At 39.9% G+C, this 237,500-nt stretch overlaps 2 protein-coding genes and 2 long non-coding RNA genes across 5 annotated transcripts in view; 2 read left to right on the top strand and 2 right to left on the bottom strand.

Annotated features, from left to right (window-relative positions):
- Nucleotides 1-40,794: 40,794 nt before the first annotated feature.
- Nucleotides 40,795-159,118, bottom strand: LOC144015530 (uncharacterized). The gene is made up of 3 exons (XR_013282747.1): nucleotides 158,994-159,118; nucleotides 65,104-65,276; nucleotides 40,795-41,418 (listed from the first exon to the last, which is right to left on the bottom strand). It is a non-coding gene; the product is annotated as an uncharacterized LOC144015530 (long non-coding RNA).
- LOC144015520 (uncharacterized) lies at nucleotides 58,592-62,109 on the bottom strand. The gene is made up of 6 exons (XM_077515575.1): nucleotides 61,377-62,109; nucleotides 60,695-60,748; nucleotides 60,346-60,423; nucleotides 60,178-60,266; nucleotides 59,852-59,905; nucleotides 58,592-58,964 (listed from the first exon to the last, which is right to left on the bottom strand). Exons 1-5 carry the CDS (start codon nucleotides 61,792-61,794, stop codon nucleotides 59,861-59,863), a joined length of 684 nt encoding a protein of 227 aa, XP_077371701.1. The 5' UTR covers nucleotides 61,795-62,109; the 3' UTR covers nucleotides 58,592-58,964; nucleotides 59,852-59,860.
- On the top strand, nucleotides 74,917-85,432 carry LOC144015848 (uncharacterized). 2 transcript variants are annotated; one of them, XR_013282807.1, is made up of 3 exons: nucleotides 74,917-75,202; nucleotides 80,277-80,412; nucleotides 85,352-85,432. It is a non-coding gene; the product is annotated as an uncharacterized LOC144015848 (long non-coding RNA). The 2 variants fall into 2 exon arrangements; XR_013282808.1 differs by lacking the exon at nucleotides 74,917-75,202 and adding an exon at nucleotides 76,554-76,647.
- Nucleotides 159,119-223,895: 64,777 nt separating the features above from the next.
- The window catches only part of cdh13 (cadherin 13, H-cadherin (heart)), a 511,818-nt gene continuing 498,213 nt past the window's right edge, over nucleotides 223,896-237,500 (top strand). Inside the window, exon 1 of the mRNA XM_077515574.1 lies at nucleotides 223,896-224,230. Within this exon, the coding sequence (XP_077371700.1) occupies nucleotides 224,186-224,230 (45 nt within the window). The 5' untranslated portion in view covers nucleotides 223,896-224,185. The remainder of the gene's footprint in view (nucleotides 224,231-237,500) is intronic.

Here is a 237,500-nt window from a genome sequence, read left to right as displayed (position 1 = left end):
TGTCTATCTTGCCTTTGCTTTCCTTATCCAGATGGGTGCAAGAATAAGTGTTCGAACAATGTACCAGCAGCTTTAATGTTTGTGTCATGTCCTGGAAAGGCTGCAGCTGCAGGAAAAGGCCACACAGAGAGCGACATAATGCTTCAGAGGAATGGGGATCTCCTATTGCCAACAATGCTAGACTCATCACTTCAGTTATGAATGAAAAGAAAAAGCAGCTGCATTTTGTTTTACCGGGTTTTTGGAAAGACGTGTGTGATATTACTAAGCATGAAGTTTCATCCAGGCGGGTGACAAAAATGGAGGATGGACATAGGTACAATCCTAGTCCTACTCTAATTTTCTAATCTTTTCATTCTGTTCTCCAATTTGATTTGAGAACCTGAGTCAACAGGCTGCCTGCCCCATGAGTAAAAAAACCTCTTTGGTCGCTCGAAATTTGTTCAGGGAGGGTTTATCCATCTTTTCAACCTCAGATTGATCTCAAAGATCTCATAGCAGACTTCAGCGTTGCCTGTTTTGTAAAGAAGTTCATCTGAGGCCGGTTGAGAATCTGTTTGCCCTTTGCTTGCAAAGCCATGTTGCTTCAGGTGACAGAGAATACAAAGAATGACAAATGAATGAAAAAGCACAAACATTGGAACTGCTGTCAACGACCTAATATTTATAGAAAGAGGAAACATAACAGAAAGGTTTGTGGACAGAAACGAAAGACGCTAATGAGACGAAGAGCTTTCAAGTAACGTGAACAAAGTATGAATTATTGTCCTGTTAACTCAGGTTGGTAGCTCTGGGAAAAAATGGCCAAGTCTGAAGTGTGGGTAATAAAGTGGAGGGATTCAAGGTGCCTCAAGCAGGCTATCAAGCGATCTGATAGCACAAGTTTGGCTTATATACTCTCCAGGCTTTAACCTGACACTTGATTTCAAAAGCTACATTAAAAAAATAAACCTTGTGACAACATTCTTGAGGCAGTCACAAGTCCTGCTGTGGAAAAAACAGAAATATGAATGTTAATAACTAACATGAATGATCAAGTGAGCTGTACGTAGAGAAAATAAAGAAAGCATTTTACACCGGTGCAGAGAGCTGAGGGATGTAACGAACTTGAGCAAAGGCTACAGAGTCCATTGTGACAAAAGTAATCCATCAGATGTGTTCTGACCCCACACAGTGTCATGCGGTCTCTGTGCATCCCATTCAAATCCCTTACTAGCCGGTCAGACCCGTGCTGACAGCTGATCTTGCTAACTTTCGCGGTCCATCTAGCATTACCTCCTGGAGTAGCGCACCACTGGAGAAGGAAGTGACACGGTCATGGAGGTCGAAGGTCGACTCAGAAGATGCATTTCAAATGTGCAAGGAAAAGAAGGACGGTGCCGGCTGCCAAAGAAGCAGCCTGTTTTTACTTGTCAAAGAATCTTAAACAGGTAGAACAAATGGGTCTTATTGGTGCAGACATACATGAGAACAATGCGTGGATTCACCAACAGGAATGATTTAAGACAGAGCTGACGTTCAAGCTACGTCATCCTCGCTGTCGCAACACATTTGTTTCTTGTCACAATGCCAAATGAATAGAACGAAGTACATTGAGTACACATGTACTGTGCATGGACAGTTAGATCTGAAGTATATCAGTAAATAAAGATCGCTACACATGAACATTTTTAGCCTGTAAAAGTGTTGTTGCTGCCTGGTCTGATGTTTCCGCTACTCACTATCGTGAGAGATGAGATGTACATGATCTGTAATTAAAGATGGAAGCTTAGCACTAAAGGTGAGACAACATCTGCTGTTATAACATTTTATATAAAAATTAATTAATTTATTAAAAAACAAAACAAAACATCTGGATGGAAAGTTTCCTCTATTTAATCAAACTGCTGAAAACTACATTTTGACAGTCTTCTTCCAAGTCAGAGTTTATGTGTATTTCTCAAGTTAGTTTTCAATTGAGTTTTTAGCAAGCCAATATTTTATTTACAGATGAGTACAAATGCAAAAACATTTTTCAAAATAATTCTGTTTATGTGGACATGGACAACAGATTTGGTGTGAGAGCAATAACAGATTTCAGTTTAAGCAAAGACTTGCCATGTTTTATAAAATGACAAAAACGTGATGGTGAAAATGCTGAAAGAGTGACAGGTGGTGACTTTCAGACCGGGACCTTAAGTGGGAATTAAGTGACTTAATCCACCACTTAATCACACCATTGAATCACTAAATAATGTACAAAAATGCAATCCAACCACACATGACACTAAAGTGAGAACAGAGGCATTTCACATATTAGAGAATGAAAGGATGAATACTATTACTACGAAATATCTTGCAATACATCATCAAACAACTCCAAACCACTACATTACATTATAACAGTTCTTACATACATTTCTTTGACAAGCGAAGTAACTTGTCACTCAAAGAATAGTGTTGGGTAACGGGACTTACGTATTGGGTATTTTGCAAAGCTTTACAATAGAAAAGCCGAAAATGCATTCAGTTGTGTCCCGCAAACTTGCGGTTCAGCACACGTGGTTTCATACGTTTGCAGATTTTTTTATTTTTATGTTTTCAATATTAAAAATAAATAAATAAATAAATCCTGATTTGCCCAGGTTTTTGAATGTTTATTGTCAGCATTGTTTGAAAACATTTTGGGGGTTGGAAAAAAATAAAAATAAAATAAAAAAATCCCCCAATGCAATTCAATTTCGCGTGCTGGCCTGGTCCCTATCCCCTGAAAATAGTAGGGCTCGACTGTACTTAAGAGAACCATACTGCTTTTTGCAAATGTGGATGTAGATACAGGCAATCAAAATCGCATGTAACCTGGACAGAACCTTCACAAACATGCAGAGAACATATGCAAACTCGATCGAGAAGAACTTGATTTCTCAATACTTAATCCCTAAATTGTTCGTCTCGGACTCCAAATAAGTAGCAGATGATGCATGGATGGATGGATGGATGGACGGACAGACGGACAGACGGACGGACTTAATTTAGACCTGCAAAAGTAACATCTCTTTCAATGGCGACTTTCTTATCGAAATGCCTTCAAATCAACTTAATATTCCCTGGTCAGTAGATCTCTGTAACGCTGAAAAACCAGAAGCTGAGTCTTTAGGCCCACATTCTTGACCTCCCCTCACTCAACTGCAAACACAGCACGTGGCTTTGTGCAGGCTTCGCCGATGGCTCCTTTTAGGAGTTCTTAATGGGTCACACGCACAATACACTTTGTGTTACCAAGCAGTAAACCTCCACTGAGGGGAACTCTGGCGTCACCAGGGTTCAGGTGAAGGAGAGGGAACTGAGAGAGAATAGAAAACCTAAAATACTGGGCTGAAGTTCAGACACAACATCACATTTACCACACGCAGTCACCTCCATCATGAGTTAATGTCACCGACCTGCAGTCTGACCATTCACAATCACTCCGAAAAAGAGACTCTCCAAGAAAAACAAAAGGGGGCATGTTGCAAATGAAAGTGCCCCACAATAGCGAAAGCTTAACATTCGAGTGTCAGAGGCCCTCTAGTGATAACATGAAAAACAAGGGCTGGATGGCTACGGAATACTCAACTTTGCCAGGAAACATTTTCGCTCTTTACTTTCAATTGTGAACAAAACTGAACTGAACAACATTGCATGATAAAAATGCTTGGTTTGTCCCTACTTAATGAGAAATCATAAAATGAGGATGTCCTGCTTATTACAACCAAGCAGACAACCAGTTGTGTTGCTACTAGGGGTGTCAGGCGATTACATTTTTAATTGTAATTAATCACATAACTAATAGTTAACTCATGATTAATCACAAATTTCATATCTGTTCTAAATGGACAATAATCCCCCTAAGTTTTCATACTCTCGTTAACATAAAAGTGGGGGGAGTTAAACTAACAGAAATATGGTTGCATCTTTTTGTCACTGATAAAGTAATTTCATAATAATTACTAAAGTTGAGTTAAAATTAAAAAGATGTACTGCACTATAAAAAACTAGTGTGATATTGATATGTGTTGGTCATTTTTCTGCCACTAGATGGCATAATTGCATTTGTAAGATAAAATGATTTGTTGTTTACAGTTTAGTGCATTTTTCTTTTCATATTAAGAGCTATCTAATCTTTAACAGTAACGTGACATTCTGCATATTTTTAAAATTGTAAAATACAACTTCACCCGAGTCGCCACAAGTATTTGCATTATTATTAAATTTATTACTACTACATTTTGACATGGATGTATCTGCTGCGTTGCAACTGGAATTCTCCGAGTACAGGCTTTCCAAGTAAGGGGCGGTGGTTAAAATCACGTGTTCAAAATTTAGTGGTGTTAAAGGAACTTTAAATTAACTCTAAATTAATGCACTCATTTCAACACCCCTAGTAACTTGTTACATCACATTTTTTGGGTGTTCAGATACAACATGAGAGGTCAAACCAATTAGTTTAAGCAACATGTGACATTTGCTATATGATAGACTAGGGGTGGGCGATATGACGATATTAGATTGTTAAGAACTTTATTGTGTTGACGAACTCATAAAGCTGACAGATCGTCAAGCTCGGCTGTGGCACATTCAAAACAGTTCAACATTATGCGGGCTCAAGCTTGGTTTATGCTTGATGCATCAGTGTGGTCTTTTTCTTTTTTTCCCCTCCCTCCACTTACTCACTCATGCAAACACGAGGCCATGGATGAGTCGGACGCTCGCGGGAGCTCCGACTGCCCGGCCGTGGCGACCCGGAGGCGGCCGGACCGGCTGGCTCGGTTTGTGCTCCCCTCCGGCCCGACGCCCCCAAGCCCCCGCCGGTGCCAGCGCGGCCCGGCCACCTCGGAACCTTACCCGACAGCCAACGGGTACGCAACTCTCCCCGCGCCGCGACACGTCCATATTGCCCACACGTGCACCTACGAGAATTTGTAAACTACGCAGAGTCGCGGACGAGCAAACACTGTCGTAAACAGTGTTTTCTACTTTCCAATTCTGTGTTTTATTTACTTTGCTAACTCATTCCAAACTGTTTTTGTCGATAGTTTATTAGGAAAAACATGTTCAACTTCTATTGTGGTGTTAACTATCGCTGTTCATACACCGTTGGCACTCTTTACTGCCTCCTGTAGTCTGGGAGAATATCAATCACAGCTGCTATAATTGCACTATTTCAATTGAAACCTGTTCAGAAATCTTAGTTGGCTTAAGATATATATTTTTTTCTTTTAGGGTTTTATATACATTGTAAATATGTTTTAAAATTTACAAAAATGTTCAGAAATGTGAAGATTGGTCTAAAAATACGTAAAAAAAAAAAAAAAAAAAAGACGTGATAAAATTGAGATTGTGAATTTATTTTTAAAGAATCGTAATATGACATTTTTACCATATCGCCCACCCCTATGATAGACATTAGACAGAAACATATTTCTGCGCATACAGAAACATTTACCCGTACAAGCATCCATGTGCCTCGGCACACATACACGCGCGAATCCCTCACACACACATGTAAGTCCAACAATGGTGAACAGCTGCATGGGTCTGTCTGGATGGAGACCAGCCACCTCTGGGCCACAAAGGGCTGCTTGTACCCTCAGCTTGCTAGGAACATAAAACACAAGAGATAAGACCAGACACTGTTTGCCAGAACCAGCGGACCTCCCAAACAGGAACTGCAAGTGCAAGTGTTTGACACACATACTCAAAAGCATGTAAAGCAGTGCATATTTCAATGAGCTTGGTTTGAGAATATCATCAAGTGACATTCATTGTGGTTACATTTGTTTATTCATTTGCGCTCGCCTCTGTTGACCCCCTTGCCCCACATTTACAAGGTCATCTGATCACTTAAAAGTAAGAATGTAAGGCAACCAGACAATAAGGATATTTAGGATGAGGCTCCCCATTCACAAGTTGATCACTGAGGGAGATTAATTACCAGCACAACAAAGGTAAGTTTGTTTCCAGGCTACAGGCCTTAATGCCAAGTTATTGTAGAGAATGAGATTGCTGCTATTCAGTTGCCTGAAGACGGCCAATGTGAGAGATGTGCGAGTTTAAAAGAGGAGACTCGCTACGGACATGCCAATATATCAACAGTGCGCTAAGAATAAGGTCTTGTGTGCTTGATATTTCAACAGGGGGCCTTGCAGCCTTGGAGGTCTACGCGACTGTCTTTGGATCTGTGCATACTTTTATGTAGTTTTTAATGATATCTAATTAATAACTTATGATGGGTAAGTCACGAGGCTTACATACAAGTTGAATCAAAACAGTATGAAAACTTCATATCGTAATTATTGTGAGCAAAATCATCTGTTATCAGGATCGGAAACACTGAAAAGCATTGCATGATGCTTTTCATGATGCTTTTGAATGCAAACAAATATGAAATCAGTTTAGTAGCATGCAAGAAAAATTTCAAAATGTATTTAACAGCAAACTTGGCTTACTTAGCGTTTGGCCTTTTACAGCCATCATGAATAAGTAAATAATTAAAATCGGAAACGCTAAAACTAACGGCTTAGCATCTTATGATGGTTTATGAGTAAACCGTAAACAATTATACCCTTACCTAACATAACTACAGGTAAAGTTTAGTAAATAATGTGACTTGATCATGTTGAAGGCAGTATACACAGGACTGTTTAAAAAAGAAAAGAAAATATAACGCTTCAATTTTAAAGGGATACTTCACTTGTTTTGCCCATTATAACAATAAAAAGTTAATATTTTGTCTATAATTAATTTGATACTTTAATTATTTTTCACGTACAATTAGTACCTTTAAAAACACATTTTGCAACTTACTGTGAACTGAAAATGACCACAACGGCTCAGGTAACCTATCACAGCTCACCTGTTTTCTAGGTTTGGTCATGTGACATTCACAAGCTAATGTCATTTTTCAGTCGACAGCAAGTTGCAAAATGTGTTTTTAAAGGTACTAATTGTACATGAAAAATAATGAAAATATCCAATTTATCATAGGCAAAATATTAACGTTTGTTAAATAAGTAAAGTATCCCTTTAAGCACAAAGGCCAAGTAAGAACGGAAGCAAGCATGTAAGTTTAAACATCAACACAATCTGAAATTAGGCCTTTTTTAAAATGATAAAATTGCATACATTATGTTTGAATAGAGTACTTTGATGTATGAATAAAGTGAGATGCTAATGGTATATTCTCACACCGGAAATGATAGATTATAAAATGCTGACTTTACGATTACCTCGCTGGTTCAACTTAATTAGCAAAGCCATGGCAAGCTTTCATTTTGGTGACTCATTATTATCCTCGAGTGTTTACTATGAAATAATTTCAATATAAGGCAAGGCAGCACAAATTATCTTAAGAAGAATACCATAAAAATAAAGTGCTGCTCCATTCGCTTCCATTTGTCTCAATTTCTGCTTTGTCATGATTTGTTCAGTCACCACTTGCGGGCCCACACAGACACAAGCCCACACACACCATGACACAGTGGAGTCTGTGTGGCTTGGATCAAGGTCCACTCTCAATGGGGAGGAGGGTAACCCCCCATAAACGTGACTGATGTCTTTGTCCTTACCGTTGCCCTTCTTCCCCTTTTTCTATGCCCGTCTATCCATCACCAGCCTCACTTCCCTGTCTTTGTCACCTCCTTCTCTGTCCATCTGTCGCTTTCACTACTTCCCTCTCAAACTCTGACACTTGATACTGGTAAAAGTATTGGGACACCTGGCCATTCTACCTACAGAGTGACGACATCGCATTTTCTATAATTGCTTCGTCTTTTTTTGGAATGCCTTTGTACCATTCTGGATTGTGTCCGCATGTGGACCTTGCTTTGTACATTTCCAAACAATTGATTTGCAGTACCATTCCGAACAGGATATTCTCAAGAGCAAAATTGGGCACTGAGTTTAGCGCGTCACACAGTGTCATCAACACATCGCAACAGGGATACAGAGCTAATGGAAGAATTGCAGAAAGGGATTGAATTGGATGTCCGTGAGGGACACGTAAGGTCAATTTTGCCGTTCAGCCTTTAGAGAATAGCAAGTTGTGCAAAACGTTCTGAAACACTATTCAGCTTGACCTGTGCATTTTAAAGTTCAGACAAGCTCAAATGAAGTTCACCTGTAAAGCTTATAGATTCATTTGGAAATTTCAGCAGAAAGCTGAATATCCCTGACATTTTGGTGAGTACTGTAGCTGCATTACACTGCATATTCATTTAATTCAAATAATGATTAAAATGTCTGTCATCTTCTTTGTCTGTTTGGAGTTTGCAAAGCATGTCACGTGTCGTCTTCGGTGTGTGACAGCATTTCAGCACTGCATCAAGGTTTCATATGTGAACTGCAGTTTTGTGATATGGGCGATTGCGGGTGGGGGGAGACTTGACGTACCCCCCTCTGCCTCCCGCGTTCACCGGTCAGCCCGGGCATCATTATTTGCACGTGATGCATGAACACTCCGTTATGCTATATTAAAATTCACATACACATTTCTACATATGCCCACATCAACCACTGAAAATATAAAAATGATCATGATCACACCAATAATTTGTATTTTATAGACATTCAATGAATGAATGAATGAATGATGTTGTATTCCTCTACGCTCACTACAGCTTAATGAGGAGAATGCTTTTGTCCTGTTTTATTTTGCACCTCCAAGCTCATGTTTTGCTCAAATGCTATTATTCTGCCATAGTATTCTTGAAGCAAATCCAGCATTGTCATGTGTGGTAAATCAGGTGCAAACTGCACTCAACTGTCAAACTTTCTGGTTGTATTTGCGCCAGTATATGATCGGAGCAAAATTCTTGGTGAATAGGACCAAGAGGGAGCAAACTGCATGTGCAAATGAAGAGCAATTTATGGTGCTATTGGTGGACGAAGTGCATTCTTAGTGGATTTGGCTCCTCTGAGTTTGTTCAACTTTATAACATCCATTATCTATTTGTGATGATTTGTGCCACCATCCCATTGCTTCAGGCAAAACATACTTGTTTCACAAAAATTGTCAAAAGCAGGATCAATTATGGGCCAAAGCCATAAAACTAACATGCCGGTGCAGTCACGTGTGACAAAGATATGGATAAAGATGTGGAGAGCACCCGAGCGAGTGTTGGCGCACCATCCAGAATTTTATTTCAATGATAACCACTTCAGTCGTCAGCTGTCTAGTGGGGCCAGCTGTAGGTCATTCATAACCTCCGCTGGCAGCACTCACACATACATACCAAGCAACCACAGCTTAGTACTGTAGATATACACTGCATTAATTGGAGTCAAATGCACATGCCAGTAACAGACAGATACACAATTTTGGATGACAGTGGTGTTGTACATTTGAGGGTTAGGGGATTTTGCTGAGCCACAGTATGTATACAGAAGGTGGAAGCTTAAACATCTGTGTACGCAAATAAGAGCGAGAGTGTCATAAACACCTGGGACTCGGACAGTTTTAGGAACACTCTCAAGTGTTTAATACAATGAGTAAATTATCAAAAAGATTATAAATGGGAGGAAACAATCGATGTTGCCCATGCTTGAACACGTATTTGAGCTAGAAAAGCTATGCTGTCAGAATGCTTTGATGCTTGCTGAGCTAAAAGTTACATTTGAGCTAAAAGTTAAAATTGACACATTAAAGGTCGGTTGTGATACTAATTTTGTACAAAGGCCACATTCTTATGATGTAGCCACAGGACATGATAACTCAAAACACACATTCATCAAGAATGTCTTCATGTGTGCTGGTTTGAACGTTACACCAAGAATGTCACTTTGATGAATAAAGCAGATACTGCAGCAGAATTTTAAAATAGCATTCATTCATGATTGTGAAAGGAAGTTTGCAAAGAAGTAGCCAAAAAGGGGAAGCTCAGAGGATGAGAGGAGTGCAAACTGTCAACAATCACTCGATAAAGAACGAGAACACATTAAACACCCATCCATTGTCTGACTTAATGCTTAACAGAAAATATTAGCCGTCAAACAAACATACATACTTTCTTTCAACTTACTGCATTTAACCAACAACAAAAAAATATAAAAACGTTTAGTGACAAAACCTTTCAATCAAACAAATGCAAATAACATTCACATGAAAATGCAAAACAATGCGTCTGAAATGCCATCCTATAATTTAAAGCATTTCATCATAAACATAGGATTGTCGGCTATTTTCTATACCTAATGAAAAGGAGTAAAAAATAAAAACATTATGGATAGTAATTTTGTGAGGAATTGTGATGAAATCAATGAAAATCAAAATATTGACTCGTGTCAATTAACTCTTTGACTGCCAAAAACATTTAATCACGATTGGTAAAATCACGATGTATGCCGCCATAAACGTTAAAGGACGTCATCTACTTTTTTTTTTTTTTTTATCAATGTTAAGTGCAACGTCTAAGTGCAGCACTGCCTGGTCAATGCGTTATGGAATCAAAAACACCAACTAACTATGGCCAGTAGATGGCAGCATTGTGTCTCTTTTCAATGGGTTGCTGGTGTATGGAATTACAATGAAACATGACGGAATCTGATGAAATCTGATGAATGCTCGTAATCGGCAAAATCGGCTGGCACTGTGGGGGTTGTGTTGTTTTGATAATGTGTGGCAGTAAAAGAGTTAAAATGTCAAGCCTGATGAAAGGTTCATTCCTGGGGGGAATGATAAAGGGTTCAAGAAATGGATGAAAAACGGAATAACAGCACTATGTACGATAGTGGAACGAGGTAGGCTGCTGAGTTTTGTAAAGGATAGCTTCGGATTGCAGGGGCATGACTACTTTCGGAACCTGCAGCTAAAGGACTATTTTGAAAAAGAGGTCAAATCCACCACAGAACACAAAGTCATTGTGTTATTTAAGAAGGTTTATGAGGGCAAAAATTGCAAAGCAATTTCAGATATGTATAAAAGCTTGATGTCATGTCAGAGGCATTCATCCCTTTACATCAAGGAAAAATGGGAAAAGGAGTTAAAACAGCCAATAACTGAAGGAAGAGTGGTGGTGTATTTGTAAAACAAAGTGCACATCCACTAACTCCAGGATCTGGAGGGAGTTCAATTGGAAGAACATGGTCAGATTCTTTGTTACCCCCAAAATTAAAAGAGGAATGATAGCAGTCCAGCAACCATGCTGGAGAGCATGTGGACACATGGATGTGGATCATGCACATGATATTTGGTTTTGCCGAGGGTTACACGAGTGTTGGGACAGGATATGGTGTGCTTTACAAAAAATTGTGGGTTATGGAAAACCAAATACATGCAAGGTACTTTACTTGGGGTGTTTAACACGAGAAATAATACAGAAGGAGGATGAATACCTTGTCAAGGTGCTCTTGACAGCAAGGAAGAAAGTGATAAGGCTATGGTACAAAATGGAATCACGGACCGTGGAGCAGTTGGTGTGCACTGTGGAAGAACTATTTGTAATGGAAAGACTAATGCACTGATTAAGACTACAAGAGAGACAGTTTCAGGATAAATGGGAAAAATGGATGGACTATAAGAAGAAAATAAACGAGGACACCAACACTGGACAATAAAGACTCGATGTATGGTCAGTGTTTATTTGCATTAGTACTATTTGCCCTAACACTGTAACGTTAAAATGTTTTGTTGTTTGTTGTGCAAAATGAAAAAGTTTAAAAATTAGGGCTGTCAAAGTTATAGCATTAATAGATTAATTAATCACAGAAAAATGTCGCATTAATCGCATATTAATCGCACTATTTTTTTTTATTTATTTTTTTTTATTTATTTTTTTTTATCACACTTGAGCCCTGAATGTAACCGCGGATGGTTACGTTGAAGGCTGCGCAGGTCAGTGATGAGGTCAATGCACGGCATTTCCTACGCTTCTAAGATGAGCGGGGTGACTCCAGTTGGTGTGCTCGGTGGTAAATTTTGCTTTAAAAAACACCTCGACGGGAACTTTAGATAAAACAAAAGTAATTTGCATTTAATTAATTAATAATTGCTGAATTGTACCCAGTTTAGATGATGCTGTTACCAAGTTTACCTCAGCATTCAGCACATTCTTTGCGATATAATTGCTGAATTGCACCCAATTGATATGATGCTGTTACATTTTGAGCAATACACGCATGCATGCAATTGTGCTTTAATGCATTTAATCAATGTTTGCAAATGACATTCATATCATAAAATGCGTTGTCAAAATATTACGGTAATTTGTATTTATTTTATATTACGCAAAGTAAATTAATCGTGATTAATAAAAATTAAAAAGTGTGATTAATCAGATTAAAAATTAGAATCATTTGACAGCACTATTAAAAATACTATAAAATGCAAGTAAAAAAAAAAAAAGTCAACCCAAACAATCCAGTTGCAGTCTCTCTTCCAAGTTATTAAGACAAAACTGCATTCTTGAAGTGTCTCCATAATGACAACTAATTGCTATTTATGACACCTTTCAATTCTTTACCACATTCCAATCTCTTTTTCAGACTCGGATTAGAGCTATTTGCCTCTATTATTTCATTTAGGCCCGTAAAAAAAGGCTCTGTGTTTGTGGTCCATGTAAAGAATTCTCCTCCACTCCCTAAGGGATCTAACTAAAATTTAACTGCAGTCAGGCAAAATAATTCCGCATGACAACAGGGCGACTGATTCCCATGTGACTTGTTGATAATTGCCATGTTTGGAATGACGGAAAGAATCTTTGAAATTTGTGTCGCTGCCTTTCATGCACAATTTACTGAAAATGAAAGGAAAGGCAGAATAACTGATTAACAGGAGCCAATATGTTGGATTAAGAGTTGAGCTTTGGTGAACCCTGATCCAGACACAATAGATTAATTCATCAACAACCACTCATGTACGCAATACACAACTTATTGATAGTACTTCGACTCTAGCTATTTCTATGACTAATAATCAAAGGGGGAGAGGCTAATGCATAGAATGCTACAAAGGACACACATGCATCCGAATGGCAGCAGACAGGATGTTTCATTGGGGTGAATCACGAAGGATGTGAAACAAAAGGTAAACTGAGGTGTGGTGAGCGGCAGCCTGCAACCTCGCAACAGCTGACGAATCTCGTTTTGACTCAGCCTGCACGTATATTTGCTGTTTTTCTGCTACATCATGAGCACTGTGCCTCATTGCCCCTTTTTCACGACACCAGAAATGTTCTAATGCATTTTTACAACTACATTACAAATATGACAGCATGTCACAAACAATGCTTGGTCCACACAGCCAGACATGTTCCCACATTGTCCTTGAATAACAATATTCCTGTTTCCAGAAATCACTTCAAATGAAGGACTAGACATGTAAGCTAACAGTGTGGCTAACAGGCGCGAACAGAAATGAGAAAGCGTAACAAAACCAATAACACTATTTTAACTCAATAAAGGTATCAGCAATTTACTAATTCAATGAATATCTGTCCATCAATCTTTCCATCCATCTGTCCGTCCGTCCATCCATCAACAGGGCTTGACACTGCGACCAATTCACCCGCAAATGCGGCCAACTGTACATCCAGTCGCACGGCGCGAGTACGTTTTAATGAGTCATGGGCCAGCTCATCTTTGAGCCGTGATCCGTATGCATCAAGCGTGACGGATTGGGTCGTACGTCTGCGGAACACGCTGCGGAGGCCAACTTCAAAATAAAAGCCCTCCAAGTCATACATGGACGTCGATTCAATTGCCTTGTTACTTGTATTTCGAGATTGACCAACGCAGCGCGTGAAATCTTTTGGCTCAAGGCGGCTAGCTTGACTAGTCCTCAAGTGACTGTCGACATCCAATATCAACATAACGCCACCTCGAAATTATATTTAATTGCCAAATAAAGATGCTAAGAAAGTTAATTTGATACGCACAAGTGTCCGGCGTTAGCAACTAGCCACTGGAGTGTAAACAACAGGCAGCGTTCGGCGAGCCGCGAGATGCATTCACATACTGTCGGACATTTCAAACTCAGACAGAATAAAAATGAATATCCATCCATCCATCCATTTGCTTGACCGTTTATTCCTCACAAGGGTCGCGGGGGGGTGCTGGCGCCTATCTCAGCTGGCTCTGGGCGGAGTACCCGGATAAGACCCACGCGGGCACGGGGAGAACATGCAAACTCCACCCAGGAAGGCCGGAGCCTGGACTCGAACCGGAGTCCTCAGAACTGGGAGGCGGACGTGCTAACCACTCTCCACCGTGAAGCTCAGAAGGTCAGCAGACCAGAGGAAGGATCAAAGGAAATAAAGATGAAGCAAAGAGAAATTCAGCACCAACCAGACACCAACTTCCACCCACAGGGTAATAAAACCAGAATATTTCACCAACACCAGAAACCTCTAAATTCCAACAGATTAGGGAGATCTCAAGAGACCAGAGGAAAAACTAAAGAAAGGAAGGAAGGAAGGAAGGATAGATGAAGAAGAGTGGGATCGACAGACACCATCCTGCACTGATTCAGCGACCAGTGGGGAGGAAGAAGATGCTGGTGTGGTGGATTGGGCATGCATGAGAACCTCCACCAAAGATGGGAGCCGTCGTCCACCCCGGTCCGACAAGGCAAGCACAGAATGAGCTTGTTCTCAGAAATGTTCACAAAGCAAAAATGCACTAGGTTCAGTTCACGTGCGCCCAAAATATGAACGAGTTTGTGAACTTTCGTTCATTGAATGCGTTCAGGTACAACATTGGTTATAGCTGATAATGTACACTGGTGTAATTCTCAGAACTACAAAGGGTTAAATATTCACCAAATGGTATAATATATTCATAATATTCCATACATCCATCTTTTTTTTTTGTTTTAGACAACACAGCTGTTGTTCCATTTTCCATAGTTTTCCAGACCTGAAAATTTGTGATAAATGAGAATGATGACCACATCTGCAACTATAATACATTATTTGCCTAGTATGCAGTGTACAGTTATTCTAATATTCTATTATTATAAATATTCATTTAAATTCTATATTATTATGTAATTATTTCTTAATTCTGCTACTGGTCACCTGTAGTTACCTATTTATTTTGACAGGATGACAATAAAAATGTACATTTATACCATTATTATTATTTTTGGATACAGGTACCTAAACATAAACGTTAATATAACATGTCTTTCCAGCATCTACAATACATTGTCTGCTTGCCTTTCTGAGGTAGCCTTAAAGCTGTCTGTGCTCGTATTCCCTTTGTGCCCTCCAGCAGCTGCAGAGTTGGTCTCAGTAGCGCCCTCTAGGAGCAGCTGGAAAAAAATGTTCCAGCAGAACATTGCAGGCAGCTGGTCATGCACAGTGCTGCATTGCCACCAGCAAGTCTCAGTGCAGAGACAAAGTGTGTGTGTGCAGCCCCCAGGAAACAGCTGCTCTGCTATCAGTCACACTTACTTCACAAATGCTCATACTTGCAAGAAGTAAGTTGTATGTCTAGATCATGCTGTAGGAATGTGATTTTTTTTAATGTCACAACTACAGTGTGTGTGTGTGTGTTTGGGTTTTTAAAAAAAAAACAAACAGAAAAAATATTTTAAGAATAGGACAAAAAAGTCTGCAAATGAATTTTAATGGGTACAATGGGTGACAAATGGGAGCGAAACAATTCCTTAAATGTACTTTCTTACACAACCAACAGGTTGCAATTTTGGTTCTCACATTGTGGACATTAAAAAAAAAAGGTCAAAGGAACACTTCTGGGGGCTTCGGCAACACTGTAGGTGGGGGAAATTTCTTTTATGACTTATTCAGCATGAAATTAGTGAAAATGAAACTTGTATTTTTCACTTACATATGATTGATGATTTTGCATATTGATACGGAGCACCTCAAACTACCAAGCTCAGACCTTTTAAACATCCATCCGTACATTTTCTTAACAGCTTACTCCTCACAAGAGTCACGGGGACTTTTAAACATCCGATTTGGTTTGTGTCCGTTTTTTTTCATTTTACTCACAAAGTGAATAACACACATCTTGAATTCACAAAATACTTAGAAAGCAATACTAACTGGGATCTTTTCCACATGGAACTGCACTGTAATAATTAAGCCTTAAGTGGCTACACGCCAACAATCATATCTGAAGAGGAGAAGAGGCCGATGTTAAGCACGGATTTGCCACACACAAACTCCTAAGTGCCTTACAGTATCAGTGTAAATATATTATATATTATATTATTATACTTATTTGGTTTCATCGTCATAACAACCATCTGAGGGAAGTCGTAACTACAAAGTGGCCCATAACAAAAATGAATTTGACACCTCTGCATCAAATCTTTGCAAATAGTCATGCAATTTAAAAGACAGTGCTTATGTAGTGGTGTTATTTTGGTATTGGAGTGATTCCACTTGTTCAGATCGAATTCTTCAACAGCGCCCCCCCTTGCATTCGGCAGGTTTAAAAAGCTGGGCGTGCCAAAGTTTCCGCCAGTTCAATTGTGTTGTTGCCGAGGTGAGTTGGGGGCGCTGTGCACTTGCTACTAGCTACTTCGCCAAGCCAATAATGCTAATTTAATAATTTATTTCTTAGTATGTTGAAACTATTTACTGATTATGCCTTGTGGATTGAACAGTGCACACTGTGTTTGTGCAGGTACATTTGAATTGTATTCTATTTATTTTATATTTTGCATTTTATATATATTTCACGCCAGTTAAACTGTGTCTTGCCGAGAGTATGCTGAAAATGCCAATTAGGCCTTTTGGATTGACCAGAGCACGTCGTGTCTGTGTAAGAAGTAAACGAGTCAACAAAAGTCACGTCTCCTGTTAATTACACAACAACACAGTGACCAGGAGATTTGAGATTCCCACCAACTAAAAAGGGTTACACTTATGCTGCATTCGAGGATGGTCAGAAGTCGGAAATATCAGAGTTCAAACCAGGAAGTGCGTTCGGGAACGCTCCCTTGAACTCGGAAATTCCACTTGCGAAGTCGGAAGAAAAAAATGGACCCCGACTTCACCGGCGGACTACAATGTGACCTCACTCTGAATGCCAAAACACAATTTACTCAAGCATAGAAGGCTTTCATCATTCATAAATATTCACCATAACTTCACGTAACGCAACGTACGTGACAGTATTCCCGCTATATCCCTGCATGAAATTATACGGTAAACTACTTAACTGTATGGAATGCTTATGAAATAAGACTAAAACAATAAATGAAGCAAAATTGCAAAAAGGTAAGTTTCCTGGAGGTCAAATTGAGTTTTGAGGACCTAAATAAAAAACAATTTATCACTATCCGCCATTTTGGTTGTTTACTTTCACCTCAAACGCTTTGAGGTCGGAACTGGGAAGTTTCAACTCGGATATTTCCGACTTCCGACCATCCTCGAATGCAGCATTAAGATAAAGAACGTCATGTTGCATGATAAGTAGGGTTGTCACAAGAACCGATACTTCGGTGCCAAGTCGATGCCAAGATTCTGAAAATGTAACGGCACTGCCTTTTCTAAAATACCCGAAGTACCGTTGGTATCGAGGCGGCATATCTGGCCGCGTCTTTTGTGTTGTTTTGGTTTTTTTAATTTATTTTATTATTATTATTTTTAATCCCACACACACTCGCTCACACAAGCTTACATCATGTAAACTGGGTGGATATTTTTCATTTTACAGTATTTTAGTATTTAGTACTTATTGTTTGTTTGCTTATTTATTGAACATATAAACATAACATATAAACATAAACAAGTAGCAAATAATAATTTAAAGAAGAATGTATATGTATGGATAATGGGTTACGAAATAGAATATGAATTTATATTATGCATAGGCTATATAGTAATAATAATAATAATAATAATAATAATAATATAGAAATATATTCTTAAAAAAAATAAATTAATAATAATAATAATAATCTCGCTTAGGTCACCATTTACTGGTGTATTGTTATGTTGAATCCCCCACAGATTTCCTTCACACTCACTTCCCCCCACGTTTCTTCACTATTATACTTATCTACTTGCTATCTCTCTCTTTATATAAATTATATAAATTGCCTAATTACTCTTTTGCTATCCTACAATATGTTAATATTAATAAGCAGCTTATATAGATGTATACATAAGACTGAGTCTATATTGCTTGTATGCAGAAATTAGTTCTGGTCTCCTGGAATGTGTGTGGCGCTCGCTCCCAGGCAAAAAGAATAAAAATTTTAGACCATCTCTCAAAATTTAAGGCAGATATTTGTCTCCTACAAGAAACCCACTTACAAAAATCAGAAGAAAAATTATTTATAGATAAAAATTTTAGTCAAGTTTACTCTGCCTCCTATAATAGTAGACAAAGAGGTGTCTCTATACTTATACATAAGAATTTATTCTTTACTCTAAATAATATAGTAACAGATTTAGAGGGCCGATATATTATTATCCAGGTAACTATATTTAATAAAGTATATACAATTGGTAATTTATATGCCCCAAATAATGATGACCCTGATTTTTTCCATGAATTTTTCTCTCGGTTACTCGATTTAGCAACAAATTCTACTATTATTATTGGAGGTGATTTTAACACGGTCTTGAACCCGTTAATAGATCGTTCTAATAATACGATATATACAAGGCGATTACGATCCGCTAAAGTAATAGATGAATATATGGAGGATTTTGGCCTCAGCGATGGCTGGAGACTTCAAAACCCAACTAAGAAGGAATTTACTTTCTTCTCTGCTGTGCACCGATCATTCTCAAGAATTGATTTTTTCCTTACAAATAATTCTATTGTTGATAAAACTGCTATAAAAATACATTCTATAATTATAAGTGATCATGCACCAGTCTCCCTCACTCTACAAATTGACTCTACCTTTAAACCTCCCCCGATATGGCGTTTTAACATCTCATTACTGAAAGACGTAGAGTTTGATAAAATTATTAGAAGGGAGTGGGCAGATTTTTTGGAAATAAATGACTCTCCAAATATATCTCCATCTCTTCTCTGGGAAGCAGGGAAAGCGGTAATTAGAGGGAAAATTATATCATATTCAACTTATAAAAAGAAACAGGATCAAAAATTAGAAAAATACCTGGAAGATAAAATTAAACAACTAACGGATGAATATGTATTAAACCCAAATAATCAAATATGGATAGAACTACAGAATATAAAAATACAGTTAGATAACATGTTATCTAAAAAGACAGAGTTTATAATACAACAGTTGAGATATAATAATTTTGAACATAATAATAAATCAGGTAAATTCCTGGCAAATCAACTTCAACGGAATCGGGAAAAATCTCTTATAACGGCTATTAAAGATATAAATGGTGAATGCACACAATCACCAGAAGAAATTAACCATATTTTTTATAACTATTATCGAAATCTATACACAGAAATTAATAGACCTAACCCTGAATATATTGAGGAATTCCTAAACAGCTTAAATATACCTCAGTTATCTATTGAACATAAAGATATTCTCGATACCCCGCTTACTATAGATGAGTTGTATCGTGCTTTAGACAGTATGCCTAATGGCAGAGCACCTGGTCCAGACGGCTTTCCGGCTATATTTTTTAAACATTTCTGGTTAATGTTTGCTCCATTATTTCTAAGAGTAGTAACTGAAATTAAAAGTAAAGGTGATATACGTCAAGATATGAATATAGCAGCAATTAAACTTTTATTAAAGCCAGAAAAAGACCCTACCCTCCCGTCAAGTTACCGACCGATATCACTAATTAATACCGATATTAAAATTATCGCTAAGGCCTTGGCAACTCGATTAGAGACGGTAATCTCGACAATTATTCATAGTGATCAAACAGGTTTTATTAAAGGTCGTCATTCTACTAATAATATTAGGAGACTCTTTAACTTGATTAGTATGTCACAGCGGTATGATAAAAAGGCAGTTGTTATTTCGCTGGATGCAGAAAAAGCATTCGATAAAGTTAACTGGTCCTTCCTCTTTGCTGTCTTAAATAAATTCGGCTTCGGGGAGTCATTCATTCAATGGGTCTCAATATTATATGATTCTCCTAAAGCTACAGTTACTACTAATGGGATTACATCACAGAGTTTTACTTTACAAAGGGGAACAAGACAAGGGTGCCCAATTTCTCCTTTATTATTTGCTATATTTATTGAGCCGCTTGCATTAGCTATACGTCAGGATAGACGGATCCAAGGAATCCACTCCGGGACAATAGAACATAAAATTAATCTATATGCCGATGATATATTACTCTATTTAGAAGAACCTGCTATCTCGCTAGGGGAAGCATTTAAATTAATAACTAAATTCTCTCACTTATCAGATTACTCTATTAACTGGACAAAATCAACATTATTACCTATTACAGAAAATTCATGGAATCCTACAAGTCAGGATCCACACTACTCCTTTCCTACAGGTAATTTAAAATACTTAGGTGTTAAAATTTCACCTAAGTTAACTGAATTAACTTCTTTAAATTTTTCACCATTATTGGATAGTATCCGTAGTGACCTGGAGCGCTGGAATAATCTTCCGATCTCTTTAATAGGACGGATAGCTACTATAAAAATGAAAGTTTTACCAAAGATTAATTATTTATTTTCAATGATTCCATTTAAACCTACGTCTAACTGGTTCCAATCGCTGGACTCTGCTATCATAAAATTCTATTGGAATAAAAAAAAAGCCAAAATTAGTCTATCTACTCTTCAGGAAAGTAAATCTAAAGGAGGTTTAGAGGCACCAAACTTTATGTACTATTATCTAGCTAATCAACTACAATATCTTGTGCTATGGACACAACCCAACAGAGATACTAACTGTTGGTTGGAATTGGAGCAGAAGGATTGTAATAATCTTAGACTGTCAGATTTACTCTTTATTACAAAATCAATAAGACGACATAATTGTTTTAAAAACCCAATGATAGCCGCCACCCTGACTGCCTGGTGGAAGGCATTAGAAATTACAAACTCCCAATTGGCGCCCTGTGGGCTCTCTCCCATTTGGCATAACCCCGACTTTCAACTTAATAATCAGTCGTTCCATTTAAGCCTATGGGAGCAGAAAGGAATTACACACCTTCATCATCTTTTCTCAGATAATAAGTTTATATCGTATACAAACTTGGTCCAGAAATATGAAATAAAAAAGGGAAATTTCTTACATTATCTGCAAGTTAAAAATATGGTTAAGAAACAAATCCCAACACTTCAGGATACGCTCCAACTGCCTGTCTTAGCTAAAGATATTATAAAGCTTTCTCCAACAACAATAAAGAAAATATCAAAAATATATAAGTTATTTTTATACACAAATAAAACGTATTTACCGACTTTAAAATGGGAAAAAGACTTGTCTATAGTTCCGGAACCAGACTTTTGGACCCAAATCTGTGAAAATGTATTTAAAATGACCAAACAGACAAATTTGCAACTTATCCAATATAAGATACTTCATAGAACATATATTACACAATATATGATGAAAAAAATGGGACTCTCTGACTCCGACATTTGTCTCCAGTGCTCACAAAACACTGCCGATACTTATCTTCATGCTTTATGGTCATGTACTCCAGTGCTGCATTTCTGGACTAAAATCTTGGAAAAGCTCGCTGATATATTAAACTGTAGGCTTCCTTTATCTCCAAGACTGTGTTTACTAGGTGACTTAACAATAACTGAGCTACCATGTAAACAATCTCAATCTATATTTATAGCCCTTACTATTGCTAAAAAAATAATCCTTGTCAATTGGAAAAATAAACAATCTCTAAATATCGACCACTGGTTAAACTTACTAATAAATTATATCTCAATGGAAAAAATCTCTGCCTTAAATAAAAATCAAGTATCAAGATTTAAACAAATATGGTCTATGTACATAGAATATTTTAATCTCAATTTGGCAACTTAATCCTGCCAAGATTCTGCCTGTTAACGAGAGCCACCACATCGTTACAACTTCTGTTTTCGCTGCTCCTGTATTTGGTATTTTGTATCTGATTGTTTTTATTTTTATATAGTCAGGAACCTAGTTGCTGCTAGTGGGCTCGAGCATACCACACTATACGACACTATACTCAATAACTCCTTAAGATCTATTTCTAGTGGGCACTAAGCATCAACACTTGGTGTTACTGCATGCTAATTAGTCAATTTTCTTGACGCCGTCCCCTGTGGTCGGGCGGGGGTGGTTCTGCCCCCCCCCCCCGTTGTCTGCTCGGTGGCGGTTGCGTCTTGGCCGCTCCCTGGGCCCCCTGTGGGGTGCGGTGTTGGGGTGCTTCCCCTGGTGCCCGGGGCGGTGCCGTCCCGGCGCGGTCCGCTGCTCCGTGCCCGGCGGCGCGGTTCGGGGTGGGTGGGCCTCCGGTGTGCCCCGTGGTTCCCTCTCCCCTCCCCCTTCCTCCCCCCCGTCGCCTCTCCCTCCTCGCCTCCTCCCGCCCATCCTCCTCTGCCTCCCGGTCCCTTTTCCCTTGTCGCCCTCCCTCCTCCTCTCCCCCCCCGCCTCCTGCCCTGCAGCCGCCCTTTCGCCTTCTTGTCGTCTTCTCCCCGCTTCCCCCGCCCCCCCCCCCCCCTTCCCTGTCTGCCCTGCGGCCCCTCCCCCTCCCTCTCCCTGGGCCTGGGGCTCCCTCCCCGGCCCGGGCGTCGGGCTCCGGGGGCCGGGCGAGGGTTTGGGGCCTGCCCCACTCCGGTATAACTCCTGGCGCCCCGGGCGGGCTCCGGTGGCCGGTGGGCTGTCCGGTAGCCCTGCTGCGCTGGCTGTCCGCCCATTGTGGTGCCGGGTGGATGAGGTGGGGGGCGGCAGGGGGTGGGGGTGCTGGGGGGCGGGCGTGCCACCTACACCCGCCGGGTTGGGTGAGGCCCCGCTGGTCGCTCCTCTTACTCACTTCACTAGCTTGCACTATACACTTTGTAAATATACACATAGGGCACACAACACATTTCTTGGTGGGGTGGGGAAGGGTGGAAACACCGTCTTCACCCTTCAACTCCCCTCCAATTTTAATGCACCTCACGTCCAAGGGGAGGGGTGAGTTGGGGCGGGGAGCCATCAGAGGGGATGGACTGCAGTGCCTGGCAGCGCTGTGGTCCCCCCCATTTGTGTCCCTGCCCCACCACTTTGTCCCTCCATTCCCTTTTTTAATGCACCACACATATACATATTCATTTTTTGGGGGGGGATACGGGTGTGTCGGAATAGGGGAAATTTTTTCCCTCTGCTCCGACTCACCTGCTCCCAATTTTAATGCACTACACGCACACACTTGTATATACACTGGGTGGGGCCACATTCACGGTGTAGGGTAGAGCTCGCCAGTCGGCGAGCTGGCGGACTCAGTAACAGGGTTAGGTGTCACTTGTACTCTGGCGTGACGACCGGGGCCTCTCCCCACCGGGCTCGGTGTTCTGGTGTTCCGCCTTCTCCCCTGGTGCTTCCTCCTCTGCTTCCCCCCTCCCGCCGCTGTGCAAATCTCGCGCGGCTGGAGGTGGGGTGGGCACATCTTCCCTCTCTGCGCTGCTGCCCGGTGCCGGTTTCCGGGGGGGGGTGGGGGGTTCTCACGGGGGGCCGGGTTCGCGGGGGGGGGTGGCGGCTGTCGGGGGGGGGCGGCTTGTTTGGGGGGGGGGGGTGGAGGTATGGGTGGGTGGGGGGTTGGGTGCTGGGGGTCGGGGTGTGTTCGGGGGTTTGGGGGTCGGGGGTGGTGGGGCCTGGGTCGTGGTGGATGGCGGGTTTGGGTGGGGTGCGGGGGGGTCGTGGGGGGATGGGGGCTGGGGACCGGTGGGGCGCTGTGGGGGCCCGCTGGGCCTCGTTCTGCGGCCTTGGGCTCGGGGGTGTGGGCCGGGGCTGGGGCGGGGGTGTTCCGGGTGTCTGGGTCGGCTCGCCGACCGGTGTCCGCTCGGGTGGCTTGGGGGTGGCCTTGGTGCTGCCGCGGCCTGGGGATTCCGGGGGGGGGGGGGGGGGGGGGGGGGGGGGTGCTCGCTTTGCTGGACCGCGGTTGACGGCTTCTTTCTTTGGTGGTGGTCCTTATGCATGCCAGATCCGTCGCACCAGCATCTACTGAAACTCAACAGAAGTACCCTCTCCCTCCCACAGCCCCTTGAATCAGTTGGTGCTGGTGTCTGTGGTTCTCACTTTGCTTTATCTATCCTTCCCTCCTTCCTCTCTTTAGTTTTTCCTCTGGTCACTTGAGATCTTAATTTATTAGAAGTATGAGGTTTCTGGGGTTGGCATAAGACTCCGGTTTTGTAACCACGCAGGAGGGGTCTTGTTGGTGCTGGACTTCACTTTGATGGATTGGATGTACTGGCTTCTATTGATCTCACTCTGCCTTATCGATCCTTCCCTCCTTCCTCTCTTTTAGTTTTTCCTCTGGGCTCTTGAGATCTCGCTAAATTTGCTGGAATTTAGAGGCTTCCGGGGTTGGCGTAAGACTTTGATTTTGTAATCATGGGGAAGGCAGGAAGTGTTTGGTCGGTGCTGGATGTCACTTTGATTTACCTTTCTTTTCTCTTTATTTCTTTTTTTTTCTGACCTTTTCTCTGGTCTCCTGACCATTTAAATCTCACGACTCTGGCAAGATTCTGAAGTACCTGGTTAAGGCGAAGGGTAATGGGATATTTATAAGGTTTTAGGTGAATGAATGAGTATAAATTTATAAGTATTTGCACGCACGCACACGCACGCACGCAAACGCACGCAAACGCACACACGCAAACGCACGCACGCACGCAAACGCACGCACGCAAACGCACGCACACATACACACACACAAAAAAAAAAAAAAAAAAAAAGAAAAGAGCAATGATGACAAGACGTTGAATCGGTAAGACTACCGAATGAACAATTCTGAGCTCTTCAAAAAAAAAAAAAAAAAAAAAAAAAAAAAAAAAAAAATAATAATAATTTAAAGAGGAAACTCATAGCAATTATTAGTGATGGTTTACATGTCCAAAGGGAGTAGGAAGAAGTTAAAAACTTATCTAGTCCTACTCCTTATTCTTTGTATCTTTTAACTTATTTCATTATTAAATACCAACCAGCTCAGTGGACTAGTGGTAAAGTGTCCACCCTGAGACTGGGAGGTCATGGGTTCAATCCCCCGGCCGGGTCATACCAAAGACTATAAAAAATGGGACCCAATTGCCTCCCTGCTTGACACTCAGCATTAAAGGGTTGGAATTGAGGGGTTAGCTCACCTAAAATGATTCCCGAGCGCGGCCCCTGCTGCTGCTCACCGCTCCCCCAGGGGATGGGTCAAATGCGGAGAACAAATTTCACCCCACTTCGGTGGATGTGACCATCAGTGCTAAATAAATACAGTAAATTAATACATTACAATAAAAGAATTTGTAATCCTGCTCGTGTAGACAATTATACTTTAACATACGTACATTTGTCAGTAGCGTATGTACATGAATTTCTTCGGCATACACAATAATACATCCTCATACTCACATATACAATTTTCATTACAATAATGCTCTTGAACTTTACTTTTAAACATTTTTTTTAAACTGAACAATTGACTTGCATCTTTTCAAATCATTAGCAAAATGATTCCACAAATTAACACATCTTACAGAAACACACCTTTGCTTTATATTTGTTCTTATTTTGATTTTTTTTTTTCTTCTGAATACTACGGCAGAGTAGATTGTTGTAAGCTTTATACATTATTTGTGCTATTACTGTACTTAGCTAGTACATGCACAGTATTTTTAATTTATTGTTCACTATATTGTTTAATACATTAATGCACAGTATTTCAATTTAATGCATTAAAGCTACATGCCAATTGTTCTGTTTAAGCACACAGTATCATTGTTTGTTGTTCACTTCTAATAAAGGAGTGTATGTTGAAGTACATAGAATTTATTGCTTATTTTCTATTTTTACCGTGGTATCGAAATTACATCGAGAATTGTGGAATTTCAGTGGTACCGGCATCGACTACTAACGTATCGTAACATCCCTAATGATAAGATATCTTTGATAAACAGCAAAAAGTTCCGTGAGCCAAACATTTCAATACTGATTCAAATTCATATTCAAGTTCATATCAGGTGGCTGTTTTCTTTATTCACTGAAAAGTGAAAGTGAACTCAAACTGAAAGTTTAGGACTGTTTCCTTGAAGCTGTGCCTCCCTACTCTCTCTCATCAGTTTTTCCCCTTAGTATGGCTTCTGTGACTCCTGCCTACAGTTGACTCAAAACAAATTCAATAGAGATCCTGACATTGACGTCAGACGTCCAAAAATGGTGGCCGTTAGCGCAGCCATTTTGGCATGATAGAAAACGCATCTGCCACTTTGAGTAAACAGCAAACGCCACACTAACAATTTTTTTTTCATTTATTTCAGGCAATAATCAACATTCACAATAAATCAATTTTTCTAGACAAATTTTTCAAAACCTAGCCTGAAAATGAGTGGGAGGAAGAAAAACTTATTAAGTCCCACCTCCAATATCATTAGTATCAAAAACAAATTTAGCTACTTTTCTACAAACTTGCACTAACCAACAGCGGGTGTCATAATACTGAAAAACTGTGTTTACAAACAATGTGTTAATTAACTAACATGACATCAACAGCTCATACTAGCAATAGTAAGAAAAAAACCCCAATACCAGCTTGGGTAAGAGACAAACTAGAAACAAAACAAGTCCACAAATGGCACATATCAATAATTCAAAGACACAAGCATACCAACAGTGGCGATAGATGGTATGTAAAATAAGAAGGCAGCAAGTATACTCTATCAAAATAAGTTGAAAGATTGATGCTGGTTTAAGATGCACTCTCCAAATACTGTGACCAAACCATATGTTTGTAAGACAGTTTGAATGTGTGGATGTTTTGGCATTGCTTGTGTTGTACCTCGAAGCTGTTCCAAAATTTGACCCCACGCACAGACACACAACAACTTTTACAAATAGTTCTAAATGACTGTGACTAAATGACAATGACTGACAGTTGTCGTGGATCAGCTTCCACAAGAAGAAGAGGCTAAAAAAGCATTGGGGATTCTCCAGGCTACCAAAAGAGGAATTGGTGCGTAGCCAATGGAGCACTTTGTACATGGTGGGTGAATCAGCAGATGCTAACTGTTACCCTACGCAAAATGTGGGGTAAATAATCTGTGTCGTTCATTTGTGCTGCTACGGTTTAATAGATATTACACAGTTGAGTACGTAACTCACCAACACCATAAAGAAGACTTTTTATGGTATAACTGACGGCAGCTGCTAAGTTGCTAACGTACCTAAATAACACTGCCAAGACTTGCATGAAACTGCTAACTTCGATGGCATTTTGACCACAATTAGGGGAAATAAATCTGGATTGTACAAACTTGTAAAGTTTGTGTTGATAATGATCAGATTTGTAAGCACTCACTGGCAACAGAAGGGGGTAATTCCATGTTAGCAGCGCCGCCAAGTTGGGGAAAAAAACCCAAACCCTGCTGACACTTCATCATGTCCTTTTCATCAAAGTGACTGTCAATTCTCTTGGGCGGAAAGTTGACGGATAAACGCTAGTTTTCGCACTCCACAACATTCTAGCCCATTAACACCGCGCCAATAATTTCTTGCCGCAGGGGGTGTGTTCAGACAAAGTCACATGACGTCAGGATCTCTATGGCAGGTATCGTGTTTGCAAGTATCATGTGGGCCACAGTTTAGCCTTCAATTTAAGTTCTTCCATCATTTATAAACACGTTATATTCCTGTTAGCTGTCTCCTAATTTTCCATCCCAACTGATTATCTGCTCCAGAGTACAATACAGGAATACATGGAATGTATCACTATTCAACAAGTGATTGTCATAATTTGTAATGTAGTAGCAGAATTCCATAATAGATGCTAACAAAGAAATGCAGCGGGCATCATGACAATGTGCAGAAAATTTCCCCGTCAGTGCACTTGACATTGGCCAGCCTTTAGCTCCAAGTCATGTTGTTGTATGACAAAACCGTATGAAAGATGTCCTTGATGGAACTGATAAACTGTTCCTCTTCAGTGAGGTCACTTCCTCTATCCACAATGCATGTGGTCCAGCTGGCAAACTAGTTTGTGGGTTAATCAATGAAGCGGGGTGGTATGCTAAGCCTCGTTGCGGAAGGTATACATATGATGCATGCACATAGACGCAACACAACAAGATAATATTTTTCCTTTAGAGCGCAAGTGCACTGACCAGAAGGAGTCTTCAATGCCACCAGTTTACAACCATGATGGTGGTGAGATACTATGGTCCACCCATTCATCCATCCATTTTCTTAACCGCTCATCCCTCACTAAGGTTGCAGGATACTACGGTCCTTTACACTTAAAATAATAAAGGATTCAAACATTAAGCTGCTCGTGGTAATTATGGTGAGATATTGTTGCACATTGTCTATCAACTGCAAATACATACTTTGTGAACATACTGTACACGTTCATATCTGCAAATTATAGGACAGACAAGTAACTGAACTCAGATAGCCAAGACGCCAGATGATATCTGCGCACAAGTTGAGAGAGGAGCTGCTGCACTTGGCCCAGAAAAGAGAAACCCAGGTGGTTGGGGATGATTCCCCCTTTTGTCCCATGTCTTTTACTTTTTAATCAATTTTCTTTGGCAAGTACTAAATAAAGTCATATAGTGGTACTAATGTTTTATTATAACACCATGTGTCAGTGGCACAGTTGTGACCACACCCCCTCTGTATCCTGATTCATGAACTGGCAGCATTTGTTCTGTGGCCAACAAGAAGGAAGGGCGTGAAGATGAGCAAAGTAACGAGAGAGAACGAGGGAGGGGCACACAGGGTGGGTGGGGGTGGTCGTAGTCTAAGAACAATAGAAGAGCATTAGGGAAGCTTGAGAATGAGAAGAAAGAAATAGAAGAATAAAAAGAAAAAGATGAGAGAAAATATGAGAAGCAAAAAAGCTAGATGTGAGAAGGTTGAACGAAGCAAAAGGAGGAATATGGAGGAGAAGAGGCGAAGCGGCAGACCTTCTGAAGGGGAATGCTGGGCTCAGCAAGTTAGTGATTACTGATTAGCCAGCCCGGTCCTGCAGGGAGGCCGTTCTGTCCTTGGCTTGGGAAAACAACATAAAAGGAAGCCGGCTGTTTTGTGACAGGACTTGAAAGCGTGGTAGCTATCGGTAGACATTAGCCTTATCAATGGCCAGTCACTAGAGCCGGGCTATATGAAGCAACAAGGGCACTGTTTTTTCCAGAAGGAGATAACTGACACATACTTAGCCCCACATTAGCATGCCCTGCGGCAACAGGCGGCCCGAGACGCATAAGATGGCAAAAGGAAGAAAAATTAGGCTTGAGATGGCCGGATTTGCCAAATGCCAAGCAAACGGTCAGTCAATGTGTCCAGGTCAATGCCCAGATGGAGGCGGCAACCTGGCACACAAGTGATGCACTGCACTGTGGCTGCTTTGCTGATCAGTTCTGCACGGTACACAAAAATGGATATGAATAAGAGGTTAACAAGTGCAGTCACCTTTTAATCATTGAAAAGAACACGATGACACAAGTCGTGAGTTGGTCAGAGTGTTTTCCCCTGAAGAGGAGTCCATAGGTTCAACTTAATGAACTTGAATGAGTGGAACCTTTCAAAGGTTTACAACTGTTACATCAAAACGTTTGGGAAAGGTCCCATTATCTTTGCACCACAACCTGCATGCAAAAAAAGTGCATGTTCTGTCCTGTTCTACTGCTCTAACATCCCAGCCATTGCACTATGTTTGAGCGGATTGATTTTTGCGGGGTAGGGTCATCCTGAACAGCTGCTGATAGACTTGCAATTCATCGGCAGTTCAAAGAATTTTCAGGTCGGTCGGTGCCGTTGCTGTTTGCACTTTTCCGGATGACAACATCATCAGGTAGACTCTGTCTTGAGGGTAGCAAGGGCATTTAGATAATTTGTCAGTCACGGACGGGGCAGCCTGGAATACAGTTTTTCACGATTGTTAACACACAGAAATCTAAACTTTGGCACAATTTGAACAAACTAAACTTCATGTACCATTCGCTCAACCCGAATTGTCACTACTTCACACTCCCTTACGACTCCCCAAGACTCTTTACACTCTGACGCCAGTTGCAAATTACCTTGTTGTCTAAACACTACACACAATGCTCAGTTGTTGTACACACCTCATGTAAAATAGTAAATGGCACTTCATTTAAATAGTGCTTTTCCACCTTACAAGGCCCTCAAAGCGCTTTACATTTTGACTACCCATTCACCTACTGATGACACAGCATCAGGAGCAACTGGGGGTTCAGTATCTTGCTCAAGGATACTTCAATGTGGTTACAACGGCATGGGATCGAACCCACAACCTCTTGGTTGGGAGATAACCACCATTTTCCAGAATCATTATTGTTAACAATGGTGTTCCATTTTACAATAGTGTTTTCAATTTTGCACTACAATGCGCTGTAAATACTTGGTAGTGTGCAGCAAAAGCTTAGTTGTGTGTGCTCAATGAATGCTGTCATTGGAAAATGAGTTCCATTTTGTGAACACAGCGTAGAGATTTGATGGTAAGTCTTCTTGCAAAGGGAGTGTCAGGTTTAGCATTTTGTGCGCACAGTGCAGTATAGGGAAAGCCATTATTGTATTGAGAAACGTGTGTTGACAATCGTGAAAAACTGTAATAGACACATAATCAATAGAGCTAATCCCCAGACTGTTCGTATAATTGTTTAATGATAAATTTTAAGTCTGGAGTCCATATTGGTCCAGGGTAAACTCAAAGGATTTAATCTTACCATCTGTGCAGCAACCCCGAAGGCATGTGGTGTCTTATTTACAGGAAAGAATCACACATTCTGAAACACAATAATAATACTAATAATAATACTAATAATAATACTAATAATAATAATAATAATAATTAAAAGAGCTGGTAAATGATTAAAAAAACTGCTATTAAACCATAATACACTATATGCTAGTCTAATCTATCTTGTGCCTGCTTTTCATGTTAGATATATTTGCAACACTCAAACATACATCTGGAACCAGCTTCAAAGCGACAATACAAAGTCCAGCATCTCTCCATTTACCGTATCTCTCCAGTTCTGTGAGCATAGTAATCTCCCCTGTTTACATCTGTGTGTTTGTTTCAATTCTAACACATCTTGTTTTGCTCTCTCAGCTGACTGGCTGGCATGCCTTTCAAGGGTACAAAGTCCCAGAGTTGAAGCACAGAACAAAGCACACGCACATACGACTGCTGGGAGACCATAGCAACACATAATCTTACATAAATACATATGGAATGCCATACTGATGCATTGCTAAGAACATTGAATTCTAGAAATGAATAAACAGTATGTGGCAGGTTTTCATACACACAAGCGGCCACTTGAAAAATTGTAGTGTCATGCCTTCCCAGCCAATACTTGATACATCCTTGTATGAGCTTGACAAAGCAGGAAAGGGCACTCAGCAGCCTTTGAACGCTAGAACAGTTTGCACAAGAAAGCTCAGGTCACCAGTGAACTGGACTCATGCCCAAACCTGAAGGGTACTATGCCCCTTGATGTATGACTCAAACAACATTTTCAAACAAATTGCGCTTTCTAATGCAAGATGAAAGTAGTAAGTGGGGAAAAAGTTTAGTCATATTAGGATTGCAGACTGGTCATCATATAACAAACTACTATAATGTCATTGAGTTTTAAAAAACTAACATTTTATATAAATATCAGCAAGACTATTAAACCAATATATTGTTGATTCCTTAATAGTGACAATGATTATGATACAACTACTAGTAATAATAATAAAAGTCAACATTTAGTACCTGTGTTCATCAATCCCACTTGGTTTAGTGAAATGACAGATTTATTGTCAATAATGAACTTATACGTTCAATACTGAAGGTGGAGGCACTTAGTTTTTTATGTAATAGTTCTGAGGATTGGCTCTTGTATTCACCGTCACATTTCAGAACACAAAGGAAGCAGTGGATACTTGATTGACACATCTGACTAATGGAGAGAATTGGTATAAAGCATAACATTGTTGTATCTCTATTTGTTTATACACTGCCAACAAACAAGAGAAAACTGTGGACATTTGCATAAAGTTAACACAAAAAAAACTGACATGAAGAATGTATGCTTGACAAGAAAAATAATGACGTTATCAAATTCATTCTGGACAAAATATTAACTTTTTTTTTTCTGCTGAAAAAGGCCAAATGAGTCAAGTATCCCTTTAACCACTAACGTAACCAGTAATGCCAGTAACATATTATTAAATTACATGGTACTCAATATTGGCTGCCATTCTGAATAATTAGTAATCTAACGAGCTACATTAAATAAGGTGGCAAAACACACCTTTTATGAAAACAACAGGTACACAACAACTGTACATTATGATACATAAAAGTTATAAGGGAAAATATTTACATTTTAAAACCGTGAAGCATTTGGGATGAGTTTTATGTTTATTTGTCTGGTGGGAGAGACATCATGTATGTGCCAAGTCATGTGTTAGCACGTTAACATCGCAGATGTAGATACCAATGTAAGTAGAGACATTTGTGTTTCCAAGCTGAAAACATAGTCCCTATGTTGAGTTTGTGACAACTAAAGATGAAAATATTACAGTTGATTGTGCACAATTAACTGCAGACGGGTATTTACTATATCGCGGGTATTTACTATATCACCGATTCATAATTTTCCCATCCGAGTCGTAATGCATCATTGCATAATGTCAGAGCGGAACATTTGAATGGGATCTCCTGTCTCCTTTGTTGTGGGAATTGCACAACCGTGCAAGTGACGTACCCCGAAGTAGTCGGTTGTCTAGTTGTTGGACTCTCCCCGCAGGAGTCCCGAATGGGACAAACAATTTTCACGTTAAGTGAGGTAGTTGGCATTGGCCGAAATCAACTAATAAACTAACTCTGAATCTAATTTAGTTTCTTTTAAAATCAACAATCAGTAAAGTAACTAAATTACTTTTAAGCTAGCATATAACTGATAACATGGCTTTGTATTTAGAAATGAAATTGTTTACGGTACTTGATTTACATTTGCTGGCAATCATCCAGAGGTGTGAGTAAGTCATTGTTTTGCAGTAAGTCTCAAGTCTTTGCCCTCAAGTCCCAAGTCAAGTCCCAAGTCAAGACTGAAAAGTCTCAAGCGATTCACAAGTCCTACACTTTGAGTTTCAAGTCCTTTCGAGTCATTTTAACATCGTAGATTATATTATTTGCGGTGACCATCAAAGTAGGAGTCGGGGACTCAGGGAATGAACCCAGAGTGGTGCAACTGACTGGCGTGTTTGCAATGTGTTACCAGTGAGTTTACAGTCTCATTAACTACACAGCTAGCAATGACTTAGCCGATAAACAACTGACATTAGCTTACTTACCGTTCTTGATGTTGAACGAAGTTTGAAGTTGTTGCCTCTCCATCAGTGATCGAATCTTGGACATATTGCAATTCATTTTTTGTTGACCACCTCATAGTTTTTGTACCCAAACAACTAGTGGTGCAACGGATCTTAAAATTCACGGTTTGGATTGTTTTTCCAAAAAATAAAATAAAGAAAGAAATCAATCAGATAAATAGAAATAGAACTTTGTCTTAATTTATTTTATAAAATGCTTTTGCCCACTAAATATATATATATATATATATATATATATATATATATATATATATATATATATATATATATATATATATATATATATATATATATATATATACATGGAATCATCCATCCATCCATCCATCCATCCATCCATTCATTTTCTTGACCGCTTATTTCTCACAAGGGGGTGCTGGAGCCTATCTCAGCTGGCTTTGGGCAGTAGGTGGGGGAAACCCTGGACTGGTTGCCAGCCAATCGCAGTACATGGAATCATATAAAATTATTGAAGTTTCACATCCGCCACCTTCAGACGGTTGCATTATCATTAAGGAGTTGCTGTGTTTGATGGGCCTATGATGCTCCACCCGAGTTGTGTCCGCTGTGCAAAAGCTTCATTCGTAGCACCAACAATGACTTCAAGAGGAGCCAGGGCTGATGGACAGTCATATCCAATCAAAAGACCCACTTTACAGTCTTGAAGTGGCGGTAATTTGTCTGCTATATGTGCCAGATGTGGCCATTGTAGTGCGGTCTGACTGGTAGGAATCTGACCCTTATTCATTGGAATGAAGTCACGGGCGTATGCCTGCTTTATCTGAATGTGACTGTCCAAGTTTAGGCCTCTTACTTGTAAATCTTGAACATTCTTGCTTGCTATTATCGTGTCAGTAGCAGTCATAGTGGTCAGTTTTAGTTTAACTGACTGGGTAGCCACATTAAATTTGTCAAGCACATCTTCTAAGATGAATGTCGAGCTGCTCTGTGCATCTAATATTGCATAGGTAAGTACTTCCTTCTCTGGCTCCACAATTGACGAGATAAAAACTGGAACAATACTCGATGTAGCAGAAGAACATTTTGCTGATGAGTGGAATAGAACCTTATGCACCCCGGGTCTTCTCTGGCCTTCTGCGGGAGTAAAGTCATTCTTTGCAGGTCTGTGAATGGGATTTGTATGTAGGCTGGTTGGATGACGACGGTGACATGTACTACAAACATGTCTTTGTTTACATTCCTTGATGAAGTGTCCCTTCTTTAGACATCCAAAACACAGATGATTGCCATATATGAATGTTTTCTTACCCTCAAGGGTCTTTGCTGCAAACACGGGGCATCTAGCCATGTCATGACTTTCCTTTTTGCAACAAAAACAGTACGATGTCATTTTGCTGCTGGACACTATTTGGGAGATAGTAGTCTTTGGTTGTGTACTCATTTTGGGATTCTTCTTCTCCTGTAGTGACCGATTGTCCAAGGATTTGTTCTTCAGAAAGGCCGGTGAGGGGATATGACTGCAGAGAGTCTGTGCTTCTGTTTTGAGAAACTGCGCGAAACATGCAAAATTAGGGTATTCGCCATTAGTTTCAAGTTCATCAACAACAATTTGAGTCCACTTGTGGATGATCCATTCAGGCATTTTTTCAAGTAATTTACAGTTTTCCTCACACCCGTCCAAAAAGGTTAGTTCTTCACCATGTGCTACTGCACCGTTGCAGCTTTTCAAGAAGTCTACAAATGCTTTCAGTGCCAGCGGATCATCATCTCTGATCTTGGGCCATCTCATCAGCTTATCTCTGAATGCTCTTTCGAGAAAAGTGGAGCTATCAGGTCTTTCTTGGAGTTCTGTGAAAGCTTCATTGCTTGCCTTTTGTTTGTCTCTGTGGAGGAAATCTTCCGCAGCTTGGTGTGTATCAACAGTAGGATAATTTTTCAGTGTAGTCTTCTTTGTTGTTGGTGGCTTTCTGTTGATAAATGACACGGAAGACAATTCCATGTCATTAAATTTCAGAGGCTTATTACTGAAGGTTGGTGACTGTGGAACTTGAGGAATATTCATAGTTATTGAACTTGGTTGGGTCCAACTTACAGGCTCCTGAGCTGTTGAGATTTTAGGAGATAATGGTTGAGTAAGGAATGCAGATACAATTGGGTTTGTTGTAGTGCTACCTCTTGTTTCTTTATATGCAGCACTTCCCTGAATCTCATCCCCAAAACAGTTAAGACATTTGCAGTTGTTACATGTCCTTGCAAGCGTTGGATAATTCTTGGATTCTTTTTTTGCTTGTAACTGTTGCAATTTGGTTCTCACCTCTTCAAGTCTGAGCTTCATCTCAACCTCCTTTTGCTTAATTTCTGACAGCAGTGCCGTCTCCCTTAGTTTCCATTCCTTCGGCTTCAATTCTGACAACAACATTGACTCTCCAAGTTTCGAGTTGCTCTCCCCTTTGTTGAGTTGTTTGTGATATTCTTCATCCATTCTTCTACTGGAAGCAGTACCTAAATTTGAATGCTCACTGAATCTTGGAGACTCAGAGCTGCTCAGAGAACTTTTGCCTCCTTTTGCTTGGTATGGCATTTTGTTTTTGCGGATCTCTTATAGTTTACAGTATAATTAGCATCTTAACCCAGAAGACAATTGCAAAGACTGCCACCAGTCGGTATAGTCCTGTGGCAACTTCTCCAAAGACTTGTCCTGTCCCTTTAAGTGCAGAATTCATTCCAGAACTTGAGTTCAGTTTTAAGTGTTGTGATAGCTTGACTTTATCACACTGGTACAATGTTGTTCCTTAAGAAAGTAAAACACAACATAAGAATAAATAAATAAAATTAATAACTGTATCTTCACATTACACAATTCAGTAATTCCCATACAAACTATGGCAGATATAGTAAAGCACACCATAATCTTAGAGGTGGGCGCGTCAATGAATTTTGGATGTCCGTCATTCGGATATAGTGAACAGTCGGGACACACTTTCGTCATGTTTGAAGGCGAACCAAAGTGTAATCGTCAGTCTGTCAATATTATTTTAATCAGGCTTCCGTCATCGCTAAATTCCAGTCGCTATTTAAGACAAGGTAATTGCTAAGTTATATTTTGTCACCACTATTTTCCGCTTCACATTATTTTGCTATGTTACAATTCTTTTCCTCACTAATGTCGCCACATATAGTATGTGCACACGGTCGTAACTGAATACTACCTCGCCAGGCCAACCGACTCAATACTTCCCCCTTAGTTCAATAACCTGCCTGACCTAAAGTGGCACACCAAAACACCCCTTAGCTGTCTAACAATGTGTCTGATGTCAAATAAACAAATTGAGCACTGATCTGATGCATGCATAAACATAGCATTAATGAGGAATTTACAACCGTAGGAAAACATGATCATCACTGTCTGTAGTGACCCGAGCTCTACAACATGGCCAGCTATCAGTATTGCGACATAGCCAGACAAGAGAAATCTTGGAGAAAGATGTGCAAGGAAGTTAGCATACCTGTTAAGTGTATATTTACTTGTTTACTGCAGGAGAAAATGAATGGCTCGGCTGCAATCCCAGGAAATAAATGAAAATACTCTGTGGTGTATCAGCGAAATGGGCATCCGTCTGTGTTTCCGTCATTGACGGACTGAGAAGAATCCACTGGTACAGACCCGATGATTACATTGATGGATGAAAACCCAATTCCAGCAATGCTTAGTACATTAATTTTTCCAAAATTTCTCATGATTCGTTAATCGTCAACAAAACGGCCGGCCGTCACTGACCGATTGATCTCCCTTCAATATTGACGGAATAGCCCACCTCTGCTCAAAGACGAATACAAATTACTGCAATTAGTGTTTTTAAAAGCGGGTACATACCAAGTTGTGCTTATCTCCCAAGATTTCTTGTGGCGTCGGGCCTACCTTTCAGCACAACTACAATTCTCGAACATGTGCAATAACTCCCAAAAGTGCGACTGCTCTATACTGTATGACATCACCTCACATCATCTTATTATGGTTTGTCACATTGAAACAAATTCATGTCACCTTAAAGGCTTATATTGCAATAAAGAATTGCATCAGCAGTATTTTCACAGAGAATCTGTTGTCAGCCTAGGCAGCCAAGTTATATAACTTAATATTACAATAATTTTAAACATAATTTGTCATGTTTTAATTGGGCTAACCTTCCATGTATGTACACTCCTAAGTCATGAATTCAAAAGAAATTGGTGTGGTCCATCACGTTTCTTTATATCCTTCTGTATTTATATAGCCTACATATTTATATCTCACAACAGGATGTCAAAACTAGGGCTGCACGATACTGGAAAAACATGCAATATGCAATATACTTGCTGAATATAGCGACATCGCTATTATTGCGATATTTAACATGGACCTAAAGAAATTAAATTTTTATTATCAAATGAAAGGATAACATTTTTAAAATGGCAAAATAAGCAGCCTTAATGTAATCTTAGTTAATTAAGTGTAATTACCTCTTCATAATGTTCAACTATTGGATGGCAATGCACATTTTAGTTAGCGTCTGACTGCTCAATTTCAGATAAAAGCATAAAATTCCATATGAAACTTATTGCATGTCTTTGCAATATGCATATTGCAAGGGCCAATATCGCGATATCAATATTTTTTTCAATATATTGTGCAGCCCAAGTCAAAACAACCATTTTTGTGCAACTACAGAGCAAATTTCAACATTTTGGTCCAAATCCATGTTGAATGACTTTACAGACATTCAGCTGTAGGGTTGATTATCAAAAGTAGGTACTAATCTGGCACCCGGATCTGACTTAAGCGGTAGTAACCAGACCGAATGAAAACAAACTTTTCGGTGCTCGACTATTATAATTTAAACTCCCCCTTGTTATTCCGGCCTCAAATTGTGTGACCTGTGCTACGTAGTGCATTGAAATGATAGCGTGATGCCAAAAACAAAACAGTCGAAAGTTTGGCTTCATTTTTCACAGATGAAGGATGACTTTGGGAGTGCAAGATGCAATGGAATTAATGAAACACTTGGCGACTCATGGAGGCCGTATAAAAGCTGAGCAGTGCACGGTGTTTGACAAATTATGTGCCGAAAATCCAAGTACTTCAACAGCAGAAGTCTTGGACAAATAAAACAAAGCCCCACTCGCAACCCTGCCACTGCCAGTATGTTTGAAATGACATTGGTAAGTCTCATCATTAAATGACAACCGCAAATCTTGCATATTAGCTCATTTTGATTAGCAAACTTGCTAGCAAACACCGTTGCCGTTCAACAGCATGTGTGACAATCGTGTACATGGCTCTATATACTCCCACTTGGTGCTCACTTTCTGTTTTATGTGAAACTCAAAAAAGTCATTTTTTGTTTGTAAAATGTTCACATGGCCACAACAGAAAGGTTAGCTAAAGATTGTTGGCTAGGTGACCTACCTGTTTTGAATATACAGTACCTCCTGCCTCAGGATATGTCTTTGTTAAACGTTGTGAGCTGTTAATTCAAATGTACTACTACTACTAGTAACCTGGAGAGTTGGGTGTATCTTCTAAACTATTATGATAGGAATATTTTTATTTCTGGCTTTCAAGTTACCACAGTGACTCCTTTCACCTTTATTTATAATATTATGTTCAATTTAACCCTGTAAATAAAAGGATATTCATTTTGACCCAAAAAAAAAAAAGTGCAGTTTTGTATTTTTTAGGTACCGATTTAAGAACCATTTAAGCACCGGAACCATTTGAAAAGTACCGAGAAGGCCCCTGTACCAAACGATACCCAACCTTATTCAACTGTGAGGGTTCCATTGTATTAACAAATCAAAAGCAATAACAGTTTAAAAAAAATAAATAAAAAATAAAGCTGATTTGTTCACGCCTCCACGATTAGTTTAAAAATAGAGCTGACACTCTGATAGCAAAAATAGAGCTGACACACTGATAGCAATCTGAACTTTGATTTAGAACTACAATGTGGGATGTGAGTAAATGCATGGGTAGAAGTTTGTGAGGAACCTTCACTGTGTAACTAAGATCATATTTCCAGGCAGACAAGACCAGCGCTTCACTCAATCATGGCTGACTGTTTCTCAGCCCCGGTCCTCGAGTACCCCTACCCAGCTTGTTTTCCATGTCTCCCCAGCCAACACAGCTGAAGATTGTTATCAGGCTTCATGCAGAGCTTGCTGATTAGCTGACCGTTTGAAATACATACACGTGTAGCGCGTGGGAGACATAGAAAACAGGCTGGATAGGGGTACTCGAGGATCAGGGTTGAGAACCACTGGGATAGAACCAAGCGCATATCACTATTTGACACTGTCTCAGTTTGATTTCTCGATTCTCTGGTGAGTGGGGGTCAAACAGATGTAGAAAGGGAGGCAAAATACAGCCTGGCAAGCACATTTTAAAAAATCTGATTCTTTTGGCCATTGACAAATTTCAACAGTGTCATGCTGTGTGTTTTGCAGGTTGTGCTGTTCAGTGATTGTTTTGTGATTGCAGCTGCCTGACCTCTGTGAGCACCTGGCTTGATGGCCACACCTGTACCTCATGGCTCCTAATTAGCCAAGCTATATAGAGCTGGTCATTGTGGCTTGTGTTTGTCGGACTAAATCTCTTGCAAGCCACTTTCGCCCAAGTCAGTTACAATTTGTGTTTTTGACTCTCGCCTCGTTCTTTGGATTCTCGATTTCGTCTGCCGATTGTTATTGTTGTCTGATTTTTACTAGTTTTTTTGTGTAAGCACTTTAAGTTCTACTTCTTGCCTTTTGCAAGCTCTTTTTGTTATTGTTACTTCCGCGTCTTGGCGTGCGTTTTTTGTTGTTACTTGATATGTTTTCGGTTTGGTTAGACTACTGTGTTTTTGTATTATTGGTGTGCTTGTGTACAATAAATAGTGTGAAGTCTGAATCGTGTGTCCGCGCTTCTGGGGTCCACGCCACACCTTACAAACAGAAAATTTAATGCAGAAGTGTAGGGCATTTCCACATTTCCTGCTAAAAAAGAACTAGTGCAATGATGTCCGGTGAAACAGGAAGTAAATTCAGCATGGTATGATCCAGAGATTGATTACACAAATAAAACCACCAGTTTGTATCAGTTACTATAACAGCAATTGATGGGAACATGACAACAGCGAAATAAATGAAAAGGGTTATATTTTTTTCCTACTTTTTTTTTTTTTAATTTTTTTTTTTTTTTAATTGCACAAATGGCATTGTTGTCAAAATGTTCCGTTTTAACAGACCTGCAAAAACAGGCCAGGCCAGTAGATGGCAATGGCATTCGCCACCTACTAGTCACTCAGAGCAAAACCGTCTTAAAAATGTAATGTGAATATATGTGACTGAGGACTTTGGTAACATAACTGTGGGATGGAGTGTAGTGCATTAACCATAAAGAGACTTTAAGAGGGGTGCATAAAAGTGGGGCATAATTAATTTGAGAGCCAACCAAAAGGCGTATGAAATCACGTGCAGACTTACGATTTTTTTTTTTTAAGCAAATTTGCCAAGCACATCTTCCTTAGTTATGCAAGGATGTAGGATGGAGATGAATTGATTCCGTGTAGCACCCACAACCCTGGAGAACTGTCATGCTTTTATTTCCCAAAAGGTGATGAAAACACAAATTGCATATTCTCACAATACATGTGATAAGAAAGCCATTACATTTGGTAGAAAGTTTCAAACATTGAGGAAGCTGTCAGTGTTTGATAAGCAGTTCAGAGCAGCTGCTTAATATTTCATGAAGTTTGTTTGTAACAATTGTATTAATCTTTCAAACCAAAGTAAAGTTTAAGTGATATTAAAGTAGTCTTCTCTTTTGGCCATGCCTGTGTGGGTCTTCTCCGGGTACTCAGGCCTCCCACATTCCAAGGACATGCATGGCAGGTTAATTGGGCGCTCCGAATTGTCCCAAGGTGTGGTTGGTTGTTCGTCTCTGTGTGCCCTCTCAGAGCCCTCTCAGAGCCAGCTAAGATAGGCTCCAGGACCCCCCGCGACCCCTGTGAGGAATAAGCGGTTAAGAAAATGGATGGATGTTGTGAGTTGTATGTGCGAGTGTTTGGTGTGGCACTAATTGGTTGCTATGGATACCTGCACACCTGTGGCTTGTGAAACAATCAACTAGTCACTTTATAAAGGTCAGTCACAGGTGTGCATGTTAGGTTTTTCGACCACAGGAAGCTGAAGTTTTTCCAACTATCAGTGCATGTATATATGTCATCATTTGAAAGCGTTTTAGCATTTTATTTTTTTTATTTTTTGCATGGACTTTTTAGCCACCTGACACCCACCCTTTTTGTTGGTGTTTTTATACCTAACCAAATAAAGACAAATAGGTCAAAACGTACTTTAATGGCAGACTTATTTTTACACAGTACAACGTGTTGGAAAAGACACCTTTGCGATAAATTGCTGCTACAACAATATTAACTCTCTCAGTACGTATGACGTATCAATACGTCATAAGCATCATAGTCGTAGCGTACACATGACGTATAAATACGTCATCAAGCAAACGCAACAAGCAACCGTTGAGTGATCACCAGTGTGGTAAACAGCTCGTTTCGCCAGTCACATCGACCCCTGGACGTCTGTCGTCTGCATGCTGCGGCAGAGCTGCATTCAGACCAGCCAATTGTTTAATTTTATGTGCAATAAACTATTTTGTTATCAAAAGCACTTTTTACACAATTTTATTGCACGAAAACATTATTTAGATGTTTGAACTGTGACAAAAGAAAGATCGTCGTGTTAAAGTCCAAGTTGTGCTTGAAATGTTTGTCTTACAAAAAGCTCTTTTTCAACGCTTTTTTTTCTCCTTAGGAATTGAAATTTTGACAAAACTTGGCTTTATTCTTTTTTTTTTTTTTTTTTTTTTAAAGAGCTCAAAATTGTTCATTCGGTAGTCTTACCGATTCAACGTCTTATCATCATTGCTCTTTTTGTGTGTGTGTGTGTGTGTGTGTGTGTGTGTGGGTGTGTGTGCGTGCGTTTGAGTGTGTGCGTTTGCGTGCGTGCGTGTGCGTGCAAATACGTATAAATTTATACTCATTAATTCACCTAAAACCTTGTAAATATCCCATTACCCTTCGCCTTAACCAGGTACTTCAGAATCTTGCCAGAGTCGTGAGGTTCAAATGGTCAGGAGACCAGAGAAAAGGTCAGAAAAAATAAAGAGAAAAGAAAGATAAATCAAAGTGAAATCCAGCACCGACCAAACACTTCCTGCCTTCCCCATGGTTACAAAATCAAAGTCTTACGCCAACCCCGGAAGCCTCTAAATTCCAACAAATTAGCGAGATCTCAAGAGACCAGAGGAAAAACTAAAGAGAGGAAGGAGGGAAGGATAGATAAAGCAAAGTGAGATCCACAGACACCAGCACCCACTGATTCAAGGGGCTGTGGGAGGGAGAGGCAAATTCTGTTTGAGTTTCAGTAGATGCTGGTGCGATGGATCTGGCATGCATAAGGACCACCACCAAAGAAAGAAGCCGTCAACCACAAAGCGAGCACCGCCCCCCCCCCCCCCCCCCCCCCGGAATCCCCAGGCCGGAATCCCCAGGCCGCGGCAGCACCAAGGCCACCCCCAAGCCACCCGAGCGGACACCGGTCGGCGAGCCGAACAGCCCCGGCCCACACCCCCGAGCCCAAGGCCGCAGACGAGGCCCGGCGGGCCCCCACAGCGCCCCACCGGTCCCCAGCCCCCATCCCCCCCCCGCACCCCACCCAAATCCGCCACCCGCCACAACCCAGGCCCCGCCACCCCCGGCCCCCAAACCCCTGAACACACCCCGACCCCCAACACCCAATCCCCCCCCCCAAACAAGCCGCCCCAGACCGCCAACCGCCCCGCGAACCCCGCCCCCCGCGAGTCCCCCCCTCCCCACCCCCGGAAACCGGCACCGGGCAGCAGCGCAGAGAGGGAAGACGTGCCCACCCCACCTCCAGCCGTGTGAAAGGAGCACAGCGGCGGGAGGGGGGAAGCAGAGGAGGATATTCAATGAGTTAATCGGAGTACCATGTTTAGACTAGAGGAAATGCATAGAACATAGTATAAGATTGTAAAGAAAGTTTGGGGTTTGACTTGTCTTTCATGATGTGGTATTTGAAAACTTCCACTTTACCCAATTTTGTTTTATTTTTGATATTGTATAAATGGCCCGCAAAACAAACTCAAAAAGGAAATATGTTTATTAATATCAAGTAATTGTACACCGCCTCTTGCCCAAAGTAAAATGTTATAGGCTCCAATACACGACCAACCTGAGTGAGGATCAGCAGGGTGGGGGGAGACGGATGGATGGGAAAATGATCATTCATTAAATATGTCATCATTGAAATGCAGCCTTTGTTTGATTGCACAATTTGGACACTAATAAATATAAGACTGTAAAGGTTTATTATGTTTATCAATAAAACATCAAGGCTACAAGTGAAAGTGAATGGAAAAAAAATATGCAGCTGTTTCAGAAGTCTTTGCCGGGCTTTATTATTCAAACAACCCTCCAACATGTCATAAACAACCAATTTTACTATTTCACTATCTGATCATCACGTTATACAAAGCGTCATAGCACAGTGATCATCCCACACTTGTTGGGAAACTCATTGTGCGTGGGCGGATATGACATACTTCCGGTTTAACTACAGTACTACCTGTAGGCCTTGTTTGATGTCTACTTTATGGTTAAATGGCCTTCACTTTAGTCAGAGCTGATAAAACCGGCCAATTATTCCTACAATTCACAGGAAGAACATATCAATCGCAGCAATATAATATACACTCATACAAAGGGTCCATTAAACCCCGGCAGATTTTGCTGCTGGGTAAAAAAAATTTTTGCTTTACAAGTTAAGACGGTAAGAAAGCATTACAGATGCAAGTACTCAGCAGGATAATTTATAAAGTATAAAAACTGATTTCAAAAAGAATGTGAACCTGGTTGCTGGACATTAAATGCAATCTACAAAAAAGTTTGAATCACATTAGCAAGCAGTTTTCATAATGTCAGCCAGCATATGAGAACGGTTTTCCTTCACTGTGACGTGCGATTATTATACAACATACCATAACATCCGGACTGTACTACTTTCTCCTTCAAGATGTGGGTAGCTGTACTGTGAGGATGCAGATCAAACATATGAGCCTGGTGCTTATTAGATCCAATTCCATTTTGTTACCAAGGTCTGCGCTTATTTTCTGACATCTACCATACAGAGCCCTTATAGAGGCCTCCCCATCCCAGCCAGAAGATGAGGAACGGAACGGGCAGACTCAAGAACATCTGACTTCCATTGCCAGGCGCAGCTTGTGTGTTCCATTTGGCCACTGGTATTCTGAAAAGACGCACGGCACCAGTACCAGAAGCCCACTCTCAAACACACATGATGTCATTGAGGTTCGATCATTACAAGCTGGAGATGAATCTGTGTTGGGCTGGGTGAGTTCCCATGCTTCGTCCTTTTGAAAACAACAGGCATACGTATGCTTATTGCTCACAATGATTCTGATTGCAGAACATGATAGCTTTACGTGTTAACTGAAAAACTGTGAGGCAGGTTTCTCTTCTCAATTGACCTTACCGTGACACGCCCCTCCCCGTACTACTGACCCCGCTGTCCCCTACTGGTCAAGATGAGCTAACGTGCATTCACAGAAATGGCAAAGTTCTTCAGATCTTCCTTGTGATTTCTCGGTCAGGTGTTTTCAGCACGCCGATATTTCTCTTTGAAGCAAGCAGAGGGGCTTTGCATTTTTTCAGTGAAGGGTACCTTCACTCCCTTACCGTGCAATTTTGCCCAAAAACAAAGGAAATACACATCGCTGCCTGCTGCCACAGAAGTCAGAACAAGAGTCACCTCACTCGCTTCGACCGATTGTCAGCAAAACCAAAGTTTTTGGACATTGTTCCTGTCAAGCAGGGTAATGTGCTGTCATTTACTGCTCCTAATGTGGGCCAAAGCATGCTTAGCACACGACATGTAGTTTTAGCCTAGCAGAGTGAATGTCACCCGGATTGTTACCATCCACTTCGACTCGCTGGCTGCTGGATCTGCCAGTTTTATCTGGCTTTCGGTGTCCTCCGTGGCTGTACTGTTTTTGAATAAGTGCTTCTTTGTTGTAAGGCGCAATTCCACCTTTGATGTCCGCCATGGGACGCGATAATTCCTCGTGAGTTCTATGTTGCCACCGGCAGCCATGTAATTCAATGTGAATTTTACGCACGCGATACGTCACGATGATCACGTGACTGTCCAAAATGCCTGATATAGTACTTAAGGCAAACATATTAATAAAAAGTGCTATAAAATCATAATTGCTCAACATAAATTGGCATTTTTTTCAGGGAAGAGTTGAAATTAACTAACCTTGCTCTCGCAAGATGAATTCTCACAGTATTTATGAGTTCACATACTCCGGAGAATACATCTTGTACCGCTCCCGCAGATAACCGCCGTTCCGAACCGCTGGTGGTTCGGACCAATCACAGAGCGACGTTGTTTTTGGGGGTGGGATACACAACTGTGACAAAACCAGGAAGGGGCTAACATACTAACACAACATGGACGAATGGATGCTACAATTAATTCTGTTGTCGCAGAATTACTCATTGTTGAATGTTGAACAGCGAGAGTTGCTTCGTGCATTTCTAGCTGGTAAGAAGAAGAAGTTCGTGCTTTCCCCCCCTTCGACAAGAACGAACACGAAATTTTCACCCGTGGCCATGATTGGTTAAAACAAACATGTAGAATGTTGCATCATCCAATCAGCTCGAATTATTGTATAGAATGTCCCGCCTTTTCCTGACAAAAATACTGTGGAGAGGTACCAGATGGCTGTGTAATATCTATCTGGCGATTGCCAGGTTCGAAATTAACTATTTCACAGAATAGCTGGTTAGTTTTTCACAAGTCTTATGCTCCTTTAATATTATTTTTTTCTACTACAGTTTCAATTCACCACTTTAACATAACCAACTTTTCATGTTGCATGAAACATGACATGTAAACACTGCACCTATTAGCCTTAAAATATACAACAACAAAAATTTATGAGCCGCTGCCGCTTGCCGCACGCTTACGTGTACAGTACAGTTTACAAAACGCGCCACACTACGGCAGCCGAAAAGTCACAACTCTCAACAGTGAAGTGTTGTTTTAAAACCAAGCTCAAACAGATTGAACATGTTAGACACTCGTCTCAAGGTCTCATGAGACAAAAAATTCACCAAAATTACGTGCATTTACGGCGCTAGGCTTCAGTTACAGCGGTGACGGTTCTGCCCCCACTTTCTTTCTTTCTTTCTTTCTTTCTTTCTTTCTTTTCCTCCTTCCGCTCAGTTTCAATGAGCATTTAAATCACAGCTTTCCGCGATTACGTAATCATGTGTTGTCAAACCGCGGTTTAATCGCAAATGCAATTAATCGTTCAACCCTAGTCCTAATCTTCATTCATGAAATCGGACGACACAACATATGGCCACATACAAACCAATTTAGCCTCAAAATATAGGACAACTCAAATTTATCAGCCACTGATGCCTGCCGCACACTTGCGTGTAAAGTACACTCCACACCGACCCCGACTATTGCGTATCTTCTGCGCATGCACTAGAAGTAATTCCCCTCCATACCATCGCCGGTGGCAATCATTATTCCTAAAGGCAACCGGAAACCTGGGTGCGGGATATAAAAACGTAAACAATGCATAGCAGACCCGATGTCCTCCCACGTGAATGAAACCCTCCGGCTTTTGGCACAGTATAATATATAAAAGTAAATCCTACCTGCTATATCCAGTCGCGTCCCCATGTCATGCCATAGTTTGGCTTTCATACCTTTGTCGGCAAACCTTTTAATGGCAGATCTTACACTGCCGATCTCTCTTGAACCAAAGAGACAAAGTCACCTTCCCAATCTTCTGTCCAGACAGAATTTGTACGTTCAAATGTTCGAGCATGGTTGGGAGAAAACGTTTCCCCCGCTCGTGGCTGACATTCCGGCGGCTGACATTCCGGCCGACCTCTTCCACTTTCACTCGCTTCCTCCACGGTGGAAGTGGCGGTGCCGAGTACGAGGTAAACGTGGCGGCCAGCCGGTGAAGCTAAAACGGGTGCTGGAACAATTTTAATCCCTTGCTCGTTCCCGAACGCATGGATGTACTCCGTTTTGGCTGCTACCGATCGTCGGCTCACCTGAAAAGCTTCGGCCGTGCTGCCCTGGACGCGGTGCCGACCTCCAGCTTCTGAGGGAGCTACCGCCTGGCTGTGCTTACTTGAACGCTCCGAGGACGTCGGGCCGAGGTGGAGGAACGGCGACTATTTTTTAAAACAAATTTAAATGTAAACGATGTCTATTGACCACATCAATCAACAGCTTTGAAACCACCGTCTTTGAAGCACAGCCACTGTGCTGTGCTGTTAATTTCCGACCTCCAAAATACTTGTACAATAAGGACTTTTTAAACGACTTTGCAAATCTTCTCGCCAAAATCATGCTGAAATCGTCTTTATGGGGGACTTTAATATTCATGTGTGTTGTCCTGAAAAACAACCATAAAGTTGAGCTGAGCACTGTTTATTCACGTTTGTCACCAGTGTTGCCGGTAACGCATTACTTAGTAACGCGTTACTCAAAAAAGTTGCTTTCTAAAGTAACTAATAGTCTAACGCGTTACTTTATTCTACAAAGTAGTCTGATTAAAGTTACTGTCCAGAGAATCAATGCGTTACTCCACATTTTCATGAAGAAGGCAAACTATCTCACTGTTGTAACAGTCACAAACAACTACTGCTAACTATGAAGATGATGCAGAAGTCATTGATCACCACACTGAATTCAGCCATGGTCTGGTCATGAATGGTTTGCACATTCAAAACAAAAGTGATGATACTTTTACTACTAGTTTTATTAACCAACAGGCACACAACACAACAAAAAAAGTGTGCATTATGGACCATAAAAGTGGTAAAAAAAAAATTTTATTTCCATCCTCAACTGGTCCGTGAAGCATTATGGGATGCCAGGGGGAGTGACGTCAGACAAGTTACGTTTTCAGTAGGGGTGGAACAAAAAAACGATTCGACCGAACCATCGTTCGTCAAGGGGAGCTAAACGACCGTATCGGTTGCGAGTGAGGCTTTATGGTTTTCATAACAATAGCAAGAGTTCTGCGCCGTGCTCTAGTTGTTTTGTTTACATTTCAGTAGCATCACCATTCAAGCTACTTCCGTGTTTCCGTGCTCGCGACACGGCGCGCGCGCGCGCAACGAGTGACAACATACAAATGGAGACAGTTAGCAGAAGCCGGTGCCGTACATCTCGGTATTTCCCATGGCTATCGAGTCCTCTCGGTGCACTTGTATGTCCCGCGCGTTCGTACTGCGCGCGAGCCAAAAAGAATAACTGCCGTGACGATCCAATGCATGGATTCAAACGACACAGGTATGTCCCACAGCCAACACACCAGCTAAGCTAAAAGCACACTGCAAGTATCTCATTTCTCAGTTTGTGGCTCCCTGTCAATGTCTACAACTAGCATGAGCAGCAGATAGGAGAACTGAGACGTGCCCGCGATTACGACAGCCCAAAAAACAAAATATAAACAGTAGTGATTCTGTGGTCATCATCGTGTCTCAGATTAAAAAAACAAAAAAAGATGTCATACATTAACCAAAAATGAAAGTGATGACAAAAGAAAAAACAATTGTTAAATACAAAAATTGTTGATTAAAAAGGGAAAAGAACTTTTGGAAATATTTTTGCATATATTAAGTGGTTAAAATGTGTTTGATAGATTTATTGTTCCATAAGGTGGCTTCATATTTCTTTTGGCTGGACGGTAGGTTTATTTCATGTCTTAAATTTATGTTTCTGAAATACTTCACAATGTGCAAATATTCTGTTTAATTGTGTTGGTGTCTGTCTAAAGGTTAAATATTTATATTTAACATTAAATTATCAACCTTTTGTTTTCCTGATCCTTATTTTGAAGAGAAAAAACAAACAAACAAAAAAAACAATTATAACTGTCAATAACTACTAATAAATATTTAAACTGATACATGTGTACACACTGGAATAGCGGAACAAACAAACAATAGAGGAATTTAGGGGATTTTCATTTTCAACCTGGATAGATTTTTATTTTTTGTTTTATAAAAAGTATTTACGTTACAAGAAGTCAAGAGGGACTGCCTATTTTGTTTTTCATAAAAAAACCTTTATTTTCATGTTAAAAATGCACTTTCAATAAAGTATTTGGAACTCCGTTTCTACTGCATTATTTTTATGTTGAGATGGTGTTATCGGCAGCTGCTGAAAGTAACTAAAAAAGTAACTTTTAATCTAACTTAGTTACTTTTAAAATCAAGTAATCAGTAACGCAATTTAGTTACTTTTAAAAACAAGTAATCAGTAAAGTAACTAAGTTACTTTTTCAAGGTAACTGTGGCAACACTGTTTGTCACTTCCTCTTCTTGCCCCCGTGCGCTGATTCGCTAGCTAACAGTTAACCACAGTGATCAAATGCCCCAACGCCGATTCAACATGTCGAATTTGCTAGACACGCACTTGAATGGGAGTTTGTTGACGTAGTGGGCAAGAAAAAGTCCGTCTTCTATCCCAATTACTGCACGGATTCTGATCAGAAAAGAGTTTAACTATTTCACAGAATAGCTGATTAGTTTTTCATAAGTCTTGTATTCCTTTAAGTACAACTAATGTGATTCACTACTAGATTCCTTACTGCCCGCGATATTGCATCTCAGTTATGTGTTTATCTTGTAAAATTAAAATCTTTTATTTATATTGGCCAGGTCACTCTTGGAAACGACATTTTTAATCTCAATGAGTTTCATACCTGGTTAAATAAAGGAATGAAAATTTATTTATTTTACATGTTTTTTGGTCAGACTTTAACCTTGACTAACTATGACTATTTTGTGAATAACATTTACACTTATACAGTATTTATTTGTACTTTCCTTTACCAAAAATGGCTAAAAGAATACTTTGGGTTCTTTTGCTTTCATTTCACATTTATATAACTGCTGTTAAAGATCAACTAACTATGACTATTTTGTGAATAACCTTTCCACTTATACAGTATTTATTTGTACTTTACCAAAGAATGACTAAAAGAATGCTTTGGGTTCTTTCACTTTCATTTCACATTTATATAACTGCTGTTAAAGATCAAGTGCGTCCATATATTCATTTACTGCATTTAGTCACTTATTATTTCTTATCACAGTGTATAAAAATGTACAACCCATTGTTTTTGATTGTGTGTTCTCCCCACCAGTTCTTGTAAATTTAGAGTGGGCAACAAAGTGCTGCAACAAAGTGCTGCATTTATAATGAAATATCTCAGCAACTAAAGTAAATTTGTCACTTAGGATAAGGAGCCCAGGTAATTCCATCCAAACAGGCCATCTGCTGTACCCGCATCCAACAGCAGAGGCTAATAACATGCATCAGATCGCACCAGCGTCAGAGGAGATAAAGGCGACACAATAAAATGAGACAATCTGCTGCTTTGACACGACGAGGCGGCGAGCTGGCCATTTCACTGCTGGGCCAGGGGCAGGAATGTGCTCTTTGAACCAGCTTTATTTAACAGCGTAGCAGCATGCGCACAGCACGCCCCGAGTCCCCGAGTTGGCCGAGGGAGCGCTCGCTTCTAGCGTGGGCACATCAGACGCGGGGCCACCGGGTCAGAGAGCTGGCATTCTCACCCCTGGCACAAGTTGCTCCCCTTGGGGGCGTAGGAGCTGACACCAGGATCATGGGGAGCACCAGACAGACAGGGGCCTACCAAACAGCTTGTGACCATAACCAACAGTGGCAGTGAACAATGAATGCAATTATTTACAAGAACACAGTCCAAGTCTCTTGTAGGCGCTCCCTATTACGCATGTTTACTCTCGCTCTCCTTTTGGGGAGCAGCAAGGAGGGGCTGTGACCCTGTCTGTACAGTTCTCAGCGGGATTTTTCATGGTGCCCAGGGCTACCCTGCTATTCATGCTCTACTGCCGTCAGTGTCCAGCTGCAGCCTTTTTTCTACCAAGCGCACATTTTGACAAAAGGTCAAGGGAGACACATCAAACCATGTTGAACTGTTCAGATGTATAAAACGGAGGGGAAATTAATGGGATTTTCCATTGGGGCCATGTTCAAACAATGATATTTGGGAATATGAAAAGACCGCCTCGCCGTCATCAGTTGCTGGTTGGTTCACAACTCAATAATTCCAAATCTAGCCTTGCTTCATTTACCAATAAAATCACTTGCACAGCCAGCAACTTACGTGTTTTCTTGGATTCAGACTTTACCTTCACAACTCATATCAATAAAGTCATTTTCATCATCTGCGTACGATCGCCAAAATAAAATCAATTCTTACAAAGCCCAACCTTGAACAATTGATCCATGCTCTTGTTTTCCCAGTCTACATTACTGCAATTCAGTTTCTAGTATAAGTCAAAAATCACTTTCTCACCTCCAGGTGGTTCAGGATGCAGCAGGAGGCTTCTCAATAATTGCAATAGACAGCAACATATCACTTCCATTTTAACATTACTGCATTGGCTCCCAGTCCGTTTTAGAATTGATTTTAAGATTTTACTGATTACCTTTAAAGCTCGTATGAGGCTAGCCCCAAGCTATTTATCCAAACTTGTAATTACTTATGAGCCAGCCCGAAGTTATCAGTAGTGAAAGCCTCCTGGTTGTTTAAAAGTCAAGGCTCATAACTAAAGGTGATAGAGCTGTTTCAGTCAGAGCGCCCCGACTTTGGAACAACCTGCCTTTGGATCTGAAACGTGCAAATTCTGTTCCCGTTTTAAGTTTCTATTTAAGACACACTTTTGTAGTTTGGCTTTTAATTGTTGTTTTCTCATCTCATTTCTTAATCATTTGGTTCTTATTTAACTTTTATTTTATTTTTTAAATCATTTTTTTTATGGACATTATTTTATTTTAGAACTTACATGTCTTGCACTGTGCCACCTCCTGTTGTCAACTGGGTTGTGCCTTTGGGTTTCCCTCCTTATGTGTTTATGTGCGTATGTATATATGTAAGGATTTATTTTGTTTTATAGTTGTTTGCATTTTATTATCTGGATTTTTTTTTATCCATTGGTTTTGCAAAGCACCTTGTAAGCACGTGTTTTTAAAGGCGCTATACAAATAAAGTATTATTATTATTATTATTATTATTTACTTGTATTCATTCATCACAGGAAAGAAAACTATTTTCTATTGATTACTAACACAGACACATGCACAGTGTATGGAGCATTTAAACATCCAAATATTGGCAAGATCATAAATAATCAGAGCAAGCAGGAGCGCTGCTAGAATATGTTGGATTTGTTCAAAAAAAAAAAAAAAAAAAAGTCTCTTTGGTGCTCTTCAGTGTAGGGATCTGCAAAGCATGTCCAAAAAGAGAAAAAACTGAACCACTCAAAGGGGGTCCAAGTGAAAGGCTTTTATTTCAACATGGTCAGTTGATTAAATATTGCCCACGCGTTTCGGCCTTGGTAGGTTGAGCGTGCCCTGACGAAAGCCGAAACGTGTAGACAATTTTTAATCAACTGGCCATGTTGAAATAAAGGCCTTTCACTTGGAACCCCTTTGATTGGCAAGATCATGTACTGTATCTGTTTAGGTTGAGGCTGTGGTTGCAATGCAATTGCTGGATCCAAGAGTTTACCTCTGGTCAGAGAGAGAGCCAGAAAAGCTGAATATAATGAATAGTGAATATTTGTGACCTCAGAAATACACAATGATGATATGATTAAATTTTACTCATATGCACCAAAGTAGCAGAACTTTCACAGCCAATGACTTGGCACTGACTGGCAACCTGTCTGTATGGAGAGTCTCTGTTTTCAAGCCACAACCGGACAACGCCTGCTCAAACACTATCATGTGAAAGCCAAAGCCTTCATAAGGACTGTGACTGCCGACACTCTTCGTCGGAGTATTGACCTTGATACGCCTTTGCTTTGTGAATTATTCTGACCTCGTGTGAATTCTTTTGATCATATAGCCTCGTCTCTTGTTTCTAGTTATCTTCGTGAGTCCTTTTGATTCATAGTTTTCTGTTGTTTCCTCAGCTTTTATGCTTGAGTGTTTGTTATTCTCGTGTTGAGCTGTTTCTGCTCCGTAGTTTGTTTCCTCAGCTTTATGCTTGAGAATTGTTATTCACGTGTTTTCTACGTCGTCTTTAGTTATCCGCTTTGTATAGCGTGTTTTGTGTTGAGTTTTTGATTATTCGCGTACACGGTTTTGTAGCCCTCGGGTATATTTTTGTTACTATCTTCCTTGCAGCTTTTGCAAGAGTTTTCTGTTAACTGTTTTTCTCCTGGCTTCGTCCAGCGCTTTTTGTTCCTACCCTTGTAAAATAAATCATTCAATTGTCCCTCTGTGTTCTGCATTTTTGGGATCCGTCCCCCGGTTCCACCGGAACCCCTAAGAGTAGTGTTGCCTCTGTAAGTGATAATGTTTAAACTGTCTTCACTTTTCCATTCTCTGGACTCATTCAACTGCCTATCCCTGGTTCAGGCTAGGCAGTTGAATGTCAAAGACATATTAAAGTTTACCTGTGGTTCTCAGAAGTAGAAATATGTATGGTTGTACAAATGCACTTTTTTGTTACACTGGCTGTATTTACACTACTGTTCGCAGCCATATGGGGTATATGCCACAGAAGAGGCGGGACTGTTTTTTTGCACAACAGTTTGTGTCCGGTTCGGTTTGCGACGTGTGGGCTGCGTCAAAAATACTTTTGCTTCCGACTTTGTGCCCCTGGGTTGCGCGTTCGCAAACCGGACTGGAAATAAACTGATGTGCAAACTCACGTCCCGCCTCTTCCGTGGCATATACCCCATTCATCGGTAAGGAGCAAAGTCACGTCGAATGCTGTCTTGGCTCAACCGACTCCTCCGAATATGTGCGGCATTTTTGGATGCAAGTCATTCTCTGAACTCTCTAGAGTCGATACTCACGGAAAGTCTGTCAATCCGTCACTGATGACACCCGTTTACTAACAGATGAGACGCAATGAGGAGCTGCAAGTAATCTCCCGCCATATGCAAGACGGAACCCTGTCTGTAAGGAGAAGGTTATCTCCTTTTCATTTAAATAAATATCTGAGTCTAGATGACTGACTTACATCATTGGGAAACAATCTGGAGTATCACTCATTAGTAACTAATGCGTGCGAGTGACAGGCTGTCAACGTGGTAACGTCACATTTGTCCCAACATGGCAACGAGCATTACAATGAACCCGCAGAATTATTTTGGCAAATACAGGACTAGACACAAAAATGGGAACACCAAATATTTATGAAACTTTAAAATATTGCACCGTTTCCTTATCAATACCACAAAATGGGGCACCAGAGGTACAGTTAAGACACCTGGGAACTGTTTTACATTGTAAAAATCAAATTATTATAAATCTATGAAATCCTTAAATCGATCCTTAAAAATGCCACAAGCACAATATATAAAATCAGCATATTTTCATATTAAAGTTTGTAAAATGTTTGATGAATTTGCATTTTTTTTTTATACTGTATTAATAGTTATGTGGGCAATCGTTTACTGTAAAGGGTCAGGGTATGACATTTAAATTTTGCTTTGCTTGCATTGGTTTTTCTCCAGGGTGCCAACTCAAACATGCATGCTAGATTAACTGAAGACTCTAAATTGTCCACAGGTGTCAATGTGGGTGTGAATGTTTGTCTATTTGCGCCCTGCAACTCGCTGGTGACCAGACCAGGGTGTGCTCCGCCTCTCGCCCCAAGACAAGCTTCAGCTCATCCCTAAACCCAATGACTCAACTCCAATAGTATTATTTAACAAATTGGTAGTAAACATAAACATAGTGACTGTTTTACGATCAGGAACTAGAAATTAGACAATAGAAAATTGCCATTAATTTGCCATAAAATCGCCATTTTAAGGAAAAATGCTATACTGGGATATAAAATTATCGAGTAAGCAAGCTATACTAAAATTATCTGTCATGTTTTTTTAGGGGTTTTTTTGTTTGTTTTTTTTGGAGGGAGGGGTTTTGTGCATCAAAAGTATTAGTGGTATTGGCACATTGGTGACTACTCAAAATTTGAGAACCCATACTGCTATCGGTCTGCAAAAAAAAGTGGTATCAAACATCCCAAGTAAACATGCTACTGAAAGCATTGCCTGCACACCTAATAAAGGGTTTATGTCAGTTTGACAGTAGAACCGATTACTTGTATGATATTATTTTCTTGCTAATATTTTGTTACAAAAACTGACTAAATCTGATGTTGATCAGCTCCCTGTGTTCGACCTTAGAGGTTCCACTGTGCCGTCTTTCACACGTGTTCACACAGGAACAAAATTGGAGAAGTCGAACAGTGAGTTGAATTCTTCTTTTTCCCTGAGGCTTGCTGCCACTTCCGGAGTGTCCAGATGACAGTGGAGTGTGGCAGAGGGTCCTTCCATAAACAACAAACAACAGTTATCTTGTTTGCCACCGTCTGTGTCAAGTGGCACACAAAGCCAAGCCCAGCATCTGAGAGGCGTCTGCTCTTCTTTCTGCATTTAGCCTTGTCTCTTTCAATGGCTTACAAAAGTGTGGATGTGTGTGCACGCCCTCGGGTGTGGGTCTGTATTCACAGCACACCACAGTGCTTCACTGTATTGTATTCTCCGGCTGGCGAGAAGAAAAAAGACAGAAACAGGAGTGCGGGGGCAAATGAGAAGGGGCTGCCAGCTCACTCGAGAACTGTAGGGAGTACCCCAGATCCGCAGCTGCCCGGGACTGGCTGACAGATTCAAGCTGGTGCCAACCATCCTCAGGCCTCAAGGAGATGGGTCAGACAAAGTGGGAGGAGAGGGTTGTAAAAAAAATAAAAAAAATAAAAATAAAAACAGAAATAAATGTCTCTCTCAGACTACATCAACAATGACATAAATATTGTTCAATAGAAAACACAACAGATGCATTTTCCTGAAACAAGCCAAGTATCAGGGTTCATGTTTTCAGAAGCACCGGAACACAATACCAGTGAACTTCCTGAGTAGCAACAAAATGCATTGGGCTGAATGCCTCTTTTTTTTTTTTTCATGGGGGCTGGCAACATAGTGGAAAACAATGTTTATCTGGGACTGTTTAATACATTATTTGTGTAGCACTCAGGAAAGCAAGTTAATTTTGCAGATAATTACAGCTTTTGTTGCATTGATAGCCAAGATAAGCTAGAGTTACAAACCATTAACTTGTGGTGCTTATTCTGGCAAGCACTATCAGTGTGTTTGAAATACACAATGTGCTGTAATCTCTACATCCACGATATAATCACAGTACGCAATCAATATATACTTTGAAATTGTGGATTTCTTTTTGTAGGAATGATTTGATCTCAAATTTAAGATCAGATACACATCAATTTACAAGTTCTCATGCTCGGTTAAAATTTAGGCAAGAGAAATACTCTCTAGAGCAGTAGACAAAGGCGATTATACAAGGCCCATACTGTTAGCAGTACTAATTGCCTGTGGAAATCCCCTCTGTGGTCTGGACACCATTGCCCTGAAAGCTGACCCAGGAATCAGCCTGGGGGTACAAAATCATGGCACCTTACACACAGCTAACTTTACTAATTGGTCCACAGAGAAGGCACTTCCTCTATGGCACATCCCAGTCATGATTCACGTCTGCATTTTCCTGTCTGACTTTTCGGACTTTTCTGACAGAATGAACAGACACATATATATATATGATGGTCCAATGGCTTGTTGCAGCGTTAACGTGGGTCATACTGGGTTCACAACCGCAGACATGCAACAGGAAGTGAATTCCACAGTGAGAGGACATTATATGAGTTGGAAGTTCAGGGATAGAAGATTTAGGGTACAATAGGCGCTTTCACACCAAAAAGCCCAGGAACTTTGAGTTCATGGTAGAGTCAGTTCCGGGTCCGAAGAACTTGTGAGCGGCCCACGAGTTTGCGTTCACACGGCATGAAAGCAGGCAGGGTAGTTTATTCAAATGAGACTGATGACGTATGTCAGGGGAGGAAAAAAAACAGCACTACCCCGCCTGTCCAGCAAGTGGCGGTACCGGTAAAACTGAATGACAAACAACCAGTGTGACGTTGAAAAACGCGACCTTTGACCCTCCATCGCCATTTGCTACGATACAAGGCATATCATCTTTTCGTTTTCCTTGTCATGTTGTACAGAGTTGTGTTTGCAGCAATTAGAACTTCACGGGAAAGGTTGATGAGAACCATTGGGACCCGCCGTATTACCACATCAAGATGAGAAATGGGCAGGACTTGCTCACTTGGAAAGACAGTCAAACCTGCAAGCACGAAGACGTGCACTGGTAAGGTTTAAACACAATTATACGAAATTTATTTCACATCGGAATTAAGCTGTAACATGTAACGGAGCTCCCCTTGCAAGGTGGAGAACACGAAAAAAAAAAAGAAGTTACAGAGTGTATTAGTGCCTTAACGTATGACTGGCGCGTTCAGTTGCACGTTTACTTGCGTGTGTCCCCGCGCGTCGGTCGTTTGTGGATATTTTGTCGTACTTTCTGCCATGAAAAGGGCAATCGCTGGAAACTGGTGTTTCCTGCCTAGTTCTCGTGCAATTCACGGCAAAATAGGGCTTGATGGCGCTGTACGCTGCGTATTTCATAATACCGTTGGACCTGGACGTATTGTTAGTCTGTCCGCATGTTTTGTTTTTTGTTTTTTTCTGTTAAACACATGATTGACCGATCCAAAGTGTTGAAATGGCTTGCTTTCTTTGACGATGCACGAATGTTAGAACAAAGGTGCCGGGATTTTGGGAAAAGTGCTGATTTTGGAAGTGTCAGATTGCCACCTCAAGCCAGTGGTTTATCATAGGGCCATAAATTGGTGCATATTCCGCTATTTTAAGGTATTCTGTCATGTAAATCACAAGGCTGTTGCACAAAAGTAATTAATGTAGATATTAACATTTATTAATTTGTTGTGTTTCTGTTTCAGATTTGCCACTTCTACCAATCTGGGTGTGTTCCGCGCAGGGAGTGGAAGAACATCAGAACCCCTGAATGGTGGGACGCTGTAATTATGTTTGCATTACTGTTTGTCAAAAATAAAAACATTAAAAAGAATTCATTGAGCATAAGTTTTTATTCGTGTGGAAAAAAACCCAGAACCACAAAAGTGATATGAAAACAAAAGCATTTATTACTTATGCATTTGGCTTATTTGTGTCCACAAGTCTGTTTTGGACTGCCAGGAAGCCCATTTGGAACTCTCCGTTGTGCCTTTGTTCAACCAGCTCATGTGCCACGTGTTGATCTTCCTTGCGCTCCTCGCTTCTGAGGTCAACTTCCTCCTTGTGCTGCTCGCGTCTGAGTTCAAGGTCCTCCTTGTGCAACTGCATTTCTTCTAAGAACATTGCACTCGTGGACTCCCCCTTCTTTTCATCAAATTGGTGCAGGTATTCCAAAAATAGGTGGTCTCGGTCCCGTGTCCGCTAACCTATAGGGATGTAAATGTACAATGAGTGACAGTAAATACTTTTGATGAGCTTCCAGTTACATGACTTTGAACTTATTGGAACTTGACAAAGGGGCAGGAAACTCTGTTCGAGTGGCGCAGTTTCTGCTTGTGGACGGACCATCCTCGCTTGTACCTTCCTAACGCATCGACTTAAACGGTTTCAACAGATTCGTGCAATGAGTAAGAGTACAGTACAATGATTTAGGTAGGGGTAAAACACGGCACTCACGTTAATGTACTTTCATTTTTCATAGTTACAGAACAGAATATGCCACACTACATTGCCAAATATGGCGGCATGCACTTGAAGCTTTTTTAGGCAATACACACTAGTAAAATTGCAGGAATGTAACTTTTTTTTTTTCCCTTTCTCAATGCACCATTATAAGTGAAATGAAAATTGTATATGTGAGTATGAGGATTTATTATTGTGTATGCCTATGAATTTCATGTACATACGTTAATGACAAATGCACGCATGTGTTAAGGTGCAATTGTTTACACAAGCAGGATTACACATTTTCTTTTAGTACATTCCAGTAAAAGAAAATGTGTAGTAAATTAATACATTCCAGTAATGTACTTTTTTTTTTTTTTTAATGAAATGAGTCAGTAGATATAAAGAATGGGTAGGACTAGACAAGTTTTTAACTTCTTTCTACTCCTTTGAACATGTAAACTATTATGAATGATTGCAATAAGTTTCTTCTTTCTTTTAAAATGTTAACTGCTACTCATTTGTTTATAATGTCTAATAAACAAACACACTGCCTTATTCAACGAAGCAAAATTAATTGTGAGTGGGGTGTTGCTTTAAAAGTTTTAAATGAAGCTTTTGAAGTTATATAAAATGAAATGAAACATACCAGGACTGTTCAGGGAGGCATCATAACGTAAAGGAGAGCACAGAGAAGGTCCAGCTGTAAGTCACAGTACATAACATTATTTTTCAGTTTCCCTAGAACTTTTTATGAGTTGGTTGTTTTTTTTTTTTGTTTTTTTTTATGAGTTGTTAGGTGATGAGGCTAACAAGTTAAAACGTTTTAGTTACGTTGAATGCAGAGCTTTGTATTAAGGAAAAAAAAAACAGAACAAAAAACGAAGTGGTTGTTTTGCTTTTAACAGTGAATAGTTTGCCTAGCTTCCACACGTCCTTTTTTTTTTTTTTTTTTTTTTTTTACTGGACATTTACCTGGACGGGAGAGCAAGGCAGAAGGCTCAGGAACAGCTCTGCTGATTCTGCTCGTAGCCGCGAATGTTCACTCACTTCATCATTTGAAGCTGTATCAACATCATGTACATCCAATGAGTAACAGTGAATAATTTCGATGAGCTTCAAGTTACATGACTTTGAACTTACTGGAAGTTGACAGAGGGGCGCAGCTTCCGCTTGTGGATGGACCATCCTCGCTTATCCCTTCCAACGCCTCGACTGGAACTGTATCAACAGAGTCATGAACTGAGTAAGGGCACAGTGCAATGATTTAGGTGAGGGTGAAACACGCCACTCACATATATCCTTCCATTTTTCATTGCCACAGAACAGAATATGCCACACTACATTGCCAAATATGGCGGCATGTACAAGCTTTTTTAGGCAGCAATACACACTGGCGTATCCAACGAAGTAAAATTAATAGTGAGTGGTGTGTTGCTTTATTAGTTTTATATGGAGCTTTTGAAGTTACATGAAAAGAAATGAAACATACCAGGACTGCTCAGGGAGACATCAGAAGGTACAGAGAAGCTCAGAGAAGGTCCCGCTGTAAGTCAGAGTACATCACAACAAAGGTCAGTTTACACTGTTAGACGGCATACCTTTTATAGCAACGGATATTTCACCGTGACCGTCAACTCCCCTGCCAGCGAAATTCTCGCGCGATTCATGGCAAAGTAGCGCTGGTATCGAGGTGAAGGTCACGGCAAAAGATCAATTTCGAGTCATTCTTCTTACGTTTTCGTTTCCCCAGAACTATATACCAGCTGTTAGGTGATGAGACTAACAAGTTAAAACTCTTTAGTCGCGTTGTACACAGAGCCTTGGCTTAAGGGGAAAAAAAAACAAACGAAGTGGTTGTTTTGCTTTTAACCGTGCATATCATGCCTGGTTTCCACACGTCCTTTGCACAAAGCTTTCCAATTTCGTCATCACTGGAAGCAAGGCTATTTCGGCATTAGCTGCCTACAATACTATTCATTTACTAGGTTAATTGATTTAGGAATGATTTCACAACATTACATAGGTTCGGAGCTGGATGCGTGCCTTTGCCAAGCTTAAGCCATGCTACGCTAACAACTTAGTGCTAGCGCGGTGTAAAAGCCACGTTAAGACCGCGCAGCGACCTAAACGAATATATAAATACAAATGTTCATGAGGCAATTCTGTCTTACCTTGGTGTGTTAGCGTGTCTGTTGTTGAGGAATCCTCGCCCACTGCCGTGTCCTCGCACATAACTTCCAGCATTGCAATTGCAGAGTCCTTTGTTTTACCGGTTGTACACCCCATCCGGTGGCCGAGAATGACGTCCAGTCTTTCGTACCATTTATTAATTTTGCGGTCATTTCCGCTTCGGCTGTTGTGGTCCTTGAGTTTTTTATAGTCCTGTTTGAGTTTCTTGAGTTTTTCCCTTACCTGCCTTTGTGTGTGGAAAATGCTAAGCTCTTCTAGCTTCGCGGTTATCAATTGATAGACTTTATCGTTTCTTGTGGCACTTTCAAATTGTCGTTGGGTCTCCTCGTCCCCGTAAATGCTCAGGAGAGCCTGCACTTCTTCGTCCGTCCACCTATCGGTTTTTTTAAATCCTTCCATTTCCAAAACGTTTGGGGGGGAAAATCGTCGCGCTCTCAGCAGTGAAAAGTAAAAAAGAAATGGCGGCTTTACCGCGAAAAACTCACCTATCCAAAACACACCTCCTCGTCCAGTCAACCAATCATGACACACTTCACAACACGCCCCCACTTGTGTAGTTCAGGGTACACCGAAATACCCTCCTCTTGCCTAGGTACTTAGGTAGTACCGTTTCGACCCCCCCAGACCCGGAACTACTTTTGTGTGTGAACGCAAACTTTGGACAAACTCCCCCGGAACATAGGGAAGTTCCTGAATAAGTTCCTGCGGTGTGAAAGCGCCTCATACAATGTGGACTCAATGAGCAGTCCAGCTTCCTGTACCTCTGACCACTAGTCTGTGGTATAAAGCTTGGCTTTCAGTGTCAAAGACCAAAATTAGGTTGGACATTTCTATAGTTAAATTTCCTTTGGACAGTGGGATTTGATTTATCACAATACAGAAGGGGGTCTGGATGAGTTTCTTTACTGCATTGATATTGATGCAGTGGCTGCACTGACAGTGCAGTCACAAGGACAACTGAGGTTCTCTCATTGCACATTTTGTTAGACACAATGGTATATATTCACTAAGAATGCGCTGCGTCCGGTAATAGCGTGAAATATTGCACCACAACTGCAGCCGCAGTCTGCGCACAGTTACCCACCTATTCACTAAGGATATTGCTCTAATCATATACCGGCGCAAACACGCCCACAAAACTGACAGCTGGGAGCAAATTTGCACCTGATTTACCACATATGGCAATGGATTTGCGCCAAGAACATGGTTGTTAGAGTAACAGTTGCAAGGAAGATGACATCAGAAAGCGAGGTTGGACCGAGAGTAAGCGTTTATAGCGCAATTAAGCTGTACAGAGCAGAGAGGACGACAACGGCGTCATTCATTCATAAAGTACAAATTATTGGTGCGATGGTTTTTTAGAAATATATTTTCAGAGGTTGGCGTGGGCGTACAGTATGCATCTGGCACGTAAAAATGATCGTAAAATGCCTCCCTGCCATTGCCGATCAGCCCGGGTTACATTATGTGTCCTAAACCAACATTGAGAAATGTCCCCTTCCCTCTCTCTCTCTCTCTCTCTCTCTCCCACTCTCTCTCCTCTCTGCGTGAACAGCCAGAGAGCGATGGTGAACCGTGCCATGCACTGATGTCATGATCCCGGGATCGAGGTTGCGTCAAGTTAATACATGCTTTCCAAAAACGTTATTTGCGTCACGCAAACTCGGTGTGGCTATTTGCGCTGGTGTTAGTGAATTAGACGCTGCATATCAATGAGTCTCATTTGCATTGGGGTGGGCATATTTTGCGTCAAATGTATGCAAATGACCTAATTTACATACGCGCAAATAACACCGGCGCACCGTGATGCAATCTGGTTGGCCGCACACTTAGTGATGAATTTCCCCATCTGCGCGTTTAGTGAATTAGGCGCTCTCGGATTGCTCCATTTTTAACGGTGCGTGCCATGCAAAGGCGACACAAACCTTTAGTGAATAGGCACCAATGAGTATGAATACGGGTGGGTGACAAAATTAAATCATGTTATGATAAGCAAGGCTGACAATCTTCATTTCTTTGAAATCAAGATGCAAAATATTTCAGTACAGTTTGACCGTCAGCTCATTTTCTGCCACTGACTGAAGGACAGCATCTGCTGCCTCTGCCTTGGGAGTGACGGGATCTATATGATGACAAATCAGTGTGATCACCTGTAGCACACATTTCGCCCCCGCCCTGCCTTGTACTTTTCACAAACAAGTGTGAGGCATAAGGCGGAAGAGGCTGAAAGCAAGTTTGTTTCCAAGAGAAAGTCATCATCCATAATTTGTAAAGTGTTTTGGCTTTGCGCCACACAAAGATTAGATGAATAATGCGAAGTGTGCAAGGTGAGCGCGAAGACATTTCAGTCAGACATGAAATGACAGCATCCCATACAGCACAATGAGCCAAATGGCGAGAGCTAAACACTCAAAAGCAGCGACAACAGCTCCTCCAAAACAGCAGACCCTCACAGAAACGTTCACCAAACTCACTCCGTATGACATTGGATTGGGAATACTAGCTGCCAAGTCACAAGTTTTTTTCAAACACCGACATTCCCTGCATGTATGCAGATTGTAGAGAAAAAAACAACAACAAACAAACGAAACAATTTTTAAAAATGTACAGTTTTTTGTAACAACAAGCGATCTCTGGTCTAGCCGGTAATTCATAATGTGATTTTTATTTATAAAAGATTCTTTTTACTTTGCTACCAGCAGCTGTTTTTTTTTTTTGTTTTTTTTTTTTTTAAACTTTGTGTTTAAGTGCTGCTTTTTTTTTTTTAAACATACCTTTATACCACCCAAGTTGTGTACACTTCAAGACATTTGCTATTGTGATTAGACTACTTAAAAACAGAAAGTTGACATTTGTTATTGTTTTACTCAGGTATATATTGCCAAACCAAAAGTGTTTTGTAATAAAGACTGTTGCCATCCACCTTCGTTGGATGCCACACTCCTCCCCCATGACGTTACCTGTGCTGCAGAACACTTGCTGGGGATTGAGCTGCTAGTTCAGCCTGCTTCCATCACGTCTCCCGACCCCCAAATCATCCTCACTGTCTCTGAGCTACATGAACAGATCTTGAGATCTGCTGTAAATGTCTCGTTGTGCTATATGTGTGATGTTTAATCAAAGCTCTTATTACGCTCCGCTCCCCTTTGGAAGCATGGCTTGAGCCTGGTCTTTTTTTCACTCTGCCTCCCGAGCATTTTTTTTTTTCATTTAAGATCTCGGTGCTGAAAAGCAAGTGCCGACAGGTCTTTCTGACCTGTCTCCCTCTATTGGTCATTGTTTTACATGTTTCTTGGATGGGTGGTGCTCTGTACGTTGTGCACATGCAATTAGATTTTACTGCATCAATTTACCTGATATTTAAATGGGCAATACTTAACATTTTACCAGGTGACAATCTATTTCTCCAAAAAGCATACAAAGGCTTACGTCGTTGGATTAGCTTAGTGTTGAAGAACTTGAGATCTCTGACCTCATTCCCAGCAAACACCTTCAGGATGAAGCATCACAGAGATCTCAATGAGCTCAAACATTACTTATTTCCTCTTGTTTCACATGAATGCATATGATATCATTCTGACACACCGGAAGCAAGCTTATGACATCAGGTCTATGTCACCAACAAGAGACATGTTGGATGAAAGAACATGGAGGCCAGTGTGAAGCATCCACATTCATAAAATCAATAATTATTGAAAAGTGACTTACATTTTAAATCTGCTCATATTTAAGATCAATCATTTGCTGATCCATTCGGCTTTGTTTATGACGTCTTTCACGTGTTGTTCAATTTCCAAGAATGAGACAGACATCCTGGTGCCTGTTTGTTCCATTGTGTGATGCCTTCTGAGAGTGGTTTGTATCAACGTCTGGGTAGCCATCTGTAATCAAGCATAAAAACAAATCGTAAGAACAGGAGCTGTAGTGTCTACCATTTAAGCTTCTCTTGTCCCCACAGTACTGTGGGCACCTGATGTCTAGTGAATGAGTGTTCCCTGTGCCAAAAGCACCCAGCCTAGCCCCCTCTGTCACTGGCAATAAGACAGCCAAGCTGACAATTATTATCTACCTCACTGCCCTTGCTAACAAGCTGACAGGATAGACAGCATCTGTCTGGCTGGGAAACACTCTTTCTGTACACAACCCAACAACACACACACACAAAAAAAAGTTTGATATAGAAATTTCAATGTTGACAAAATGCGATAAATAACCAGCGAAAAACAAGTATTGCAACACTTTGTGTGCTTTTTATGTCAGCGAAAAACAAGTATTGCAACACTTTGTGTGCTTTTTATGTGTCTTCATTTGTGTGATACAAACACAAAATATGTTCAAGTGGACCAATTGACAGCTCAAAAACAGTACACAATAGACTCTGAAATGATACAGTGACCAATGTAACACTGCACACAAAAAAATGTAGAGAATGATATACCGATACATTCAAGATAATGAATGGCTTTATCGTCATACATTACTTGAGAGTTTGATGTATACTATATATCAACCACAATACTATAGGGCTTCTATAGTAAGGTCTACTGTATAAGGCAGACCGGATGTTCTTGAAACTGTCTCACATATGTTTTGTAAGCAGAGTACAAATACCATTGTCACCTCCCCATTGTTTTGAAGAAGCCCTTGCAGAGGACTGGTCACCAACAGACAGTAGAACAATAAAGGACAATAAAAAGCTGATAATAGCTCAGCCTGTGACCCAGATGGATCTCTTCAGACAGACACCCTCCATGTCTGATTGAAATTGAAGTCTGAGAAATCCATTTCGAGAAATAGGTTGCAATTGAACAACAAGGAAGTAGAAAATAAATATTATTATGGCATATTGCAAACTAATGATTTGATGTGGTGTGGTGATGCGGACCACTACGTATCACAATCCGTACTGTGCATTGGTTTTCAAATCTGTTATTAAAGGACATAGTATGCTGTTTCTCACTGAAATATCCCAGTTGCTCTTCCAATCCAGTGGCAGTTGACACTGACAAACTATGAGTAACTCGGGAATTGGCTCATTCTCATGACAGCTAAAGTGGAAGTGATGAACATTTGGGAGTTAAAAATACTTTTCACATCTGCGCGTCTTACATAACTATCTGAATGAATTTGACATAATTTTCAAGCACATTTTAATTAGTCCATTTAGAGGTTTGGGACTGTGGCATGAAGAGGGTAATCCAGTCCTGACCTATTTTCATCTTGGTGAGAAGCAGGAAGAGGGATGTTCAAAGGCAATGTGTCTCCCAAATATGCAACACACATACATTTCAAGGGAATGAAATTGAGGCCAGGCCAATGAGAGTGGCAAGATGGCTTTGGTGGCCACTTATACTATATCCAACCATCCATCTGCGTATATAAACATTCTGGATTTGGTCACACAAACAGGGATAGATTATGGTTCACATTCAAATGAGCACTCCGGTCACGGTTCACATAAATCTATATTTGGAAGTGGGGTGGAAGATTGGGGGATTATACTTGTTATCCATATGAGAGTCAATTAAAAAAAAATAAAAAATCTGTTGCACAATGTGTTGACCTTGACCAAAGATTGATGCATTGATTGTTAGTGAAGCCTCTAAGGCTGGATTTACTTATTTCAAGGTTGAAGTCACCCAATTTGGATTTTATTCTCCCATGTGGCACAGTTCAGAATTGTTTCATGCCAGTTAGAGCAAAAAATATGTTCAGTAGCCGCTGATTGGAATTATGCTTTGGTGATATATGACCAAAACACACGGTGAGGCTGTATTTAGCCCACAGAGACGATTGGTATTTTTAAGAGGAGGCTCTAGACACACTTTTTTTAGTTGGGAATTTAAATTATCTTTTTAAGTCCGTTTATTTATGTATTTTTATTCATTTTTTTTAGTTATTTCCTTTTATTGTCTTAGTTTTCTTTTTGTTTTTTTCTTATTCTTTTTTAGCCTTTAAAGGGATACTTAACTTATTTAGCCCATTATAGCAATAAAAAGTGAATATTTTGTCTATAATTAATTTGATACTTTCATTATTTTTCACGTACAATTAGTGCCTTTAAAAACACGTTTTGCAACTTGCTGTCGACTGAAAATGACATCACAAGGGCTCAGGTAACCAATCACAGTTCAGCTTGTGAATGTCACATGACCAAACCTGAGCTGTGATTGGTTACCTGAGCCCTTGTGATGTCATTTTCAATCGACATCAAGTTGCAAAATGTGTTTTTAAAGGTACTAATTGTACATGAGAAATAATGAAAATATCAAATTTATTATAGGCAAATATTAATGGTTGACTGCCAAAAATTGCTAAAGAACAAAAGTATCTCTTTAACTGTTTTTATTGTGTTGTCTTTTAGTTTTTAGCTCCAGTGTTTCCTGGGTGCCTTTCCTCACATATTTTTTTGTGTGTGTATGGGGGGGGTCTTTTGTGTTGCATTTTAATGTATGAAAGGTGTTATATAAATAAAGTTGTTGTTTTTTTCCAAGAGAGAGCTCAGAATTGTTCATTCGGTAGTCTTACTGATTCAACATCTTATCATCATTGAATCTCTCTTATTTTTTATTTTTTTATTATTTTTTTTTATGTGTATGTGTGTGGGCGTGTGCGTGCGTGTGCACATATAAATAAAGTTTAATTGAATTATTGATTAATTGATATGTAGATAAATTATGCATTAAAAGTGATTTCTGGTGTTCATTAAAAGTGATTTCTGGTGTTCAGTATATATAATGAAATTCATATTTGATCATTTAGTATTACTGACGTGGGACCAGTCCAGGAAGAGCACCTGCTCTCAACCTCAGTCTACGGCCTCTCGAGTCTCAAGACGATTACATGATGGAGTACATGGATGAATGAATGGATGGATGGTATAGCCTCTCATACTAAAAAATGTGTTGGGAATTTTGGTGTCTTGACAAAAAAGTTTGAAAACTTGAGACGATGTCATTCATATCTTCTTCTTATGCTGTTTTGATGTTTTTCTGAATGTCGACTTTCAATACCAATGTCAATTTTAAACTTGCCAGAAAAAGAAAACATATCAAATCATCAAGCAAACTATACTTTACTATTACTTATTGATGCAACTTTTGATAACCCCTCGTGTGGCCATCAACATGCACAGCCAAAACATCAAAGCTTGGAAGGGTGCCGCATTCCCAAAGTCAAAGCGACTATTTCTCTCAGCTTGGATGAGATCCTAGATGTTCTTCACATCCATGTCAATGAGACTGTCGGGCACATTCAGCCAAACTCGCTCCTTCCTGGCTCACTTGTTCTCACAAGATCCAACACATTCATAACCACTCTTGTCTGTCCAACAAGAGGATCAAGGGCAGCACATTTTAAACAAGTGGATTCAGAAGGCGCTGCCAAATTCCGGGATTGTCTTGATTGCAGAGCATCTCGAATTGGCAGATGACACTATTGTGAGCGTATTGCAGGAATGGGCAACTATGATAATTGCAAAGCCCACTGATGTTTAGAGTACGTACTCCCCGGTAATGAGCTTTCATTTTGTTTTCTTAATGAAAAGTCTAATAATTATGAGTTGAAATATATTATCCCATGTGAGTGGCTAGTGCCTAGTGAGTGTACCTCGCCTTTCAGTCATTAACATCTTTGGTATCTCCTGGCCATTTGATGTCTTTAAGAAGACTCAAATCACAACTTAAACTGGCTATGGCACGCAAAATTCTTTGTGAAACTGGAAAAACAAAGCCATAATGAATGCATCAATACCAATGAGTTATGCTAACAGCAAAAACCTCTCGGCAAGTGTCTGATGGTGACTGTATGGATATGCATTTAATTCAAACGGACACAGGGTAGTTGCCGTTCCTATCATTAATTAGTAGAGAGGGTTAATCCAAATAGAAAAGTTGCTTCTGTATGAATTGTCCTCCACAGTGTAGGGGCATTGTGTTCAAATTAAAATTGCAAAAGTCAACCTCCAATATAGGGATGAATGTGGGATTTTTGAGGTACACTGCAAAGGGATTCATTATTGATAAATATTTAAGAAAAACTGATTTCAGTATGTTGCAAGTCTGACTGAATTGTAAAGAACAATAGTGACTAAAGTACCTGTGGATAATTCTCTGTCTCGCTTTATTTCAACCTCTTCACACACACTCATTATCTGCCCCTCTCATCGCTTCTTTTCTTCTGCTTGATGACCCCCAGCATCATCTTGAATATTCATAACTTATCTCTGATGAGCATGCTAAATGGGTGTCAAGATGATTTGGCCACATGACAGAACTGGGTTGTCTTTGATAAGCACCGACTTGAGCCGGAAAAATGGGACAAGACGGACGGCGAGAAAAGAGACGTTGACCTCACAGGGTTTGTCGGCTACATAGTTGAACCAATCAGAGCTCTGGAGGAAAACCGTTGGAGGTAGGACTGGGCAGCAATAGAGAGGTCAGTAGGGGGGCAGACCCCTGCGGTGGTCCCAGGGGTGAAAGTCATTGTCACAAAGCTTTAATGGGGCGCACAATTCCTAAACTGACCAAAACCTGTGAACGATTGAGAACCGAAAGACATTTGTGATTCAAATAGGATCTCTGGGGGCTCCACCAATCCATGAGGTATGCAGTTGGGAAAAGTTCTCAGAAGAAACAAACACTCTCCCATAGCCTCAAGGACAAGTTAAGCAGGTCCTCCTGTCCACCGCACAAATTTTGCCCACATCACATCTTCATCATATTATACACAAAACACTGGGATTTTCCTTACGTCACCCTGAAAAAAGACAGAAGGATACATGTGGTCTGGTCTAGTCAGTAAACATCAATCACACACAAAAAAAGCTACATTATATGAAGCTCACTTTGGGCCCAGCATGCAAATGCAGGAGGTAATAATTTTCAATCTTTGTTTATTTATCTTTCCATTTGTATTTTCTTGGCATAAGGCACAGAAGCCATGTCCCAGCTTGACAATAGCAATAATGCAAACCAGTTATTTCTTTGGAGTTGTTCAGTTTTCTGGCTAGCATGTTAATCAAACGCAAAACTGGCTTTTTATTGGTATACTGCACTGCTACAAATATCAATGCCTAAATAGGAACAAAAAAAAAGCCCAACCTTGTCGGTTCTAAAGGTCTAGAAACACCAATCCGACGTTGGCCAAATGTGACGCCTACCCCCTTGTGGCGTCGGCCCAAACGTCGGCACTTCGTGGAGAAAACGTCGTAAATACACACCGCACTGACCCCGACTATTACATACTAGGGGTGTTAAAAAAAAAAAAATCAATTCGGCAATATATCGCGATACTACATCATGCAATTCTCGAATCGATACAATAGGCAGCCGAATTGATTTTTTTCAGCATTCATTTTTGATGGAAAAATATTCAACAAAACGTCCAACTTTCACACCTTAAGCATGGAAGAATGTTATATTAATGGAACATTAAGCCTTAATATTTGATTTCAATGCTGTTCTAACATGAAAAAGGTTACAACCTGTTTGTTAAATACAGTGGCTTACAGTTCTAAGACTGAAGTTTCAGATCAATAAATAATACATTTTCATATAAATCTTACACTGTACATGTACAAGTTTACTGAATGGTATTTTCAAAATTAGAGTAAAAAAATCGCAAAAATCAATTTGTAAATTCATATCGGGATTAATCGAATCGAATCGTGACCTATGAATTGTGATACCGATCGAATCGTCAGGTACAAGGCAATTCACACCCCTATTACATACATTCAGTGCATGTGCGAGAAGTAAATCCCCTCCATACCATCGGCGGCAGTTATTCCTAAAGACAACCGGAAAACTCTTTACGGGGGCTTGAAATAAAAACATAAACAATGCATAACGGTTACTTTTTCTCTCACGATGTCCTCCCACATGAATGAAACGCTCCATCTTTTTGCACAGTACTGTATATAAAAGTAGATCCTACCTGTCACGTCCCCATGTAATGCCATATTTTGGCTTCCATACCTTTGTTGGCATACCCTTTATCAGTAATATCAGACAATGCCGGTCTCTCTTGAAAGAGACAGTCATCTTCCCGATCTACTGTCCAGACAGACATTGTACGTTCAAATGCGGAGGGTACAGCAGGGTGACGAACAAAATGAGCGGGGGGGGGCGAGGTCCAAGCTTTCCATCAGTACTGGTTATCCACGTTCATCACATCTCTTCACACCTCTTCTTGCTTGGTGCACTGTTTCGCTAGCTAACAGCCAATCAGTGATCAAATGCCCCGACGCCAGATGCTGATTCAACATGTCAAATTTGCTGGAAATGCCCCCCCCCCAAACATATTCCAACTCGATCCGACTTTACGACCGTAATTTATACACTCATCAGCCAGCACAGGCCGTCGGCCCAAAGCTGTCTGACTCCAGACGTTGGATTGTTGTATGTAGGGCTTAAATTCTCAAGCAAAATGTTACAAGACAAAACAACCGTTAGTATTCAATTACAGTTTGGTCCAGTTAGCTTACTTTAAATTTGTATTCCTATCCACTACTATAGCGATATTAAGTTCTCAATTTGCAGTCAACTTATTCTCTATTAACACAGTTATGCTTGAAAGTTTACATAACATTGCTTGAGGTATGTAAAACTTAGGAGCAAAACTGTAAATGTACAAAGGCTATATGTCTTTTAATTACCCCAAAAAACCATTTTAATCATCACCAAAATATACTTGCACATCTCTACTCATGTTAACTTAAACCTCTTTCAAGCACAACTTTACCTGTCAAAGCAAAACGAATCTGTAGACCATGTACACGTTGGGGTTCTGGTTTCCATTTTCTTGACCAATCACACTTCAACAACCTTTGCAATGAAGAGTGACGTGCAATCCCATCTCACAATCCATCTGAGCCACAAATATATTCTCATGTCTCAAATTGATAATTTGGCTGTAAACTAACTGGCAAACACATTCAAAGTTTTGATCTATAGTGCACTCTGGATGTCCTTTGCTATATAGCCTTGCAGCAACCTCGTCTGTTATATGGCCTCATGGTGTGGGCACACATAGACCAAGCAAGCACTCGTCTGCAAGGAAGACAGACCACCAAGCATTCGCTGCCCATCCTCTTTTACAATCTACTACTGCCATTTAGCACATATACATCACATGCGCAAGGACACCCCTACTTGACAGAAACCTCAGAGGAAATCCCAAACCTGCTGGCTAATCTTCACTAAATCTGCCCTCCCATTTGGCTTTATCTGCCTTTGTTATCAGGGCCGGTTCTGTCGAATGGTAGGGGGTCACAAGGGTAAGACTTCTTTTCCAGCATTTGCTTGCATAGAGGGGGCAGGAGAGAAGAGTTTTGCCGGCAAGGGGCCTCCCCTTGCTCAACTCTTCAACCCACCACACTGCAGCCCCCAACTCTGATATTTTTGGAAGTCTTTCTTCTTTATCCTGTCTTTTCTTCCATTTTCCCTTCCTCTAAAGCACAAATAAATGTGTGATGGATGACTGAGCAGAGGCAACACCTCCCCCATCAATCTGGAGCCACTGGTCTTTGGGGAGGAGGTGGGAGCAAGTCTCTTTGCGGGCCTCCACAAGACCCGACAGCGTGCCCCATGTCTCTCTCACACTACTACTGAAGCCACACTGACATGGCCTGATTATCAGCAGCACATGTTTGATTCCAGCGATTTAAGATGCAACTTACTGCACAAAGTCTACTGTTACCTGTCGGACAAGATCTTGGACCTCAGCAGTTACTGCATGTGTTCGTGACACAAACCCAAATGGGAAATAAGAGTTTAAAAGAAAAAACGCCAAACATAGAATAAATCAATTAACACGAAATAGAAAAGCAATTATGTGGTTTAATGTCTGCTGAACAGCAATACAATCGTATTCTCTCTCTTGCTCGTGCTCTCACTCTCTCTCTGAGCAGCAAGGAGTGAATTCCAGCATAGTGTCGTCACAGGGAGCAAAGGAAAGTAGTTTAAAAAAAGAAAAAAAAAAGAAAAAAGAAGAAGAAGCAAATCCTGGTATAAGCATCTGGATAAGTTTGTGGGTGGCTTAGTGGGTGGTGGTCTCTCTATTCTCGCTCTCTTACTCTGTATTGCTGTCTAAAAATACGTCTAGGTACAAAGAAATCAGCTGTGGCGGAACATGTTGCTTATAAATACATTTGTGTTGGAAGGGGACGTCAGATTTATGGATGTAAGCCTGAATCACACATGAAAATTCCTAACTGTGCAGTTGACCCCCTGCATACTTTAATTTATATTTTTTCCAAATATTTTTAGAAAATATGTATACTTTTTTTTTCTAGAATTAATTTTCCACCAATTTAAAGCAATAGTATCATGAATATTTATCAGCGATGAAGATGTTTTTCCTGCCTGATGCATTTTAATGGCCGTCAATTATACATGAATTTTTGTGATTCGCAGGCTGAACAGGTCCCTATCACCCACAAACTGCTGGGGTAAAGTGCATACAAGTTAAATCTATATATAAAGGATTCCATCATGAATGTCGGAAATGTAAAATGAGCCAAATGAGAAGAGCAGGTGTAGGAGAAAATGTCAATTTAAGTCAATTTGGTTGCTGTTACCTTTCGAGAATATCGAACATATCTGTAGTGGTGACGTGTGTTCCTGAATTATTGTCTTTTCTCATTCATTCATAATTGCACATCAGCCTAAGTCTGAAAAATTTGGAATTTGCAAAACATTTTTGCCAAAACTGTCAGAAGAAAAGGGCAGTTTTTTTAGTCAAGGTCTTTTTCTTGTGTACAACCACGGCATTATTTTAACACTTGTATGATAGTTCAAATGTTACTTAACCCATTAAGGCCCACAGTGCCTGCCAAAACATGCCTCTAAAACCTATGCGTGACTTTAGACTTTAGACTCACTTCCGAAAAACTGAAGTTTTCCTGGAAATTCAACAATATTGTCAATGCCGACAAAATAATTGATGTCTCATCTCCTAAAGAGGATAAGAAACATAATTCCAAAAACGTTTCAGAGTATATACCTGTGGTGTTCACACAAACCAAAGTTTATTATTAAAAACCTTCAATAAATATATTTTTTAAATCAACGAACAACTGTGTCACATCTACCTTCAACACTGGAGAACAGTTGTAATAACCTCGGGGATCGAGTGGTAAATATTCTTCATTCATTCCGTTACAAAGCCGTCAACATTTTCAACATCCTCATTGTCTACAAACATATTTCTGAACAATATGTCACTGTTGGCTCGCAATATAGTCCAGGGCTCGACAGTGCAAGCATTTCACTCGCAAATGCGGGCAACTGTCAAGTGCGTGCTGGTTGAAAAAAAAATACCGCTCGCATGGTGCGAGTGCATTAATACTCCCTCTGCACTATTTTTATAACGTACATTTGAAAGTCGCCGTGCCCTCCACTCGGACCCGTCGCCATGGACGGGCCTTGGGGGTCTGTGCCCGCCCTGTCAGTCAGCCGTGCCCGCCCTAGCAAGATGACTCACCAACTATTCGTCCTATCAGTCACGAAAATTTGCGCCTTCTGTTTTAAGTAAAGCATGGCGTGCCAGCCAACCACATACCTCCTTTCAAGTTTGGCTGTGATTGACAACTAAGCGAGCCAATGACAACGCGCGCTCTGCAGACGTGCCTTAGCCAAATCTACTTCCGGGTAGATAGTGCGCATTTGCCGGCTGGCGCTGGGACAAAGACTGAGCAGTGAGCAAGTCGTGCCGCTTTAATGGAAGCCACCAAATGCCAAACCTCGATCCAGGATGACACAGTTGACATCAATGGGAATCCTGAGTCCACTGGTTACGTTTACAAGTGAGTGTCAAACTTTTATTTGAATTAGTCAAGCCACACAGCACGGATCAATTGTAGCAATTCACAGCAGACCCAAGCAGTCACACATACACAACAACAACTAAGGAGCATAAAATTATTTATCACTAAAGCAGTTGCAGTACAATGTGAGTTGAATTCTCTTTTTTTATTGCCAAGTTTGTTCATGTTGATGACTGTCACTAAGTTCTAATTAAAAAAACAGCACTTTACACATCCTTTTGGATTGATATTCTGCTTAGTTTTTCACTGAACCCATATGTTGTTTCTGTATATCATCGACATAACTCAACCTTATTTCTAAATCACTTTAAAACAGCCATTGCTGCATACAAAGTGCTGTACATGGAATAGAAATTAGTCTTTTAGTAGACACAAGTGAAATAAAATAACACAAAATAAAATTAATTAGAGTAAATATAAGTAGATAAGTATACACGCAAATAAAATACAAAAAAAAAAAATCTGTACAAGTATAGAAATAAAATAACACAAAATACAGAAGGCACCATAAAAAAAGTGAAATTATGTCAAGTCTCATGCTGAGTCAAAGATCAAAGAATAGAGATGTCTGGCAAAAATGAAAGGAAATGTTGTCCATATCGTACAGCCCTAATCCAACACGCAAATGAAGGCAACTGCTAGCCAATTCCAGATAGAAGGGGCTGGGTCACTGAGTCATTCATTCGGACATAATTGTTTACAGAAGTGACGAGTGGATTTGTTTCAAATGAACTTTTGAGTTGAATAAATGGAAAATGAACTACACATTTTTTTTCAGTTTGTCTTTTAGATTTCAGAACGAACTGCCGCTTTTAAGTGACAGAAAATATTTCTGAACACTTTTGCAGTTGTCACAATGCCGCTGTTCAACCTGATGAACATTAGATTTAGGTTGATAAAGTGTGCCCCCCCCAAAAAAAGTAATGCCCCCCCTACAATTTCTTTCTGGTGACGGGTCTGCCTCCACTCGATCTCCCGTAGCAACGAGAGTGCACCGCCACACGCCGAATCAATCGAATATTATGTGTGGTAAATGAGCCGCTGCAATGTGATTGGCTGGCTACTTCAGATTTATGGATGTCGCATACGTGTACACGCGCACCGCACAGACTACAATTTACATGCAAATATATGGCGCTTTTCCACCGCACCGCTTCCACACTGAGGCGGCATTTTTTGTCCCTGGATATCTCCATGGGACTATTTCGGGGCCGAGCGGTTCCGTTGTAACCTCTGCTTAGAACCCTTTCGGCAGTGGTTCTGCAGCTCTGGTTGTCGGGAGACGAGGGGGGCCGTGTCGTCACTTGTCATCTGATTGGCCGACAGCAACGCAGAGAGCAACGCTGTGGCACACGCCCATTTCCTTGTTTTACGAGAGAGAAGTAAAAGCGCCCGCCAGTCTTCGCCAAAGTCATAAAAATACAGTACGTACGATAAACGTAATAATGTTTTACAACAACACTGAACTATATTTACAATTTAAAAGGTACTTGTGGATGGATTTGTAATGTTTGTGATTTAAAAAAAAAAACTCGTGAGTGCACACCGCGCGCTGGTGGTGTTTTGCCATTCACTTGAATGAGAGCGCCAGCGGCAGAGCTCTCCATTCAGAAATATGGTTGCGAGCCGGTCGTGAATCTCAATTCATCCATGGTGGTCCATATTAAATTGTAAATATGGTTCAATGTTGGCCTGACTTGCCACTCGTGAAATATTATGGCAGATCCGTATGCACTGGGGAATGCAAGCTTGGCTTGGACAGTTCAAATGATACAGATGAAAAGGTCAGGGGAACATCGGCTGAGGAGCAGGTGAAGAAAAAAGAAAAAAAGTACTGACTTTCTGAGCTAAACAAAATAATGTTCACATGAGTTAAGTTATACGAAGTTATTGATTTGTTTTGATAGCCACTGCTGTTGCAGGTAAACCTCGTGACCAATAAAATATTTTACAAATATATCGAGTTGCGTATGCCTAAGGTCATGCTGTACCTCCACAAAAAATGGTGCGACCAACTAAAAACCAGTGCTACCAGTGAAAATGTTAGTGTAGAGCCCTGTACACTGATTCAAAGTCCTCCCGTGCAGTCGTCAATCGCCGTCAATTATTTTATAACTCCCGCGAACCTGCGTCAGCCACGAATGCGCGAATAAAATTTCAAGACATGCCTCGAGGCCCACATCACCCTCTCGTGTTGATTCTGATGCATTTCATCAGCTAAGAGACCAATAATTGGTCAAAACAAAACAAAATGACCTATCCGCTCTACCAGCGATTATTTCGTCAAATATATAACATAGAAATGTATTTTTTCATACTTTATTTGTTGGACAGTGTTTCAATGCTTCAATTGTGACCCTATATGGTATTTTAGGAAATTACTTCACATTTGGTCTTTAAAGGGAGAAGAACATTAGAGCTCTAGTGGTCGAAACAAGGCAATGCGCTCCAGGCCTGAATGGGTTAAATGTAAAATTATTTCACGTGATTCTGCTGCTGACAGTTTGACCCTGGAACGAATTTCGAAATTTTCTATCAACATTTTTTTTTTCTATGGTGAACATGGTTGGATTATAAATCCAAACATATCGACCAATCACACCATGGAACAAATTGTGTTGTGTTGTTGTGCCGTAAAAGTTTGTACATCACAATTTACTCGTCTTGATCATTTCATCTGTTCTCTCAACTTTTAATGCTATTTCAGGTGGCTCTAAAGAGGCATTTACTTGTTCAGTAATTGTCTATAGTACTAGTACTCAAGCTAAAACACTTGAAATAAACTCTATAAAGACCTTTAAAAAGTTACCAGAGGTTAAGGTTACCAGAAGCATCCAGAGAGTGGAGCGAAGTTTGTGACATACAACTTGAGACAAACAAAGATTAAAAAGACGGCTGAATCAAAAGCTGTGAAGAGTCTCCATTTGAAGTAGAGATAGACCGATAATCGGTCGGGCCGATAATCGGGGCCGATATTTGACATATTGGTACATATCGGTATCTGTCTGTTTTATTAATCTGACGGCCGATATGAGCGATCCATTTAAAACTCCGTCTTTTCGCTTCGAATGCAGCCCAGAGCGTCTCTGTCTGTTATGGAGTCCAACTCCAGCAATGTAACGCCCATAGCAGCATTTGATTGGTTAGCCGTGCAAAAGCCAGAACCAATCAGTAGTGTATGCCGTGTGTCACAGTAGCCGGTCACACACGCACCCACGGACACAACACGAGAGACACATGCTTCGAAGGTAAGTTAAAAGAGAAGAGACTCCGCCGATCGTTTCACCATGATAAGCTAAACACATTGAATTATGTTGTGTATTAAATGCACTATATGAATGGAGCTGCATTGCCTTGCATTGAATCCCCGCTAGCTAACAGTGGTGTGTTCAGCTTAGCATGTAGGCTAACACCAAGTAGCTAATTCGCTACTTGAACTACTCGGGGAGGGAATCACACAAATTTTCACTTAATTAAGTAAATAATGTTTGTTAGAAAGGTTCCAAATATTAACAGTTGTCATTATTATATTGTCTAGTTCCATGTTAAGAGTAGAGTAATTATATTTACCTCTCGTGACGCACACATTGCATTCTGGGTCACGTCCACTACTTGTTGCATAGCGGTTATTATGCAGTGAGATGCCACAGTGACACTAAATAGCGTTTAGTTACTTTATATTGTGTTTATTTGTCGCACTGGTTTGCCATTGTGTGCCTTAAGCCTCGACGTCGATTTGATTGACAGCTCGTTGTGCACCTCGTTAAAGTCCGCTCCGTAACAAATTAAGTGTCTCAAACACCGTTTAACTACATGAACGTGTTGTGTTCTCTTCCGTATGTTTGGCATTAGTAGAGAAGTGCACTAAAGTATAGTGTGCTTATTTGCTCGTTTTGTCTCTCTTTTCACGTCATGTCTGCCGTCAGTTGGGACATTATCCTCTCAATCGATGCCACTAATATGTAACATCTATGGCCGTAGTCGGCTGCAATTAATGTTCAGTGATGTAATTTCGTTACGTGCATCATACTTTGAATAATGAGCTCATGTTTGGTGTGTTGTATAACTTTCTCGTGTGTTAGTAACTATTCATGTGGACAGCTAAGATAGTGCTTGTTAATGTGAATTAGCAATGTTGCAGCCTAGTTATTATTTAGACAAGTACATCTGTGCCATTAAGTGATACAGTACAGTACAGTAGTGAGAGAATAGTGTGCCCATATACACACACGTGTCTATAAGTGTAAAACACATTAAACAGCAGAAAGTGGCAGCGGTCCACCGCAACAATGTCTGTTTAACCAAGTTATTCTTACTATTATTATAACCAAGTTATTTTACTCTACCTTTTTCTGCGTTGATTGGGGCATCCTAAGTGGCAGTAAACTACATGATGAAGTGTCTTTTGACAGTTCTCTTGTAAAGAGGAGTAGCATGATATTGCTGTTCTCGATTTAAGATCCTCAGCTTATCAAAACTGTCTATATGGTAACAATAACAATAATTATAATAAGGTCTACAAGTACTGTATGGTGTTCAGGGATGAATAGTTTTTCTCATGGAATTTTTTTATTTTTTTTTTGCTGTAGTAATAAGTAATGCCACAGCTGATGCACATTTTGAATGACAGGGTTCCTCCTATTACTTCAAAATATAAAAATATAACATTTATAGAATAAAACTACAAGTATCCCAAATGCTATAAAAGGTAATGTCACATTGGCCCCCACATTTAACTCCCCCCGCCACCAATGTCTTATTGCAGATAGAAGGATGTAAAATGAAAAGTGTAGTGTGAGAATCCATTGTAAAGAACGGTTAGGGTTTGCATTATTAAAAAATTTGGTGCCAACATTTTAACTTTTACTGCAAATGAATATCGGCTTCAAATATCGGTTATCTTCCTCCTTGACTACCGATAATCGGAATCGGTATCGGCCCTGAAAAAAGCATATCGGTCTATCTCTAATTTGAAGCGTTACATTCTCCTGTGCTTGTGGCCCTGCACACTCCATCGGGCTTCCTCTCAGCACTGTGTGGTATTTGTCCCCAGATAAAATCCAGAGAGCCAAGCGCGAGCTGCAAACTTTCCCAAGGATGCCATCCAGCAGCATGCCGCTGTTTGCCCTCCCTTGTGGCAGAATGGCTCCGTTGTCACTCTTCTCCTCTCTACTTACTCCAATGAGCAGGTGAACAGACCATCGTTTTACAAATGTACTCCTAATAAGGTTTGAATTGGCACTGCCCTGCTCGCACTAATTCAGATTTTGAAGTTGTTAAATTTTCAGACTTAGTAGGACATTTTTGGACTCAATTCCCACCTTCACCACTACACAGAATCTTGCTTATCCATTCCAGCATGACAAATAATGTAATACTGTTCTAAACCCAGCACACATACCAAAACTTGCATGCAAAAGTATCGATAACAGATTAGTTTTCAAGTGAATGTAACAACCAATCATTTACTAGGTATAGTGACAAATTAATAAGATTGCATACAAAAGCTGTACTATAAATTAAACCTTTAGAAAGACAATTAGAATGGCACCCAGTAGCATGCTGACTGTCTCCAAGGCGAACACTTATGCTGCATTCGAGGAATACCAGGAAGTGTGCAGAGGAACGCCCCTTTAAACTTGGAGATCCAAGTTGCAAAGTCACAAAAAAAAAGGACACCAACATTACCAACCAGCTTCATTCTGACGTCACTTGCCAATGTCAACCCCCGTAGACACAAAGACCATGAATGGTAAAACATAATTTACACGATTATACACGGATTTATCTATGTATTTGTTATATCGAAATAAGTGACTTCACGTAGGTCAACATGTTTTGGACTGAATGTGTTACCCAGAAAAACAATTTATCGAATGCAGCCATCTTTGTTGTTTACATTTTCCTCAAACACTCTGAGGTCAGAAAGGGAGAATCCAAGTGGGATATATCCTTCTGACAACCAGGGAAAAAAATATTGTCCAATCATGTTTATTTTGATATTCCCAAATCTTTGTGAAGTAACTGGAATACTGCAAAAGAAATTTTTGAAAAACAAAAAAAGTTTTTATTTTTAAGCTATGTGTCCACTACAGAGGACATTTTTTAGAACTTAAATGCTAGGCTCAAATACAGTAAAAATAATTCAAACAATACTTTAATGTTTTCTTGGAGTCTTATAGAAAACATGCTATCAACATTTAAAACCTAAATTTGTTCTATAAAAAGTGTTATACATTTACTTTTCCTCTTCCCTAAAAAGTGCTTGCACTGAGGGAAGCCATTTTCTTTTATGATGCAATCAAAGGTAGTCTAGTGACAGCTAGACAGTAGACATTACTGTCTCGCTGTCACTAGACAGTCAAAACATCGCTGGTGCATTGTACACATGCACGTGCTGGTCAATATATGTAAAGTGTTGTACACTACACATTTATATTTTCTTATGTTCTGAGAGAAAACTTCATTGAATGTTATTCTTTAGACTATTCCATATGTCATTTTTTGAAAATGGTAATTTTCCACAAAAAAACCCAAACAAAAACATAACAGAGCCAGCCTTTTGAACGCTCTTTTGTGTGAACGGCTCACGAATGAACGGCTCCCGAATGAACGGCTCCCCTGAAAGAGCCAAAAGTCCCATCACTAATACGGAGTATATCAATTTAGATGTTCTAAACTCCATATGAGATTTCGTGTCTCTTTTTTTCATTATGTGAATTGTAGTTTGTGTTTATTAACTGCTTACTTATGGATATGCCAGAAATTGATACAAATTGAGTGATTTTTCAGTTTTCAGTCATCAACAATTGTTCAGCAATGTGGTCTGAAAAAAAGGGTGAACATGTTGACTCCAGTGATTTCATATCCCTGTTCTCAACATCCTTCGACAGTACCTATTTCCTAGTTGATATTTAATAGCTAAAACATTTCTCTGAAGTTCTTGGGTATGCGGTTGTGGAACATGCCTTGGCCTCTGCTGGTTTCCGCACACGTTAGGATCACGACAGCTCAGCACACGAGGGGAGAGAGGAGGAAGTGGCGTTATCACCAGCTGGCTCAGCTAGAACAGTCTGTAGGAGCAGCGACAGGAACGCGTGGGTGTGCATGTACAGAGGCCCCGCAGCTCTGTTTCTAGGTATACTATATGTGTTAATGTGTGTTTTTGAATAAAGGCATGTGCACGATGATGTGGTCTGTAGCTAATACTTCTAATCACAAAGGCCCAGACATGCATGACATAATACCATTTATGTCAACAAGAATTGACAACTTTTGCCTTGAATTGAGACTACTGATCATTGTTTGTCAACCTAAGACAAAAAAAGTAAGTCCTCCTTGTCAGGGATAGACTGATTTTCGGCTGGGCCGATTATTCAACATTTTGACGATTATTGGCATTGGCCTTTTTGAAGAAACACACAACCGAACTTTAAAACTGTGTTAACTTCAGGAAAATATTTATGTGAATTTTCGGTTAACTTTATAAGAGATGCTGCTGACCCTGGAAACGCTGAAACTTCTGTTTATGATTGAAATTCAAACAAAGATAAGTAAATTTATTTTATTTTATTTTTTTTGTCACTGTCAAATTGTGAACATGTTCAAAATTTCTCTTCGACAAGAAAAACGTATATAGAAAAACGAATAAAGTTGTTTTGGGAGAGCGTGGCGAGTGTCTTTGCAACATTGAACAAAGCCTGCCAAAAAAGCAACAATCGCTACATGCACGCACCCTCGCAAGCGTGCTCCACGCCACTCAGTGAGATACGCGCTTTAACCCAAGCCATTACACAGTGTCACACAAAAAACTCACAGATTCACTTTCAAAAATGTGTGCACCTCTTATTATTTGCATCAAGACTGTGATTGGCTATTACAGATTAGATTGGCCACCAAACAAAATCACACCAAGGTTTCTTTATAATTTTAATGTCATACTCAACTGTTTTCAGAGATCCATGTCTCAAGCAGGGGGACACAAAGATCATGGTGGGCGGGCCAGATGCCATATGTCCTGCTCATAGCAAGAGTGCATAGACATGAAGTAAATAGGGAAAATGATTGCTGGCTATGGCCAGTGGAGTACATGGTGAATCGTGGGGAAGAGTCAGTCCAAGGAAACTAAATGATATGTTAATCCTCCTAATATACATGTGGGTTAATTTGACCCCATTCACTCATAGGGTTAAATGTGTTAGAATTTTTTAGGACAACAGGAGGGTTAAGTTTAATACTTTTGATATTCCATCCATCCATCCATCCATCCATTTTCTTTACCGCTTGCTCCTCACAAGGGTCGCAGGGGTGCTGGAACCTATCCCAGCTGGCTTCGGGTAGTAGGTGGGGGACACCCTGGACTGGTTGCCAGCCAATCGCAGGGCACACAGAGACTAACAACCATCCACACTCACAAGCACACCTGGGGACAATTCGGAGCGCCCAATTAACCTGCCATGCATGTCTTTGGAATGTGGGAGGAGACCGGAGTACCCGGAGAAGAACCACGCAGGCACGGGGAGAACATGCAAACTCCACTCAGGAAGGCCGGAGCCTGGACTCGATCTTGCATCCTCAGTACTAAGAGGCGGACGTGCATTCACCGTGCTGCCCACTTTTGATATTCATTTATTATTAAGTATAGGGGTGGGCGAGTACCATTACCAGGTATTGGTATTGGTGTTGGTGTTGGTATTGGTGTTGGTGTTGGTATTGGTATTGGGCTGATATCCGGCCTTATTTCAAGGTAACGGTACTCACAATTGATGGCCGATACTGGTATTGTTATTTGTGGCCGTTGTACAATCAAGAACTAGAAATAAAGAAATAGAAACTTTACCATTGATTTCATTTCATTTCAATTTTAAGTAAAATATGCTATATTGGGAAATATAGGTCTTTCTTTAAAATGATCTGTTAGTGACTACGTTTGTAAAAGCGCAACAACCCGAATATGCTTTTCCTCGGGTTTTTAAAACCCCAAATGAGATCCCTGGGTAACTCCTTTCATAACCGGAATCGTTGCTCATATAAACGCATTCGGAATACCTCGAACGAACGGGCCATTGTTTTTCGAGTATATAAATATAAGTATATAAGTCCATGCTTCTGGCGTGTAATCTACCGGAAATCCTCAAGCCAATGTCAGCAAACGACGCTCGCAGCAAAGAACCACACTTCTGGAGTGAGGAGGAAATCGATTACTTTATTTAACATGGTGAGTGATAAATATAATGTCTTTTATTGAATGTATAGTAAGTTAAAAGCGGAAATGACATTTACGTACAGGACTGTCTCAGAAAATTAGAATATTGTGATAAAGTCCATTATTTTCTGTAATGCATTTAAATAAGCAAAAATGCCATTCATTCTGGATTCATTACAAATCAACTGAAATATTGCAAGACTTTTATTGTTTTAATATTGCTGATTATGGCATTATTTTTTACTTGGTGTGAGGAAATATTCTAATATTTTTAGATAGGATATTTGAGTTTTCTTAAACTCTAAGCCATAATCAGCAATATTAAAAACAATAAAAGGCTTGCAATATTTCTGTTGATTTGTAATGAATCTAGAATGTATGGCATTTTTGCTTATTTAATTGCATTACAAAAAATAATGGACTTTTTCACAATATTAAAATTTTCTGACAGTCCTGTAATAACGGGATATTCCAATCGAGCACAAATGAGCAAGTAAACGGGACTAACTGTCCGCCACGCATGTAACCGTGTTACCTTGATTGTTTCAGAAACTGTCATTCTGAACCTTAAAGGGATAGTTCGGATTTTTGGACATGAATCTCTATTTCATCCTCACCTCCAGTGTGTGCAATCAGCACTGACTTACCCCCTGACAGCGTTCTGTGACACGAGTTCTGGTCCGGTGTTGGACGAGAGGAAAATAGTCCAGCAAGTTGGCTGGGGTCACAGAAATAAAGCGTTTTTCTTCTAAAAACAATTTGTGGTCAAAGGAGTGATACATTTGCACACTAAACTCCTTTTTGAAAAAAGTCAAATGCCATAACCGCCGGCACTACTTTTCTGTTCGTTCATATCGCTGCGCGGCGCCTCGCATACAGCTGATAGACGCGCACTAATCTACAAGTTGTTTGTCTTTTCGAAGGCGCGCGGATCAGCTGTCTGCAGCTCCTCTTCTCTGAAGTCAGCAAGGATAGGCTCCAGCTACCCACATGCCATGGCAAGCACAAAAGAACATGAATTGATGTTTGTTTTTCGTCTGTGGTGAGGAATGAATCATTGATGTATTAGTATTGATATGGCTTGTATTGTCTGAGCTTGCATGTGCTCGCTAAGGAGAGGCGATCTAAAACAATACCCAAAGTAAATCATTCCCAACTGATACACTGATCCCCCTCTGATGAACTTGTGTTTGTGTGTGTGACCTTGACTTCACCAAAAGTCCAGTCGACATTTCCTTTCTTTTATTTGTCCATCCAACCCTTCCCTAAAAGAAGCTATTTTGAGTGTGTAACATCATTCCAGCAAACAATAAAGTGATTGTTCACTGGCTCCAACGGGATCAACATCTGACATTATCGCGCCTTGATTCTTCAAATAGATGTCTGATGTCGGATTGCAGATGCACCTCTGCCAGAGGACAACCATGAGAGAATAGAGCTCCTGTTGGAAAGCTGTTCTTGCATAACATGTATACCTCCCAATGGCAAAATGCAAACACGCGCACAGTCACGCACACACGCTCACTATACTTTTTTCCTTGTACATGGATGTTTCAGAGTGGCTAAAAAGGGGGACAGAGGACCCTCTGAATAATTAGCTAGAGCAGAGAGAAGAATGAGAGGCAGTATGCCAAGTAGAGTCAATGTACTAACACGAACCCTGTCCAAAGGGTCAATAATCATGCCTGCCTGGAGACGACAGATTAATTGGATAACATTAAAGTGAATGTCATTTTTTTTTTCATGATTACTGTTTATTAACCAATTATTGATGTGCATTTGTTTATAAACAACAATTTGGCCAAGGGAGGGAAGCGGTATTAATGTTGTACTCACCAAACGTTTTGAAAGTGATTCAGTTACTGGTTTGGTCAGTAAAGGAGATGTTTGCAAATGTCTTATTTTGATTAAACACAAACGACAATCAGTCTGCTTTCACGAAGGACTACAGAAAGCAAAGAATCATTATTGTTTGTTCAGACGCTGACATCAGACAATTTGGGCAATTTTATGTTCAACAACGGCTCAAGATGATTACTCAGCTATCAAAATTGTTGACAAATTTGATTATCGATTTGTTATTGATTAATCGATTAATTTTGACCCCTCTAGTACTAGCAACATAGGAACATTTTGCAAAATTTATTCTGTACATTATTCATTTAGGTTGTATGTATGTAGCTCTTTTGAAAATGGAAAAGAAAAAGCTAAAATCAAGTTTCATATTCAAATCACACTCCGTCTCCCCCCCCCCCTTTTCCTTCCTTGTGGCATGACTGAGATTATTTAACATGAGCAAAAAATATTGTAAAGATATCAGGAGATACTCTATAATCAATACACAAATATGCACTAAATAAACAAGTTATTTTAAAAGCTTTATTCCTCCATCTTGTGATTATAAGCATTTTATCATTTCTTTTATAAGGTATGGTGGGACAAAGAAAATGGCAGTAATGCAGGCTATGTACTCTGAAGACCCTCATCCAGGACTTAGCAATCACTTATGCAACCAAATGCTATGAGTAAATATGCGGTTTTGACACAAAATTTAAATTAGACAAAATTATCTCACTGAATGACTGTATATACAGGAGAATGAAGCTCTTTAAAAAAAGTAATTGAGTCATGTAATTTATTAGCACGAAGGGAGTTTGTAAACATGAACGTGAGACCGGCAAGATGAACCCTCCCATGTTAGTTTAGCGCTAGCTAGCTGATACGATAAAGCTGTGCTTCTCAACCGCGGTCCTCGAGTACCCCTATCCAGCCTGTTTTCCATGTCTCCCTCAGCCAACACAGCTGAGGATCTTTATCAGGCTTCATGCAGAGCTTGCTGATTAGCTGATCATTTGAAACACCTGTGTTGGCTGAGGGAGACATGGAAAACAGGCTGGATAGGGGTACTCGACGGCCGCGGTTGAGACCCACTGCAATAGAACATGGATGAATTCAAAATGTCACCAAAAGCAAAAAAAAAAACCACAAAAAAAAAACGTGGGCTCCGCTGTTGGTCAGTGTACTGTACGATAAGAGAGGTTAAAGGAGCTAAGTAAGTGCCCTCCATATGATTGAATTGGATTTTTCATGTTTTTGGACTATGACAAAATTACAATTAGTCAAGTTGATTTAAATAGTAAACGAATAGTGAATGCAGATTTTGGGTGCGAGTCCGATCTCTAGTAGGTAGGCCTACTGTATATAACGGCACAACAAATGATAGAGATGCATTTATGGTTTAAAGCTGCCTGGGGAAATGTAGTTTCTGTGAATGCTACTGTCGCTATGTAGCAGCTTGCTCAATGAAAACCAGCATAATGTTTCATTCATCAAACAAAATAAAATGCCCACCTTGCTTGCTGCAATAGCCCAGCCACATTTGATTTAACACTAACTTCATTGACTCAATAACACAACTTGTGACATAAACATTTACAAAGTCATCAGATAGCACATATTTTCAAGCACACTCATTTATGAAACTTATTGGTCTTATTTAACATTTGATTCTATCACAATCATAGGATCAGTCATCAGACCTATGATGATGCCTGTTAACTGCTCCACAAGTCATATGATCATCTGGAGGTATGCATCTGACTGGGTGTTGAAGTGGCATACACAGGTTTCATAATACTGTATATTTCCATATGAAATGAACACAACCATTTGTAAATGTAGGGTTGCAAGTGGAACTCCAAGTTTAGGGAACAGTTGGCAATAATAATAATAATAATATTAATAATAATAATAATAATAATAATAATAATAATAATAATAATAATAATAATAATAATCTCCACACAATAAAACAAAATATGGTCCAGTACAATAATATTATATAACACAATAAATTGTGACAAATTCTTATATTAGATAATGCTCGAGAGAAGCATCTAAATAAATGTCTTTGTTTGGACTGCATTAAGAGAAGCTTTTCAGAAACTCGTGACTGAGTTTGTCTGAAACATTAAACATTGCCAATAAACCGGTAACCAGGGATGTAATGATAAGCGCAATATCGTGATATTGTGATATCAAAACTGCCACAACATCATCGTCGTCATGTTCACGATATTTAAATGCAACACATCTGTTCAAAAAGTCAGGTCGATTTCTATTTGAGCAGCTCTCGCACCTTCTGGTGGCTATTTTTTTTATTTTTTTTAGGGCAACTTAATTTTGATCAGGGATGTTTTGGCCCAAGATTCTACACTAATTGTCAGATGAAGGGGAATGTAATATGCCTGTGAAGCAAGTCAATATGTGGAGGAACTCAATGTGTGCGTGCATTAACAATATAACATAATAATAATAAAACATAATAATAACATAAGATTCCTGTTATGTACAAAAGCACAATATTGTGCTTTTTTTTAAAGTCTAAGCTTATTTTTGTACAATATTGTGACCTTTTTTAAGTATCGCCAAACTCCTCACAATATCGTGATAACTATCGTATCATGAGCTTCATATCCTGATAATATCGTATCGTGACATTTGGATATCATTACATCCCTACCGGTAACTATTGTTGAGTTCACCCAAGATAAATGTTAAGAAACAAAAGACAAATAACTCAATCACATTGAACACAACAGGAAATAGAGAAAGTGACAGTTAAGTTTCTTGGATATGAACACAGCTGCCTACCCAGTTTGGGATTAGTTGACAATGACCAAATGAGACAGTTACTGTAAATAGTGCCTCACGATGAAATGTAAAAATAACAAGACACATGCTTTCAAAATGGAGCCATGCTTAGCCATATTATTTTTGGCTTTGGGAAAGTGAATACGAGTAGGCCTACAGTCATTAACTCATTGATTTTTTTTTTTTTTTTTTTTTTTAAAGCCTGACATCATATTAACTCATTCACTCCAAGGACATTTTCGCTGTTTTACTGGATTTTGACTGATTTTGCAAAGCCCATAGAATATTGTATCTTATTGCTACAAAAACATGGAACATATCAAAAGAAAGATTAAAGTCTCTTCTTTCATCAGGAAAAAAATGTATTTCCATCTGTTTCCATTTTGCATCAATTAGCATTAGAATATGGCTAAGCTTCATCATTATTCACAAATCTGTTAGTGGGGAATAAAATTGGGGAAAAGAGTTTTTTGGTCTCTTATACTCTGCTGCCATCTGCTGGCCGTTTTTGGAATAACTACCATTCCTTCAAGCATTCTCTTCAGTTCAGAGGTTACATCAAAGCCAAAATGTATAATTACATTTTTGGGAACATGGTAAAATTTAAAATAGAACATATTTATACGTTTTTGGGAGTAAATTAGTTTTAATAACCACCCAGATGTGTTTGCCCTTCATAATCTTCTGACCTCAACATCTTTGATAATCTATGTATAGCCTGCGTCAGGCCGAAACCTCATTAGTCACAATGTGGCAAATTTTCTATTTTTCTTTTGGTAAGTGAACACGCATGGGTGTCATTTTTACGAATTATTGAAAGTGTTGAAAATGTCTTGCTTCTTGTCCTTGACGATGCAATGTTGACAGTTGAACATTTTGCTAACAAACAGCCAATGACGAGAAACTTTAAAAATATAGCGGACTAAGCAACGACGGACGTGGGTTTTCGTCCGTCAGTGTAATGGTCACTCACCGGGTCGAGTACCGACATAGGCCTACTTCTCAGGCTGTCACAGAAGGACACTTGTTTTGCTGATGACTTGACGGAAGCACACGCTACGTGTCTCGCACTTTTGTGTGAGTTGCTTCAGAGGACTGTCAATAAAGGATCTGTGCTGAAACTCGTTGCTGACTATGATTGGTTCAGGAGGTGGATCCAGCCGAGTTAAGTAAAGATGACGTTATTCCACTTTGCCATGACAACAACAAAAATGTACAATATTTTAGTCTAGTATCTTGTTTATTTGTTTGCAGAGAGAGAGAGAGAGAGAGAGAGAGAGAGAGAGAGAGAGAGAGAGAGAGAGAGAGAGAGAGAGAGAGAGAGAGAGAGAGAGAGAGACAGAGAGACGGCAGTGTTGTCTTGTGATGGAATTTTGGATTTATGTACTACTGGGTTATGTTACGTTTGTTACGTTTTCCTATGTGAATATTTGAGTTTATGTTACTTAGTTAGTTAGTTTATGTCAGTTAGTTAGTTAGTTAGTTTATGTCAGTTCATGCTATTTCAGCTACGGCTAGTATGCTAACTAATTTAATGATTGCTGACGTGAATTGTTTACATTGAATTCGGTTATTCAACTACTGAATACAGTGACAATATAATGTAATGATGCATTTGACGAGGTTTGTATTCCATCTGGAGTATCTGTCAGTCCATCACTGACGAACTGCTCATTTTATTAGCGAATGAAGACTGACGGACAAAATAGTGGTGACGAAAGCGATGATGGAAGTATAGTTAAAATAACATGACAGACTGACTGACAATTACGGTTTGGTTCGGCTTGGAGAAATGATGGACTGACAATGAGAGAAGGGTGCCCAGAGCCCTGACGAATGATGAATGACTGGCAAAATTTTGTAAAATGCTCACCTTTGATCATTTCTTACTGGAAACATTCATCCATCCATTTTCTATACTGCTTATCATCAGCAAGTTATTGAGTGAGCTGAAGCCTATTCCAAGACAAGGGCAGGGAGAACATGTAAATTCCGCACAGGAAGGCAGCAGGCCAAATTCGAACCCCTGACCATTGACTTAGACCACTTAAGTTGATGTGCTAATCATTCACCCACCTTGTTGCCCCAACTAGAAATTTCATTTTAAACTCCCTATTAGGCCAGTGTTAAAATTGTGTTCAATCGGAGAGGTTCCCCAGTATACTTACATTGAAGTATTATTGAATAGATTGCAAAAGGGGAACCTGTGACATCTGTACAAGTGATATTCAATAGTTGCTTCAACTGTACTAATCACATAATACCCTGAAATACCTTGTAAGTATAAAACACGAGCAATGATTGCTATTAAGATTACCATAATAAACTTGTTTCAAAACCAGTAACGCATACTTGCTACACTTGCATCCCCATACAATTAACAACAATTGGTTGCACTGCCTTAAGGACTTTCCCAGATAACAGTTCTTTCCGTATCAATACTGTTCCAAGCTCCCTCCCTTGCCTGCAGTGTTGTGGTATCATATCTGGCCTCTTTGTGCACAGGGGGATTTCCAGCCACTGAAACGGTGAGCTGGTTGGGAATGGGCAATTGACCTCTGGGCAGCTTTTTTTTTTTTATGATATGGGAACATAGTAGTCAACATCAGTCACACTTTGTTGCACATTTTGGAGAGTAGAGAAACACAATGACACAAAATTGAATTGAAACCAGGGTAGATCTTCATCTTCGTCAGATCCTTACAGGAACGTACACATTGTGGAATTGACACAAAGTTCCAACATATTTGTGTATGGATTCAGATTCTGATTGGTCTTTGAAAAGTGTAACAAACTTCTCAAAAGCCAGTATATTTCCTTTGCTTCTTTGTTTATTTATTTGAAATTTGTATGACTTTAGGGGCATTGTAATTCATAGTTCAATGCAATATCTCAAGAACCAAATATACCGGATTTTCCGCACTATAACGCGCACCTAAGAGCCTTCAATTTTTTCAAAAGCTGACCATGCACCTTATAATCCGGTGCGCCTTATATGTGGATCAATATTGAGCCGCAACAGGTCTCGCTGTCAAGACGCTATCGGTGACCCTGCACGATCGGTGACACGCATGCGCAGAAGATCCCGCCATCTTGGATCGCTAGCTAATACTAACACTTTACCTCAGAGACAATAATAAAACAGCTGTTTATTCATTTTGGGAGTGAATGGAGTTGTCAGAAAGCTGGTTTGTAATTTATTAACTCATTTGCTCCCAATAACGTGTAAATACGTTTTTTTGTTTTGTTTTAATGTTTTAAGTGTCCCAAAGACGTATTTATACGTTTTGTTGTTGTTGTTGTTTTTTTTAATGCTAGAGCATAAAGAAGGCTTTGATACAGCCTCTCAACTGCAAAGAACGGTTGCAGAAATGGTACTTATTACACAAACGGCCAGCAGGTGGCAGCGAAGCAAAGTAGATCAACCAGGGCCATGTAGAAAAAAAGCTAAATTACTTACAATTTTAAATAGATTTGTGAAAACTGATGAAACTTAGCTCTCTTCTAATGCTAATTGCTGCAAAAATGGAAACAGAAACATACTTTTTTTTTTCCTGATGAAAGAAGAGACTTTAATCTTTATTTTGATAGGTGCTTTTCTAGCAATATGCTTTTATAGCAATATGCTTTTATAGAAATAGAACACAATATTCTGTGGGTCTTGCAAAATCAGTCAAAATCCAGTAAAACAGCCGGGAGGGAACGGGATTGCTTGAATGAGTTAATGCAGTTTGACTGACCTATCTGACTGTTTTGTTGACATTCCCTTGAGCACAGCACCATCTAATGGATGCATAACTTAACCTCAGCCTCTACTGTAGCGCCTTATATATGAAAAAAGTTTTAAAATATGTCATTCTTTGAAGGTGCGCCTTATAATGCGGTGCGCGTTATAATGCGGTGCGCCGTGTATATGGAAAAAGTTTTAAAATATGTCATTCATTGAAGATGCGCCTTATAATGCACTGCACCTTATAGTGTGGAAAATACGATAAGTGGATGCGGCTACTGCAGCCCAACAAGCAAAAACCTAATCAAGCTTCTCAACGACTAAAAAAAAACATGTATGTCCATTGATCATTAATGAGCAGACAGAAGTTTAATAAGATCTACTCTGCAAACCCCAGCTGCACAGTAACCATTCTTCCCCGAACAGACTTGTAATTGCAGAGAGACAGACGGACAGATGCAGCTTACAAAACAACTCGTGAAGAGGAATGCCCACCATTTGGCATATACAGTAGAACAGATGAATAGCTTTTGTGGAGAGGTTTCACCGGGCCTGGTTGACAGAGGGCTAAAGTCAGTGCTCCCCGGCCCAGCAGACAGACGAGACAAAGACAGACCAGTGTATTTCACCCACAGTTTTTCTCTAGGGGCCTTTTCACTGCTAATCCACTGGGCCTGAGAGGAGCAGCAGGACAGGTCAGTAATACTGCTCCACCTCTGAGGAGGCCTGTGACTTTGGCAGCATTATGACGCCAGATAAAGGAGCTCGACGCTGCCTTCTGTGTCGCTCAAGTCACTCTTGTCGAGCTGATCCTGATCCCTGACATTGTGCTCTTGGAAGCAAGGCTGGCAGGTCAGTGGCTCAGCTTGATGGCCAGGTAAGCTTCTGTAGAGCCCGGTGTTGCTATAGTCCTCCCTTGGTGGACACTCGCACTACAGACTGGCTGTCATGTCGATCAAAAACAAACATCCCAAACTTCCATAACCACTTCCCCTCCCTGTTTTCATTTCTTTGTCGCCCACTCTTTCCCAGCTTGAGGCCATACTTCTGGATGCCCTATATTGTCCCAACCCACTTTCTTCCAAATGTGGCCAAAGTTTGTGAATCAAAAGCACACTAAATACGTCACATTCCACATAGTACCTATCTCTGTGGTGGCAGGACTTTCTCACACAACTTAAACCCTATTTTTCTTTGAATGAGAGTGCTCTATTGTTGTCCGAATTGTCCATCCAAACCCTAGCAACTTCCCCAAATCGGTATGCTGTAGGAATTTCTGGCTCCACTGCCAACTCTAGCTACCTGGTAAAGGGGATTAGGACTGCTTTATACTTTGGTCAAGAATGCGGAATGGCTGAACTCCTGACCAAGTCATACAGGCTTGACATTCAAAGCCTGCGTTGCAGTGATGCCTTCAACCTCTGGTGCCCATCGCACCATATGAAATGTGACAGCTCGATTGTAATATTGTGTATGGGAAACGATAATATTATATAAAGAACAAATGAGGAAATGCTTCTAGTTGGGCACCAAAGAAATTAGTGAAAAGCTGCACACAAGGTTTTATGATAATACAATTTGATCTTTAACCCTGCTTTCATATTTGAACAACTTCATCACAGATATTTTAGAACAATATTGTTAGGCCTGTACCACTCGTCTGTCCAAGTTATTGAATGAAAGTAAATGCTTACATCAGTAGCATGCCCGCATCATGACACTATTCATACTACCAGGAAGCGAACACACTGCAACTCTTTCATAAATGTCATCCATGCACAAGAAGGACAATATCGAGATTTTAGATAAGACTGTTAGCCAGGGCTTTTGGGATACTGGACACATTTTCATTCCCTCAAGACTACTACAAAAGCATCGTCTAGAACCTCATATGACACCAGTGAAGAGAAAAACAACCGTGTCCATTGTAGAGAAATAGCTCACCTTGTTTTTTTCGAATACAATATTAATCTGACAACAACTCGCAACCTTGCAATACTGATACCGTAGGAATGGACATACAGTTAGTGGTATTGAGGCAAAGATAATCATATATCCTAAAAGCTGTTTATTAGAGTACATATACATATGACAGTACTTTTACTTGCTAGTTTCTAGGGGTGTTAAAAAAAAATCGATTCGGCGATATATCGCGATACTACATCGCGCGATTCTCGAATCGATTCAATAATCGGCAGAATCGTTTTGGTTTTTTTTAGGATTCACACCTTGAGCATGGAAGAATGTTATATGAACGGAACATTAAGCCTTAATATTTTATTTTAATGCTGTTCAAACATGAAACAGATTACAACCTCTATAAGACTGAAATTTCAGATAAATAAATAATACATTTTCATATAAATCTTACACTCTACAAGCTTACTGATTAGTATTTTCTAAATTTGAATGAAAAAAAATCGCAACAATCGACTTATAAATTCGTATCGGGATTAATCCAATCGAATCGTGACCTGTGAATCGTGATACGAATCGAATCGTCAGGTACTAGGCAATTCACACCCCTACTAGTTTCACAGAGTGGTAGGCTTCCATGCTGCACTCACAAACGTGTATATGCCACAACTAGACGATGTTTCTAATGACAGCCCTACTTTTACTGTAGCTGTTTAAAGAGCCTATATCATGCAAAAATCAACTTAAAAATGTTGAAGCCATATTAAGATGCTATTTCCTCACTAAAAACAAACCAAATTCACCCATCTCTAAGAATCCCTGCTCATTCTTGCTCTCCAAACACCAGCCCCCTCCCAACTCAAGAAAACGACTGGGTCCTCACTTATCTACGCACATAAGAGAGGACCCAACCTGCAGACTAAATACGCACCCACTTTTTTCAAGCAGCCTGTGGGACGCCCGACAAGTGTGTCTGGAAAGGAGGAGCGATGATGTGGCCACCTGAGCTGAGGTGCCAGCCTCCCTGTCTGGAGCTCCTTCAAAAGTACACTTATAGGGGGCGGCACGGTGCATGACTGGTTAGCACATCTGCCTCCCAGTGCTGAGGATGCAAGATCGAGTCCAGATTTCGGCCTTCCTGGGTGGAGTTTGCATGTTCTCCCCGTGCCTGTGTGGGTCTTCTCCGGGTACTCCGGTCTCCTCCCACATTCCAAAGACATGCATGGCAGGTTAATTGGGCGCTCTGAATTGTCCCAAGATGTGTTTGTGAGTGTGGATGGTTATTTGTCTCTGTGTGCCCTGCAATTGGCTGGCAACCAGTCCAGGGTGTACCCCGCCTACTGCCCGAAAACGGCTGAGATAGGCTCCAGCACCCCTGCGACCCTTGTGAGGAGTAAGCGGTTCATAAAATGGATGGATAGATAGATAGATAGATAGATACACACACTTATAGGCGGGATGTCCTAAAAAGAGTATCCAGGAAAGAGTCCCTATGAGCCATGACGCCAACCCCCCTGATTACAGCCCCGTTCTTTCAAATTTTTTCTCTGTCAGGTGGGACACCTGACAAGCGTAACGAGAAAAGAGGCACTTTGATGCGGCTACCTCGGCAACAGACCAGCCAGCAGCTGTTTGTCTATGATCGTCAATTCTGAAAAGACTGGTTAACTTTGCCCAGTACCAAAGTGAATTGACCAGGAGATTAAACCAAGAAACGTGCGCAATTCTCACAATCAAACCTAATGGAGAGGCCGGAGCGGCAAGTAAACCGCTAACTAAATGGTGACATAATATTAGCACAAGCACTAACTTTAGCTTTGTTGTCAAGCACGACATGCCAGACATATTTTGTTGTATTAAAAAAAATAAACTTATTCATTACACAGTTTACCATATGCATGGATGAATAGTACACCATGGTATAAAGGTTGCCACTTGACTCTGGTTCTAGTTTACCACTTTCATTATGAACTTTGATGTTTTTATTTTGGCTGCCTATGCCATGTTCATCTCCTTGGTCTTGTTTCATCAGAAAGAAAAAAAAAAAAAAAACGCTTCAGACTTCATCCCTGCCTCGCTGCGTTGCTTCCTTTAATTTGGGTCCACCTTTCCTCAACCCCTAAAGTGACTTGACAAATGTAATATTAGGGATGCATGACAACTGCCCCTCCACCCCCCCCACCCCCACCCCAATTCCGATAACCGATTGCTTCCTTCTCCTCCACGCCAATGCCAATATCTATCTAATGGATAACTTTTTTTTTATAAACAACAAATATATCTGCTGCTGGGTCATCAACTGATAAGTTTGTCCGATGATGCCCATTTGATTAATTGTCATATGGCGCGAACAAAATGAAATCACCAATTTGGGACTTTTATTTTGAAATAGATTTAAAGACAAGAGTTTGTAACATCCACGAGACAGTCAGGAATCCACTGGAGTAGTTTTAAGTTTGTACTGTCTCACACAACTATGTAAAAAAAAAAGTTGTCCTTTTAGAAACCGGTAAGTGGTGGTCATATTTGGACATTAAGTGGTATGACCTGAAAAAACAAAAATCATTTTGTCCAACAAACATTTTCACGAGAGCTATAAGCGGCTATAAAGGGCACTCGCAGCCCAGGCCACATGCACACTGGGGTACTGGCACATTGTAATTTATTCATTTTTTTTAAATGGCACAATAACCCTTAAAGGGATACAAGACTTGTGGACAAACTTCCCTGAAAAAATTTTCATTTGATTTTGAGCGATTGTGATTTTATAGTGCTTTATGAGCCGTCCGGCTCATCGCAAGTCGAAGTTGAGGAATGTATGCAAGTTGCGTGTTACAGAGGCTCAAATTACCGTTCAAATCCCCATTGACACTGTTCACTCTGGAAATGTAAGTTGTGGATGGTCCCTAACCTGGACGGTAAACATCTGGGTGAATTTTACTCTTCCAGGCCATGGTACATGTTGTGTGCTAAGCACGCTTTAGCCCACATTAGGAGAGGCCACCCGCCCACTGCCCCAACCCCTACACGCAATGACATAAAACCGGACGTGCAGAGGATTTTATTCTGAACAGAATTGGCACAGTATTTGGGATAGAAGACGGTCTTTTTCTTGCCCATTACATCAGCAAACTCCCATTCAAGTGAACGACCGCAGCTGTCGTTTACGCACGGGATACGTCATCACGTTCACGTGACCAGCATAATGGCGTTCACCACGGTATGTTCTTATTTTGATACTTAATCGGTTTAAAAGAAAATTCAGGGAATAATATGCTAGAGATATTTGCACTTTTATTCTTTATACACAATGCCTAATTCTAATACTGGAAAATGAGTTTTAAGTCTTGTATCACTTTAACATATGGATTTTTTATTTTGTGCCCGTCCTGATGTGTCATGAGTTTTCATGCATGTTTAGACCACCCATATCAGCATACTTTTTCTTGGCAAACTAACGAGCGCATAGCCACAGCAACAACATGCGGTTAATCAAAAAGTTTTGCTAACAGCATCAGGGAACATCTGTAGATGAAACACACACAGATTCAAGTCAAACATATAAAATCTGTGGGAGGAGTTCTCTAAATTGTGACCTCTATATTTGGCCAACAACGGTGCAACATTTGAAAGTAAATCCAAAATGGTGGATTTCCTGTTTGGTTAAACCTTTGGCTCCTGGGGACTTTTTTGTAGGTCTTGGAGTTTTTCATATGCCTTCAACTTTTCGTAGATCTAAGTAAAACGTACAACTGGATCTGCTTTGCTGAATCTATATTTTTTTTTGCCAGGCCTGATGTGTTTGCCAAGTTTTATGAGTTTTTGTCCATGTTAAGACCCTCAACAATCAGCATTCTTTTTTTGATTGACAGATAGTTACTGTGCTTCCCGATATATTATTGTAGTCCTGCCACACAAAATGTGTAATGACAGACAAGTTACATACTCGCACTTAGTAGAACAAACTTTTTTTTTTTTTTTTTTTTTTTTGCATTAGCGGTAGCTTGAGCAGGGACAACTGAAGCTCTGGCTCGACACCTAATGCCTTCCTCCTGGCACCAGGGGCCACTGAAAGATTCCTCAGGCCTGTGAAACTAGTCGGCTGTGCACAGGGTTCAAAGATTTAGCAAATTCCAGGGCAGCTCTCAGGGGAGAGTTACTTTGTGAGTGACCACAAAAGTCCTAAAAAAAAGCCCATATATTTGAAGATCATGATGTTACAGTTTCTAAACTTATAGTGATCCCTAAATATCTTTTAAGAATGTGATTCAGTAAAGTTAGCTAAACATCGTCTTGCACATTTCAGGCCTAATAGTTGTGGAAATATGTGAATTAGTAATGGCATGGTTGGGAGGGTTACTTTAAAAATGTATTTGATTACAAAATAATCCAAGTACCAAGTAAAGTAACTTATTTTAAATTATTTTTGGATTACTCCAATCACAAATATACTAATTAAGACAAAATAAATTAAATATCATAACAAATATAGAGGTTTTTATATGTTTGTCTTGTCTTTTGTGTTACCAATGTTTAACAATATTCAGGGTTTTGGAACGGAGGAAACTAGGAGCTTAGAATTCCATACTCATCGCTGTACCAGCCTGCACAAACATCAGAAAAGCGGCTTGTGGAAGTACACATCTTCTTTTGAAATTAATGCTTTCAGTGCCACGGGCTGCTGGGATTTTAATGACTCTATGTGAATATGGTTATTAAAAACTGAGTTTAATGCTTAATGACACAAGCTATTGTCTCTCCCGGGCGCCATTTTGAATGTTATGAGGATGGACTTGTGCTGTCGAATGGGATGGCATTGCTCATGAAGGAAATGTCACAGCAAATAGACACATTTGATTGCACAGTTAATTTTGAAGCAAGCCGAGCCGTGGTCATGGGCAGGCTCTGCAGACCCGTTTCTTTTGTGCAGGATGAAATGGGCTTGGCCTGCAAGGCTAGGAAATTGAAATCGTAAACCTCAGAACTGTTAAGCAGACGCGTTCATGGTGCTGCAGGTGTACGGACAGACAGCCGGGACAGATGGACACTTTAGTTTTCCCGTGAGTGAAAGTAGATTTCCTTGCTCCACAACCAAGTTGTAATAATGAGTGAAATGGGTAAAAAAGGGGCAAATGCGCTTATGAAGACATCATTTGCAGCAGTAGCTTAACCCCCACACCACACATGCATAAACACTAGGGGTGTTAAAAAAAATCGATTCGGCAATATATCGCGATATTACATCACACAATTCTCGAATCGATTCAATAGGCAGCCGAATCGATTCTTAAACATCCATTTTTGATGGAAAAATATTTACCAAAACGTCTTACTTCGGGTTAGGGTTCACACCTTAAGCATGGAAAAATGTTATATAAATGGAACATTAAGCCTTAATATTTTATTTTAATGCTGTTCAAACATGAAACAGATTACAACCTGTATGACTGAAGTTTCAGATAAATAAATAATACATTTTCACACAAATCTTACACTGTACAAGTTTACTGATTAGTATTTTCTAAATTTAAATAAAAAAAAAAAATCGCAACAATGGACTTATAAATTCGTATCGGGATTAATCGGTATCAAATCGAATCGTGACATATGAATCGTGATACGGATCGAATCGTCAGGTACTAGGCAAGTCACACCCCTAATAAACACACGCGGGCACGCGCACACACCGTAATTATGTTATGATGATGATGATGATGATGATGATGATGATGATGATGACAATACATGAGTCAATGGAGAAATACCACTTTTATTCCCAGTGACAAGTTGAGCTGTTTTATTGTTATGATTAAATAGTAAATCGCTGGGCGCTTCGTACAGAAGGTGGACTTTACGTTAGCGATGTAGCTAGCAACAACTAGCTCAAACTGTAAATGTTATTTAAAATGAACCATTCCTTCAGTTTCAAACAATGAATAGTGCTCATAAGTCCTCCTTTCTTCCATGCTGCTTCTCCATGAAGGGCACACACAAACCGTTGCCATGCCTCCCTGACTGTACATGGACCCGTTTACGCTCAGAAAACCACGCTTGTGGTGCCATGATGGCCCATTGAGTTATGATAATTTTTTCACCACGCTGAGGACTCGAATAAACAACTGGACAAATGGTGTCTCTTACTGTCCTCGTGGAAATCGTTACCTGCGAAACAATCTTCATTTTTATTAAATGCACCATGACCTGATTATGTTGTTTTTTGTTTTTCCTGTAATTGAAGCCAGTTACAATTTTTTGTATCATGAATATGCAACGCTGGTAGATGTACAGTATTCCATTCCTCCCCAAGATTGTCGAATCGTAATTAATTATACATGCTGGTTAAACAATGTTAATTAAATTGAACTGACAGTCACTGTTTTGTATATGTTGTTGTTATAATTGAAAAATGTTCTCAATAAATAAAAAAAAAAAAGGGGGAATAAAATGTTATCTTGGCCACTTACAAGTTGCCAATTAGGAGGCCTGCGAATTAGGTGTTGAGATGATAACTGTGTGTGTTGGGTGGTCACAGTCTTCTTGTCTCGAAGTCTGTCCAGATGGACTAAAGGCCACAAAATGGACGGAGTGGGGACATACAGAAACCTTAGTATCAAAGGCAAGCTGGATAACTCCAGAAACTTAGCACTTCCAAGTAGCACATGCACGGGTATCAAATAAACTTAACCCTGCTGTCAGATAGACCGCCTGGAAGGAACCCACTTGAGGGTCATGACCTTGTAAGCACAAGTGAAATGTTAGTGGCCACAGCCCACAGACAGTATTGAAGTCATATGCAGTGTTCCAGCCTGGCATGCCAGATGGCTCCAAAATGGACTTTAGAGTTGATGGAATTCTCTGAAGACCCATGTTCCGTTCTGACTCAATCACCGGACGAGCCGACTGATACATAAGAAAGATGGCAACTGTTACATGGTGACCACACACCACTAGAGAAGATTTTCCCACAATTCATTTTGTTGTATAAATCCAAAACCTTGATACTAAGATCAAATTAGACAAGTGTGTTGATCCACTAATTAAATAGAGCTGGTGAATAAAGAGGTTGCCATAAGATATAATTACTGCTGTCAAAGATGAAGCGTTAACTAATTAATTAATCACAAAAAAATATCACATTAATCACGTATTAACACAGATTAATCACACTATTAATTTTGACCGCAGATGATACTTTAGCTGACAGCAGATGGTTACGTTTAATGTGGCACAGGTTGTGTTTGAGCAATAAACATAACTACATGCATTAAAGGAATGCATTTAAAGGGATACTTTACTTATTTAGCCATTTTTGGCCATCAAACAATATTTTGCCTATAATGAATTTGATGTTTTCATTATTTTTCATGTACAATTAGTACCTTTAAAAACACATTTTGCAACTTGCTGTCGACTGAAAATGACATCACAAAGGCTCAGATAACCAATCACAGCTCAGCTTGTGAATGTCACATGACCAAACCTAGAAAACAGGAGAGCTGTGATTGGTTATCTGTGTCATGTTGCTGGGCTCTCAGTGTGTTTCCTTGTCTCACAGTGCCTGATTAATGAGAGGGGCGTGTCCCCTGCACCACACCTGCAGTGCATCACCTATTAGGCCTTCATAAGGACTGGGACTCCTTGCAGCCACTGTCGGGTCGTTGCTCCGTCTGCTCACAGCCATCATCTAGTGTTTCTACTGTTTTTCGCCTTCGCTAAATTATTATAGTCCAAGATTCTCGATTTTCATCTACGTAAGTTTTGCTACGTCTCTTTTTGTTCCCACTTTTATGTGGCGTGTTTCATAGCTATAGTAAGTTGTTGCTTTCTTGTGTTTGCGGTTTGTAGCCTTCGGGTCTTTATGTGTTGTGTTAATTTCCCTCCTTGCAATTTGCAAGCACTTTCTGTTAACCTTTTTCCTGGCTGTGTCCAGCGCTTTATGTTCATATTCACGTGTTTTGGTGAATAAAACCTCTCGCTTACTCCTCTGTGTTCTGATTCTGGGATCCACTTTCCAGTCGCACCGGAACCTTAACAACCTGAGCCCATGTGATGTCATTTTCAGTCGACAGCAAATTGCAAAAAGTGTTTTTAAAGGTACTCATTGTATGTGAAAAATAATGAAAATATCAAATTAATTATAGACAAAATATTAACTTTATTGTAAATAAGTGAAGTATCCCTTTAATAAATGTTTGTGTATGACATTCAGAATATTGCTTCATGTCAAAATATTCATCTCAAAATATTGGAGTCATTTTTTTTTTTCTATTTTAAATTATCCAAATAGTTAACTGATTAAAAAAAAAAAAAGGGTGAGCGTGTTGCAGTGGATCAAAAAATGTTGAAGACATATTAGATCCTATTTACATCATAAATCCATAACTCGTTAAATAACTCGTAAATCCATAATGCGTTATAAATATGAATCCTACTTTCTCTATATGGAAGCAGAGAGGTATTAAATGTACTGGCAATCTTTACATAGGAGGGCTACTTTCCGCAGCTGCAGCAGAAATTTGGTGAATGCTTTAAATATTTGCAAATTAGAGATTACATACGGGTAGGTGAGTGGTTAGCACGGGGATTGACGACGGAGCGGGAGGACTTCGAATCAGTGTAACCAGTCGATAGTGACATATTGTGAAGAAATATGCTTGACAATGACAATCAGGATGTTGAAAATTTCAACGGCTTTATATAATGGACGACAGATAATTATTACTCGATCCCCGAGGTTATTACAGCTGTGCGCCAGCGTTGAAGGTAAATATACCCACAGATACGACACAGGTGTTTATTGATTTATATATATATATATATATATTGAAGGCTTATAATAATAAACTTAGGCTTGTGTGAACAAGCCACGTGTAAGCTCTGAAATGTTTTGGAATTATGTTTCTATCTGCTTCAGGAGCTGAGATATCAATTATTTAGCAGGCATTTTTGAGTTTCCAGAGAATCTTCAGGTTTTCGGGGGTGATTCTAAAGTCACCCATAGGTTTGAGAGTCATGTTTTGGATACCCTCGTGAGGAAAAGCGGTTCGGATAATGGATGGATAGGTCAGCTTTGCTTTTACGAAGAGAGTTTCAGAAGTACACCCAATAGTTGAAGTTATCAGAACAAGGGCACAAAAGATTGATGAACATTACTAAAATGATAGTGAAATGATGATGAAAAGACAACACCAAAGCTGTTTTTCAATCAAATGACTTTTAAACTCGCACTACACCATCTAGAAAGTTGATAAAATGTGTTGACAAAGGTATCTGACTATGCAGACACCTGATTTTCCAGAAACATGAATTTAAAAAAACAAAACAAAACATCAACAAAAAACTGTTGCTACACATTCCTAGAAATCCTCCCAAATATGAATACCAAGAACAGGAAGTGCATGCAGTCGTCATAGCACCACTATGTTTCCATTGTACTGTTTGGCGGCTTGTCAACAGATCTTGTGTTGACTCTTACACAGGACGCTCAAACAAGTGCAGGATATTTCAGTTACAATTACACATACATTTATTTGGCATTAGGCCTTTTTTGCACAAACCTCTAGACAAAATTATCTATTCTTTATTAGTCTGTAGTCATAACAAAAAAAAAAAAAAAGAACAAAAAACTGGTTGTTAATTTGTTGTTTAAGGACCCAATAATGAAGTTTGATATTAACCAACAGTGGTGAATTTTGTGGTTGAAGTTTGTCAAAGAATGCATTTCGTCCTTACCCTAATGAATGTTTAACAGCAAATATGACTAAACAGGGCATTGAACAAGATTACAGAATTGAAGTTGAGTTGATCTTAGGGTTGATCCCACCACCTCCTAGTGTCCAATGGAGGACACTGAGCTGCACTATAATTTTTCAAATAAATAAGTGATTGTCAAGTTTTGTAAAGCACCACAGTAAAAGCGGCACATAACACTGCACACTATTTACCATTTAAATCAATTTGTATGTATATAAAATGTATTTTCAACCCATCAAGTTATAGTTACATTATGTTGCTACTAGGGATGTAACGATATCCAAACATCACGATACGATATGGTCACAATACGATAATTATCACGATATTGTGGGGAGATTGGCGATATTAAAAAAGGTCACAAAATTGTAAAAAAAAAAAAAAAAAAAAAGAGCTCCTACTAAAATATTATACAATATTGTGTTTTTGTATATATCAGCAATGCATATAAACAACCTACAATGCCTAATAACATTAATATTGAGACACTTACATGCTAATGCTAGCAGACATTGAGTTCCAACACATATTGACTCTGTTCACAAGCATATTAGTTATTATTCATCTGACCATTTGCGTGGATTTGAGAAATAGAAGGGCCAAAACATGCCTAATGAAAATTAAACTGCACTAAAAAACTAGCCACCAGAGAGTGCTAGAACTGCACAAATAGAAATCAACCTGAAAATGTGCTGCTTTTAATATCATGACATGACGACGACGAAATATTGTGGCAGGTTTAATATCTCAATATCACGATATTGCTGTTGTCGTTACATCCCTAGTTGCTACCAAGTCATTCTGTAAAGTGTAATGTTGCTCACGTTTTTAAAAGTGATTTGCTACTAAATTCTTACGAGAACATACTTTATGTGTTGTCCCACATCATTAGATTGCATGCTCAGACATTTCCTAACTTACCTCTTTGGGTTGTTTATTTAAGAACAAAAAGACACAAATTACAATTCAAATTTAATGCTGATTAAAGAAAAACTGACACTTTTAAAGGGTGGAAGAGAATATTATCTTAGTGATCATTCAAAGAAGACGGTTAACAGTAAATCTCCAGATGGCGTCACACCTGTAGGTCTTAAAGAAAGCAACCAAACTTTAAAACCACCAAGTCAATATTCTAAATGGGCTCCAAAACTGAATTTGATACACTCATAACCACAGATCAGACTATAGTTATCATTATCTGCATCCTTTTTATTGAACCACTACATTAACACAATAATTTGTTGACTACTAAATGGACACATATTTAACCCTCCAATGATCATATTGTACATATTTATTAATTAACCAAATGCTATTATCAAGAAATAAATCTTCATTGAAACAACTCACAGCTGTTTATGTTTGTGCCCAATATGACATAATTTATAAACAAGTACTCATTATACTTGGTGTAATATTAAAGGATACATCAAAACCAGTTACATTGTATGTATGTATGTATGTATGTATGTATGTATGTATGTATGTATTGTCTTTGGTGTCAAGCTTAGTCAATCTTTGAAAAAAAATCATGAAAATCTATTATGTTGGACAGTTAAATTGTTCCAGTGTTTATGACTTCACTCTTTGTGCCTTCACACCTGCTGTTTAGTGTGGGGATAATCACTCTCATTGTAGTCAGTCATTGACAAATGGCATTATGTGATTTTACTAACAATAGGCACAATCAAAGAAAAAAGCTTCAAAGTGTATGGTTGATGAAGTCAGGGAGCAATGAATAAATAATTATTTTTTTCACATAACGGCAAATTTGTCATTATAGCAATGCATGTGCATTGAGAACTTGAGACAGTTGGCCTAAATATTTCTATTTTTTTTTTAACACTTGCAAAGTCATTTATAACGATAAAAGAAAACTCCAAGTGACACATTGACATATTTTGTGTCTCAGAATGCATTAAAATGTTAATTGCCTCAGTTGGGCAAGGTCAGGAGTCACTGCAGGCATGCCTGTCCCTTCACATTCTCGTTCCACTGCCACCATTTTGAAAACATGCAGAATATGATTTTGCACTCTAACCATTTCTGGGTGCTGTAATAAAAATAATAAAAGCCCCCTTGGAGGTCACTCGTTCCTCTAAAATCCATCCATCCATTTTATCTACCCTTTTGTCGTTTAGAGTCACGGGTAACTACAGCCAATCACAGCTGACTTTCCTCAAGAGGCGTCATAGCCTTGGTCACCACACATTATTCGCAAGGTACATATAGACAAACTCTCACATTTTTACAAGCATGGTTTTGGAATGTTGGGGGAAACTAGAGTACTTGGAGAAAAAAATGAAAGCATGAGCATTGAGCATACATGCTAACTAACCACTACTCTACCATGCTGCCTGCTCCAAAATTCTGTTTTTATTCATCCATATTAATAATTGCTTCACAAATGCATCCTTGCATTGCCAAGAAAACTAACACATATTATATTACAAACTAACATATTATATTAGAGGACTTACCGGTGCCTTGGGTGGTTATTTTTACCTTTGGTACACTGACCGTGGCACCCATTTATTTCAGAAATAACACATATTGATTTGCGCATCCAGAGATGTCAACAGTGCAGCAGGACATGGTGAAACATACAGCTTCCATTTGGCACAGAAATTATTATGGAAATACTAGTTGTTGCACCTTAATTAACACCCCAGCTAATGCTAATCGGCTATATTTCCTTTGTTTGAAAAGCGGTTCGGATAGTGGATGGAGGAAACGGGACTTGTGATGCAAAGAAAATTCAGTGATTTATGACTTTATTTTGTTATTCCAACCTTTATGCTAACTCCCAAGACCCTAAAAGGCAACTTTTCAAAATAGATCTTTCTGGACTGAATTGCAGTTATTGCACATTTAGTTACAACAAAAATGAAGAGGTCCAGACATCTTCCTGACGTCTAAGATATGAAGGAAATGCGCTAAATCACCTTGGGGTTTTTTTTTTCTTCTTTTTTAATTCATGTATTCAATACCTTGCTGCTACATGATATTGAGCATACAACTACTGTTAATTTAGAATCATACAATTTTGATAAATCATGTCTTACTTAAATCATCATTGTCTATAGTATGTTTGAGACATTACACATGACCTAATGTTTTTTTTTTTGTTTTTTTTTTAAGAACTCTGTGCATGCACTATAGTAAAAAGCCTATACAGGTCAAACTAGACATGATACTTTTCCATCATTAGGTCAGTCTTTATGACTGAATACACACACAAGTTAAGTGCTTGACTAAAATACTCTAAATGACAAGTACCACTAGCAGTAAGCTGAGAAGTCTCTTTTGAAACCCAATAAAATGTATGCAGTGGTTCCACCTAAAGGTCACCAGTGGTTACTACAAGAAACACAACATCTCAGTTTCTAACATCTTTTTGTAGTTGACTGACTTCATATAGACGTACTTCTAAACTTCCAACAAAAAGACTTTCATTGTATGTGTGTTATGTATCAGCATGACAGAGGAATGAGAGAAAAAAATGCATTATCTGCAAAATAAGTCCTATCACTGAGACCATTGACAGTTGCACTCAGAGGAATCTAAGAGGTCTGCATGTCATTGACCACAGGGTTCCGTTCCAAACAGCACAGATTACTTGCTATAATACAAAATTTCTGAATTGTGACCAGCCCTATTATCACATGTATTAGCTCTGAAACCAGGACAATGGAGTATTTACTAATAACCTCACACAAACAGTCCAATTGCGTTCCCTAAATTATGTTAATGATGGAAAAGGGAGATACTGTATGGAGTTAAATATGGTGCAAAAGTAAAAAAAAAAAAAAAAAAAAAAAAAAAACTGCACCTGTAGAAAAAAGTATACATTTGTATCTGTAAAAGAAGACATGATTTGTACCTGTAAAAAAACAAGTGTACCCGTAAAATGTGTACTAAAAAAAAACAAAAAATTGTGTGTAGAAAAAGTGTGCGAAAAAAAACTCATTGAAGACATTTTTCCTTTTTATTTGCTGAATTGTGGTTCCACTGTATTGTAAAAAAAAAAAAAAAATCTGCATATTTTAAAATTATGAATATTCCTTCCACTGCATACCATAGACCAGGGGTAGGGAACTCTGGTCCTTGAGAGCCACTGTTCCGCCTGTTTTCCATGTCTCCCTCCTCCAACACAGCTGACTCAGTATCAGTTCATCAGCAAGTTCTCTAGAAGCTTGATAACGATCCTGTTCAGCAAATCAGGTGTGTTGGTGGAGGAGACATGGAAGACAGGCAGGACAGTGGCTCTCGAGGACCTGGGTTCCCTACACCTGCCGTAGACCCTTCTGCCTCGATCAGGAAGATACTATGCTTGTATTGCTCCCAAAACACTCACTTGTACGTTTATTTACATTGTAGCCTAAGTGTCCAGAAGGATGTCGGACCCGGAAGCATCAACTGAGTGGGGTCGGGCTTTTGTGAAAGGTCAACTGTCACACTACCTCACTTATTGTTGACTCCTGACTATATTGTGTTGAGCAGCCTGGACACTGACCGTGTGGCTAATTTGCATAAAAGACCAAGTCGACTCAGAGCTGCGGGGCAGGCTTTAAACTTTTATGGTGCCCACTGAGCTGAACAATATGGGTTGTAGATTTACAGTGATCTTGAAAGTGGAGGTCTCGCATGATGTCAGGCAATACCATGATTTAAAATGTGAGCTTTTGCATGACTTCAAACTCCTATTTGTGAGCATGTTGGTTATTTTCAGCAGTGTTGGGAATAACGCTGTTTTAAACTAATAGCATTAGGTCAAATTCAACATGCAAAATCTTCTGCAACGTTAGCAGCTGAGTGGAACAGGGCCTTTATCAAAATGTCATTCGCACACAGATGCATTGTTGTGGCACCTCGTCACAATAAAAGTGTATTGACAGCTGGAGTGTGTAGTAACTTTTATTTTGTAGATGCCGCGGGAAGCGTGTCACAACGTGTCTTCATTCACAATGAACATGTTTAACATTAGGGCCCAATCACATTTTTTGAGGCCGATGCAGATACCAATTTTTGGCAAAAAACAAAACAAAACAATTACCGATTAATCTACCTATTATTTAAAAATATATATAATGCCTATAATTATCCCCCAATTCGTTTTCAATTGGTAACACTTGTGCACAAACTTTCACTATTAAGATTATTTTTCCATATCAAAAAAATTCACGACGTATACAAGGTTATTTTATAGATTTATGTGTCATTAACAAAGCCATTCTTACTTGTTTACAACTGCTGAAAAGCATTAACATTTTCATTGATATTATTTTTATCTTGTGTTATTTTCACAGGTCCTGGGACTTACTACGCTAACCTGGGACCTCAGGGATTGTATTTCATGCCATGAAAATTACGTTTTACTTCCACTTCTCAAGTAAATTTCAGAGCATGTACTTTTTTACTTTTGAGTAATTATTTGAGTGAGTATTTTTACTTTTACCAAAGTTGTTTTTTATACAAGTAATTGTACTTTTATTCAAGTAGAGAATGTCAGTTTTCCATCTCTGCATGTACCATATCTAGCTCTGTTTTTTTTTTATTTTTTTTATTTTTTTATTATTATTATTGTTGACAGTGGAAGAACATATATGATATCTGTCATTACGAACAGATCAAAACATCCTATATAGCCTGGACATAATTTTAATTCCATCTTACAAAACATTTTTTTTTATTATAAAGCAAATTTTTAACTAGTAAAAATTAGTTACTTTGGCTGATAAGTTACTTTTATTATCAAGTGATTCAATTACTAACTCAGTTACTTTTTTGAGCAACTACCGATAACTAATTACTTTTACAAAATAACTCGCTTTAACTAAAATAGGTTAAATAGTAGGTTGTGGACATTGAGAAAAACATCAGCAATGGCCCATTATATACTTAATCAATAGATGATAGTTTTTGTTTGATAAAGCAGTACATTGACGCTGTCATAAATAGGGATGCAGTAGGAGCCAATTTCTTCCCATTACAGAAAACACTTACAAAAGCAGACTAATTTGATTAATTCATAACTGTACTGTTTCCAGTGAGAAAAAGACACCACCTCTGAATCTACAGGAGGGATCAAAATTATTATCTTTGAAGCTGTGTACCCTCTAAAGGAAAGATGATATAAGGCAATTTTGCACAACTGTATTATAGGATACTAGTGTTGGTGAAGTGTAACACCCCAGCATAGGCACTGTTAATGTACAGTAAAGAGATTCAAGATGAGGGGGTTGAGTGGATCAAGGGAGGAGGAAGCAGAGAGATTGAGCGTAACAAGCAAGCACACATAAAGCCTTTTTTTCCCCACCCGCACGCACACACTCCCACCCCAGCAGCATTAGAACCTGAGCTACTCAACTGTTCCAAGATGTCAGAACTACAAAGCTCCCTTGAATGAGGGAATGTGGGGCCCAGGGTGGCGAGGGAGTCAGGAACAGCTGGCCCAGTAGTGGCGCCTCTTGTTCTCTACAACCGCTAGCTAGCTGGGACAAGACGGTTGCATTTGGTGAGTGAGTTTCTGTGAGGAAAAGAGGAGGATGACCATATAGAAACAGGAAATGTATCTCAGTCTTGAGCAAGGATGACCAGCTCCAGGTCCTCTTGACCAAAATAATTGGAGAAGACACAATGTGGCGTCACAAGGGAGGAAAAGAGTGGCTACAGAAAGTTGAAAACTTGCTGTTAGATGGTATTATATTACGACGAGAACGAAGATGACATTTTCATCTGTGGCCGTGATTGGTCAAAACAAACATGCACAAGATGCCGCATTGCTCAATCAGCTCAAAGTGTTGTACAGAATATCCCGCCTTCCCGAGCTGTGGAGCTAACCTGGCAATAACCAGGGCCCGGTTGTTCAAAACTCGGTTATACCTTTAACCACTGGTTAAGTAGATTTAACCGACCGTTAACTTTAACGGCACTCTTATCTTGTTGTTCAAAACTCTGTTAACGTTAACCGGCTGTTAACTTGCTGTTAAAGTTAACACACCAAAGGACCGCCGCTAACTTTTTAACAGTGTGGTTAACTCTGCGTTGGTGGCTAATGATGCTCGTTGCTAATGATGCGCAAGAAAAAGAGAGTCTATCAAGGACTTGACTTTGACATTTGGTGATTATTCTGATGAAAAGTTACACACACGCTATACCGATTAGCAGTAATACAATGCCAAGACTCATGCTGAGTCAAAGAAAAATAATAAAAATGTGTTTTTTAAAGATTAGTTCTAAAAATGGACAGAGACAACATTTAGTGGGAGGTGATTCCAAAGAGAGGTTACCTGTGATTTTTGTTGTTTGCGTTCACGTCAATAATCAAACAACACTAAATAGCTGCTAATTATTTAATTTAAATTCATTTAAATTTAATTTAATAATTCATCAGCAGAAAACTTTCTGCTTTTTTTTTTTTTTTTTTTTTTTTTTTTGGGCAAGTTCCAGGGGTCGTTTGGATAGTATCCATTCCACTTTCTTTCTCCGACCCAGAAGTAAACCAAAAGAGGAATTGTGGGATATATTGGTGCTAACCAGTGACATAAATGGTATGGTTAACTTTGACAGTGCCGTTGACAAACAGCGTGACTAACCATGTTTTGAACAACGCATATTTAACGGCCGGTTATTTATCGGCCGGTTAGTTAACGGCGGGTTAAGAATTTAACCGGCGGTTAGGGGTTAATTAAACAGTGGTTAAAATAACCAAGAATTTAACAACCCAGATGGAGATGTGATTCACTCAAGTGAGTTCTCCGCAGTATCCATCTGGTACCTCTCCACAGTAATTTGGTCGCGAAAGGCGGGACATTCTGTACAATAATTCGAGCTGATTGGTCATGCGTCATTCTACGCGTTTGTTTTAACAAATCACGTCCATGGGTGAAAATTTTGTCTTCGTTCTTGCCGAAGGGGGGAAAAGCACGAACATCTGACCAGCTAGAAATGCACGACGCGCCCCTCGCTGTTCAACATTCAACAAGGAAATGGTGAGTAATTATGCGAGAACAGAATTAATTGCAGCGTCCATTCGTCCATATTAGGGTTGTTTGTTAGCCCCGCCGTTGGCACTGGCTTCCTGGTTTCATCACAGTTGCATGTACCGCCCCCAAACACAATGTCGCTCTGTGATTGGTCCAAACCACCAGTGGTTCAGAACGGTGGATATCAGCGGGAGCGGTACACAATGTATTCTCCGGAGTTTGTGAACTCACAAATACCGCGAGAATTCATCTTGCGAGGGGAAGGTTACCGTGGAGCAGTCCCAGATTAATATTGTGGAGAACTCCCTTGAGTGAATCACAATATCAGTCTGGCTATTGTGACAAAAAAAAATATATATATTTTATATAAATATTAATGGTTGAACAACATGACATTTTTGTGGTCTCCTGAAAAGTTACAATTTCGGTGGTACAAATTTGGGACAGACACCGCCGTCATTTAAATTTAACTATTTGTGTCTAAAATTACAGAGGAATAATGGATACTGTTTCACTTAGATGAAGCCCATCAATTGATATAAGATTTACTGTATAAAATCAAATGACACAGGTGCCACAGGTCTTTGTAATATAATTTAAAAAAATAAATAAATAAAAATTGAGACTCAAATCGAATTGAATCCCTAAAATTTAAAATCATATCAAAGATTTGGAGAATCATGACACCCCTAATGTTGTTATTCAATCTAGTAATTATGTGGACAATCTAGACTTTGGTGCATTTGAAAATATACCACACACCTCTCAACTGTTGCTTTGGTCCACACCCATTCTAAATGTCTGTGGTACTGAATATACTGCAAAACAACCTACCTACAACTTGATTCAAATGTGCAAGTGTAAAAGTAAAAAGCAGCTGGGATTGTGAAAGAAACCAAAAGCTCCATGTCGGAAGCCAGGTTATATTTGTAAATATCAGACATTCTGAAATGCATTCACATAGAATTACATGAATCACATGAATCACATCTGCTTATGCTCTGAGTGTATGGAGACATGGAAAATTACAGAGAGAGGCCTTTGTGGCTTCCATTTTGTCTTTGGTGTCAGGGGAAGTGTGACTTAAAAAGGAGGAAGATGAAAGGAAATAAAGTATTTTCGACAAGAGTACACACTGAGTTGTTGATGCTCAGCACAGAGATTTTGGAACGTCCAAGGGGGTCACACCATAAAACAAATTTTACACCAAAACCTCACTTGACAAAACATAAAGATTCAGTAGTGATTTGCCACCACGTGATTCATGTTTGCATCATGTGAATGTATGTAAGCATACAGCAAACATAGACCTCCATAGATATAGATATCCATAAAACGCATAAATAACATTACTAATGGGGAAGAGAATGCTGCAGAAGCTGTCGAGCTCCACAACAGCAATGCGTGTTTTTCAAGAACGGAGTGTTCTGTTTAGCTTTTTTCCCCAAAAGTTTCCATTTAAATATCCCACCAGTTGACCACATGCTCATTCAATCCAAACGTCAATCCCATGAAGCTTTCTTAGGGCAACCCATGGAGGTCTTCAGTTAAGATTAGAGCCAGCTTTAAAACCGGATCCTAATTGTGTACATTTGTAATTATACAATGGTACGCCTCTTCCTTTCACAGTGGCTTGAACATCTGGAATTGGGATTGCAAAAGGCTTCCCATGCCGCTGCAAAGGGAGAAAGATTAAGATAGACTACCACATAAACAAGACAGAAAATATAACAGACAACAACTGAAGAAAGGGAAAGTAATACAAGTAATGAAGATTCGGCGGCTACAAGGTAGCAAAGGCTTTGTTTCAATTGTATTCCCCAACATGCAAGGTATGTGCTGGATGACAACAATGATGATTCGTGGAGTTCCACTTTTGGCGCAAAGGACAAAAAAAGTAGACAAACCAGACAGCTGTTGAGTCAGCCCAACAGTCCCAGCTGCTCCAGCGAATAATCCTGTGATCTCCAGGCAGCTTTTGAGAGGCAGTTTCCTGCATGCTCAAGACTCTACATGTAATGTTTTGTGGCGTATGATTCTGTTTCAAGACAGCAAATTAGCAATGTGAGCGCATCTAATAAGTCTGATATGTCGCGGATGAACTAGACTGCCTAAATGAAAACAGCATTTATGTGGCATCAAATTTGGTACTGACTCCTGTTTACTTTGCATGTGTGTCATGAAGACCTACATTTTAAAACCATTACCAATTACACTATATTGAACTCGATAAACACCTGCAGTTATTGTCATTTGCACACTTGGTTTGTACCATGCAGACATTCACCAGTTTGTCCTCTTGGGCTTATCAAAAGTATATATTATCTTCATGTTGAGGGTTTGACTTACAGCTTGCAGACTCTGTATCAGTCCGCTGCGGTACAGAAGGAGCTGAGCCAAAAGGCGAAGCTCTCGATTTACCGGTCAATCTACGTTTGACTCCTCATCTATGGTCACAAGCTGTGGGTCGTGACCGAATGAACAAGACCCCGGAAATAAGCGGTTGAAATGAGTTTCCTCCTCAGGATGTTCGGGCTCTCCCTTAGAGATAGGATGAGAAGCTCGGTCATCCGGGAGGGAGTCAGAGTAACTGGTTCTGATGCCTCCTGGACACCTCCCTGGAGAGGAATAAACACATGTTGGAGCCGCATTGCCTTATTTGAGGCATTTTGTTTTGACAATTCTGTGTTATAATTTAGGCTTAATTGTATTCTATTAATTGTAAACCTGTTGTGTATTTACTTTGGTGTTGGAATAGTTGGGAGGAGGGCGCCCCCTTTTGTGTCATTAAGGTATGCAGTCTAGTGGGGGCTGATTAGCAGATGCAAGGCAGGTGTGCCGGGGTCGACGAGCCAGGTGGAAGCTGCACCTTTGTTGCTTTTGCGCTTTGACACAGTTTTTCGACCACTTTTTTTTTTTTTTTTTTTTTATTACGTCTTTGCATTTTGAATAGATTTGGTGTTGTAATTTGGATTGCTAGGAACAGTGACTTGTGAATTTGGATCAAATGAACAGTGACTTGTGAATTCGGATCAAAATACTGTACACTATTTGGACTCTCGTTATGAACTATTGAATCGTTGGAAAGTGCGTCAGAAACCCCACCCCGAGTGAAACAAGCTTGGACTGGACGTCGAAAGCAGGTACAACACACCTGGAAAGGTTTTCTGGGCATGTCCCACCGGTAGGATGCCCCGAGGACAATCCAGAACACGCTGGGGAGACTATATCTCTCAGCTGGCCTGGGAACGTCTTGGGATCCCGCCGGAGGAGCTGGTTGAAGTGGCTGGGAAGAGGGAAGTCTGGGCTTCCCTGCTAAAGCTACTGAGCCCGCAACCCAACCTCAGATAGGTGGCAGAAAATGGATGGATGAAATTACAGCTATGTGTCTCCGCTGGTCACAGTAAAAGTGCAGTTTGCTGACGAAGCATCACATTGAAAGACATGCGACATGCATTCCGTTTTCTGCCATTCACGAGTCAATGTAACATACTCCCTCACACGCAAGTTGTCCATTTTAGAGCAGATGCAGCCTTCAGAGTTTAGTCAGGAAAAGTTGCATTTCAAATATAGATTCCAAAAGGAGCAAAAACTTTGAGCTTTTATTTAACAGAAAGATTCAGTTGTCATTTTGGCTGTTCTTCTATATGAGGAGCTTGTAGAGCTTGAAACACAAACATAAAAATGTGACAAGTAAAATAGGCAAAATGTGAATACAAACTGAGCTTTTTTTAGGATTGTCTATTCATCTATGTGTTATCTGGCACGCTATTCCCTGAAGGATGGGGAAAAGTCGATTCTGGAGGTTGGACCGTACTATTGATGCCAGGGCGACTCGTGATACAGAAAAATATAATTACCATCTGAAACCTATTTCAGCTCCATAGACAAAATGTAATGGCATGTAGTACAGCTGCATGGCTGTGTGATGCAATTCGCAATACAAAAGAGTGCCTCATCGAGTGGAACAAGAATGCTTATCACAAAATAAATCCCACATGTGTGAAAGTTTGACAATCATTTACGACACTTTACTTCACGACACTCACGTCCACGTATACGGCTGATGTGTGGATATGTATAAAACACACAGAAAACACATCTCGCATCTCACAACAAGCTACAGAACAAATGAGAGCGACTGGCTTGCTGAAGAGAAACTTGTGTAGGACTCTTTCTAATTTCAACTGCGCAGAAAAGTTTGGCCAAAACTGGAGGCCCAAAACTGCCAAAATTCAAAATAAATAAATGACTATAAATAAATAAACAAACAAATAAATAAATAAAAGTGAAAATAAAAATGAATATAAAAAGATATATAATTTGAAAATTATATCCAAAAAAAATAAATATAAATGGAAATAAATCCGTTTTTATTTTCACTTTTAGTCATTTATCTATTTATTTAGTCATTTATTTATTTATTTAGTCATTTATTTAGTCATTTATTTTAGAAATGGACGACTATCTTGTCCACTGTCTGCTCTCACTTGTCTAGCAACTCAAATCACCCACCAGTTGAGTTGACAGTGGACACGATAGCCATTCATTGCTGGAGCGCTCCATTGCAAGCCGGCGAGACTTCCTTGTTCGCCGAGCTGCTCACTCGACCAATGACAGGCAGTTTGCAATGGTGGAGTCCAACGCAAGACACGCTTAGAACCGCCCCCTCATTTGAGGAACATTTTGACTTGGCTGTACGGCTCAAAACTGCCAAAATTCAAAATAAATAAATGACTAAATCAATATCTAAATAAATTACTAAATAAATAAATAAATAAATAAATAACTACATTAATTACTAAATAAATACATAAATAAATGACTAAATAAATAGATAAAAAAAAATACTAAATAAATAGATAAATAAATAAATAAATAAATAAATAAATAGACCGCCCCCTCATTTGAGTAACATTTTGACGACCCAAAACTGCCAAAATTCAAAATAAATAAATGACTTAATAAATAACTAAATAAATGACTAAATAAATCACTCAATAAATTACTAAATAAATAAATACATTACTAAATAAATAAATAAACAAATAGATAAATGACTAAGTAAATAGATAAATGACTAAAAGTGAAAATAAAAACTGATTTATTTCCATTTATATTTTTTTTATATAATTTTCGAATTATATTTTTTATATTCATTTTTATTTTCACTTTTAGTCATTTATTTATTTATTTATTTATTTAGTCATTTATTTATTTTGAATTTTGGCAGTTTTCTCCATACCATGTGTACCGTGATGGAGAAAAAAGAAAAAAAAAAGTCGATGAGCTTAAATATGAATCAGCAGTGTTGAAAATGGGAAGCCTTGAAAAGCAAGCTCTGCAGGAGCCTGATAATTATCCTGATCATTGAATCAATCAGGTGCGCTGGAGTAGAGAAACCTCGAAAACATGCAGGATTCTGGCCCTCGAGGACCGGATCTTAACACGTGTGCACTAGGCCATGACATCCTTGTATTTTGGGCGAGCCAGCATTCAAACCGATGTAAGAGTGGGTGTCTTTTTGTATTTCATTCCAAAGTTATTCAAGCCTGTTTGATTGACACAAGAGTAAAGAAACAGTTAATTAATCTCTCTCACTAACCAGCACTCTTATGGCCCGTCCTTTGAAACCTAAGCCAACAGTAATGTAACTTCTGATAAGTAAAATCCTAACACTAGGTTAAGCAGTTGCAATCATTTCCTCCATTTATTGTTACACACTGTAGTTACACAAAGAGAGCAATCTTGCACAAATCATTTCTGCAGCTCTATTGAAACAAGTGAGAGGAAGTTTACTTTAGGAAGAGAAAGTACAAGCAGCTTAGTGTGGTGGCTTATTATGAAATTTAGGTAATTTTACAACCTCAGCTTCTTTTCACTTATCAAAATGTGTAAAGGTACAGTGATATAATGTCGAAGTCCCCCCTGTCCAAACGCAAGTTTTTGTGATTTCCAAAAAAAATAAGAATAATAAATAAAAAATAAAATAAAATACAAAGCAAGATAAATAATTACAAATTCATTTTTTTCTCAATTTTTTTTGAACTGCTTATTCCTCACAAGGGTTGCGGAGGTGCTGCAGCCTATCCCAACTGGCTTCAGTCAGTAGGCAAGGTACACCCGGAACTGGTTGCCAGCCAATCCAGGACACACACAGACACACACGCTTTCATACTCACAATCATACCAAGGGACAATTTAGAGTGTTCAGGAAAGTTAACCTGCCATGCATGTCTTTGGAATGTGGGAGGAAACTGGAGTATAATTGCAAATATTTTCTCCCAATTAATGTTGTCTATAACATGTGCAGTTAAATGTATTTTTTATTTTTTTATTTTTGGGAGGGGAAGCTAAAATAAACAATTGAGATCATGTGTTTACGCAAGTGTGCACACCCTCATATACGATATGTGGGGATCTGGCTGGGTTCAGAATTAGCTAATCACATTCAAACTCTCTACACTGATTAACACAAAATAAGTTCAGCTCGTTTGCATTTTTTTTTTTTTTTTAACTTTCAATCAGAAGGCCCCGGGGACAACCCAGGATATGCTGGAGAGACTATGTCTTTCGGCTGGCCTAGGAACGCCTTGGGATCCCGCCGGAGCGAGGAGCTGGACGAAGTGGCTGGGAAGAGGGAAATCTGAGCTTCCCTGCTAAAGCTGCTGCCCCCACAATCCCACCTTGGATACGCGGTAGATAATGGATGGACGGAAGCAGAAGCGTGAGATTGTGTGTTAACACTGAGTCATATTTGGAATAATTTCCGCCACCTTCACTAAGATCCCAGTTCCAGCTGAAAAAAAAAAAACACCTAAAAAAACAACAACAAATCATGATGCTGCTGCTGCCACTGTGCTTCACTGTGGCATTATGCTCATATGGGGATGAACAGTGTTGTGTTTAGGCCAAATTTAATTTTTGGATTTATAGCCAAAAGGTTAAACTCTAGTTTCATAAAATCATAATAACACAATTTCCCCACACGTGTCTGTGAGATTTCAAGTGTGGTTTCTAAAACTGTAGCTGTGCTTGGGTGTTTCTTTCTTTCTTTTTTTCTTTTTTTTGTAAGATAAGGTATTTCCACCCTATCCAACAGCCCAGATATATGAAAAAGACATGAGATTGTCATCACATAACTACTACATTTACATCGGCTACATGCCAGAAATTCATGCAGCACCTTCAATGTTGCTGTCAAGCCCAATTCACACTGGCTGCGGAACGGACGTGGTGCGTTGTCCGTACGATGGCCGTACAAACGCCGCAAGGATAGAACACATTCAAGTCTACGTGTCAATACAGACCAGCTGTGGTGGGATGCGCCTGCGGTGCGGAACGACTGCAGCGATGCGAAAGGTTTCCGCAAGCGTTCTATTTCTTCCGGACGCGGCATGTGGATTTTCATGAAGCTGAAGAAATTACACGAGCCGGACAGAAAATCAAGCGTCTCGCATTAAGGTAAATCCGGTATATTTCAAAATAAAACCGTTTGCGAACTGTTTTTTTTTTTTTTTTTAGCTAGCTAGCTACATAGTATGACATGAGACAAAAAATTAGCTCAGAATAAATTAAACCCGACAAAATGACACTATTTAAACACAAAACGTACTTACCCATTGTAGAATATCCATGGTAGAAGTCCCAGAAATAATGTACAAAAAGCATATCGATGTGACAACAGGCAAGCGTGGCTATTGTTTACATAGAGGACTCCATATACACGGTTGTTATTGGGTGAACTCAACTCTCCAGCGAGACCCCACGTGATTTTGTGGTCTGTCGGGAGCAGATTTCTGGACACGCAACGCACGCGGTGTGAATTGCAGTCCTTGCGTTGTCTGTGCAGCCGCCATACGGAAAACGCTGTTCCGCAGCCAGTGTGAATTGGGCAAAATTAAACAGACAGTGGGAAGGACCAATCAACAGAGAGGAGGAGCCATGTCTTCTGGGCACTTCCTACGCATTTTGACCTAGTGTACGTTGCCGTAGTTGACAAATATAGCCGACATTGTGTGTATTCTACCTTTGAAATGTGGATGCACCATGTCTCCCACTCTTATCAGTGGTATTTTCGCCGTAGAGACAGAAAATAATGTAAAAACACCATGAAGAAAAAAATCAATGTATTCGTAAGGTGGCTTTAGCGAGTGGCAACGTAAAAGGGCCGCCATTCATATTGGGTGACCAAACGTTGTATTTTGGGAGGATACACCGCTTTTTCTGTCCTGTCCGGGTGTTTGGGGGTTTCATAAATTCATGAAAATGTCCAGTTGACCTTGCATGACTAATAGGGGGTGGAGCACACCGTGATATCTCAACTGGTACCACAATCTCGAGACTGGACGTCTATGATTTATCTTGTGAAACAAATGCTTCAGTGCCATCAGCTGCTCGGGTTTTTCATGACTATGCATTTCTATTCATTTAAAACTGAGTTTAATGCTGATGGAAACAAACTATCTCCCGTGAGCCATTTGAATGGACTTCTGTGCCGAAGAGTGACGTTGCTTACGAAGAATACACAGTAAATAAACAAATTTGGATTGCACGGTTCGTTTTGAACCGGGCCGAATAATGGCAGCCTTTCCAGACCTTCTTTCTTTCAAGAAAGTGGGTGTGGCTTGCCAGGCTACCTCTTGGCAGCATCAGTGAACAGTTTTGTTCTCGTCTTTTTAACAACTTTGGAGGGATGTGTGGGTGTGTGTTTTTTTTTTAAATGTTTTATTTCAAAGGCACTTTAAATAAGTAATTGTCAACTATACCATGAGATCTCATCAAGGCGCTGCAGGAAATTTCACTTTAATTTCTCTGAAAATCCATCCATCCATTTTCAGAACCGCTTATCCCAGCTGTCTTTGTGCATACAGTAGCCGGGCTACAACCTGAACAGGTTTCCAGCCAATTGTAGGGCACACACCTACCGTCCTCAATTCAAAATCAAGTGTTCAATCAGCCTACCATGCATGTTTTGGAATGTGAGAGGAAACTGCAGCGTACCCAGAGAAAAACCAAGCAGGCATGGGGGAAAACATGCAAACTGTACACAGGAAGGCCAGAGCCCAGATTCAAACCCACAACTTCTGCACTGTGAGGCGCCGCCTGTCCAAAAATCAATCCATCCATCCATCCATCCATCCATTTTTTTGACCACTTATTCCTCACAAGGGTTGCGGGGGGTGCTGGAGCCTATCTCAGCTGGCTCTGGGAAGTAGGCGGGGGACACCCTGGACTGGTTGCCAGCCAATCGCAGGGCACACAGAGACGAACAACCATCCACACTCACAAGCACACCTAGGGACAATTTGTAGCGCCCAATTAACCTGCCATGCATGTCTTTGGAATGTGGGAGGAGACCGGAGTACCCGGAGAAGACCCACGCGGGCAAGGGGAGAACATGCAAACTCCACCCAGGAAGGCCGGAGCCTGGACTTGTACCCGAGTCCTCAGAACTGGGAGGCGGACGTGCTAACCACTCGATCACCGTGCCACCCACTCCTAAAAATCTATGATAAAATTTAAGTCTTTTGTCTATGACTTACTGACATATCTGAGAAGGACCAAAATATTTTCTCCTTCATGGCTCACTAAGTTAGGATGACATCATGACAATCTTCCCAAGATGGTCTGCATCAAATGAAACACCACAAAATGTTACTTGAGTGTCCCACATCCCAAGAGTGATTGAATTGGCAGAATAAAGAAAGCAGCCATTTTTGTAACTTGTATCTTCAAAATGGGCACAAATTGACAGTCCTGGTCTAATTAGAATGTATGCAAGACATTGGCCAAAAGTGTGCTTATGTTATGTGTCTCTGATGCCATTGACTGGCCAACTGCAATCCATTCAAACTGTGTGATTTGACTTTTAACAGTGCAAAGGGTATGTGGTTACAATATGACTACATTAAAATATGTGCTTGCTTGCCTTGGCAGGTGGCATTCACACACGGCCACACAAAGTCACAACTATGCAGATGACTCACATGCCATGACATCTGGTTAGTGTTGGATACATTGTTAGAGGCACCACGGTGACATAACAGTGAACATAATGGAAGGGAAATGGGAAAGCTATTAAATAAAATGCAGTATTACAACATTGGACCTTGGGTTGTCCCTTTGTTTTTTCCTCCATTAACAATAAGGAACATTACTGCCAGTAACGGACAACTACTGTGGACAGATTGGTTACAACCAAGTTCAGCAGGCAAAAATGGAGACAATGGGGATGAGGAAAATATTAGATTCTGGGTTAATACTTCCGAGAAGAACGGTTCAGACTGGGAGAATTCCTTGACTACAAAGTGGCCCATGACAAAAATGACGTTTACACCCTTATTCTAAAACTCATTTCAGGAAGTCAAACCATTGTTGAGAGCTGTTGTGCACCTGAGCAACCGGGTAGATGGGAAATGGAGAGCATTTTAACACATTTTAAAGATCACCAAAGATGATAAATGAGGATTAATGCCATAAATCTGGCTTGGTAGAATGTGTCAAATGTACGGCATTATATCTTTTCCAAAGACTATCAATAAGGGACGCGTTTGCCTCCCTGCTTGACACTCAGGATTGGAATGGGAGGTTAGATCACCAAATGTTTCCTGAGCGCAGCCCCTGTTGCTGCTCACCACTCCCTCAGTGGACATGTCAACTGCGGAGACGGGACATCATCAACCTGCGATTGGAATTGATTTTCCACTGATATTTTAATAGTTACTGAAATAATAATAATAATAATAATAATAATAATAATAATATATATATATATATATATATATATATATATATATATATATATATATATATATATATATATATATACATATATTAGGGGTGTTAAAAAAATCGATTCGGCAATATATCGCGATACTACATCGCGCAATTCTCGAATCGATTCAATAGGCGGCTGAATCGATTTTTTTTTTTTTTTAAGAGCTCAGGATTGTTCATTCGGTAGTCTTACCGATTCAACGTCTTATCATCATTGCTTTTTTTTTTTTTTTTGTCTTTTTTTTTTTGTGTGTGTGTGAATCGATTTTTAAACTTCCATTTTTAATGGAAAAATATTCAACAAAACGTCTGACTTCGGGTTAGGATTCACACCTTGAGCATGGAAGAATGTTATATGAACGGAACATTAAGCCTTAATATTTTATTTAATGCTGTTCAAACATGAAACAGATTACAACCTCTATAAGACTGAAATTTCAGATAAATAAATAATACATTTTCATATAAATCTTACACTCTACAAGCTTACTGATTAGTATTTTCTAAATGTGAATGAAAAAAAATCGCAACAATCGACTTATAAATTCGTATCGGGATTAATCGGTATCGAATCGAATCGTGACCTGTGAATCGTGATACGAATCGAATCGTCAGGTACTAGGCAATTCACACCCCTAATATATATATATATATATATATATATATATATATATATATATATATATATATATATATATATATATATATTTATTTATTTATTTATTTATTTATTTTATTTTTCCAAAAGTACTGGTTGCTACTGACATTTGAAAGACAAAAGGACCAAAACTTTAAACCCGCCTGGACTCGAACCGGAGTCCTCAGAAATGGGAGGCGGACGTGCTAACCACTCAATCATTGTGCCACTTTTAATTAACTAAAACTAACAAAATAACTAAAACTAAAATTTAAAAAAAAAATTAAAAAAAATAAAAACGAAAATGCTTTTTAAAAAACGAAAACTAACTGAAACTACATTTTATGTTTACAAAACTAACTAAAAAAAAACTATAATTATAGCAAAAACGTCATTTTAGTCTTTGGTGTGATTTTTAGTAGGTTTATTTTGATATCAACCGTTTGAAAGTATGTCACACAGGTAACGTCGCTCCGATGGAGTTTTTTAAATATTGCTCACAAGTAATACAAATTTTTTTAAACTAAAACTCCTGAAACTAACTAAAACTAAGCATTTATTAAACAACTAAAACTAATTTTTTTTTAAAAACTAACAGAACCACCCTCAATACTAACTAAAACTAACTAAATTTAAAAAACAAAACTCAAAACAAAATAAAAACTAAAATGAAAAATTCCAAAACTATAATAACCCTACTGAAATATTACAAATAAATGTGTTTATGTACTGCAGCATTTTTCTAAATATGAAAAAGCACAAATAAATTACTTGTACAAATTTTAGGACTAAACACAATTGTTCTTCATAACATTATGTGGCCCTTGCGTCCTGATTTTCTGTATGTGGCCCTCAAATGAAAAAGTTTGGACACCCTTGGTTTAGTGGCTTCTTGAATAGAGTTTATTTCAATTGAAATGTAGAGCTGAAATTTCCCAGGAAAAACGTGGTGAGCTCATGTTGAATATCTGCCATTACGGATGTAGATTCAAAGTCTTTTCTGAAAATTCCACAAGGAGTCCGTCCACTCACTGAAACTGGAATAAGGATGAATTTGGTTGATAGCGTCAGGTGTGTTGTAAATGAAACTCCACAGGGAAAAAGATGGCATTGACTGTGTATGGAAATGAGCGCCAAGCAGAACCAAAGCAAAATCATCTGTAGTGAATGTATCCTCTCATCCCTCATTACTGCTTTCCCCCGCGGATTCATCTGGGAGAGACACTGGTAGAGAGAGGCTGTTGAAGAGACCCACCTCCCTCTTCTCCCAGCACTGCCTCAGGAATGCTTTTCTTCTTGTCCCCTTAGCCCCATGTGTAGACGCCCTCTCTGCAGGGTGTGTTTTGCATGTAAAGCAGGCTGCAGATGCTGTCCGCAAAAGGGACCAGGAGGGACAAGGGGGACTGGGACACAAGGAGGCCCCACTGCCATGCCACCCGCCTGGCCTCGCTTTACTGCCACCCCCTCCGCGGCTCCCCTCCTACAACACCTCTCATTACTTCACCCCTCTACAGTCCCCCTTTTCCTTCCCCGGGTCGACATGCCACCCCTCCATCACCCAATCCCTTCATCCACCCCTCGGCCATCCCTCTGCCACCCTCCTCGCACACGCAGTTGTGCGTCTCCTGGGAAACAAGCTGTAGTGGTGTATGGAGGCACGCTGAGTACACACAAACACACTCGCGCGCAAAACCACACACTCACAATTACAACTTCAGTGGATAGAAAGACCTGAGAAATGGCGTTTGGTCTACGGGGAGAAAAAGAGAAGGAGAAAGGGAGAGGAAGGAGAGTGATCACCTCTAATAAAAATGGGTCTTTACAATCCTGTTATGCATATTCAGCTTGACATGACCACATTCAGGGGTAATAATTAACAGTGGATGGCGTACATTAATATTGCATTTGACAGCAGACAGGTGGCTGCCTGGGAGCAGATGTTAGGATGGAAACCATAAAGAAAGAAACAGAATGGGAGGCAAAGCTGGGGAAACATTACAAAGCTTCAAGAGTTTCATAGACTACGGCATCTTTGTCGCGCTGTGAAAATCCACCGAAGTAGAAGCGGACTAAATCGATCAAATACAAAATGACACGCTTCAACGCTTTGCTAGATAAAAATGACATAATGCCATTTATCAAAAGAAAAGAAAAAGTTCTTTGTTGCAGACCTACTTCTGTGTATAAGAGATTGTCTGAATACACTAACTCATCATCCATCCGTCCGGCCCTTCGATCTGCTGCACACAAAGCACCACAGTGTGGCCAGCCAGGGTGAGTGCAACATGGATGTAATATTTTTTTTCCATCTCATCTATATTTTGGGAACACAGTGTGGACATGTGGTAGGCCAAGTTGATTAGATGCCACTTTCCCAATATACCCACCTCAACTGTGAGTGCAAAGCAACACCTGATGGTGCATCGTTCCATTAATTCTGTCAGGATTTAAAAGCTTTTTGATCATTCTTGTGCCTGGCTCTTTTCTTGAACAACACAAAAAGGAACCATTAAATAACAAGGGTAAACATTCATTTCCTTCAGTGAAGCCTGGGAGCAAGGGAAGGCTGCTGCCACCATTGTGTGGAGCCGAGATGGATGTGTTGCCAACACACCCGCTTGTGCAAGCTTCCCTGTTTTCCTCTGAGCTTTTATAGTTTGCCCAAACTTTACAAACCTGCACTGTAATGGATTTAACTCTATCCTGAGTTGTTTAACAGAGTACTCTCTTTTTGCTTGAGTAAGTGAGAAAGGTTTGTTGTGAACCCCAAAAAATCCGTTTAGAATTTTCCTTACCGGGCTAATGTTCATTGTTTTAATCTTGTGGTCTGCTTGAGTCGATGTGAGGAACGTGCAGCAAACACATGGTTCAAGGGCATAGAGCTGTGGGATTCCCTTCACTGTACCATTTGGAATCACTCTAAACTTAACACAAATTCCACTTTCTTGGCAGCCGTTCAGTTTCTCCTATGCCTCTCTTCTTTTCATCAGTGCTGGTGGCACAACTGTAGTCTACATTCTCCTAATTAACAACGTTCCTATGAGACCTCCAAACTTGTGACTCACTGAGTTATTTTGTATTTGTTTGGATAGAAAACTTGAAGACAGCCTGAAAGTCTGTGTGAGATGCATGCAAACACACATAAATGCATTAAGCACAATGAAAATGTATGCCCAATCTTCGATATTATGCAATCAATCTAAGTAAGTCATAAAGATAGACACACACCAGCTGAAATAAGACAATGATGGGCAATACCTCCATCCTGGAGAAACATTTCATCTCACATAACATCCCACCACCCTATAACATGTCACCAGTTGATTCTACATTATGCATGAACAACTTCTGCAGTCACTCGCACCTTGTACACTGTATGATTTTATGATTCAGAATGGGGGACAAAGTCGCTTCACCAACATCCCGCCTCTGGAGTCTGTCTGTATGATGGCTGTGCCACTGTTCTCTTGAAAGCAACAATGTTAAGCATTTTATACATCACAACATATGTTGGTGCTGACAACACATCGTCATCTTATCCCTACATGCGAGAAGAGCAGAGGGCAAAATAATAATAAAAATGTTATTTTCATAGCAATACCCTGTTTGGCTCCTTGAAAATCCAGTAAAGTAACATTGAAGTAGACGTGCACAGCCATACAATCATTAAAGCAAAAAAGCAGTTGTGAAGGCATGAACCTATTACGATTGTTTGGTTTGTTCTGATTTGCTCTCTACTCTTAGGTAGGGTGACCAGGAGTTCGATTTCGTCCGGGACAGTTCTGTTTTTGAGCCTTGGATCCCACACAAACCTGTTTCCAAAGCCCAGGCTTACGAAATGAATGGGGGGGAATTCTTATGAATACTAGAGCCCGACCGATGTGCGTTTTTGAGGCTGATGCCGATTTTTGGCAGAGAAAAAAATACAATATATTGATTATTACGGCCAATTATTTTAAAAAATATACTAATTAATGCATTAAATTACACCCCCCCCCCCCCCCACCACCAAATTCCATGTCAATGGATGTCACTTACGCACTAACTTTGGCTATTAAGTGAGAGAGAGAGAGAGAGAGAGAGAGGGGGGGGATTTTTCTATGTTGGTTTAGGACACATAACGTAACCCGGGCTGATCCTAAAATGCCTCCCCGCCATTGCCGATCATTCTTACGTGCCAGATGCATACTGTACGCCCACGCAAACCTCTGAAAATATATTTTTAAAATACGATCGCAACAATAATTTGTACTTTATGAATGAATGACGTCGTTGTCGTCCTCTCTGCTCTGTACAGCTTAATGGCGCTATAAACGCTTACTCTCGGTCAAACCTCGCTTTCTGATAATGTAATCTTTCTGTTACTATAACAACCATGTTCTTGGCGCAAATCCATTGCCATGTGTGGTAAATCAGGTGCGAATTTGCTCCAAGCTGTCAGTTTTGTGGGCGTGTTTGCGCCGGTATATGATTAGAGCAATATTCTTAGTGAATAGGTGGGTAACTGGGCGCAGACTGCGGGTGCAGTTGTGGTGCAATATTTCGCGCTATTACCGGACGCAGCGCATTCTTAGTGAATATGCCCCTCAGAACGGGTTTGACTGTCCGTGATGTCACTCTACGTGTGCAAAAACTAATAATATCCAATCAGTTCGTTGCCCGGTTGGTTCCTCACATGCTCAGCATTCAAAACGCCTTGACGGCTCCAGTACCCCCGTCGACTCCTCTCATGCTCAACCGGAAATACAGTTTACATTACGTACACTGAAGCCACTCTCACGACTAGTTCCGGGTGTACCCCACCTACTGCCGGAAGCTGGCTGGGATAGGCTCCAGCAGCTCTGTGACGCTTGTGAGGAATAAGCGGGTAAGAAAATGGATGGATGGATGCAACTCAAACAACCACTCGTTACTATCGATCAGCCACCGATAATGCTATTCGTGAAAAAGTACGTGATCGGAATATTTGATCAAAGCCTTTTATTACCGATCAAAAATCCAGTCACCTACACCTCATGCTTCGCGGCCTGCCTGTACTGAGAGACCAGCCACAGGCAAGTTGCGGCAACTCTTCCGTCCCCCTCTCCCCTCGCTTCACACTGAGCAGGCGGGCCCACGCGCACGCGGCACCACAGAGATAAACAAACATGTCTGCATTGTGGAGATTCTTCACTATTCTCGAGAGCGATGTAAAGTTTGCTACACAAAAAGGTACCTCACGGGGGGAGCATGGTTAAAAGTTTCAACACCACTAATTTTATCCGGCATTTGAAGAGCAAATATTTGGAGGAGTATGGCGAATTTACGAGGCTCACTGCGTTGAATAAAGACGGACACAGCGGCAACATCAAAACGGCAGCTAAACCAGCCCACGCTGACCAACACAAACCCATATCAGCATGACAGCCCAAAAGCAACACAAAAAACCCAGAAAATAATTGAATTAATCGGACTGGACCAGAAATTCTCGGTGGTGAAAGAGATTGGATTGTGTCATCTGCTGGCTGATTTGGAGCCTCGCTACGTGCTACCAGGATGCAAATATTTCACAGATGCCGCTCTGCCTGAGCTCCACCTGTGTAGTGTCAAATTGAACGTTTCCTTAAAGAAGACCTATCATGCATTCTTAAGTTTTACAAGTGTTAATAGTGAAACACACAATCCAACCCCCAATTTATAAATGAACAAGCTCGTTTGTCTGTGCACAAGAGGCTAAAGCCAAGTTCCCGGGTAGTTTCAATTTAGGAAGTGAATGAGTGAATGAAGCCTAAATGTGACTATTTTATTTTATTTTTTTTACATTATTCTGAACCATGCAATGTTTATGTGGCATATTATTTATTTGACTTTATGCACTATTAAATCTGTTGAGACTGCTGATTATTTCAATCTGTTCCAGATTGTGTTACTAAAAGCTGGTAAATATAAGTTTTTCTGTTATTTTTGGACTGAATAGTTGATGCATTGTACCAGAAAGGGTATTGTATCGATTCTCCTGAAAAAGTAAATGTTGTTTTTGTCTAAAATTAAGGTGATTAGATGGTTACTTATATAGCCAGTGGCACTCACCATAAATAAATTGAAAAAAAATAAATACAGATGATCAGTGTGATCGGTATCGGACGATCTTAATAATTGATGATCGGTATCGGCAGCATAAAACCCTGATTGGAACTTCCCTAGTTGTTATAACTGAGGTATGCAGAAGATCATGTCTAAACACATAGCATGTCAAACCCACAAGATCACAAGGCAAGGCAAGGCAAGTTTATTTGTATAGCACATTTCATACACAAGGCGACTCAATGTGCTTTACACAAGGAAAGACAACATAAGCATCAACAAACAGTAGATAACAATCAGAGGAAGAAAAATAAATAAAAATAGGTTACAAAATAAATAAATAAATAAATACATAAATAAATAAAAAACCTTAATTAAAGCTGTTTAAAAGTCCCTAATCAAAGGTATGAGAAAAGAGCAGTTTTTAACCTGGATTTAAAAGCATTTACACTCGGGGCTGACTTCACTTCTGTTGGCAGCCTATTCCACCTGTGTGCAGCATAATAGCTAATTACAGCTTCACCATGTTTGCTTCAAACTTTTCCGTTCCGCGAGTTGGCCCAAGTCTTTCGATCTCAGAGCCCTGCTGGGTTTGTACTCAATCAGCATTTTCACAACCCACTAGCAATTTAATAAAGGTGAGTGTAAGTCTTTTGATTAACCAAAGAACATTGTATGACAAAAAAAAGAGAGCTATAGGAAAAGGGTGTACAGTACTTCAACCCATAAAGCATCTGGGTCAGTGTCTTGAAGAGCGTTATAAGTGACATTTATTATTATATGCAAGTATAGTACTGTGATTGCTTAGGTTTGATCTCTGATTGATTTATTCTACTCTGTTTCATTGACATGACCGATAATTTAAAATCTGAAATCTCCTCAAGGTCAAACAGCCTCCTTAAGTGGAAGTTCCAAGTTTCCACTGTATGCAAAACAAGAGTTGATGTGTAAAGAATGAGAGCATTCCAAGACGACATCTGGTTTGGGGAGACAGTATGCCTAGTTTCCCAAAGAGATGTTCTGGCATGTCGGTGATCACAGACAACCTTTCAGCTCTAAATGACTTTGAATAGCAGTAAGGGGACAAAACAGCGCTTGGCAGCGCAAACGTATTGTTCTGGAAGATGAGCAGGAGGCAATCACAGACGAGGCCCACTGCTAGCCACGTGCTCTTCACTGAGGTCTGCATGAATTATACCATTTCATTCTGTTATCTCTCATCATGGTTCATTACAGTCAGACAATTGAGCACTGAGAGAAGCACCACGCTTTGGGGTCCCCCCAGATGCCCTCGGAAAGTGAGAGAGGGAGCGAGGGGCAGAGGGAGAGAATGAGAATCCCCACACTTGCCACTGAAAAGGATGGACAAAAACACATTGTCCTTGGATTTAAAAGGGAGGCTTATGGCTGCTATGAAAATGTTTGAAAAAGAATGAATTTGCCCGCTGATGCACACTCAATGAAATGTATGCTGGAGAACCATTGGAAAAGAAGCGGGAATTGAAAGGGACGGAATCTGAGGCAAATGACACTTGAGTGTTTAGAAAATAACTGACAGCTGCACAATAGGACACCAAAACAGACTGCAATCTGCCCTTAGATGAAAAGATGGGAACTTGAATAGAGGTGTGAGCAAATACATGCGGTGATACTGTCCATTCATAGCAGATGTGGATAAATAGACAACCGTGAAAATGGACATGAAAGGTGAAAGTTTTGCTCTAATAAATGGACCAAAGAAATAACCACAAAGACGTTGCAAAGCAATCAAGACTGTCACATTTCAAGCACGCGAGCATCACAACCATGTCCTGAGAGTGCAGTTTGACAAATATCTGCTGATATCAGCGCTATTTGTCGCAAGAGTACCATAAATACAAGCTGACACCAGCAAAAATACCCATTCGGGTGTTAAACCATTGACCACATGGGCGTTTAATGAACCTAGCAGCTAGCTAAAAAAAAATAATAATAATTGTGTGTTGATGATTTTAATTCAATGAATAGATTCATCTCTGAAATGTGCTGATGCGCGACACCCTATTGTGTCTGCGCTGGTGTTCCTTGTACCCAGCCTCGGCTCTGCAAATTAGAAACAATAGTTTCGAACAAAAGCAGACAATATGCTATTCAAGACTGTCGTGAGTCGTGTTCTCTGACCTCTTCCTCTGCTTCTGCCTGCTCCTCTTCCTCTTTCACATCACCCCACACACGCACACAATGAATGGAGAGCTACACTATTATAGTAATAAAAGTTGAATACCTTCACAGGTTTTAATGTCTGTTGCCTATATGTCCCTCTTAGCACAATCACACAACTCTACACTAAAAAGGCAAAATAACATTGCAATGTTGTTCATCAGTAAGTCCCAGTTCCCACCAAATATATTGGAGGACGTTAAGTGTCTGACACATACAGTATCGCGTCCCCTCCCCCATACAGAGCTTGTCTACCGAGCTGGAAAACTCATCCAGACAATCGTATTGTTGCACTGACGCAAGTGTTCACTAAAGTTAATGACAGTTTCAATTATCTCCTAAAAAGGGGGGGAAAAAATGATAAAAGCATGATGACAAACATTCTCAATCTCAAACTCCTTGCCAGACTGCTCACTGAAAGAAATTGTACGGCCACCGTGTACTATAGCAAATATTGTATGTAATATTGTAATATTACATTTTTTTATATGTTTGTAATATGGAGAAACAATCCCTAAGTAGTTAAAAAATAAAATGTATCAATGACGAATTAACCTTAACATGTACTGAGAATTTTCATGAGTCTCACCAACAAACAAAGGCTATCTAAATATTTGTAAATATTAGAGCCAGCTGTAAACATCATTCACAGTTTCTTACCGTTACAACTGTCGTAAGACCTAAAGCATTTTTAAAAAGTTGCCTTCTTCACCTATTCATACCCTGAAACTGTCAAATGATCGTGATAGCTCTTCTACCCTGTTATTTGGTTCTACCGGCCAAAGAAGAAAATCTTCTATTAGGGCTATGCATCACTTTGGTTTATGTCACCCTGGCAGTTTTAACAAGAGTTGCCCAGGAAACCCAAACTTCCAAAATAATAATACAGTAAAATCTATTGCTGCCAGGTAAGATGTGACACGTCTAAAAGAAGACACAGACAAAGACGTTCCCTGGAAAAGAAAACAAGCTACTGAACCTCATTTAGCTGTTAAATGTTTTGTGATTGCCCTGTGATGTTCATTATTATTCGAATGCTGGCCAGTATTATACACAAAGCTTTCAAGGTGGATTCAATGATGTTTTCGAAAAGTGGAAGCCAAACATCTGTTTGTCACGTTTAAAAAAACTGCGCATGCGGAAGACCATCCTACCAGCTCTCCTTGGGGAGATGCATCTCAAATGTCGCTAACGTCCGAGCTCATCTTCCTCAGTCTCTGCAGCCGGCCTCGCTTTTCCTACGGATGTCCTCTTGCGGCTCTCAGCTATTCTCAAAGTACGCGGTCAGCTCGGTGGAGCTACAACGATGAATGGATGACTCCGAAGCTCACTACACGAAGTTAGCTACATGCTACAAACACTCGAAGTGCGCATGCGCACCTAGGAACGAGCACGACCTCGTTACGCAGATTGATTGACAGGATCGAGTAACAATCGTAAAGATGATCCACCTGGAAGACGCAGCCACAAAAATATCCTTGAACCCACCTTTAATATTTCATATTAACTGATTCTGTGAAAGACAAATTTTATTTGCAAACAGATTGAGAAATACCTCAAAATTGTGGTGTACAGCCATACACCATAATTCAGGTCATGGCACACTTCATCAAAGGAACTAAACCCAAGAAATGGAACTGGCTTGTTTCAACAAACAGCATTTCAAGGGGGTTTAAAACTATGGCCAAGGAAATATTCCATAACAAATACACTACATATTGCCACGAATAAGCACAGTCACTCTTGATGACACCTTGGAATGTGCGACTATCCGAATACACGTGCTAGAATGTTTGTATACAGCATAAGTATCCGAGCATGCGCATCTTGTCACTCACTGTACACTGCATAACACAGACATTTTCCATTCTGTCAAAGCAAGCAGCAAGCACACTGGCTCCTTCTAAACTCAGCAGCCACTTCATTAAATGACTTCAGACTGTTGGCAGAGTCAGTGGGAAAAGTCCATATTAACTGTGTGTGAGATCAACAGCGTTCTCAACAAAGGCCATAGTTGTTTCTCCATGCTGGATGCTGCTCCGGGGAATTCTGGAGCTGATCAGGATACCCCGCTGCCGGGTCAGGGCCCCTAATGTCGTTCCCAAATGGGCTTGCTTCTTCATCGCTTCCTCCTCAGACCCCCAAATAAACACATAGCCTATCTAAGGTCAAATAAAGCTATACTGTCCTTTGTCCTACTTGCGTGGGTTTGTGTTGTACAATGACATGCACACATGCACCCATCAATCATCCACATCACAGCTTTTCCTAAATTTTGGCTTAATGTTGCAAGTATCGGTAGAGTATGGTATTGAGAATTATAAGGGGCAAAAATATTACAAGAGCATAATTTCCAAATACTGATTGTCATGACTGGGTCACGCAAGGGTTATGTTTGGGTCATGACCATGAGGTCAAGTGTCTGTTTGAACTGATGTAACCATCCAGTTTCAACTGGTTTTAAGCTATATGATGTCAGGACCTATGTGATGTCAAGAATCTTTAATCTCTTTACCTGGTCAAAAGCCAATCAGATAATTCCATGTTAGTCCTGTTACCCACATGTCTAGCCACAGCCGATCCGATCTGGTCAAGTCAAGTTAGTTCCATGCCTTTTGATGTTATGCGAATAAAGTGTTAAAACTCTTATTTGTGTCTGCGCTTTTGGGATCCAACCTCAGAACATAACACTGATACTTGTGGGGAAAAAAAAATATTGCCAATGCTCTCCAACTCTGTGTCCGTCTATGAGATGCGGCCTGTGTGCAGCTGTTCAGCATTTGTGCTAGGGGTGTGAATTGCCTAGTATCTGATGATTCGATTCGTATCACGATTCACAGGTCACGATTCGATTCGATACCGTTTAATCCCGATACGAATTTATAAGTCAATTGTTGCGATTTTTTTAAATTCAAATTTAGAAAATACTAATCAGTAAGCTTGTACAGTCTAAGATTTATATGAAAATGTATTATTTATTTATCTGAAACTTCAGTCTTATACAGGTTGTAATCTGTTTCATGTTTGAACAGCATTGAAATAAAATATTAAGGCTTAATGTTCCATTAAAATTACATCTTCTATGCTTAAGGTGTGAACCCTAACCCGAAGTAAGACGTTTTGTTGAATATTTTTCCATTAAAAATGGAAGTTTAAAAATCGATTCAGCCGCTTATTGAATCGATTCGAGAATTGCGTGATGTAGTATCGCGATATATTGCCGAATCGATTTTTTTTAACACCCCTAATTTGTGCTGAGGGTGGAAACCTGTCTGTTATGCATGTCAGGTTAAGAAATTGATCAAGTCAGGATGTGCACGTTGCCACATTAATTTAAGACATTTGTAAAGTCCTGCATATACTTGTAAATAAAAAAAAATCAGCAGTGTAGAACGTTTTAAATGTTTTCTGTCCTTGAGAGCATCTATCCAGTCTGTTTGAGATATTTCCCTTCTACAATATACCTGATTCATGTGATCAGGATCATTATCAGGTTTCTGCCAAGCTTGCTGATGAGCTGATCATTTGACTCAGGTGTGTTGGTGGAGGGAGACATCTCAGGCCCCGTCCACGCGAAAGCCCGTTTCAATGTATCCGCACAAATGTCTTACCGCTTGGGCAGTTCCTCCACACGGCGGCGCAATTTCGGAGCTTGAAACCGATCACTTTTGAAACCGGGCTCCCAGAGTGGAAAGATTTCAAAACACGTACGTTCCAATGTGGACACCATATGCGGGATGCTCCTCCAGTGATGATGTAATTCTCGCGTGACTGCGTGCGAACCGGCAGTCTATCAACAACAATGGCGGTTAGCCGTGTCATAGTCGTACAGCGGCGCTCCAGACTTGACATATATATTACAGCCGTTAAACGTCCTCAGTGTCTTCTTTTTTCTTCTTTTTTGAAACGTTTCTGTCCGTACAAGATTTGTTTGAGGAATGAAGCCGGCTTTGCGTCCGTGTGAGTAAGGTTTAAAACAGGCTGGATAGGAGCTTGCGGAGACCTGACTTAGGCACCCTTGTTCTAAAATGTTTAAAAATGTTCAAAATATATTTGTTTTATTTTATAAAAAGTATTCTAAGTTATTTGAATTAAAACAAATAAAACAAATTTGAAGTTGTTGAGCTGTCTGATATTATTTCATTGCATTTTAATGAAATTTTTAATTAAAAGTTAGAGGTATTTTATACAGGTATAGTATCGAACAGCATTGTTCCGATACCCCACATATTACTCTTGCTATTACCCCTCACTTGTGTGCAATCTTCTACTTAAATGCCCAGCAGTTGTCATCCAGGTGTGATCAATATTAAAAAGCATTGGCTTTATACAGATGCTGTAAGAACAACTATTTTATGAAAATGGATGGATATTTGGATTATCCATCACAATTACAAACGTAAAGATCATTAAGAAAGCAGTGGTGAAAATGACCAACAAACACTATCCACTGAAAAAGAAAGGCCTTGTTCCGTTCTTTGAATGTAACTGACTGTCACATCATGTGAAAGCTATTGGATGATTTAAATTACCAACCGTTAACATAGCCCAGCAATCCGACCTTTTTGTATTAACTATACAAATACGAAGTATGAAATAAACACCAATCACTGGTTAATAAAATCATTATCAAAATAAAGTAATTAGGGAAAAAATGCTTTTGTACTAAACTTTAATGCAAAACTAAAATGAATCTGATTAGTTGATTAATCGATTGCATAATCGATAGATTAATCGATTAAAAAATATTCGATACTAACAGCTAATGCTGGGCGATATGGGGAAAAAAAATTATCACGGTATGGGCCATTTTATATCACGATAACAATATACCACGATATAGATATGTTTGCAGTTCTTCCATGAAAAATTATACAACATACTTTGCTTAAATTTTCACACTATATGTATGTATATGTATGGATAATGGGTTACGAAACTGAGAATATGAATTTATATCATGTATAGGCTATATAATAATAATAATAATAATAATAATAATAATAATAATAATATAAAAATATATTCTAAAAAAAAATATAATAATAATAATAATAATCTCGCTTAGGTCACTATTTACTGGTGTATTGTTTTGTTGAATCCCCCACAGATTTCCTTCACACTCACTTCCCCCCTCGTTTCTTCACTATTATACTTATCTACTTGTTATCTCTCTCTTTATATAAATTATATAAATTGCCAAATTACTCTTTTGCTATCCTACAATATGTTAATATTAATAAGCAGCTCATATAGATGTATACATAAGACTGAGTCTATATTGCTTGTATGCAGAAATTAGTTCTGGTCTCCTGGAATGTGTGTGGCGCTCGCTCCCAGGCAAAAAGAATAAAAATTTTAGACCATCTCTCAAAATTTAAAATTTATTTGTCTCCTACAAGAAACCCACTTACAAAAATCAGAAGAAAAATTATTTATAGATAAAAATTTTAGTCAAGTTTACTCTGCCTCCTATAATAGTAGACAAAGAGGTGTCTCTATACTTATACATAAGAATTTATTCTTTACTCTAAATAATATAGTAATAGATTTAGAGGCCCGATATATTATTATCCAGGTAACTATATTTAATAAAGTATATACAATTGGTAATTTATATGCCCCAAATAATGATGACCCGGATTTTTTTCCATGAATTTTTCTCTCGGTTACTCGATTTAGCAACAAATTCTACTATTATTATTGGAGGTGATTTTAACACGGTCTTAAACCCATTAATAGATCGTTCTAATAATACGATATATACAAGGCGATTACGATCCGCTAAAGTAATAGATGAATATATGGAGGATTTTGGCCTCAGCGATGGCTGGACACTTCAAAATCCAACTAAGAAGGAATTTACTTTCTTCTCTGCGGTGCACCGATCATTCTCAAGAATTGATTTTTTCCTTACAAATAATTCTATTGTTGATAAAACTGCTATAAAAATACATTCTATAATTATAAGTGATCATGCACCAGTCTCCCTCACTCTACAAATTGACTCTACCTTTAAACTACCCCCGATATGGCGTTTTAACATCTCACTACTGAAAGACGTAGAGTTTGATAAAATTATTAGAAGGGAGTGGGCAGATTTTTTGGAAATAAATGACTCTCCAAATATATCTCCATCTCTTCTCTGGGAAGCAGGGAAAGCGGTAATTAGAGGGAAAATTATATCATATTCAACTTATAAAAAGAAACAGGATCAAAAATTAGAAAAATACCTGGAAGATAAAATTAAACAACTAACGGATGAATATGCATTAAACCCAAATAATCAAATATGGACGGAACTACAGAATATAAAAATACAGTTAGATAACGTTATCTAAAAAGACAGAGTTTATAATACAACAGTTGAGATATAATAATTTTGAACATAATAATAAATCAGGTAAATTTCTGGCAAATCAACTTCAACGGAATCGGGAAAAATCTCTTATAACGGCTATTAAAGATATAAATGGTGAATGCACACAATCACCAGAAGAAATTAACCATATTTTTTATAACTATTATCGAAATCTATACACAGAAATTAATAGACCTAATCCTGAACATATTGAGGTATTCCTAAATAGTAGGGGTGTTAAAAAAAATCGATTCGGCGATATATCGCGATACTACATCGCGCGATTCTCGAATCGATTCAATAAAAAAAAATCGTTTTTTTTTTTTTTTTTTTTTTTTTTTAAAGAGCTCAGAATTGTTATTCAACAAAACGTCTGACTTCGGGGTTAGGATTCACACCTTGAGCATGGAAGAATGTTATATGAACGGAACATTAAGCCTTAATATTTTATTTTAATGCTGTTCAAACATGAAACAGATTACAACCTCTATAAGACTGAAATTTCAGATAAATAAATAATACATTTCCATATAAATCTTACACTCTACAAGCTTACTGATTAGTATTTTCTAAATTTGAATGAAAAAAAATCGCAACAATCGACTTATAAATTCGTATTGGGATTAATCGGTATCGAATCGAATCGTGACCTGTGAATCGTGATACGAATCGAATCGTCAGGTACTAGGCAATTCACACCCCTACTAAATAGCTTAAATATACCTCAGTTATCTACTGAGCATAAAGATATTCTAGATGCCCCGCATACTATAGATGAGTTGTATCGTGCTTTAGACAGTATGCCTAATGGCAGAGCACCTGGTCCAGACGGCTATCCGGCTATATTTTTTAAACATTTCTGGTTAATGTTTGCTCCATTATTTCTAAGAGTAGTAACTGAAATTAAAAGTAAGGGTGATATACGTCAAGATATGAATATAGCAGCAATTAAACTTTTATTAAAGCCAGAAAAAGACCCCACCCTCCCGTCAAGTTACCGACCGATATCACTAATTAATACCGATATTAAAATTATTGCTAAGGCCTTGGCATCTCGACTAGAGACAGTAATCTCGACAATTATTCATAGCGATCAAACAGGTTTCATTAAAGGTCGTCATTCTACTAATAATATTAGGAGGCTCTTTAACTTGATTAGTATGTCACAGCGGTATGATAAAAAGGCAGTAGTTATTTCGCTGGATGCAGAAAAAGCCTTCGATAAAGTTAACTGGTCCTTCCTCTTTGCTGTCTTAAATAAATTCGGCTTCGGGGAGTCATTCATTCAATGGGTCTCAATATTATATGATTCTCCTAAAGCTACAGTTACTACTAATGGGATTACATCACAGAGTTTTACTCTACAAAGGGGTACAAGACAAGGGTGCCCAATGTCTCCTTTATTATTTGCTATATTTATTGAGCCGCTTGCATTAGCTATACGTCAGGATAGACGGATCCAAGGAATCCACTCCGGGACAATAGAACATAAAATTAATCTATATGCCGATGATATATTACTCTATTTAGAAGAACCTGCTATCTCGTTAGGGGAAGCATTTAACTTAATAACTAAATTCTCTCACTTATCAGATTACTCTATTAACTGGACAAAATCAACATTATTACCTATTACAGAAAATTCATGGGACCCTACAAGTCAGGATCCACACTACTCCTTTCCTACAGGTAATTTAAAATACTTAGGTGTTAAAATTTCAACTAAGTTAACTGAATTAACTTCTTTAAATTTTTTACCATTATTGGATAGCATCCGTAGTGACCTGGAGCGCTGGAATAATCTTCCGATCTCTTTAATAGGACGGATAGCTACTATAAAAATGAAAGTTTTACCAAAGATTAATTATTTATTTTCAATGATTCCATTTAAACCTACGTCTAACTGGTTCCAATCCCTGGACTCTGCTATCATAAAATTCTATTGGAATAAAAAAAAAGCCAAAATTAGTCTATCTACTCTTCAGGAAAGTAAATCTAAAGGAGGTTTAGAGGCACCAAACTTTATGTACTATTATATAGCTAATCAACTACAATATCTTGTGCTATGGACACAACCCAACAGAGATACTAACTGTTGGTTGGAATTGGAGCAGAAGGATTGTAATAATCTTAGACTGTTAGACTTACTCTTTATTACAAAATCAATAAAACGACATAATTGTTTTAAAAACCCAATGATAGCCGCCACCCTGACTGCCTGGTGGAAGGCATTAGAAATTACAAACTCCCAATTGGCGCCCTGTGGGCTCTCTCCCATTTGGCATAACCCCGACTTTCAACTTAATAATCAGTCGTTCCATTTAAGCTTATGGGAGCAGAAAGGAATTACACACCTTCATCATCTTTTCTCAGATAATAAGTTTATATCGTATACAAACTTGGTCCAAAAATCTGAAATAAAAAACGGAAATTTCTTACATTATCTGCAAGTTAAAAATATGGTTAAGAAACAAATCCCAACACTTCAGGATACGCTCCAACTGCCTGTCTTAGCTAAAGATATTATAAAGCATTCTCCAACAACAATAAAGAAAATATCAAAAATATATGTTATTTTTATACACAAATAAAACGTATTTACCGACTTTAAAATGGGAAAAAGACTTGTCTATAGTTCAGGAACCAGACTTTTGGACCCAAATCTGTGAAAATGTGAAAAAACAGACAAATTTGCAACTTATCCAATATAAGATACTTCATAGAACATATATTACACAATATATGATGAAAAAAATGGGACTCTCTGACTCCGACATTTGTCTCCAGTGCTCACAAAACACTGCCGATACTTATCTTCATGCTTTATGGTCATGTACTCCAGTGCTGCATTTCTCGACTAAAATCTTGGAAAAGCTCGCTGATATATTAAACTGTAGGCTTCCTTTATCTCCAAGATTGTGTTTACTAGGTGATTTAACAATAACTGAGCTACCATGTAAACAATCTCAATCTATACTTATAGCCCTTACTATTGCTAAAAAAATAATCCTTGTCAATTGGAAAAATAAACAATCTCTAAATATCGACCACTGGTTAAACTTACTAATAAATTATATCTCAATGGAAAAAATCTCTGCCTTAAATAAAAATCAAGTATCAAGATTTCAACAAATATGGTCGATGTACATAGAATATTTTAATCTTAATTTGGCAACTTAATCCTGCCTAGATTCTGCCTGTTAACGAGAGCCACCACATCGTTACAACTTCTGTTTTCGCTGCTTCTGTATTTGGTATTTTGTATTTGATTGTTTTTATTTTTATATAGTCAGGAACCTAGTTGCTGCTAGTGGGCTCGAGCACACCACACTATACGACACTATACTCACTAACTCCTTAAGATTTATTTCTAGTGGGCACTAAGCATCAACACTTGGTGTTACTGCATGCTAATTAGTCAATTTTCTTGACGCCGTCCCCCGTGGTCGGGCGGGGGTAGCTCTGCCCCTCCCCCCGTTGTCTGCTCGGTAGCGGTTGCATCTTGGCCGCTCCCTGGGCCCCCTGTGGGGTGCGGTGTTGGGGTGCTTTCCCTGGTGCCCGGGGCGGTGCCGTCCCGGCGCGGTCCGCTGCTCCGTGCCCGGCGGCGCGGTTCGGGGCGGGTGGGCCTCTGGTGTGCCCCGTGGTTCCCTCTCCCCTCCCCCTTCCTCCCCCCCGTCGCTCTCCCTCCTCGCCTCCCCCCGCCCATCCTCCTCTGCCTCCCGGTCCCTTTTCCCTTGTCGACCCCCCCCCCCCCCCCCTCCCCTCCTGCCCTGCAGCCGCCCTTTCGCCTTCTTGTTGTCTCCTCCCCGCTTCCCCCTCCCCCCTTCCCTGTCTTCCCCCCGCCCCCTCCCCCTCCCTCTCCCTGGGCCTGGGGCTCCCTCCCCGGCCGTCGGGCTCCGGGGGCCGGGCGGGGGTTTGAGGCCTGCCCCACTCCGGTAGAACTCCTGGCGCCCCGGGCGGGCTCCGGTGGCCGGTGCCTATCGTGGTGCCAGATGGGTGGGGTGGGGGGCGGGTGGGGGGTGGGGGGTGCATGGGGGGCGGGCGTGCCACCTACACCCGCCGGGTTGGGTGAGGCCCCGCTGGTCGCTCCTCTTACTCACTTCACTAGTTTTGCACTATACACTTTGTAAATATACACATAGGGCACACAACACATTTCTTGGTGGGGTGGGGAAGGGTGGAAACACCGTCTTCACCCTTCAACTCCCCACCAATTTTAATGCACTTCATGTCCAAGGGGAGGGGTGAGTTGGGGCGGGGAGCCATCAGGGGGGATGGACTGCAGTGCCTGGCAGCGCTGTGGTCCCCCCCATCTGTGTCCCTGCCCCACCACTTTGTCCCTCCATTTCCTTTTTTAATGCACCACGCATATACATATTCATTTTTTGGGGGGGATGCGGGTGTATCGGAGTAGGGGAAATTTTTTCCCTCTGCTCCGACTCACCTGCTCCCAATTTTAATGCACCACACGCACACACTTGTATATACACTGGGTGGGGCCACATTCACGGTGTAAGGGTAGAGCTCGCCAGTCGGCGAGCTGGCGGACTCAGTAACAGGGTTAGGTGTCACTAGTACGCTGGCGTGACGACCCACCGGGCTCGGTGTTCTGGTGTTCCGCCTCTCCCCCGGTGCTTCCTCCTCTGCTTCCCCCCTCCCGCCGCTGTGCTCCTTTCGCACGGCTGGAGGTGGGGTGGACACGTCTTCCCTCTCTGCGCTGCTGCCCGGTGCCGGTTTCCGGGGGGGGGGGGGGGGGGGGCTCGCGGGGGGCGGGGTTCGCGGGGGGGTTGGCGGTCGTCGGGCGGGGTGGGGCGGCTTGTTTGGGGGGGTGTAGGTATATTTGAGTGTTGGGGGTCGGGGTGTGTTCGGGGTTTTTTTTTTTGGGGGGGGGGGTCTCGCGGGGGGCGGGGTTCGCGGGGGGGTTGGCGGTCGTCGGGCGGGGTGGGGCGGCTTGTTTGGGGGGGTGTAGGTATATTTGAGTGTTGGGGGTCGGGGTGTGTTCGGGGGTTTGGGGGCCGGGGGTGGCGGGGCCTGGGTCGTGGCGGGTGGCGGGTTTGGGTGGGGTGCGGGGGGGTCGTGAGGGGATGGGGGCTGGGGACCGGTGGGGCGCTGTGGGGGCGGGCTCCGGTGGCCGGTGCCTATCGTGGTGCCAGATGGGTGGGGTGGACCGCGGTTGACGGCTTCTCTCTCTGGTGGTGGTCCTTATGCATGCCAGATCCATCGCACCAGCATCTACTGAAACTCAAACAGAATTTGCCTCTCCCTACCACAGCCCCTTGAATCAGTGGGTGCTGGTGTCTGTGGATCTCACTTTGCTTTATCTATCCTTCCCTCCTTCCTCTCTTTAGTTTTTCCTCTGGTCACTTGAGATCTCAATTTATTGGAAGGTTGAGGTTTCTGGGGTTGGCATAAGACTCTGGTTTTGTAACCATGCAGGAGGGGTTTGGTTGGTGCTGGATTTCACTTTGTACTGGCTTCTATGGATCTCACTCTGCCTCATCGATCCTTCCCTCCTTCCTCTCTTTAGTTTTTCCTCTGGTCTTGAGATCTCGCTAATTTGTTGGAATTTAGAGGCTTCTGGGGTTGGCGTAAGACTTTGATTTTGTAACCATGGGGAAGGCAGGAATTGTTTGGTCGGTGCTGGATTTCACTTTGATTTATCTTTCTTTTCTCTTTATTTTTTCTGACCTTTTCTCTGGTCTCCTGACCATTTGAACCTCACGACTCTGGCAAGATTCTGAAGTACCTGGTTAAGGCGAAGGGTAATGGGATATTTATAAGGTTTTAGGTGACTTAATGAGTTTAAATTTATACGTATTTGCACGCACACGCACGCGCACGCACGCACGCAAACGCACGCGCACGCACACACACACACACACAAAAAGCAATGATGATAAGACGTTGAATCGGTAAGAGTACCGAATGAACAATTCTGAACTCTTTTTTTTTTTTTTTTTTTTTTAAGACAAAAAAAGAAAAGAAAAAAAAATCACACTTTATTTGTAACTAACATTAATGAAAGTCACAAGTGAATCCAGTAGTGATGAAATATAAAATAATAAATGTAAACAAAGGAGACACAGTAGCGTACACATTTTTATAAGGCATAAAAAATACATTTTCGGTCATAGATTAAATGCAACAACAAAAAATGTTTTTCAAAGTGCAAAGGTTCAACTTTCTTATGTCTGTAGCTTTGTAGTGCAGCTAGAGTAGTAGATCAACAGTACCTAACATTATTTGCATGTGGCAAATGCAATTCTATCCAAATAAACACAAACATTCTGTTTTACAGAATCTGCAATCAAACGCGCTATCGCTTCTGTTATTTTTTTTCCAGCGAGGTGAGTTTCTGTCATACGTGGTGACCTGCGCAAAGGACTCCTGTAGTTCGGTTAACTTTGTTTTCTCTTCTTGCGTTTTGTTCCGGATTCACTTATTATCTTTGTTGACTCGCATCTGTAGGATAGTCATGAGTCTCTTTTTCGTGCTTTTTCTCAAGGTGATAAAATAGGTTTGTTGTGTTCGCGTCGGGTGTTGGAATGTTCTTGTTTTATGTTCCACATTGGACTTCGTGAAACCAAAATGCAACCAAACGAGATGTGCCGCCTTTTTTCTGAAAAAGTATCTCTTTCTGTGGAGTTGTTTAAGATGCAACTTCCATTTCAGGGGCCGATCGTTTGCCTTCTTCTTCCTCCATCATCTGACTTGCGTGTGTGATCGTGCATGTTCGTGCACGTGTTAACGTAAAGCAGCGTGATGTCGCAAATCCAGGCAAGCTGGATGCTGCAAAGTAAAACTAAATGATGTTACGGAGGCGTAAGTTCTGCAAATGTTATTTCTTTCTCTCTTGTTTGTCACTTAAATACATCAAGTGCATGCATAGTGACAAAAATAATACTGTAGCGTTCTAATACTGCATATAATGCGGACATCTTTGTCTAAAAAGAGTGTAAATGACGATAGAGACGATAGGTAAGAAAGCACACAATAAACATTTTTCTATCGTCATGGCGATATATGTCGCCATATCGCCTAGCACTAGTAACAGCACAAGCTCTGTTAAAACTTACTCAAATCTGACAAAGAGCGAGTGATGACTTTGATTACGGTGCAGTGCTTGATGTCGTGGTTTGTAACTTTATTCTTATATTACTAATGGTGACATATTGATGCTTCAGCCATAGTGTAAACATTGCACTGCTTTCCCATGTTGCAATCAAACCTATTTCTTTACGGATAAACAAACATCATGATACGATATCACAATATGAAGGTCACGATATGATAACAATACTGTGGGGGCGTTGGCGGTATTTAAAAAAGATCACAATATTGTAAAAAGATCACATTGTAAGATCATAACATTGTTAAAAAAAAAAAAAGAGAGAGAGACAATTAGCATAGATTTTAAACATAGAAGGCCAAAACATCCCTAATGAAAATTAAATTGCACAAATAGAAATCAACCTGACTTTTTTTTTTTTAACAGATATGTTTCTTTTAAATATTGTGAACATGACGATGACGATATTGTGGCAGTTTTAATATCACGATATCACGATATTGCCCTTATCGTGACATCCTTATTACTCTTTGCTTTTGAATAATTGGCAGCCTTCTGTGGTGGTGTTAGAAAACATACCCACACCCACGGACACACCCACCCATGCACAAGTTATTATTTAAAGATAGTGGTGGGTCAACATCTAAATTTTTCTAAAACTTTAAAGTACTATTTTAAAAGAAAAATGTTGGTTGAATTAATTTGATTGAAGGCAAGTAGAGATATTCCACTCTATGGCCATTCACAAGTGTTATTCCTTCTCCAACACAATCATGAGCCCTTGTGCATTCATTAACTGGCAAACACCAAAATTCTAATGACAATGTATATCAATGTTCATCAAAGGTCATCTACACTTCAAACTATTCATTGGGGAAGTTTTCTTTTCATTGAAAATGCCACATTAAAAAAAAACCAAAAAAAACATCCACACATCCTCCCAAGCTTCCTGAGCCATCTACCACACAACACAAGGGTATTCAGAGCTCCAAATGAAGGAATAACACCAGAACAATATGGCTCAGTTCTTTTCGCCATAGGATTTCACTTGGGAGAAATGTTTGGATGTTCATAATACTACATCCTTCCTATGGTATATGACTTTGCTGAAAAGGACTCTGTCTTTAATTGTCAGCTTTTTTTCTCATTTATTAGGGCTGCTTCCTCTCTCGCTGCGCTGTCTCTCTTACAAACACGAACCTAAAAGCACACATTCCCATCTAATCCACATCCATCCTCCCTGAAAACACTGCGGATCGGTTTTCTTGTAGTGTAAACTTCCACGTTAGGGTCAGGCTTCAGGGTCACAGGGGCCATGTAGCTTGACTTCAAAGAAAAGTAGGTCAAAGAGGGGAGCTGAGTTGGTCAAGTCGTAGTTATACACATATGACTAAGTTAGTGCTTCGCAGTGCTACATTCACTGATTAGCCTACTCTATTTAAAATGGTGGGTTTTGCATGTGAAATAAGACAATTTTACTAATAGTTATTTGAATTATAGAATGTTTTATACAAATGAAATACATCATCCCGCGACCCTTGTGAGGAATAAGCGGTCAAGAAAATGGAAATGGAAATACATCATAAATAAAAGTGACTATTGTTCTCCCATCCATCCATTTCTACATCACTTATTCTCACTCAAGTTGGGGATGAGGCAGAGCCTATTAAGGATGTGACAGTAACGGCAATATCGTGATATCGCGATATTAAAACTGCCACAATAGCACCAGCACAAAGCACTCTGGTGGCTACTTGTTTAGTGCACAATAACAAATAAACACAATATTGTATTTTTTTTTGGTATGGGCTCTTTTTTAATTTTTTACACTATTGAGACCTTTTGTATCGCCAACCTCCCCACAATATTGTGATAATATCGTATCGTGATGTTTGGATATTGTTACATCCCTACTATGCCAGCTGACTTTGAGGTTGGGGGTACATATAGAACTGGTTGACAGCAAGGGACTATTACTCTTTTGTTTTGAAATGCTGTACTCTGTCAAGTTGTACAACAATGCAAAACAATGGCAACTCCTACCCCGGGTTTACACCGGTTGCGGTTGTGGTGCGGTTGCGGTGCGTTCCGGCGACGCAAGCAATTAGATTCCATTCATTCGAATGGTGCACTTTACACCGCTTGCGGGTGCGTTGCGTGTCGACTGCGTCTCAGCTGCGGCGTGCCGCAGCCCTTCCGCAAGGATAGCCTATTTTCTATTTTTGCCGGACGCCGCAGCGGTAGGCCTCCGGCAAATGGCAAGCTAGCACAAAACACATCGAGCGGGACAGGAAGACCGACGCAGTTTCAAAATAAATTTCTGGTTACCTTTCAAGATAAAACACTCGCCAGATCCTATTTCGCAAGCATGCTAGCAAAACGTGATGTGGGCGTAGACGGGCCTGGAGTTAACGTGCGAGGTGCTCATTCACGGTTTAGACACCAGCGAACATGGACGAGGAGAGGTTTATATTGGAGGTAGAAAGCCACAAAATAATAAAAGTCCACCTCTCTTTCTGCTTCTCTGTTGAGCACAGACTTTCTGTGTGTTTGTCGTTGTTTTTAATGCCACATGATCGCGCGCGGTCACGCGAGACACGGCGGGAAGTGGTCGGCGACGGAGCTGCCGGACCGCAGCTGTGCGGAGCCGGTGTGGATTGGCCAAAAAATTGACCCGTCCGGAGCACGCAGTCAAGACGCACCGCACCGCAGCCGCACCGCAACCGCAACCGGTGTAAACCCGGCGCTACCTTAACATACTCCACAAACAAAGAGGATGTGAACTCAAAATGCTATATTGTACTACAATAACTCTATTGTGTACCATCATGTAATAGAGTTGTAGTTGGTCAGATTATTGGCATCCCAAAATAGTACTACCTTTGACTGATTTTCTTCATATGAAGAATTATATTTTTCCAATAGGACATAATTGCACTAGCAATGGCCTTTTGTCTGTCACCCTCTGAAACATTTATAAAATGTAGAAATCGGGCCTATTCAACTGGGGAACTGTGGGTTCACGAATGGCACAAGACTAGCCTGCAAGTCTATTACTTTGAAAAGCAAAAAACAAAAACAAAACAAAAATCCACCTGAGATTTTTTTTTTTTTTTCTCCAAAAGAGAACTTACAACAAATAGATTTGTACAACGGCGTATTAGGCCCACGTAGAAATTATATAATCTTTTTAGAGGGCGGGGACAATAGGACGAGGAAAAAAGTGGCAAATTTGCCACTTTTTAATATGACGAGAAAAAAAGTATATTAAAAAGTGACAAATTTGCCACTTTTTTTTTCTCGTCACGTGGCTGTTTGTGTCAAGTGTAGTGCCGGCAGAAAGGAAATGCATGTGTCACGCTATACAAGTCACAGTTTGCAAAATGTCTACGGTGGAAGAACTCGTTAAAATGTACTTTTCGGTCGGGCTTTCAAAGAAGCAGCTACTAACTGCTTTAGTAAATATTAACAATATCATAGTTGCCAGTTTATAAACTGGCAAATTTGCCTTTTTTTCTCTCTTCATATTAAAACGTGGCAAATTTGCCACTTTTTTCTCTCATCATATTGCCCCCGCCCTCTAAAAAAAAAAAAAAAACATATACATATACATATATATATATATATATATATATATATATATATATATATATATATATATATATATATATATATATATATATATATATATATATATATATATATATTCTATGTGGCCCTAATATGCCCTTGTAGTATATGTGACTCCTGTTGATTATTTTAAGAGGAAACTGCTTTTCAAAGCACCAGGTTCAAACTTTGGAACTTTGAGTATTGTGGGGAAAAAAAACACATTTATTGTATGATACTATGAAATTAACAACCTAATTTAGTTCCACAAATTGCCTCAACAAGTCCTACACTTCTCCAGCATCACCACGTAAAGCCAATTGATTTCTTCCTATCCATCACCAGATCTGTTGTGCCATCTAGTGGTGGACAACGAAAGCAGTACTGTAGTTGTATTAAAGGACCAAATAGTAGTGTATTTACTGAAGGCTTACAGCTGTATTATTCAAATGCTCCAGCTTCCAGGTGACCCTGAATAGTTAAAGTAATACAAATGTCATGTGAGGACAACGACTCGTGAAATTACATCATAGTCTAATGCATATACACTCTTTTAAAACCCTGTAGTGCTACAACTATGGTTCAGTAGGCTGCATTATTTCTCATCAACAGTTAATGGGTATCTTACTCTTCTCTATATCAGAGAACAATTATGAAGAAACTAAAATTAAGTTGTTGTTGTTGTTTTTGCCAGTATGAGGCGTTATTTTCAGCCACAGTTCAAGCATTTCCAGTAAACAAATCCATCTCAAATGATAAATGAAGTAATAAAGTAGAAATTATTGGCTAAAAAAAAATATATATATATATATATATATATATATATATATATATATATATATATATATATATATATATATATATATATATATATATATATATATTGGCTGTATAGAGTATGCAGTAATTAAAAAAACATCATTAATATTAACGCTTCATTGCTTTTTAGTTAAAAGTAGCTGTGTTTCCACTGAAACGTTTTGGTGCAGAACATTTCCTTGCCGCCAGAGGTCAGCATTTTACCATATGAATGAAAACCAGCATGAAATCTTTGAAGAAATAAAAAACTAAAATTATTAACCCACCATCTTTTTCTAGGTAGCAACAACTACAACAAACCAGTAAATATATGGCTATGTTATGATTTAATATTTTCTTGACAACATATAGTTTGTCACCTTACATCCACATTATATGCAATTAATTGGAAATTGTGGACGTTTTAACATACGCGTTGCAGCATCGGAGTTACTAAGTGAGAGTACAATGTATGTTTTAAAAATAAAACATGCATTGAGGAAGTAAAATAAAGTATAAGTCAAAAAGTAAAGAAACAGGTGAAAATTTCAAACCATACAAAGCAAAAAGTGATGAAAGAATTAGAAAAAATAATTGGGTTGTTTAAGAAGACACATAGAAATGCAAACAAGCCAAGCTAAAAAAAAAATAAAAATAAAAAATAAAAAACACCACAAGTGCACCTCATGACTGCAGTATATACAACTCATATGGCTATTGTGATTCATTTGATACTAATGCTTAAACGTGTAATTTCCTGGAGTGTGTGTGACCTAATAAAACCACAACTGCATTTATCCATCCATCCATCCATCCATCCATCCATCCATCCATCCATTTTCTTGACCGCTTATTCCTCACAAGGGTCGCAGGGGGTGCTGGCGCCTATCTCAGCTGGCTCTGGGCAGTAGGCGGGGGACACCCTGGACTGTTTGCCAGCCAATCGCAGCAACTGCATTTATTTCACTGAAAATAAGTCTTGAATTTTTAGAGGCTGGGAGAATAGAGAGTTAAGTTTCATCAGAGGACTCATTTCTTTTCTCATATTTTTGCATGATTATAAGGAGACCACAGCCCATTTTTGCATTAACCGTAAGAAAAGCATGAGATTCAGACTAAAGCATCTTTTACACAGAGGTCCAGAAAAATTGGCGCAACAGAGTAACACAACATTACATTACATTACAGTAGATTCTACACAAAACCCAGGAAAGCATGATGAGAAATTGGTCTGGTTTGACGTACACAATACTTCATCAGACAACGACAATTGCTTTCAACACAACACAGTGGGAGAAGTGAGTACTGTCAGGTGTTAAAAAATTCACCGTCCGGTCCCAATATTATGGAATACTCTAACACACATATGGCATGCCATCTCCATCATGGCTCTGATACTATTTCACCCATCCATTATCCAGAAGGCGAAAAACTGTGCCATTTATAAAAAGATAGAAAATAATGGTGTGGACAATTGCTACTGATATTGATGATGTTCATCCATATTATACTGAATTGAGTACCAGAGAGAGGTTGTGCTTGGCCGTTGGTTTTGAAGGGTGAAGCAAGAAAAAAAATTGGCGACTGCCAACCAATCAAACGAATAGTTGTCATGAAGTACTACTTGTTGATGTAACCCACCAAAGAAGAAGCACCGAATGAAGCAGCAAAAACACAGACAGCAATCTTGAGCAGAAACTCTGTAACCTCCAACAAACAAAAAGCGGCAATATATTGAAAACAGCCATTAAAAAAAAAGAAAAAAAAAAACTTAAAAGCAGCAACGCATTGGTGCCACATTCCTCAGTATAATGGGAGAGTTTATGTAAATGAATATGTACGTTGAAGAGCTTGCAAACTTGTTCAGCAGTAAACTGCAATTTTTTAGTGAGGTCGTTGCATACACAGTTTTACTGAAAACAGATGGGAAAGCTGTTTGACTAATATGAGTGTGGACAAAGGGGCAAAATGCAAAATAAGTTAGAAACAAAGCAAAGGAAACATGTTGTTAGATATCGATTGCTGAAAATAATCATTTGCGGGCAACACCCCACCACATGCAAACCAGGGGCAGTTGGAAATGGGGCAGTGAGAGGGAATAAGATACACAACAGTCAACTATGTGAATCAATACATCAATGGCCTCTATTTGACGTACAGTACATGTTTTCTCTTACTAAATAATAGCTTTAGAGTTTGCAGTGTAAAATAATGTATAATAATAATACAACACTACAACGTAAAACTGGAACCCCGCATAAGCTTGCTGCCTGAACCTCACACTCAAGGAATGTTTAAGCCTTCATTACATTTGGCCCTGGAGATGCAATTTCTTCAACACAATTTTCTCCAGCGCACAAAGAATGAACATTTAAATTAAATTTGATCTACTACAGTAGGAGAGGATCAATCATTTAATTAATCAATCTTTATTCTGTTCTTTAAAATGGTGATGGCAGAAATGCAATTGGGAATATTTTCCCACCAAATTAACATTTGTTGAAACAAAAGAAAAACTGCAACATGCCATGGACTGAAATACCATCAGACTACACTACACTTCTACAATACAATACGGTCATTTTTGATGATGATGATGATGATGATGATTAATATAATAATAATTTTTTTTTTTTTAATTGACAGGTGCAAGCAGATGAAAAAATAATTTGCATTGTCTGTTTTTGGAGCAAAATGCCACCTTTTTGGGGAGCCCTGCTACATACAAGCTGGTGACTTGCTGCTCTTATGGTGAGTGGCGAACTTGACAAGAAGACCACAGCATATAATACTAGGGATGTAATGGTATTATAAATATTGCTTCATTTTGCTTTTCAAATTCTCACAATAATGCCGTGGAAGGTCACAGTATCAGATACTGCCAGTGTTGCTTTTGAGTGGACAGTTATCTGAGGAGTCAAACACTGCCCTCTGCTGTCAACTGGAAAACCACACTAGTAGGCAATCAGTGGAAGTTTCAGGGTGGATCTAGTTTTTTTCTTTGTATATAGAGGAGGAAGAAGCAAATTAGATGAACCCTCACCTTCTTGTCCCATCATGACCAAGCTAGAGCTATGAATTACTACTATGTTCATGTTCACCAAGTTCTCCTTCAGTAAGGTAAATGTTAACATTTCTAGCAGTTGATTTTCCCAAACTATGTTGTTTTTCCGCCAAGTTTTTTTGTTTTGTTTTTTGTTTTGTTTTTTTTAGCAATACCACAATACCGTAAAAATACTGTACCATGAGATTTTGATATTGTTGCATACATCCTTATACAACCCAGAAAATGACTCCAGCGACAATCACGTCCCCAAAACCAGGTGTATTGCTGCCCTCTTCAGTCCATTTTGTTTACTGCAACTCCTTCATCTTCAATGATATAATCCAGCCCTTCTCAACCATCAAAGCTACACAGAATGTTGACAGCTTCTACCAGCATGTGGGAACACTAATGTACTGGCAACAGGTAACAATTTGATCACAAACTGTTTGCCAGGCACAACAATGTGCCTGAAATGTCACAACCGTATTCCTCTTTCAGTGATGTCTTTGCTTTGATTGCCATCCCAATACTAAACAGCATTCTGAATCACATTTTCAAACAAGAAGCAAAGGATGCTAGATGCAGATGAGTCATTATTATTAACAGCAGCACCTTTGCAGCACAACTGCATTGTGCATTTAACTCTGCTTGTCGCTTTGACAGGAAACGGTGACGTCAGTGCACTTGTTTTATCTGCGGGGGAAAACAAAACATCAAAATAGACTTCTATCTCAGTGCAAGGCATTGTAATTGTTTTAGATGACACTTTGGATTTTACATTTTATAGGCTGTTTCTATGTGGCCATCGACGTTAGATTATCTTAAAGTAGAACAGCTCTGTGTTCCTTGGAGACACAAATGTATTCATGCCATCAATTACCACACTTCATGTACGCTGTTACAAAGCACATACATCTTGCCGTAAAGATGTAAAGTAAGTAAGTAAGTTTTTAGACAGGACTTGGGACAGAAGAAACGGCTAAGTTACGAGACATTTCAGGGCTTACTTCACACTGTGCATGTTTTTTTTTTGTTCTGTTTTGTTTTGTTTTTTGGCTCGGTCGTTCCATATGAATTTCACTGAAAGCATTTTTTGGTGGGAAACTCAAGTTGAATTATTTTCTTTTATATAAGGTCAATGTGATCATTCAACGAGCTGTTTTAAAAATCCATCATTTCATAAGTAATGGGAAGGATGTGTTTTTCTATTGCAAAATATTGCTTTTTGTACATATTTCAGTCAGGCTGTAACTGAGCAGACTGCAGTTTCACTGAATACTATAAGATGGTAAAGCTATTTTCAGAAATTGTCTGGTAAAAATCTGTTATTCTGATTTAATTCATAGAGAGAAATCACTCAAGTCCTAGGTTGGTCAAAGTCGGATTTGTTCAAATTATGGAGCAAATTTTGCCCATAGTAACTGAAATATAAATAATCTGTTCTAGGGGCTAACTACCCCTTGTTGATGCCATCACTGTGTGACTTTTATTACGTTGCTTAAAGCTGCTCTATGGAGCAAGTTGCCCAAGAGTATCTTTACAATAGCTTTTGTATTTGGTCATTTATGATTCAAACATCTTTTAATTAGCAGATTAACACCTTAGCTGTTCACAATGGGTACATCTGCAAGCCTCGGGCCATTAGTTTTCAGACTGGATTCAGGTTTGAATTTCCCGCCCTTGGTCGGCAGATGTGACATCATGCACACAGTGTGGATGTGCAGTTTCATTTTTCGGCACTAGGAAATCAAAATTAAGTTTTCTGTATTCAACAGCTTGAACTAAACTCGAAAAGCTATGCTAATGTCTTAGTTCATTTTCCCGTAGTTTGTTACAGCCTAATCCCAAAACGGAATAAATTCATTTTCCCCACACAATTCCATATATAACGCCCTATAATGGCAACATGGAGGTTTCTTGTTTAAGTTTTTTTGCAAATTTATTAACAAAATAAATAATAAATAAATAACATTGCCAGGTGATGTTACTCTGACCAACGCTTATTTCATAAACGTTATCAACTACAAATGCCTCTAACTGTGATACATCTCTTTCTTACTATATATTTTAACATGTGAAGTATTCATTCTCAACTCTTCATTTTTTTCCTTCATTTTACATAGAAATGTACGGGAGCTATTATAAAAATGATGCATAGCCATTATATAGCCTTGTTTTCTGAATTTCACTACATTTATATTACTTTATATATCTCTACATTCTATACTTTTAGTCAAGGTCTTCAGATTATTTTCTGAAGAAAAATGCAATGAGGAACCGCACGAATGCTATTTTTAGACCGCAAGGCCACGTGACTTCAGCAGCTTAAACCCGGAAGGAGGTCAAGAAAGAAGCTCGCTCATTGACGAGCCATGCAAATAGTTCATGTTTTGTTCTCGTTTATCTCCGGAAAAATAACATGCCGAGTAACAACAGCTGTTTTATGGAACTTGCAGAAACCACTCCAGACACCACAACCGTCCACATATGAAGAAAGTATTCTTTATTCGTTTCCCGAAGCCAAAAATTCAGTCATGAATGTGAACGGGGATCAACTTGTGCGGACGTCCAAAAGAGCAATTTAACGGCAGCGAAGTGAAGACTTTCACCTTCAAATCTAGTAAACATTTTGTTGGGAGGCATGCATGCATGCTTTAGATGACAATCCTGACCTTGCTGGCAACCGCCGTCCCGAAGAGGTAAACCATTGTCTTTATTTTATTTTTTTGTTTCGTGTCCGGCACGACCCCGACTGCCGGACAACAATATTATTATGAATGACGAGTAAAGAATGCTAAAATGGCGTTGCCACTGTTGTACGGACCTGTTTTTTTGCACCTGTTTTTTTTTTACATGTATGAAAATTTATATGTAGGGCCTTTTAAGTAAATGGGTTTATAAGCAGGAAGGATATAATAATGGAAAGAATGTTTAGCAAGTGCAGTTGGTTGTGCCCAAGAGACACCCAAGAGACACCCAAAAGACATAAGCACACATAGGCTACACACATATACAAAAAAAATAAAATAAAATAAAATAAAATAAAATAAAATAAAATAAAATAAAATAAAATAAAATAAAATAAAATAAAATAAAATAAAATACAAAAAATTACCCCCAACAACTATCAAAGACATAAGCCAACCAGATATGACAGACAGGGCATATGGTGGCAAAGGAAAGATAGCTTGTAGGGGTGTTAAAAAAAAAAAATCGATTCGGCAATATATCGCGATACTACAGCACGCAATTCTCGAATCGATTCAATAGGCAGCCGAATCAATTTTTTAACATCCATTTTTTATGAAAAAATATTCAACAAAACGTCTAACTTTCACACATTAAGCATGGAAGAATGTTATATTAATGGAACATTAAGCCTTAATATTTTATTTCAATGCTGTTCTAACATAAAAAAGGTTACAACCTGTTAAATACAGTGGCTCACAGTTATAACACTGAAGTTTGAGATCAATAAATAATAAATTTTCATACAAATCTTACAGTGTACATGTACAAGTTTACTGAATGCTATTTTCTAAATTGAGTAAAAAAAAAATCGTAACAATCGACTTGTAAATTCATATCCGGATTAATCGGTATCGAATCGAATCGTGACCTATGAATCGTGATACGGATCGAATCGTCAGGTACTAGGCAATTCACACCCCTAATAGCTTGTAACTTGAAACTGGAGAATGTCAGTGTCTGTTGCGTACAGGATGATGTGTTGAGGGGGAGAAAAAAAAAACTTAACCTGTGGACCTCTTCATCGTCGCTGTTTTAGCGCCCTCTACATGCAAGCCATCTCTTCAATTGAACATTAGTATGTTCTTCGACGTCTATACCAGTGAATTTGGCACCAGGGATATCATTCTCGGACACAATTAGTAGATTTAGCGCAGTAGGCATCGCGCTAGTAGGCTGTTTACATTCGTGTAGCATGCCCGCCAAATTTGACCTCCTCGCTAGACTCATGAATATTAATTAAGTGTGGTGATGTGTATCGTGCGGTTCCCCTTTAGATATTCAATCATAGTAGTTCTCAATGATTATAACTTTTGTTATCACAGGATTTAACTTGTTTCATGTAGTGACTGGAATTAAAAAGATCTTGAAAAGATCTGTCTGATAATGCTGGTCTGATGTAAATTGATTAATCTTTTTATTTTTGATTAATCTAAAATTTACCTGCATGCACATACACGCACACACCCTCATTCTCCTACTCGTGATTTTTTTTTAGTTTTTTTTTTTTTTTTTTTTTTTACAATTTCTTCCATGGTTTCATTTCTCTGTTTTCTGCCTTGGTGTCTTCATTTTTGATTTTCAGTTTCTATCAAGAAATTTCACTTTGACGCATCCCTAATGTGATTGACTACACAACATTACCTTTTGAATACAATTTCTACACAATTACTGTTTTATAACAACGCATTCATCTTATAGATCTCCTTTTTAACATCACAACTGGAAGTTGTTTACATTTAAAAACGTGCTAATTAGAAATGTAACAGTCTGAATTATGCTGTAGTGAAAACTTGTGAAATTCAGAATAGTAGGACCCCTGAGGGCGTTTATCTTTGCTCTATCAGTATGGTAACCAAGTGTTTTACATGCTGCCTGTTCTTGGGTTCATGGTTTGAATCTCAGCTATGCTGTGTGGCATTTCCATGTTTTTTCCTAGCTTACGTGGGGGTCTTCTCAGGGTACTCAAGCTTAGTCACACATTTCAAAAACATGTCTGTTAGATTCACAGAAAATGCTAAATATACTATCGTTTTGAATGTAGGTTTATCCATATGTGCATAGCGATTGGCTGTTGACCGATCTAGGCGGTATCTTACCGCTTGCCCAAAGTTAGCTGGGATAAGCTCCAGCTCACCCGTGACACTTAGTTTGTGCATAACTTTTCATGTAAACAGGTGGTAAATCAGTCAGAAGTATTCAGAAAACTTAGACCTAATCATTTAACCATCATCTATTAGGTTCTGTTAAAGCAACCAGTTTTCTTGAAAAACAGAATCAGTTGTCACAGCATCTGAATGTCTGCCAAAACTCAAAGCTGACAGGAAGCTTTTCCCACCCCTTTTCTTCCTCAGCCCCTCCTCAATGGGATGGACCTGCCAAGTGATCTCACAACATGCACGTTGATGTTCAGCAAGCTTGAATATTGCCCACATCCGCTTCGAGTGAAAGTGAAGACCGAAACAGAGTGGATCCACTCTCAGCCCAGCTGTGGCATCGGACCAAAAAAAGCTTGCCTAACAATGATGAAGCCAAAATGTATTTTGTTGAATAAATATACTAACGTATAGTATTACCTTAGGAAGTTAGGATTATGGACAAGTACCATGCTTGTTCCATGCACCACCAATTTCCCCCACCATAAGTATACCATCTCCAACTTGAGCATCAACAGTGTAACCCACTGCAGTATGGAAAGCCTTTTGAGCATTTATTCAATATCCTTGATATCAAAACTTAAGTTCCATGTTGTACTAATCTAACCATTGTACAGTCTAGTCCATCATGTATGCTCGTAGGACAACTTTATCATACTAGTAGGACAACTAAAGTGTTACTAGTGAGGTAACATTGTAAACTGTGCGTTAATGGTAGCCTACTACTGATGTTAAAAGACATCTAGTGCTCCACTAGTGCAAAGGTTTGCCTGTCTTGTAGTTTCCTACGAATGTGACAAAGTTGTCCCATTAGTGTACATAAATGACATGCAATAGTGAGGGGGGAAACCGTCACCAATAAGACAATCTACAGTAGTTTATCCACCAGTATAAGCTTTCATGTCAGCTGTTTGCGCCACTTCTTCACGAATCACGAGAAGACAGGCACACGCGCACACTCATACACACACTCTCAAACGTATACACAGTAAGTGAGCGCCCAATTACGTAAATACTGTTTGCAAGCGTAATAATATTTGAAAGACGCAGTTTACTCACCTGCTTGGTGTTATTCCGGTCACTCACGGGTAGCACCTACTTCTTTTTGTTTTCGTCTTGAAGGCAAACGTCGAGCTTTAAACCAGCGTGTCAGGCTTGTTTACAACTTTTCAGCGTGAATGGTGATTGGTCTGAGAGGAGTTTAGTCCACGCCCCAGTGCACGGTCACTGGGCCGGGTCGTAAAATTCTCCTCTTCGTCTCTGCTTTCAGTCTTCGCTTCCACTGGAGACACATTCAGAAGGAAGTGGTACAGTACCACGAGAAACTGATCCACACTACTACACGTCACTTCTGACGCCCATGTGTCTTCAGATTACTATGGATTGTACATACTTGTAAATAACAGATTTATTAGTTTGCAAAATGCTTACTAAATAATGATTTTTCATCATGCACACAAAAATAAACATTAACCACACTTTTACATTTAATCAAATTTGATTTAGTTAATTTATTTGTGCGTTTATTTTACTATTATTTCATTTACATTTTGTCACGAATGAAAATATTAAAAGTTTTAAAAAATGACAAAGATTACCATGTGTTCTGGAATTGCCCTTTTATTAAATTCTGTTGGGAGGAAATTCACAAGGCATTACAGGATATATTTAAACATGTATATTCTTTGAGATTAGGTTTTTGTGGTTTGGGCATATCCCTCAGGACTGTTTGAAAAAAAGACAAACAATTGGTCAACATTCTGTTGGTTGCTAGTAAAAAGGCTCTAACTAGGAAGTGGTTGACACAAGAAAGCCCAACACTAAATGGGTGGATGGACATTACTATGGACATTTACAAAATGGAGAAAATAACGACATACGTCAATCATAGAGTTGGACAATTTATTTCCTGCTGGGAGAAGTGGACTCATTTTGTAAAACCCCTTAAGATGGACTTTAATTTTGACAATGATTGAAAAGGCTGAAAAAGACATCACTCCCTATTTGTTTTATAGTTTTATGGAGACAATTTATTGCGTATAAGTATGTATATGTGCTTCGTTTGGTATGTGGCTCAAATCTGCATTACGAAAACAGATGTCTTGCACATATGGAGTGTGATTCACATGTTTTGATTTTATTTATTTATTTTATTCTTTGTGTTAAAGAAATCAATAAAAAGTTAATTACAAAAAAAAAAATACAAGAGAGAGAGAGAGAGAGCGCAATAATGATGATAAGATGTTGAATCGGTAAGACTGCCGAATGAACAATTCTGAGCTCTCTCTTAGAGAAAAAAAAAATAATAATAAAATAAAATAAAACATCCACATACATACCCACTACTTAAAGCATGGGTATCCAAGCTCGGTCCTGGAAGTCTGGTGTCCTGCAGGTTTTGGATGTTTTCCTGCTCCACCGCTCCTGTTCCAGTCAACAGGGTCGTTATCAAGTTTATGCAGAGCTTGCTGATAAGCTTCAGCTGTGTTGGAGAAGAGAAACATCCAAACCTTGCAGGACTACTGTCCCTCGAGGACTAAGTTTGGACACCACTGTCTTAAAGTATTCATTCAGTTAGCCTAACCTGCTTGCTTTCAGGCATATGATACTGGATACCTGCAATTTGCGAAAACGTAAAATGAGGCTTCAAAATCATCAAAAATCAGTCAAATATCTCTGCTTTGGCGCACTGTGTGTCCACTTAATGCGCGGAGCTGTAACACACTACATGATAAACTGAAATCTTTCACATCCCATTCACATCCCTGCACGTTTCAGCCATAAAAATAACATCCTCCTGGCAAATGACACTGGAGACTATGTATGGCTCATACTGTTAGACCTGACTGCAGCGTTTGATGCAGTGGACCACAGTATTCTGTTGGCTCGTTTACAGCACCAGGTGGGCATTGGTGGTAGTGCTCTTGAGTGGTTTCCATCCTACTTGGCCGACAGAACATTCTGTGTTCGCCTTGGGTGCTCCGAGTCCCGCACCGCCCCACTGTCATATGGTGTTCCACAAGGATCTGTATTGGGGCCCATTCTGTTCTCACTATATTTACTGCCCTTGGGCTCCATCCTTAGAAAACATGGAATTTCTTTTCACTGCTATGCGGATGACAGTAAGATCTATGTCCCGCTTAGTAAAAATCACGCTTTCTCATTGAGGCCTCTTTTGTCCTGTCTGGAAGAAATCAAAGCCTGGATGGCTTTAAATTTCGTGAACTTCAATCAGAAGAAAACAGAAGTTATGGTCTTTGGTCCGAGCGGCTCTTCTCATCCTGCCGACTTGGGTCCTCTGGCACAATATCTCAAGCCAACAGCCTCAAACCTGGGTGTCAAGATGGACAGTGACTTTAAACGGGAACGGCAAATTGCCGCTGTTGTCAAATCCAGCTTTTTTCATCTTAGACAGCTGGCTAATGTAAAAAATCTCCTATGTCAGTAGCACTTAGAAATGGTAATCCATGCCTTTGTTACATCTCGGCTGGATTACTATAATGCACTTTATTTTGAGATCAGTCAGTCCTCCCTGCAGTGTCTCCAGCTTGTCCAAAATGCTGCTGCTCGTCTCCTTACTGGTGCCCATAAGAGGGAACACATAACCCCTATCCTGGCCTCTCTTCACTGGCTGCCCGTGAAATTTAGAATCCACTTTAAGATTCATCTATTTGTTTTCAAATCTCTCAATGGTCTTGGCCCACCTTATCTCGCTCAGCTCTTGCACCCCTACACACCTGCCTCAGGTCAGCAGACCAGACTCAATTGGAGGTACCGAGGGCTAAGCGGAGGCTTAGAGGAGATTGAGTCTTTGCTGTTGCCGGTCCCTCTCTTTGGAACGACCTTCCACTAAATATTAGGCAATCCCCCTCTTTATCCTCTTTCAAAACACGTCTTAAAACACATCTATATTCTTTGGTGTTTTGTGGTGTGTATGTGTTTGATGTTTAGTCTACTTATGTATGTATTTATTCATCTCTTTATTCACGACTTCTTCTTGATTTACTGATGTAAAAATTTTTTATTTGTAAAAAAAAAAAAAAAAAAATGCACTTCAAAATGTTTGCTTTGTTCTTGTTTACTACAAAACTGATATTTATGTTTATGTACAGCACTTTGTATACAGCAATGCCTGTTCTTAAAGCACTTTATAAATAAAGTTGAGTTGAGCCGACGGTGGCTGAAGTACGCTATAAGCCAAGTCAGCAGGAGGCTTTCTTTGCTACGACAAGAAGCGCTAGCCACTAGCTAGCTGACAACTCGTGCTGAAAGGGTCCCAGAAGCTAAAGCTTATCAGAGATGACGTTGTGGGTGGGCGGTGGTTTTGTCCAATACATCACTTTGGGGCCTATTCACTAAAGTTTTGCGTCGCCTTTGCACGGCGCTAACCAGCATAAATGGAGCAATCTGCGAGCGCCTAATTCACTAAACACGCGCAGATGGGGAAATCCGTCACTAAGTGCACTGCCGACCAGAATGTGTCACGGAGCGCCAGTGTTATTTGCGTGTATGTAAATTAGGTAATTTGCATACATTTGACGCAAAATATGCCCACCCCAATGCAAATGAGACTCATTGATATGCAGCGTCTAATTCACTAACGCCAGCACAAATAGCCATACCGCGTTTGCGTGACGCAAATAACGTTTTTGGAAAGCATGAATTAACTGCTCCAACCTCGATCATGACTGCAGTACGTGCCATTTGCATCACATCCACGGCAGATCACGCAGAGAGGAGAGAGAGAAAAAGAGGGAGGGGGAAATCTTTATATGTTTGTTTTAGGACACAAAACGTAACCTGGGCTGATCGGCAATGCCAGGGAGGCATATTGCGATTACCCCCCGATACCGATACCCAGCTTTGCAGTATCGGCCGCTACCGATACCATACCGATACTTACGGCTTTTTTCCTCAACATGAAAAAGCTGTCCTGCCATTGGCTCAGAACATTCAAGGGCCAATAGGATATCTTAGATCGGCATGCAGTGAGCATGTCACATATCAGTGAATATCGTGCGCCAGCAAGAACCAAGATGCTGCATCCAAAATCCTATATTAGCTTTGGAATTAATGGTATCGGCATGTTACTTGTGAGTAGTCACCGATACCGATACCACTGTTTTAATGCAGTATCGGCGCCTCTGCCGCTACCAGTATCAGTATCGGAACAACATTAATTACGATCATTTTTACGTGCCAGATGTATACTGTACGCCCACGCCAACCTCTGAACATATATTTTTTAAAAACGATCGCACCAATGATTTGTAATTTATGAATGAATGATGTCGTCGTCCTCTCTTCTCTGTACAGCTTAATGGCGCTATAAACGCTTACTCTCGGGACGGTCCAACCTCGCTTTCTGATAATGTCATCTTTCTCGCAACTGTTACTATAACAACCATGTTCTTGGCGCGAATCCATTGCCATGTGTGGTAAATCAGGTGCAAATTTGCTCCAAGCTGTCAGTTTTGTGGGCGTGTTTCCGCCGGTATATCATTAGAGCAATATCGTTAGTGAATAGGTGGCTAACTGGGCACAGACTGCGGGTGCCGTTGTGGTGCAATATTGCGCGCTATTACCGGACGCAGCGCATTCTTAGTGAACATGCCCCTAAGTGTTGTATCAGTGTGTAGGTCAGGGCTGGACTGGCAATCTGGCATACGAGTCAGATGCCTGGTGGGCCGGTGTCTTTTGGTGCCGATGTGGTGCTATTCAATTTTTTTTTCCTCCATTTTACTTCAGCGACCGGCCCACTATTTAGAGGGAACAGCCCATTAAACCATTTACAATATAGAGTGGAAACTGAACCAATAAACATCACTACGTGGTAGTAAAGAGTGGTCAAGAATTGGGCTGGGCCGACGGGCCTAAGTCAAAATGCCAGAGCCAATTATTTGTGCCAGTCCAGCCCTGGTGTAGGTTGGCATAAGTTATACTGAAGGGAAAGTCACATGTCGTTCAGCCTGCGGCTCACATGAAATTTGAGCACATACGTAGCATACTTCCTGCTAGTTGCAATACTGCTTGTCCTCATTGAGGTTATGGGTGAGCTGAAGCTGGGTGAGAGAGACCCTAGACTGGTCGCTGGCTAAATACAAGTCACATGTAGACAATCAACCGGCATTCATGTTTTTGGAGGCAGCGCCATGTCAATGAAGTTTTTGTCCTTTTTACTGTACTTTCATGATGGAGGAATTTTCCTATGCTACTCATTGACTAAAATGGCCTTAAGGTGCATTTCGCCATCTGTGGGGCGGTGGTGTGGATTTGAGAATGTGCAAATGTGCAGCTGCATTCTGAAGGCATGCAAATGATTATTTGAAAGGACATGGAACTGGGAAGCGGTTGTTTTATAGTGTATGAACTCAAAGAAGGCTTTACTTTTCACTGCTGTTAAATTGATAGAGTAAGTAGTAAGTAAGAAAAAGTTGGCAATGCAACTATAATGGAGATGAGCTGGAAAAACGGAACTAAAAACCTGACTCATATACACACACTGAAATTTAGCGGAAGATTACATGCTAGCCTGTCTTTTAAAACAGAACAATGGCTTCATAAAGTAACCGCCTTAAATCATCCTGTTATGGTGTTCATAATGCAGGTCCAAGATGTGTTAAAAAAAAAAAAAAAAGTTCTCCACATCATTTAGATTGTGATACAGAAATAAAATAATGTATCGTAGCCATTAGTGCAACAGGATTGTGTTTTCTAAATAAATACATAAATAAAAATGCAGTCATGCTTTATTGCGAGGCTCTTGTGCTAATACTTAAAGGGATCGTTCAGATTTTTTAACATGAATCTCAATTTCATCCTCACCTCCAGTGTGTGCGATCAGCACTGACTTACCCCTGACAGTGTTCTGTGACACGAGTTCTGGTCCGGTGTTGGACGAAAGGAAAATAGTCCAGCAAGCTGGCTAGGGTCTCGGAAATAAAGCGTTGCTCTCCTAAAAACTATTTCTGTTCAAAAGCGTGATACATTTCCATCACAATACTCCTTTTCTGAAAAAAAGTCAGACGTCATTAACACCAGCCACTACTTTTCTGTTCGTTAGTATCACTGCGCGTCGCCCTGTAGACGGCTAATCTACGCACTGCAGCCAGCTAGCTGATCCTTCCGCCTTCGAAAAGACAAACAACTTCTAGCGGAAGGATCAGCTGGCTGCAGTGCGTCAATTAGCCCTCTACAGGGCGCCACGCAGTGATACGAACGAACAGAAAAGTAGTGGCTGGCGGTAATGGCGTCTGACTTTTTTCAGGAAAGGAGTATTGTGATGGAAATGTATCACGTTTTTGAAAACAAATAGTTTTTAGAAGAAAAACGCTTTATTTCCAAGACCCCAGCCAGCTTGCTGGACTATTTTCCTCTCGTCCAACACTGGACCAGAACTGGTGTCACAGAACGCTGTCAGGGGTAAGTCAGTGCTGATCGCACACACTGGAGGTGAGGATGAAATTGAGATTCATGTTAAAAAAAAATCCGAACGTTCGTTCCCTTTAAGTTAAAACATTATTATTATTAGAACAAGTCTCCTATCAAGAAATCTGATAAGTGTCTCTTCTCTCTCAAATAGAAGATCATTCATTCATTCATTCATTCATTCATTCATGCATTCATTTCATGCATTCATTAAACAAAGATTTTGTGGTTAGATTGACCTTAGGTAATTTGTTCAGCATAATAAAATAAGTTAAACTAACAGTCTGCTGTAATTGCCAATCATGTGAATCGACAAATAGATCCTCTGCAACAATCACGAGCATGTGCATACCGCACAGTTGGATTTGTGGATTATTTCTGGTATGAGCAGGCCGCAATGAGCTAGTAGTGCAACGTCGTCATATGGCATGAGAAGGCATGCTCAGTTGCTGTTGTACAGTATCTGGCTTGAAGTTTTTCTCATGCAAGCATTTACTACATTCATGACTTTACAACTACAGTACGCTAGCATAGATTAGTCATAGACTAATATGTTCAAATTATTTTGAACACCACTATTGCCACCGGGGGAAATAAATTATAGCCTTGTGTTATGTAAGTTGGCACTGCCATTAAAAAACAGCGAAAGGAATGTTTGCATTGTTCATTCCGTAGGTTCAATTTGGGTGAGCCAATGTGCTGTGACCACCTCCTCTAGCCGTTCTGGGGCCGGGGAAAGTGTAACATGCAGGTTTAAGCACAGATTGAAGTATTCACACTCATCAAAAGTGCGTGTTCACCCTTCAGTTGCTATTGAACTTATAATTACAGACTGCGTCATTGGACCTTTTCAACTTGTAACTGGCTGAAGGAGTACTACAGCATATGATTTAACATAAAACCGCCGTTGAGACTTAATGGCCATGTGGAGGGCTACTTGTTTGATATAACCTTCTTAGATATTCATCCATTTTCTACACGGCCTGTCTTGACTATGGATTTTTCAGAAGGAAATAAAGGACTGGATGCTCGAGTGTTGTAAAAATGACACATTAGCTTGTAAGAATATTGTGTATGGGTAGGTTTAGGTTGCTCATTGGTTGCAATATAAAATTTTAATTTTTTTATTTTTTTTGTAGAGCTCTGTATTATATCATCTCTCTCTCTCTCTCTCTCTCTCTCTCTCTCTCTCTCTCTCTCTCTCTCTCTCTCCCTCTTTGTGTGTGGGTGTGTGTGTGGGTGTGTGTGGGTGTGTGCGTGTGTGGGGGTGTGTGTGTGTGTGGGGGGGGGGTGCACGCGCTGTCACAATCGGCACCGCGCCACGGGGTGGTGCTTCTTTGTTTTGTGGAGATAGGTATTTTTTTTTTCCTTTTTGGCGGGTATTTTTCATTTATTTTTTTTGTATGCCGTGACTATTGTGCCTTTGTAACACACGGCGGCGGCGAACCCACTTTTTATTTTTATTTTTTTAAATAAGTTAATTTATCTACTTCAATTGCACTCCCCCCCCTTTTTTTTTTTTTTTTTTTTTTTTTTTGCTGTCCTGCTGCATCGTCCATGGCAAAAATCAGCAATGCCAGTCACCAGTGTGCGTGCGTGTGTGTGTGGTTTGTGCTGAGCGTGCGTGCGAGTTTGTGTTCCTTTAATTCACCTGAAACCTGTTATAAACCCAAGACCCTTCACCTTACCATATACTTCAGTCCCGCCAAAGTTATGAAGTTGTCAAGAGGCCAGAGGAAGAATCAAAGGAAGGAAATATGAAGCAAAGTGAAATCCAACATCAACCAGGCACAACCCTCCATCCACAGAGTTACAAATCCAGAATCTTTCACTAACCACGGACACATCTGAATTCCGACAGGATTATGGAGGCATCAAGAGACCAGAGGAGAGAATAAAGGAAGGATAGATGAAGCAGAGTGAACTCCACAAATGCCAACCTCCACTATTCAGCGACGAGTGGGAGAAGTAAAATCTTTTTGAGTTTTAGCCTATGCTGCCTATGCTGGTGTGGTGGATCTGGCATGCATGAGAACCTAAATCAAAGAAGAGGGGAGCCGTCGACCTCGGCCTGACAATGTTCTCTAAATGTTACATATTGGTTCCGTTAACATGGCAGTCACATTCAACTATCCTTGCGGGATGTTAAAATTTGGTTCTCTTTTGATTATATTGACATTCTGCACAAACTTTATAGGAGTTATCTGGGTATTGGAAAATTGATAACAGTATTTCAATCTGTACAATGTATTTATCTAGAGATGTATGTGTGACTGTAGTGTGTGAATGAATGCCAGCAACTTTTTAACTTTAATTCCCTATATTTGAAAACAGATACTTTCCACTCTTTACTTTGTCAAAATACTCCCAACCTTCACAGAAGATGGTTGTTGCAAAGAGTTCGCTTATCAGTGCAGTGAATTGTTCCAGAGCCCAAGTGGTAATTATTACATTGCTGCATGTGTGCTGTTCAAAATTAGATTGATAATGCACATATCTGATCTTCTCAATCCAAATTACGCGAAGTAGAATTCTAAACACATACACTTTGGGACCTACAAAATAGTTGTGTACACGTGATGATGACATTTGTCTTTAGGCATTTTCAGTTCTCAGTGAAAACACAAAGAAACAAAAATTGCCATTTTTGCTTTATCATTGTCATTTAAAACTCATTCACTGCCAGTCATTATAGAAAATTTTTACATTTCCAATACTCACGTGATATTACATTCAATAATTATATATAAACCGAATCTACCAAATAACAGAATAGACTCCCTACTTTTTGTCCCGTCCCGTTCTTTTATAATTGACAGCAGAAAAATGTAGGTTTGCCAAAATACAGCCATTTCTCCCATGGACTCTGAAACTGTGTTTATTTCCTATAAAATGGGGCAATGATGTCATCTACCGGTGGTTGGGCATCAGTAAAGTTGTTTCCAAGTTTGATATTTACAGTGGAGCATGCTCAGATTCGCCCCCATTTAGCACCGCTCTAAGAAATACAATTGACAAGTATACTTGTCAAAGGCAGTGAATGAGTTAAACATGCTGTACTGCAGCAATACCTATGAGTTATCACATCTTCCTTCCGTGTCCCTATGTTGCATTCATTATACAGTTGGTGCAAGCACTAGAGCCCACATGTCGCAAACTGCAACCGGAAACAGCGCCATTGTATGTAACCCGGAAGTCGGAAGTCCTGCCTCCTCTGTGGCATATACCTCATCTTAACGTGATAACAGAAAGTACCTACCGAACAGCAAGGGACAACATTATGAACACAAAGCACATACAAGAAGAAAAAAACAAACAAACAAACAAACAAACAACAAAAAGAACTTGCAAAAAAAGTGCAAGAATAACTCTGAGTACTTGCAAAACACGACGAGCAAGACAAGATCAAAACGAGGTCCAGAATCAAGGAACAGGTAACCAGAGTCAAGACTATCACAAAGGACACAGAGGTGAGCAAGCAAATAGGCTGACAGCAAACAAGCAGCTTCAGCTGCCTTTTAAAGCATCTTGTTCACAAATCAGGAGCAGGTGTGTTGCTGCAGGATCCGCCCACCGTCAATCAGGCTGGACTGAACAGAAAAACACAACAAGCCTGAGTGCAGTCCTGACAGTACTCCATCCCTCAGCGGACACCCCCTGGCAGCCTACCTGGCTTTGACGCATGGAGGTAGTGGAAGTCGCGTAGCAAAGACCGATTGAGAATCCAGGAGCGGGGACTCCATGAACGCTCCTCAGACCTGTATTCGTCCCAGTTGACCAAATACTGCACTCTCCGCCAGGAATCAAGTATTTCTCTGACGGTATACACCGGGTCAGCATCGACCCGGAGGAGGAGGCACTGCCGGAGGATTCAGGGTATTGGAGGTAACCAGTTTGAGCAGGGAGATGTGGAACATGTCCAACTTTTTGGACCCCCCCCCCAGCCAGATGCAAGTCCCACGTGGAGAGCCACACACCAGCGTGGTAATCGGGAGCTGGGAGTCCCCATCAATTGGCAATCTGATTTTTGCAGGTAGCAGTGCATGAAAGCGCAGCCCAGGTCTCTCACCACACCCGATGAGCACTCCGGAGTTAATGCTGAACAGAAGGGACGGCCACTTCCCTTTCCTGCTAGGGAAAGAGTGGAGGTTGGTACCTGTAGGCAGTCATAAATGGAGAACTAATTGTGGCAGAAGAAGCAAGGGAGTTGTGGGCATATTCCACTCAAGGTAAACGGGTGGCCGAGGATGTCGGGTGGCGGTGGCAGACGCAGCGAAGAGCGGCCTCCAAGTCTTGGTTGACTCATTCCGTCTGCCCGTTCGTCTGTGGATGATTGCCTGATAAAAGACTTGTCATTACTCCCATTGCATCACAAAACTTGTTCCATACACAAAATACAAACTGGAGACCCCTGTCTGAGACCATGTCCAGAGGAATTCTGTGGACTCGGAAGATGTGCCAAATCAACAGATGATGGCCCCAGCCATGGGGTTAAGTGTATGGAACCATAATCAGGGACACCCGGGCCCGGTGTTCCTGAGGGCTTTAAAAGTAATCAGCCTGCTTGCCCTGCTTTCACTCTCTCGTCTTTTCTCAGGACACCAGTAGTTCCAGTAGAACCACACCATGGATTTTAGATTCTTTTAGTGGCAAGCTTTTCAATATTTGATTACAGGTAATAAAAAATAAAAAATAAAAAAATCAATTTTTGTATTCTGCGTGTTCTCCGTTCTTTATTGTGACACAATTGAGCCAGGGGTCATAATAGTCTTCTCTAGTGAAGACAGGAGTTTTGGCAGGGCAATGAAATGGGCCATCTTGGAAAAACGGTCTGCTATGGTGAATATGACCGTGTTGCCTTAGGATCCTGGGAGTCCTGTGATGAAGTCACAACCAGAGAACCAGGGATGTGATGGAATGGGCAGAGGTCACAGCAAGCCAGCCGGACGTCGATGAGATGATTTGCGTGCACACACTGAACAGGTGCTGATGAATTTTTTGATATCCTTTGATGTCCACGCCACTCTTGGGCCGTGCCCTCTTCTCAATCTCCCACTGAAGAGCTCCCGTCACTCGGTCTCCAGGGAAGGGATGATACTTTCAGTCTTAGAATCTTCAGTGTCATGGAGTCTGGACAGGGCATCAGGCTTGGTATTTTCGTACCCACTGCGGTAGGTTAGAACAAAGTTGAAGCGGGCGAGTAGCAGTACACAATGGGCTTGATGGGAGTTAAAGTCTCTTGTCTGCCATGATGGAGGTGAGATTCTTGTGGTCTGTGAATAGTGTGAATGTTTCCTTGGCTCCCTCCAGCCTCTGCCTCCACTTCTACAGGGCCAGGACAGTATCGTGAAAAGTGAAGCCACCAGCAGCCATCTTGTGTTGCCACTCACTAAGCTCGCCTAACTTGAATACATTGATTTCTCTGCATTTTCACATTATTTACTGTCACTATGGTGAAAGTGAAAATGCCACAGTGTGTGGTGTACGGTTTTACCAAAAGGCTCAGTGAAGCGCTACAACTACGTTTGTATATGTTTATTATTTTTCTTTTATTAGGTGTGCGACACAAAGTTTCATCTGTATCATGTTTTCAGAACCATCAACTACCTAATGAAAGTAAGCCTCATCAGAAAAAAAAAAAAAATGCTTTAATATGTAAACCCAATCTCTGTGAGTCACGATTCTGAGATAATAGACTTTGAATAGTTGATACAAAAGTGAAGTTCTCATCGGTCCATACAGGGATCCTAGCGTAAAACATGCACTGATAACAGTTTTTCCACAGAAAAATAACAGAAGTTGTCAGTAAAAATGGCAAGTGCACTGCTCTCTTTCAACCAACTTCAGGAACAAAATATTTAAATAATATTGTGCAAACGTATCCCTAACTTACTCACTTTTTCTCTCAGCTGTATGTTTTCAATAAGAAAATCCTGACCAAGAAAAGGGTGATTTCTGTTTTACCCGAAAGTTTGAAAGCAGACCAAAATATATTGCTACTTTATGACGTAGTACAGCCAATCAATGCACACTCATCATCAGTAACTTTGCATCTAAAGTGTGCTTTTTAAGGGGAAAAAAACATCTCAAGTGTTGGCTGGTGCAGACACGTTAGCCGACAGGTTAGCGTCCCTATTCTGACAAAGTGCAGGTCTGTGGTGAGCCCTCGTCTACAACATACCGGTAAGTTTAACTGTAAACCTGCGAATGTTGTAAATAATGTGGTGAATTAGAAGTTGGCTATCTACAAAACTGGGCAAACAAAGGAAACACCCAGTCTCGCCCATTTGCAGAGTTTTTGTCAGTGCCTCACTCTTGAGATGTTCAGGGAAAGCTAGCAGCTAATTTGTGCTGCGTTAAACATATAAACCCCATCTAAGTGATTAGACTTTGCGAGAGCGAAAGAGAGAGAGAAAAACAGGTGATTCCCCGCTCGAGTTAATGAAGACTGATCCATAACACACAGACTAAATGTTATTAGCAAATCTTTTAGGCTTACACTCTAGCGCTGTGAGGCATTTAATGTGCCACTGGCCAAGTGTTCATTTTTGTCAAACTTGTACTGCAGCACAGTAGATACATTGAGGGTCCTTGATACACGTGGTCAAACTATGTTTGAATGAAAATGTAAGTATTTCAAAATCATGGTCAATGCTTAGGAAGCATATTGCTTTCATTGTCACCAACGGCACTGCATGTATGTACACTACTGCAACCTACAACTACAGTAATATTTCCTATGGAGAAAATAAACAGAACACTTAGATCACTTTGTTCAATTAAAATAAAATGTATTGACATCAGTGTTTACAGAGGTGGACAGAGAGTGCTAATGACGTTAAAGGAGGAAAACCGTTTCATGGTAAAACTGCTGTGTAATCGTCAGACCTGCTACAAACAGTGGCATGGACATTTTTTTTTTCTTTAGGGCTTCTCCTACAGTTTGACGTGCAATTTAATATAAAGTACCTTTAACCGAATTATGGGTTACTAACGTGGGGGATTCTAGATTACCATGTCACTGACACTTTCCTCCTCTTAAGACACCATATCAATGGATCTTTAAAATGTGAGTACCGTATTTTCCGCACTATAAGGCGCACCTCATTATAAGGCGCACCTCATTATAAGGCGCACCTTCAATGTATGACATATTTTCAAACTTTTTCCATATATAAGGCGCACCGCATTATAAGGCGCACCTTCAATGACTGACATATTTTAAAACTTTTCATATATAAGGCGCTACAGTAGAGGCTGGGGTTACATTATGGATCCATTAGATGGTGCTGCGTTAAAGGAAATGTCAACAAAACAGTCAGATAAGTCAGTCAAACTTTATTAATAGATTACAAACCAGCTTTCTGACAACTCAATTCACTCCCAAAATGAATAAACAGCTGTTTTATTATTTTCTCTGAGGTAAAGTGTTAGTATTAGCTAGCGATCCAAGATGGCGGGATCTTCTGGGCATGCGCGTCACTGATCGTGCAGGGTCACGATAGCGCCTTGACAGCGAGACCTGTTGCGGTTCAATATTGAGCCATATATAAGGCGCACTGGATTATAAGGCGCATGGTCAGCTTTTCAAAAAATTGAAGGCTTTTAGGTGCGCCTTATAGTCGTGAAAATACGGTACATATATTCTATGCAGTCCTACTAGCATACACAGCATTCTGTTTAATCTTGCATTTGTGGAATATGAATAACGCAACAAAATCCACCTGTTTTTATCCATCACAGGTGGTGGTCATTTTGCTACTTGTCGACTGAAAATGACAGCGCTCAGGGCTCAGGTAACGACCAATCATGGCTCAGCTTATGAATGTCACATGACCAAAATCAGCAAGTGGCAAAATGGCCACCCCCTGAGATATATAACAACGGGTGGATTATGCTACTTCTTTCATATTCCACAAACACAATATTAATCAGAATAATGTTTAGACCAGTGGAGATGCATAGAACATGGTAAAAATGGTTTTGGGTTGACTTCCCCTTTAAGGACATTAATGTTAACCAATTAATCAATGCAGGGGCGGTGTGGCTCAGTGGAAGAGTGGTTGTCTCCCAACCCAGAGGCTGTGGGTTCGATCCTATGCCATTGTGTCCACATCGAAGTATCCTTGAGCAAAATACTGAACCCCCAGTTGCAAATGATGCTGCATCATCAATAGGTGAATGAGTAGTCGAATATAAAGTGCTTTGAGGGCCTTGTCAGTTGGAAAAGCGCTATAAAAATGAAGTACCATTTACCATAAAGTGGCCTTCATTAGGTAAACTGTGTCTGTGATACATGAACATTTATGGCTTTCGTCTTTTTGTATGAGTCCCACACATTTTCACAAATAAAAGCTAAGTGGTGTAAGATAAAAAAATAAATAAAAAAAACGGAAGACATACTGTGGAACTGCTTTAACAATTCCACACAGACTAGCTTCAAACAGATAATTTCCTGCTTTTATTTCTAATGGACAGTGCTGTTACTATAGTTCAACCCCATTTTAAGCATAAGCCTTTGAGTTTATGTTCAGTTTGGACTAAAACACAAACGGTCACATTTTTGAGTCGCTGCAATCACTAATAGTAGCGTTTACAATCTCACTATTAGTGGAACTGATTACACTTCTCTAATAGGCCATCATTGTGGCTGTCTCAGTTGGATGCCTTGTCCCTTCTAATTTGGCTGTTGGGTCCAATTGTCAGTTCTGATTACTCCGTCTCCCTGAGCTATAGTGATTGACATTATTATCACTTACTCATCAGGGAAACTGTGTTTGTCATTATTATCACCTTCCCCATCAGGGAAAGTGGAACTGAGAAATTGCAATTGCCTTCTTATGAGTGTGTCTTTTTGGCCCCACTCTTAAGTTTGTGTTGTTAGATAAAATGTCATTAGCTTGATCCTTCTGGCCTCTGTTCTAGATTTTATTTTATTTTTTTTTTAAATAGTGGAAATCGCTTGTAGTGATGGACCAAAGGTGAGTACAGTTTATAGTGTCCAATCCCTTTCATGCTTCAAAGAACAAGCAATAATCATTTAAACTAAAGAGTTTTAATTCTATACTGTACAGTAATTCATTCGTCTGTTTGTGCTGTGTTGTATTGAATATATTCCCACTCTCGCGCATTTGGAATTTAAAGGTTTTTGTGGCCAGATGAATAGCAAATTTGGATTAAAATTCACCACCCCTTTCCATGTAAATTCCCCCTCCCAAAAATCCATTTACTCTAGTGCATCCACTGCTCTCTGGAGTCAACTCATGCAGTGGGTCACACACTCCTACGGTCCCTCTATCTGGCTGCACTGGTATGCATTTAAACGAAGCAGCCTCATATAAGGTTTGCATGAACAAAACAGCTCAGAGGATGTAATCTCTATTGGAAGCCCAGGTCGACATCTAAAATTAAAAAGATAGAAACTTCTTTTTTATTTTTTTTTTTATTTTTATTTTTTTTATGAAAGGTCCAGAGAGTAAGCAAGAGCAAATGTACAGCAGATTATGCAATTAGCTCCATGCATGGAAACGATCTGAAATAAAAACGGGCCTAATTAGGCTGGTGATTTCGTTGTGGAACTCACCCATAGATGAAAAAAAGATTACCTTTCATCAAAGGTTAGGCAAGACCTGCTTGAAAGTCTGTTACTTGCTAAGTAATCTGGCTGGCATTAAGGAAGATCGGGCATCTCTCGGGTGTTTGGGTTCATACATTCTAATCTATGCTGTTGCTCAGTCCACGGAGAAACGATGCAGCAAATCCCTGCTCATTTTGGTTGACGTCTGTATGGTGTCTGTTGAAGTGAATTGAAAATGCTTGCATGTCAAATAACTGGCTTGCAAGTTGGCTCCTCATTCTCAAGTGTCTGAACTTTTTCCATCGTCCATTCCATCTCTAGGAGTTTGCTTAATGCACTGGGGCAGATTACTTCATTGAGCAACAGGTGTGTCTTAGGACTTTTGTCCAAATATTTTTATTTTAGGTTTATGTTTTATTCTACACGGGAAAAAAAGAATTGTATTCAATTCAATTCAATGAGAACATCTATCCAAACATTTTCAAAACGCTTGTACTGGTTAAATTCATGGGTAGGATTGGATGTGATATTTTACAAATGTATTCTGATACAGTTATTACTAGTTTATGACTGTGTATTGGGTTGGGTCATTGTGTTATGATGTTGATGTCAGTTGCTTATATAGTTTTTATGTCCCTTATGATGATAATGTATGATGATGATAATGTATTAGCCGCTCTTAGTTTGTCTAGTTAGTAGTATGTAGTTACTATATCCCTTATGATGATGATATGAGTGTCATGTCTTCTGGTGAAGAGGTGTTATTTCAATGGATATCCATCCATCCATTTTCTTGACCGCTTATTCCTCACAAGGGTGTTATTTCAATGGATATGTTTTTATTTAAGTTTAAAATGTTAAACATTATAAATAAGCACATATTTGCTAATAGATAAATTAGCAGTTAACAGTTAAATCCTATGTGGAAAAACTGTCAAAGTGCGACATCTTCCTTTGGTGGAGCATTTTGATTTTTTAGTGCTGCAAGCACATCTGTCACTAATAGTGGAGCTTTGACGTAATTCTCCTCGCTGAAGGACGCTAATATGGAGTTAAATTGGGGCCAAAAGTTTTGTACTTGAAAAAATAAAACTTGAAACTGAAAACCAAGTACAGCTCATAAAACATGTTTAATGTACTCCAGACACTTGATCCTTCGTCTTTGTGAATATTCATCAGGTTACATAGAATTAGTAAAGCCATTTAGTTTGAATGCAAGTGTAGCAAACTTTACAAAGAAATCTAACTTTTTGTCATGTTTTGGTTTTGTGGGGGTGGGATTTTGTTTTCTTTTGGTGTTTTTGGTTGTTTGTCATGTTTCCCTTGTCTCTTCCCTTGTCCCATTATGTCTAACCACGTCCACCTGAGTGTGTCTTCCCTTCCCACTGTGTTGACCAATCAGCTCCCCAAGCCTCTTGTATCTTGCCCATGTGTCTGTTGTTTTCTCGTTACCATGTGTATTTAGTTACCCTGCTTTCTTTCAGTTCTTGTTGAGTCATTGTTACTGTTACTGTTACTGTCCCTGTGATCCCATGTTTTCCATGCCATGCCTTGTTGCCCTCGTGTTTTCGTCATTAGTTTGTTTTTGACCTTGTTAATTTGTATTTTTCCATAGTTCCTGGTTTACATTTTTTGTTAATTAAACCCATTTTTTACTTGCATCCCTGCCTTGCCCTGTTTTTGTTGCCCTCTGCATTTGGGTCCTGCCTTCAACACCCCCCCATCGTGACACTTTTTATGTTTAAGCCTGCAGTATTAGCTGGTTACTTGTATGTTGTATTAGTGTACAATGTAATTAGTAACATACTGTATATTTTGTTCTTCTTTCTGTTTCAGTTACTATATACAAGCATATCTAATTTGTCTGTAAGAGCAAGAAAACTTCATACAGCAAAAGAAGTATGCCTTGTGTGCGGAGTTTTCCTTATAAGTTCGCTGGCTGTCTAAACAGCAAAAACGCCAGTTTTAGATGAACACTGAGTGTTGAATCTAAAACAAGAAAAGTGTTTGTGTCCACACTAATGAGTGTAAATCAAAATGTTATTTTTTTTCTAGGGCTGCACAATACTGGAAAAAACTGACATTGAGATTTTTTGGGGGTCTGCGATATATATTGCGATATTAAAAATGGAAGAATTTTCACCAGATGACTTGAATAGCGGTTTGGGAAGAATTTGTTTAACTCACCATGACACTATTGTATTCATATAAATGGACTGCTTTTTTTATTTATTTATTTATTTTTATAGAGCTTCAACTACACCATATGGCGCCCAAATCGCTTTACAATGTTTAAACGCGCATTGCATTTGGTCTCCGTTGTAATGAATGGGGTAATTTTTTCAAATCAAATTTTTGTCTTTGGAATGTGGCAAATACAATTTTTTTTTTTACTGTACTCAAGTCTCCATGGCACGAGTAATCAATAGAAAATAAGTTATTTGGAGGGTGAACCATTCCTTTAATGTTTTATTCCAATGCAAAAACTACATATGATCTTACCACAAATATTTGTCTTATTTCTAATTAAATTGTCATAAGCATTATAATAGATGAAAATTGTCCAAAAACAAGTCACTTTTTCGGTGATAAGTCTGATCTTAAATGTAATGAGATTTGTTTGAAACATAAATGAGACACGTTAACTATTAGTATTAGTATTAGTAGTAGTCTATTAACCACTGACTGATATTAACTTACCAACTGCAAGATGCAGCCTGTGCCCGAAGCACTGCAGCCTAGTCCACTCGTTTAAGGCAGCTGCCTTCACCATGTTCGCAGTATTGTCTGTCTGATGGCATGTCTTACCGCTTGCCGAGCGTGTGGATCTTTTTTTTTTCTTTTTTTCTTTTTTTTTTCTTTTTTTCTTTTTTTTTTAACCCCTCTTTAGTTGTGGTATTGAATGGCAGCATGTAGGCTATCATCAGGCGTTATGCTGGCAATGGTAAATGTGTGTCTAATTGTTTTTTGAGTAGATGAAGTTTCACCTCGTGTTCCACTTATTAGTTTTAACTGGTCATACAGGGGCTTGTGATGGTGATTCAAATGGTCAGACAGGTTTGTTGTATTACCTAGTGTTGCGGCAGCAACGGCGACTGTCCGCAGAGGATGTTTTTTTGTTTTTTTGTTTTGCTCTTTATCTTCTTCTTTTTATAGCCGAAATACTTCCATATTACGGATTTTGACTTTCTTTTGGCAGCTAAATCCATTGCCGCTTTTCCCGCCCTCTCCTCATGGGCATGTCGCCTGTTCGTTTTAAAAAAAATATTTTTTATATGCTTTTATTAACACAGTTCAACACAGCTTTACATTTAAGAATACGTCTTACATACATAAAATATATGAAAATCGTTATACAGTTTAAAGATAGAAAAATACAAAAAAAAATAAATAAACATTGACATGAACACAGGTCAACCATCATTGGATATTACACAAACGCAGCATCATAAGAGAAAGACTTCTAACAGATTTGACAGTTTACTGCTTTTCTTATTGTTGATTAATTTTACAACTTTGAAAATAGATTTCAATTCCAAAAGGAAGCACACAAATCTGGGGTTGGATTTAGAAAACTTTTGTTTGTGAATAAAAAACTTAGCATAAAGAATAACAAAATTAAGTAAATATTCCAAGTTTTTGTCTTCTGAGTTACTATAGTAGCAAACTACATCCTTTAGATTAAGATTGTAAGAGGTTTTAGAAGCTTTAAAGAAAAAAGCCACTAAATCACATCAAAACTGTTTAGTAATCACACATTCATAAAATAAATGAGATACAGTTTCAACTTCATTTTCACAAAAAGAACAAAGGTTGCTAATATCGGCAAATTTGGATATAAAATAATTAGTAGGATATATATTATGTAAAATATTAAGATGTATGACCTTGGCTTTATTAGTAATACAATATTTATAAGGTAAAAGCCACACTCTTTTCCAATTTATATCTATAATTTTAGAATCCCAAAAAAACTTTCCTCAAGGCACAATTTTGTTCTTTCTTTGTAAAATTTGGCGTATATGTTTATTATTACATTTTGTGTCTGTTAATTCAATTCCATCAAGTTTCAAAACAGGAAGTGTTAAAACAGTTCTATTATATTTTAAATGATTCACCATAAGTTGAACCAGCCCATTTGGAATAGCACGTACTACTAAGTTAAAGGTCTTGAAGGGAACTGGAAAATTATGGACAGACATGAATTGTTCATAAGACAGCATACTACCAGATTCATCAAATAAATTACAAACATGGTTAATTCCTTTTTCATACCAAGTATGAAGGAATATAGACTTATTTCTGACAAGTATAGTAGAATTGTTCCAAAGGAAAGTTTTGTGGGGAGAAAAATTGTGAACAAAAGCCAAAAGCCAAGCAAGAAGGGCCTGTTGATGAAAATTTGATAACTTGACAGGCAATTTGTTTGGCAAAAAATTACATTGAAGAAGAAAATGTAGCCCACCAATTTTGTTGAAAATATAATTGGGAATAAAATACCAAATTGAATCTGGGTTAGAGAGACATTTTTTTAACCAAGTAATCTTAAATGTATTAGCAACATCACAAAAATTCAAAACTTCAAAACCACCCTCTGCTTTGCAATTGGATAGCACCCGTTTCTTGAGCTTGTGAGACTTATTCTTCCAAATGAAGTAAAAAAATATCTTATTTATTTCAGTGACTGTTGATTCCTTCATAAAAAGAGATAACGATGGGTAAACAAAACGAGATAAACCTTCAGCTTTAGAAAGGAGAACCCTTCCTATTACAGACAGATCCCTTTGAAGCCATAAGCCAAATATATTCCGAACCTTTTTAAATCTATCTGAAAAATGTAGATGTTGTCTAACCGTAATATTTTTAGATATGACTATTCCTAAATACTTAACTGATGCCTTCAAAGGGATATTATGTATTACAGAGTTTTCAGAGTCATGTAATGACAACATTTCACATTTGGTCTTATTCAGTTTTAGACCTGAAGCCTTAGAAAAATCTTCAATTTGCGTTATAGAATGAGCAACTTGGTTCTTGTCCTTCAGAAACAAGGTGGTGTCATCGGCCAATTGAGAAATCCTCAGTTCTCTGCCAAAAATTGAGATCCCTTCAAAATTTATATCCATACGTATATAAATAGATAATAGCTCTGTAACAATAATAAACAAAAAAGGGGAGATTGGGCAGCCCTGTCTAACACCTCTATTAATAAGGAATCTGCTGGAAGTACTCTGATTTATCATGACGGAGCTATTGATACCATTATAAAACATACGGACAACATCAATAAATGTTTTCCCAAAGCCAAAAGCTCTAAGAGACTCCATAAGAAAATTATGCTCAACAGTGTCGAAAGCTTTATAAAAGTCCAGAAACAAAATAAGTGCTTTCGATTTGACATTGTCCGCATAATCTAGCAGATCTAAAATCAGTCTTATATTACTGCTAATATGACGATTTTTCATAAATCCTGTCTGTGTTTCAGCAATAATGGAATGGAGCTCTTTTTTTAGTCTATTTGCATAAACCAAGGCTAATATCTTGTAATCTATAGTCAAAAGAGTGATAGGGCGCCAATTTTCTATGAATAAAGTGTCTTTGTTTGGTTTGGGGATAAGAGATATTACCCCTTGCTTCATTGTAGTAGTCATCTCTCCTTGACTGATGCATTCATTGTACATGGCAATTAAAGGAATATTTAGTAGATCCCAAAAATGGGCATACAATTCAACAGACAAACCGTCGATCCCAGGGGACCTCCCCTATGTCGCCTGTTCGTGTTTTCAGAGCAGGAGCAGCCTGTGAGAGTGGAGAGGGGGTGGGGCCGTCGGTGACTAATTAGCAGGAGGGAGGAGGGAGCGCTAGAGGTTGTGCAGAGCACGTAGTAGCTTGCTACCTTGATGAAGCAAAACAAACGTTTGCTTGCTCTAAATGTGGCTATCACGCATGCGCACATCGCATTTGCGATGTTCAAACGATATATCGGGCAGGCCTACTTTTTTCCCCCCCACAATCGGTGTTACTCAAACACTATAGTGTTAAAAGTCAAGTTACTCTACACTAATGTTAAACATTTAAATCTGCCAAACTACATTTAAACACTCTGGTGTTTAAAGGGGGGGGGGGGGGGGGGGTCTTCCGTTTTCACTCAGGAAAATGCACTATATAAATACAGAATGTTTTCTTATGAACTCCTTCTCAATCTACACCTCTGAGCTTCTGTTAATGTGTGGTGTGTGGTAATTTTTTCCTAAACCCCCACCCCCCCAGCCTGTATTTTGCCATTTTGTGTTTTGTCAGCAGTGGGACGTTTCTGTGAGCAGACAGTTGTTTACCCCTCCAGCCAATCGCAGAGCGGGGGGTGTGTCACTCACTGTCGGCAGACGGGGCCGGGCAAATTTGTCGGCTACATGACGTCACTCCCGCGGCAACTTGACAGCATGCACGGATTATTATTTTTTTCCCCACTCACTCACTCACTCACTCACTCACTCACTCACTCACTCACTCACTCACTCACTCACTCACTCACTCAAGCTTGTGTGAGTGCGCCGCCGGAACGGGAGCCGGCTGCTGGTCGTGTGCCGCCGGAACGAGAGCGGGTGGCGGCCACTGTGCTTGCGCCGTCAGAACGGGAGCGGGTGGTGGCCGCTGTGCTTGCGCCGCCGGAGTGGGTGGCGGCCGCTGGCTCTCCCGTTCCGCCGGCGCAAGCACAGTGGCCGCCACCCACTCTCGCTCCGGCGGCACACGACCAGCAGCCGCCACCCGTTCCGGCGGCGCACTCACACAAGCTTACATGTGTGAGTGAGTGAGTGAGTGAGGAAAAAAAAAAAATACGTGCATGCTGTCAAGTTGCCGCGGGAGTGACGTCATGCAGCCGACAAATTTGCCCGGCCCCGTCTGCCGACAGTGAGTGTCACACCCCCCGCTACCCCTTGCTCCGCCGGAACTGGAACGGGTGGTGCCCGCTGGTCGTGCGCAGCTGGAACGGGAGCGGGTGGCGGCCACTGGGCTTGCGCCGCCGGAACGGGAGCGGGTGGCGGCTGCTGGGCTTGCGCTGCCGGAGCGGGTGGCGGCCGCTGGCTGTGCGCCGCCGGAACGGGAGCGAGTGGTGGCTGCTGGGCTTGCGCCGCCGGAACTGGGCCGGGTGGCGGCCGCTGGGCCTGCGCCGCCAGAATTGGAGCGGATGGCGGCCGCTGGGCCTGCGCCGCCGGAACTGGAGCGGGTAGCGGCCGATGGGCTTGCGCCGCCGGAACGGGAGCGTGTGGCGGCCACTGGGCTTGCGCCGTCGGAACGGGAGTGGGTGGCGGCCGCTGGGCTTGCGCCGCTGGAACTGGGCCAGGTGGCGGCCGCTGGGCCTGCGCCGCCAGAACTGGAGCGGATGGCAGCCGCTGGGCCTGCGCCGCCGGAACTGGAGCGGGTAGCGGCCGATGGTCGTGCGCCGCAGGAACGGGAGTGGGTGGTGGATACAGGGCTTGCACCACCGGAACAGGAACAGGCTAGGGTGGTGGCTGCATCACGTGTGCCGCCGGAACAGGCTCAGGGAACGGCTGGGGGGCACCAATCTATACCTCGCTGGTGGAAGCCACACGCCACAGGGCTTCATCCACTACAGCCTCTGTCAAAAGTCTGTTCATGCGCATTGCCTCTGCTTGAAGCAAAAGCTTTGCTATTGCCCCCTTTGCGGAACCAAGTGAGCGGAGGCAGAGCGAGGAGGCCAAGGCAATGTCCAAACAAAAAAGGGTTTTAATACTTCCATCCATCCATCCATCCATCCATCCATCCATCCATCCATCCATCCAATCCATCCATTTTCTTGACCGCTTATTCCTCACAAGGGTCGCGGGGGGTGCTGGTGCCTATCTCAGCTGGCCCTGGGCAGTAGGCGGGGGACACCCTGGACTGGTTGCCAGCCAATCGCAGGGCACACAGAGACCAACAACCATCCACACTCACAAGCACATCTCGGGACAATTCGGAGCGCTCAATTAACCTGCCATGTATGCCATGTATGTCTTTGGAATGTGGGAGGAGACTGGAGTACCCGGAGAAGACCCACGCAGGCACGGGGAGAACATGCAAACTCCACCCAGGAAGACCGGAGCCTGGACTCGAACCGGAGGCCTCCGAACTGGGAGGCTGACGTGCTAACCACTCGATCACCGTGCCGCCCGGTTTTAATACTTATATAAAATAAGGTGGTGCACAAAAAGTGCAGACAGGAAACAACAAAATACTAAATCCAAGTAAACTCAAATAACATGGCAAGATGGGGGAAACGACAAAACATCGAATCGACAATGGACCAACAAGAACTCAACCGAAACCACGTGGCTAAATACACACAAACTAATTACACAACAAGGCACACCTGGACAAGACACACCTGGCTGGGGACACTGATTGCTTGACACAAGATGGAAGGTAGAAAAGCACAACATCACTTAACATAAAGAAGATATGATGCAAGAAGATAACAAACCACAATGGAACCAAAAGCAAACCCAAAAAACAACCTTGAAACCCAAAACATGACGAACATAAACACATCGCAAGTATAAAATACAAAAAAGTTGAAGCTAAAAAAAGAGAAAAAGAAAAAATCGTCAATAATGTAATTTACATGTTCAAAAGGACTAAGAAGTACAAAAACTCATCTCGTCTCTCCTTAAAACTTAGCTATATCACATGTAGCTTACAAAATGTCATGTCAAAGTATGTTACAAGTCACCAGCCCGATGTCTGTTGTTTTGCAAACACACTACAAACTAAACTAGGTTGCCTACGGGTGAAATATGGTCCTGTTGTGATAAGTCAGGTTGTTATGGTTACAGTAGTCGCAGTCGTGATGTTATGCTTCAAGGGATTTGGAGCATGCGGAATGTATGTAACACGAGGCACGAGTTGAGGAAAACTGTCGAACCAACGCCGATAAAGTAACTCATTGAGAAAGCCACCGAACTCCTCATTATCATTTCTGCATCGACACATAGTCCCATCACATGTTGCCTCAATTCTAATAGTTGCTTGTCCAGATAAACTAAATACCAAATTAAATAGAATCATCTTTTATGGCCGAGTAACATATTAGCAAGAGGCTAATAAACAGCCGATAGCTGACTGTCACTCTCATCATGCACTTGATGTGGTTTGAATTTGACTATCTTTGCGATTTTAAAGGTATCCAAGTGACACTATATACTATATACTAATTATCTTGTTTTTAATCTACTAACTTCTATATTAAACACAAAACTATATTTACACCCTCTTAAAAAAAAGTTGGCTGTTTAACAATGCACAGCAAGATGACGGACCGCTGATTACATCAACTGCATGAGGTGCGTACACTATACAGTACACTGCAGCACACAGCTGAAGGTCATAAAAAAAATTGTTTCTTTTTTTTTTCTTTTTTTTTTTCTTTTCTTTTTTTTAAACAAAAAAAAAACAAAAAAAAAAACAAATTGTTTCTTAGCAGCCTTTCCAAAATGGCGACTACTGTGAAAGAATGCGCTGACCTGGGCCAGCCCGATGCATTCTACTAAATTTTACAATCTGTAGACTGTCATCCCATTGTTCTAAAGGAAAATCCGGGTGACTGTATAGTCCAAAGTTGAATTCAGGGTCAAGATCCAGGTTTCAAATGCTAGCAACACGGAGTCGACTGTAGGCCAATAGCACACTCTAGCGTCCTCAAAGACATCGTGTTTAGTTATGTTAATGAGGAGATATGCACAATATTTGAAAAATCAATGATGTTGAGATGGTTCGCCTTAGGCCAATCGAAATACAGGGGGATGTTTCGATATGTATTCTATATAAACAAATGCATTCCATTATTCTGGAGCTCTAACTCCGTGAAAACGAAGCATCTCACATCTGTGTCTGTGTCAATAAAACCATTGTGTTCAGCTTGAATCTCGGCCAGGACTTTCTCATCTTAATTTGATTCTGAGTACTACGTTTTTTGCAACCTGACTGCCCCCGGGAATGGACCAGTGGAAGCCCACTTCGCAGAATCTTGCTCCAGGCATGGACAACTGGAATCAACTATCTTTTTTTATACGATTACGGCTGGAGAGGAGTCAGAGGACAAAGGGTCCTTTATCTTCACAAAGCGTCAGCCTTCAGAAAACACCAGCGGGCGATGATTTCCTCATCCTTGGGAAATGTCTACCTGCACTGAGGGCTGACGCGACAACACATACAAATCGCCCTACCTTTTCTGTTTCTACTTCTTTTCTTTTTCTGAACTGGGCACTTGATGGCTTCTTTTCAATTACTTTTGATCCATCATTGGAAGTCTTGACATCATAGCCTGCTAACGCCACCCTTTCACCCGTCAATCAAACAGAGTCGCATGACGGAAACAAGTTTGTTTATCCCTCGCCCCCCTCCCCCTCTGCAGTTGCAAATTGACCCTTGCCCGCGCCTTTCTTCCACTTGTCTCCGCAGCAAGTTGACGTTATGAAGGCGCCGTCCCCAGCACCTTCTCCGCATCTCGACATGGAAATGTGCGGTCGTGGAAAACTAGCAAGTTTTTTTTTTTTTTTTTTTTTTTTTTTTTTTTTTTTTTTAAGACTGCCCTGGGCGGACCAATTTGCTGTGTATCTGGCATCCGTACTCACACATACAAATAAGCAACTGACAACTCACATCATACAATTAAGCAATTCCTATCACATTCACACCTTGGCAATTTAAATTCTTCAATGAAGCAGACCACTCCTTATTGTCTCTGCACATTATTACCATTCCAAATGTTTGTTTTGTGGAAAAAAAAAAAAAAAAAAGCCCTGAAACATTCCAGTTCGGGCCAGTACTGCTTAATGACAATTAACTGTTCAATTAAATGTCCTAATGTCACATCATCACAGTGCGTCTATATTTTTCGACAGAATACTTGACCTGTATGCATGCACTGCACACTGCATGGGTGAACTCATTAAACTGACAACAGGGCTACTGGCAGTGTAGCAATTTCTAAATTGCTCATGAACCATTGGCCATAATCTTGTAGTCCACTCTTCAGTTTGCCAGATATCCAGATTGGCATGAAAAGACAGACTCTTTGAAACCACATCCATTTAATCAGCATTTTGTCTGCTTGTCTTGCCTGCCAAATCACTGACAAACTGCCTGGTCTAACAGGTTTTATTGAAACAGTAAGAAATCAATACTTGATGTCATTAAGTTGGACATGGTCATTATCAGTTCAATTCAACTAAGACTATTGAAGAGGAAATTGTTAATGACTCCACATGGTACAAATGGTTTGCACATTTGCCTCAGTTTTCTGAGTGTAGGAGTTTGAATCTGGGCCTTCCTGTGTGGAGTTTGCATGTTCTCCACCTGCTTGTATCTTTTTTTCTGCTTCGTCCTACATCCCAAAAACATGTATGTTAGGTTATTACATCAACTCCGTATCGCTCCCTCTCTGGCTCGCGCAAAGGATGTAACAGGGTTCTGTAATCACGTCTCTGTGAGAGAACGTCCGCCTATAACACCTGCCTCTCTGATTAAGGTATTGGAAATAGACTTTCAAGACACAAGCATCAGAAAAACATATCACAGGAAGATATCCTGTTTCTGCAGCTGTTGAACGAAAACAAATTTCAAAATAAGAAACAGCATTTGGAGATACCCTTCATGTAACAACCCTAGCTCCCAAATAACAAACACATTCAGGCTTCTAAAGAAAAACTGAACAAAAATCCAAAGTCAATTACGGTATGTGACGTTCATGGATGGAGGATGGAGATGCAGAAAAAACAGACAACCTACCGGAAACAAGTAAATAAATCAAATCTTTATCGTATCGTCAGAATGAACTGCATCCCACAAGCTAAAGCACCCCATAAACTTACCTGGGGAAGGTATTGTCACACAACTGATACTGGATGACTGTCACAAAAGAGTTCAGCATGGTGACGAAACATTGAATGAGCTCAGGGCCAATCGGAGCTGGATTGTTGGCGCCAGCAAGATTTTAGTTATCGACTGGATCAGGCAATACAAACTTGTTTATCATTGATAGACCCCAAAAATCCTGATCGCGTAAAGTCTCATTATTTTTTGTAAATATACAGTAAATAAACAAGTTATTTAAATAGACATATTGCTGTCATGATCTGTTTTGTTTGGTGTAGTTGGATTTTTGTCATGTTTTCCTTGTGCCTCCCTTTGTCAATGTCACAAAATGTTATTGTAGGAGCCTAAATTCTAATTTTGAGTCAAGTAATATGTGGATAAAGGTGATTTGAGTTAATTCTGACAAAAGTATATTATTTACATTATTTACAATTTGAAAGGTTTATTATTTACATGTGGAGTGAATAGTTAAAGGCAATAGTTTTGTTTTTTTTTTCATTTAAAATGTGTGAATTTTAGTATGTAATGTGCTTTCATTGCAGCATTGTTTCGGTAGGATCTATTTTTTGCTTACTTTAGGCGGAGGGATCTGTGTGGTGCACGGGTAGTGCGGTCAGGCAACGTGGAGTAGAGCCACACAGTTTTTTTACCTCCGAATCTCCGAATCTCCTTAAATTCTTTATTACGACTGTTTTGGTATTTCTTTTTGTGTATGTCATTTTTGTACAGTTGATTTATTTTTACTAAAGTTAACAAAACAAAGACCAGCGTTTGGAGTTTTCTTTATTCATCGACGAAGTCGTGGACACAAATAAGGAAGTGAATTTGGAGCGTCAAGCTAAAGCTTTACTAGTTAAGAACCTACATTGTTAGTCAAAAAACTTGCTCTTTGTGGATAAACGGAACTTGGAACGGCCTGACTGGAAACTTTTTACAAGAGGAATTGTTACCGCAACTTTGGAATCAACTCGAGATACGAGGACGTGCACGCGAGAAGTGCGTGAGTCTAAAAATAGCTTCACATCGTTCGTCGTTCAGCTGAGTGACAAAGTAAGACGCTGCACTTTCTTTGACGTTTTTATTGATTGATTGTGGAAATATTGGCTTGCCATGGATGAACAAGTCAGTGAAAAACGGACAATAAAAATGACTGAGAAGGCAGTGGAGGAACACAAGGCTAAACTGATACAGGCACGCAGGTGCAAGCTTGCTCAATTGACGCGCATGGAACGGCATATTGAACAATTAATGGAGGATGATGCAAATGTGGATGCTGTAAAAAATGAACTTCGTGTTGATTTTAGTGGCTTACAGCAAGAATTTGTGGACCTTAATTCTGAATTGAGGAAATTGATGACTGAAGAGGAGAATGTGGATGATCTAAATAACTGGTTTAGGCCAAAAATTGAAATAATGGATAACTTCTTTTGGAAATGTGAGAAATGGATGAAGGATGTATTGAAACGTGCTGTGCAAGCTGAAGAATACAGTAAGCAAATATCACCTGTAGATAGTAGATCTACATCAACAAAATTAACCTGTAGAAGTCAGAGTAAAGGATCTCACAGTGGAAGTACGCTTTCGTCATCATCTTCAATCAGATTAAAGGCAGAAATGGAGCGAGCATCACTAAGAGCAAAGGCTGCTGCTTTACAAGCAAAGTTAGCAATTGAACAAGAAGAAGCTGCAATTAAAGCTAAAAAGGAAATGCATGCAATGCAAACTGCACTTGCTGAGTCTGATGCTAAAATGGAGGTATTACAAAAATATGAAACTACACAAGAGGATAGCATCACTTCTGCTGATAAGAACAGTAGTATACTAGAGACAAAACCTACTGGTGAATTACCATCACAACCGATCATAGCAACAACTGGCATTAATCTCAATGCTCCTGCTGCGACTGTTCAAATGGCTACATTACCAAATTTACCACCCAAGACAAAAATTCGAGAACCACAGGGACCAGTGCTTGATGGGCTTTGTCAAGCCATCTCTCAGCAAGCCAGCGTCACAGAGTACCTTGCAAAAAGTCACAAGGCATCTCTGCTTCCTGAACTTTCCATTCCGATGTTTGAGGGTGACCCTCTGCAATACAAATCATTTATTGGTGCCATTGAACATGGGATTGAAAGCCGCACGAGTGACAATCGTGATCGCCTTCAATTTTTGCTGCAATATACAAGTGGACAACCACATGAGTTGGTGAAGAGCTGCATCCACATGGAACCTTTTGCAGGATATGCTAGAGCAAAGCAAATGTTAAAGGAGTATTTTGGTGATGACTTTCAGATAGCGGAAGCATACATAAAGGTAGCCATGGATTGGCCATCAATCAAGCCTGAAGATGGTGTTGGACTTCAGTCTTTTGCATTGTTCCTAATGGGATGTTCTAACACAATGACAGATGTAACTACATGGAAGATTTGGACAACTCGGCTAATATAAAAGCATTAGCAAACAAGCTACCATACAAACTTAAAGAATCTTGGAGAAAGTCCGCTTGCGATCTGCAAGAAACAACCAAGAAAAGAGTCAAATTCAAGGATTTTGTTGACTTCCTAAACCGGCAAGTTAAGTATCTGCTACATCCGCTTTATGGGAACATAAAGGACACCATTGCAAATCCGAAAGATCCTACAAAACAGAAATCAAAATCAAAGAAAGTGTTCACAACAGTTGTTGAGCCCCCCAAGATGGAAAACGACAAACCCACCGTGACAAAAACACAATCTGTTTCAGTGGATGCTAATGGCAAACCGTGTGCTTATTGTGACGGAGGGCAACACAGCCTCACTGTTTGCAGAAAATTCAAGAACAAGCCACACAAAGACAAAATTGACTTTTTGAGAAGCAAAGGTCTGTGCTTTGCATGTTTGAAGCATGGTCATATGAGTAGTAGCTGCAAACAGAAACTTCAATGTCAAGAATGCTCTCGATTTCATCCTACAGCATTACACATTACCCATAAAGACTCAGGAGAAAAAACTGAGAAAGACGATTGTGAACAGCAATCCATATCAAGTGCCCTTGTACAAGCAACCAAAACCTGTGGTGTGACTGGGGCCGGTAAAGAAGATTGTGTCCTTTCAATTATACCAGTGTGTGTCAAGGCGCAAAAAGGAACCAAGATAGTGGCAACTTATGCGTTTTTGGATCCAGGGAGCTCAGCCACTTTTGCTACAGAGTCGCTGATCAACCAACTCAACTTGAAAGGACGGAAAGCAAACATTGCATTACGAACAATGGGAAGTAACTCGATTGTGAATACGCGCATTGTGACTGGTCTAGAAATTAGCAGCTTGGACGGCAATGAGTTTGTCGAACTGAAGGAAGTGTATTCACAAAAGGACATTCCTGTAACAAAGGACAATATTCCTCATCAGAAGGATATTGACAATTGGCCTCACTTGAAGGAGGTGAGAATCCCCACTATCCAAGCCACGGTTGGATTACTCATTGGAGTAAACGTTCCCAAGGCAATGGAGCCGTTGCAAGTGGTCAACAGCGTTGATGATGGACCATACGCTGTGAGGACAATATTAGGCTGGATAGTCAATGGACCTCTCAAAACTGGAAGTGAAAGCACTCACATGAACACATTGACAAAAGTTACTGCTAACAGAATTTCAGTAGCAAAGCTGGATGATCTTTGGCAGTTGCAGTTCAAGCAGGATTTTCCTGATGCGGGACAAACTGAAGACATCGAGATGTCAAAGGATGACCATCAGTTCATCAGCATGGTGTCTCAGTCTGCAGTACTTCAGGATGGCCACTACAACGTTTGCCTTCCAGTGAGGAAGAAAACTTTGTGTATGCCGAACAACAGAGCAGTCGTGGAGCAACGTGCACTAAACTTGAGGAAGAGATTCTTGAGAGATGTCAAATATCGCAATGAGTATATGGCCTTCATGGATGACCTCCTCAAGAAAGGATACGCAGTACAGCTTGATGGTAGCGAGTGTGTACCCGCTGAAGGACGAACATGGTATCTGCCTCACCATGGAGTCAGACACCCAACCAAACAGAAGTTACGCGTCGTCTTTGATTGTGGCGCGAGCTTTCAAGGTACATCATTGAATGACCAGCTGCTGCAGGGGCCTGACTTGACCAGCTCATTATTGGGAGTCCTCTTAAGGTTCCGGCAGGAGTCTGTGGCGATCATGCCCGACGTGGAAGCCATGTTTTACCAAGTGAGAGTGAGCAACGACGACAACGATCTTCTTCGATTCCTGTGGTGGCCTGGTGGGAACTATGAGCAAGATCTCGTCGAACACAAGATGCTGGTTCACATCTTTGGTGCAACATCGTCCCCAAGTGTTGCCACCTTTGCACTTCAAAAATGTGCATCTGACTTTGCTGGTGAGTTCGGACAGGAGGCAGCAAAAACAGTCCATAGAAATTTCTACGTGGATGACTGTCTAAAGTCATGTGCCGATGAAGACACAGTCATTACCTTGTGTGCTGATTTGATGAAAATGCTGGCAAAAGGAGGATTTTGGCTGACAAAATGGTCAAGCAATAGCAGGAAATTCCTCAACTCAATCCCAGAAAAGGAAAGAGCACAAGGATTTCAGGATTTGGATTTGGACGAGGACTACTTGCCAATGGAAAGGACATTAGGCATCCAGTGGTGTGCCGAATCTGATCAGTTCAAGTTCAAGATCACCCACAAAGATCGACCACTCACTAGAAGGGGCTTGCTTTCGCAAGTAAGTTCCATTTTCGATCCATTGGGCTTTCTAGCACCAGTAATATTGCCGGCTAAAAGAATGCTGCAGGAATTATGTCGACAGAAATACGGTTGGGATGAAGATCTGCCTGACACTGTAGCTGTCAAGTGGAAAAAGTGGATCTCAAGTCTGCCACAGCTGGAAAGGTTTGGAGTTGACAGATGTTTCAAGTTGAAGCAGTTTGGTGTACCAATCTCTGCACAGCTCCATCACTTCGCGGATGCGAGTGAAGACGCCTACGGAACCACCAGCTACTTGCTGTTGCGCTTTTCAACTGGCGAAGCTCAATCCACTTTGATTCTGGCAAAGACGAGGGTTGCACCCTTGAAGTCTCCAACTATTCCAAGAATGGAATTAACTGCAGCCACAGTTGCAGTAAAGATGGATAAGCTTCTGAGGAAAGAACTTGATTTGGAGCTTCAGGAATCCATATTTTGGACTGATAGCACGGCTGTGCTAAAGTACTTGAATAGTGAGAGCACCAGATTCAAGACATTCGTTGCAAACAGGGTTGCAGCAATCCTGGAGCATGCACAGACATCTCAGTGGAGATATATCAACACCACTCTGAATCCCGCTGATCATGTCTCAAGAGGACAAACAGTGGAAGCATTTTTGAAAAATGACAGTTGGCTCACCTGATCCTGGACTATTGGAATTAGATGACCTGGAGGTCAAAAGAGTGACTCAAGTGCATGTCATCCAAGCACGAGAGCCTCAGGATCCCATGGACAAATGGATGAACCACTATTCTTCTTGGACTGCATTGAAGCAGGCTGTCGCCTGGTTTCTAAAGCTGAAAGACTTGCTGAAAGAGCTAAAGGAAAAAAGGAAAGAATTTGTTACATTAGGTGAAGAAAGCAAAATAACTTTATTCAAGAAAACGGTGAAAAGAAAATATCTGACTTGTGACGACTTAGCCAAAGCAGAAACAGAAATTGTGAAGTACTGCCAAAAACAAAGTTTCCAAGGTGATTTGGCTATGTTAAAAGAACATCAAAGGGTGAAGAAGAACAGCTCACTTTACAAGTTGAATCCTGTACTCCAAGATGATGTTATGAGGGTTGGCGGAAGGTTGAGTCGTGCAGCAATGCCTGAAAATTCCAAACAGCAAGCCATTCTACCCAAAGACTCACACATCACAACACTTGTGCTGAGACACATTCATAACATTACAGCACACGCTGGAAGGAATCACATGATGGCGAATCTCCGTCAAAAGTTTTGGATACCTGGCGCTGTTGGAGCCATTAGAAAGTTTCTAGCTACATGTGTCACCTGCAAAAGACTACATGGAACTACTGGCAAACAACTCATGGCAGATCTACCAAACTGCAGGGTCCTACCTGACGACCCACCTTTCACTAGAGTCGGCGTTGATTATTTTGGACCATTCTATGCAAGAAGGGGAAGAGGACAAGTAAAGCGATACGGCGTTATCTTTACGTGTCTTGCTATACGAGCCGTACATCTGGAAGTGGCATCTTCACTTGACACCGATGCATGTCTCAACGCAATCCGAAGATTTCTTGCTAGAAGAGGACAAGTTAGAGAGATCTTTTCTGATAACGGAACCAACTTCAGATCAGCTGACAGTGAGATGAGAAAATCGATCAAAGAATGGAACACTAACAAGATTGAGAAACACTTACAACAGAGAGGTATTCAGTGGAATTTCAATCCTCCAACAGGAAACAGCTTTTGTTGTCGCAATCAAATTTTGAACATGTTTAAAATGTCTTTGCGAGCATAAAAACGTTTGCGAGCATCCACACGACACGGACCTGTTCATTTTGGACTTGTTTCCTCGTCTGTTGTGCTATATAAATGCATATGGGCCTCGTCAAGTATTGCCATTATTTAGATGGCTCTCTTAGCCAATTCAGGTCTTATATTCTTCCTGTGGAAGAAAGGAAAAATAGACATTCATTGCGTAAGTGACTCGTGAATGCAGCCAACCCGTCGACTATACATGGTATGCAACTGGTCCATTACGGCAGCATATATCGTATTTTTCGAATTACATTATAAAGCGAACCAGCCAAAAAAATGCATAATTATTAAGGAAAAAACATATATAAGTCGCACTGGAGTATAAGTCGCATTTTTGGGGGAAATTTATTTGGTAAAATCCAACACCAAAAACATACATGTCATCTTGAAAGGCAATTTAAAATTAAAATAAAAGAGAGAACAACAGGATGAATAAGTGCACGGTATACTAACGTTACATGACTGACATGCCTGTTAATGTCAGTAACGACGTAACATATTAAGAGTTTGTAGCGAGCATTGACGGGAGTCGGAGGCGGAGTGTTGAAGCACGGAGCCAAAGGCTGGCGTTTTATTGACATCAGCTTCTGAGGTCTTAACAGCAACTCCCCACTCAGCTGGAAGCTAACAGGCTAACTCCCCTTTTCCAAATAACAAAACCTTCCCACCCGGAACTCTCCCTCCATCCCAACGTTCCGTGAGTGAATTATGTTCCCATCACTACAAGTTATTCATATAACTCTAGCATAAAGAACATGCTAATAAGTTTACCAAACTATCAGTTTCACTCCAAATCACTAAATCCAATGAAATCTTCATCCTCGGTGTCACTTTTAAACAACTCCCCCAACTCGGGAGGTAGACGATGCAATGTTGAACTTATCAACACAGGCCTAAGCGCCCTTTTGCGGTTTAGTGTGAAAATAATATGTGAAATGATATAATAATGTGTTAATTTCACACATAAGTCGCACCCCTCGCCAAACTATGAAAAAAAAAATGTGATTTATAATCTGAAAAATACAGTATACAAAAACTGTGACTGATTGTCACCAAAATCTGAGTCCATGTACTAAACCTAGTCTGAAAATATTAGAACAAAATGTTCGTAGCCACAAAATTTTTATTCTATTTGACCAAGTCGAAATGCCCTTGAGCAAGATTCTGAAGCACTAGTTGTTCCTGATGTTGCGTCATTGGTAGGCATAATAAAGAGTCGGTGTGAAGCGCTTAGAAAAGTAACGTGTATGTAGCGAGTCCCGGCTGGGTGCCCGCTGGCAGATATATAGATAATCCTGGAAATATCAGAAATACGACACGTAAATCAGCGACGCTGGACACTTGTTGCTCTTTGTCCATGCACCCTTCGCCGTTGTTCATTACGTGGTCCCTGTGACACTGCAAGTTAGTGCTGCCACCCAGTGTTCATTTCGCAAAACAACATAGAATCGCCTCTCAATGTAAATAGACACATTGAAGTAAAACAAAATAAATCAAGAAAATGACTCGAGCAATAAAAAAAAAAAAACATTTCTCAACAAAACACTTTCGTGAGTATCACATGTACATGAAAAAGCGCTATACAAGTGAAAGTCCATTTGCCCATATATATCGGGTACTCCAGCTTCCTCTCACATTCCAAACTGGTGATGGGCATGACAGTTCTTTGAAGTGAACTGAATCATTAGAATCAGTTCTTTAAAAAGGATCATTCAACAGATTCGTTCATGAACTAGAACAATCATGACAGTACATTTACTCACTGAATCGTTCGCGTTAACTTACTGAATCGTGTGTGTACTCGAAACGGCAGCACGTTCCCTCACTGAATCATCTCTGAACCGGAAGTAGGAACATGAACATTCACGGAATCGTTCGAGAACCTGATATGGCAACATGTCAACTCACTGAATCGTATGCAAAGCATAAATGGCAGCACATTCACTCACTGAATCGTTCGCAAATGGGAAGTTCCCTAACTAACTCATTCGTGAATGCCAATAGCGTATGTTCAGTCCCGCCCCCATCTGACGCTGAATGCTGATTGGTCATTTGCTAAGAATGACGACGTGTGCGTGGCTGAGCTCAGATAAACTTAGAAAAGAACAAATCACTTCAGAAGTGAAAAAAAAATCATTCTTTTGAATGAAATGTTTGTGAAGGACACACTATTCCAAAATCATGCTTCTCCATCAAATTGTGTCATGTTCGTGACAATAAAAACGGATTGAGAGCAGACAGAGAGGGTTTAAGAGTGTGTGACAAGTGTCTTTGCAACACTGAACAAAGTTGCCCAAAAAAAGCATCACTCGCTACGTTACGTGCGCGCACCGTCGCTTTACGTTCAACAAAGAATCTAACTTGCCCACTGGTGTGAATGCAAGTGTGAATAGTTTTGTACTGTCTATGTGCTCTGTGACTGGCTGGAGACCAGTTCAGGAAGTACCCCACCTCTCACTCAAACACATCTGGGATATAATTCAGTTTAGACTCTCTTAGAGTAAAAAAAATTGCTTAATAGCTTCATACAAAAATAAATAAATAAATAAATTCCCAACCAGATGATAACAGACTCACTGTAATGTAACTCAAATTTGTACATAACAGTTGTCTATGTAATCTATTTCCAAACAAACTACCTTAACACAGTAGTCATAATTATGGAAATGATTTGTAGTAAGAAAAGAGTTTTAAATCATAAAAATTCAAATGTAAATGAAAAATAGTCAGTTTGGTAGCCTTGAATTGCCCCATGTTGGGACCCTGTAAATGAAGTACCTGTTTTTGAAGAAGTATAACAAACTTTCAATGTTTTAGAATGAAACGATTTGATTTACATTTTCTCCATAGGTCATGACTTTATATTTTCTAGCGAGTCTGCCCTTGAGCGAGCGCTCAGCTTCGGTTCATGCCACCCGCTACTGAGGATGCCTGCCTCAATGAGTATTCATAGCAGTCAATTCCAACCATGACAGGAACAGCAAATCTTCCCCTGAAGTCACAAGAGAAAGAGGGACTTTTCAGGGATTTGCACTCTGCAAGATTTTCTTTTCCTCTTTAGGAAAAGAGAATCATGGTAAACATACAGTTGATGCACACATACAAAATCGCAAGTTATTATGTAGCTGGAAGGTATACTTACAATAGAGTGGAGATAGTTTGTGGTTGCCTTCATTTGTCATTAAAATGCATCAAATTAATTAATTCGACAGCTAAAATGAAGGCTGAATACTGGATGATGGAGTTTGCATGGCCAATATCATAGCTCTTTCTTTCTGGCCTCATAAAGTCAAAGGTCGAATTTGACCCTTCTGGGTTTTGTCCTTCCTGTTTTCTTTGTCATGCATGATACTTCTTCCACCAACTCTATGTGCCTGAGGCTGAAGACTTGCTTCACAGCTGTTCATGCAAAAGGGTGACAAATCCTACATCTAATTTGATTTTGTGATTTTATAACAGCGATTACTGAACAAAACAACTTTGCTGAATTGCATTCACTGATGCATTTTGCCTAGAATGTGGTGCCAGTCTAGTGATGGGATTTTCAGCCCTTTTCGGTGAGCCAGTTCATTTGGATCGGCTCAGTGAGAAGAGCTCTTTGTGGCTCTCAAACGGCTCGTTTAACTTTAGCTCTTCTTTTAAATATTTAGGACAAATTCACCATACATTTTGATAAATGACTTGGTGAACTAAATATTGCACTCTACTGACTGCAAATAGCAACAATTATCAAGCAAAGAAAAAGATTTTTTTTCTCATTTTTATTGAACAAATTAATAGGCTCCATACAGTAAACAAGAAACTTCAACCAACAACAATCAAAATAACAATCAAATAACAAATATAGTGAGTAGTAATTTAACTGCAACAGCAGCAGCGAACAAAACAAACATTAGCTCCTCACCCGGTCCAGGATAAAAGACCTTGCTTTATTTAAAATTTCCATTAAAAATAAATACATAAATAAATAAATAAATAAATAAATAAATAAATAAATAAATAAATAAATAAATAAATAAATAAATAAATCAAGTTGGACGGACTGACGGACTCCTTCTCTCATCTGACTTGAACCAATTAAAATGTCTCCAAATGTTACTGCGTTTTCGGCTCATCTTGTACAAACAGCGTTTGTGTGTCGTCCTTTCCTCTCCTGTTTTCTCCTCCTCCTGTCTCTCTCTCTGTCTGAGCAATCTGCTCCGCGTGCAATACCACCATCTCCCCCTCTCTGAGCACGGCAGTTGAGACACTGCCAAACCTCGCTTCAGACACGTGAAAAAGAGAGAGCGGCATAGGTAGAGAGAGAGAGAGTGAGGGAAAATGACGGAGCCGGCTCTCTAGGGAGGGTGCCGGCTCTCATTGTTCACTTCGTACCGGCTCGTTCGCGATCGACACATCACTATGCCAGTCGAGCCAATGTGAAAGATTGGCTCAATGGAAGAGAACAGAGGCCACTGAGGAAAAATGAGCAAGAATTTTCTGCAGCTATTCTTGTGCCATCACACTGCTCTTAGAGAGAAAAGTGCAACAACTGGTAGGACTGAACATCTCATTTAAGTGCAAGGTCAGCACATTTGAGCCAAGAGATGCCGATCTTTGTCTTCACTAACACCATAATATCCATTTGAGACGAGGAACGGGTGCAAAGATATCAGTGACTGAGTGCAGTGCTCAAAGCAAAGGTGAATGAGGCCGTTTCTGGGACAGCCGTTAATAGCGGCAACTACATATCCAATCATGCTGGAGCCTTGACTTTTATGCCTTCACACTTCTTTCAATATAACTCTTTGGCCGAGATGAGGTAAACAACACGGGAAAACTCCATCTTACCGTACTTGCCGCTGTAGCCTTTAAGAGATGAATACAAACAGTGTTTCAAAGTGATCAATTGAATGGAGGATCCAGTCAACAGGAACGACACCAATTAGCAGGGTGATTGAGCGTTCTCATAAAATGTATTCTTTTCTTGGGAGCATTGAAACACAAGTGAGTTGTAATGTCACTTGCGGGATAGCATTATGCTAGGAAATCAACTATGCAAAAATTGCCCTTTTTTTTAATTAGTGTAATTAATAGTTGGCCAAATGTTAAGGACCTACACAAAGACTCCGTTCAATTACACAACATCCCAATTTGGGACAGTATAATTGTTGTTTGGACTTGATTGTGTGTATCAGTGCACTGACGGAGGGTCATCGTTGGGGATATTAGATTTCATTCCTAAGAGGTAAGTCTTTATGTTTAGTATTTATTTAATGTGTCATTTTAATTGGTGCACTTCTTATATGGAATGGATTGTCCTAAAACAGATTATGGTATGTCTGGATTTAACAACAGCAGAGGATGACAACATAATCTCTTATCTGCAAGTTAACCTGACCTCAGAAGCTATTTAGCAGATCAATGCAAGACATAAATGTTGTTTGCAATTGCTCTGAACCAGACTCTAGAATTTGTTTTTGTCCAATAACAATCTTTGGAGAAATCAATAAAGAATTACAAATACCTATGAGCCTCTCTAACAAAATCACAGTGCAAGGATTTAAAAGAAAACTCCCTACACTGCAAAGAGCAATATGTGATTTTGCTGTTGTCCTCCTCCATGTTGGTGGTTAGCAGGACAAATGAGACATAATTCTGAATTAAGAAACTAAAAACAAATAAATAAAATATTTCAAAATATTACAAGTAAAGCAATAAAGGTAGCTTCATATGGTGGCAAGTGGATCTTTTTGCAGGCAATTGATTTGACATAAAACTACTGCGAGCACATGCAACTGTGACTTTAATCCCCAAATCAAGAACTCTTCCTTTTCATCTTATTATGTGGTTGCTTGTGTGGGTGTCAGGGAATTGTCAGTTGCTGCAGTGCACACAGCAGGCATGAGTCCAGCATACATAGTGTTGGAAGCTGCCGTAGATCGTTTTGAATTTGGAGCCAATGACAAGTAGTAGACACAGGTGAACAGTACAATTCCATTTTTTTCAAATCCGACCCAGGCCTCTTCAGTATGTGCACAAAAATTGGATAAATATCTGATGCAACTGGAGTTGGGATGCTGATTTTGTACTTATCCAACCTCTGTCATTAAAAGGATGACAAATATCACAATTAGTCGACAAAGCAGATGGTGCGAAAAAAGGGAATAGGAGCAGTAAACAAAGAGTTATTTTATTTATTGCTTTCATTCTTGGGCGGCACGGTAGATGAGTGGTTAGCGTGTCCGCCGCCCAGTACAGTGGACTCGGGTTCGAGTCAGGCTCCGGCCTTCCTGGGTGGAGTTTGCATGTTCTCCCTGTGTCTGTGTGGCTCTTCTCCGGGTACTCCGGTCTCCTCCCACATTCCAAAGACATGCATGGCAGGTTAATTGGGTGCTCGAATTGTATCTAGGTGCTTGTGTGCGTGGATGGTTGTTGGTCTCTGTGTGCCCTGCGATTGGCTGGCAACCAGTTTAGGGTGTACCCCGCCTACTGCCCATAGCCAGCTGAGATAGGCTCCAGCACCCCCCGCAACCCTTGTGAGGATTAAGCGGTTCAGAAAATGGATGGATGGATGGATTTCATTCCTTTAAAAAAATGACAAGGGGCAAAAAGAAGTAAAATTTAGAACATGTGCTCCTATGGTCAAGGCACACTTACAAACATAATTTTACAAAATTACAAAAATAAATTCAATATTGTAATTTATTGCCACAGACAGACTAACCCTCTGGTTTGAAATGCATCTTCCTTTCTTTCTTTCTTTCTTTCTTTCTTTCTTTCTTTCTTTCTTTCTTTCTTTCTTTCTTTCTTTCTTTCATTTAAATTTTAAGGATTTTAACTGTATAAATATTAAGTTTGTATTGTCCCTGTATCCGTTTCCATTATGACTCAAATAGCCTGTTTCTGTAAATGAAAGATTGGTTCAGTGTATGTTTTACAAGCGCACCCCCACACTTCAATGTAATAAGTCAGATTTGGAACAATCACTGAATTATACAACAATAGCAAAGTATTCTTGTAAAGTAAATCTTTTAAACTTATGTATTAGAGCAATGGTTAGGGATACCCTTGATTTGACATATTCTTTATGGCTTTTCCAAGATGCTGTAAGTGTTCATCAATCACTCCTAAAAATGTAAATTAAATATGTACAGACATAGATAGACATATCTCTGTTCCCTGCACAGTCAATGTTGCATCAATATCAATGCTTCTCGAAATGAAAATCATAAATTTGGTTTTGCTGATATTTAATGACAATCTATTAGCGTTGAACCACTTCCAAAACGTTCCAAAAAATATTTGAAAAAAAAAAAAAGGATTGTGAGTGGCACTGTCAATATGCAAGCATTTGAAATTTGGCGCACTGAGGGACCCGTAGGCTTTAGTGTGGTGTTACTAAACAGCAGGACATCAGCAGACATGGACGCGAGTGCAGCACAAGACAGAGAGGCAAACTTACTTGGTGGGTTCAAGGATATTTTTGTGGCTGCATTTCCGGGTGGATCATCTTAACGATTGTTTCTCGATCCTGTCAATCAAACTGCGTAACGAGGTCGTGCTCGTTCCTAGCTGTGCATGCGCATTTCGAGTGTTTGTAGCATGTAGCTTTGTGTAGTGAGCTTCGGATTCGGCCATTCATCGTTGTAGCTCCACCGAGATGACCGCGTACTTTGAAAATACCTGAGAGCCGCAAGAGGACATCCGTATGAAGCGAGGTCGGCTGCAGAGACTGATGATGATGAAGATGAGTTCAGACGTTAGCGACATTTGAGAGGCGTTTCTCCCAGACGAGCAGCAGAGCTATAGAATGATCTTCCGCATGCACAGTTTTTTAAACGTGACAAACAGATGTTTGGCTTCCACTTTTCGAGAACATCACTGAATCCACCTTTAAATCTCCCATAGCTGTCTTTTTGACGGTTCTATTCAATTCAATGTGCATCTTTCACGTCGCCGGAACCCGCGGGGTTGAGCCGCTGGTCTTCCGTAGTTGGCGCCTCTGGGCAACTGCCTTTCAGCATGGATGCTTTAGCTTTGGATCCAGGCTAGATCACCATGGAAAATAAAAAAAGGCTATAGCCTACTACATAGGAGACTTTCCAGCTACATTCTGAGACGAAGCTGACGGGGAGTCTGATGAATCACCATGAGTGGTCGCTGAATCGCTCGGGAGTTTCAGACAGCAAGTCCGAACAAGACCAAAGGCTAAAAGCTTATAGTTAAAAAAAAAAACAACCAAACAAAAAAAAAAAACGCTTGCTGTATTAAAAAAAAATTAAAAAAATAGGCTGCTTGACGTGATAATTGTTATTGATAGTAGGCTACAAGCCTGATAATCAAAATCAATAAAGGTCCACCATCCGTCTGCCAAAGAAAAGCAAGAGAGGGGCTTTATTATACTTAAAACAGCGAGTAACCATATTAGGCTCAAAATGACGGCTCTGATCTAGTTGTCTTAAAATTCTGGTAGTGTTAATGTTTAAATGGAAAGTTTACATATAAAAAGAACAAACGCTCAAAAACCACCACAGCAATTATCAGTTCATCTCAGGCCATCCATACACCGAACCTCAGCTTGTGGAAGTTTAGATTCAATTTGATCAAAAGATTTTGAACAAAATTGACGTTTAGATTATATTTTAAAATAATGCCTGGCCTAATTGGTTTGTTGATGTGCTTAAACTTTTTCTTTTGAATTTCATTTATGAAGCACACTTTAACAATAAAAATGTGTATTTCAAATCTTTTTTTCTTGGTGTATTCAATTGATTAGTCATGCACTACAATTTTGTCATGTTCTAGAATTCAAATTCTTTATTTGGGGACATGTAGCAGATATGACATTAAAATAGATGAATGAAATTAATTAAAAATCATTTGTATATATATGCTAATTGTTAATGACAGTGGGGTGGTGTGGATGGCCAGATGGCTTCGCTCACAGACAAATTTTCAGAAAAATTAAAAGTTTTTACAATCATAATTAATTCAAATTAAAAGTGTTCATAATACAATGACTGTCTGTATTTGTTTCCAAAATGCATTCCCCTCTTTTAGCCCATCGCAGCAATGCGCATTTACTCCTCTGATCCATCCAAATCCCAATGATATTCAAGGGAATTGTGCCAGCAACCCTTCAGCTAAAAGCTGCATCCTAAACCATTTGGCCACAGCTCCCCACTAAAGCAGTTTTCCATGAATAAATTATTTGATGTGTATAATGCGGGCATCTCCTTTGGAAACACTAAAAATCTGCTCATAATATATTAAACATATGCTCTATTCATGAACATTTGGGCTTTGATGAATATAATTAATCGTAATCTTTACGGTAACAATTACTGATCAATATGGGCAACATTTAAAAGTTCCTTCAATGCATCAGCAATATTGATCATCAGTCAACAGAAATCACAAGGTTTAAGACCATATTTAAAATCTTCTGATCGTTCCTGTTCAATTTGCTCTTGTTAAATATTTGCCCCCCGACTTAAACACCAAAGCAATGGCTCCATTACAGGTATTGCAACTCCAAATTTGGACCAACACATCCTAAGATATCAAAGCTACAAACTGTCAGAGGAGGTCATTTTTGGGGGTGAGAAATACCTTTAAGTGACAACTGTGCATCGTAGCCTGGGTGCCAATTGAAGAAAAAAAAAAAAAAGTTTCTTCCGGGGTAACCTTTAATCCTGCAACCATAAATGTAAACATATGCCAACAGTACTGAGTCACTCTCAGCCCTACTGCAGTTTGTTGTCCGTATAAGCTTTACATCATAAAGTTGGTCTCACTTGGGAAATCGATTGTCCCGGCAACCTTTACCGAATTTATTGGTATTTATGTATACATGTACTAGCTGCCCTGGATTAGCCAGTTAGGGATTAAATCTTCCAGTGCATTTCCCAAAGGTCAAAACTAATAGACTTGTCCGAGGAGTAGTCCATTTTAAACTGACACTTGTTTGCCCATAGATCAATTTTACTGCAGGATCATCAAGTTCAGTAAGAAGATGAACAAAGAAACAAGACCTGGGGAAGTAAAGTGGACGAATGGGGAAAATGATAGATTTCACTAAAGAAATAAAAAATAACTTGTTTTTTTTATTTTTTTTTATTCTAATTACGCAACATGAAAGTGGGTAGACAACTCAAGGGAAGGGAGAGAAGAACTAAGTAGCTCGGAGACGGGGAACAACACAACGCTGAGAAATACTTGAACTGTCAACATAGAAAGGGAGCACTATTTCCTAATGAAACAGGATGTAAGGCTGATCCAAAATCAACAATTCAACAGCCAAGAATGAAGACAAGACAGGGTTGGTCACAGCCAGCTTTGGGGTTGGGTTACTCCCAGCAAAATACAACATCACTTGAAAAAATAGTTTGTTCTCTTAAGAGACAGAAAACATTTTGCACTCTTCAACTCAAACATGGCTTTGTTATTTGAATGTAAAACATTTCAAATTACAGTCAAACCTCGATTTTTGAACATAATCCATTCCAGAAGTCTGTTGTAAACGCGATTTGTTCGAAATCCGAAACAATTTTTCCTATTAGAATTAATGTAAATATTTTTAATCTGTTCCCAAGTCTAAAAAAAAAAAACTTTTTCCAAGTTTTTTTTTTCTACTATTTTACACCATAAACTGCACTGTATACTGATGACTATAAATAGAAAAGGGTAGAAATAGACACTATTTTATTTAGATATCCTATCTAAAATGATGAAAAAACAAACAAAATGCAAACATTTCTTTTTCTAAATTCAATAGTTCTGTGCACTACTTTCCTCTTTTCTTCACCAGCTTTACCACTTGCACTTGCTTTCTTTGGACCCATGATTAGGGGCTAATACACGATGCAAAACTACAAAAAAAGGTTTGCGTAAATAACAATGAACAGGTCTGCTCCAAACGAACTTTGAACACGAATGTGCTACGGAGGAAACATTCGAGTTAGCTCGGCTTCCGAGTAAGTCGCGTTCAGGTACGCTCGGCTTTTTTCAGTTTGGTCGAGTTCTGAGACATAAAATTCTCAAATTTTTTGTTTGAAAACCGATTTGGTTGAGAACAGAAGCGTTCGAAAACCGAGGTTTGACTGTAGTTGAATTATTATTATTATTATTTTTTAACATTGCTTGAAGCTAAATATGACAAAATGTTGTTTACGAACAGCACCGCCACATACAGTACAGTCGCACTGCTTTAAACAACCAATACGTGAGCCGCATGGGAACATCATGTCATTTGCACAGGTAAGCTAATAATAGACTGAATGAGTCAGGACAAGAGGAAGAAGACGGTGTAGCCTTATCTTCAAGACATTGCTTGACTGGATCAACACAAAGCAGTTCAATAATGAGATCAATTAAGCTAGTGGGTAATCAGATGAAGAGAGCAAAAATCGAGAAAATTTCTTTCAGTGTATGAATTGAAGGGAACAACCTGCGGCTCATGCTTACTGAAGTGTAAGCAAACCATCACCTCACTATCTCCGCTGCTCTGTGCATTAAGCACATGGCAGTGCTCATTGTGAACATATGATTTTGAAGAGGGAATTACAGTACATTCATGGGACCCATTATCCCCATGAGCAACAATGTAGATAATTACATTTGTCTTAGAATCCTTGATTTGGCACTTGGACTACACTTAAACCATGATGTGAGCACTGAGCAGAGATATTAGTTGCCCTGGTCACACATCCTCTATCTCTTGGCACTTGAAAATTCCCTTCAGTCAGAACTGATCTGAATTACTACACACTTTTTACTGTAGATTAAAAAAAACACAAGCCGAGTCACAAATACATGCATTGATTGCGGCACTGTGTAAGAATATAATCCTGGGCACAGGAAGGAACATTCATACTGTCTAGCGCAGGGGTCAGCAACCTTTTGTGTTAAAAGAGCCATTTTAGGCCAAATAAATAACCAAAATTCTCTATGGAGCTGCAAAATTGTGGTGAAGGAAAGAAACATTGTGTTATAGTGTTAGTAAACTAGTACTGAGGGTCCAAGAGCTAATTCGAGCTGCACCACAACATAAAAATATGCAGCATCCAATACTTCAACATTCATCCATCCATCCATTTTCTTGACCGCTTATTCCATGGTCGCGGGGGGTGCTGGCGCCTATCTCAGCTGGCTCTGGGCAGTAAGCGGGGGACACCCCGGACTGGTTGCCAACCAATCGCAGGGCACACAGAGACAAACAACCACACCTAGGGACAATTCGGAGCACCCAATTAACCTGCCATGCATGTCTTTGGAATGTGGGAGGAGACCGGAGTACCCGGAGAAGACCCACGCGGGCACGGGGAGAACATGCAAACTCCACCCAGAAAGGCCGGAGCCTGGACTCGAACCGGAGTCCTCAGAACTGGGAGGCGGACGTGTTAACCACTCGACCACCGTTCCACCCTACTTCAACATTCATTTTCTGAAAACCTTTCCTCTTCCGTTTTTGTTTTCATTTTTATATAAATTTTTTCTGACTTTCTGCTAAATTTAATTAAATTATCGGCAATTGTATAGACATATTATCATCATTTTCTGCCTCTCTTCCTTTTTTTTTTTTTTTTTTTTAAATACATTTTATGGCTATTTTTTGACACTTTTTTTCTTTTCCCTGAAATTTTCTGACATTTTTGGCAACTTTGTGGACACTTACCATTTTCGGGATTTCCTCTTTTGTTTTTGGACATTTCATAGTTACTTTTTAACATTTTCTTTTCTAGCTTTTTTTTTTTTTTTTTAATCCATTTTCTGACTTTTTGGCAATTCCAAAAAATATTTTATTGTAATTTTCTGCCTTTCTTTTGTTTTTTGGGGGGACATTTTAGGTTAGTTTTGAACATTTTATTTTTTATCTTTTTTTTTTTTTTTTTTTTTTATTAATTTCACTTGACATTTTTTGGCAATTGCACAGACATTTTATGATAAATTTTTGCTTTTCCTCTTCCTTTTTATATATTTTATGTTCACTTTTTGGACATTTTCGATCATTTAAAAAAAAATTAATTCGTCTTTTCCTGACAACTTGAAAATTTGGTCTCTGACATTTTTTTTTTAACATGTATTTATTCTTTTTTTTTTTTTTTAAATCTAAATCATTAATCATTTGAAGAATATTTTATCTTAAAAAATACAACTATGTAAAAAAATATTTATTTATTTATTTATTTATTTATTTATTTACTTATTTATTTATTTATTTAGAGAGCCACAGGAGAGGGAATAAAGAGCCACATGTGGCTCCAGAGCCGCAGGTTGCAGACCCCTGGTCTAACACATCTTGTTTACTAAGGTACACAAAATGATAATGTTAAACAGAAAATGACACAAAGTAATGTGAAATTACTTCTCAAGGCCTGTTTCAACTCTCTCTGCTCACTAATCACAAAAACTGTAGTCCTCTCTCTCTCGTCAAAAGATCACCATTAAAGAGATTTATCTCCAACCTTGAGTTCTCCATTAAATATAGACCTATAGAATTCTTTTTAATCGAAAGTCAACAAGCTGCTGTCACCTAAATCACTTTTTCTCACGTCATCTTTTCAACATGGCCAATTTGGATTCCCGTCCAAATACAGCACAGACACATCCCTCATAAAGTGTGTATATATATATGATGGATATGAGTGATCATCTCGATGTATTTACAATCTATGAAAATCATTGTGTATGGATATTCCAATTATTATAAGAGCTACATCTATAAAAGCGTAAGTGGGCTTCAGAGAAGATCTGAAGAGACAGAATTGGGATCAAGTATACATATAAAATAATACCTATAATTCTTTTATAAACACGCTGATAAATCTACGACAAAAACTTGTAAAAAGATAAAAATTTATGCTCAGAGCAGAAAAAAAAACACAGAACAATCCCTGGATGACAAATGAGCTGTAAAAATGCTTGTAAGGAAAAACAAACAAACAAAAGACTGTTGTGGTTGTGCTTTGAGGATGTTGTGTTTTTGTTTTTTCCCAGTCTCCGATTGAGTAGTGGTAGTAGTAGTGTCCCTCTGCGCCGCACCTGTTTCCCATTCTCAATCAACCCTTCATAAGGACTGGAACTGCTAACAACTCCTTGTCGGAGTATTGACCTTGCTACGCCTTCGTCCAGTGCTTTAGTCTGACCTTGTGATACTTAGTTCAATTTCTCGCCTCGTCTCTTGTCTCTGATTTGTTTCGTGAGTCCCTTTTTCGATTTATAGTTTTGTGTTATTTTTTCTTCAGCCTTTGGCTTGAGTGTTTGATATCCACGCGTTGAGCCTTTTCTGCTCCGTAGTTTTGAGTTTCCACAGCTTTCGCTTCAGTGTTTGATATTCACGTGTTTTTCTACGTCACCTTTAGTTATCCGCTTTTTATAGCGCGTTTTGTATTTTGGTTTTGTTTATCCGCATTGTGCAATTTTATAGCCCTCGGGTGTCTTTTTGTGACTGCCTCTCCTTGCAGCTTTAGCAAGCATTTTTTGTTAACTGTTTTTTCTCCTGGCTTCGTCCAGCGATATATGTTGTAGAATGACTGTAATAAATTTGTAAACGGTCTCTCTGTGTTTGTGGGATTTATCATCTGGTTTCACCGGAAACCTTAACAAAGACGGGGGAAGGCTAGGTATAAAATAAATAATGATAATTTAAAAAAAAAGACACAAAAAAAAAAAGATTAATACACCAAATTATTAGATATGAGTAAAAATAGCACAAAAACCACAAGGGGTGCAATAGTTTTACATAAACGGAAGGCCAAATCTACTACTACAAATTATTTTACCTAGGAAAATTTAGAAATCCATGTTAAAGAAGACGTTGCAAATGAATTTAATGATTACTTTGTGAACATTGAGTTCATTACAAAATATCCCTGATGAAAATATTTATTATGGAACTACACTAAATGTTCTCAAGGCATACAAGCAAGTGAAATATTGAGCATTCGAAATTTTGCAGACAAAAAAAAAAAAAAAAAAAAGACTATAACAGACATGATGTCACTGATTAAGCAAATTATTGACATGATTACTGAGCCTTTCAAATATATCTGCAATTTGTCATTCAACACAGGGAGTTTCTCAGTGTATGAAAATAGCCAAAGTGGTTTCACCAAAAAAAAAAAAAAAAAAAAAAAAAAGGACAGAAGTGATTTAGACCCATATCTCTACTTCCCAGCTCTCCAAAATCCTGGAAAAAATCACATGTGATTAGATGAAATAAATTTATAGATAAATATCAAATCAAAAGTAATAGCCAAAATGGATTTCACTCTAACCACTCCACTACTACAGCATTAATGGATCTGGATGAAGGAATTAACATAGCTATGGATAAGAAACATGTCTTAATTAGTCAGTTTTTTCGCTACACAAGAGTCACATTAGCAAAACAAAGTCCGGATGGAGGGGAAGCCACTGAAGCAACAATATATTGGAAAGGATATATATATATATATATATATATATATATATATATATATATATATATATATATATATATATATATATATATATATCTCACAGTGATATAAAACACAATGATCAGTGTACGAGTACACCCCTTTCGAAAAAAAGATTTTATTCAATATCTCAGTGAACATGAGAACAATTTCTGAAATTTTGACATGTTGTTTTCTGTAGAATATGCCCTTAACTCACAACATGAAAGTAAGGTTGATAATAGAATGCATATATTACAAAATCCTTAGTTTAATCAAATTAACTAACGCAATAAATTAATGCATTTATGGATAGCAACATGTCTGCTAGAATTCTGCTGGAATTAACAAGTTGTCAGTCTTTTTCTCCGGGTCTCCTCACTGTAGCTTCCGGACTATAAGTAGCTCCGAAAATGCATAATTTGGTAGGGGGAAAACAAACAAACAAAAAGAACATACATAAGTCGCACTGAAGTCATATTTTTTGCGGGTAAATTATTTTACAAACTACTTGACAAAAGACAGACATTATGTTATCTTGGAAAGCAAGGTGTATAACATTAATAAAAGAATAGAGAACAGGCTGAATAGTTAGAATAGTAATACAGGTTAACACAGTAAAGGTCGTTCTCAGTAAGCCAATGTTTACTGTTTTCAGTATTTAAATTGGAAAGGATTAGGAGTTATCGGTGCACAAGTCTTGAGTGCCCTCTTGTGGCTGTTGGTGAAATTATATACGCCCGGGTGTATTTCTTCATGTATAAGTCGCAGGAACAGCCAACCTATGGGGGAAAAAATTATGAATTATGGTCAGCAAAATACTTGTAAAAAATGTTCTTGAATAAACTGAAGAAAACTACTTTTGTGTGTGTACTAATTAACAAATGTTTGCAAACAATGGCCTACATTTGTGTGTTTTGTAGTACAACGTTCTATAGAAAATCTTGGTTCTACGTTGAATCAGTGGGTGTTGGTGTCTGTGGATCTCACTCTGCCTCATCGATCCTTCCCTCCGTCCTCTCTTTAGTTTTTCCTCTGGTCTCTTGAGATCTCTTTAATTTGTTGGAATTTAGAGGCTTCTGGGGTTGGCGTAAGACTGATTTTGTAACCCTGTGGAAGGCAGGAAGTGTTCGGTTGGTGCTGGATTTTACTTTGATTTATCTTTCTTTTCTTTTTATCTTTTCTGACTTTTTTCTCTGGTCTCCTGACCGTTTGAACCTCACGACTCTGGCGAGACTTTGAAGTATCCGGTTAAGGTGAAGGGTAATGAGATTTTTATTAGGTTTTAGATGAATTAATGAGTATAAATTTACACGTATTTGCACACACGCACGCACACCCGTGCATACACGCACGCACGCACGCACACACACACACACACACACACACACACACACACATATATATATATATATATATATATATATATATATATATATATATATATATATATATATATATATATATATATATACACAGTCTTCCCTCGCTATAACGCGGTTCACTTTTCGCGGTCTCGCTGTATCGCGGATTTTTTTTAAGTGCAATTTTGCATAATTTTTTACAGTAATATACCCATTTTATAAAATTTATGAAGGTTTGAACATTGTCAATGTTTGAACAAGAGAGAAATGTGAGAACATGTAAATGCCTCAATGAGAAAAGTGTATAAATTGTGCGGTCGAGGATTTTAGAGCCTTAAAACATTTATAAGAGTTGTAAAACATAAAGCTAACTACACTACTTCGCGGATTTCATTTATTGCGGGTATTTTTTGGAACCTAACCCCAGCGGAAAACGAGGGAACACTGTATATATATATATATATATATATATATATATATATAACAGGGCGGCACGGTGGACGAGTGGTTAGCACTTCCGCCTCCCAGTTCTGAGGACTCCGGTTCGAGTCCAGGCTCCGACCTTCCTGGGTGGAGTTTGCATGTTCTCCCCGTGTCCGCGTGGGTCTTCTCCGGGTACTCCGGTCTCCTCCCACATTCCAAAGACATGCACGGCAGGTTAATTGGGTGCTCCGAATTGTCCCTAGGTGTGCTTGTGAGTGTGGATGGTTGTTTGTCTCTGTGTGCCCTGCGATTGGCTGGCAACCAGTCCAGGGTGTCCCCCGCCTACTGCCCAGAGCCAGCTGAGATAGGCGCCAGCACCCCCCGCGACCCTTGTGAGGAATAAGCGGTACAGAAAATGGATGGATGGATGGATATATATATAACCTATTCAGTTGATTTGTTAGATTATGTGGTTGTGTTGGACCATTGTATAACAAACAAAAAGTAAATACACTGTAGAAAAATGAGTAAAGAACATAAAGTAAGTTACTGTATTAATTTCACTTTAACAACTGTCTGACAGGTTCCACAGTCTGTGGTTAAAAAAATTTACATAAATGAATCTTTTATATTCATTGAATATGAATGACATTGTTTTCTTTTCTTGCAGTCCCAAATGTTAGAGAAAGCATCAATTTTTAATGTTGCCTGTAGTTCAAAGCTTGTAGAAATGACTTGTTCCCCCCAGGCAGTAAGAATTGCTGTGTGGCATCTGGTTGACAGGTTAGCAATTCAGCCATCTTCTATCAGGAACACAAGGCTATTGCCTCCCTTCCCTTTGCCATTTGAGAATGTTGCATGTAAGGATGTCAGCTAAGCAGTAGATACATATTTTGACATTGATTTCACAAGAAAAAAAAATGTTCCAATTCAAAAATACGAGTACAGGGGGAAAGGAAGGTATGGGATGTGTTGTGGTTGGAGTTTCAATGTTTCTTTCATAGCATATCTTTGGTTGGACATAGGAACCAGAAACCAAGTATTATCTATCTCTTACTATTCTTCCTTAGTCTGCAAGTTTATATAAGGTAAGCGGCCTGGACAGCAGTCAACAACAGCGTTGAAACAACATTGTTCCTACTGCATAGAACCGACTCAGCTCGCTCAGTGACGCCTTAGGCTACTACTGTATGTACATGTCGTACTATTTCTAGTAGGCTACCTGCTGGGCTTGTGTCCCCAGTGCCAAACCAATATCATGCATTATATTCAACAAGCTCTACCTTGAGCCAGGCTAAGCAAGTTTAAATGTGAAATTAATGTAATATCAATGTTTTTGGACTGTGAGAAGATGCATTTTCTGCACAGAAAGCCCCAAGTTGAAATTTGCAACCCTCTTGCTGTGCGTCTGTGGAGCTAACCACTGGGTCCATGTGCTGCCAAGTGAGGCAACTATACTCTGTTATTATGTTTATGTTGTGTGGATGAAGAAATGAAGAGAGAGAGAGAGAGAGAGAGAGAGAGAGAGAGAGAGAGAGAGAGAGAGAGTTTTGTGGCTTGAATCTGATACAGAGAGCTAATTAGCTCATCAAGTCCCCCGTGTGTTTGTGTTGTTGTTACGGTTGATTATCCTAATGAATGTGAATAATTGCAAACATGTATACATGATTATATTGTGCTACAGTTCAAGGTTTAAAGATTGCAAAGGACTCGTTGAATTGTATTAGTTAAGAGAGTCGCTTTAATTGCATCCTGGAATTGGATTCTCGATTCTATGACACATTTTTTTTTTTTAAGAGAATTATTCTGTATTATTTATAGTAGTGTGAAATGCTTCCTGAAATCATTTTGCATCCCACCTGCATGACTCATTTTGATGCATTTACCTGACTTGACACAGAGAAAAGTGCTTTGTCACTATGTGGCAATGTATTTCGCTCTTATATGATACATTCACATAAGACGATTATGGCCACGGGCACAAAGTAAAAGGCACATGGCAGCAAGACTGGAGTTTGGGAAAAGAACTCTCGTACCATGAGAAAGAAAATTCTCTGGTCTGACGAGACAACTCTTCGACATGAATGCCAGGTATCGTGTTTGGAGGGCATTTTGAGATGAGGCTGTAACATAAAATGTGGAAAAAGTGCAACACTGTACATCCATTCTCGATGCACTGTAGGGGTGCTTTAGTTCGACTTGTGATCACAGTGGGCTTTGCAATCTGGTGAAAAATTTATACAAAAAAAAAAAGTGACGTTAAAGTTAATACTTACTAGTAATGGTGCTGAAATGAAATCCTCCAAGAATAAATGAACAATAATTCAATGACTGCTTCCTGTTTTCTGTTACATCTTGGTTTGAGTTTTTCTAATGTTGGGGCCTGGCTTTTTGAAAACTATTCTGGACTTTCTGACTTGTGATGATTTGATTGACATTGGATTTAATTAGCATACACACCTTAATGCCATCCAGAAGAAACCCAACACCAACTTCTGGATCTAGTGGAGGAGATAATACAACTGCGTCTCCAAAATGCGGAAAAAGACGGGACACACTGTGGAGCGTCAGGTGGCATTCTACCTCCAAAGCAAGGGGAGAGCGGACATGCAGCACATCACTGTGTGTTGTCCAATGGCAGATTTGAACAAGACCACCGACAACCATCATGAGATTCGCCAACCAGAAAAACAAGATGGCACTTCTAAAACAAGAACAAAAACTGAAAGTAACGACATCTAAATGAGCACTCACCTGAACAAACAGAATGCTGACATCAAAAAAGGTAGGATGTCTAAAATAGAAATACACAAGATTCACAATAAGTACCAAACTGTAAACTGTAACGAACGGAACACCCAAAGAGGTAACAGTGTTGATGGTGAAAGACATTACAGAGCTAGATAAGTAATAAAACCAACAGGGTTAAGGGAATTGTTATTGATTGATTCACTCACATATTTTTCCCATTTAATCAATTAATCGTTGAAATTTCACACACATGCCTACTTTAATATCTTCCGGTGAGGTCGGTGGGTCAGTAAAAAATAAGCACCAAGCAACAACCCGGTGCTCCTTTGAGATCAAAACTAAAATTGTTATGTGCCCTCCTGGTAATAAAGTTTAAAGTGAGAGCACTGACATGGAAAGTCTATTACAGAGATGCTATTGTATAGCATTATTAAACACTCCTTGAAATAAACATTACATTTTGAATGATGAACTCCCATCTAGCCAACAATTATAAAAGTGATGCAACTTGAAAACAATTTCATGCATTTATTGTTGGGCCCTGCAATTCCCATAAGAACGTACTTGGATAGCAATTTTAAATGATGGAGGGTTTGTTTGATAACTTCCTCCGGCACCTAAAGCTTGAGTAAACAATACTTTAATTTGTCTCATTTGACTTTGTCACAATATTCCTCACACCTCCCCGTCAACACTTAGGAACTAAGGTCTTGCTAATTGATTGCGCTTTGTTACATTGACTATTACTTCACTTTAACTATGTGTTACCCTCAGAACCATGTAGTCTTTCACTGTCAAAAACTAGCGGTGTTAACAACTAGAAAAGATAAAAGGTTGAGGTGAATAATTTTGTAAAAAATTGAGACACTGGGACAGGACCTGCGTAAAAGTGGAACAAACCAATGGGGCTGGCAAAATCCACCAAGGTTCAGAATACAAGGCTCCAATTTGTTTGAGGTCTTGTCTCATGTCTGGGTTCACGCCTGGGTCATGTTTGAGTCCATGACCTGTTAAGTTGGGTTCACAACCGTGAGGTCAAGTGTCTGTTTTGTACTGATATAACAAGTGTCTGTTTTGTACTGATGTAACCATAATATAACATCATCTAGTTTCAACTAGTTTTAGGCTATGTGATTTCGATCTTTAACCCTTTAGGTGATGTCTGCACCTTTGTGATGTCGTTCTTTAGTCTTTTACTTGCTACAACCAATCAGATCTAGGGCTGGGTTCAAAATATCGATATATCGATATCGTATCGATACGCCTTTTCATATCCCAATATCGATACGTAAAACCATGTATTGATATATCAAACCCGCCCCCAACACACACATACACGACACATCCAACACACACAAACAAATGCTTCCGAGCCCGTGTCACTTAAACGGAGGAAACCAGTATCGATCGTCTCCCCACCTACCCCCTCCCCTCAACTACCACTGGAACATTTGCACAAAAACAAAATGTGAATGTCGTGAGTGTCAGTGTTTTCTGTCACTTTTTTTTTACACAGCCTGTTCTGTGGTTGTACTTGATTTAAATAATTATTTATTGTTTTTATAAGGCCATGTTAAATAAAACAGAGTATTAATGTAACTGCAATGGATTAAATTCTTAATGTAAATATTCATATTTTTACAAATGCATCAAATTACAGCAAGATGTTTAGATGACTATTTGCAGCACCGGTACTTTTGACTGTCAAAATAGGTGCTGCATGAATTCCTCAAATGAATCGAAAATCGAATCGGGCCCTTGTAAATCGAATCGATCCTGGAAATCGGATTCGATAACCAGGCCTAATCAGATTGATTCACTATCTGTAGGTGCAGTCTGAGAATTGTGTGTTTCGCCGGATTATTACTTTCTGTTCTCTGTGCAACTCCCTTTGTTTCTCGTCTGGTCAAGTTTGTTCTACACCTCTTGATGCGAATAAATATTTAAAACCTGATTTGTGTCTGCACTTTGGGATCCAACCTCTCAGCACACAACATGTCACGTTGAAAACAAGAAATGGTCACTTTTGTCTGTCCGTCCATTTCCTGCATGTCATAAGTACTTCAATGATCAGCTTCTGTCCACTGGCTTTGTCGTAGTGGACTGCTTGTTTCCAACAAGACAATCACTGCCGATATTAGACCAATATGATATAACACTGATGCTTGTGGGCTCAATGAATATAGCAGAGAATGTTCCGCATTAAATGAGGAGAGAGGGCAGAATGTTCCTGCATGGAACAAAATACAAAGTTCAACACAACGTGTGAGGCTCAACGTCTGTCCTGGGGTATATTACACAAAGCAGGTTTAGTGAGAAATCTGGGTAAAGAAACCCTGAAAAGTGGGAAACTCTACGTTTTCCGTTTGAGAAAGGGAGGTAACTGAAACGAGAGGATAGGAGGTAACCCTAGCCTGTTTCATATAAAGAGGTAATTTAAGCACTTGGTCAGTTACCGTAGTAACATGGTCCATCAACCTAACCTGGTCGGTAGCAGGTTTTTCACAATGAACCTCGAGTTTTTCTCTGAACCCGCCTCCTTTCAGCCACACACGACAATTCATTTCCTCATTCATTCAGTCCTCTGCAGCGACTTTTTGCATATACAGTAAAACCTCCGCTGACGAACGCTTAAGCTCACGAACTTTTCGCCTCAAGAACATTAAATTCGCGAGCATATAGTCTCTGCTGACGAACTAGTTTTCGGCGGACGAACCAAACCACGCGGTCGAACAGTACCACGGTGGCGGCCACGAGAAGCTGACGCATGCTCACGGCGTCCCAGTTCGTCACCCCCTTTCTTTTAGTGCGGACGTGTTTTGTGTTTGATAGACATTTTGGACCATATTGAGTGTACTTTTGCTATTATGGGACCGAAAAAGACCCCACCACAGGTTAGTGTTAAGCCTAATGCTACGTTCTCACCAAAAGCGAGGGACGGCGAGGGACGGCGGCGCGTTTGCATTGTAGTCAATGGAGTTCGCGCCACTAAAAAAAGCGAACGTGCTATCACGTACCTCAAAAAAGGAGAAAATAGTGCCACGGCTGTTTAGTCCCAGGAAAGAAGTGAAAGTAGTTGACGGTGCTCACTTTTTGTTGCCTCGCTAAAGTGCTCCACTTCCTTGTTCACCAAGGGACACGCCTCCTCCGCTCCGGTGAGCACGAAAGCGCGAATGAGCCGCAACCGTTTCATAAACACTCTACGCGGTGAAACGCTCGCGAATGAAGCGTTCCAGTTCGCCTTTTCGGATTTGGTGAGAACGTACCATAAGAAGACATTTAAGAAAATTACGATCGAGCAGAAGAAGGAGATCATTGAAAAACACGAACGAGGTGTGCGTTTGTGTGACTTAGCGTCCCAGTACCAGTACGCTAAGTCTCCCATTGCTACCATCCTTAAGAACTACCATCACAAAGGTAAATAAAACGACTTTATTATACAGTACAGTTTATTTCTTTAATTACAATACAATAGCACATTATTATACATAAAATAAGGTATATTTTTGTGTAGTTTTAAGGCTTATTTAGTAGAAAATTATGTTTTATAGGGACCTGGGAACGGATTATTCTCATTTTAATGGTTTCTTATGGGAAATAAATGTTCGAAAGAAGAACTTTTCGCCTTACACAAACTTTCTGGGAACCAATTATGTTCGTGAGCTGAGGTATCACTATATACGCCTGCAGTCTATAGAGTAAAGTCTACTATTGTCACGAACATGGCATGTCATTTTGACAATGAACCTATTGATGAAGGTGCCGCTTAATTGTGCAGGGAATTACCGTATTTTCCGCGCTATAAGGCGCACTTAAGAGCCTTCAATATTTTCAAAAGCTGACCATGCGCCTTATAATCCGATGGGCCTTATATATGGATCAATATTGAGTCGCAACATGTCTCGCTGTCAAGACGCTATCGGTGACCCTGCACGATCGGTGACGCGCATGCGCAGAAGATCCCACCATCTTGGATCGCTAGCTAATACTAATACTTTACCTCAGAGAAAATAATAAAACAGCTGTTTATTCATTTTGGGGGTGAATGGAGTTGTCAGAAAGCTGGTAATCTATTAATAAATAATATTAATATTAAAGCTGGTAATCTATTAATAAAGTTTGACTGACCTATCTGACTGTTTTGTTGACATTCCCTTTAGCGCAGCACCATCTAATGGATGCATAACGTAACCCCAGCCTCTACTGTACCGCCTTATATATGGAAAAAGTTTTAAAATATGTCATTCATTGAAGGTGCGCCTTATAATGCGGTGCGCCTTATATCCGGAAAATACGGTAAATATTCGTCAAGACAATGTTATCACACCACATATATCTGGCATTCCGCACAGTTACCTTATTGAGCGATACCGTTTCACATCACAGTTCATCATCTACATGCACAACTTAATCCACCCTTACATTTGCAACATTACCAGACGTAGTCATATGCGCTCACATTGGAGCATGCAGTATTGCGCTCCATTTTCTTTTTTTTAATACCCGTTTGAATCATGTTTTTATATTTCATCTAAGTGTTTTATATTTCATATTAAATGAAGTGCGCTTCTCCCTCGCAGGACCTAAATGAAATGAATAAATGAGCTATCATACGACAGGTTTCCCCTGTAATATTGTGATTGCAAAGGACTTCCCCGTTGCCATGGTGACTCGACGAATCGGGGCTCCATTGAGGCGGTCTTTTAACTCTGGGTGTAAGTTCAGATGCGACTACTCAGCGTTGATATAACTCACTGGAATCAGCTGGACTGGAACCGAAAATGCAGTTTCCTATCTGAAGGTATGTCAACTCGTTGTTCCGGGTTAATCTCATAGTTTTGTTGAACCTCCTTTGTGAAATACACACCTAGGCTATAGTCAAGATGGATAGAAAATTGATTTGTCATTGAACCATTTAATGTTTGGAAAAGACAAAATAAGGGGATCAAGTTTGAAGTTTATCTCAGAATTGGTTGGTCTGTGCGGTAAAAGAAGCCTCGTCCCCCATCCAAGTACTAACCAGGCCCGACCCTGCTTAGCTTCCGAGATCAGACAAGATCGGGCGTTCTCAGGCTAGTATGGCCATAAGCCATTGGCTTATTGATTGGATGTACTGGCTTCTATGGATCTCACTCTGCCTTATCGATCCTTCCCTCCTTCCTCTCTTTAGTTTTTCCTCTGGTCTCTTGAGATCTCGCTAAATTTGCTGGAATTTAGAGGCTTCCGGGGTTGGCGTAAGACTTTGATTTTGTAATCATGGGGAAGGCAGGAAGTGTTTGGTCGGTGCTGGATTTCACTTTGATTTATCTTTCTTTTCTCTTTATTTTTTTCTGACCTTTTCTCTGGTCTCCTGACCATTTAAACCTCACGACTCTGGCAAGATTCTGAAGTACCTGGTTAAGGCGAAGGGTAATGGGATATTTATAAGGCTTTAGGTGAATTAATGAGTATAAATTTATATGTATTTGCACGCACACGCACGCACGCAAACGCACGCACGCAAACGCACACACGCAAACGCACGCACACACACACAAAAAAAAAAAAAAAAAAAAAAAAGAGCAATGATGATAAGACGTTGAATCGGTAAGACTACCGAATGAACAATTCTGCGCTCTTTTAGAGAAAGAAAAAAAAAAAAAAAAAAAAAAAAAAGAAGCCTCGTCCATCTGGTTGTGTCTCGATTTGTCTGTGAGTTGGAGGTTAATGGTACTTTGCATGAAGATTAAGTGTGATCTCTGACAGTTCAGCCTCTGAAGAAGGATTGATGGTCCACTTTAACAGACAACCGACCTTTAGGCATGGAATGTGAGTGAGGTGCTTGTTGATTAATTGTGCGTATTGTGTGGAATCGCCCAGGTCTAAACCGTAAACATAACACACAGCAAACATTCCTACTCATTTATAATATAGTTATAACCCAATATAAATACTTAATCATATTCCAATCTGACGGTGAAAGAAATGCACAATCCTTGATTTTGTGACTACCCATTGGGGAAAAAAAATGATTAATGAATGGGAGGGGCATTATTATTATTATTATTATTAATAATAATAATAATAATAATAATAACAACAATAATAACAATAATAGTATTTTGGTACCTCTCAAGGGCCACCTGCTCTTAGCTAGCTGCTAGATTGGGGGCTGGAAGTAGGGGAGGGGGAACAATGAAATATCTTAATAAATACTGTCTCCAAATACCACAAAAAGACAAACTGACATGTTTGTCTCATCATTCTGATTCTGCCTGTGGATCTCAGCAGGAAATCTGTTTGCTCCAACTGGGGCGCAAACCGGTTATAAAGATGCACTTGGTATCTAGGACAAATTAAGTAATACCTGGCATGTCATTTTTATTTATTTTTTAACTTCTATATAACTTTAAAAAAAATATATATATTAACAGCACCAACATGGGATCTATATATTGCCCTTTAGCACTCATCTAGAATTCTTTTAAGTGCAGCATATTAAAGTCTGTCGGCCTGACTTTCTGTTCTTACTGGCTCTGTAAAAGGTCATAGTGCTGTAAAACTCTAATTTGTCAGCGTAGTGACTATGAGTGAAATATGGCAATAAGGCCATGGGGCTGATTGAGCCCTCTCTACTTTGTCTTCCAAATGGGAGACAGAAAATAATTAGACCAATTTTTGTTCATCTTGGTTGCTAAAGTAAACCACGTCCATGAAATTTTATTATTATTTTTTTAAAGGATGGCAAAGACCATCCAAAGCTAATGGGTTTAAAAATACATTGCTGAAGTTGGTTGTAGTCTGTTTTTTCTTTCAGTGGTCTGTAGGTTATTATTTGATTTTAATTCAACCAGCGCTCATTTTAAATGCATCTTTTTGTATCCATGATTCATTTGTCTCACAGTCTCGGGATAGATACATATTTCAATTACTGATGTCAAAATTTGTCAATTTTCCCTCTCTTGCGATCAAATTCAGCAAGTATGATGCCTCTGAATGACTATCCTGATTGATTATCCTTAATCCTTTGGTGTGGGAGTGATTTGAGAATGATTTTTCAACTCTGATCTGCTCACAAATCCTTGTGTATGGTCAACACAAGTCATGGACTCTTTGATTGACACATTAAACCAAGTGTGTGGCAATTAACATTGCAAAGGGGCCACAAGATAAAACTGGAACGGTTGTCAAAGGCCAAGCCAACATGTTAACCTCAACTTTATTTTCAATATTATTTTTAATGTATTTTTTTAACTTTATTTTAGAAACACATATTGCATACATATGGAATTTGAAATAAGAAGTCATGGAATATAGGGAGAAGCAGAAGCAGGCAATTGACCTTTCGCAAACTCCGCCCCCCAAAGGAGCATTGACCAATCACACATTTAGCAACCGTTGCTATGTAAGCATAGTCCGTCACGCTTTACTCAGCTCTCGATGACGTCCATAGTCTGATTGATTTTATTTGATGGCTTCCGAGACTGCTAACCACCATAAAACTTTACCGAATAAGAGTGACAACCATTAACAAGCTCCGGACCTCCAAAATGATGAAGCGGTGTGCCTACAGAGTATGTAAATCGGACTGTGCTAAGGTAAGACTATGCTAACTCTATCGGGCTAACTAGCTAGCTGTAGTGTAGTTTGCTTTCGGGGCAATAACAAAACGATATCAAAGAAAAGAACGTGTGCTACAGCCGTCCCGCTATAAATGCTTGATCCGGGGGCCACAGTGAAATAAAGGCATATCGGTGACCCAAGTCGGGCGTGCCATCCATCCCATTAAATCGACTTTGTTGCTTCCCCCAACCACCCCCCCTTTTACCACGTATATATACATTAATAGAATGTCATTGCCATCTAAGTTAAGCTTGTTCAGTCAGTGGTTAATGTTAGTTTAATGTCTTCTGTTAGCTTTTGCAGTTGTCTAAATGTGGCGAGCGGACGTTAACACAAAGCTTCGTCAATTTTGGAAAACTTAGCGTCCTAATAAGTGCCCTGAGCTTATCTTGTTTTAATTTTTCATGCAGCATTTTGTGAACGGACACCCGTCTCCGGAGTATCCCAACCTTGTGCTTGCTGTACAAGTGTTGAACCAGAAAAGGGAGCATCTCGAAGGCTGTTAACCTTAACTAAATCCATGGCTAGGGTGACATAAATATTTTTTTTTATGATGGACAAAGAATAACAATGACTGATCTGATGCTTTCAAAGACAACCCCCCCCCCCCCCCCCCCCCCCCCCCACACACACACACACACACTAATGTTTAGCTAGCTATAAACACCGAGGTTTAGCTAACTGGCTGACCTAACAGTAATCCTCATATTTTAACAATACTAGACTAATATAAGTAAGAAAACTTACCCGGCAGTACAAGAGCACGACTGGTCCATAATGCTGTGCTGGTTGCATCTGAAGTATAGGTCATGGGGTTTTCTCAGATTTAGCGTGCCTCCTGTATGTTTCCCCTTCGCTGGATAATTTAATATTATGACTATAACCCTCCACTGCATATTGTAAACCTTTTTGCCCCGATCTGGAGGATATTGCACTGGTATTGCTCCAAAAGAAATCACTAATACACGCCGGTGTAAGTCTTCCCGTTACGGCTTGTGCTGTCGGAGTCGCCAAGCTTAACGGACTAGCAACAGTAACTAAGGGGGGCGGAGCTTATGCGAAAGGTCAATTGTTTTGAGGGAATGTGACATGTTTTGCCAGGGTGAATGGATGAGGGTGGACCCAAGAGCAAGTGAACACAGATTGGGAAACAGGACTTAAGAACCAAAGGGGAAACTTTATTGAAACAAGTTATGATAGGTGAGGGGACGAGGACATGACCTGGGGTGACTGGACTGGGTGAGAGGACGAAGACAGGACATGGCGTGACTGGACCGGGCGGGAGGACGAAGGCATGACACACTTGGCTTGACGTGGACAGACTTGGCAGAACGTGGATAGACTTGACAGGACAGACCTGGCAAGACGTGGACAGACTTTGCAGGACGAAAGAGAGAGCCACTTCGCTTGGAGGGGGGAGAGAGACACTTTGTTTGGAAGTGAGACACTTGGCTTGGAGGTGAGACACTTGGCTTGGAAATGTGGACAACGTGGGGAAGACTAAGACGAGGGAAACTTGACACCGTCTAGGGAGACTTCACAGGAACTGAAACAACTAAATACTGGGGTAACTAGACTGAGCTGAGGGATAACTTAACACACAACTTGGCATAGATGAAACCAACTGACAGCCTCTGAAGCCCAACTTCAGCATGGTCCCCTGACATAGACAATGATCCCACATAGACGAGACAAAACTCACAGCCTAAATACACCAACACTAATGAGAAACACCTGGGGAACACAATAGGGAGAGGGCCCTGACTGGTCAACTCACACTGAGAAAGGAAAATACCCACAGGTGGACCTAATCAGACGTAACAAGACAGGGGAAACACAGGAACACAAGACAAACACACACTCACCAAAATAAAACAAAACCCAACTCAAACAAAATTGAAACACAACAGAATGCTTGGTGAATGTTTAAAAAAGAAAAGAAAAGAAGAAATCATTCCAAATGTGTTTTTTAATTTGTTTTAGTGGGCCATAAAATATGATATGGAGGTCTGTGTCTGGCTCCATGGGCATTGAGTTTGACACCTGTTTATTTCAGTCAGTCACATGAGTTCATTCATCATTTTTACTTAAAACAAAAACTAAATGCTACTGTAATTTAAGATCAGTGGTGTCCAAACTATTTGTGGCCATTTGGGACCTGCCATCCATTTTTTAACGGCCCAGAATAAAATGGCGTTTGACACAACCCCCAAGGCGAGTAAAAAAAAAAATAAATAAATAAAAATGCAGGCGGGCAGAGTGAGAAGGTAGGTACAACTACAATAATACAATTTATCTTCAAAGAACAGTGGTGAATAAATGTAATTCAATATCAGAAGCAAAAGTAGTTCCCTGCACTTTCTGTGCAGTGTCAAGGTCCGATTTATGACGATATCATATTCTTGGTCCTCAAGTAAAAATGGACATCTTACTTCAACTTTCTCTTGTTTTGGTTGTGAATGTGGAGATGGGATCTGACTGTTGCTCAGTGCATGTGTGGATCCAGTCTATATTAATTACCTAGAAAACATAAACAACATATAATTACTTGATTGATTGACTTAAGCGTGTTTAATAAATTAAAGTTTCATCATTTTAAAGTGACCCTTCTATTTTTCTATATGGCCAATGACCATCAAATAAAAAAAGTTTGTACACCCCTGGCCTATATCATTCTAGATGAGTTGAACACTAACACGTTACTTTTAAAAATGTAATTATAACATCCTTAATAAATGTGAAAAATAACTCGCTGTCCTTGTGTAAAATGTGATTCAGTATTTTAGAGGGTGCCCCGCGGGTGCCCCTCAGTCATCGCTGAGATGATCGCTCCTGTCTGCCATGCCATGCACGTGACAACTGACAAGAAGGTGGTGGTCATCGTTACTGAAGCTATCCGGTTAAGTGAAATGATCACACATGGTCCTTAATTGAGCCGCAGTGATTCTAAAAGTCCAGCAATGAAATGGTGTCACGTGGACTGTATGCCGTGGAGAAGAGGAGTCCACTCTCGTGTACCTTCGCTGCCTCCTCCTCCATCTCTCCGCCTCCTCCTCGTCCTCCCTCCACCGTCGCTCCCCCTTTCATAAATCCGTTGGCGGTGGTCTGCCTCAACTATCCAGCGCGGTGCCGGTGTGAGTGCATCTGTTATCGCGGCCAAGTTGGCAGCTGGCGGCGAAACTCGTCTAGTGTCTCTCCCCCCCGGCGTTCGAAAGTGGAATTATGAGCAGAGCACAGGCTGCTTCTGTCGACCTGTCCTGAGCCCGTGACCGTTCCACACCGTGAGAAATTTCCACCGAACACGATGGAGACTGGAGTGCGCATTTTCTTGCTTTTTCTCCTCCACCAGGTAAGAATGCGAGCGCGTGTATGGGTGTGCGTTCAGTTCACGGTGGCTTTACAAGTTTGTCCCGAACATGCACAAAGCGCATTGTGCTTCGAACTGCCCGTGTTGTGTTCATGTACATTGTGTACCATGTCATTGCAAGTTCTTAGCAGGTGAGACTATCTGCATTAGTCACGTCATGTAGACCTTCTGTATTACAAATCAAGACAAGAAAAGAGATGAAGATGGATAATTAGACAGGGTGTGTGCAGCTCATTGCTCCTCAGCCCCTGTCCCCATGCAGTCACATCTACATTCCACTCAGACACCAACTTGAACGTTTCTTTGCCCTCCACCCCTACACCACCTCACCCTCGCTCTTTCTGGCATAGAGGAAAGAGAAGAACCAAGTGAGTGAGGTGGCGGGGGCTGTCAAAAGAAGCGGAAAGTAAGAGGGAGTTATAGCTCGGCTTCTCTATTTGTTGCATCCCCCTGGGTATTTCATTCGCTCCTCACAGAAATAGTCTCTTGGGATGCTGAATAAAGACTTAATTTCCCACTGTGATAGAGCCACTCGCCTGTTTGATCTGATCTTATAATGAAAAAAAAAGAAAAGAAAGCCACCCCCCAGGTGCTTTTGGAGGGCTGTTATTAATGCGAGAGGAGAGGAAAAACTGATCTCGCATCAGTTCTGGAAGTTCAATTCTCAGGTTTGCTTGCATGAAAATGACCACTGCCCTGACATTTGACCTCCAAGCTAATAGTTGAGCATACACATCAATCTCCTGTGAAACAGCTACCTGCACTTTACTCCATCTGTGGACACGAACAACTGCTCTTTTTCAAAAACAATATTGTTAAGTTTTGACTTATGTTGTCAGAGACTTTTAAAGCAACGTTATTAATATATACTTTACAAAACAATTACCTGAGCACATTGTGTATTATTGTTCGCGAATACATTTTTGTTTGTTTCTAACTTTTCCACAAAATCTATATTTTTTAACACTTTTGTAGCTCAAAACATGCTAGATTTGTGGAGAAACAAATAAGCGGCCAGCTTCACATTAATAGATGACTTTTATTTTTCCTGAGTAACAACTTACAGAAAAATTTGTGTAGCTCAAAGCTGAGCTGTGTTCTTTTTGTTTGTAATATACACAAGTTTTATATTCATATAAAACTTGAATTAAAGCCCTTTGAGACTTTTGTGTGATTAAGGGCTATATAAATAAACTTGACTTGACTTGACTTGAAGTGGAAAGTAACTTTAATCCACTCCTCAGAACAAATTTCATTCTAATCAAAATTGTGTGTGTATATATATATATATATATATATATATATATATATATATATATATATATATATATATATATATATATATATATATATATATATATATACACATTTACATATATTTTTTATATTACCATACATACATTTTTAAGACAGCTGTTGAACATTGTCTCACTAGATTGCTTGTTGTATTAAAATTTATGGCTCAGCAGTTTAAATAGAAACCGTAAGCTCCTTGATAAATCAACATAATTCCCAAGTAAATTGTATAATTACATGAATCACTTAATCAATCCATAGCGCTGCAATCTATATGTTCATATCTTTGATCTGCTATTGACGAAATGCATGCAAATACTCTTCTACTTGACTGCACCAGGATTGTAAACCTGTTGTCTTCTTCTTTCACATCTCATATCAATACTGAGTAGTCAAAACAGGATCAAAAGAGATTATTTATAGAATCTGTTATTGTAAAGTCCCGCAACGCAATACACGCATTTTCATCTTCTCTGCGATGAATCCTTGTCTCTTTTTTTTTTTTTTCCCCCAAATGAAAAGCTGAGTAGTCTCAGTGCGCGGAGCAGCGGTTCGGAAAATGCTCAGCACAACTGGGAGCTGCAAGTGGAAAAATCTCTCCCACTTCTCTTTTTACCCTTCCGAGCCTGATTGCTATTCAAATTCATTTGCCCCTTTTTGTCTATCTTGCGCATCCCACCGATGTTTCATATTTTTAAGACTTAATGATTTTAATCACAGTTTAAATCCTGCGCTTGCGCTTGGGTATGGTAAGATTTGGACTTTATAGGCATGCTGCTCAATGGACTGTTAAAGGTCCTGTTTAAGGTGTTGCATGCACAGTGTGGAGAGAGAAATGGGCTGTGTGATGGGGAAAGAATAATTCAAAATGGTTCTTCTTGGATGGAGCTGACCTAGCAGGTGACATACCTACTGTGTGCACAGAATCACAGACACAATCATATGAAAAACACTCACTCTTCGTTACCGCTCACTCCCATTTTGTCATTTTCGCTACATGGTTCGAGTAACTCCAAGATGAAATGGCTATACTGATGCGAGTCTGATGTCATCAGAAATGCAAATAGCACGCCCACGGTGAGAAGGAGAAAGAAATCAAAGGTGCCTAGATAATTAAATAAGAAGAAGAAAAAAAAAAAAGATTGCCGACGGCAGCCAGTTTAGTGATGCCAAGGTTACCTGCTGTGTGCACATTTCACATGTTCAGTAAGCAACGAGCAGTTCAATATGGGGCACTTGAAGGTACGTGTGAATGTACAAGTGCAGGAAAATGTAAATGAGTAAATCCAGCATAAGAGGCTGTTAATGGTTTTACAATGACAAAAAGGCATTCGGCTTCCCGCATCTGCAGCAACAGGTGCGACTACGAATGCGTGTCTAGTTTTGGTTCAGAGCTTACTATGACATTTTTATATCTATATGCAGTCATATATTACAGTCTTATATCAAATGCCAAAAAAAGGATGTTCAGTCAATATGTGCACCTTCTGCTTTCCTGTGGTTTCCCCACCATGAACCTCATCCATGTAACCAAGCCGTGTCCATGTCAGGTCACAATGAATCATTTTCCCGCAACCTCTGGCAGCTTATTCCTCCTGAGTGCGCTCGTGTGTGGGATCCGTGTCCTTTCAGACCTGCCATCTGACTGTGTGCTTTTTTTTTTTTTTTTTTTTTTTTTTAAATAAACTGTTTGGCTTGTTATAATGTATCTTGGTTACAAAGGAACAGTGATGAACTACAAAGGCTTATGATGATGTTAATGAGAAATGCCAGTCATTATGGTGGGATGAAGTCTTTCATCCTTTCAACTCCATCTCCACATACAGTACTAGGGATGTCACGATAAGGGCAATATCGTGATATCGCGATATTAAAACACAATATCGTCGTCGTCATGTTCACAATATAAAAAGGAACACATTTGTTAAAAAAAAAAAGTCAGGTTCATTTCCATTTGTGCAGTTCTAGCACCCTCTAGTGGCTAGTTTATTAGTGCAATTTAATTTTCATTAGGGATGTTTTGGCCTTCTATGTTTAATCTATGCTAATTGTCAGATGTAGGGGAACCTAATTTGCTTGTGAAGCGATCAATGTGTGCTTGCATTACCAAGTAAGTGCCTCAATATTGTTATTAGAGATTGTAAGGTGGTTTATGTACAAAAGCACAATATTGTTTTTTTTTTTTGTATGAGCTCTCTTTTTTACAATATTGTGATCTTTTTTAAATATCGCCAACGCCCCCACAATATCATGATAATTATCGTATTGTGACCTTCATATCGTGATAATATCGTATCGTGATGTTTGGATATTGTTACATCCCTATACAGCACTGTGGATACAGTTCTGTGCCTTAGCCTAGATTGCTATTTGATACCCAAATAATTCTATTATGCAAAGGCTTAGGAATGTTGTTTAGGGACGGTCGATACCACTTTTTTTTTTAGACCGATACCCTTACCCATACTCAAAAATTCAGTTCTCACCGATACCGATACAAAGTGCTGATCCCATTAGTATGATACATAAAACTTCCAGAAAAACTGACATATATCTATTTTTTTTAAATGACGTATATTCTAACTATAGCAACTTGCCTTAAAATGTAATGAAATTAATGGCAATTTTTTTCAATTTGCTCATAAGTCATTTTGCATAGAGCACACAATAAAATAAATTTCGAAAAATCCATAAATAAAATGAAACACATAATCCAGTGGCCAGAAAAAAAAAGTCCCAATCAAAATATGTGGTTGCACACCTTTTTTTTTTTTTTTTTTTTTAAGAATACAATGAAGTCCAAATAATTCTATTCGGGGTTTCAAGTAATTTAGTAATATCTAACATGTTAAGAAATCCTCATGCATTTTAGTGTGTGATGTTTAATTTTATCTTGTTTTGAAATCCATGCTTTTAATTTGGAAGGCTGTTCTGTATTTCCGTTTCCTGTTTCACATGCTTTTAATTTGGAAGGCTGTTCTGTATTTCCGTTTCCTGTTTTACGTTCTCCATTCGTCGTTCATCTCATAGCAATGACGACTCAATGATGAGGGCACCGTTCTATTTTTAGCACTGCAGCTTGACGACGTTAACGAGCAATTAAGCGCGCAGCAAACGTAAAGCAATTAAACACGCCGAAGTTACGTGAGCTACACACATTGAACCACAGATATAGGTGATATTACTCACAACAAGAGTACTTATTCTCAGTAATGCACATGAAATTGCACTGCCGGTGGTAATGCAATGAACAAGTGTTACCTTAGGAAACGAAACGGAACAAAACCTTTCCCCCCAGTCTTTTTGACAGTTCCTGACTGAAATAAGGCCACAAGAGCGGGAGCTGGTACCAATATCAATATCCATCGTGAGTACCGATACCATGAAATGTGTCCTGGTATCAGCCTGACACGATACCTGGTATCGGTACTCGCACATTCCTATTCAAGGTCACTTTTTTTTCAGACCGATACCAGTACGAGTACTCAGCTCTTGAGTAGTCACCGACACCAATAGCACTGTACTTTTGATAGTACATCACATCTCCCACCCAAAAAGAAACAATGCCAGCTCATTTTATATCCCAATATAGTATTTTTCCTTGAAATTGTACTGGTATCGGTCACCATCATGAGTACCGATATTTTGAAATAAAGTATCGTCTCAAAACTGATACCTGGTATTAGTGTTGTTCCGATACCGTTTTTTGGCCCCCAATACCGATTCCGATACCCAGCTTTGCATTATCAGCCAATACCGATACCATAGCGATACCTAAGGTTTTTTTTCTCAACATGAAAAAACCGCCCTGCCATTGGTTCAGAGCATTCAAGGGCCAATAGGATATCTAAGATCGGCATGCAGTGAACATGTCACATATCAGTGAATGTTGTGCACGAGCAAGACACAAGAGGCTGCGTCCGAAATCCTATATTAGCGTTGGAATTAATGGTATCAGCATGTTAATTGTGAATAGTCGGCGATACCAATACCACTGTTTTGATGCAGTATCGGCGCATCTGCAGTTACCAATATCGGTATTGGAACAACACTACCTGGTAACGGTACCCGCTCATCCCTACAAAGAGAATGTACAGCATGTGTATGTTGAATTGTTAATAGCTATTAACAAAAGGGAAAAACACTGGCAAAACCAGGCAATCTATTACAAGTATGAGGTACTATTTATTATGAGCGGTGCCAATTATACATGAGCGACTTAAAGCCCTGCTGGATGCTCTTTTGCTTAATGATGAGCAGTCGGTATTTAACTAAACAATAAAAAATGAATGTGAATCAAACAAAATCCTAGCTTGTAAGAGTTAGGTAATCGTGGAGCATCACATGGATCCCTAGCTGTCCTACAATGAAGTGTTTTCAATGTCAAAAAGAAATAAAAAGTCCTTTTTTCGGCAACATAGTAGCTGTGAGCTGGACAAATTCATTCTTCAATGAATCGATTATCTTGGCCATTCATAGCATCTACAGTGGAAGTTTTTCCTCTTGACGGGAGAGCTCTAAGTGGGCTGTTGTTTACCTGCAGCTTCCCTTGCGAGCGTTTTTGAGCATCAGTGAGCTGTGATATGCTATAAGGTGAAACACTTTCTTAACTCCGTCGTGGGAGGGTGTGACCTTTTGAAGGGGGGAAGAAAAACAAGACTTCTTCCATCTTGTAACCTTTGACAAAAGCTACCTCCATCGCCTGCGGGGAGGGAGCGAGTAGAGGAGTGGAGGAGGAGGAATGAAGACAGTGAGAGTAATAATTAAAGTAAATATGTCCCCTCAGCGTTCCATTAGTATCTGCCCGTATTCGTCATAAGTGGCCTAATTATGCAAAACGCCAATGGACATTGCGCGGTACGATCATAAAACATGCCAAGTGAGAGGGGGAAAAAATAACAGCGAGAATGCTGGGTGGATTAATGGCTTATTTGTGAGGAGCTAGGAGAGGACATGACGGATTTGAAATTCATGTGTGAAGGACAGGGCCGTGAAATGGCGTGCTGTTGCTCCAGTTGAATCACACTTTCATCTCAGGTCATTGTCCTCTTGTCAATTTTGTTGTCAGACAAGCACATGAACAAGCGCACGATAAAGGTGACATACTGTACAAGCCAAAGTTAAAAAAAAAATAAAAAAAAGATGAAATGTAATCCCCTGAAAATCGTGTGAACAGATTCTGACTTCGCACCCCTTACGCTGTCTCACACTTTTGTCTCCTCCAGCCACCTGTGACAAACAGCCTCTGTAATCCATTGCACATATTCATGAGGCGCTCACCCTCTCTGTTAGCCTGTCTTCTTTCCACATCCAGACATCCACATCCAGTATACTCCCCATCTTCTGCTGCCACGTGCACACGTCTTCATATGGCAGGTGGTATGCTTTTTATTTATTTATTTATTTATTTATTCATTTATTTATTATTATTATTATTATTTTTTACTTACTTATTTATTTTGATAACTCTCTGCATGCCGTGTTGTTTGTGCGTAAAGCTGCCAGCAACACACGAGGACTATTCATGTAAAAGACATGCATGGCAGGTTAATTGGGCGCTCTGAATTGTCCCTCAATCTACAGGGTTTCCATTTCTTCCAGAAGAGTTGTTTTGCATATAATAGTAGCAAGCAGTGAAAATGCAAGGTGCATTATCCCCTTTCCATGTAGTGGGCAATTGTTGGTGGGATGAATGTGCTCATCATGAGGCAGACTGTTTTTTCCACTACAGATTGCAATGTTGAAGATTTAAGAAGTCCAGTGGACTGTATGTGACAAAGACCTTCTATTGCATATCCTCTCTCGTTGTTGGGAGGCATTTTCTTTCCATATCTTATATGAAAAAAGTCAAAAAGTTGATAAGAAGGTCCTATGAACAAAGAGGTTCTGGTTCAAGAGGTACAATTCCTCTAACTGACTTGGGGGGGAGATAAAAGATTGATTAATCATACTTTTTTTTTCAAAAAATACTTAAAGAGGAAGTCAACCCATTCTATGCAGACACACTAGTTGAAACAGTATTCTGATGAATATTGTGTTTGTGGAATATGACAAAAGCCGTGAAATCCACCCATCTTCATCCACTGGCTGTCGATTGAAAATGACATCACAGTTGCTTAGGTCAATCATGGCTCAGCTTGTGAACGCGTATCACATGACCAAACACAGACGCAAATAAGGTTTTAACTCTTTATTTACACAACTTGACTAAACGAAAAACGAGAATGCATCGAGAATCACGAGACACCAAGCTCCCTTGGGCTGTGGGGCACAGAGGAACAGAGTTAACAGAAGCAATAATCCGACAAACACACTTCTCAGACAGCTACTACAGACAGTGAATCGATATGATTGGTTGTGACTAAGTAAAGGATTAACTCATTCACTGCCTTTGACAAGTATACTTGTCAATTGTATTTTTTAGAGCGGTGCTAAATGGGGGCGAATCTGAGCATGCTCCACTGTAAATATCAAACTTGGAAACAACTTTACTGATGCCCAACCACCGGTAGATGACATCATTGCCCCATTTTATAGGAAATAAACACAGTTTCAGAGTCCATGGGAGAAATGGCTGTATTTTGGCAAACCTACATTTTTCTGCTGTCAATTATAAAAGAACGGGACGGGACAAAAAGTAGGGAGTCTATTCTGTTATTTGGTAGATTCGGTTTATATATAATTATTGAATGTAATATCACGTGAGTATTGGAAATGTAAAAATTTTCTATAATGACTGGCAGTGAATGAGTTAAAGATTGACATCACAGAGCTCCTGACATCACATAGCTGCCACATAACTTAAAACCAGTTGAAACTAGATGCCGTTACATCAATTCCAGACACTTGACCTCAGTTCAAATGACCAGGTAAAGGATTAAAGATTCTTGACATCACATAGCTCCTGACATCACATAGCTTAAAACCAGTTGAAACTAGATGCTGTTACATCAATTCAAAACATACACTTGTTACATCAGTACATAAGAGACACTTGACCTCACGGTCATGAACCCAAACTTAACAGGTCATGAACCTGAGCCTGGAGTGACCCAGACATAACAAGTGGAGCACAGAAAACATTTTTATCTCGAAAATTTTGGGGTTGACTTAATTTCCACTATTAGAACATATTTTGAATGCAAGTTCAATGTTTTGAGCTGCTGTTTTGTATTGAACAGAAGAATGCTGTCCAAAGGTGTTGTGCCATAGAGGAGGTCCATGTGGATAGAGTAGTGTTGCAGTCAAGACCACACCAACTGAAACCAAGACATTCTTGAGACTTGAGAATATCAAGACTGAGACAAGACCAAGACTATGTTGCCTATCAAAGAAAAATCACCAAAAAAACTGCAAAAATTACCAGTATCATTGTTTTCATCAGTAAATGTATGTATAAATATACAATATGTATATGACTAACTCATATTCATTCAGTGTTACTGTACTGACTTTGTACTAGTTAGTTCATTACGATTAACCGTGGTTTTTAAATGTCAGTATTATATAACCGCATCCGTTCAACAACATCCGTTATTTCCGCTCACAAAAGCTCTTCTGTTTCCACACAGTCCATTTAGCGGGCGCATAACAACACAGGGCTCAGCTTTGAATGCACGGGGAGAGTTGCGTACCCGACGGCTGGGTTCCGAGACTGTCTGGACCAGTCTCAAGACCAAGACCTATCTTGAGAACTAGAAAACTAGGCTGAAGCGCAACTTTTAATAGCTCATGTGATTCTTCTTCTTCTGAAAACTGCTCCTGGTTTTAGAAAAAAAACACCACTCCATCCTTCATTTCTTTTTCAATTGTTGGTCACAAAAAGAAATGAAACAGCACAAAACATCACTGTATTCCATAATCAATATAACAGACATGGCTGATCACCAATCAATTGCCCCGCAATTAATCAAATTCTTAAAGTTCAAAGATAAAGATTTTAATGATTGAAAACTGACTCGAGCGGCACGGTGTTAGTGGTTAGCACGTCCGGCTCCCAGTGATGAGGACGCAAGATCGAGTACAGGCTCCGGCCTTCCTGTGTGGAGTTTGCATGTTCTCCCCATGCCTGCGTGGGTCTTCTCCGGGTACTCCGGTCTCCTCCCACATTCCAAAGACATGCATGGCAGGTTAATTGGGCGCTCTGAATTGTCCCTAGATGTGCTTGTGCGTGTGGATGGCTGTTCGTCTATGTGTGCCCTGCGTTTGGCTGGCAACCAGTTCGGGGTGTACCCTGCCGGTAGCCGGTAGCCGGTTGGGATAGGCTCCAGCAACCCTGCGACCCTTGTGAGGAGCAAGCGGTTAAGAAAATGGATGGATGGATGGAAAACGGACTCACTGACTCAATTCAAATTAGGGCACAGTCCTTCTCAAAGCCTGCTGACCTGTGCATGTCATTTCTAATAAACTGATCCACTGTGATTGTTTAATTTTCCTTAAATTAATCTTCCATCTCGTACCAAATGGTTCTCACTGTTTTATTTATCAGATCATACAGGGTTCATCTCAAGTGCAAATTCTGACTTGCAGAAAGTAAACAGGGCTTCATTTGAAATGCTTGCGGTAGCCGAGAATGATAAATCTTATCTTTAAAGCTTGAGATAATAGCTACACGCATCATTATCACCTTGACTTTAAAAGCTGCGATGTGCCTTTTTTTTTCAGGTGCAAATGTGATTGTGATGTGAATGCTTTTGAAGCCGCCACACACACTTTTGCATTCTCTCCCGTGCTTTGTTCAGCAAGTGTCTCTGTGAAGCAATCACACCCGTCTCTGTTGTTAAACAGAGCTGAGTGTTGAGTACTCGAGAAATCACTCCAGCAAACCCATTTCATCCACTTGTTTGTCTGTGCACTGTTTCGAAGAAAGCCATTTTTTCCCCATCTCATTATCTTAGTCAAACCCATTACACACACACCCTTCTTGCTTATGAATCTCAATGTTTTGCTTGGTAGAAATGTCACACAGCTCAACATTTTTTTATTTCTAATTTCGTCATGTGCTTTTCTCCGTCACATCTTATAACTGATTATCCATGTCGAACTCTTGAAAAACTCTTTTCTTCTTACATGCTGTACCAATGGTGTTGCCTAGGTGGCGACAAAGTGCCAGTTATTCTTTTGAAGACTTCAGCAGCATAGGTGCCACTCAAAGATCATTCTAATATGGAATTTCAAAGTTTCAAATGAGGTGTGTACTTTTTTACATTTCCATGCGTGTATATAAGACTGAATGGACTCTGTCAAGGCGATTCTTTTGAAGGCATTTAAACCCCTTAATTTCCCTGTCAGGTAAATGAGTCTCAATTAGCATTGCACTTTCCATTCCATGTCAGCGTGTTAGGGGAATCAAGGAGACATTAACGGACTTTTTCTGGTACCGTAAGACTCACTCAGTTCAGCTGCCATCAAAAAGACTATTTACAGCAGTGGTGTCAAACATAAGGCCCGCTGGCCGGGTCAGGCCCGCAAAGGGGTTTAATCCTGCCTGCGAGATGATTTTGTAAAAATAAATAAATAAATGAATAAATAAATAAATAAATAAATACATACATAAATAAATAGTAGTCGGACCAATTAATCATCTGGCCACAATCAAAACATATTAATTGGTAATTTCACAAGCAATCCTCAGATCAGCAGTGCAACTTGTGGGCAAAATACAGGACTTGTGCTTGGGTCCAGTTCTGGCCACTCATGTTCAGTAATTAGGTCGTGACTGACAAATTATGTGATTTTTTTTTTTTTTCCACTGAAAACACTTAGCAGTGAGTGTTTTACACCAAGATCCCTGTGAGATAATGAGAGCCTAGCAAAAAATGAACTTTATTGTTTGCATCAACTGTTCAGAGTATATTATCTCAGTATTGTGAATCGTAAATTGCAGAAGTTAGGTTTATATTTCACATAAATTGTTTTTTTTGTGTGTGTGTGTTTTTCTCATTTCATTGTTGTTGGTTCTGACAACATGATGATGCAGACTAATCTTTAGTATCACTTGGAAAGATACCGTATGAGATAAAATTTATATTCACATATGACTGATTAAATCTGCATTTAGAGATTATCTGTGTCATGTTGCTGGGCTCTCAGTGTGTTTTCCTTGTCTCACAGTGCCTGATTAATGAGAGGGGCGTGTCCCCTGCACCACACCTGCAGTGCATCACCTATTAGGCCTTCATAAGGACTGGGACTCCTTGCAGCCACTGTCGGGTCGTTGTTCCGTCTGCTCACAGCCATCGTCTAGTGTTTCTACTGTTTTTCGCCTTCGCTAAATTATTATAGTCCAAGATTCTCGATTTTCATCTACGTAAGTTTTGCTACGTCTCTTTTTGTTCCCACTTTTATGTGCCGTGTTTCATAGTTATAGTAAGTTGTTGCTTTCTTGTGTTTGCGGTTTGTAGCCTTCGGGTCTTTTTGTGTTGTGTTAATTTCCCTCCTTGCAATTTGCAAGCACTTTTTGTTAACCTTTTTCCTGGCTGTGTCCAGCGCTTTATGTTCATATTCACGTGTTTTGGTGAATAAAACCTCTCGCTTACTCCTCTGTGTTCTGTGATTCTGGGATCCACTCTCCGGTCGCACCGGAACCTTAACAATCTGACACTTATTTCATACTAATTGGTACAACCGTGCGCAACACACTGTTGTTTTCGCCCTAGAGAAAGAAAATAACGTGGAAAACTAAGTACGCAGTGAAAAGTAAACGTATTCAATTTACTGTCGGTGTGGCAACACAAGATAGCCGCCGCCGGCTTTACTTCTCTCTTGGCATGAGCAGTCCATCGTTATTTTTTACATCCGTGCTGGGTCAGACTGCGAATCGTTGATCTGTTTTGAAGCTTTGAGCCAAGACAGCGTCATAGCATTTTCATTTCATTTTCTTAACTCGAAGAACTTTGGCTGTAAACATGTGTTCGGGTCAGCTAGCATCTGGCTAGCACCACGTTTACAGCGAGCGACTTGAATGACGTAAGCACACTGATCGTTTTAAGCACAGATATGTTTGACGACTGGAGTAATAGTGCGCTTTGTCATGTGATGAGCGCACGGAATCCATACTATATGTAAGTCAGTGGATGAGGGGCGCTTGGCGGAAATAGCTTTTTGGGATCAAAACAAGCATCGTCAAGCATACCGGAACGCTGATGGTACGTTCTTTGCACGTTGAGAAGTACCTGGACGCTCAAGGGAGATTTTTAGAAGTGCCGGAGCCCCGTACCGGTGCGTTCCGGTCCACTTGAAACACTGGTTATTAGAAATTGTAGGTTGTTTATATGCATTGCTGTTATGTACAAATGTAAAATGTTGTGCTGTTTTAATATAAGCTAATTTAAAAAAAAAATATTGTGCATGACCTTATTTTATATCGCCAACCTCCCCACAATATAATTATCGTATCATATATATATATATATATATATATATATATTAGGGGGGTCACGATTTGCCAACTCCACGATTCGATTTAAATTTCAATTTTGGGGTCACGATTCGATTTTTTTATTTTATTTTTGATTTTATTTTTTTTGCGCTCCCCCACTTTATAACACAGAGGCATATGCTTCTGTAGGCTAAGGCTAGTCTATGATCATTGGTTCTATTCATTGTACAGTAAATCTTATTTCAAAAGATTGGCTACATATAGGTGATGCAATTTCCATTATTTTTGTGTAAATTTAAGTAATATATATTTGACATTAGGCAGGAATGATCAAATTCAAAGAATTTATTTACAATATAAAGTTAACCGTCTTGTTCTTACTGAAGTGTAAAATAAATAAAAAAACAAAAACAAAAAGTCACAGAGGGTGCCTGCCATCTATTGACTGTTTTTGGTTACAACAGTGTGCTGTGCATTACTCTTAAAATAATGTGCAATGTGCAACAACAAAAAATATATTGTATCCAAAGTCATGGAACAAATAGAGCCTGAACAAACTATATCCCAACAGTTACA

This window comes from Festucalex cinctus, chromosome 3 (assembly GCF_051991245.1).
Source record: "Festucalex cinctus isolate MCC-2025b chromosome 3, RoL_Fcin_1.0, whole genome shotgun sequence".
In the NCBI taxonomy this organism is placed as follows: Eukaryota; Metazoa; Chordata; class Actinopteri; order Syngnathiformes; family Syngnathidae; genus Festucalex; species Festucalex cinctus.
This window is presented reverse-complemented; position numbering and strand designations above follow the sequence as displayed.

What these genes read in the sequence shown, in the direction of transcription:
- LOC144015520 (XM_077515575.1), bottom strand. Translation starts at nt 61,794, where the DNA reads ATGGAAGGATTTAAAAAAACCGATAGGTGGACGGACGAAGAAGTGCAG. An exon ending in TGTCTCCCTGAGCAGTCCTG is followed by an intron (nt 60,424 to 60,694) that starts GTATGTTTCATT and finishes CTGTTGATACAG; the next exon opens with TTCCAGTCGAGGCGTTGGAA. An exon ending in CGCCCCTCTGTCAACTTCCA is followed by an intron (nt 60,267 to 60,345) that starts GTAAGTTCAAAG and finishes ATGTTGATACAG; the next exon opens with CTTCAAATGATGAAGTGAGT.